General features: G+C 42.1%; 4 protein-coding genes across 10 annotated transcripts in view; 1 reads left to right on the top strand and 3 right to left on the bottom strand.

Moving 5' to 3' along the window:
- VAV1 (vav guanine nucleotide exchange factor 1) overlaps positions 1-4,742 on the bottom strand; it is an 88,136-nt gene extending 83,394 nt beyond the window's left edge. For all 3 annotated transcript variants that reach the window (XR_014491013.1, XM_083350965.1, XM_083350966.1), the window contains exon 1: positions 4,485-4,742. Coding sequence is in view for 2 of the 3 variants with exons in the window: in XM_083350965.1 (XP_083207091.1) it covers positions 4,485-4,688 (204 nt within the window). In the remaining variant the exon portion in view is untranslated. The remainder of the gene's footprint in view (positions 1-4,484) is intronic.
- An 18,786-nt stretch (positions 4,743-23,528) lies between these two features.
- On the top strand, positions 23,529-57,871 carry SH2D3A (SH2 domain containing 3A). 2 transcript variants are annotated; one of them, XM_083357141.1, is made up of 10 exons: positions 23,529-23,849; positions 31,401-31,526; positions 40,424-40,848; positions 41,206-41,303; positions 49,134-49,696; positions 51,012-51,127; positions 53,081-53,252; positions 53,572-53,683; positions 55,439-55,630; positions 57,637-57,871. In XM_083357141.1, exons 2-10 carry the CDS (start codon positions 31,419-31,421, stop codon positions 57,786-57,788), a joined length of 1,938 nt encoding a protein of 645 aa, XP_083213267.1. In that variant the 5' UTR covers positions 23,529-23,849; positions 31,401-31,418; the 3' UTR covers positions 57,789-57,871. The 2 variants fall into 2 exon arrangements, with proteins under 2 accessions (XP_083213267.1, XP_083213266.1); XM_083357140.1 differs by having other exon boundaries at positions 31,398-31,526.
- A 2,598-nt stretch (positions 57,872-60,469) lies between these two features.
- TRIP10 (thyroid hormone receptor interactor 10) lies at positions 60,470-148,411 on the bottom strand. Of its 4 annotated transcripts, XM_083357144.1 has the most exons (16): positions 136,512-136,601; positions 100,068-100,269; positions 86,739-86,854; positions 83,874-83,930; positions 82,245-82,392; positions 80,530-80,592; positions 78,752-78,856; positions 77,885-78,013; positions 74,610-74,756; positions 73,937-74,140; positions 71,093-71,272; positions 67,296-67,405; positions 64,149-64,281; positions 63,116-63,237; positions 61,927-62,057; positions 60,470-60,705 (listed from the first exon to the last, which is right to left on the bottom strand). In XM_083357144.1, the coding sequence occupies exons 3-16, from the start codon at positions 86,804-86,806 to the stop codon at positions 60,554-60,556; spliced, it is 1,749 nt and encodes a 582-aa protein (XP_083213270.1). In that variant the 5' UTR covers positions 86,807-86,854; positions 100,068-100,269; positions 136,512-136,601; the 3' UTR covers positions 60,470-60,553. The 4 variants fall into 4 exon arrangements, with proteins under 4 accessions (XP_083213270.1, XP_083213268.1, XP_083213269.1 ...); XM_083357142.1 differs by lacking the exons at positions 100,068-100,269; positions 136,512-136,601 and adding an exon at positions 148,017-148,411; XM_083357143.1 differs by lacking the exon at positions 100,068-100,269 and having other exon boundaries at positions 136,512-137,531.
- Positions 148,412-148,478: 67 nt separating this feature from the next.
- On the bottom strand, positions 148,479-173,181 carry LOC310636951 (retinol dehydrogenase 8-like). Its single transcript, XM_083357146.1, has 7 exons — positions 172,812-173,181; positions 162,854-162,958; positions 162,566-162,727; positions 160,516-160,695; positions 159,114-159,207; positions 156,216-156,399; positions 148,479-150,560 (listed from the first exon to the last, which is right to left on the bottom strand). The coding sequence occupies exons 2-7, from the start codon at positions 162,948-162,950 to the stop codon at positions 150,345-150,347; spliced, it is 933 nt and encodes a 310-aa protein (XP_083213272.1). The 5' UTR covers positions 162,951-162,958; positions 172,812-173,181; the 3' UTR covers positions 148,479-150,344.
- Between the last annotated feature and the right edge of the window lie 59,965 nt (positions 173,182-233,146).

Genomic DNA, 233,146 nt, shown 5'->3' with positions numbered 1-233,146 from the left:
CCCATTGGTATGTATTGGGGCCTATACTGTCTATATGGACATAACATTCTGCCAAACAATTTGCCAAGTGAAGATTGTTGCAACTGGCAAGTGGCATTTTAAAGGAGAGCATTTCCACCCATGTACATACAGAGATGCCAGCAAAACGAGAGTATTTTACTGACAATGAAGTATTTTACAAAAAGAGGGACTTTTCTGGCCCTGCAATAAGTATTATGCTTCGATGTGTATGTATAGATCACACAGGTAAAGAAGTAGCTTGCACCCCCTCCCTTGGTCCCTTCCCTTGTTCTTGCTCCATTTTTCGTAACCTACACAATTACGGGAAGTTGGAAATAAGATCACATTATCTAATTCTGTTCTTATCATGCCCATCAGCTCTCTGCCCTTCTGATTGTTCATATACTGGGGAGAAGACAAAAAAAGGGGGGGGGATCACATAAGACTGAATCACAAACCCCACAGATAATCGATATTCTGGGCACCAGAAGGTCTACAGCCCCTTTTCCTCTGGAGATCTTCCCATCAACACCTGAATTCAAGTGGGGCCAGGCAGAAACTGAGGTGATAGAAGGATCAGCTGACATGGTTTTCTTTGTATTACCCTTGTATTCACCCAAGGAATTATCAGACTGTTTCCTGGTCCATGTTGTAGCAGATTAGTGGAAATTGAAACAAAACTATCAAAAGACTGGAGTAACTAACAGCATTGATATTTGAGTTTAAAAACCTGATATTTAAGAAAAACAGAAGGCAGAGCCTGCTGGGCTCTGTGGAAAGAAAACTCGAATCAGAAAAGTGTTTTCTTCCTATAGAGGGCAAAATGTATTACATTCTAAGGCAAGAAAACACATGCAAACCCCATCTCCGCTATCCTTGAAAAAATCTACTGACAATCCAAATTGCCGACTTTGCAACAACAAAGTTTTTTTAAAAATTTTTAATCCCATTTATATCCCGCCCTTCTCCGAAGACTCAGGGTGGCTTACAATCTAAAGCACTTATTGCTTAGCAATAGCCTTCATTCTATGTATATACCTGCTTATTAGGGCTTTCGCCCGCCCCCCCAAGCGGCATTTTTACAAAGTTGAAAGTGTTTCACATTTAATATGTGAGTACAGCAAAATCACGCAAACTGATTACAAAGCTAGACATGACCGAGTTGCTAAACTAATCCACTGGGCATTGTGTAAAAAATACGACTTGCCTGTGTCCTAAAAGTCATGGGAACATAGGGTGGAAAAAGTTGTTGAGAATGAGAGGGTGAAGATCTTGTGGGACTTCCGAATACAGACAGATCGCCATTTGGAACACAACACGCCAGATATTGCAGTCATAGAGAACCGAAGTGTACAGTATTGCTGTACAAGGAGATGCCAGAGTCAAAGAAAAAGAACTGGAAAAAATTATGAAATACTGCGACCTGGCCATCGAAACTGCGCGATTATGGATGAAACACGTAACAGTGATACCCATTGTCATCGGGGCACTGGGAACTATGTCCAAAAACTTTGCAAAATACATCAAGAAATTGCAGCTTCCTGCAATAACTCCAGCAAAGCTACAAAAAACTGAGCTACTCGGAACATCTTACATTTTAAGGAGAAACCTGATTGATACCTAGGATGCTGGCAGCAACCTGTGTCAACCATTAGTGCCAGTCAGTTTGAGTGTTCAATTGACTGAGTTTCATGTTTTATGAATAAAAGCATCATCATCATCATCATATAATTTATTAGAGTACATAATAAAAAATAAATATATTGACTATGTACATATATTGATCCATGCTTAGTCTATTGAATGTTCTCATTTCACATAGCCTCCTGAACCATAAATTATAAACAGTAGCTGTTTTTCTTACATATTTATTATATGTATATCCTATCTCAAGGTAGTGCACACAGCACACTTTCCCCCCCACACCAAAGCAGCCTTGTGAGGTAGGCTGGGCTGAAAGAGAGTAGCCATCCAGGCAGCTTCCACAGCTGTGGGTGGTCTTGAGTGTGAGTCTTCCCACTCTTAGTCAGCACCTTAGTAGCTACACCACTCTGGTCTTTTCTTTTCTTTTCTGGTCTTTTCTTTTCTTATACAACCATCCCACTTCCTTCATAATATTTTTAAGTTTTGGGGAGATGAGATGTTCACCCTGCATCTGTAAACCTGTTTTTTAATGGCTTCTCTTACTCTCTTTTTATTCAGAGACAGGCACAAAGAGCTTATCTGGAAAAGAGAATAGTTGCTCTCCCTTTGACTGATAGTCTGATGAGCTGCCTTTAGTTTGTGCCAAAAATTCTGAAACTTGAATGAGGTAAATAATAAACAAATAATAATAAAAAACTGATAGTGTATTTTGGTGTAGTTGTTTCAGCTTCTGCAGAAGTTCAAGACTAGAAGTTCAAGTTCAACTATATATTTTTGGCAACTGCTTTTTTGTTTCAAAATATGATTGATTTCAAGATTGGCCCAATTGTGAATTAGTAACAGAAATCAATGCATTAAAATAGTCTTCCAATTTCCAATCAGTGCATCGACTGATAGCACCAGGAGCTGTCCCTTTGGAAGTCTCACTGTCTGCATTTATATTTTAAACTAAGATCAGCTTGTATGTGTGCCAGATGTGAGTTTTGTATTATAATTCCTGTTTGGGTATATAAGTTCTGGCTTTTTCTTCTTTTTATGGGATGCTGCTTAGTTTTTATACTTTTAGTACCACAGAGTCTTCTGATGCTGCTGTAGCTACCTTAGAGAAATTATATGGAGACAAGGTAAGACAATTCTAGTAATTACAAAATACTGAGATTATTTATTTCTCTCTTTCCTCTCCCCCTCTCTTCTCCTTCCTCTCCCTCTTCCTCTCTCTCACAGACAATACTATAAGAAATGAGAATTTTCCTAATTTCCTGTAGCATCTTCACTGCACTCTGTAGAATGGTATGCCAGACAGAGCAAAAGAAAAATTGAAATTTTGCAAGTACGTTATATTTTAGTAATCTCACTTGTGAGATTTCATGTGAAAACAATGAATTTTCATTTATTTTTATCGTTTACAAGACTTGGAACCTGTTTCATCACTTGAAGGCAATTCTAAGTGGTGTTCAATTAATGATCTCATAGGTCTCAAATATATATTTATTTTTAATGTATATCATTTTTAGTAATATAGAGATGCTATTAGCACCATTGTATCCATGAGCGCCATATTACTGACTCTCTTTTTACTTACGGTAGTTAATCAGCCTAAGTTTTCAATAGCATCAATAGCTCTATTCCTAGGAAAGTTGGAAGGAGTTAGCCTGCAATACTTTCAGAACATACAGGAACAAAGAAATATAAGTAACCAGGCAGTAAAGCTGTATGGAGCTTTAAAAGGAGCTGTGGATTCATTGCTGGAAGACCTGAAGAACCTACTTAATGACTGATCATCGAAGAGTGATTGTCAATGTGGTCATCATTTTGATAGCGCATAATCAAACAAACAGTCAGTCAGTCAATCAGTCAGTCAGAACTCTGATTAGGCTTTTATGATTCCAGACTTTGCATGTTATATCACAAAACTTTTGGATTATCAAGGATATGGATGTCAAAAGAATTGTTTGCAATTTGGGCTCTCAGATCAAAGCAGAACTACGCACAGACCTCATCTTTTGTCATGGATCCTTTCTCAAAATATGTTGTCTGCCTCCTGTCCAGACCTGGCTATTCCAGCCTCTCTAAAACAGCGATTTCCTTTTAGCTTAGCTCAGATCATTCCAGATTCATGGATACATCCATGTAATTTACTGGAAGTGCTATGGTTTATAATTACTTTCTCCCAGGACTGCTTGAGGTTCTTGATTGAGGTTCTTTCCATTCCATTTGTATGGCCTCCCACTTGCATACATCTTCCTTCTCATTTCATATAGCAAGTCTCACCTCCTATCTTACCAACAAAGTCAAATGAAATCTACACATCTGGTCTCTGCTGTGCACCTTAGTAACTCCACCCCATCATTACTTCAAACATAGCTATGAGCAAACCAATATTCCCCACCCACACATATATGATCACACTGCAATTACTTCCTTAGATGTACATTAACCATTTTGCTACTAGATTATTGCCACAAGCACAAGCCAAGTGGATCTCAGGATCCTCTTAATGCTCAGTACCCTGTATTATCTCACATTCCACTGGGAGTATCACAGTTCACTGATTTTGGTTGCACAACATCAGATTGTATCATTCAATAATTCTTTCCTTGCTGGCTAAAACTGCCATCTCACCCCATCTATATGCATATGTTGGCAAAATTACAAGTTTACACAATCACACATTCACCCACTTCCACTCAACCACATTCTCAGTTGCCACAGTGACTAGTCCAGCTTCCTAAACTTGGTAAGTTTCTGGTGAACTTTGGCTCTGGACCCTCTTTCTCAGAACTAAGGGATCTGTGCCTCTGCCATCGAGATTCCTCTTCTCTCCTCCCCCATCCACTCACCTGAGACATTTGGGGGCGCAAATTGATTTCCCGTAGGTTGACAGTTTGAGGCATGAGATTGTTGAGAAGCTGGCAAAGGAGGACACCGTCACGCAAGGCCTGGGCCAAATCACAGACCTGGGCACCCTCCGAAGTCACTCTGTGGTTAGGTGGCAACACCCGGCACTGGATGAGCCATTGGGCACACTGCTTCCACAGCTCCATGTCCCGCCACCCCCAAGTGGCTGCTTCAGTTGCTGGAAGAGTTGCTTTCCACCACCTTCCTCGCAGCTGGGAAAGACAATGAGAAGCCACCAGCTTCCTCTTCTGCAACTGACATCAGACCACAAAGACAAGGGCCAGGGTGGGGGCTGGGGAGCTTCCTCACCCCACCCCTGAGAAGGAGGGGCTGAAAAGGAGAAAAACGAGCTCAGCCCTTCTTCCTTGAAGAGCATTGCAGTAGGGTTTTTTTGCAGGAAAATCTCCCTTTCCCATATATCTCTGGTGTTCAAAGCCTCTTTTCTCTCACAGCATCATCATAAAAGGGTTGAGTTGACAACTGCTGGGATACAACTTGAAGAAGAGACATGTTATGGGCAGATTCTTAAGTCTGAGGCAAGTTTTGTTGAATTTCTTTTTTTCAGAAAATCCTTCAATTTGTCAGATAAAATAAAAGTAGCAGCAAAGAGGAAATAGTCAAACAAAGCCACAAGAAGCAATGAATAGGAAAAAAAAAGCAGTTTAACAATGAACACAAAATTGAAATATTTGAATTGTACCGTCTTGTGAGTCTCTTGGCTAATAATAAATTTTGAACAACTCCCACTGTGGAAACTCTTCCTTGGGTTCCTCTAATCTAGACTATTCACCTAGGACACCTTTATTAGTTGGACTGTTGGGATAAAATGTTAGTTGGGATAAAATATAATAATTTCAAATGTTCTCTTTTATTAGGAAGATTGTATTATGCTACCTTATTTTCAGGAAATGCCATTCTGACTTTTTTATTTTATATTATACCTAGTGTAGTTAGTACAGGGCAATTTAGATCTCAGAACTAATTGAAAATTATTATATGGAAAAGTTGGTGCAAGACAGGATTTATATTTTGGGTTAATTAGTAGACAAAAACAATTCATATCATTTTCCATTTTAAAAACTTAATATCTGTTCAGAATGGTTCAGATATAGTGATTAAGACAAATGCTACCAATACAGGTAGTCCTTGACTTACAACTGTTCATTTAATGACAGTTCAAAGTTACAATGGCACTGAAAAAAGTGACTTATGATCAGTTGTCACAACTGTTGCCATATCCCCATAGTTACATGCTCAAACTCCAGGTGCTTGGCTACCGGCATGTATTTACAATGGTTGCAATGTCCTGGGACTGTCATGTGCAGCTGCCTTCCTTCTGGTAGCTTCTGACAAGTGAAGTCAATGGGGAATCCAGATTAATTTAGCAACCTCGTGATTGGTGGTTTAAAAATAATTGCGCTATGCTGCATCATTTCACCCAATTAAAGATTGCACCCAAGCAAAAATGAGAGTTTTAGGAATATACAGATTGTTGTCTGATGCTGGTTATCAAGATAAAATGCATTTAAATCCTGGCCCATCCTCATGCTCTCCTCACCAATCTCTGCCAACTGAACTGAGAAAAAACAGCTGCCACTGATGTCAATATAACTTTTATTTATAAAACTAATTGCTATTTGGGGAATGAGAATATTGCCTACTTCGGTAAAAATCTCTCCTGTTGTATAGCAATTTGTTTATTAAAACAACTTGGTTTCAATCAGACATTTTTCTCTAAATCTAATTGCTACAGATGGGGGCAAAGGAGACGAAGCCACAGACTGGATCTAAAAGGTTTTTGAGCTATGTTCCAGGATGCTGAGGGGAAAAAAAGTGGATTACTGTACAGGGCTTGGATTATGACAATTGGGCCAAGTTGTTCAGAGCAAGAAGAACCTCAACTTTTATTCTCAACTCTTAATGACACTCATGTCATTTTGCTGGCAACACCAAAAAAGTGGTGGTTCTCATGTGTTCTTCTGAGATGCTTCTTCACTTCCTAGTGTATCCTTAGCTCTGAGCTTTCTGGTGATTTCCCATCCAAACCATGACTAAGTCTAACCCTCTTGCATTTTTCAGAATCCGTATCTTTGAGTATTTGGGGAAAGAATTTTGAAGAATATTCCACAGGAAAGCATATTGAATATGGAAGATGATTTTTTTAAAAAAGTTTATATTTGCACTGTATTTTCTTGGACTTGATGGTCTGGAGGCGGTGTTAAGTAACCAGAGAGACCCTTTCCAAGCTTGCCAAATTGTCCCATGTATTTGGTACTCTTTCTTCTCAGCTAACATTTCTACAAAATTAATAGAAAATAATGTATAAAATATCATTATCCTGGACCTTTGTTTGATGGCTTTCCCAAAATCATAAGGAAGCATCTCCACACTTGCAAAAAAACCTTCCAAAATAATTCTGAACTAGCAGAATGGATAAAACTACTAAACTTTTTTTTACTGTGATAATTTTGAAATGCAAATATTCAAGTGGACTGGGATTATTGCATTTACATGTCAGTATGGCTGAGTAAACTTGACCTCACTGAGGAAATGCAAGAATTCTATTCAGCTACTATTTGGTTGCTTTAGCTCCATTTATTCTTTTGTTAACCTCTTCTCCTGATGAGACGAATCTGCTCCGTCTGTAGAAATCAGGCTTTTCAGTTTTCTGGATCAAGGATCTGTGTCGAACAGGTTCCAAGTGGCAGAGTAGCTGCTGCCTGGTGCATGGCAAAAAAAACATGCTCCCTCTATGCTCCCTCATCTTCTGGCAGGTTGCAAATGCTCAAAAGGCACATGAGAGGAAAAAGGAGCAACAGACTAGTAAAATTATGGGGAGACAACTTCTTGAATAAGAAATAAAGGTGACAGAGCAGTGATGGAGCACCCACAACCTCTGAAGGCAAATAAACTCATTTGTTTTAGATTAATGAACGGCCCTTGATGTCCCGTTGCCTGGAGGCAGTCCGGGTCTGGATGGGGAGGAACAGGCTTCGACTCAACCCTGACAAGACTGAGTGGCTGTTCGTGCCGGCATCCCGGGAAATTCCGATTATTCCATCATTGGCCATGGAGGGTGAGCTATTACCCCCCGTAGATAGGGCCCGCAACTTGGGGGTCCTTCTAGACTCACAGCTCTCTTTGGAAGAGCATATTGGAGCTGTGACTAGGGGGGCCTTTGCCCAGGTTCGCCTGGTGCGCCAGTTGCGGCCCTATCTAGACCGGGATGCCTTGCGCACAGTCACTCATGCGCTCGTGACCTCTCGTCTAGACTACTGTAATGCTTTCTACATGGGGCTGCCCTTGAGGTCCACCCGGAGACTCCAGCTGATGCAGAATGCAGCCGCGCGAGTCGTCTTGGGAGTTTCCCGATACTCCCATGTTACACCTCTGCTCTGCGAGCTGCATTGGCTACCGGTTGCTCTCCGGGTGAGGTTCAAGGTGTTAGTTATGACGTACAAAGCCCTTCATGGCATGGGTCCGGATTACCTACGGCAACACCTGCGACCGGCGTCAACTTCCCTCCGTCCAGTGCACTCCCACAGAGAGGGCCTCCTCAGGGTGCCGCCGATCAAAGAATACCGATTGGTGACCCCCAGGGGGAGAGCGTTCTCTGTGGGCGCGCCAGACCTCTGCAACCACTTACCGGTTGAGCTCCGGACGGCCCCCGACCTTCGCTCCTTCCGGCGTGATCTTAAAAAATTCTTTTTCGAACAAGCTGGCCTGGTCTGACGGGATGGGGTTGGGTTTTTAAAATTAGTTTTTAACTTAATATGTATTGATTTTATGGGCATGATGTTTAATAGTTTTTTAATGGTTTTTTAATTTTTGTATTTGATTTTTATTATGTATTGCCCTGTTCACCGCCCTGAGTCCTTCGGGAGAAGGGCGGTATAGAAATCAAATTATTAAATTAAATTAAATTAAATTAATACATAAATATTTTGAAAATGACTAAAGCAGCAAAGCAAACCAGCAACCCATTCAGGGCACTTTGTTCTTTTTGACTTTGGTCTGGTCTCTCCTGCAGTTCAGTTAAAATGTCCATGGAAGACAGTGCCTGCAACTGGAAGCGAGGGAAAGGGAGGGAAACAGCCCAAACTGGCCAATACATATGGACAGATCATACTAGTGACTCTATCAGAATAACAAAGTCGGAAGAGATCTTGGAGGTATTCTAGTCCAACCCTTGGCTCAAGCAGGAAACCCTATACCATTCCAGACAAGTAGCTGCTTAATCTCTTAAAAGCCTCTAGTGATGGAGCACCCACAACCTCTGAAGGCAAACCATTCCATTAGTTAATTGTTCTCACTGTTAGAAATTTCTCCTTAGTGCTAGCTTGCTTCTCTCCTTGATTAGTCTATTGTTTCTTTTTCTTGCCTTCTGGTGCTTTGGGAAATAGGTTTGTGGCAGCTTATCAAATATTGGAACACTGCTATCATGTCATCCCTAGTCTTTCTTTTCCCTAGATTAGACGTACCCAATTCATTTAACTGTTCTTCGTATTTTTTAGCCTCCAGTCCCCTAATCATCCTTGTCAGCTATGTCAATGAGGAAGCATCATGGATCATGTCTATGGCAAACTATATGTCAGGAGAAGAAGGAAAAAAAGTACTACTTAATATCTGAAAAAGCTAAATAAATATTTAAGTTGCTGTGAAATATCTTTTTAGAAGGGATCACAGTTAGTGCTTGCCTGCCAACAATTTAGTGCTGCCAAATTAAGATATAAGAGGCAAGTTTTCCATAAGGAGGGACGCGGTGGCTCAGTGGGTTAGGACACTGAGCTTGTCGATCAGAAGGTTGGCAGTTTGGTGGATCAAATCCCGAGTGCCACGTAACAGAGTGAGCGCCTGTTACTCGTCCCAGCTTCTGCCCACCTAGCAGTTCGAAAGCACGTAAAAATGCAAGTAGAAAAATAGGGACCACTCTGGTGGGAAGGTAACAGCGTTCCGTGCGCCTTTGGCATCTAGTCATGCCAGCCACATGACCACGGAGACATCCTCGGACAAGCGCTGGCTCTTCGGCTTTGAAACGGAGATGAGCACCGGCCCCTAGAGTTGGAAATGACTAGCTCGCATGTGCGGGGGAACCTTTACCTTTTACCTTTCCATAAGGACTGGTCTGAAGGTATTGCCAAAAAAGTTTGTTCTTGGTATGGATCTGAATGCTTGCTCATTGTCTGAGGTCAAGTTATTGCTACAGAATTGGCAGTGATTTCAGGTTTATAGTTTAAAAGACAATAGTTGTAGGAACTATCATTTGTAATAGTCGAAACCTAATGGTATAACCCTAATTCAAATAGAGATAATATTGTTGTTCATTTTTGAAAACATAATGTCCACATAAAAACTACAATTACTTTATCACTATCAGGGACAAATTACAAAATGGGATCATTTCATCTGCCCTCCTGAATTACTAGCAGAGTACTTTTTGAGTATTTAAATCCCTGAAGATCTTGCCCAAGAACCTAGTCATATGAGGCATACATTCCTAAACATCAAGAATCCAATAACATAACTGTCCATACATGTCTTGCACATGTCTACAGTATGTTTAGGGGTACTTGTTCATTATGCACGTGATTAGCTTGCTCAAGGCTTGAAGCAGCTATTACGTGATGGAAATTGGATCACACAGTACATCTGCAACAATGCCCCTCTGCTGAAATTCTTTAAAGGATGCTTCCTCCTTTTTTTCCAGTCCTTTGTTCTTTGTCAGCATTTTGGACAATATTAATGGATTATTTTTTTAAGGACAGATTTAGAACTTCCTTGTTTTAACAGTCAAATGGCTCCATCAATCACACAAACCACATTAATAGAGATGAATTGTGTAATTCTATGAAAAGGGGACAGTGTGACAAAACAACATGGCTCCTTGATGAGGATTCTTTGGCCAAACATTTATGGAACAGTGTGCTTGTGTATTTGAAGATGTATTTAAAATTGTCAAATATACATAAATACGGTACATAAAATCAGAAATACCCTGTTTTTTGAACCTTGTGTTTAATATACACTCCACATAATAAGAGAAACTGTAAACAAAACATAACCCAGCATAGAATAAATGAAAAAGCAAATCAGATAATAGATTTGGCTCAGAGACAGACCTCAGAGGACTGGAAGAAAAGCAACTAATGCATAGGCCGTGCTAAGTCATGATTTGCATTAACTATGGTTTGATGGATTAAAGATAATTAATTGATATTGTGAATGATGTTACTTTGCCCACTGGCAGAACTCAGAGATTCCTAATAAACATTGGCGTGTGTAGACTGTAGACTTAAAATCTACATTTCCAAGAGGCTCTTTTATTATGAGAAATGCCTCTTCCCTTTATTCTATGAAGAGAAAATCTGCTTGTCTTCCAAAAGGCAAAAGTAGAACTGGAGGAACAGAGGGAGCCAAGGATAACATTTCCCACAGTCTCAGATTAAAGACTAGTATTTCCAGAAAAGAGGGAAATCTAAGGAGGCAGGGAGGATTTTCTAGTTGTATTTGCTACAGTCAGTTGAAAGGGGCAACTATTATAATCAAAAGTTGCATTAGTTTTTTTCATTTTGGATTTATTGTGATTGTGTTAAATCAAGTCTGAGTCTTATTTCTATGTACAAACATTTCTATGTATACATTATGACACAGAGTTTTGTGTCAGCCTTGAATCAAACTTCAGGCTGTGAACAAGAAGATATTGATTACATTTATAATTTCCTTATGATTTGCACAATGTGTATACTGTTCCTCTTTATAGATGACTTTTTATTTGCAGCAGAGCAGTACATATCCTCCCCTATTGCTCACTGGAACATTTATTTTGCATTTGGATTTTCTATTTAGTTAACTGACCCTGATCAAGATAGCCCCATGTCCTTTTCTACAAGGAAAAAAAAAGCCTTTTAAGGATTAACATTAAAGAGGGGAAGAGTATATTTTCTCTCTCTCTTTTTTGCTCAGTAATAAAGTTTGATTTTGTTTACCACTGTTGAAATTGCTCTATTTCTAATAAAGAAGAGAAGGGATGAAGCCTCTAGTTACACAAGTTCTAAAGTACGTAGCAATGAGGTGTGCAACTAAATTATTTCAACTTTTGTATTTTTGACCTTTTAGTCACAGGAAGAGCAGCACAGATTGTGAAAGACTTTTCTTTCTCATACATCAGGGGTGGGGGGAGATAAAAAGTAAGGTGCCCCCAGAAGATGGGTGGCAGCAGGGAGAACTACCAGGCTGCTACCCCAAAGTAGATATGACCGTTACTAGGAGAGGAGGCTTAAGACCTCTAGCCTTCCACTCTACAAGTTCTGCTATAACTGGTTCACACAGTTCAGTAAGGCGGGTCTAAATTAGCCTTACCTGAGTGCATATAAATGATGGAGTTTATAATTTGGAGAAAGAGCCATGTCTCTTAGTCACCTACAGAGACCAGACCTGGATGCAGTATTCCAAGTGTGATCTCACTAGTGTGATACAAAAGTTGTTCTATCTATCATCTATCTATCATCTATCTATCTATCTATCTATCTATCTATCTATCTATCTATCTATCTATCTATCTATCTATCTATCATCTATCTATCTATCTATCATCTATCTATCTATCTATCTATCTATCTATCTATCTATCATCTATCTATCTATCTATCTATCATCTATCTATCTATCATCTATCTATCTATCTATCTATCTATCTATCTATCCATCCATCCATCCATCCATCCATCCATCCATCCATCCATCCATCCATCTATATCTACCTTTGGTTGGGAAATTTATATGGCCGCCTACTCACTCACAGGAACTCTAGGATGCTTACAAGCAGTTAAAAACACAGTATAGAAAATAAAAAAATAGAAAACAATACCTCCGCCTCCCCGCTATCATGTCACCCATAGTTTCACTTGACTAGACATACGTACCCGGTTCCTGCAACCGTTCTTCATGTTTTAGCCTCCAGCCACCTAATTATTTTTGTTGCTCTTTTCTGATCTCTTTCGAGAGTCTCTACATCTATTTACATTGTGGCCACCAAAACTGGATTCAATATTCCAAGTGTGGCCTTTCCAAGGCCTTATAAAGGGGTACTAACACTTACTGTAAATGATCTTGATTCTATCCCTCTGTTAATGCTACCTAGGATTGCATTGGCTTTTTGGTGGCTGCAGCACACTGCCAGCTCATATTTAAGTGATTGTCCACTAGGATTCCTAGATACTTATTGCAGTTACTGCTATTGAGCCTGGTTCCATCTAGTCTATACAGTACCTGTGCATTTGATTTTTCTTGCTTAAAAGTAAAACCTTATTTTTCTCATCACTGAATTTCATTTCATTAGATAGAGCCCAGTGTTCAAGTCTGTTGAGATTCATCTGGATCTTGAACCTATCTTCTGGGGTGTTGGCTAATCCTGCCAACTTGGTGTTGCCTGCAAACTTGATAAGTTCCCCTCCTGTTCCTTCATCTAAATCATTTATGAAGATATGAAGAATTAAGTCTACCAAAACAACTTTTTGGTCCTGGAGTATTATATAATCTGGAGTTTATACAGAGTTATCTATCATTTACTAGGGATAAAATATCTATATAGTACACTTGAAGAAAAGGCCTTAAGACACTGGGAGATTTATTATTTGAATTTTTAAATTGTTCAAATTTGAAAGATAATTACATTTGGAGGGAACAGATACATACTTAGGCCCCTTCCACATATAAGGGCTATACCAGTATGAGATTGGCACTGTGTCTTGTGTTCTTCAGTGTCACTGGATTTGACTATTGCTCTAAAAGAGAAACTATGAAAGTAGTTTTGCAGTGTTTCCAATGGAGCTGTAGGGTGGGCAGTTTCCCATTGGCAGGAATTCCTGCCCTTGTTGTGCCTTCTGGCTCCTTTAAGATTCCCCTCCTTTATGGATGCAAGGCACTGCCTTGTCTGGCCACAGTGGCTTTCCCAGCTGATTTGAGCATCTGCATGGTATCTGGGCACCAAAAAATCTAAGCAGCGAGGAAAATTGTGAAAGAGAAGACTGAGGAGAAAAAAGGGAAACGAGGGGCAAATCTATTCACTAATCAGCCAGCTTATTTCCTGATTATAGGATTCCAGAAAGAACGTTCCTAGTTAATCGTAGGAAATTGAATAAGAACCAGTAATGATTTTCATCCCCTTTTGTCTCTTTCTCATTCCAGGCCCCTACATTACATGGCATATCTGATAAGATCTCACGGGAACTAAATCAAAGACACTTCAACATGTGCTCATATCTCTATGCCAGGTATAGTGATTAGATTCTCGCAACTTTGCATTGTCAAGTAGACCTAAGAAATGTAAATTCATTGCAGAGAATTAAGAAAATACATGTACAAGAGGTTCTGTAACAATGCCAGGACTTTTTCCCTTTGTGTATTAGTATTAAGTTTTGGATCTTGAGTCTCCTTTTCTCATCTGAGTCAGCGACTACATAGCTGCTTGTTTCCCAGCCTTTTAAAATTCTGCACTGTCTTTTTTTTGATACCTCTGTATGCTTAGAGATTCCTTGTGATATGAGTGTGAAAAGAATGGAACTTGAGATTAATTTATGAATGGTGGTCTTTGTAAGTGATATGGGGGATTGGCAGGAAGGTTGAGTGTCAAGTTACTCTCAATCAGGATGAGAAATAGTTGGTAGATGGGAACAGCCCAGAAGATTCCTAAGGATATCAAAGGGCATTATGTACCTATTATGTGGATTTATAGAAGAAAAATGGAAGTAGCAGTAGAAAACCATGGGAAAGCTTTTTTTCATAGAAGAAGACATTTTAAAATGTCTCATCTGTTCCTTGCCCTGTCCCCATGAGAAGTCAATCAGCTGCACCCCATGAATTTAGAAACCCTATGATTGTTAAGTGAGATGCATGCATTGGACTGTGACCTCACAGGATTAGACCACTAACAAATCTCAGAGACTGCTAATTTTCAGTACACAGATGCTACTTTGTATGTTTTTCCCTCTGCCTTACCAGTTACACCCACACGAGGTCACTCTTCTCTGTGAATTGCAGCTTTCAGAGCTCAAATGATTGCAAATTCTGTTTAACTAAGATTTCAATTCTTTTATTTGCAAGACCCTGATCGCATACAACCAATTGTAACTTGCAACTGTTGCATAATTTATGTTGTAATTCTTTTTGTTTACCATAATTCTGTCTGCTTATTTTCGCTTACCTTTGCAGTTACTTTTTCTATCACTTCCTGTGTAAAGTGCTTTAAACTGGAGAATGGATTGTAAGTATGGTTCTTTTGAGCTGATCAGTACAAAAAGGTAGCCTAGCAAGTAAAACTTATTTGTTTACTTATAAATCAATAACACTTTTTAAATTAATCTGAAATAATCTCCGTACTAACAATAAAAAAGCACAAAGTGGGTGTTGATATGTTCCCAGGTTTCAACTGTAAGGAGATTCCTGGTAATTGATAACGTTATTATGATTAAAAAAATATTTACATATACATTCAGAATGAGCATAGCATGGAAGTTTACTGCAGGCAACAGATGCTTTCCTAGATTAGAATCCCCAGAATGTCTAGTCAGTGTAAACACATATTTGTTAGCAATTATATTCCCAATAAATTTGGAAGGTGTTAGGTTGGAACTGGCCAATTTACAAAATAAGTAAGAATTCAATCCAACAGTTTCTAAGGGAACTCACAGAGTTAAATTGATCTAAGATCATAATAAAGTTGCTTCAGCATAGATTAATTTCTTATAACAAGACTTAGCAGGCCTATTTTTAGCACACTCCTGTCATCTTTGTGTGAGATGCCTAGTCTGTCTTGACATCATCTATGGAGTAGTCGGGTACATGGAGATCCAGGGGTAGAGAAATACCCAGTGGCTGCTTCAATCATACTGGTACTAGGAATAACCAATTTGACTGGCATCCAGCCCCCCTTTGCAACCATCATTTTCTTCTCTACCATCCCCTTTTAGGACTTATTTCAGGTGCAGAAAAAAAAAGTTGCCAGGAAAGGCCCATTTAGCAGCTCATCTGGCTTTCTGTGTCCAAAGGCTGAAAGAAATGTTTAACGCAGTCACTATGTCTTTTGAATTCAGGAGAAACAGGAATCTAAGGTTAAAATATCAGCAACAAAACCTGGGTTCCAAATTGTCCTACCCTACCCAAGTTCACAATTCAAATTATGTGTTTATTAATGACCTTACTCAGGATTACTATGTTTGGCCTGAGTAGCCACTGCCTTTTTGTGTTTACCCACCTGGATCATTCTTTCCCTTGTTTAGCAGTCCAACATCTTTCACTTTCTACAATTTCTTGGGCCATAAAACCCAGTCTTGGGAATCATCTACCTTTTGTCAGTTATAGAAAAACAAGGCATTCGTCTTACTATAATGGAAAACTAGATTCAGAAGGGCAGGCCTGGAAAGCAACTTATGGTATAATTCTGATCCAACCCAGGATCAGTTTCCATTTAAGTTTGCAAACCTCATACAGTTTCTACACAGACTCTTTAATCCAGTTAGGATAAAGTCATACATGTGCATTTAAAATCAGGTTTTTGTGCTGGATGGCACAGTTCAACAAAAAAGTTTGTACTTTGAGAAAACAGTACAGTATTCAGGATGGATTCCAAGGGCTGAATTCAGTTCTCTAACCATTTTTCAAACTGTGTATGTCTGTGTGTATATATATGTGAATATATATGTGTGTGTGTATGTGTGTGTGCATGTACACACACACACACACACACACACACACACACACACACACACATATATATATTTAAACCCCTCCAAACCACACAATAAGCAAACTGACACCCACTATAAAAACATGGCACCACCACAAACACGAAGCCGAACAAAAGCAGCACAACTCACCAGCTCAGGTCTGGAGCTGGCAGCTGAGACCAGCCCATCCACTCAGAACACCCCCCCACCCAATCAGAACACACCCACCATTCAAAACACACTCCCACCCAATCAGAACACACTTGGTCCCCTACCCAATCAGAGCACACCTCCACAGAACACACCCCCTCTGGCAGTTTAAAAAAGAGGAACAAACAGCCACATGCTTCTCCCAGAAGAAGGAAGCTAAAGCCTGATGATGACGGATGGGATTCCGTCGAAACGTTGCGCCTACACCTTTAGTTCTACGCGGGGAAAAACCCGAAAAACCAAGGATCCACATACAGGCACCCGCGAAAACCTCAGAAAACAAATATCTTACCTCTACGGGGAGGAAATCTACCAGCTAACCAAGACCTACGAAAAACTCGAAGTACGAAGAGCTTCCATTCTGTGTGACCTCACATTCCTACGCAACTGCCGAGATCAAAATTTAATCCCCACATCCTTCCAATTGAAATTCCACTCCAACTCTGCAGCCATCAAACGCATCCTGATAAGAACAGAACTGGCCCTAATCAGAAACGAACTCCACACAAAAAGATTCCTCCTGGACCGAATCAACAGAGACCTCCTCACACTTCACCTCAAACTCAGCAACAAGATCCACCCCACACTTTGGGACAAATTCAAACAAATCGCCGTCTGGAGAGCTGAAACAGAGACTGCCTACAAAACAGACACACACACCAATAAACTCCGAAGACTAAAGGAACGCCAGAAACAAACCCCTCCTCTCCCACAGCAACACATGAAACAAACTGTGCACAACATCTCAGATAGGATTCTCACCAAAGCCGAAACCAACGTCCTGTCTAAAGGATTTAATTTTGCAGTCGCTCCCAAACACATTCCCATGGAAACCATTATATGCGGAGTCGAATCCAGCCTGACCAAAATTAACCCTGATGACGCCAACAAAATCAGACTCGAAGTTACCAACATCCTCTGCACCAGCAAACCACCCAAAAGCAACTTACCCAAAGAGGAACAGACAGCACTACTTAACCTAAAAAATGACACCAGCATAATCATTCTGCCAGCAGACAAAGGCAACGCCACGGTGGTAATGAACTCATCTGACTACCATACCAAATTATCCAACCTACTCCGAGACTCCACATACAAACTCCTCAAGACAGATCCCACCACCTACCTGGAAAAAACCACAAAATCAAAAATAAAAGCCACCCCCATCAGTGAAGAGATCCAGAAAACAATCATTCCCAGAGAAAAATCATCCAGATGTCCTAAGCTCTATGGTCTGCCCAAGATACACAAAGAAGGAACTCCACTCAGACCCATAGTCAGCTCCATAGGCTCACCTGTACAAAATCTAGCCAAATTTCTTGCCAAACAACTACAGCCTTATGCAAATTCCATCACCTCACACGTACAAAACTCATTCCAATTCATAGAGATCATAAGTAAACTAAACTTACAGCCCTGTGACCTACTTGTGAGCTTCGATGTTGTATCCCTCTTCACCCAAGTGCCAATCAAAGAAGCCTTGACAGCTATCCTAAATAAATACAACCCCCCAAAACACATCCTAGATCTGACCAACCACTGCCTATCTAACACATACTTCATCTACAATGGACAAAGATACAAACAAATGGAAGGAGCACCCATGGGATCACCCCTCTCACCTGTCATCGCAAACCTCTACATGGAACACTTTGAAACCCTCGCTCTAGAAAAATCCAACCACAAACCCAAACTCTGGCTCAGATACGTAGATGACACCTTCGTAATCTGGCCACACGGCAAAGAAAAACTGGATGACTTCCTCATACACCTCAATAGCCTACACCCCAAAATACAATTCACCATGGAAACAGAAGCTAACAATCAACTTCCCTTCCTTGATGTCTTAGTCTACAAGAAATCCAATGGCTCCCTAGGACACACTATCTACCATAAAAAAACACACACAAACCGCTATCTGAACGCACTCTCACACCACCACCCAGCACAGATCAACTCCGTAGCCAAGACACTCATCTCCAGAACAAAACACCTAGCTGACGAACAACACCTAAAAACCGAACTACACACTCTCACTAATGTACTAACAGCCAATGGATTCCAAAGAAACACGATTACCAACTTAATCCGAAGAGAGACACCCACAAAAACCCAAGACAGAGAACAAGAAAATGGCAAAGCCCTCCTCCCATACTTAAAAGGGACCACAGACAGAATCAGCAAGGTCCTCCAAAAACACAACATCAAAACAGCATTCTACACAGACAGAAAAATATCCACCATCCTAAGAAACCCCAAGGACATAATTGGGTTAGAAAACCAAGGAGTATACGAAATCCCATGCACCACCTGCCCCACCACATACATCGGACAGACCAACAGAAGAATAAGTGCACGCATTGAAGAGCACAAAAACTCACTCAGAAAGGGAGAACAAACTTCATCCCTGGTCCAACACTTTGAAGCCACGGGACATGAAATTGATTTTAAAAAAACCAAAACTATCGCCAAAATTGAACATTTTAACAACAGAATAATCAGAGAAGCCATTGAGATAGAAAAATGCCCCCACAGCATGAATAAACGAGATGATACCTCTCGTCTACCAGCCATTTGGAAACCCGCCTTGATTGACAGACGAGGCCCAACCACCAAGAATGATACCAGACCCAAACTCATGATAACATCACATGACATCACCACCACACAACCATTCAAAAAGCAAATCCGAACCCACAACGATAAAGACACACAACCACAAAACAGAAACCTAACTACAGCTGCAACATCAGCCACTTTAAACCCCTCCAAACCACACAATAAGCAAACTGACACCCACTATAAAAACATGGCACCACCACAAACACGAAGCCGAACAAAAGCAGCACAACTCACCAGCTCAGGTCTGGAGCTGGCAGCTGAGACCAGCCCATCCACTCAGAACACCCCCCCACCCAATCAGAACACACCCACCATTCAAAACACACTCCCACCCAATCAGAACACACTTGGTCCCCTACCCAATCAGAGCACACCTCCACAGAACACACCCCCTCTGGCAGTTTAAAAAAGAGGAACAAACAGCCACATGCTTCTCCCAGAAGAAGGAAGCTAAAGCCTGATGATGACGGATGGGATTCCATCGAAACGTTGCGCCTACACCTCTAGTTCTACGCGGGGAAAAACCCGAAAAACCAAGGATCTATATATATATATATATATATATATATATTTAGTTTAGTTTATTAATATTTCTATACCGCCCTTCTCCCGAAGGACTCAGGGCGGTGTACAGGGCAAGAATAAAACATAAAGTTACAAAAGTTAAAAAGTTATTAAATACATGCCCATAAAAAAATAATAAATACATTAATAAAACCCCCAATAAAATGATAATAAAAACCCCAGCAATCCCACCCTCAGGCCAGGCCGGCTTGTTCGAACAGGTATGTTTTCAGATCGCGGCGAAAGGAGCGAAGATCCGGCGCCGTCCGGAGCTCAACCAGTAACTGGTTCCATAGCTCCGGAGCGCCCACAGAGAAAGATCTCCCCCTGGGGGCCACCAGTCTACATTCTCTGACCGGTGGCACCCTGAGGAGTCCCTCTCTGTGGGAACGCACAGGGCGAAGGGAAGTTGACGCCGGCAGCAGGTGTTCCCTAAGGTACTCCGGCCCCCTGCCATGTAGGGCTTTAAATACCATAACTAGTACCTTGAATCTCACCCGGAAGACAACTGGCAGCCAATGCAGCTCACGGAGCAGAGGTGTGACATGGGAGTATCGGGAAACTCCCAACACAACTCTCGCGGCTGCATTCTGTGCCAGTTGGAGCTTCCGGGTGGTCCTCAAGGGCAGCCCCATGTATATATGTTAAATGCTTGTTAACTATTTAGATTACCTTGCTAGGCCCCAAACATGGGACAAATCTTTATTTCCTGTTTCAGCCTAACCGGTTAGGCCGAAACAGGAAATAAAGATTTGTCTCATGTTTGGGGCCTAGCAAGGTAATCTAAATAGTTAACAAGCATTTAACACATATCTCCCTTGCTTCTCAGCTAACAAAGTGAGATAGAGCTTGTGGCCTAGAGGTTAAAACAACTGCCTAATGTGCAATCAGCCCAGGTTCAAATCTCAGAAGGGTATGGCTGACTGATGAAAACAAATAAGTTTGAAATGCATATCAGTCTCCCTTTAATTCTTTGTTAGCAATCTAAAAATTTACACACACACACACACACACACACACACACACACACATAATTAATAATTAATAACCAACAGCTATGACATTGGATGAGAAACAGCAAAAGATAACAAGACCAGTTAAGGTAGTCAAACTAAAACAGATAGGGAGGAGAAATTTTAAAAAAGGGGGACAGTAAGACCGGATTGCAAGGGAAGCGATGTGAGACAGTCAGAACAATCGCAATTGGCTAGAGCAAGGTCCATCACACAGCCAATGAGCAGAGCACGGAACCAAACAGGCTTATCAATGGTTTTTCAAACCTTCAATGTTTTTTCTCTGATGACGCTGGCAGAGGACCACCGAAAGCTTAGTTTAGGTAGATATACTTTAAACAGTTACTTTTTATTGCTTATAATGATCTTTTAGCAATAAACGACTGTTTTATCCATCCTGGTGTTCAAAGATTTTAATATATATATATATATATATATATATATATATATATATATATATATATATATATATATATACCGTATATACTTGAGTATAAGCCGAATTTTTCAGCCCACTTTTTGGGCTGAAAAATTCCACTTCGGCTTATACTCCAGTCAACAAAAAAACTTACCGAGGACTTGTGCGCGGCCGAGGCTTTGGTGCTTCCGGGATCGCGCGCACCTCTCCCAAGCCACCGCCGTCCGGAGACCTGCCGAAGTTTGGGGAGGTTTGGGGAGGTGCGCGCGCAAACCTCCCCAAACGTCGGCAGGTCTCCGGACCTCCGCGCCCTGCCTGCCTGCTTCTTTCCGCAGCAGAAAGAAGCAGCCTGCCTGCTTCTTTCCACAGCGGAAAGAAGCAGCCTGCCTCCCCAAACCTCCCCAAACGTTGGCAGGTCTCCGGACCTCCGCGCCCTGCCTGCCTGCTTCTTTCCGCAGCGTAGGCAGGCTGCTTCTTTCCGCAGCGGAAAGAAGCAGGCAGGCTGCTTCTTTCCGCAGCGGAAAGAAGCAGGCAGGCTGCTTCTTGCCTGCTTCTTTCCGCTGCGGAAAGAAGCAGCCTGCCTCCCCAAACCTCCCCAAACGTCGGCAGGTCTCCGGACCTCCGCGCCCTGCCTGCCTGCTTCTTTCCTGTATATATAAAACAAAAATCAGGGCATAATTTCAACTTGTTTGCATAATTTCAACTTGTTTGCATACTCTGTACTGGAGTTTTTCTTGTAAAAATAAAAATACAGGCCTTGGTTATACATTTCATGTGAATGTTTATCAAATACTAGTACATTTAATGGGAACACTTGAACATTTATTGGGCGAGTTCAAAATAGTACTGGCTTTTAAAAAGTCTTTATAAAGTTATCCATCACTGGAGTCCTCTGCCCTCTAAATTTTTGGCAAGAATTACAGCAATGTCCATGACAATTTGTAATAAATGATTTTTTTCCTGAAATACCCAGACTAACATTCTATAAAACTGAGCCATCACCATCAGTTGTAAACACAGGGGAGAAGAGCATGAAGAGGAAGCAGAGTGGATAGATATTATAAATCACAGCGAGTGTTGTGAGAATATGTCATGCGATCTGAGCATAACGAGAATCCTACTGTTTAATGCAGCATTTAACTCCCATCTGGACCAGCCAGAGACTTCTGAGAGGCCACAGGCAGGACATCAGCAGAACAGCACATCCTGATCCACCAAATGACATCATTAAGAACAGCCTTGCTGGTTCAAAAGGTGATGGTTCTGAAAACATGGTTGGCTGATACTCTACTTTGACTGGACTCCTGGGGAACTTTTTTTGGCTTTTTTCTGTGATGTACAAAGTTGATTCCCATGTCTTCCTCTTTTTGGACTATCAAGTCTTTTGCATTTTCTGTCTTGATCAGTTTTGGGATATGGGCTGTAGCAAATTTCCATTTACACTGAGAAGTCTAAAAGTATACTCTTTTTAAAAATTCCAGACAATCAATTTAATAGATTTTTGTAATATTTCTAATCATTTTTGTTGAGCTTAGCATTGAATCATGTGATTCTTACAGATTTGATGGAAAATTTCCTTCTGATAGGGATGAACTGGAACAATGAACTGTGTGCCGACAATATACTACTCAGCACACAAAATCCGTTAGCATTGGCTGCAAATAAAAACAATTCCAAGCCTATTTTTAAAGCTGTAAATAGTTCACTCATTAAGGCATAAACTCTGAAGAACCCAATATGCGTTACTTCAGAGTAAGCCTCTGTCATAGTTCTGTCATCAGAACTATGGAAGAAAGCACCCGCTGGGATGTTGTATATATTTATATGAAAGCACTGTGATAAACAAACACACTTGTCTTCCTTGGAGAAGCCTCTCAGTGCTTAAGAAGGCTGAAAGTTATGAGTTCACTTTTCAAAAGTATTCCCATCCTTTTCCTCCCAATGTAAAATTGGATTTGTCTGGCAAGAGCTGGAAAAAAGACAACCCCTATGAAATGGGCCGGATTGGAATGCAGTATTAATTTACCCTCAGGCCCGCTAATTTTGGTCTAAAACCATGAGAGTCTCAAGTAGATGGATTGCACTCAGATTTAGCTTGACTTGTCCTGATCATTTTTTTTAGGCTACAGAAGCCAAACACACAGTAACGTAAGAATGAATTTAGAAAACGCCTTCAGACGGGTGGGGTAGAGCAGCCAGAGACTGTTTGCAATTCTCTCCGGAGGGAACGCTGAAAAGGCGCTGCCCTGAAGGGCCGTACCGCGAGTTTTCCTCTCCCACTCGCGCACGTTTCCTTCACCCGAGGCGTGTGCAGCGCCGGCAGAAAGTTCAAATCGGCGGGTGAACGGCAGCCACGCTTGGAGCGGGGTCGGTACCGATAGCGGAGGAATGCGCGAAGCGGGAAAGGGCGGGGATCCTGACTGGTGGTGAGCTGCGGATGGGAGGCAGGCAGGCAGGCAGGTTCCGCCCCAGCAGCGTGGCGGGTAATACCTCAAAGTAGCCGCGCTGGCTTAGTACGTTGAACGGAGGAGGATCTGGGTTTGCTTTCGCACCAGAGGGGATTAACGCTGGCTTGAGGTCGAGGACACGTGGGAGGCCCTTCCAACTTTGGTCCTGCCTCTCCTGGCGGGGCGGGCGGGGTTTGTTCTTCGGGCGCACCTTTTCCGCCGTCTTCTCTCGGCGGTTGCCCGCGGACCTGTCTCGCTGCCTTCTCTTTCGACATAATTTCCACATTTCCTCCTAACTCAGCGGAAAAAGGTACAGTACGCGCCTAGTTGTTATTCCTTAGGTGCAGGAGGTCTTATTCACCTGAACCTGCGTTTTCAGAATGGCTCTCCGGGGTTTAGACTGAGAATGCACGTATCCTCCCTTGAGTAAGGGAGAGCATTCCCACACCTGCTAGCCCTATTATGTGGCTTACGCCCCTTTTTTGGCAACATTGCGTTCTTGGCATCTGGCGGATGCAGCTGCGTTAGATAGGAAAACGAGGGCTTCTGATGTATTGTTTTTGACATGTTTGGTTTAACTGTTTTTATTGCTATGACATGTTAGTAATCCAGAGAGTAATTGTATATAAATAAATGAGAAGTAGGCTATTCTTTGTTCGTGGTATGTATTCCCAAGTCAATATGGATGGGTGGAATTCTTAGCCTGAGTGAATATGATAAGGGCAAATATCAGACCTAAATAGGAAATAAATAATTCTGGGAAAAGGTTGTTGAATGGCACCAGGCTAAAAATCAGGATAGACTGTGAGTTCTAGTTCCGCCTTATCCATGAAAGCCAGCTGGGTTACCTTGGGCCAATCACTCTTTCTCAGCCCAACCCACCTCACAGGATGGTTGTGGGAAAAATAGGAAGAAGGAATATTGGCTATATTCACTGCCTTGAATTATTGGTTAAAATAACAACGGTGGAATATAAATAAATGAAGATGGGAGTATCATTTTCAGATATCGGAGGGGGATTAATATATTCATTATCTCTGTATGAGATAGACTGTTCTTTCCCCATCTAGATTTAAACACTGCAGCTTCAATTTCACATTGTTATTGTGAAGATAAAATATGGAGATTTGAAAAGAAATGTGGACTTAAGAATATATTACAATAAATAAAATTGATACTTGTAAATATATTTGAATGTATAGAAGTCAGTGTAAGTTTTGGGATTTGGAGATTGGCGCATACAAAGTATGCAATAAGGGCTTTAAAGCACAAGTCCTCCTCCTCTCTTTCTTCATCTTTGGCTGAGCAATCCTTCCTGTGAAATTATGTTTGACTTAGTCCTTTCATATGTAAAAAGTCAATGCCTTCCCCACAACTGCATTAGTCCTGGGCATGTATAGCTGAATTTTTGCCTGACCTCAGTCATAACCTCTGGGCAGGTTTTTAGTTTATAGTGGCTCCTTCTTTCTAAGAAGCAAATTGGATGAGTTTGAATGAATGAGGTTGTGGTCTGAATACAGAGGCTAGAAGCAGATTCTGGGGAAGGACTACCTCACTAGTCAGTTGGAAGATGATTCAGCTTAGTGAAATGACAGAGAGTGTGTGGAAACTTCACCCAAATCACTGCAATGCCTTGATTTAACTTTGGAGGAACTGAGTTCATTGCAAATCTGGGAAGTGTCTTTTCTTATGTTCCCACAGATTAATCAGATGAGAAAAATCATGCCAAGTTTAGAAAATGCCCTAGTATTCTTTGATGGATTTCTAAATATATACTGGATATATATTATGAATATCATTTTAAGAACCACTGTATGTGGACATTCTGCCCCTTTCTCAGAGAGATTAGATTAAAATTAAACTAAAAACAGATCATGCCAGATAAATCTTATTGCATTTGTTGACAAAATGACAAAATTAGTGGACCAGTGAAAGACTGTGGACTAGGACATTTGAGTAAGGGACGCGGTGGCTCAGTGGGTTAGGACGCTGAGCTTGTCGATCAGAAGGTCAGCAGTTTTGAGCGCCTGTTACTCGTCCCAGCTTCTGCCAACCTAGCAGTTCAAAAGCATGTAAAAATGCAAGTAGAAAAATAGGGACCACTACGGTGGGAAGGTAACAGCGTTCCGTGTGCCTTTGGCATCTAGTCATGCCGGCCACATGACCACGGAGACGTCCTCGGACAAGTGCTGGCTCTTCAGCTTTGAAACGGAGATGAGCACCGGCCCCTAGAGTTGGAAATGACTAGCATGCATGTGCGAGGGAACCTTTACCTTTACCTTTAGGACATTTGAAAAAATACAGGTAGTCCTCAACTTACAACCACAATTGACCCCAAAATTTCTGTTGCCAAATGAGACATTTGTTAAATGAATTGTGCCCCATTTTATAACCTTTCTTGCCACAGCTGTTAAGTGAATCATTGCAGTTGTTAATAACATGGTTGTTAAGTGAATGTGGCTTCCCTATTGACTTTGCTTGTCAGAAGGTCACAAAAGGTGATCGCATGATCTCAGGGCACTGCAACCATCATAAATATGGATCAGTTGCCAAGAGTCCGTACTTTGATTACATGACCTTGGGGATGCTGCAACGGTTGTAAGTGTGAAAAATGGTCATAGGTCGCTTTTTTCATTGCTGTTGTAACTTTGGTCACTAAATGAACTGTTGCAAGTCGAAGACCACTTGTAGACCACAGCCTACTTGGTAAAATAGCAAAATATGGAATAGGCAGCATCCCACCAGATGGATTTTTAACTGGCTGATAAACCATACTCAATGTGTAGTCCTCAACAGAACTACATAAACATGGAGGGAAGTAAGTAGTGGGGTACCCCAAGGTTCAGTTTTACGCTCAGTGCAGATAGTCCTCGACCTACAACCCCAATTGAGCCCAAAATTTATGTTGCTAAGTGAGACAGATGTTAAGTGAACTTTGTCCCATTTTACAATCTTTCCTGCCACAGTTGTTAAGTGAATCACTGCAGTTGTTAAATTAGTAACACCGCTGTTAAGTAAATCTGGCTTTCCCATTGACTTTGCTTGTCAGAAGATCACAAATGGGGACCATGTGATCAGGTGGCCACAGGAATGCTGCAACTGTCATAAGAGTAAAATATGATCATAAGTCACTATTTTCAGTGCCATTGTAATTTTGAATGGCCACTAAGTCGAGGACTATCTGTGCTCTTCAATAACTTCATAAATGATCTAGCTGAGAAGTGGAACTCATCAAGTGAGAGTGACATGATACTCAATTAGGGGTGACATTATAGCAGTCTTCCAGTGTTTAAGGAGCTGTCACAGAAAAGAGGGGCTTAACCTATTCTCCAAAGCAAGAAAAGAAGAAACAGAAGCTTAACAAATAGAGAAGCAACCTAGAATTAAGGAGAAATTTCCTGAGAGTTAGAACAATTAATCAGTGGAACAGCTTACCTCCAGAATTTGTGGGTGCTTCATCCTTGGATGCTTTCAAGAAGAGATTGGAAAACTATTTGTCTAGAATGGTATAGGATTATTTATTTATTTATTTTATTTTAATTCCATTTATATCCCGCCCTTCTCCAAAGACTCAGGGCGGCTTACAAGCTTAGCAGTAGGATCTCCTGCTTGAGCAGGAGGTTGGACTAGAAGAACTCCAAGTTCCCTTCCATCTCTGTTATTCTGTATTCTGTAAAATTGGGCTCTAAGAATGAATAGAGAAAGGGGACAGAAATTGGGAAAGACCAAGGAAGGAAGAATATCCATTTCATTCAGCTCATACTTAGTTATAAATTCCCAATTTGTTTCTGCATTAGATTTCTATCTTGACTTTTTTTTTACAGGAACACAAGGTGGCTACCATGGTGGTCTCCATTTTATCTCTGTAAGCACATTTCTGTGGGGTAGAATGGGCTGAAAGAGTACAATTCTCTCGAAGCTATCAAGTGAATTTCTGTGGTTGAGAATGAACTTTAACCTGAGTGTGTTCAGGGGGAAGATGAAAATGTTCATGGGGAAGACATACTTGAGAAGGAGTTTGGAAGACGTAAGGGCGATAGCATCAGGTGTTCTGTGAAGCAATTCCAAATGTGAGGAGCACCAGGAGAGGAAGAGTCAAGTCTTTCATGAGCAGCCAGAAGTTTGTTGATGGATGTGAGTGCAGAGCAAAAATTCCAAAGTAGAGACATAGCCGCAATTGAGCAATATATGGTATTTGTTTTTTCTTTGCCTTTAGGCAGTAAATCCTTTTTGAATCAAACACTTTTGAGAATGAGGAAATGTTCAATAGACAAAAAAAAAGTGTTATCTTCTCTGGACTGCTGTTTCATGATGGAGAGAAACACACAAACATATCCAGGAGCCTGCTCTTCAAGATTCATCTATAGGGGCTAGGTTAGAAGAGAAACTCACTGGTTTCAAGAGAACATTATTTCAATTATATATTTTAGCAAAATAACTATTTTAAATATAGGATCTCCTGCTTGATCAAGAAGATGGACTAGATTAGAAGACCTGCAAGGTCCCTTCCAACTCTGTTTTTCTGTATTATGTGAGTGCTTCTCAGGAAGAGATAAATATGGCTTGAAACAATGTATGTGTGTGTTTGTCATCGCTCCCTAAATGGTGCTGCTTCTAAGGGTTGAGATCATTTAAATCCTGTAGTTATGTCTTTTCCACATATTTGTTGATTTTGCTCTTATGTTGGGAACAAGGTTCAAACCTGGAGAAGAGAGTCACATAAAGCATTTCCTTTCTATTAGAAGATCCTGCTTCCCCCCTCCCCCCACATCATTTATTTGACACTATTTCCTCCTCTGCTAAGTGTTTAGCTTGAATCTTGTCATAGCCTTTCCAGTTCTTTTCAAAAGGAACAATTTTTCATTGGTTGTTCAGAAGCACATGCTGGGTGGCAGACTGGAGGCTGATAGAGGGGGTTATCCCCCCCCCCTGCAAAGTGGTAAATGTTCCTGAAATACTTAAAGGACACTTCTGGAGCTGGTGTTTTTTTTTCTGCAAGAAGACAAACGGCACCTGTTGTTTATTTTTAATATTTTACCCCTCCCCTGTTAGAAAGCAGCTTATTTTCTGAATTCAATTTATGTTCTCTAAGGAAATATTTAGATTTAATTGTTGGGTTTCTGTGGACTTTTGAACCTGTTGAGAGAGTTAAAGTATGTTGTCCTCTGGTATACGGTAAGTTATTTTTTCCCCCTGAACTCAGGAAAAATAGATTTCTCTCAACTCGGACAGAAGCTAGCTTTGTACCAGGCTGGTTATCCATGAGGTAGTAATATTACCAACTCGCTTGTACCCCTTTTCTTGGAATAATATTTTTCAGCTTTTTCATTTGCTATTTTTGAAAGGAATGTTTCTTCTGTGTGTGCACACCTAGCGTGAAGCAAATTGAAGATGAAATGTAATTTATCCTTGAATGTTGGTGAAAATAACTATATTAGTAGCTAGCTGGAATGTTCTGATATGTTTGGAAAACTCTAAAAAAAGATTCCTTTAGATTCCTTTAATAGCTCAGCTTTTAATAGAATTACTTTATTTTTTAGAATCCTCTGAAAATGGGGCTGTTGATGATGGTAATACACTTTAAGATGGGAGACAACTTTACTAAAAAATCTCGACTGGCTTGTTTAGAAAGGAAAATTTGTAGCATATTAGTATTTATTTATGTACATAAAAAGTGCAACTTGGAAACTGAATGGCTTTATTTTCCATGTCTTTCCCCCACTGTTAATTGTTAATTTTGTCCTAGGTGGGTAGTATTAACTTGTCTCTGCAAGGCAAGACTTATAATGCTGCTCAAGCAACAGCATGGTGGCAATCCAGGAACTCACTTCTATATTCTAAACTCTGAATGTGCTGCACAATTGAACACACAACATCATGATCCAGAAGTTACACTGCCACTTTCCCTGATGCATCAAAGTGATTCAGGAAGGTCTATATAACTTGCATATGCCAGCAGCTTGTATGCCATACAAGATAAGTGACACTCTGCTCACTTTCAGAGCAGTAAGTACAGTGTCAACCTTGTAAGAAGGTGACAGTAAACATCATCAGAGGTCAATTATGAGGACAATTTGGAAATAAACCTCCGTTTAGTTATCAATACAGAACCTTTATTATACGCATTAGAAAACTACAACATTACATTACTTTTTGACATAATCACCATTCAAATTGAGGCACTTGTCATAATGTCTTACAAGGTTTGAAATTCCTTAGTAGTAGTCGCTCGGCACCAAATCTGGGCTGTGGGGTGTGTGATCAAAAACATCCCAACAGGACTGCTTCAAAAGTTCTTGGGTGCGTCTAGTGGTGTGCGGGTGAGCATTATCGTGAACCAACATCACACCAGAAGTGCCATGGAAAATCCCGCCAAATGTGAAGATGCCAAAGGAGAACTGCTAGTGAAGTTCATGGAACGTGGTTTGATCAACAGTTCAGAAGTCTACTATGAAATGTTACGAAAACTCACACAAGCCATCCATAACAAGCATTGGGGCCTGCTGACTTCCAGTGTTGGAAATTGGAAATGAAAGATTGAGACGAGATTGAAGTCACCTTTAAAGATTAACACACAAATAAAACAGCATGATCAGTCTGCATGAATCCTTCTATTTATTTATTTTTTTATCAAAACCCCATGTTATCTCAATCTGGTTAGTTGTAATTCTCCATTCTGAATCCAGGACCCTCTAGCCCAGGGAAAGGCAACCTTGGCTCTTTTATGATTGCTGGCTCAGGAATTCTGGGAGTTGAAGTTCAAGAGTCATAAAAGAGCCAAGGTTGCCTACCCCTGCTCTAGCCAGTGGTGGGATTCAGCCAGTTCGCACCACTTCAAAAGAACTGGTAGTTAATTTTTTGTTGTCCAGGCCCAAAATGGACTTCCGGAAGCGTCATCCACACAGAGAACTGGTTGTTCACAGATTTGAGTCCCACCTCTGCCTCTAGCCCTGCATTTCACCTTCTTGTGGCTATCTGTGCCCTGTTCTGGCCTTTCCTTGTTACCACAGGATAAGATCCCCAATTTGATGTGATGCTGCTTTTGTGGGATTTGCTTGTGCTTGAATTGGATTTGGGGTAATGTGTGCCCTGCTGTTGCATGTTGTGTGGAGGGTTTTGCTTCTCCTCCCCTCCCCTAACCTTCCTGGTACCTTTTCAGGGTCTTGTACCATGTGGCCAGAAATTCTAGGACTAGTGATCCTGAGGTATCTGCGGGGCACAGACTGGGAAAAACTGCTCCATTTGCTTTCTGGCTTTTTAAAATGGATATTGCCTCCAAAAGTATTTGAAATGCCTCATTTATACTTGCAGCATTTATGGGTATTTTTCCTGAGGTGAACATTCCTTCTGCTATTTTTTACTTTGATAATAATCCCTTGAGGTTGAGTAGGCCAGGGGTGACACTTCAAGGCCATTTAATGAATTTCATAACTCTGCAGAAATTTAAGCCCCATTTCTTCAACTAGTACACCATGATGGCTTCAACTGAGTCAAACTGCACCAGCAGCTCTTTCCAGGAATCTGTTCCGTTTGTGTCATGTGATTGCTTAAGAATCCTTTGCCCGTCCAAGGAAAATTGAGATATAGGGCAGAGGTCCCCAACCTTTTGGGCACCAGGGACCGGTTACGTGGAGAGAGGTTTTTCCGTGGACCAGAGGGGGCATGGTTCTGTGTGCTGCCTGCATCCCGCGGATGGGGTTTTGCTTGTTTGTGCAGCCTGGTTGCTGGCATGCTGTGGCCTGGTACCAGTCCGTGGACTGGGGGTTGGGGACCCCTGATATAGGGGATTCTTCTCTGCTTTTTTGAGCTTGTTGGGGATATAGCCACTGATGTTTACAAGCTCTCCTGATTTTTCTAGGAGATTTAATTCTTGAAGAACATGGAATTGGTCAATGAGAGACTAAGAAAGGAGCTGGAGGAAGAGTTGAAACTTGGTACTGAACAGTTGTGCAGCCATGCATGGTACCATGGTTGCCTGCCACGGAAGGTAAGGAAGCAAAAATCTGTTACTTGATTAGCTAGTTGTCATACAGTCAGTGAAAAACAGTATAAATAAAAATGTAATTACAGAAGCAAAGGGCAAATTGAGACAAATCAACCGTTTTAAAAGAAGAGGCCAAATTATCAGTTATGCAGGATGGAAAGAAAAAGGAAAATTAAGGGTTTATATAAATATCCTTTTATACTGTGGTTCCTAGAAGCTAACATTTATTGCATTTGTTTCAATTCTGTTCTTAGAAATATCACTATTATTCCCATGGAGATCTCCATAAATTCGTTTCTGCCTTTTCTTTTGTTAGTTTAGTCATAAATAATTTCATCACTTTTTTAGTTCATTTAACTTTGCTGAAGGCTTTTTACTTAGCCATTTTTACCCATTTCCAGAACAAATATTTCTTTCTGTGAACATTGCTCTGTATTTTTCTTTGTAAAAGTAACCTTAATTGTTCCTTCCTTTGTTTGATTACTTCTTTTTCTCTTTATGTATGTTATATAATATCTTTTTGTCAGCTTTGTTTTTTACAACACTTCATCATTCCACCAAGCATCCTTGGTGGGAGTGGGGAGGACAAATTTCAGTAATATTTTCTTGATCTATGTCAGGGGTGTCAAACTCAATTTCATTGAGGGCCGCATCAGCATTGCGGTTGCCCTCAGGGGGCTGGGTGGGTATGGCCAGGGTGGGCGTGGCCTACTGGGTGGGCGTGGCTAGAGTGCTTATGGCCTACTGGGTGGGCATGGCCAACTCTACATCGTTCGCATCAAGGGTGCCTATGGAGGCCTGGGCAGGAGTGGGACAGATCTGAGGGTCTCTGGCAGAAGGAGGGTCTCTGGGCCAGGGCCAAGGCAGTGGGGGCCGTTCCCTCACTGTTTCCAGGATGGCTTCGCGGGCCGCATGAAACCATTTCGCGGGCCGGATCCGGCCCCCGGGCCTTGTGTTTGACATGTCTGATCTATGTAGTCTTGTAAATTGTAGAATTCTACTAGGAGCACTAATTTGGAGAAAGTAATAGTACTTGTAGTGCCTTTGCCACACTATGAAGAACTGCCTTTAGTAAGATTGACATAATAATCTTTGCCTGTTATCTGACTTTGGGCAAATGGGGCTTTTAATAGGGAACAACCATTGTTAGCTTTCCTGTCCTTTATAGGAAGTGAAGTTTTCAGAATAAAGGCATTTGACTGCTGGTAATTAAAGGGAGAAAAAGGAATGTTTCAAAGAGAGGTCTAGCTTGAAATTTCTCTTAAGAAAAAGTTTCCAGGTAGAATTATTTTAAAGAAGGAATGAAGATTAGGCAGTTGTGATAGATATAGTTTGTTTCCATGGCTACTAACCGAATCAAATCTTTACTATAGTCATATAGTTTAGTTTTATCAACTGTATTAGTTAATATTTAACCATAAAGAATTACATGCATCTTTTTCTATATGGAGGGGAAGAGCAGAAACACTTGAAGGAAAACAGAATTTGGATGGAGGATGGATGGATAGGGTAAAAGAGGAAGGGCAGGATCAATTTGATTAGGAGGTATTTTTTTCACAGTTCCTAGTAAAGGGGAAAACAATTGGAGTCTGCTCGGGAACAGTATTTTTGCTAAGGGAAACGTTATTTTTTTCTTAAGTGCATACAGTTTGTTCTCTCAATCATTAGAGATCAAAAACTATATTTTCTTGCATGTTAACTTCATTTGGGACAGGTCCTTGTGTAACATAAGATAATAGAGCCTCCATATTCAGAATGTTCTGTCATAGTGCCAAACAAGAAAGCAAAACATAAGATTTCCTGGTTTATCCAGGGACGATAGACCCAATCATTAAAGCAGCTGTCGGCTTCTACCCATGAAAAAGTTACTTCTGCACCAGGAAGTCTCTCTTGCTTATTTCCCTTGGCATCTGACATAGAAAACGGAGACTAGGAGTGGAAGATGGCCAAGGGAGAGGACTGGAGGCATGAGGTGGGGATGACAGACGTCACATTGCTATAACATCGTCAGCAAAATATATATTTCATCAACAGAATATAATCTTTTAAAAAACTTTTTATTCATTTTTCTAATTTTAGATCTAAATATTTAAAAAGCAATGTGGTAGCTGAGTTAATCAATAATTCAATAACATACAAGTATCTTTAGTGCAAGTCTCAAACTACCACATTAAATATTTCCTCTTTTCCCCTTAGTATTTACTGTCTCATGTTTAAACTAATACAAATCTTGTCCATCATTAAAAGCTTAAAGAGCAATAAAGCCCCAGGCGAGGATTTTTTACCAGCAGAATTATTTAAGAAATTTCCCAACTGGTGGGGCCCTGTATTAGCAGGTCTTTTTACACACATAAATAACACCTGACATATACCAGATGGGTGGAAGATGGCAATAGTTGTCCCCATATATAAAAAGGAATAAAAAGGATCCTAGTAATTATATGCCCATCAGCCTGATTGACATTGTAGCAAAAATATATGCTAGGTATCTTTTGAACAGAATTGAAATCTGGGTAGAGGAAAACAACATCCTCACAGAAGAACAAGCAGGTTTTAGAAAAAACAGATCTACTATTGATAACTGCTTTGTTTTGAACCATCTAATTGCCAAATATGCCTATAAGAGGAAACCCCTGTTTGCTGCTTTCATAGACCTTACAGCAGCATTTGATATGGTAAATAGAGACATACTATGGAGTAAATTGACATCTCTTAAAATAGAACCCAGACTCCTGGCTCTGATTAAAGCCCTTTACACAAGTACCTGTTTGAGGGTGCGGTATGGGGTTAATGGGGCCCTGACTAACAGGATTCACACAAATAAAGGGATAAGGCAAGGGTGTATCCTGGCCCCATTATTATTTAATTTATACATCAATGACTTGCCAGGGTTAATGAAAGATACCATGGTACACATGCCAATGATCCTAAATACTTACTGTAACAGCTTGCAAGTAGGATTATGTAGGCTATTAAGAAGATTCATCTCTTATTGCCAGGATAACTCCCTAATCATTAGCAAATCTAAACTGAAAATAATGGTGTTTGGAAGAAACCATCAGAGACATCAGTGGCAATTAGATGGTGGACCAATTGAGCAGGTTAATACCTTTATATATTTGGGAGTAACTTTTTCCAAGACTGGATCTTGGGCCTGCCATCATCAACAGAGTACATTTAGAGCAAAAGCCCGTTTGAATTTATTGCTCAAACTAAAGAACCATAGTTACCCAGGGTCCCTAGCTCCATTACTCAAGGTTTATAAGGCTAAGGTTACCACAATGCTCTTGTATGGAGCAGAGTTTTAGGGTCTTTACTCAACCACAGTCCTAGAACAAACACAGTCCCAGCATTAACAATAACTATCGTCCTGTCTCCAACCTTCGCTTTTTGGCGAAGGTTGTTGAGAGTGTGGTAGCGCATCAGCTTCCTCTGTTCCTGGAGGAAACTGATGATCTCGACCCGTACCAATCGGGTTTCAGACCTGGGCATAGCACAGAGACGGCATTGGTCGCACTGGTGAATGATCTCTGGCGGGCTCGGGACAGGGGTTGTTCCTCTATCCTAGTCCTCTCAGCAGCTTTTGATACCATCAACCATGGTAATCTACTGCGGCGTCTCAGGGGGCTGGGAGTGGGAGGCACCATTTTACAGTGGTTCTCCTCCTACCTCCTGGGCCGCTCGCAGTCGGTGTTGACGGGAGGACAGAGGTCCACCCCGAGATCTCTCGTTTGTGAAGTCCCTCAGGGGTCGGTCCTCTCTCCCCTCCTGTTCAACATTTACATGAAGCCGCTGGGTGAGCTCATTCGTGGTTTCGGGGTGGGGTATCACCAGTACGCTGATGATACCCAACTTTTTCTTTCCACCCCGACCCAACCCAGTGATGCCCTCACTGTGATGTCCCGTTGCCTGGAGGCGGTCCGGGTTTGGATGGGGAGAAACAGGCTTCGTCTCAATCCTGACAAGACTGAGTGGCTGTTCATACCGGCATCTCGGGCTGACCAGCCTTCTCCATCATTAACAATAGGGGATGAGGTATTACCCCCCGTTGATAGGGCTCGCAACTTGGGAGTCCTCCTGGATTCACGGCTCAGTTTGGAAGATCATATAGGAGCCGTGACCAGGGGAACTTTTGCCCAGATTCGCCTGGTCCCTATCTGGACCGAGATACTCTACGTACAGTCACTCATGACCTCCCGGTTAGACTACTGCAATGCCCTCTACATGGGGCTGCCCTTGAGGACCACCCGAAGGCTTCAACTGGTGCAGAATTCAGCCGCGCGAGTTTTGATGGGAGCTTCCTGATACTCCTGTGTAACACCTCTTCTCTGTGAGCTGCATTGGCTTCCGGTTGCCCTCCGGGTGAGATTCAAGGTGCTGGTAATGACCTATAAAGCCCTAAATGGCTTGGGTCTGGACTACTTAGGCTACTGCTAAGCTTGTAAGCCGCCCTGAGTCTTTGGAGAAGGGCGGGATATAAATGTAATAAAAATAAATAAAATAAATAAATAAAATATCTAAGGGAACACCTGCTGCCGGCATCATTTTCCCATCGTCCTGTGCGCCCCCACAGGGAGGGCCTTCTCAGGGTACCGCCGGTTAATGAATGCCGGCGGGTTATTCCCAGGGGAAGGGCGTTCTCTGTGGGTGTGCCTGCCCTATGGAACCAACTACCCACCAAACTTAGGACTGCCCCCGACCTTTGCTCATTTTGCCGGGACCTGAAAACTTGGCTCTTTGATCTGTTTGGTCCAGACTGTGGGGTTGTTAATTTAACTGGGTTTTAGATTTACTCTTGGGGCTTGAATTTAATTTAATTGTTTTATTTGTTTTTAATTTTTTGTATTCATGGTTTTAACTGCCCTGTAAACCGCCCTGAGTCCTACGGGAATAGAGCGGTATACAAATCCAATAAAATAAATAAATAAATAAATAAATAAAATAAAATAAATTTGAGATGTATTTTGGGTGTAGATCCAAGAACATCTGCTGCAGCAGTTAGAGCTGAATTGGGAATTCATACAATTCAGGCATTATCTAAAATTAGAGCTTATAACTTCTGGTGCAAAGTTAATGAAACGGAGACTGATAGACTCCCCAAATTATGCCTATTAGAGCAAATAAAACTACAATCACAAATCTCCTGGATCACCAAACTAACATAGTTTGTAAGAAGCTGTGGCCTTCCTGTCTCTTGTGTAACAGGAGAACAATCTAAAAAAAGAGTTGCCCAAAGAATTAAGGATATAGAAGCACAAACTGATATAGGTATCCTTAGTAAGGTGGGTAACTTGAAATGGCTGAGTAAATACAAATGTACTTTTCAAGTGGACAGTTATTTGAAGTTACATCTCCCAAAACATCTTAGGGAGATATTTACGAGAGCGAGATTCGAACAGCTTGACACAATGGTCAGATATGGGAGATTTCATGCTATACCGTACAATGAGCATCTCTGCATTTGCGGAGCGGCAGAGGTAGAGGACCTGGCTCACATCCTATTTCACTGTTGTCTGTATAAGAGGGTGAGAGACAGGTATCTTGGTCTATATACCAAACGAATGACCCATTGGGATCCCCACATCAAAATAACTTACCTTATGTCCGGTCAGAACTTGAAAATAACATTTAACGTAGCACAGTACTTAAACAAAATGATCCGGTTAAGATCTGCATATGTGGGACTGATTGGGGTAGATTGCCAGGGCGACTCCGAAATATAATGTTATCATATTTTATCTATATCTTAAATTATTGTATATTATTACAATTTCATTTTAGATTGTATTTTATTACTATTTCATCTTAAATTGTATTTTATTTTAATTCCATTTTAAATTGTATTTTATCAAATTCCATTTTAAATTGTATTTTATCAAATTCCATTTTAAATTGTATTTTATCAAATTCCATTTTGGATTGCTTTTATCAAGTTTTGGTGACGGTTTTGTTGCTGGAACTTTGCACTTTGATATGGCCCAAGGGCTAATCAATAAAGTTGTTGTTGTTAATACAAACCTTATTATATCAATTAAATAAAAATAGCTTTCTTACATTTATCAATAATTTTTAGTTTATACATATCCTGGTTATTTTAACATTCAATCTTTATAGACAATCAATGTCCTAATTAGTTTTTCCCAATTTTTAGTTTCCTATTAATATTTAAATTTAACATTTAATATTTATAATTTCCAAGTTTTAAGTAACCAAAGTTCCCTTTATCACAATTCATCACAAAATCTAATGTTCAGGATACACATCATCTATTTGAAAATATTCTATTTCTCACCATCTTACATCGACTAATTAATAATACAGTATAACATTCTTATTTTCTATTAATTTCTAAATATCTTAAATTTAGTAACCAAAATTTCTCTTATTTCAACATTAAATACTTCCTATTTTTCTTAATGTCTACTATCTCATATTTAAGCTTATAGTTTTTATTATAACAGCTAAGTAGAACTGTATTTATTACATTTATCAATAAATTTTAGCTTATATATATCTTAATTACTTTTACATTCAACCTTTATAAGCAAATCAATATTCAAATTTATATACTTCCAAATTTTAAATAACCAAACTTTTCTTTATTTCAGCTCATAACAAAATCTAGTATTCAGAGTACACATCTTGTCTATTTGAATCTGTTCTATTTTAATTCTCACTCATAAGTCAGAATCCCAATTTTCTTCAGTCTTATTCTAGCTTTCTTTCTTTGCCAGCTCGCCTTCCATGTCTGTGCTTTTAGATCATCAAATAGATCTCCTTGTGTTATTATATATATTATTTGAAGTAGAAAAGGCTATCTGATCACCATTTTTTTGGAATGACTAACAAATGGTCTCTCTATTTTTCCATCTCGGCGTAGTTGTCCTGAAATGTTTATCTTCCCTTCAGTCTGTTGTTCCATCAGAGTATAATCTATATCAAGACTATCCTCCTCATTGAAGACTAGTCTCAACACCACTAGGCTTAATTATAAGATTTTTCCATCATAATTCCATAACAACATCCTCCTGAATGAAATCAGGGGGAAACAGGAATTTCCTGGATTTTGGAACCTGAAAAACAATGATTCTAGATAAAACAATTGTGAAGAGCCGCTATTATATGAAGAACAGCCCTTAGGTTCTGAACATACCTGGCTTAGAAAAAGAGTTAGGTTTCCCTGGAAGCCAAGAACAGGAATGATGTGCTGACCAACACAGTTCAGGTCATCCAAACATAGAGGAGAAAAGATTATTTTTCCAGACTAGTTTTTTAAAATTCCTGTAGAAGCCTAGTATTGCTGGGATTCACAACAACAACAACAATATTAATGAAGAAGCAAAAGTGTTCTGGGACTTTAGAATTCAAGCAGACAAGCACCTTCCACATAATATCCCAGATTTAACCATCATAGAGACAAAAATCTTTCGTAGTGGTTGTTGCAGTACTTGGAGACAGAAGAATAGAAGAGAAAGAATGGAGAAAATCATAACATACAAATACCTGCAAATAGAGGTAGATTGACTGTGGCAGGAAAAAAGCAAAGATAGTACCAATACTACTTGGGAAGTATTCAGTAGATGGGCAAAATGTCAGATCCAGTCTAAACATCTGGTTGACTATCAGCCATAATAGCACCAAACCTATTAAAGATTCCTTATATCCGCTTGGCTCAATGAATCTGAGGATTTCTCAAATTCAGAGTAGGGCACGGTTCGTCCCCTTTTACTTGTACAGAAGAAAGTATCTTCATTAAACCAGCTGTTCCTATTATAGTAACAGAAGTTGCTCCTGATCTGGAAGGGAGAATACCCATTAGAAGTTCTGTGATGGGTCAGGTAATGCTCACTGATTCTCTGTATCTGCTTCAGGTCCTGTCTGAACCATTACTGCTTCGGACAGGAAGGTGGTGCAGAGAGTGGTGAGAATGGCAGAAAAGATCATTGGTAGTTCACTTCCAGGACATAGCATATAAGCGATGCTTGAGCAGGCTCTGCAGGCTTGTCAAAGATTGCACACATCCTCTTCACGACCTGTTTTCCTTGTTACCTTCTGGGAGGAGGCTTCATGGTATCCGAAGCAGAATATCCAGATTCAGTCACAGGTTTTTTCCATATAGCATGCACACACACACACACACACACACACACACACACACACACACACACACACACACACGTACACGTATACATATACTGTACATACATACATACATACAGACAGACAGATAGATATAATGTGTATATGTGTGTTATGTATTTGTATAGGTTGATATATACTTTAAGGGATGCGGTGGCTCAGTGGGTTAGGACGCTGAGTTTGTCGATCAGAAGGTCGGCAGTTTGGCGGGTCGAATCCCGAGTGCCGCGTAGCAGAGTGAGCGCCTGTTACTCGTCCCAGCTTCTGCCAACCTAGCAGTTCGAAAGCACGTAAAAATGCAAGTAGAAAAATAGGGACCACTACGGTGGGAAGGTAACAGCGTTCTGTGCGCCTTTGGCGTCTAGTCATGCCGACCACATGACCACGGAGACATCCTCGGACAAGTGCTGGCTCTTCGGCTTTGAAACGGAGATGAGCACCGGCCCCTGGAGTCGGAAACGACTAGCACGCATGTGCGGGGGAACCTTTACCTTTACCTTACCTTTATATATACTTTCTTTTGAGAGCAGGCAACAGAATTTCATTTTTAATATGGACCAGTGTGCTCCTAGTGAACAATGACAACAAAAGTTATCTTATTTATCTTATCTCACTGGTTCTCAGTAACCTTCAACTCTTTGTCTTGTTCTTGTATTTAATCATCTTCAGATTGTTCTAATACTGTGTTTTGTTGGACCTCTCCTTAAACAAAGACAGACCTTCTATGTGTACCTCTCTCTCTCTCTCTCTCTCACTCTCAGGAGGCAGAATCCATGTTGCAGAATGATGGGGAGTTCTTGATCCGCGATTCACGCTCTAGCCGGGGTGATTATGTCTTGTCATGCCTCTGGGAAGGACAGGCCCTGCACTTCAAGATAATTCGTGTGGTACTCCGTCCCCGAAAGGGCTATTCTCGCACCCTTTTCCAGTTTGAACAGGAGCAGTTTGACAATGTCCCTGCCCTGGTGCGCTTTTATGTGGGCAACCGGAAGATCATCTCAGATATTTCAGGAGCTGTGGTGTCTCGACCAGTTAACAGGACTGTACCACTTCGCTGTCTGGAGGAGCGTTTCAGTGACACTGGCCAGCCTCCTGGTCCATCAAAGGAGGAAGAAGAACCTCTTCGACGGTTCAGCTTTCGTTCTGCCATTGCTGGAGAACAAATAGCAGATGGAAACTTGTTCCGGTGAGGAACTTTGCTCCATGGTGAAACTGTTGGAGGGGCTGGTGGTGAAACTTGGCAGTGTGGCAGAGAAGATGATATGGTAGTCCTAAATTGTGCTTTTAAATAGAGCTACTTAGAAATGAGGCACACTTTTAAGTAATTATGGCCAATTCACTGGGTCTTGCTCAGATTTATAGTGCAGGACCTTTATCACAGTCTAAGTCTCAAAATGTGGAAAGCCTTACCAGTGAAAGAATGTTTGGTGGTGTGATTATGGAAGTCCCCAAAGTCAGTTAGCTTTTCTGCAAATGTTTGAGAAATAGGGTTTGTGGGGGAGAATGGATCACTTAGTTCTGTATCTTGGTTTTTCCCTCTCAGAACAAAAGATCGAAGTGGAAGTGACCCCAGTAGCCTAGATCAGCTGGGCCAGAGACCTTCATTGCATGGTGCCCAATCAGACAGCAACTTATTGACAGGTGGGTATATGGAAGACAGACTCCATATGGGCAGGTTGGAATAAAGTACCTTCAGTCTACGAATAGCGACAGGAATATGGTTCCTCTACTGCTTTATCTGCAATACAACATAACACGACACAATACAGGTTAATATATTTTCCCCGAGTCCCCTAAATGGAAGCAGCCATTTTTCAGCTTTTCAGGATTATGCAACTCATCCTGTATTTTCCTGATATCAGTTAAATCATGCAGGAAAGCAGTGGAGTGGAAGCAATACAGTGTCTAAGAGTCAAAGAAAAGGTACAGAAGTTGGCATGGCTAGAACTGCTCTGTAGGATGGGGAAGGTAAAACATAGGATGTGATTTCTTTCTCCTGAAAATATTTAATTGCCATTTAATGAAAAACATGCTTCTAGTTATAGTCAAAACTTGGAAGACTCAGTAGTTTGACGTAAAAGCGTGAAAAAAAATAATAAAACATGTTGTGACATCACAGTGCAATCCTGTTATTTCATGCATGCATCCTGACATCAGACACAAGTACATAATTTACAGCAGACATGTCAAACACAAGGCCCGGGGGCCAGATCCGGCCCACGAAGTGGTTTCATGTGGCCCGCGAAGCCATCGTGGAAACAGTGAGGGAACGGCCCCCACTGCCTTGGCCCTGGCCCAGAGACCCTCCTTCTGCCAGAGACCCTCAGATCTGTCCCGCTCCTGCCCAGGTCCCCATAGGCACCCTTGATGCGAACGTTGTAGAGCTGGCCACGCCCACCCAGTAGGCCATACGCACTCTAGCCACGCCCACCCAGTAGGCCATACGCCCACCCTGGCCATACCCACCCGGCCCCTTGATGGCAATCGCAATGCTGATGCGGCCCTCAATGAAATTGAGTTTGACACCCCTGATTTACAGGGTTTGCATTGTGAAGTCATAATCCACTTTTTGTCAGTTGCCCCCCTCCAACACCCTTTAGAGTGATGTATATTTTATAAGAAAGCGTTTAATGTCTCATGATGCTTACATGTGATGGCTACATTGTGATGACATGCCAAAATGTGCTATATTTTCCAGCTGAGGCAGTTTATAGACCATAGATTTTGCATTTGTTGACAAACTTAACAGGAAACCAGAAATAATAGCTTGATGGTTTGTATGATATCAGAGCCCACGGAAGATTGTCAGGATAGCCTTGTATACCATGTGGTTTCCTTGGATGAGAGCTGGTCTTTAAGGCTCTGATGGGATCCATGGCCTCTACCACTGGGTAGCTTTTGTTGGTGACATTGAAGGGCAGCAGCTGCTGCCTGTAGTTATTAGTCAGTTTTGACAATGGCTGCCTGTCTATGTTGCCAATGGCCAAGAGTCCCATTGAACAAATCTTGATGATATTGGGGCCTACATTGCAATAACATCATCGTGAATATGTGCCTTTGCTTGTTAGGGAATGATGATTTAAACTTGGAGTAATCAAATATTTTACAAGTGTTTTCTTTATTAGGAGTGCATCTAATTTCATTAATCAGTGTGGTTAATCAATTGATCCTTATTTTTTTTTTTAAATTTTTTTTTATTAAATTTATTATTTAAAAACATTGGACACAGTACCAGCGAGCTGACAAACCTTTTTGTCTACAATGTTTAAATATATATATATACATGTATATATGTACATCAAAAATACACTTAAATACACTTAGATTACAAATCGGTGAAATACCACAATATTTAAAACAGTGAGCTAGTCTGTAAAACCTAATAGAGACCTTTCTTTTTATCCATCCAAAGATACAATTTGTTCCAAATTCTATAATAGTCTGATTGATCTTTATTCTTTAATTCCAAAGTTAATTTGTCCATTTCAGCGCAATCCCAAATTTTCCTAATAACCTCTTTTTGTCCTGGGATCTCATTCTTTTTCCATTTTTGCGCAAATGATATTCTAGCTGCTGTGATAATATGGATCGTTAAGTATAGCACATCTTTAGGATATTTCTCTTTCGTGATTCCCAACAAGAAAAGTTCTGGACTAAACTCCAGATCTTGTTTCAATATTTCTTTCAGCCAAATCCAAATCATTCTCCAAAATTTTTGTGTTTTACTGCAAGACCACCATGTGTGGAAGTATGTGCCTATCTCTTCAGAACACTTCCAACATTTGGGAGATGCTGTTGTGTACATTTTTGCTAAGCGGGCTGGGGGAAGATGCCATCGGTAAAACATTTTAAATAAATTTTCTTTATACGATGAGGCCAGTGTTATCCTTTTATTCCTATCCCAAATTGTTTGCCAAGTATCTAGGTCGATGTTATGTCCTAAATTGTTAGCCCAGATCAACATGGGGTCTTTCACTTGCTCTTCAAACAGCTTATATCCCAAAAGTAATTTATAAAAATTCCTTATTTGTTTAGAGTCCGGTCCCAATAATATTTTGTCCAATGCTGTTTCAGAGGTATATATCCCCCATTCATTTTTATCCTTCCTAAATCTCGATTGGATTTGTAAGTAGGCCCACCAATCGAGTTTTATACCTTGTAATTCTAGTTCATTCCTAAGTTTCAATTCCCCCTCCTCATTCAGAATATCCTTGTATGAGATTATGTTACCCAAATCAAACAGATTTGGGTAAACTATCGCTTCAAGGGTGGATAGCCAGACCGGTATTTTGGTGTAATTGTGAGATCTAATTTTTTTCCAAGTATTGAATAGCGCTTGCCTGATCCGGTGTCTTTGAAAATGCGAGAAAAGACCTTGTTTCTCCGTCCATAGGAAAGCATGCCAGCCATATTGCAAATCGTGACCCTCTAAAGTTAATAGTCTTCTATTTCTCAAGATTACCCATTCTCTAATCCAGCTCAGGGCCGCGGCGTGGTAATATAATTCCCAGTCTGGCAATCCAAAACCCCCATTTTCCTTCGTGTCTTGTAAATATTTCAATTTAATTCTTGGTTTTTTCCCCTGCCAAATAAAATTTAGTGATAATTTATCCAAATTTCGAAAAAATTTAGAGTCGAGTTGAATTGGGATATTCTGAAACAAAAACAGGATTTTAGGCAGAATATTCATCTTAATGACAGCGATTCTTCCCAATAATGAGAGTTTTAGGTTTCCCCATCTTTCCAGGTCACCTTTTATTTGATTCACTACACTATCATAATTATCCTTTTTGAGTGAAGTGCATCTAGCCGTAATGTTAATCCCTAAATATTTTATTTTCTTGACTATTTCTATATCCGTGATTTCGGCCAGATTACCTTTTTGTTTATTGGTCATATTTTTAACAATCATCTTGGTCTTATTTCTATTTATTCGCAGTCCGGCAACCTCACCATATTTAGATAATTCTTCCAATAGCTTTGGTCCCGTCTGACATGGATCCTCCATAATAAAAACTAGATCGTCCGCGAAAGCTTGCAATTTAAAGGTTTCCTTTTTAATGGTTAATCCTTTTATCTTTGGGTCGTTTCTTATAGTTCTCGTTAATACTTCAAGAGTCAATATAAACAGCAACGGTGATAAGGGGCAGCCTTGCCGTGTTCCCTTTTGAATTTGAAACTTGCTAGATGCTTCCCCATTAATAATTATTTTTGCTTCCTGATTGTCATAAATTGCCCTAATTATATTTATAAACTTTTCTCCCATATTCATAAAGCTAAGCTGTTGGCACAAAAAAGACCATTTAACATTGTCAAATGCCTTTTGGGCGTCTAAGAAAAGTAATGCCATCTGTTGTTCGCTATGTAATTCATAGTACTCCAATGTATCTAATATTATTCTAATGTTGTGCTTAGTGTGTCTCTTAGCGAGAAAACCATTTTGATCTGCGTGTATGAAATCATTCAGAAATCGTTTCAATCGTTCCGCTATAATTGATGTAAATATCTTGTAGTCCGAGTTAAGAAGTGATATGGGTCTGTAATTTTGGATTAATGTATGGTCTGTGTTATCTTTCGGAATAAGGGTTATGTTTGCCTCTAGCCAAGATTTAGGCGTCCTTGCGCCTTCTAATACTGCGTTAAATACCTCCACTAGGGGTTGAGCTAGGATATTTTGTAATTCTTTATAAATCTCTGATGGAAGACCGTCGGGTCCCGATGCTTTATTATTCTTTTGTGCATTAATAGCTTTTATCACCTCAGATAGTCGAATTTCCTCGTTTAACATATTTCTGGTATCTTCTGTGACCTTAGGTAGTTTGGCTCTTTGAAAATATTCCTCCATTTTCTCCACACTTGCCTGGCTATCTTCTTTGTATAAACGTTCATAAAATTCCTGGGCTATAATTTTTTTTTTTCCTCCTGGTGGAATATTCTCCCTTCCTCATCTCGTAGTTCGTGAATCCAGTTTTTCCCCTTTTGTTTTCCCAATTTGTATGCGAGCCACCGGCCCGGTTTATTTGCATTTTCAAAAAAATTTTGTTTCGTGTTTCTCAATTGTTGTGCCAATTTCTCTTTGTCTAGAATGTTAAGTTTGTGTTTAATCAGATCCATAGATTGCTTGATATTCTCTTTTTGTGGATCTTGTTGGAGTGTAACTTCTAAGCTCTTATATTCCTCTTCTAATCTTTCCCGTTGTTGTCTTTTCCCCTTATTTTTATATACCATATATGCCCTCGCTACCCCTCTCATCATTGCCTTAGCTGTATCCCAATTGTTTTGTACTGAGGTGTCTATAGCTTTATTTTCCTTAAAGAAAAAACTTAGTTCTCTCTCCATCTTAGATTTGAGTTCGTCTTCTTTTAAAATTGCTCTTTGAAGCGTCCATCTGGGTATTTTTTTGGAACCTTTCCAGATAAGTTTAATAGGATTGTGATCTGCCCAAGTACCTGTCGCTATATGTACCTCGTCTATTTCTGAACTAATTTCTTTCGTCATCCATACCATGTCTATTCTAGACCATGAGTTATGTCGGTTGGAGTAATATGTATATTGTCTAGCCTTACGATTTCTTTCCCTCCAGACATCTTGGATATTTAGTTCCTCAGCCAAGTTAAGAAAAGATCTCGGTAGAGTTCTTCTCTTCTTTTTCCTAAGCGTCTTTCCCATATAATCCAAATTTATATCTAGGATAGCATTAAAATCTCCTATTAAACAAATCTCCTCATAATCAATGCTACATATCTTATTGTGAAGTGTTTTGAAAAATTGTTCTTGGTTATGGTTTGGGGCATATATCTCTACCATCATGACCTTCCTGTGATTTATTATAACCTCGACTATCAGTATTCTACCCTCTTTATCGTTATAAATTTGTTTTGCAGTCAATTTTGGGTTTACATATAGTGCCACTCCTCTCTTTTTCTTGTGTCGGTCTAAGGAAACGAATAGGTTCCCTATTCTTGGTTGTACTAACAAATATTTTTGTTGTTCCTTTATATGGACTTCTTGTATTGCCACGATATCCAATTGTTGGTGAATAAGCCTATTAAAAAATTTCCGCCTTTTCACTGGCGAATTCAATCCATTAATATTCACAGACATAATACTACACTCACCTCCCTTCATCTTACTTATTTCTGGTTTTTGTGGATCTCGTGATTCGGGGCTCTCTCTCTTCCTTGTCTCTAGTTCCATGTTTCTCTGTTAACTCACCGGATTTGTTCCTTCTATCCTCTGTAGCTAAGATCTTCCCATCCATTGCCACATGTATTGTATCTCTTTCTCTTACCTCCCTTCCATCTTGATCTTCTAAATCTACTTCCTCTTGGCTATGGAAGTGGCGTTTGTAAAAATCTTCTGCCTTCTCTATCGTGTCCAGTCTATGCCTTCTATCCTGCCACGTAACAAGAATACCCTCTGGAGTTAGCCATCTAAAGTTTACATTTTCTCTTATTAGTTTGGATGTTAAGAATTGATAGCCGCGTCTCAAATCCCTCATCCTTTTAGGTATCTGTTTAAGGATGGTGATTGGTTGGCCCCGAAATTCTAATGGTTCCTCTCTAGATCTATGCAGAAGCTCATCCCGAATTGATTTTTTAACTAACCTTACATGTACTTCTTTTGGGAGGTTGTGCCTTCTCGCATAATTAGTTTGGACCCTGTATGTTTCATCAATTTCCGCCAGCATTTCCTCCTTCCCTACACCGAGTGCCTTTGCCATCAGTTCTGCCATCATGACCAACAGATCTTCCCCTCTTTTTTCTTGAACGTTCTGGAAGCGTAGATAATGAGCAGCCTTTTCTGCTTCCAGAAAAATGACTGTTGTTTCTAATTCCTTATTAGCCTGAAGGAGTGTTTCATTTAAATCATCTACTCTCTTTTCCTCTTTTTCCATTCTAGCTTCCATATCTTGAAGTCTTTGTTCATTTTTGACTAATTGCTGTTGAATCCCTTCAAATTTATCATCTATCGCTTGGATTTTCCCCTTTAATTCACCAGTGTCGTTTCTTATTTGGCCTATTTCTCTCTTCATCTCCTCGTGGTTTTTGGCCATTGCCTCGTGTAGGTTTTGCAAAAGGGCATGTAAATCTTTAAAGGAATTCGAGTTAGATCTTTCCCTTTGCAGCATATCCTCTATAGATTTCTGATTGGAGGGACTTGAGGCCATCCCCTGTCCCTGTGCTGCTGCCTTTTTGCCAGCGCTAGGCTTAGTTGCTCCCGAGATACTTGTCATGTTTCCCCAATTATAACAGCGTTTTATCAATGTATAATACCCTGAGTCTTATATAAACCTTTTAACTCTATGACAAAAGATATATAAAACAGTTACCACCAGATACTTATTACCAACTAAGCAATTTATATAATAGAATTCTATAGTATGAATATAATCAAAGTCACGTTCTTCTTCTTTTTCCCCCCCCCCCCCCGTTTCCGGCGCAGAAATTGGCACCTTTTCCGTCTTCCTCTGCTGTCAAAGACCAGTAGGTGTCCCACTAAACAAACCTCCAGTTACTAAATTGCTATATCAAATGGCCGCCCGTGACAAGTAGAGTAGAATTTCAAAAGTTTCAAAAGTTCACAAATTCAAAATTTACCAGGATAGACCAGACTAGACCAAGCTGATCGCTTTCCACGCCCGACAATCCAGAGTTCAGTCTCTAAGGCTCCAAAGCTCAGACTTTGACCTGTTGTAGCTTTTCTCCAGCTAGAATACAGTCATATAGTCTTCGGCTTTCTTTCCCTTGCTGTTTTTGCCAAACGCCTCCCTCAAGACTTCTATCGCCGCTTATTCCCTCTCCGTGAGGCTCCCACTTCGAACCAGTACCTCTTTCACAAGCGCTTCCTATTTAATATTCGGATACACTCTCCGTCAGCTCCGCTCTACCGTTGTCCCGCTGCTTACGTGCTAGCTCCGTCCCTCTGTCAGATCTTCATGTCGGCCATTACTGGCCTCCTTCTCCCCGGTTCGCTCGCATCAGACTTTCTCCGGATCTTCAACACGAACTGCCGCTCATGAAGGTTCTCCGGGCTGCCTGCAACTTCGGATGTCCCTACAGGACCTCCTGAAGCTCCGAAAAGCCCCCGCGAACACTGGGTGAGAGGTTGTGCGAGGAGAGAGCTCCGTTCACACAGCCGCCCGCTCTGACAGTTGGCTCCGCCCCCCAATTGATCCTTATTTTTAAATGAAAATCTGCACCATCTTCATTTAGTTGATGAGATTGACTACACATACATTTTAAAGATTAGCGGGTACATCTGAAATGTTCCATATATTATATCTGGCACCATAACATGATAACATCTTGCTTTAACAATGAAATTCCCAGCATTTGATTTAATAGAAATTCAATATAATAAAGATATTCAGACAGAAGTACACTTGAGGCAGGGAATATTTGTGTGCCAATCGAAAGGAATTATCTAACTGTAATCCGTCTGCACCCAAAACCATTCTTCTGTCCACAGGAAACCCAGAAACATCACCTGGAGACCAGGACCGAACCCAGCCCCCTCCTCTGTCTCCTGCCTTTCGCACAGGCAGTGACCCTGTCTTACGGCCAAGTGCCTCAGCACCTCATCTGCTGGAAGGTTTGGGACTGAGTGGTTCAGAAGGACGGCTTCATTCCAAAGCTCCCCCAAAGCCTCTGAGGGTCCCTTCCATGCTGATGAGTGACTACTGTGAACTGATTCCTAAGGTTCCTCAGGGGCCCCGAAGCCACGTGGAGCGCTTGCGGACTGAAGAGAGATGGCGTGGCCGGGCTCACATTACAGAGACTGCCTTTGGGTTCCTGGATTCTGTTCAGGCTCCTTTTCCTTCTCCCCAGTCAGAGGAGATGGAAGTGGAACCAGGGTTTGAGCGCCCGCTGCTAGAGACTACTTCCTCCTTCCAGCTTCAGCACTTTAACTCGTTGCTTTTGACCCCTAACAACAAGCCCCTGGACTCCGGCACACTCAAGCACCTCAAGGACATTTTTGCTACCCATGATTGCCACACAACAGCCCTTCATATTTTAAAAATGGATTGTCAGGTGAGGGCCACAGGAGACAATTTTTTATATAATATTATTTTAGTGACCCTCAGTTGCCTCCTTTATGGTGGGTTACATTAATTCATATTTAACAGATGATTGGTTTTGTACAAGTGTATTTTGACCTAAGCCAGGACTTGAACTGTGGTCTCAGCCGTCTGATCTGCTTGATTGTTATGGGAGAGATTCCTTTTCTCATGTTAGAAAGCTAACTCTAAGGCATTTGGGTTGGGAATTCTGAGCATGAGATAGTGTCTGATGCAACCTGGTCCTTTTGTTAAGTGAATTTAGACTTATTACCATCTCCTAGTTTTATGAATGCTCATGGGCTGATGCAGAATAGTCATGGGGCTCCTTTTCCATTGTTCAGGAGTTGTTTTGTGGTTCATATAAGCCAAGATATAAACTGTGCTTTGCTATGAAAGATTGATATCACTCCCATTCCAGAACTTGCTTATTTCCCACATTGAATTGGGATTCTAAAAGCATCTTTGAGCTTTCCTCATCCTGGTTGGCAAAACCTTAATAAATGAAAGAGATGGTAAGTTGCAGGCCTGAATGACCAGAAATCTATTCTATGAGCAGCAATAATAGAATTGGAAGGGAACCTGGAGGGCTTTTAGTGCAACCCCCTGCTCTAAATAATAATAGTGATGTCAATGCAAGCGATCCTCAGAGCTAAGATGAGATACACTTTTTTTTAAAATTGAGCAGACAGTTTTTAATCTATAGTTTCACTCTAGTCTCTTTAGTATCCTTATTTAGTTGTAATTTGTGTTTAGTTCTTCCAGATTCAGCTAGAAAAGTAAATCTAATTTAAAACAGGGAACCTTGCAGGAAAAGATTTGAAAAGAAATCATCAGAGTATATTTAGTTGAAATTTAATGGAGATAATGATGAGAACAGTACCGTGTAGGAGCATAGTAAGCATAGAAAACAAATTCCTTTTCTGTTTAAAAAAGTAGCTTTTACTGTGTAGCCTTTCTCCATTTTTGAGCATTAAAATAAGAATTGAGTTACAGACCTTTCCAGCTTGGAATAGTTAAATAAAAGTAATTTTCTCAAATATTTCCTCCTCCCCTGCTGCCTGGTTTTGGCACGTTGAAAACAATATGACGGGGATTTGGGGATTTCTATCTCAGCTGACCCCCTGAGCCCTTTGGCTCTCTAGCTAAAATGACCTGCTGTCGTAGAAAGTGTAATTGATTTAGCCCAGAAGAAAAATTCCCCTCACGGGTGAAATGGAGATGATGGAAGAAACAACTGTTGGCTTAAATGCTAACATCTTGTGAAATACGCTATATCTCTTCTACAGGCGTTGAGGATCACTGGTGTATCTAAAGAGCAGCAGCGGGCCATGGGGGTGAGCTCGGGTCTGGAGCTTATTACCCTGCCTCAAGGGCATCAGTTTCGGAAGGACATGCTGGAAAGGTACTGACTAAAGTTCTGTGGTGTCTGGCAGGCGCCAGAGAAGAAGTTGTGAAATGGTGTGTACGTATCTGTGTGTGTTCTCCAGAACTTGCTTGCTTGTCTCTTGAGGATGTATTGTAGGTGCCAATTCACTAAGGATAAATATGTAATTGCAATCTCAACTTATGGAGAGGTGCAATGGCTCAGTGGCTTGAAAGATGCTGGAGAAGGTTTGTGGCTCTGGCGGTTCAAGTCTTACCACCAGGTGATGGAATGATATCCTCTCACTTGCCTCAGCTCCTGCCAACCGAGCTATTTGAAAAGCATGTAAACACAAGTTGATAAATAGGTACCAGTTTGATGGTAACAGCGCTCCATGTTTCACCGCACATTCTGTGCTATGATATGATGTCACGCTGGCCACATGCCTGTGGAAGCAGCTTCAGACAGTGCTGGCTCAATAGCCTAAAGGTGTAGAGATGAGCACTGCCCCCTAAAGTTGGCTACAACTACCGGAATAAAACCCCTCAACTTATGATCAAAATTGAGACCCGAATTTTATTGCTAAATCAGGTGGTTCTTAAATGAGTCATGCCCGATTTTACGACCTTTTTGGTAGGCTGTTAAGTGAATCACTGCAGTTGTTATGTGAATTATAGGATTGTTAAGTGAATTCCGCTTCCTCCATTGACTTTGCTTGTTAGAAGCTGGCTGGGAAGGTTGGAAATGGTGATCACATGACCCCAGGATCAAGCAACTGTAAATATATACCAATTGCCTAGCACCCGAATTTTGATCGTGTGACTGGAGATGTTGCAATAGTTATAAATCCAAGTACCAGTTGTAAGTTACTTTTATCAGGGCATTGTAATTTTGAACGGTCACTAAACAAATGATTGTAAGTTGAGCACTACCTGTAATTTTATTATTGCTTACTTTAATTGTTTTGGTTTTATTTTAATTAACTTACTGTCACTGTTTTTAATTTTTGTATTACAAAAGATTAGAGCCTAGTTACAAACACATTGTGAGTCTTCTGAAGATTTAATGGTTGAGAAATCAGTTTTCTATTTAGTGATAGAAAATTAAAAAAATAAAAATAAATTAAAAATGAATGACTTTCTGGGAGAGCAGAGAATAATTTCCTGAAGACAAAGGTCCATTCATTCTCAGGAGGCCACTTCATAGTTGACTGCTGACTGTGCTTTGGTGGCCCTTCTCCCCCTCTGGCCACATTCCCTGCATAGTACGTAGATCAGCCTGAAGCTGGCAAATAAAAACCTCTTTTAGACATGAGCAAAATGAGGGAGATGCAAATGACTCAGCTATCCCCTTCAGCCACTCCCTAGCTTGCAGGTGCCCAGTAGGGGATCATTCTTAGTATTAACCTTGTGAAATCTAAAGCTTCCTCCTTCCATTATATATTCAAGATGGACAGTGATTAATATTTATATGTTAATTATATTTAAGGGTGTAGGTCTATACGTATGTTTTAATGTGTGTTATGTATGTGTATAACAGCAAGCAACTAAATTTCATAATTAATGTGTGCCATTGTACCCACAGTAAAAAATGACAAGGTTGGTCATTTGGTCTGTCTGTCTCATTCTGAAAGTGAAGGCTAGCTAGTCCTTCCAAGGCCCAATTTGAAAACGTAATTGCTGGAATTAGGAGTGCTTGATAAACATCTTTTCCCAATCAAATCCATTTAACACTGTATACAAAGAAAGACCCAACTAGTGCATTATTCTGGGGCAGAAGACAGTCCTCCAGTTCAGATGGATCTTGCATGTCAGCTTGATGTGAAAAAACTGGTCTGGGCCACCTCCTGGCTTCTGGTCTGCCAGTAAAAGAGCAAGTAGGAATCCTGTTATTGTTTTTGAGCGAGACACTTCCCAGATGGCAGTGAATGTATTTGAGAGCTGCTGCAGCACCAACACCACCATTTCTTGTGTTTTCTTTTTCCATCCTCAGGCACCATCTTATAGCTCTGGGCATTGCTGTGGACATCCTGGGCTGTACTGGATCAGTGGCTGAACGGGCTGCCACCCTGCACAAGGTCATCCAGCTAGCTGTGGAGCTGTGGAGGCCAGTTGGGGACCTCTTTGCCCTTTCTGCCGTGATGAAAGCTCTTCAGCTACCACAGGTGAGGGGGTGGCAGTGGGCTTGTGGGAGGAAAGCCAAAGCCTAGGCTAGCCTTGTGTTCTTGCACAAAGAAGATAAAAAAGTGTAGTTTGAGTTTAGATACTTGATCAGAAGTAGCTCACCTAACAAAGCTAGCTCTGGTTTCAGTCCACATGTTGCTGTTAGAACGGATGGAATGCATTTAATCTACCACTCTGAAGTGTAAATATTTATATCTCTTTCTTCATTAAGCACTTGGCCAAGCCAGTCATTCCATTCTGAACCCCAAAGGCTGTGCAGGCAGCTCTATTTATACTTCTCTCCCGTTTTTGAATCTGCAGATCACCCGGCTGGAGCAAACATGGAAGCATCTGCGCCAGAGCCACACCGCAAGCGCCATCGTCTTTGAGAAGGAGCTCAAGCCTCTCTTGGGGAATCTGAACAGGGCTGAAGGTAGGGCCTTGCAATCATTCTGGCCAAGTCCAGTCATTACAACTATAACTTCTGGTGCATTGCTCTATTTTCATGTGCAGCTCGGGAGTCAGCAACCTTTTCAAGCACCATCTTGTGCACCATGGCCACAATTTTATTTAGGGCTGAGATTTAGGAAGTCAGTTTAGATTTCAACTGCTCCATGGTATATCACCATGCAGACATAATCTTCGGAGCTTCCATGTAGTATTGGAAACACTCATTTAGACTGTTAAACTTTTTTATGAGCAACTTAATGAATATATTAAATATTCACTGAAACTTTTAAAATAGTTGTACCCCTTTTTGCATTCATTTGAAGTGGCATGCATCCATTCCCATTCTAGAAAATTTAAAACAAAAAATAATATGAGCAGAGCTGGAATTAAGGGTGTGGTGTTTTTTCTTCTTGGACTCTTGAGTCCTGCTTTGGGACTTTCTGTCTTTTAGAGGAGATATTTATTACATCATTCAAAGTTTGATCTTTTTTAATGTTGCAGTCACTCTTATAAAAGGCCTCCAACAGAAATGTAAGTTTATTGCCTCAGAGATAGCTCCAAACTGCAACTTAGGGAGGGTTTATTTTATTTTATTATTAATTTATGTGCCGCCTACTTTGTTTAGAGGCAACTCTGGGCAGTTTGAGTTCTTGTTGTGAATTTGCCACAAAAATGGGAAGTCAGGATAGTTCTAGTGTATCTAGACAGTCATATACACTTGTTCCAGAGTGGGCAGATTGTTGTTTTAAGGTAAATAATTGTGCTGGTTTTTATATGCTCCTATTACTGAAATTCCTTGTTATCGGGGTGCAGAGTGAAAGATTTGGAAGAGACTGTAGAGTCCAAGCAATCCTCAGAGTAGAATTTACTAGATATCTCTCATAGATAATTATCTAGACCTCTAGAGTGAAGGAGAACTTACCACTTCATGTGACAGTTTGTTCTTCTGGCTGACAGCTGGCAGTCAGGACGTTCCTCCTGATGTCTAGCCTGAATGTCCGTCCTTGCTGTTTAAATGTAACTGCCGTTTGATTAGGATGCCCTCATGCAATGGACCAGCATTTGAAAGGCTGCCCATCATGAACTGATGTATATGAATGCACTCCTCTGAGCAGGATTGTTTTCCAAACTTTTTGACTCCAATCTAGTTAAGTACCATAGCAAAAAGTTGGTGAATTCTGTTGCAGTCAGACTTCTCTATAGGGATTAGCATCTTAATAAATAGAGGGACAACCTTTGGAAAATGTCCAAGCCACCCAGGGTCTCCTTTGGTAAGATGGGCGGCTATGTAAATTTGATTATTAACTAATCAATAATAAAAAATATGCCTTAAACTGAATTAAATCAGTTTCTCAGCTTACAGGTTTCCCCCTAAAATCTTGATAAGTCTTAAACTGAATTAAATCAGTTTCTCAGCTTACAGGTTTTCCCCTAAAATCTTGATAGTCTTCATTTAGTGACCACAATTGGGACTGACAACTTAGTGTTAACCAAAATGGTTGTTAAGTGAAACAAAAACTGTGTTTGATTTTACTTCAGCCTTCCTTTGCTTTACAGACTGCAAAGGTCATGGGGAAAATAAGAGGAGGAAGGTGTGTCAGTTACATTCGGTGCCTGGAGTTATTTGTAAAAACAATAACTGTGGGATACATTACTGCTGTAATTGGGAACAGCTGTTAAATAAGGACTACCTGTAATTCCATCTGTGATCTAAAAGGCTGTTCTCTGTGGCCTACAGGGAATTCTGTCTTCTCCCCAAAGGAGGTAGCAATTCCTCATATCCTGCCTCTTCTCAGTCTTATGGAAGGAGAGCAACTGTGGGATGACAATGAGGAGACGTGTGATGTCCTCCTGCGGACGCTAGAAGCAGCTCGCTTTGTTGCCACCAACACTGGCGCTTATCGCATCAGGGCTGAGGCCAAACTTCAAGGTAGGGATGCTCTTGGCAGTGACAGCTGGGCCTTCTCTGTGTACCTTGGTTAGCTCAGTTCAGATTGGCTAGTGAGCCATGGAATACGTGTGGAAGAATGGCAGCAGCCTAGAAGAAAGCCGTCACCGCACTGGAATACCCAGGCTCTAGGGCCTAAGGCCATTGTCAGCTGCAGTAGCTCACTGAGTGAGTTTGGGCCATCCTCTCAGCCCAGTCTATCTTGCAAGGTTGTTGTGGGGAGAAAACCAAGAGGACCCTTATGCATTCTGCCTTGAGCTGCTAAATAAGTCAGGATAAGTTTCTAACCAATGAAAAATCCACCCATCTGAACTTTGCAGCTATTTTGGTGATGGAAATATGACTCAGCAATGGTTTATTAACAGCTAGTCTTAGTTACCCTGTGCAGTACACCAGCTCTAAAAGGAGCAGCAATTTTTGGTAAGCACGACTTGTAGCAGCTGGACTTCCGCTCTTGCTTTGAGTGGCTCAAAATGTGTTTTAATTCTATCCTGATCCTACCACACTAGGTAGGGTTGGTGATTAGCCAGTGGATGGGTGCCTCAAGGAAAGTTTTGCCCCTTATACACTCCAAAGAACTTTGGCTGGGAACGCTGTGGATGATATCCAGTGGGATTGCCTTAGGCACTCTCTCTCTCTTTGTACTTTCCCAGCTGTGCTGCCGAAGTTGCAAATTCCACTACAGTCTTAAGAAAGTAAAATGCTTGGCATGCCGTATCTGTTAATGATTTATCAGAAATGTGCAGCAGTCAGATCCAAAGTGGGCATTCTTATTGTACCAGCTGGCTGCTCCTTAAAGGAGCCACGCCTTTTCCTGGTTTGGAGGATAGTGGCGTGGCTGAGGAAAATACCCAATTGGGTTCAGGTGGTGACACAGTTACATCGTCACCACCTCCTTAACTTGGACATGTTTTCTTGAGCCTGAACAGCTGCAGTACAAATGCCACAGACAGGTGTGGCAACGGTGCTCACTCCAGAAGGGAAGCACCTTTGCTTAGATCATATCTGAATACTGCACCCCTTTCTGACTCACTTTTCAACCTTTGCTAAGCAAAACTAGTGTAAGCCAAGGCTTTCTATGAGTTTGTGCCACCTTAAAATAGTGCACCATTATGGCAGTCCCATGACATAGCAAGCCATAAACTAGGATTTATGACTGGCCAGATTTAAACTTTTAAAAAGCCAAAAACTCAAAATGAGAACATAGATCCTTCATCTCTTGGTTGGAATCTCATAAAATGGTCTATTTTAATTTTGCAGTTGCTTTATTATTAAAAATGAGGTTTCTAGTGGCAAGGTATCTGTGGGTACTACATTCCTAATCTCTAAATTAAGCAGTCATTTTATAGCTTATCTGGGTGTTTAAACGCAGCCTTGGTATGATGGCCTTATATTATTCTGAAGCAAGGAATTCTGGTAGTTCTCAATTTACGACTGGTCACTTAATGACCGTTGGCAATTACAAAGGACCTGAAAAGTTACTTATAGTCTCTCCTCAAAGATACAACTGCCCCCGCTACCTCCACAGTCATGTGATTGCATTTCAGGTGCTTGGCAACTGGCTTGCTTAACAGATAAGCTGGATTTGGATTTACAACCCATGATTCACTTAACAGCCCCATGATTCACTTAACTATCATGGTGACCCATTTAATTACTGTCATAAAATCAAGTCCGGTCACGTATTGACTCGACTTACAACCACAACAAAAATTCTATGACCAAAATTCTGGGCTCAATTGTCACAAAACAAGGACTGCCTTTACCCTCATTGGTCATACTAATCCTTTTTGTTCTGGCCTTCTTACGAGTTCAGTCTTGTTCTGAATCTAGTATGTGTGGCTTAGTAGCTCCTTTCATTTCCCACTGGTAAGTGATACATCATAAGAAAACAGTTAGCTAATATTAGGATGGGCATTCTGTGAAGTACTGATTGACGTTACAGAATTCAGCTCATGTTTCCTTTTTACATTCTTTTCTCCATTCAGGATTCCAGGGCACTCCAGAACTCCTGGAAGTGTTTCAGACGGAGTTCTCCCTTCGGTTATTTTGGGGCAGTAAAGGAGCACAGGTGGAACAGGACGAACGTTACAAGAAATTTGAACGGATCTTGACTGTGCTTTCTCAGAAACTAGAGTGAACTCATAGGAGTTTCCCCACCCCCCACCCCCGGCTGCCAGGAAGCTGGAATGCAAGGCAAGGGTGGCAAAGATGATTAGTAAGCAGTAGGAGAGGAGGGTCACCTAGTGCCAGGATTAGATGTTGACTGAGCTGAAACTTGAAAGTCTTCCAAGGAATGAATGAGCAGGAGGAACTTCTTTGTGGTAGACATTCCTTCTAGTTCAACAGGGCCAGGGCTATGGAAAGAAACAATCTGGAAACTTTTTTAACCTATGCAAAAGAGCTAGCCTACAATAAAGAAAGCAGTGGATGGTTTTTAATCACTATGTGCTATGAAAATAACTTTTGCTCTCTGCGTATTCTTGCCCAATTTAGAAATTTCACAGCATTGGTTCTAAGATTGTTATCTGCACCCAAAAGTTTAAATGCATTTATACCAAGGATAAGAAGAGTCCAAGGATAAAATAATAAAAATAATAAAATAATAAAAAAGCAACCTTCCTCAGTTGGAATACCTTCCCTGTTTTTATAGTTATCATTCCATGATGCAGAGCTGAATTCCGCAGTGGATATTTCTTCCTTTTTAATGTATGTCATGTATTACATGGAAAGAAACTTGCATAGGTCTTTCTAGAATTTTTTTCTTCAACTTGAACAGTACTTGAGAAAAAGTACTTTTATTGACAGAGGTTGTCTTAAGAACGGCTTTGTCCCTTATCTATACAAGACCTTGAGAGAAGCTCAAGCAGGGAGAAAACTTATATTGATCCTTTTTAATATAATACCAGTGGAGGTTCATAAAAGGTTTATCCCAGCACCCAAAGTCAGTCACTGCAGAATTAGGAATGACAAAGGAAAGACTTCAAGAACAGGATTCACAGTGGAATCCTGCTTTCTCCCATGATCCAGAGGTGGCCATCAACTTGGATAACTTTACTGAAGAATCATGAGGTTACCCGTGGCTTAACCACATCACGTCTTTTTTTGGTGAGGAACATAACAGAAAAGTATTGCTACTGTTGTGGATCACTTACTTGGCCTCCATGGGAAGAGACTACAAGGTTAGATGAGTCTTTGGTCTGATGCGGTGCAGTTTTTAGTTTTTTATTTGACCAGCAGATGCTAGCAGCTACTTCCATAGTAAGGCATCCCCCCCCCCATCCAAGTGGACAGTACTCAGGCCTCTCTCCAGATCTACAAATAACATTTGCACAGAAGCACTGCCTGGATAAGCACAAGTGGAGGTGGGGGAAATATTCCCCCCCCCACACACAACTGATCTAACAATAGTGCAGGTCCAGTGTCAGACAACAAACCTGTTTTCTCTTTCACCTCCCACACTCTGCCTCCACTTTGTGCTGTTCTATGGATAGGCAGCAGCAAGTAGGACCTGTTGGCTGCCTTGGGCTCCCTGTGGAGTTTGCCCCCTGCCTTTTCCTCCAGCTCTCATTTGCGGAGTGGTGAACTGTGTACAACTAGAAAGGTAGAGGATCACCCTTTAGCTCCCAAACAGTGACGTAAATGCTGCAGATGTAAAAGTCCACGCTTGGAGGCCAGAGTGACAAAAAAGGCAACTGCGGCACAGGTATCCCTCAATTTTCTCCCTACTATTTACATAAAGTGTAAAAGGCACCCAGAAATACATTCTGCATCTCAAGAGAGAAGGGAGGGGCATGTTTTGGCCCTTCCAAGGCTGGAGGACGAGATCTGAGGCTACGTTACAGATTATGTGAACACGTCAAACTGAATGATAATATAAATTGGTCATTGTATAAAACAACTGAGAATACATTAGGATCTCCTTTAAAACAAACAGAAACGGCAGAGGAAGAGGCCAGAGCCACCTGCTTTTGCTTCTCATGTATTCCCAAGGGGGAAGCAAACCCAAAGACTCTGGCACAGGCACTTTTTAATGGCTGAAAGGAGCCAGGGTAATCAAATCCAAGAAAACTATAAAGTGCATTTCAAGGAAACAATATAGATGTTGGTCTGGCGCTGGTGTGGTCTTCGGCCTGCCCTCAGACAAGAAGGCTATGGTGACACTGGCATCTTAATTGAAGAAGCCCTGGGAGTGACTGGGATGCCCAGCAACTAGCCTCACCCCCCCTCTCTGCTTCTAGTCAAACAACAGGCATAGCAGCAATCTTAAGGATACACATTCCAGGCTTCTAATCCAACCCAGTCTGATCCTTGAATATGGACACTCCCCACTCCCCCCCAGTCCTCAAGGACCTACAATCCCCTCAAGGTTTGAACTGAATGAGGTTTGAACTGAACGCAGCATAAAAGCAGAAATCTTTCTGTGGAGAGAGCCCTTTGCTCTGATCAACCTGGCAAAGAGGAGGGACAGCCAGCTCTTCACCCTATTGCAGCCACATTTCATCTGATGGGGCAACTACCACGGTCCAGAGCCACAAATTCGGGAATCTTCCTGTGCAAAATTGCACGTTTTTATCTACTTTGGCTGAAGGGTATTTCCTATGGAATATTTTGTAAGTCTGGCACGAAGATAATGGAGGAAAGGAGGAGCAATTACTAGCTGGAAGTCAACTCCCTCTTGTACTCCCATCCGAGGCCTTGCTTTCAGCTGGCTACAGTCAACGTTTTGTTATTCTGCTAGTCAGTTCTTGTCTTGCAGTAGTGATTTGGTGCAAATTCCTTCTTTTACCATCTCACCCAAAGCAAAAATCATGGAGCTGTTTCCAGGCAACTGAAACTCCGCCCTTCTTCCATTCAGACATTGATGTCGGTGCAGCTCTGGGAACTTGGCTATCAGTCCCCTACTCAGTTCACATTCAGTCGCAAATAGGAGGTAGGGACGTAACCCTCACCCCCTTTACTACACCTCCGTACACGTGTCCACCCATCCCCTTTGTCTTCCTCCATCAAGTTGAGCTCTTCACCTTCCTGCATGGAGATGGTGCCCTCACTGGAACCTTTGGAAAGCAAACAAATGAGCAAGGGGATCGATTAGCTGAAGCCAAGAATATCTGGGAGGCAAAACTGTTCAAACTATCACTGTGTGCAGCAGTTGCCAGGGCATAATTGAGGGTGGGTGGGTGGGTGAACGATGTGCCAGGGCTTTAAAGCAGGATGTGAACCACACTAAAGAGTTACATAGCCCTTCAAAGAGTAAGCAGAGCTTTTTGTCTAATTCAAAATTTCAGGCATCGATAATTTTTCACTCAAAAAAGAAAAAAAAGAAAAAGAAAAATTTGTTTCCCAGCAGTTGGCAGTTTACTGAGCTGTTTATTGTAATGGATGGGAAAAATACATTTACAGAGGATGCAGGGGAAAATCAAATGAACACTGCACCCTGTTTTGTTCATTAAGACAGACTTAACACTTGCTTTTGTGGCCTTGCTGTTGTAACCTTTATGGCCCAAGAGTGGAACAAGAGACACATTTTAGTGGCTGCTCCCTCCATAGCACTGTTCTTAAGACTAGGAGAAAGCAATTGCTCTTTGGAGAAAAAGGAATATTCACACACACACACCAAACCCACCCCCAATCTAATTGTGCCTTCTGAGGATGCAAGCTTTCATTATTAGTATTTTGAAAAGCATTTTCCCAATCCTTTCTGGTAAAAACAGTGCAATTAAAAATAGTCTGGGCAAGACTATGGCTTTGGGCTATTTCATGCTGAAGCTTGGACAAGTCAGTTGTGATTGCTCTTCTGAACAGAAACCTGCTTATCATTAAACTCCCATAAAAGTGAGATAAGTACATGGCTAAGAATGTCAGCCAGAATGGTTACCTCACATCTCAGGTGAAAGGTTGGGTTTTAAAAACCCATTTTTTTTCTTTTTAAAAAGCATTTCTGCTCAGTCAGTTGGACTCAAGCAGTGTCTAAACATAATTAAAGTAATGCCAAATTATTTTGTATAAGTAATTGGAACTGCAGATTTCAAATTCTATTTTTGGTACAGAACCAATCACATGGGGGGGGGGGGAGGCAGAGACTAAAAGCCTAAAAGTGACATATCTAAACTCCTTCCCTAAGAAAAGCAAAACTGCAGGAGTGAAGAATAATACTCCCATTCTACTGTGTATATCACAAGGCAGCCCTCCAAGCTAGCCAAATAGAAAGGTTACATGTTTGCTTCTGCACTCAGCTATTCTACATGAACACAGCAACTGGAGAAGCTTGCCCCTACCTTCAAACTGATATATGGCCACACAGGTTCCGATGGGTGATGCCAATTCCTCTTCAAAGTCCTCATCAAACTCTGTATAAATGGGTTGGTTGACTGTTTCCTGGCTCTCGTTAGAATGAGTAGTGTCAGGGCTAGAAGGAGAAAACCAAGTATTGGGTATTTATGTTACATTACAAGTCAGAGGGGGTGATGTGGGCAAAAGCTAATCTGATGTCACCATAGTGAACATAAAATATTACTTCTTGTGAGAAAGCTTCAGCTGGCTTCCTGATGGGACTCAATCTCTCATTCTTTTTCTTGATATCAGGAGTGAATATATGCACTCTAGGGAGTATTAAAAGAACAAGCCAACTTCGGTTCAGCAATATTTTATGCCGTCTCCTGGTAATGGATATGCTACCTTGGGGGTTGTTTTATGTGCAGGCTCATCAAAGACATTTTACACTACAGGTAGTCTTGTTTAGCAACACACTGTGTTTGCTCCTGCAATGTTGATGCCCACATTTACAATCTCTGCAGTGTCTCTCTCCTAGTCAGGTGCCTGTCATTACACTATTAATACTGGTCCCGTGTAGCTGACCTCTTTTTTTTCTGCCCCATCGCAGAGCTGAAAGATTGTCTAAACAAGCAATCTTTTCCTGAGCTATCTTTCTCCCCAACACACCACATCCCTAAGTTAACAAGCTGAGCTCTCTGACTTAATTATTGGGGGTGGGTGAGTGAGTGGATTAGAACCCAAGAAGGCTGGTAACTGCTGCCTGAAACTGACAGGATCATAAGCAGTTTCACCCTAGAGGCTTTTGTTTGCCTCCTATACTAAGAGTGCACATAGCTACAAAACACATTCCTTTACATGTGTATTCTCCACTGTGTGCCTGCTTTCTTGTAATCCCAAATGCAAATATCAATTCTCTTCCTAATTATTTGAGGGTGTATCCTTCTGGTTGTTTAAAGCATAGGAAACACGAAATAAAATCGTTATGTTATGGTCATATGAGTCTCACTTTGTTGACCATTTTGCATAACAGCCAAGTTGCTGTTCCCTATTGTGGTTGCTAAACAAGGACTACTGTAACTGTTTTCATAGATAAAAAACGTGGAGTGCAAAGTGCAAACCTTAGGAAAGATGCCCAGAACCTCAAAGAGCTCTAATGCCTGGTGGTGGTAGTTCTTCTTTGCTTGCTCTCACCTGTCTTTTTCATGGGAGCAGTTGTTGTTTAGGGCGCTGGCAGGATCCAAGTGGCGGTTATAGCGGGTAACCGTGTCAGGGCGGTTGCTCAGCATCCTGCTCTCGGCATCTGTCAGCCAAGCCTATAGAGAGGCCAAAACATGGGCATGGATTATGGCCTCCCAGCAGAGGGTTTGTCTCCTGGGCTTTTTGCCAGCAATGGGGCCAAAACCATGTGAACATGGCTCTGCTAATGTAACTCCAAAAGGCAGAACCTTAGCTAATCGATTGCCAAGCCTGCTTTATGATGCTTCAAAGGAGGCTTAAAGACTCTCCCCAGGTTTACATCATCCTTGTTCTGAGCAGGCTTTGCCAAGCGCCATCCAGGGCAACATGGACTTATAAGGAGCACTCGGGAGAGAAAATTGAAAAGGGTACAAAGCTCTTCATGGTCACCGCTGAGCACAACCTACTGGAAAGTTCCCTTCTGCAAATCTCCTGCAAACAAATGGCAGAGTCCTTGGCACTTGAGAAGCTTTAATTACTGCTCTGACCAGGCACACGAAGCCCCTGTGAGCTAAGAAGTCTAGAGCTAAAATCCAGCACTGGCTCCTGGTAACTGGCAAACTTCAAGCAGTTTCTCAAGAGAAATCATTGTATCTGACTGAGAGGCCCCTCTGACCTGTGCAGAATGACCAAAGTGTCATCACCATAGAAGCTCTACCTCCTTAATAAGGGCTTGACCCCATTCTCCTCTGGAACCCGCCCAGTTCAAAACCTTTGATTAACTATGACTCAGCAGGCCAGTCAAACTTCTGCTTCTGCCCCCACCCCCTTTGCTCAGTCCATGATTCAATGTTAACTACTGTCCTGTTCAACAAGGTTACTTGCAATGCAGCAGCAATTTCGGAACACATGCAACTTTCCAAAATCTTGGGCATGCTCTCAGAAACCTTCTAAAAGTTGCCCTTGAAATGTATTTCCAAAAGTTAGTGAAATGAACAATTATTCTGAATGTAATCAGATGTATGGCCTCCCCCTTCTAAGTCCTTACTTCACATTTCTGAATCTCTAGACGCAACCTTTCAATGTTGCTTAGTGTCTCTGAGATCTTTGGCTCCAAGCTGTTGGGGTCTCCCATCTGTGGTGTCTTTTGGTAAACATCCTTCATCTTATTTAAGGCATCCCTGAAACAAGGAAGGGAGCAAACATGGTTACTGAGAGAAGTTACTGCAATGTAGATGCAAAAGAAAGGGCAATCAAAACTCAAGATATATTTGGAACAAAGCAAACCTTAGTTAATACAATTAGTATTAATAAACAGTTAATTAAATATTGCTAATTGCCTTGTTAGTTTGATTTGCCCAACCCCACCAGATATGGTCTGTCCAACTCCCCGACCCCACCCATAGGCCAAAAGATATATATTTTTCCTATAAAGGTAGCTGACTGTTTCTACCATTCAAAAAACTTTCAGTACTTCAAGCATATTGATCGAGGTTTTGTAAACTTCAGTACATTTCTTCAGTTTCATTACGAGTTATCCTAAATGTTAAAAGCTGTACCAGCTGGCAAAATTAAATGTGTAAAATTACAAAGCACAACAATTACAATAAATGCTGTGTATGTGAAAATAATTGCAGTGATAATCAGCAGTTCATTTTGTTTATGAATTAACAGAACATCCTAGAATTAGTAAATTATCTACGACTATAGTGGGACAGAAAAGTGCCCTTTAAACTCAGAAGCTGCAGCTGGAGCAGTGGCTTGCTTGCTGATCCAAATTAATTAGCTTAGCATAACAGCATCTGTTCTTTCAGATTTGCACAAGTTGCCAGGTGTTCAGTCTCAATTCATAGGTAATCTGGTACTTACCTATGAAACCCTCGCTGGGTTACTATCTGGGGTACCTACATGGTTTAATTAGGGAGAGGATATTCTGGGTGCCCACCCTGAAAAAAAAACTGGGGAGCTGGGACTTGGGAGTTTCTCAGAAAACAGCTCTCTTTCGCTGGACAGCCTGCTCCTCCCCTGAGGCTGTTTTGGAAAATGGAATCCTCTAAGACAGAAATCAAATTTGCTCCTCAAAACAATGGTTTGATTTATTATTTTAAGTAGTTACTATTTATTGGGTTTACTGTTATGATTTTCAGCAACTTATAAACTTTGGGGAATAAATTAATAAAAGAAAACCCTGAAAATATTGTCCTAATAGGACAATAACATGTTAAACAGTGTACAAATGGTAAAAAGCCATGGCACAATTAAGCATGAATTTATAAATCAGGGCAGAGGTCCATTGCAACACTCAAATTAACAGTGCAGATGGATTTCTGAAAAATACATACTAAACTCTTACTCTTTGCTACTTCTCTCTTTCCCCTAGGAAATGGGCAAATAATGGAATGTATGTGTGATGTAAAGAGGGGAATGTCCAGCCTGCTACGGTTGCCTTTGTTAACACCCTTCTTACTCCTAATGGGGGAAGAGGGGGTTCAGTCTGGCCAGTTGGACCATGATGGCCTAGCTGGATATTGACTCTACGTCAAACATGTCAAACTCGTGACATCACGTGACGTCACACAACGTATCGGGACGGTTTTGCCATTGCTGGCAATGGGGTAGGCGTGGCTTCTGGATGATGTGTCCGGCCTGCGGGCCGGCAGTTTGACACCCCTGCTCTACATCACCCAAACGGAGGATAGACACAGGATTAGAAGAGCCATTAAATTTGCAAGAAAGTAATCTTAAGAAAGGAGAACACTACCAAAATGAAAATAGAGATTTCTTAGCTCAAAGTACACTGAATTTTAAGGATGAAACTGGCCGTACAGCCCCTCCTGGTGGTCAAGTCATGTAAGGAATAATCTATGTTAAGGACTCAACCTGACCCAACCTATACCATAACACTTAATATACTAAGTAGAATAGTTGTATTTTTTTCTTGGCACCGACTAGACCTTTTTCTGCTGTCCTGCAAAACCTTTTACATTGTGGCTGAACTCCAGAAAGGTCATCCTTTCTAGTCTTTGGTTGTTTTGCCCGAAGAAAAGTATTGTTGGAGAAGCTGACAAGAGTGCCATTTGCAGCAAATATTACTTGTGGGATTCTGGGCCAAATGATATATAGCACCTCTCCCTTGACATTTACTTTTAAAGAAGTAGCATACTTTTCTCTGGCATATATAACTTTGATTCTCTGTTCCACCCTTATCCCGACATTCATACTTTTCTCTCAAACATGCACATCTAACCTTCTTGCCCTTCCTACCCACCTCCACCACATGGGCTGTTTTGGTTTTTACTGGGGTTTAGTGGCAAAAACTCAAGACAAGTTAGAGATTTGGGTATCTCTTTGTTGGATTGGATCGCAGATCTTGGCCTCCTAGTCTTGAAGTCTCCTACAAAGTTAAGTCCAACTTAACCTACAAAAGACCCTGGGAAAGGAGATGCTCCCAGTCCTGAGTTGCAGAAAGCACGACCAAGGAGGCAGGCAGAAGCAGAATGCACATCTTGTACATCTCACAGTGAAGATCAGCTCTCAGAGCGAGCCGAGTGGTTTTTTCCTCCCTTTCAGATGGTGCAGCAGCCACTGTCCTTGTCACTCAGCTGTCCTCATCTCCTCCTCTTCCCCTGCCTGCTTGATCTCATGGAACATTTGCTGTTGCCAGCTCAGCCACAAATGGAGTAGATGCACTCCAGGAGGCTGACAGAGTTCTAGCAGGCAGGAGACTTTTGGATGGTGTGCAGGAGGCAGGAGCAGGAAGGGAGAGAGGCGGCAGGAGTATTGTAGGGGAGGCTTTGCTGAGACTCAAAACAGCTGCAAATGCTTTGCACCCCTGGAACTGGCCCAGCCCAGAAGCGAATTAATAACACAAATGTGTGTGCACCTTCCACATCACTGACTCCTGCTTTATGTTAGGCAAGACTAATTGCTAAAAAGGTCTTTATTGTTAAGCAAACTGCAAAATCTTCGAATAGGAAAGGACCAAAGTGATACATTTTCCTTCAGTGAAGGAAGGCTGGGTAGCTAGAACGTGTCGAATGCCAGGGATATTCAAATCAATATTAATCACGGAGCTTGAAAGAGCCAATTTTCTGAAATCTCAGAATTTTTTTCATTTGGAAAAAGATAAGTTTCTTCTCTTTGTGATCTGCCTGGATCACAGGAAGGACAAGTAACAGAATGCTCTTACTCTGACCTTTGATCCAGCTCTTTTTGCAACTCTCGGCTTCTTTCTTCAATCTTCTGTTGTAGTTTTTTTCTCCTTTGCTCTGGAGGAAGATGGCTAAAATCTTCTGTGATCACAGTCTGACAGTAGGAAAAGACACATATCATTTTTCCCCCAGATGCTTCTCCTCTGTCTGCAAAACCATAGGCTGTATCTAAGTGCTCTACCTGAGAAACATCATCTTCCATTGCCAAGAGTCAAGACAGGTGACTAACAGGCTGTAAGCAATGATTCCCTATAGCCCCAGAATCCTGTTGAACCATATGGTGGATGTTTAGCTTTGATTATACAGTTGGGAACCATCTTCAAATAAATAAGGCTTTTAGACATTGAACCATCCCCTTCCCCACAATGTTTTGGGGTTTCAAGATCCAGAATTTCAAAGGCTAGGGATACAGCTGAAATGCTGATACAACGGTGCAGAAGGTTAGTATAAAACTATTTGTGACTTTATTTCACCGATACATATAATAAACCTGTTGATTATGGTATTTAGTTCTCCAATGGAATTAAAAGTAGCTGGGAGATCTATGTTGAGGACAGGTGATTGATTGATCCATTGGCAAAATAAGGAGGCCCCAGTGAGTGAGCTCACACATCACATCACAGTTCATCAAAACTAAAGAAGCTACATTGCGGCTTAGTACAATGAAGGAATCCATCCTCGTGGTATGTGAACCAAAAATGATTGTGACTTATTCTTTACATTCTCCTTACTGATATTTAATTATTTATACCACTGACTATCAAGGATTTTTTTACAATAAGAAGTTAAACTTCAAGAGTTAAACTTCAAATTAAACCCAAAAACATTGAAAGTGAATTAAACAACCAAAAACCTGCTGAAAAAGCTGCAATTTTAAGGTATTTTCAAAAGTCATCCAACATTTAGGGTCTTTAGTTCAGGAGGACACACCTTCAAGAGACCCAGAGCATTTAGCTTGGGGCAAGGAGAAGACCCTCAGATAATGTGTTATTTCATGTAATCTGGAACAATGCTGTACAGGACTCTACACTGAAAACCAGTGTGCAGACTTAGCCAGTAATTGCTTATGAGTAGACAATGATTCTTAGCTGGATGTGCTGCAACCATTCAACACTGGAGATTTAGCCACCTCCTCTGAATCATATTTACCATGAAAATGTGCACTGTGCGCTGTGCACTGAGGCTGACTAGATTCAAGTCGTTTGGTATTTTTCAATAACATGTTCCTTATGACTTCCTTAAAGAACTACTATATAGATAACTTGATTGATCATATTGGTTGCTTTTAAATGATAATCTACTTCAAATTCATTTGACAGTATTAAGGCAGAGGATTTTTGCCTTCCTCACGTAGAGACAATGACTTTGCTCAGTTGCATAAATTTTCCCAAATTCTTGCCCCATATCTGTTCTTCTGCTTTTATGGCATCTATGTCTCTCTTGGGACAGAGGCACAGACAGGTTATATTCCCGTTCTTCCCGAGACAAAATGTGTGAATGAGATGCCAGATGAAACTGAACATGAGCCCACAGTTCCCTGAGAATTGGAGCAACTAAGCAGTATTTTCCTGTAGTTACACACTGAACTGGATTGGACATGGACCGTTGGAAGAGTAGTATTAAAATATTAACCATGAATAAGTCCAAGCATATGCATGTATGCAAAATTACAGGAACACAGTCAATTAATCCCCCATCTCTTTGCCTGTATCTGGTAAGATGCTTCTTTTACACATTTTAAATTTTATGTTCTTGTACTTATATCTACACATAAAATTTTAATAACAATGTTTCTGACATGAATAAATAAATTTGTCAACATAAGTACTCAAAGCAGGTTACAGCAATAAAACAAAGTATAAAACATAACAGTAATATCAATATAATTAAAATCAAAATCAGTAGAAGTGTTCCTTAGTGAAGTAGGGGCTATTCCCAATTTGTTTAAAGGGAAAAAAAGGAAGGGGAGCAGAGCAGATAACTTTTGTACTCAATGCGCATAGTCCACCATTCTCCCACCATGACTGTTTATGGCAGTGGTGGCGAACCTTCGGCACGCGTGCCAGAGGTGGCACTCAGAGCCGCCTCTGTGGGCACGCGGCTGCCACCGCCAGCATCTCGTGCGGGTCCATTAGGCCACCACAGTGGCCCGAGGCGGGGCCAAGGTGCGTCAGGTGTGCGAGGGGAACAGGCTCCATGCACGGGCCAAGGGCAAGAGCTGCAAGGGGGCCAAGATGACCAGCAGTGACCTTCTCTCCAACCGCAAGGAAAAACAGATGGGATGAAGCAGGCACGTCCGGCAGTCTGCATCTCATGCCTCCCCCCTCTCCTACTCTGCCTGCTGCTGGAGGGCTGGCCCGGTATTGGCAGCACACTGCGGAGCTCTGGTCGAGGGGCCGGCAGGCTGTGGCTGCTGACGGACACTGTCAGCCCCCATGCGCTTGCTGGCCTCTGTGTGTGGGGACTGATGGTGTCAGACAGCAGCCACCCTGCCCCCTGCCTCACCTCGCCTTGCCCTGCGGCAATGGCACCCCCACCCTGCCCCCTGCCTCACCCTATAGGATGAGCCTCCTGTCCACCGCCCCACCCACCGGAGACCCCCCGGATCTCCCCCAACCCTGACCGGCACCCACAGGTGTTCCCCCCCACGAGCAACATGGAGGTGGCCACGCCCACTTCAGCCACGCCCACCCAGTGGGCCATGCCCCTGCCCCCCTCCACCCCGAGGGCACCACAATGCTGATGTGGCCCTGGCACTTTGCGATAAATAAGTGGGTTTGGGGTTGCGGTTTGGGCACTCAGTCTCTGGGGCACGAAGGGAGGCTCAGCCAATCTCAATGTAGACATGGTTGTACTTTGACAATAAAAGGTTCATTCATTCAAAAAGGTTCACCATCACTGGTCTATGGCATCCATGGGCAGGTGAAGAAAAAGAGAAGCAGCACCTAAGTAAGGTTCAGGAAAGGGGTGCAAGAAGTGCAACCAAAGTGACAGCTACAACAATTTTTAGACTGGAGCGGGGAAGTGGCAATGTCATAGAGATGTAAAAACATACGTGGTGTGGAAAATGTGAATAGTCACTTTTCTCTTTGATTTTTATAAAGTTGGATCGGGAGGTCATCTGCTAAAACAAACTTTTGGGAGACTTATAATTAATCAAAGGAAGGACTTTTTTTTACATAACACAATTAAAATGAGGAATTTGCTGCCATCAAACATGGCTATAGCCACCAACATATCAGTTTAAAAATGGGATTAGACAAATTCATATGGGATCAGACTATCAGTGACCTTGAGGCTACTTACTACCTCCAGGATCTCATGCCTTGAATATTGGCTGTTGGGGAACGCCAGTAGTAAAGAGCTTTCCTTTCCATACTCGTAATTTCCTCACTGCTTATGTTATGGAGCAAGACGTTTGGACACGAGCCCTTGTTCTGATCCAGCAGAGCTGTTATGTATTCTGTCCCTTGCTTTCTCTTTTGCTTTGCCATCCTTTTATAATTCCTAAAGGCCATTGGTCAAAGTCTTGGTTTAGTCATGCCTTACCAATGTAAAACTTACCAAAAAAGAAACTGAATCTCCTTTTTTCCCACATTCACTGAACTGAGTAATTATTGCTTCAAAGGAAACAGCAGAGGGCTAAGATCTAGTGTGTGTGAGAGCACATAACCACAACAGGTTTTCTACCTGGCAGGTCCCTTTGGTGGTGGCGGTGGCAGCGGTGGCGGCAGCAGCAGGCATATGACAGTGATTTAAGCAAACAAAGTTATCCACTTACCCCCCGTCTGAGGCTGCGGAAGGACGTGATGCGGGGTTTGACTGTCTTATTGATCTCGTTCAAACAGTAAGACAGAGGGTCACGGGTGAATTTGGGGGATGGAGGTCCATTGATGGCAGAGGAGGAGGGGGAAGATGAAGAGGAAGGGCAATTTATAGGGGAGAGGGGAGGGGTTGGGAGCTAATGACAGATAAGGGCCATGAACAAGAAACAACAAAAAAACACACAAAAGGATGGGAAAAATATGTTGTAAGAAAATAAAAAGGCACACATACAAAAAAAAGAAATAAAAAAAATCCCGCCACCAGAAAAACTACAGTGCATTCCATCTATATTATATATACATTGGCCAATAGTTGAGAGGGTTTGGTAGCCATTTGCTTTCAGTAGAAATAGCGGGTTACATCGGCTACCACATTTGCCAGACAAGGCAATAACTATAAATCCACGAGGTCCAATATAACAGGAATGTACTGCAACAAAACCCAAGAATACATGGGGAAGAGACAACAGCAACACGAGGCACAGAAACACCCAGCCCCCAGGGAGCAAATGAAAAAAGATGAGGAGGGTGGCAAGATGCAGAGCTGAACATGGCATACTCAACATGGGCAGGGCAACATGGCATAGTTCCTTCCCTCCTTCCCCCTTCTCCCCCACCCCGCTTTCCCTCCATCCCCAGTCTGATAACCTGGCTCTCAAAATCTGTTATGTGGGAGGGCTAAGCTGGTCTTAAACTTCAAAGTTATTGATGGAAGAGAAGAGGTCCAATGTTAGTAGCCAAAGAGGGAGGAAAGCCTTTGAGGAGAGCCAGAGGTTACCACTGCGCAGCACTTCAGAGCATGCCCTTTAACCCTTCTCACTCCTTCAAGGTCTTGGGTCTTTTCCTAGGATTGTGCTGCTGTGCTCAACGCCATTAAAAAGCACACTGTGTTAAGGAGTTGCAGAGCGGTGCTTGACGAGCAGCTTCAGGCACTCAGAAGCACATTGTGGCCTTTTCATGGAATGATTCACAGGGAGGTATGAGAGATTCACCAATGTGAGGAATTTTGAGAGTTGAAATCTACACATCTGGAAAGCACTTAGGCTAGAAGAAGCTGGTTATCTACCCAACCATCTATCTTCTCTCCAAGGTCAGTACAGATCCATCTTTGGTGCAGCCAACTAAAGACAGATACAGATGTGGAAATGCCTGTTCAACTCAGAAGAACTTGTTCATTTTGCTTTAAAATCTCTTGAAGCACTGCTGACACATTAAAATGCCCTAAGTAGGCGATAACAACCCAAGTAGCATTGAGTTATATTAGCAGGATGAGACCCATCGAATCTCACCTGACTTTTGAACTGGTCATATTTGCTTTAGGCAAGGCTGCTTCCTCTCCACTCACTTCTCTAGTACAGGAAAGACAATACACACTGACTTAAGGTTGTTAAGGCAACCACAAAGAACTCGTGTTTAATAATATAAAGCTTTATTAATTCTAACGTTTGTCCAGCTTTGGTAACTATATACAGTACACACTAAAAAGGCAAACCTTTACTTAATGTTTACTTGCAAGTTAAGGAATGCAAGTGTTCTCTCATATAGTTTATTAGGGAAAGAGAGAGTGGTTTGGGTTGTTATAAACAGGTTGTTCTGAACCACAGTAATTAGTCTAGAAAGTGGAAGGAATCACTACTGCATCACCCTCCAAGTCTTTCTTGCAGGCTCAAAAGTTCCTTAAGGGAGAATTCAGGAATGTCATTTTGTCTTTCCTGTCCTGAAGTCATTCCTGAATAGTCAAGGAAAAAGGGCAGTAAAGTTGACATATGCACAGAGGCAAGGAAGCAATACGGAGGACATGGAAGAAATAATGCAGTAGGAAAACAGAGATGAGGGCAAAGTAGAGGCCAACTGTAGATGTGAGCAAAGGCTGTGGAGCTTGGCTTTTGTGCAGCATCTGCACTGCAAGATTATGTGACTAAGAGAACATTTGCACTCAGAATAAAATGGTGGGGGTGGGGGTGGGAGAACACGTTCAGTTCAGATATAAGGCAAGAGAGTTCAGGACTCGTGGCAAGTGGAATAAAGGGGCCCCATACGGATGGATGGAAAAAGGAGGCTTTTGCTAACACAGGCCATCTGAAATAGTGTCCTTGCAAAGGCTATGAAAGAACCTCTGGGGAAAATTAGTAGGAAACAAAATGAGAGCTCCCTGAAGCAACCCTCATCATCTCCAGCACACAAGCCCACAGGGTCATCTAGGGACCACAGGAAAAAGACAGGGGCAGCTGGGGATGGCTGCTTGGAATAGGCCGTTCTCGGGCAGACTTCCAAGGCCTCCACAGCGGGAGGGCCTCGAGCAACAGAAGGCTGATGAGATCCAGTGGTGGAGAGAAGGAGGGATGTTCTAGCTAAGGCCCTCCAGCAGCAGATAAACTCTATCTTGGCCCCAGATTTTCCTGAGCAGCATTGATTTGACTTACAAGGTCAGAGAAGGAAGCTCTTTCATGAGGACTAGTGAGAACAGCCAGAAAGAAGAAAGAAGTCAGCCAAAGAATGAATGGAAGTGGCAATGATGGCTAGTATGGTAACTTGCAAATTTCCACAGGACAGCACTTTTCAGCTGAGAGATGTGCTGTGGTAGGCCAGCAGCCTGAAAGGCAGGGACAATTAAATGCAATAGGATTTCAGAGTAATATTCAAACATGCCAACACTCTTGATTATCCTCTTCCTTTCCTGTACCCCTGCCCTCAGATACTGCTGACCTGTGAATCCAGGCGATATTAAGAGACGGATGATAGAAGACCAATTGTTCTCAGTTACCTTCAGGATGCTGCCAGCCCTCTATAACAATTCTCACCTTGTTCTTCCTGCTGAAGAGCCAGCGCTTTCCCTTGTTCTTGCCCAGCAGTCGGGGATCCAGCCGGCCATCAAGTGTGCCCCGGGGAGTGCCCAGGCTGCTATCAGAAGAGGTGCGATTCATGGGTTGGCTGAAGTCTTCAAAATCCATGTCTCCCGGCCTTTCAAAACCTGATTTGTGCAGTTCAATTAACATTTGCGAGTCCTAACAGAAGAAAAGCATCCTTTTGAAATAAAACAGGAACACTGTCAACCCAACTCCAACTGAGCCTACAATAGAGATTAGCAGCAAAACTCCATATTGACCAAGGATGGGATCCTGGAGCACCATTTCAGTTAATGCAGTCATAAAAGTAGCTTAAATGTATCTTCTCAAGGTCAAAGAACAAATGTAATGTTGAAGAAATCAAATACTTTTTAATTAAACAAAGTAAGTTATCCCTTCCTGGTGCCCGTCCACAGTGTCAGGAACAGGACTGTTTTTGAGCACAACCATAGTTCAAAGGCAGAAAACATATTTGCCAGCAAACAAAACAAAACAAAACAAAACCCCAACTTCCCCAGGCTAAGGATCTTAGGTGCCACTGCTGGAAAGGTTTGGGGTTAACAGAAAATCCACACTCTTTTCAGCCTCTACCATACAGTGAAGGAATAAGAGATGTTCAGATACCTACATTTTTTTCATCAACCACCTCTGCAGCTGCCTTCATGCCTTCCAGGCATTTGCCAATGATCGGCATGACCTGCTGTTCTATCTCTGAAAAGATGCGATAGCCCCCCTTGAGACGCCGCGTCCGTCTTTCGTCCATCTCTTGCATCTTCTAGAAAAGAAGCAAGGAAAAAGGACTAAATGATAATTGAGATATGAGGATTATTCACAATATCCCAACTGCTGTTGCTTTAGGAGACACTACAGGAGACTTTCTTATTCACAAAATGGTAGCCACAATGGGCATGGTCAGTTACAAACAAGTTGACAAGAAGCTAAGCTGGACCCCAGAATAGTCTCAAACACTGCAATGTTATATTTCTGGGGCCCATAGGCATTTCTGCCAAGAATTATGACATGATACTAGGGGTTGATGCTTTGCTTTGCAGCACAACAGTTTCTAAAATCACTTTTTAATTAAAAGACTATGTAGCATGAGCCTATGTGTGAGTTGCCTCAGGATTTGGGCCTCTCCCCCATCCTACTTAACATCTGCACAAAACCATTAGGAGAGGTCATCAGTCAGTTCTGGATGAAGTATCACCAGTGACGAGATGATATCCAGGACTGGGCAGGAGATACCACAGATGCCTCAATTCTTTAGGCTATGGGAAGCTGGACTGGACAAAAGTTCATCCTAGCAAGATAGAATAGCTAGAATCACCTGCATCCTGGGGTAAGACCATCTTTTGTTCCTGATGGGTTTGCACTTCCCCAGACACTGGTCCAAGATCTAGAGTAGAGGATCCCTGAGCAACAAGTGAAAGCTATGGCTAGAAGCTTTGCCCAACTTCATAGCTGGTGATCCAGATAAGGCTGTTCCTGGAGATGCTCTGCCCTCGTGATCTTGTGGATGATGCTTGAAGCTGTTCTTGAAGACTACTGAGATACTATAGTTGGTATAAAATGGCTAAACCTGGTTTAATTGACCAATACCTAGTTTTCAAGAGCAGCATCAGTTTCCAAAGGGGTTTGGGAACACATTTGCAGTACTAATCACACCTTATAAAGCTATTTATAGCTTAGGTCCTCAGTTTCTGCAGGATTGTTTGCTCTGAGTACAACCTATCCCAGTGATGGCGAACCTTTTAGAAACTGAGTGCCCAAACTGCAACCCAAAACCCACTTATGTATTGTTGGGTGCCGGGTGGGCATGGCCCATTGGGTGGGCATGGCCCATCGGGTGGGCGTGGCTGCGGTGGTAATGGCAGACTGGGTGGGACTAAAAAGTTCAATCAATCAATTCCAACTTTGTGAGATCTTTTTTTCCCCATAAGAAGTTGAAAATGATTGATTGATTGAACCTTTTTTCTCTTTTTTTTGCACACAGTGGCGGAGGCCTAAAGCGAGAAGGTTTTATAAAACCCAGCTGAAGGCCCAGGACTGGGGCAACGGAGCGCGTGCCCACAGAGAGGGCTCTGTGTGCCACCTGTGCCATAGGTTCGCCAGCACAGACCTATCCTGTCTGTTAAGTTCTAACTGGGAATGCTATGCTTTTGGTTTCACTTCCTCACATGGTTTAAGAGTCAGGACTGCAGAGAAAAGCCTTTTGCGAGTCCACCCTGACTCTATATGGAATATACTCCCCCCCTCCCCCACCCCAGGTTAGCACAACCTTGCTGCCATTTAGGACATAGTAAAAACAATCATTTTTGTTTTTAGTTGACACTTTGGACAACAGGGTAGCAGTGATCATGGTTTCTATATATGGTCTCTGATTATTATGTTTGCTGTTGATTATGACTTTGTGGATTTATTATGCATTTTGTGTTGGTGAGCCACCAGAGTCTCTGATGGGGGTAGCATAAAAAGAATATTAAAAATAAGTAAATAATGCTGTTAATGTTAAGCATTAATCTCCCTGGACTGGGAGACTCTAGTTTTAATACTCCATCCTGTAACAGGCTCAGCTTTGGGATTATCCACACAGTCTGGAAGCTGCCACTGAGCAGAACGTAGCTCTCTAGTTGCTCTGTGAGGCTGGCTGCCCCTCAGGGTCAGTTTAAGATTGGTGTCAATCTACAGTGAATAGTCCTTGATTTATTACCAGTTGCTTAGTGACCGTTTGAAATTATGATGGACCAACCTTAAGGGCTGTCCGCATGAGTCATAAAAGTGCCGAGGTTGCCTACCCCTGACCTAGATTCAAAGTTCCAATGATTGGGGCCCCTCCACAGTCCCATGACCAAATTTCGGTTGCCCAGCTATATTTATGGTAGTTTTCAGTGTCCTGTGGTCACATAACTGTGTTTTGTGATGGTTTTGCTGAAAACCGGCAGTTTCAGATTTTGGCAAAATTATACCATAGCGAACAATGGATTTGCTTAATGACCACAGCATTCATTTTACAACCCTCATGTTTGCTTAATGACCATCGCACAAAAGTTTATAAACTGTGTTGGTCATGTGAACTATCCTTTTTACGACCATCCATGGACTATCAACCCTAATGGGCAGGCTCCATTACAGTTGCATGTCGAGGACTATCAAGCTCTTCACCTGCACATTTAATACTGTCTCTCCCAAGGCTAGGCAAACTGTGCCCTATGATCAGTTTTATTCTCTGCTTTGGTCCACAGAGACCATCTGGCTTGCCAGACAGTGACAAGGGCAAAGACCTTCTTAGTAGAATACCTCCATGAGGAAACATTTTCTGGTAGGAAGTATGGCTGTTTCCCCACTTTTAAGTGATATCCAAAGACCCACTTCTTCATGCAAGCATCTGCACGGTACGGACTCCTATACAGATTTTAGTAGCCCAAGAGGAATTTAGTGATCAAGATCACAGACACAGTTACCGATCACCACAGTACCTTTCTGGCAGCAACTGAGACACTGGCGGGGGAAAAAAGCTTGTAGTTTTATGATTCAGGATGAGGGAGAGCCATTCTAGGACCTCTGGTTCTAGGACCTGCCTCCAGGGTGGCAGCCGTGAAGTATAATACCCTGGAGCTCTCTGATGACCTGCTTCAGATCTTTGTTTTCCTTTCCTAGGCCTTTTTGTCATCCTTACACTTGAACTGATCCCATGACTTTAATTGCTGTTTGCTTAATTCTTAGATCTGTTTCCCTTGTTCGCCTTTCAGATTAGGGTTATTTTAGAAGCACTTACAAGTGGATGATTTATAATTTTTATTTCACAATTATTATTATTACTGCTTGTACAAACTACTTCAAGGGACTACTTAATACAAAAAAAGGGCATAAATTCAGGAGGAAAAAAAAAGAGTAAAAACTTACATTGAAGATCTGTGGCATCTCCAGAAAGTAAAACTGGTTCTGATTGTGATTGAACTTCTGAAGATATGAAGCATATTCATTTTTGCTCTCCTCAGCCATGTGACTACGCAGGTTGGCTTGCTGCTTGGCCTGGGAAAAGTTGGGGAAATGATGAGAGAAAAACCGTATTTCAAGCAAAGCCGCAAGTGAAGAATAGAATCCAGCTTTAAATTTCCTTCATTCAAGTATGCACTTTAAGCAATCTTGTTCTGTCTCAGTGTTGCTTAATTTGATGACCCTCAGTAGCCCAATGATCATCTGAATGGAAACAAGAGCACTCTAGTTTCTACCAGCTAGAACTAAGAACCGCTTTCTCCAGGTGCTCCAACCCCACTAGCCCCAAGCGCTAACCCGCCCCCCCCATAAAGGTTTGAACAATATGGGCAAAGATTCTGGGAACTGAGTTTTTAAAAAAGTCTGCACCTTTAAATTTTTCTTCCAAAAGAAGTGACTTATGTACCATTTTCCAAAATGCCTCTCATCTAGAAGATGTGTCTGCAGTGCATCTGGGGGCGCTTCAAAGGACTGCTTTGACAATAGGTTTTGAGGACAAGTGTATAGGGGGGAAGGCAGCTGGCATAATCTGGCACCATTCTTTCTCTCCAAGAAGTTTTCCCTGAGATGTGTCCCAGGTTTTATGACTTACTGGGGAAATAAGCCATCATTTGCTTAGAAACATAACATCAGAATAACCAACCGAAAGTTCAATAGCAGAAAGTTTCTGGGTTTTAGCACAAATGAGTCAGGATCTTATTCATCATTTCCATTACAGAACTCCTCATAACTACTCCTGGGGCTGGGAAACAGCAGACCAGTCCAGATACTGACCTTCTCCACATCTGCCTTGGTAGCATTGATGTCCTGATCCAGCTTCTCTGCATTCAGCACAGCTTTCTCAGCCTCCCGGCAGTCACGTTCAAACTTACGTTTGCTCTGTGAAGAAAAGCACCTGAGTGTTGCCCTTGCCTGCAGCCCGTTGCTATGCCTTCCCTTGCTGGCTTACCTGAGTGGGAATGACTTGAATAATGAAATACCACCATTTCAGTAACACATTTGAGCTACGAACAATCACTGCATAGGCTTGATTTGATTAGCCATTCTGAGTTTTTAAACAAGAACTGGAAAAAGGACGAGGGGCTCTGCTTCTGATGTTTAAAAGCATGCTTAAAAAGGGATTCAGACGGTTATATCTTATGATATAAACAAAAGTGTATCGAAAGAGGGAACAGAACTACCGTTATCAACTGGAAGATCTTTAGCAAGCACTTAAGCAACAACCTTCAAAAACTGCTTTGCAATAATGAAAGAACCATCTCAGCTACTCACATTTTCCTACTACATCAGGGGTGTCAAACTGCCGGCCCACAGGCCGGACGCCTCACGCAGAAGCCGCGCCCACCCCATTGCCAGCAATGGCAAAACAGTCCCGATACGTTGCGCGACGTCACGTGACGTTGTGAGTTTGACATGTCTGCACTAGATTCAGGCCTAATCTGTAAATACTCTATCGGTGAGAATAAACTGCCTTTTAGTTTTAAGCAAGAACAGCTCCCTTGAAGTTAACTATTTGAAATGTCTGGTTTAGCACATTTATTTGTCCCATTAACTTCTATCCATGTCTTCAAGATTAAACTTAATGAAAATGTTAGACCTGCTAGGAATGTGGTATTCTATACTGGCCTCTACCCCAACTCAGGAAGCAAAACGTAGATGCTAAAGAGAACTAATCTAGGGAAAACAGAAATAGTAGCAGGGTGTTGTACTCTAAGTTTGGAAACACAACTTTTTGTAGAATTTTTGTTCAATATGGATGCTTAGTCTACACATGGACAATCATTCTGATGATGTGCAATTTTTTATTTTGTGGAAATCTGGAGCTTTGAATAGGACATTCAGTCATAGGAACACTTATTTTTGATTATGCAGAAAGGCAAACCCTGAAAACAATAAGCATTGAATTGCTACAGTTTTCTGTTTACATTAGTGTGAAATTATCAATGAAAACAATCCCAGAAAAAGGGTTTGCTCTTGTCTCTGGAAAGCTGTACTATACTCTAATGGGGTTTTTCTCACTAAAAAACCAACTCCATGATTATTTTAATCAATACACAAAACTCTATAGCAGCTTCTCCTAATTTTGTGCTGAAAGCCGGGTTGAGCTACAACTGCTTTACAGGCTATCCTGGTCTGGGATTACAGGATGACAGATGTAGCACATCTGGAGGGCATCAGGTTGGGGAAAGTGAAATCATAAATTCTTGGAAATTTCCAAAACAGAGCTGCTTCCTAGGACCAACAACCTAAAGTTCCTCCTCTCCCTTGACATGCACTCTGGATGTCACTGTTTCCTTGTATCCATGATCTCTCCAAAGAATTTTTAAAGACTGGATAGAGGAATCATTGCTTGAATAAAAAAAGCTCCATTTATTTTCCAAGCAATGTTTCCATCCACAAAATGTTTGGAGACCTCTGAGGGGGAACAGTGTCTTCCACAGCTGTGTTCCTGTTTGAAATATGAATCAAGCAAACAAGTTTTCAAAGACAAAAGTACAGAATCCTTACAACTGTATGTTAATCTAAACTGTTAAGGGAAAATCAGAACTCACATTTTCAAGTTGCTTGAAGGAATTCTCTAGCTGTTGCTGAGCCCTTCGGCCTTCTTGCAGATACTGGAAAGTGAAAGGAAATTTAAGAGAAAGAAAATCATTATGAAAAGTTCTTGAACTCCCAACACATTGACTCTCCCTCCCCAAATCATTAGGTGACAATACTTCCAAAGAGTAAAAACTTCAACAATCCCAGAAATCAACCTCAAAGAGCTTTCCAACATCAAATGGCTCCGTGGCTTCTTTTACATCAAAGTTGGCTTTTGCTCTCACAAAATCTATTTTTCATCTACATATTTTATCTCCAAGAATATCTATATAGCTAAAATTTCAAAAACAGAAAATGGGGGGGGGGGAGGGAGGTGAATATTTAAGGAATATCTAAACATGAAACACCTGAGGTGATTGAGGGAAACCTGCACTAATACTATACTAAGAATATCTACAATTCATGCATTCTTCCAGTTCTGAGATCTAATACCACTGAGGTGGAGATACATATAAGCTACTCTTTAAATTAATGATAAAAATAAATATTTAAATACTGCATTAACAAAATACCTGAACGGTAAATTGTAAACACTGTTTTTAAAACATTTTCCTAGCCACTCAAACTCTGAGAGATCTAAAGGCAACTTTGCCAAGAGAGGAGTTTGGCAGCAAGATTTATGACACGGAATCAGAAGTGCTATCAATTCAGAAAAGAATCCTCATCATTTTCTGGGAAGTTCTTGGCATCCCTTCTTTATTTTACAGTAATAATGAACGTGCTGCCGTAATTCCTACACAAAAGCATTATTTAAATTTGAACACAACAGAAGGCAGGATAGATTCTATAGTGGTGCACTGCAAAAATCTTTCTGAGAGCAAAATCACACAATGACAACTTGTGCCATTTGGAGATCTGTAATTGGAACTCTTGCGTCTTTAAAATAAATAGCTACAATTTCTCTTCAAACTGCTGCCCCCTCCATGCCACCAGGCAAGCAATTTTGGAAACTTCCATAAATTAGAAAGGACTATCCCAATCAGTGGCTGCGTGCCAAAATAAAAAATATTCTAAAACATTCCCGGGCCTTTATTATTTTGAAGATGTGGATCATAAAGGATGTAATCAAGACTGGTGAAAAAATTGTGGTTCATTTTAGGACAATAAAGCAGATTTTGAAGCTATGATTTGTTATGTTATTAACTGAAACTGTGGCTTATTACAGGATGCAAGCTGAAACGCATAACTTGTTTATTGTTTCCTGCTTTGTCCTAAGTTTTTTTATGTCCTGCCAAAGTTTCTTAATAGGGGTGCAAGACAAAAGCAGTTAAAAAGAGGAAAAACCAACCAGAAATTGGTCAAATAGCATATTTACTTTTCTGAAAAAGTGACTGTGGCCTGTTTTAACGAATCAGTGTTTAATGTAATATGCAAGCACCATAAATATCTAGAAAAACAAACTCTAGTGGTCAAAAAGAGCAACAGGGAAGTAGCATGGAAGGTCTCCATGGGTGACAGACCTCCAAAAAGGGACAAAGTGAAAATCAGTCTTTCCAGACACCAAATTCTCAGAGAGCCATCAACAATAAAGATGCTGAGGAGATCAAAATATGCAACCCTCAAGCCAAGGGCGTAAGATATCAAAGCCTGATGTTTGCCCTGTCTTACTAGCTGAACTACCATTCTGGATGTCTTGTTGCCACAGTTCATTTCCCAACAATTTTACCAATTTCCTTTCCTGCTTCAGCTCCTGCAAGTCCTTGGAAAGCTCCACACAGATCTGGGCTAAAAGATCCTCTGCTATAACCTCCCGTTGGCCTGCAAAGTCATTCAGCTCCTTCACCACTTGAAGGAAAGCCTGGTACTGACAAAACCTACAAAGAAAAGACAATTATTTAAACTTAACCTGTACACTCCTCCTCCTGCTCAAACAAGAAAGAGGACTTCCAGGACTACACGTCAATGAAAATGAAGTGTGGTCCTTCACAGTTCAGTGAAGATATGGGTGATAAGAACAAAAATGGAGGTAGGAACAGGCATAAGTGCTGCAACCAGTACGATCCTGATATCCCTAGAACTTGGAGTTAGTCTAGTAAAGAGACAACTTGGGAGGGAGAACATGTACATTTTCTAAAGCCTGGAAATGTAAAAAAAGAAGTGGGCAGGACTTGTTTTCTCCCTCTACCAATAAGTAATTCCTTTTTAATGACAGTGGTCCTTCTGAACACACCACTAACAAAAATAGCTACATGTATGCATGGAATACCGTGCAAAAAGTTGTGATTTTTTTTTTAAAGCTGGGCACGAGCTTAGATGATTTAAAAAGGAGTTAAACCAGTTTATTGAAGATCCACCACTAACTGCTCTTAGCCGTGATGGTTATATCTGTTCAGAAAAAAGACTACTACAGAATACTAGTTTCTGGGTAGCAGAACTATTTTTGCACTGTTTTTATTTCCTCGTTCTCTGCTGAAGACAGAATACAATTTTGTTTACTATACCTATGTTCATAAATATATTGAGCTTCCACAAAGATACTAACTGCACCCAAACTAACTTCCCTATATTGACAGTCCAAATTAGCCATTATATTTATATTTATGGCTAGTGTCTTATACAAAAAAACACGCCTATGGGTAAAGTCTGTACCCAATGTATTAAGATAATGAAGATTTGACACAGAATTTCAGTTTTTATGCAAAGTTTTGTATCTTTCCTGGATGTACTTTTAGAATTATGTAAGAGCTATATTCTAGGTATTTCTTTTTCTTCACTTTTTTTTTTTTACTTATGTGAGCTATCAGAACATGGGCATACTAAGTACAACCAATAACAAAAGCAGCCCCCAGTGATAAATCTAAATTGCAAGATCAATAATTAAATCATACAGATTGAGAGCGATAAATTATTTCCTGGAGCAAGAAATCCATTTCCTGGACACGTGGACCAGATTGCTGAGCTGCCCAGTCAGTCCAATAATATTAACCAATGCCAAATTTCACCGAATAACTGGAATGGTGAGTTCCACAGGTCTTCCTTCAACTTTATAAACCTCAGAATATCAAGTAAGTCGTGTGGTTTACGTTGCAGTGTTCCTTCCATCATCTGTCTTCCTGCTGATGCTCATATTGGTTCTGCAAAGTGGATGCAAGTTTGGATCACGTGTGCTGCTACTTCGTAGGGATTCTTTTGATGGCTGCTGCTCTGAACAATTTGCAAAGTCGTCTTGCCCAGGTCTTGCTAAGCTAAGCTCAAGTTTAAAAACAGACAGGTTTTATCTGCTTGAAATATATACAGCGCTGTGTGGCCATCTCCCTGGCTTCATTGCAGCTAAATTCATATGCTCACTGCTTACTTTATGTCTGGATCTTCTCGAGCCGTCCTCTTGGGAAGGTGCTTTTTCACAAGATTTCTACAAAGGAGATAACATGCATAACATACAATATTGACCTGAAATGGAACAGAGCGAGCTCATACCTACACTTTAAAAGGCTATACTGCCTCATTCAGACATAATTACACTTCATTATTAGACTTTTAAGCAGCTTCAGACTGTTGGATTTTTTTAGATGGAAATATTAATATACCAGCCTGGATAAAATTATTCTTATTTAATAGCAGTTTTCCTACTTTCTTTACATTTCATCTATCTCAAATCACATATGACATATGGCCAGCTTACTAGGTTGCAGAGATTTCCAGATTTTTCTTTTGTTTCAGCGGAAAATATTAGCAACAGGTTTTCAGCCTCACCATACTTATTATAGCTTGGATCTTCAATTTGAATGAACAAATGTATTAAAATATCAGAAAAGAACTACACATGTGGCTGATGCCAAGTAGAGGTTATTAAACAGGATTGCTTTGTAGAGCAATCAACAAACATAATTTATAGTTGAAGTTCTCAAAAGAAAAGAGGGCCATTCAAACTACCTTTAATATTAATGAAAGATACAACTTTAATAAATAAATTAGTAAATCATAAATTAATTATCTATGGAGATTCAAAATCATCCAGATCATGATTGTCCCAGAGCTGCTTTTTCACGAGGCAACTGGACTTTCTTTTTTTCTCTTTGAAGACATTTCGCTTCTCATCCAAGAAGCTTCTTTAGCTCTTAACTATTAATTAATTAAACAATGCCTAAAAGCATCACGGATACGGTATATTTTTCCTGATTCCAGTGCTTTGCATCCGCGATCTTATAATCAGTCTAACAATGCAGAAATACTGTAATCTGAGTGACACTGCTCACAACCTCTTGAAAAATTCACAAGTTGGGAGGAAACAGACAGCAAACAGAAGAAAATTTCTTTTTTTTTTCCTGTGGAGTACCCTTTATGTATAGAATTTGTTCTCACAAAATGTGTCCCTCCCCCCGATCTTACATCAATACGGAAAGGAATTAAATAATTCATGGAAATTACGGACACTGACTTTGATGATTATGTGTATCACCCCCAGGCTTCAGAGGTGGTCGCTGTCTCTAAACACTAACTGCAGCGTACAGGAATAAGAAATAGAGTCTTGGCTCAGGGAAGCCCATAAAGAGGCCTCTTATTTGGCCAATATGGTACAAAAGAGGAAGAGAACACTGGACTGGACCGGCTTTGATCTATTTGTATGGGCAAGGTTCACAGGAGGGGGCTTCCCATTTATGCCTCAGTTTTTAGCCACCTTCCAAAACAGTTGCTTCCACTGTATGAACAGTTGCAGAACATTTATTCTCATCACTGGAGAAAAGTGCAAGGTATCATTACACAAAAATAGCATCTTACAAATAACATTGTGAGAAAGTGCAGAGAGCAAAGCTAAGAGAGAACTACTAACTTTATTCTTGCAGGAATCTACAGGTGATACTAACAGAGAATCAATTTGAAAAATCAAATTCTAATGAATCCTTTCAGACACCAACTGATCAGCGAGAATCTATTAAAATAATAACAAAATCTAAGCAAGATTAGCCACGGTGTTTTTATAGTTGTGCCATACACACGACAGGTTAATACTGCTTGCTTTCCAGAGACCTGGGACATATTCTTTCATCAGCTTGATGGGATAAAAGTGGTCCAGGAGCAGTGAGATGAAAAAACTGGACTTTGTGCCTTTCTACTCATTGCATTTGTATGACTAGGAATGGAGAAAAGATTTTATAGTGTGGGATCCAGGCAAAACTCCCCCCTCTTGATTTCTGCTGAATAGGGAATGTTTGGAGAGATAACTGGCAAAAAGACAAATAACTTAACCAGTTACGAAACCAAACCAAACCATCCCATCAACTATGTCTGCCTTTGGTTTTCAAAGGGCAAAACTAGATATAACATTTTGGTCCCCATAAACCAGAAGTAATTCAAAATAGTCTCATAAATTATTGGTGGGGTGGGGGAATGGACGCTACTTTTGTACCGCTGCTGTCCAAGCTAAGCTTCTCAGAGACTTAGGACTGAGTTGTCTGGAAGTTAAGCACTGTGGGGATAAGCAGAGGGATGGAACTCATGGCTAAGGAATTCACCAGTCAGCCAGACATTTTAAACTTTTCTGGGTCTTCCAGGGACTATAACAGCCTTTGGATCAGGTTCAGGGATACTTAGAACCACAGTTTTAGGAAATGGGGGCAAAGAAAGAGTAATGCTTTGGGCTTGAGCCATAGAGAAGGCTACTTTGGAATAGTTAAAATACTAAATCAAAGTACTGGGTCAGTGGAGGAAGAGAACTTTTTTTCAGAGCTCCACAGAGAACAGATTACTTTTCTCCATCTTGGTTCCCCCCTACACGTATTGGACTATAACTCCCAGCATATTTACTTGCATGCAACAATGGCAAGCTAAATACCAGGATGTTTGTAAGTGACCTTAGATGGAAATAACTCTTTTCTGTTTGTGCCCAGCATTTGGCATCCAAACATAGTTTCTACTGAGCCTGATGACAGGACACAGTTATAAGAAGCTATGATTGCTCTGGGGTAGGGGATTTCATATTTGTACATATTATTACTTTCTACATAAAATCCTATTTTCCCATCTACTGAATTAATAAACCACAGTGACATGTCTATATGCTTCAGGAAAAAGTCCAGGGTTTGATTTTGGGATTGGGCAGTCTCAATAACTGCTTTTGCCCAGAGCTGAGCTAGGTAAATACTTGGATTCTTTCCTTTCCCTAAAACCTGAATACAAGCATCTGTCAGCCCCATTGCCACCCCCACTCCTTCATACCTACCTCAGCTGCTTTGCATATGACTGCTCGATTTCTGTCCGCTCTTTCACAAATTTGACGTATCTGTCCATCAGGTCCAGGCCCCACTGGGTGTGGCGCTCAATCGTGTCAAATTGATCCTGGAGGGGAAGAGGGGAGAAGTGTGATCCAATGCAGCTAAAAACCCACAGACGTTTTCTGTGACCCAAACAGTTTGTGTCACAAAGGCCAGGCAGAGATGACAAAAAAAGGGTGACTGAGCTATGTCTGCTTAGACTATCGCCAGGGTCTCCCTAAAGCAGACATGTCAAACATAAGGCCCGGGGGCCAGATCTGGCCCGCGAAGTGGTTTCATGTGGCCCACGAAGCCATCTTGGAAACAGTGAGGGAACGGCCCCCACTGCCTTGGCCCAGAGACCCTCCTTCTGCCAGACCCTCAGATCTGTCCCACTCCTGCCCAGGCCCCCATAGGCACCCTTGATGTGAACGATGTAGAGCTGGCCACGCCCACCCAGCAGGCCATACGCACTCTAGCCACGCCCACCCAGTAGGCCACACCCACCCAGTAGGCCACACCCACCCTGGCCATACCCACCCGGCCCCCTGAGGGCAACCGCAATGCTGATGCGGCCCTCAATGAAATTGAGTTTGACACCCCTGCCCTAAAGGAATTCTGTGCATGTAGCAAAGTAGGAGGTTAAGGAAAAGCAACAACCAAACATGCAGATATCTGCCACAGTTTGAAACACTATTGTCCAAAATAACCAGATTTTATTCAGAGGCTTGAGTCAAGAACCTATAATGCTTTTTAGGTCAAGGGCTGCCCTCAGCCTCTGAGTGACATGCCAGGGACTGTATCCATAAAAGTAATCAGGCCCAGACAAAAACCTATCTTCAATACATGTATAACTATACCCAGTTCTAATGATTTCTCCCACTTGTATTTAATCACTTTGTCGTGTTCCATAAAAATGACAATCTGGTGGAAATCTTTGCAGTTCTAGCCAGATCCTTATTGTATTGCAGTGGAAACTAATCCCTAATTAATGTAAGATAAAATCCACTTGAAGCTCTATAAGCAAAAGCTAATACAAATAATAAACACTTTTTTCTATGCCTAGTTGCTCTCTAGGCTTAGTGGGTGGGAAATAGGGGTAAGGCAGTTCATTCTACTCATGCAACTCACATCAGCCCAATTCAAGCTGACACTGCAAATTCTTCATTGTTTTTCATGCTACTAAACATCTAAGCAAGGGCCCAGGGTTTTTGCATCTCAACTTTTTATACTGAATAGTAGTTAAGAAACAATACACCACATTCCTATATACCTCTCCCCCCCACCCCCATGACATTAACCAGGAATCAGTGTAAGTTTTACAACTCATAAGAATGTGGCTGGCAGACATTAAAGTCCAACCTTTTTGTATCCACTAATGTACACTTTATCTCCTCAAATTTTGCAAATCACGGATGGCAATGCTTGTGTCAGGATCAATGTGACAGAATTACTATCTAAAGAGAGTTCTGGCTTGATATAATTTAGCAAGCTCAAAGCAGACATTCTCCACAGTATCGCATTCTTAATATGCCTGTCTGATAAAGAATAAAGAATTTTTAATTTAGTTGGCGGAATACCGGACATAGCATTATTGAGCTAGAAGTGATATATAGAAAAATACCATGTTTCCCTGAAAGTAAGGCCTACCCGCAAAATAAGCCCTAGTTTCGGGGTGAGGCACATACTTAAAAATCAAGCTAGGGCGGGGGTGTGGGTGTGGATCTGCCCTATGCGTCCCACACCCACTTACCTTTCTGCGAGGCCTTTCCTCGCGGGCCAACTTCTTCTCAGGTGTCTTCTACAGACAGGCCTGCATTTCTCAGTCAGGCCTGCATTTCTGGAAAGGCCCATGCAGCCAAGAACCGAGCTATGGATTGAATCCATAGCTTGGTACTCAGCTCCAGGGGCCTTCAGGAAAAGCCTGACTTTGAAATGCAGGCCAGACTGCAACCGCAGAATGCAGCTGCAGGAGGTGAGTAAAAAAGACCTGGTGCCTCTTTTGGAGGTTAAAAAAAAAGACCCCAGTCTTACTTTTGGGGAAACATGGGTACTATCCCTAAAGCAGTATAAATAGGAGACATTCCTTCTCCACTTTTTGTTTTACTAATTACTTCCAAACACTGGAATGTTAAAATCTAAGACGACAGGAACATTGTAGATTTATCAACAGATGACCAGCCCAATAAAATTGAAAACATCTGGATCAGGCCTTTTAAAACTGACAATGAGTATGTGCCATATCAAGCCCCTGTTAATCTTAACAACCACCCTAATTTTCTCCAGGATGATCTGTTCTCAACTGGTCCTCCAAGTCTTTCAACACTGCAGACATTGTGACACCAATGGAATCCATCCACCTTGCTGTTGGTCATTCTCTTGTTCTCTTTCTTTTCATGTGGCCTTTTAAAACTGGAAAATTATACAGGAGAAAGCCATAAATATGGGTTTCAGGCTCTCCAACTAAACATGTTTGTGAAAAGAAACAAAGATATATTGAAAATGATTATGATCTGCAAATGTGTTAAAACAATTTGACTATGACCCAGCAGTGTGCAGCAGCAGCCAAAAAAGCTAATACAATCCTGAGTTGCATAAACAGAGGCATAGAATCAAGATCATGCAACGTAGTAGTATCACTTTATAAAACCCTAGTAACACAACGCCTGGAATACTGCAACCAGTTTTGGTCACCATACTAACAAAAAGATGTTGAGACCTTGGAAAAGTTCAGAGAAGAACAACTAAAATAATCAAAGGCCTGGAGAATGGCTGCAGGATGTGGGTTTGGCTAGTCCAGGGGTCAGCAACCCGAAACAGCAAAAGAACCACTCGGAACCGGTTCCGTCATACACACAAAAAAGTGGGAGCAGCAAAATGTGCGTGTACCTGTGGGCACGCACGCGCATGCGCAAAACAAGCAAAAAATACACCACCCCCTACGCCCACACCGCATCCTGAGCTGCACGCACCTGTCGCTGCCCAGTGCCGCCAGCTTACGTGGGGGGGGGGAGAGACGGACTCTCAGGCGATGGGCACTGAGTTGCGGCGGCGCCTTCAGCCCGGGCACCGCCGGAGCCACCCGAGCACCCTCCCCCTCTCCCGGGACCTCCAAACCTCTGCGTTTGATGAATGCAGCAGCTCTTCAAATGTGGAGGCAGAGGTTTGGGGAGCTGCGCAGCTCTCTAAACCGCCGCCGCCCCGTTTGCAGAGCTGCTGCATTCCTCCGCGTTTGAAAGAAGCACAAATGCAGCAGCTGTGCAAAGAGGACGGTAGCAGTTTGGAGAGTGCGTGCGCACCTCTCCAAACCGCTGCCATCCCATTTGGAGACCTGCCGCGTTCGTTCATGTTTGACGAGCACGGCAGACCTCCGAATGGGACGGCAGCGGTTTGGAAAGGTGCACGCGCACCTCTCCAAACCGCCGCCGTCCCATTCGGAGACCTGCCGTGCTTGTCAAACATGGACGAATGCGGCAGTTGCGCAAACGGGATGGCGGCGGTTTGGAGAGTGCGCGCACACCTCTTCAAACCGCCGCCGCTCGTTGGGAGACCTGCCGTGCTCACCAAACATGGACGAACGCGGCAGCTGTGCAAACGGGCCGCGGCAGCTTTCCTAATGAGCGGCGCCACTGCCCGTTCGGGCGGAGGTGCGCGCGCACCTCTCCAAAGGTTTGGAGAGGTGCGCGTGCACCACTGCCCGTTTGAAGAGGTGCGTGCGCACCAGGCGGCTGGGAGCCGCCTCAAAGAGCCGCATGCGGCTCCTGAGCCGCGGGTTGCTGACCCGTGGGCTAGTCTAAAGAAAAGAAGAAGCAGGGGTGACCTGATAGCAGTATTCCAGTATTTGAGAGGCTGCCACAAAGAAGAGGGGGTGAAACTATTCTCCAAAGCACCAGAGGGCAGGACAAGAAACAATGGTTAGAAACTGAACAAAGAGAGAAGCAACCTGGAATTAATGAGAAACTTCCTAACAGTGAGGACAATTAACCAGTGGAACAGCTTGCCTCCAGAAATTGTGGGTGCTCCATTACTGGAGGTTTTTAAGAGACTGGAAAGTCACTTGTCTGAGATGGTATAGGTTCTTCTGCATGAATAAGGGGCTGGACTAGAAAACCTCCAAGGTCCCTTCCAGCTCTATTCTAATCTAAAAACTGACATGTTTAATGAGCAAACCAGCAATAAACTATGTACTCTGAATTCAAGCACTTTAAGTATTAAGTAACCTGAATTAACAAAAACCTTGAACCAGAATGGCCATTTTTATAAGAACAATTAGCAACTTAGTTACATTGTGTCCAAAACATTTTGCCTCTATTAAGTAATTCACCCGATTAATTCTACTAATATTTCCATAAAAACTATCACAATAGCAAGCTACTATGAGATCTAGAGAGTCACTTCCCAACTCTATGATACATTTTCTAACCAGATATATCAATGCAAATATCTAGACAGAATTATTCCCTTATAATCCAGGAATGTTTTAATGATATTTTATTATTTTTATTTTATTATTTATTTTTTTGACTTATATGCCGCCCTATCTCCCGAAGGACTCAGGGCATCTAACAATAAAAACAATACAAAAGTTAAGAGAAAATAAATAAACAGCCCCAAAATAAATTAACTAAACAATTAAAAATTAAAATATTTAAAAAACCCATCGTCAGTCCAGGTCAGCCTGATGAAAAAGGAAAGTGTTGAGGTCACGGCGAAAGGACCGGAGATCCGGGGCCATCTGGAACTCAAGGGAGAGTTGGTTCCACAGGGCTGGCACTCCCACAGAGAAGGCCCTCCCCCTGGGGGTCGCCAGCCGACATTGTCTAGCCGACGGCACCCTGAGGAGGCCCTCTCTGTGTGAGCACACTGGACAATGGGAAGTCGTCCCCGGCAGCAGACGGTCCTGCAAATATCCCGGGCCTAGGCCATGTAGGGCTTTAAAGGTAAGTACCAGCACCTTAAATCTCACCCGGAAGACAACCGGTAACCAATGCAGCTCATGCAGGAGGGGTGTAATATGGGAGTATCGGGATGCTCCCATCACTACCCGCGCGGCCGCATTCTGCACCAGCTGGAGCCTCTGGGTGGTCTTCAAGGGCAGCCCCATGTAGAGAGCATTGCAGTAATCTATCCGGGAGGTAACGAGTGCATGAGTGACCGTACGTAGGGCACTTTAATTAAATAAATAAATCTCGGTCCAGATAGGGGCGCAACTGGCGCACCAGGCGAACCTGGGCAAATGCCCCCCTGGCCACGACTCCAATATGATCTTCAAAACTGAGTCGTGAGTCCAGGAGGACGCCTAAATTGCGTGCCCTATCAACGGGAGGTAACACCTCTCCTCCCATAACCAAAGATGGAACCTCTTGGACAAGTTGAGATGCCGGTATGTAAAGCCACTCAGTCTTGGCCGGGTTGAGCTGGAGCCTGTTCTTCCCCATCCAAATCCGTACCGCTTCCAGGCAACGGGACATCACATCGAGGGCATCGCTGGGTTGGTTCGGGGTGGAGATAAAAAGCTGGGTATCATCAGCATATTAATGATACCTCACCCCGAAACCACGGATGATCTCACCCAGCGGCTTCATATAGATGTTGAACAGGAGGGGCGAGAGTACCAACCCCTGAGGCACCCCACAACTAAGGGGCCTAGGGGTTGACCTCTGCCCTCCTGCCAACACCATCTGTGAATGGCCCGAGAGGTAGGAGAACCACCACAAAACGGTGCCTCCCACTCCCAACCCCTCAAGACGTCGCAGCAAGATACCATGGTCGATGGTATCAAAAGCCGCTGAGAGGTCTAAAAGGACAAGGACAGAGGAATAACCCCTGTCTCGGGCCCGCCAGAGATCATCCACCAGTGCGACCAATGCCGTCTCCGTGCTGTACCTGGGCCTGAAACCCGATTGGTATGGATGCAGATACTCAGTTTCCTCCAGATACTCAGTTTCCTCCAGAGCCACCACGCTCTCAACAACCTTCGCAAGGAAGCGAAGGTTGGAGACAGGACAAAAGTTATTTAGAATAGCTGGGTCCAAGGCAGGTTTCTTGAGGGGCATTACCACCGCCTCTTTCAAGGCGGCAGGGAAGCACCCCTCACTCAAGGAAGCATTGATAACTGCCAGGAGCCAGCCTCGTGTAACCTCCCGAGCCGCATAAACCAGCCAGGAGGGACACGGGTCCAACAAACACGTGGCGGCACTTAATTTCCCCATGATCCTGTCCACTTCATCCAGAGTCACAGAATCAAACTCTTCCCAAATATTATCAGCCAAACCCATCGTTTCCCCCTCGTCAGATACTGCCCAGTCAGAGTCCAAGCCAGCCCGAATCTGAGCGATTTTATCCACCAGATACTCACTAAACTCCTCGGCCCGTCCAGGCAAGGGGTCCTCTCCCGTCCCCTGATTTAAAAGGGAACGGGTCACCCTAAACAGGGCGGCCGGGCGGTTATCTGCGGATGCAATGAGGGTGGCGAAGTGAGCATGCTTCGCTACCTCCATTGCCACAAGATCTAGAAAAGGATCTTAACTGTGTTCGGTAAGGCCCCTTCTCCGATATTGTTTGGACACAGATCACTTGATAGGCACGCTTGTCCTAGCTGTAAGAAATTTAAATTCATATTTTTAATATAAGAGAATAGGCATTTAAACTGAAAAGGAAGGAGTGTAAAAATATGAATGTAAGGACCCACTTCAATCTACATCTTAAGAAAACAGAACTCTTGGAAACGGTCTCTTCCCACAGGAATTTTTATTAAGAGAAATTGACAGTAGGCATGCTAGACAGGATCTGAGGGATCCCCCCCACCATTCAAAGTTTTAAAGTGTTCCTAAGCAGCCCCCCACCCCACAGTTCTTCCAGGCTATTCAAACCGGAAGATTTCTAGGTGTTAACTCCAGGAAAGGTAACATCAGTCCGGCTCTGTGGCTCTGTCCGCACGATCATTCAATCCTCTCTTTACCCAGATCCCAGGTGTTGCATCTTCCCCCGCCCCACTTTTCCCTCACTGCCGGTAAAGAGGCAAAGAGGCGAAGGTCAGAGGGGCATAGGATGAAAGGCAGATGGCCACATTGTTATGGTTAGCAGACCCCAAGTGAATCAACAAAAGGTGACTTTGTAGTGAATAGAGGAAGTGAAAGTAGTAAAACCCCCATGCATCCCCCTCCCCCTTAGTAGTATGACAGAATCCAGGAGATAGTAAGAATTGGTTTTATATCAGAGAAGATAGATAGAAATGAGATATAACGGGATTCTGACATCGAATTCTACCCTGTCGCCTCTATCACATTCCGTTGCATCTCATTCATCAGCCACCTCAATAAATCAAGGAACTCTTAAGTGAAAATCTTGGTGGGAAGATCTAAAATGAAGGCGCAGCCATCCTTCTTCCAACTGGTTTCCTTTTCACATCCAAAAGCAATGTGGAAACGATGTGAAGAGAGACAGCAGAGGCACAAACGGTTGTTCCCTCGCCCTGTCTCTTCCCCGTATTTTGGGACCTTATCAGCTGAAGAGGGATGGCTCCATTTCCTTCTTTGGCATTATTTTCAGCCCAGCTTGAAACCTACAACAATTCTAGAGCAAAGCTTGCAACTGATGCCCACGTGACATGTAGCCCAAATGCTCTGAGGCATTTGCAATGGGTAGTCTTTAGAGCTGAAGAAGGTCCAAGAATGCCAATCACTGTGGGGGGGAGCATTTCTTTGATTCTTAATATGGAAGCTGCATCTGTCGGGGAACAGCTTTGCACTAATGCTGGTGGAGTAAACCATCTTGAAGCCAGCACTTGGGTTGAATGGGAATGTTTTTTTCTCAGCTCTAGAGTCTAGCAAAGTCAGATGCAATCTTTCACTTCCTCTTCTTGGCATCCTATTTTAAGACAACTACTTACAGCTGGACAATGTTTAAGGAAGGTTTCTAACAAGTTTTCTTCTCCATCCGGAATGCATAAAACAAACCACTGTTTGAAAATTTCTTTGAAAATAAGGATGCTTTGTGTTCTGATATTTAAAATTAATTACTTTGGAATATAACTAGTAATTACAGCATCACGAGTGAGCAGTCCAGAGCCTGCATTTGAACTCTTTTGGGTAACCAGGTTTCACTGAATGATAGTAAAATTTATTCCCTTCCTTTAAATCAGGGGTCTTCAAACTCGGCCTTTTTATGACTTGTGGACTTCAACTCCCAGAATTCCCCACCCAGGTACGCTGGCTGAGGAATTCTGGGAGTTGAAGTCCATGAGTCATAAAAGGGCCGGTTTGAAGACTCCTGCTTTAAATGATTGGTATTGGCATGCTCCAAAAACCAAGACACAAAGAGTTACTTCTGAGCAGTTTCCTTTATTGTTTCTCACCTATAGATGAGATGGATGGCACATAAATCAGACAGATAAGGCAGGCAGGCAGAAATCTTGCAAAGCTAAAACAACTACTTGCTGTCATTACAAATATATTCTGAGAACCTCTAAGGGGGGGGGCTGACTTGACCCTATTTCTCCCAACCAAACTATCCAAACACTGCTGTGTCTTTGTCCTCTGGAATGCAGCTCCTCCCTCCTGGGAATCCAGACTACATTCCGCCACAGGAATAAATTATACATAGCAAATGATTTTCTTTCTTGAAGCTGGGAGATGCACAAGCTCTATGCAGGGCAGTCACACAGAAAAGGAACTGCCTCCTGAACACTTGCCTTCTTCCCTCAAGAATACCCCCAGAATATGTCATCAGTGCATTATCAGCTTCCTCTAGACAAGACATTGACAGGTAAGGGATGTGTGTGTCTTAAGGCTATGTAGCAGCAGCAGCAACACTTCCCCTGGTTGTCATCTAATGCCATTTTGGGAGGAAAACCAACATTTCACTATTATCATCATTACCAGAAAAATGTTTCAGGAGAGATATGAAAAGGAAAGAAATACAGGTAATCCTCAACCTATGACAATAATTGAGCCCAAAATTTGTTGCTAAGTCAGACATTTGTTTTGACCTATTTTATGACCTTTCTTGACACATTTATTAAGTGAATCACTGCAGTTGTTAAGTAAGTAACATGGTTATTAAGTGCCTCTGGCTTTCCTAATGACTTTGCTTGTCAAAAGGTCACAAAAGGTGATCATGACCCCTGTCATAAATGTGAGTCAGTTACCAAGCGTTTGAATTTCGATCATATGATCATAGAGATGCTGCAATGGTCATAAGTGTGAAAATCAGTCATAAGTCACTTTATTCAGTGCCGCTGTAACTTTGCATGGTCACTAAATGAACTGCTGTTAAGTCGAGGACTACTTATATCCAACAAGAGGAAAAATCTTAGCAGCCGCTAAAATGAATGGTTTTAGCTTCATATTGTTTCACTGAATCACTTAGCCTTCCCAAAATCTGGTGATTTCATGATGAGTCAGGTTACAACTTCCATCCCTCCGTATTGCAATCAGCCATGCTGGCTAGGAAAAATGGAAATGTAGTCCAAAAAATTTGAAAAACACAACAGTGGGGACTGACTTAGATCTTGGCTGTATCTTATTATGCAAATGTAAAACAACCCTAAACTAACTGCAGATTTATTTATAAAAATACATTTAAAACCTACCTTAAAAAGATGAACTTTACCACTTGCTATAAGGTACAGACAATTTGCTAAATTTCTCAATAACATCCAATAACGTAAAGAAAATTATATCTTGTTTCACTGATTTTCATTGAAACATTCACACAAAACTGTGATCTGCTTTACCACTATATAAGAAAGGGCTTCTTACAAAAAGCAGGCCATTTTGAAGGACAGGAGACACACTTTCTATTTAATCCTCTACCTTTCCCAATCTGGTGTTCTCCAAATGTGTAGGATGACAGCAGCTAAGGATTCAAGGGAACTAAAAGTTCAATGCACTGAAGGCACTTAGCTGGGAATCTACGTGGAAATACATAGAAAGGGCTACAATTAGGTTAGCCCGATTATTATTACATATATTGTTTCAAAAGGATGGAAGGAGAAAGCAACAAGCTCTATCACAGATCGTTCTTCTAAAGGGTGGTTTTGGACTCATCACCTCAACTGGGGAGAATTCCAACTGACACTACTTACTAGCGATAAGGAAAGATTTTTTATCTCCAGTAGAATGTGCCTCCTAATTATGTAAATTAACCATCAATAAACTGAGTATCATTTAAGAAAATAATTTTCCTGACAGTCTTCTTTTTTGCTTTTTGTTTGATCAGCTGCTACCCTCTTAAAAGCTAAGAGCTGATAAATCAATCAGTATCATCCAGAGGTTTACAATCTCTAGTCCAGGCATGTCAAACTCGCAATGTCATGTGATGTTGCATGACGTATCACGACTTTTCTCCCAATGGGGTGGGTGTGGTTTCAGCGTGACGCATCCGGCCCATGGGCCAAGCAGTTTGACATGCCTGCTCTAGTCTCTCAGCACTAATTAAAAGCCATGTAAGGGATTTTATGCAACTGCCAGTCCTAAAATTGCTTTAAAAAACTTATGTGACCATAAGAACTATTCTCTTCACATTTCCTTCAACAGATAGGTCACAGGATTTTAGAGATGTGATATATTTAATTTGCAGTCAAACACATCTAGCAAATCAATTTCAGACAGAATCCTTGGATCATTTTAAAGGACTATTTTAGCAAAAAGAAATTTTGCACCATGAATTCCAATGTAGATTTAAGACATAATTCAAAAACCATTCTGACAGTTTATTTGTCAAACACCAAGAGATAAGTTTGAGACCTACCATCACCTTATCCATGTCAGATTTTACACATTCATCCCCAATAATGTTAAAGAGTTAACATTGTTCCCTACACACACACAGACTCAGACACACACACGTTAATTTCACTTCGATGCAGAGCTAAACATAGGAGGATTTGCAACCTGCCTATCATTCAGGAACAGAAAAAGAGAAAAATGGCAATGGGAAGAAACTGGCAAATAATTTTATGATAAAGACTCTAAAATTTAAAGGTGGAAAGCAGATACTCAAAGAATTTGGCTTTCTGCTGATATGTAGATCAGAAGACTATTAGATCTGTTGAATTAGTAAAGTTTCTGGATTTATAGTAGAGTATTTGAAGTAGAAATGAAATGGCAAAAGCATAATAATAATAATATGAGGCTACTGTCTCAAACATACTTGCTGTTTAGGAAGTCCAAAAGACATATTTTAGGCAAGCATATCTGAAATGTGCTTAAATTAATCTGTCAGTCATTAATGAAGACATTTTGAATTTATTGATTGGAACAAAGGAAATTTGACATAGATTTCTTAGTACAGAACAAGCTCATTTTGAAATCTTTTTCTATGTCATCACATAAATTCGCCCCATAAGCCTACATTTGCACATACAGGATTAATTGTGAAATAACCTAGTGGTTAGCCCCTGAAATCAGTTCAATATAGTAGAGGTCAAAGCAGCTCAACAATTCTCCATTAATATATAATGCAGGGATAAAGGAAGGATAGAAGAATAAGATTGACTTCAAGATTTATAACTTTTCAAATGGTACTTTTAGATCACTATACAAATATTAGCAATATGAATATGTCAGTCAAACTGCCAACATCTCTCCAAATATATGTTCATAAATTCAGAAATGCACTGCATTTCTCTTCTACAATTTATATATAAAAATAAAGGGGGCTGTTAATTATGTTCATGGTAATCAAACATATCCAAACTCTCTGTCACTACTACTCTAGTGCAAATCAGAATTATTTTATTGAATACTCAGTTACTCGTGTTTCAATTCTTCTATTTATTTAAGCACAGACCATCTACTTTCTAAATCCTAATAAAAACAGATTATTCAAACACTGCCTTAAAATAAGAAACAAAATCAGCAAAAAAAATCTAATAACTGCAAGAAGATATCATCTAATTTCACAGAAATAAAATAAATGCTGATGTCATTTTCAGACATCAAAATAGAAGTGCCAATATACTTAGAACACAACCTCTATGCTATCGTTTTTTAAAATCCAGATCTCAGGTTTAAAATAAAACTGTAGCCTGAGCAGAATCAATACCTGGGTTTTAAAGTATTTCCTTTCCCAAGGCACTCAAAATGCATGGCCAATTTCTTAGTCCATCAAAATCTGGAACCACAGCTGAAGAGATGATGTCCTGCCTCACAGTCCTGAGTGTCAAAATTAGTTGAAGAATCTAAGAGCTTTAATAAGAAAATAAGTTTCCAAAAATTGAGATGAGACTCTGGAAAGAGTGCAGAGAAGAGCAACAAAGATGATTAGGGGCCTGGAGGGTAAAACATATGAAGAATGGTTGCAGGAATTGGGTATGTTTAGTCTAGTGAAAAGAAGGATTAGGGTTGACACCATAGCAGTGTTCCAATATTTGAAGGGCTCCCACAAAGAAGAAGGGGGTCAACCTATTTTCCGAAGTACCAGAAGGCAAGAAAAAGAAACAATGAATGGAAATTAAACAAGGAGAGAAGCAACCTAGAATTAAGGAGAAATTGTTCTAACAGTGAGAACAATAAACTAGTGGAACAGCTTGCCTTCAGAAGTTGTGGGTGCTCTAAGTTTTAAGAAGAGACTGGATAGCCATTTGTTGAAATGTTATAGGGTCTCCTGTTTGAGTAGGGGGTTGGACTAAAAGACCTCCAAGATCCCTTCCAATTCTGTTATTCTGTTAAGAAAGGAACACTTCAATTGTGGAGTCTAATTACTAAAGGCTTAAACAGAGAAGTGTGAAATTTAGCTCATGGAGAGTGTGTTTGTGATAGTGAGATGTGCCTCAAAACAGTATTTTTTTAAAAAACTAACCGGTTTGTCTAATGAGAAGTATTGTTTTACCCATGCATATCATTGGTTCATACATAAATGGAATGGTTCAAATGCAACAACTATGTTTGGAGAGAGCAAATAATGTTTAGGTATGTCATCTAGCTTATTTTTTATTTTTCTCTACTAGCTTCTGCTTTCTTAGGAAAAAAACAACACACAAGAGCACTAAAAGAGGCCCTGATGTGACACATCTGTCTCATTGGCCTCTTCTCCCACAGTGACTGACAGAATTAGGGAAAGAGCGAATCCCGATTCTATGGACCACTAGGGGAGCTATCATGGAAGCTCATGGGAAGTGGGGTAAGAGAAAGAGTTCTCTTAGAATCCAAAGAAATACCTCAAAACTCCTGTAAGCAACCTAGAGACAGCAGACTTCCCAAAAAGCTTAGAGCCAAGGAAAAACTACATCCAAAAAACATCCAATTCTTGAATTTAATTAGTTCAATTCTTGAAGTAATCAGAAAAATATTTACTTTTAGTGTTGACTCATCAGTAATTCAGTATTGAATGTGAGTAAAACCTCTTGAGGCTAACACTCTCTTAGACAGGGGTCTTCAAACTTGGCCTTTTTATGACTTGTGGACTTCAACTCCCAGAATTCCTCAGCCAGTCATGCTTACAGCATCTTCAAGCTTTAAACAAAAAGGCATCTGAAGTATTTTTCAGAGTTCTCTTCTGCAGACAAGAGAAATAGCTTTTAGCTATGTCTTGAGAAAACTACCGGTACATAAAAACTTTAATCCCAACCTGGAGCTTCTAAATCTGAAAAACAACAACTTCCATAATGGCAGAGATTATGGGAACTGTATTTTTATTAGAAGGGTACCAAGTGAGACAAATCTGATCTACATATTAGACAAGCAGAGATTTTCCTGAACTCGTTTGCATTTCTATTCGCAGGCTATTTGCAGGGTTTTTGTATATGTGCTAATGAATAAGGCGTTGTTTGTGGTACTCTAAATGCAAATAAGGCAGGACAAAGATTAACAAACTTAGTTGATTTCATTATTCTGTTGTCTGCCTTAGGCAAACTCTGTAGTAAAGATGGCATGTACATTGATCAAATAAGCACAGTCTTCCCTTAGTTGGTATTCTCTAGTCTAGATGGTAAGAAATTCCCAGCAGGCATCATTAATGTGGTTCAATAGTCAGGCTCTCTAGGAATTCTGGGAGTTGCAGTCCAATCCCTATGAATGGCTCCAATCCCGGGAAGCTCCAATGCAATATCTCAAGGGGTTTCTCCCTTGGCATAATTTCAGCGCCTCTGGATTTTCAAGCAGGCCCAGAACCAAATCTGAACAGATCTGGAAAAGTTCTCTCAGGGAGCTCACAATGGACTTAAAATGATTTTTCTTTTAAGATCTCCTGAAATTTCTCAATGAGTTCTCTTAACATTGCCATAGCCTCTTTGTAACAACTTTTTTTCTGCTTACAAAAAAGAAGCCCAGAGAACCTTTATTCCTTTCTCTGTACCTTGCAGCTATGTTTGTTAAGAGAACTCATTTCAGAACTTCCTGCAAAGAGTCCCTCAGCCAGTGGTGCGATTCAAATATGTGAAGAACCGGTTCTCTGTATGGATGCCACTTCCAGAAGTCCATTCTGGGCCTGGGCAACAAAACATTAGCTACTGGTTCTGCCGAAGTGATGCAAACTGGCTGAATCCCACCACTGCCCGCAGCCCAGATTCTGCTATTGTGACATCTGCTTTCTTCCCGATGGATTGCCATTTCCTAGTAACAAATGAATCAATATAATCAGATCAAGTCTTTCTCTCAATGCTGTCGGCCTCACCAAGGTGTAAGTAGGAATCTTCACCCAGGCGCAATTCACCACACTCTGAAACTTTGCTAAGACGCATCTACATCCACCCTTCTTCAGGGTGGGCAAGGACCAGGAAGCCAAAAGTCTTTGACTGACTTGGGAATGTGCAGGGGAACATGACAGATGCTCTTACCTCTTGGGGTTATGAAATGAAAACCAGATGGAGTTTTGTTCAATTACAGAAGAGGCTTTTCAGACTATCTCTCTGGCAAGGCTTTTAAAACACAGAATTCTATCACTATTGCACAACAGGAAAAAAAAGAACATATAGCTTCCAAACACGACATTTCTACAGCAGACACTGGAAATAAATCAGCATGGAAACCCTTTTTATGCTGACGTATTTTCACATCTGTGGTAGAACTGCCTCATCCATTAAGTATCCAGAACAGGAAAGATTGGAAAGCTAACACTTGCATATACACTCTCTACTCTTCTTTTAAAGACTATCTGCCTTCTTTCTTTTTAATATTATTTGTTATTTATCATAAAAAATAAAATACAAAAGAGTAAAACAAACAAAATGAAACAAAACAAATCATACATTCAAACCTAACAACAACAACAAAGAAAAAAATAGTGTACAAAAAAAGAAGATAAAGTGATCAATTAAATTTATCATGTAGGATCCAGCCTGGGTAGGTGCTGAAAGAAAAGAAAAAGCAGTAAATTCCCCTCTATCTGCTTTCTTAAGTGATCCAAAGTATTGAAATTCATTGCAAAAAGCCACATAAGCAAGAAACTTCTCACACTGGTAGATGGACAAGGCCATGTTGGCTGGGAATTATCTTTTCCAACATAGCAAAATGAGGAATCCATTGTTTTCTAATTGCTGTTGGACTGCAACTCCATCATTCCTAATTACTGGCTGTAGGGCCAGTGTAATTAGGTCCAAGACTCAGGTTTCTTATCTATCCATTCTGCTTTAAATCTCTGACAACATGGATTCTTGACTTTAACTCAGAAAGGCCTTTTTAAAATTCTTCATTGCCATTGGTTCACATAAATGATTGTTTTTACAAATGTTGCCTGAGTATTCATAAGATTTTGCCACTACCCGGACAGAATTTTAAAATTTGAAGGCAGAATTCTTTACTTCATTGCACATCCAATTATAATAGCCTGAGTCAAGCACAAGAAATTTCTGGAAGATTTGCCAGTAAGGCAGTTCCTCATAAAAAAAATATGAAGCAACAAATAAGTCAGAACATCAAACAATAATTCTTCCATATTAGATAAATACGAAAAAGAAAAGTGCATTTGTTTAGTCTACCAGCAAATTACAGCAGGACAGATACTACAAAGTTCCCAATTTTAGCTCTTAGCTATAGCAACTACTGATATATTGTTTCAGCTTATCAGGATGTATTATGAGAGTCCATTAGATCTATTCTCCATCTTATATTTTTAAAGAGAGAAAGTCTGTAGGTGGACAAAGTGTGCCAAAATGCATTGTTGAAAATAGCAAGTCAAGGATATGAGCCAGCTGGGTGCCTGGTAGCTTCTGCTCATTGAAGGGCATGAGAGTTGTAAGCTGACAGCACAAAATGATACTTTCAAATATAAAAGCTAAAAAAAATGACTGAAGAACAAACTGTTGCTTCCAAGAATCGGGACATCTGGCAGAAAGGACAGCCTAGTTGGCTGTCGATTATGGAGTTCTTGGCTGAGAATGAATTTTGAACTAGGATCCTCCCAGAGCTGAGATCCTAAGGGGGGATTACAAAAGGAAATACCAATCTTCCCACTCACAGCAAAGTTGGGAGGGGAAACAACTGGGGGGGATGTTTACAGAGAATAAATCCTATTGCAGAGACCTGATAAACAGAACACAGGCTTATTCTGGAGACGAACAGAAACAGCACACAAAGAACATAGGATCCACACAGACAAGCACACTGCCTCCAAATGTTCAAGCCACACAATCTACATTTTGGGATACTTGGAGGAAGGATCCCTGGATGAACTAGGACTAGGATGAACTAGGACTACTAGTCCCTGAATTCCCAGCCAGGATGCCTCATTGATGCTGGAAAAGGTACCTAAGGCCTTGTATGTGCAAAGCAGGTACTCAATCCTTAAGCACTGGATTTGGCACAAGACAGAAGAAAGTATCATTGTTAAAAGACATGCCAATGCTATTTCAGGTTCCAATCTAAGTACCTTTTCCTCCAGCCTCTCAGCTGCAAGGGAATGATTGCTACGGCTCTTGAAAGGCTTGTTCTAATAACACATATGAAAAACAAGGAATACAGGTAGTCATTGACTTGCAACCATTTCTTTAGCAACCATTCAAAATTACAACAACACTGAAAAAAGTGATTTATGATTGGCCCTTGCCCTTATGACTATTGCAGCATCCTCACAGTCACAATCAAAATTTGTGCTTTTGGCAACAGGTGTATTGTATTAATAACAGTTGCAGCATCCTGGGGTCATGTTATTATCATTTGCAACCTTCCTAGCTGACTTCAATGGGGGAAGCCGGATTTGCTTAACGACCATCTGATTCATCTAACAACTGCAGTGATTTGCTCAACAACCATGGCAAAAAAGGCTGTAAAATTGGGCATGACTCACTTAACAACTACCCTGTTCAGCAATGGAAATTTGGGTCCCAATTGTGGTCATAACTGAGGACTATCTGCAATTGAATGTATCCCACCAATCCCTGTGAAGGAACAAAAGTAACATTAAAAAAGAATGGGCCACAACCTGGCAAGCATCAAAAACAAAGCTATATAGATAGTGGCAATTCTTGCCTGCATCCACAACTGAAGCAAAGGCAAACCTGCAGCAGACAGGTTCAGCTATGTGATTTCAAGCATCCCTGGAGACCCACTATCAAACTAGACTGGAGAAACAGCTTAAACTCTCTTCTCCAACCACGCAATTTACTTGACACACCCAAATGTCCATGGTCTCGGAATCACTGGATGAAAAACAATTCACTTTCCCAATCTCCATCAGATCTCCAAAGAAAGATTTTTAAATCAGAATGTGTGATGTAGAATTGAAATTTTCCCCTTTCCATTGCTATTTCCTCAAACAATATTTTTTTTATAAAATCCAGTAAGAAACAGAATAAATTAAGTAGGATAATTTTAAAGCTAAAATTACTTTTTTGGGTGAATAGCTTTAGGAATCATACATTTATGTGTCATGAACAAAAATATGTAACTACAGTAAAATTAATAAATTAGCAGTTATCAGAACCTTCTATTTTTCTTTTTATTTAAATAAAGAAGCATGTTATAAAATATTTATAAGCATTCAAATACTACACTAACACATGACATGCACTTTTCACAGAGAAAAGTATGATGTTTCAATTGCAAACCATAAAACTATATTTGTATATAGAGTTTAACATGCTATGCTTTCAAAATTGCAAAAATTCGATCATAGACCACTTTCCCCTCCAGTGCACAATGCTACCCTAGCCATTTCACCCCATGATTATCCTACTTAACTGCTAAGTCCTAGGCAAATTAAAGTCAAAGGAGTTTTAGAACTTCATCAATCAGCCTGGTTGATAGATAGTGCCTACTTCACAATTGCATGAACCAGGAATAAGCATTCTAAATCCCAAGCAACAAATCTAAGCTGCTCTGTTTTCTTTGGTAAAGCAGAATCCATTTTGGGTTTAGTTACAAGTAATCTCAACTCACTACTGTAATTGAGCTTGGTATTATGCTCATCAGTTGTGCTGGTTGCCAAGCAGGTCAGCAGGTCCAATTTTTCTGCAGCAGTCATTGTGCGAACCCCAGCAGTCAATTAAGGGAACCCTGTGGTTGTTACAAACCCACTGTCAACAATGGACATTTTTTGTCAGAAACCTGAAATAAACAACAGTTTCTGGCAAAAGTGTTGTTAATTGGGATTTTGTGACTGTGGGATGTCGCAAATGGTCACAATTGCAGGCCAGCTGTGAGTGTCCAAAATAACTAAACCTACAACGAGGTAATCATTGGAACTACAAACCCAGATTTAAGTTTTTGTGGTCAATCATATCTTTGAAGTGACCGGTCATAAGTAAGCATGAACCCTAGTTTACAAGTTACAAATGTGGAGGTCCTAAAATATGTTAATCTGAACCAAGCAAAACAAACTTGATTTAATGCACTGAACCACACTATTACGTAAAGAGCTAGTTGGATGGACTGGAACTATCACTCAGTGTTAGTCCAACTACTTTCTGTGGGACTATGAGTGTGACACAGCAATTCTTAGATCCAGCACTATGTTTTGTGTTTATGCTGATTTAGCACATAGATAGTTCTTGACTTACAACCATAATGGAGCCCGGAATTTTCATTGTAAGTCATGACAGTTGTAAGTTGAGGCACCCATATAACCAATTTGATTCTACAACCTTTTCTTTTGTGGTGGTTAAAAAAACATGGCAATTGTTGTGAATGCTGTGGTCGTTAAGCGAGTCAATAGAATCCTATGGCTGTTTTTTGCCAGAAATTGACTAAAAAGGCTGGTTTGTGGCAAAACCCCCATCAGTTGCATCACATGACCATAGAACACTGCAACAGGCCATAAAGGTGAACTGGTTGGCAAGCATCCAAAATGCAATCATGTGACCATGAGGGGGAGGGGGTGCCACAGTCAGAACTTCAGAACTAGGTGTCAGAATCCATTTATATTTCATTTCTAACTATCTCCTCTGAGCTAAATCCAAATCTCACCTTCCCCTGGATTCTGCCATTCCCAAGGGGGAGAGGGAACAGGCATGGGGCTTTATGGCTTTCACTTCCTCCCTTAAATGTAACCTTTGTTTATTCCGCCTGCCTGCTATCCATCATAATATAACCAATTGCTTTCTTACTAGGCATTCCCTCTCAACTTACGGGCAACTAGGAAAGGGGGTGGGAAAGGGAGAAATGCAACCCTCTGGGATCTGGTTTGTTTCTCCAAATGAAGTGTGAGGAGGGTGGAAATGATCCTGCTGCAAACAGACTGTTATCTCTCCTTTCACATGATGGACTTACTACCTGGAGATTGGCTGATCTGGAACTGGCCGAATGAACTGTTTGCTTGGGGACACTTTAAAAATATCGATCTGTGAGGGAATTCCTCAGATCCTGTCTATTATGCCTGCTATCTTCTAGGTAAAGGTAAAGGTTCCCCCGCACATGTGTGCTAGTCGTTTCCAACTCTAGGGGCCGGTGCTCATCTCTGTTTCAAAGCCGAAGAGCCAGCGCTTGTCCGAGGACGTCTCTGTGGTCATGTGGCCGGCATGACTAGACGCCAAAGGAGCACGGAACGCTGTTACCTTCCCACCGTAGTGGTCCCTATTTTTCTACTTGCATTTTTACGTGCTTTCGAACTGCTAGGTTGACAGAAGCTGGGACGAGTAACAGGCGCTCACTCTGTTACGCGGCACTCGGGATTCGACCCGCCAAACTGCCGACCTTCTGATCGACAAGCTCAGCGTCCTAACCCTCTGAGCCACCGTGTCTTCTATTTCTTAGTAAAAGTTCCTGCTTGGAAAAACTTGTCTCCATGAGTCCTTCTTTCTTAAGATGTGGGCTGAGGTGGGTTCTAACACCAGGACTAAGTATCTTTTGTAGGGGGTTCCATCATAAACTTTGAAAGTTGCTAAAAGACTGGTCATTAAGTGAGGACTAGCTGAACTGACTATCAATTTCTGCAATGCTATTATAGAAATAAGAAAAAGAAACTCTTCCACATATTCCACGTTATATGAAAAGAATCTTGAGTTTATGAATTAGTATTAGTATTAGTACCGCTTTATAAAACCCTAGTAAGACCACACCTGCAGCCAATTTTGGTCACCATATCACAAAAAAGACGTTGAGTTTGGAAAAAAATTCAGAGAAGAGCAACTAGACAGTCACTTGTCTGATATGGTATAGGATAGGTTCTCCTGCCTGAGCAGAGGGCTGGACTAGAAAATCTCCAAGCTCTATTCCATTCTAATTAGATTTGTATAAGTACAAATCCACTACTCTATCGAAATTGTTAAGTACAGATTCTGACTGGATTCTACATAGTTGTTTAATCAACTGCTCTTGACTGAATAACAGGAAATAAGAATCTTCAGTCAAACATAAACATTCCTTGCCCCTTTATTAGCAGAAGGAAAACAGAAAAGCACTACTAATGGCCTCCTTTAATTGCTGTAGTCACAAGCAGATTTTAGAAAAGTTTGTTATTTCTCTGACTTAGACCCCACAGAGATAATTAAGTATTATTCACCCTCCATTGCCCTCAGCTGTAGTAAGAGCCAATGATTAATACATGCTAAAAGGAGCTCCTGGCAAAGAATTAAGTTCAGCAATACCACCTTGAAGCCAGCATTGCTCTTGGCTTACAAAAACAGCCTACCTAAAATAGACACTGACCCCAAAATTGAAATATGATCCAAACCAATGCAGGACACCTTCCTACAGCCTACCTAGCATTCAAGCCCAGTTTCGACACCCTCCAGAAATCTTTTCAAGTCCTTTGCAAAATTCTTACAGGTTTTATCTTATCTTTTACTTTTATCTTTTTATGCCGTTAACATTACTGCCTATTCCTCATATGGCAAAGGAAGGAGGAAAAGGAGGGAAGAGAGAAAATGAATGAACAAAGGTCCTTCCAGATAGCCCCTAGGATTAATAAATTCCTTATGGGGTGGAAAGAAAGTGGCAAAATTATTGTTCTAAATTACAGTATGATATGTACTGTAAGGGACGCGGTGGCTCAGTGGGTTAGGACGCTGAGCTTGTTGATCAGAAGGTCGGCAGTTTGGCGGGTCGAATCCCGAGTGCCGCGTAGCAGAGTGAGCGCGTTACTCATCCCAGCTTCTGCCAACCTAGCAGTTCGAAAGCACGTAAAAATGCAAGTAGAAAAATAGGGACCACTATGGTGGGAAGGTAACAGCGTTCCGTGCGTCTTTGGCGTCTAGTCATGCCGGCCACATGACCATGGTGAGGTCCTCTGACAAGCGCTGGCTCTTCGGCTTTGAAACGGAGATGAGCACTGACCCCTAGAGTTGGAAACGACTAGCACGCATGTGTGGGGGAACCTTTACCTTTTATTTATTTTATTCTCACATTGCATTAAGGTTCCATCCACAGCGGTATTCTTATTGCTGCTTCTCTTTTTCAACTGGGGGAAGGATATGACATGGATTGTGACCTATTGACCACCTCAGAATAATTTCAATAAAAAGTATTCTTTGCAATATGTATTTTTCAATCACTCCATTAAAAAAAAAGCTTTAGTGTTTAGCAACTGTTTAATAACACTAAAAGTCCTTTCTAGTTTTCTCCTTCCATAAGTCTCTATTAAAATATGAAATGACACTTAAAATAAGTGTTATATCACTCTAATCATTTAATGCAATGTACAATAAACGACATATGTATAATATATACACATACTCGGGGTGAGGATGTAGCAAAAATGACTTTTTCAAGTCAGCAACAATTTTAGGAGCATAACTGTGTAATAGGATACTACTTTTCTTCTACTACTGTAGATGTGCAACATCATGAAATGTGGGGTTTTAACATCACATATTGCATGTAGCACTTAGTAGTATTTCACTATTTGAAGGTTGGTTACAAAAATAGAGGAGTAAAATAAGTGGGTATAAAAATATCATCCATGGTAAAAAGTAAACAGTATTCTGTCTGGGCTTAGCAATATTAGCACCTTTTATTGCTCATTTTAAAAGAGCAAAGGAAATATGTAGCTCTGCAGACTGCATTACTTTTCCGACAAATTTGAAAAAAGCTGTTGTTTTCCCATGCAAAAAAGAAAATACAGCTGGAAGCAGTACTGAGGAAGCAGGACAAATTGAAGACAATGTTGCTTGCACAATCATTGTAAGAGAGTGAGCCCTAATTGATCCCACAGTAAGTTCTCATTTGGAAGCCACAAGGAAAAAAAAACCTGGTCTAAGAGTGATCATTGGCAGCTCATTAATCAACAATGGAAACACTTGAAAGCTCATCTCAACTAGCCTTTATCAAGACATTTTCTCTCATATATTTCCCTTCAACCTGTAACCCAGGGATGAATGGGTCCTATCTCAAAAGGATTATAGTAATTCAGATACTGAAATACTTCAGAGAAAAGCAGAACATAATCATGGTGGTTATGAATGAGGAAGCTCATGCTCCAACAAAGCGGGAAGGTAACTGGTTACAGAAGCTGCTGCAGAGAAAACATCAGGAGCGCTAGGTGAATATATATCATCTAATGAAGGTGATTTGATATGATTTTCTAACTAATCAATAAACATTGTACAGGAGTTGTAGAAAGAAATATATGGACTTGATATAACTCCTAGAAAGCACCTGGAAAAGTTAAGACTGCTGGAGGCAGTAAAGGATTCTGGGTTGGAGTATTAGTATTACTGTACTCTGGGAAGTCCTTCCTTTGTCCAAGTGTCACTTATAAATATTGCTCATCTTATAGGTTATAATCAAAACCTACTTGTTCACAAACGTGGAAGACAAAAAGCATGCTATGGTTTAGCCTATTATTAAGATGTACATCCTGCCTTTTAGAAAAGGAGCTCAAGATGGTACACACGGTACTTCTTCCTCTTATTTTTCTTCACCACAACAAACCTGTAAGATAGGTTGTTGTTGGCCTAAAGCGTGTCCATAGTTGGAGAGACTTAGATAATGACCGTATATCTCTCCACATCTAGTCCAACATCTTAATTACTACATACACTAATTCTTCAGAAGAATGTATTTCATATTTTGCATAGGAAAGAAAAAGTATGTTAACCCAATTTAGAAAAGAGTTAGCATCATCTTTTGTGTTTATTCTGAATAGCAATTCAAAACCCATTATTAAAAAACAAACAGGAAGGACAACTCTGACAAAACATATAACATGTTGGTGGGCCTAAATATACAGAAATGTTGGCCTTACAAATTCACTGCAGTTAAGCCAGACTTAAATATTTACAAAATGCCTTCTTCCGCAGTCCCGGTAGAAAATATCAGCAATCTGTGAGTTTTATGTAGATGGGATGGTTCTAACAGCAGCTGGGCTGGGCTGGGAAGGGATTCTTCCAGTAAGAAGCATCTTCAAAACCACAATGTGACCCACATTTGATTTGTTTGGCTTGCATTACATTCAGGGTCAGACATGCGTTCTCCCCCTCCCAGGATGTGAAGAATGTGGTCAGCCAGGTTTTCCCTGCTAAGAGAAGAAAAGATAGATTTGGCAATACTAACAAAGATAGCAGACATGCCTAGATGTGCAGGAAGAAGGAAAGATGGGAGATTTACTCTAGTTAGCCCTTATTCAAATTCAAAAGCTGAGCATCTGATTACCATAGCTGTTACCATGGCTGGTCTTATAATAGGAGCAAAATTAGCCCAAGACATCACTCCCAGAGACTACCTAAAACAGGCATGTCAAACTCGCAAAGTCACGTGACATCGTGTGACGTATCGGGACTTTTTCCCCACTGCTGGCAATGGGGTGGGTGCAGTTTTGGTGTGATGCATCCGGCCCGCGGCCTGGCAGTTTGATATGCCTGACCTAAAACATTCTCTTTGCTATGAAGGGCAACACACACACACACAAAACACACCCATATTCCACTTTAGAGAAGGCAATTAGATCGACCTAAATTTTACTCCTAGTGTCCAGGTTCATTTATAAGGCTGGGCTATGAGACAATTAGCCTTTGCCACCTTGTGCTACCACTGACCCTGTCTCCCATGCAGCATCTCTATCTGCAATACCCAGAAACTTTGCAGGTCTTGCCAGCAAAATAATCTCTATCTTGTGCCAATTCAGGCTACAGCTGAACATTCCTCTATAATATGACCAACAAAAACTTGCACAGACGTATCTTCTCAACATGCCACTTTTTTGTAGGAATCTGGCAAACTATTTTCATAACAAAAAACAGTTTTCAGATAAAATGTTTAAAAGACCTACACGCTGATTTCAGAACTTTCTGGTCACCTCTGTACTATGGAGGCATTGAGGATAAAGTTGGTGTGTGTGTGTGTGTGTGTGTGTGTGTGTGTGTGTGTGTGTGTGAGAGAGAGAGAGAGAGAGAGAGAGAGAGAGAGAGAGAGAGAGAGAGAGAGAGAGAGGAGGGAAATAAGCTGTAGTTAAGTCTCGGCCTTCTACATTTTGCTTCTTTTAAGAAACTCCCACTTTTGTTTTTTAAATGACTGTGCCTTTAAGGTTCAACAAAATTCGGCAAACCAACATAAGTATTTCAAAAATGGATTACAAACTTAGCTTGTTGCAAATTAACCAGTTTAAAGTAGCTACAGTTTATCATGTGCAGATGCAATCTAAAGGGCGCTTATGTAGAAGAGAAGCAAAAGATTCCAATCTTTTCCTTGTATCTGGAGCAATGGAGGGAGGAACTTGGGAGTTTGAGGCTTGCAGAAGTTTGCTCTGATCACCCAGACACCACACACCCTCCTTGATTTTGGTACGTGTAGCCAGTATATAAAAGGGACGTGGTGGCTCAGTTGGTTAGGACGCTGAGCCTGTCGATCAGAAGGTCGGCAGTTTGGCGGGTCGAATCCTGAGTGCCGCGTAACAGAGTGAGCGCCTGTTACTCGTCCCAGCTTCTGCCAACCTAGCAGTTCGAAAGCACGTAAAAATGCAAGTAGAAAAATAGGGAACACTACGGTGGGAAGGTAACAGCGTTCCGTGTGCCTTTGGCGTCTAGTCATGCCAGCCACATGACCACGGAGATGTCCTTGGATAAGCGCTGGCTCTTCGGCTTTGAAATGGAGATGAGCACTGGCCCCTAGAGTTAGAAACGACTAGCCTTTAGCCAGTATATATTATGCCCAATTCCATGTCTTTAGTGCTGTTCCTGAGAGATTATCTTATAGGTTTATTTACTCAATTTGTATACTCCATTTCTATTTAAGGCACAATGAAAGAAACTTACATAATTAAAAATCTAAATTGTATTTATGATTAAAAACAAAGCCATTCATAAAAAGGCAAAATTAAATTCAGTATCAAAAATATCAATTCAATGAACTATTAGTTCAAATAGCTTTGCTCTTGAGCAGCAAAAATCAAGCCTTCAGTTTCTTTTTTTTTAATGTTGCAGTTTTAAGTCATTGCTACGTTTTATGTTTATCCACTTTAGAATTGACCATGTAATGCTTTTCCTTGCCAGCAGTCTGTTTGGGGTTTATTACATTATTTTGACATTTATATTTTGCTTTCTATGTATTCAACAGTGCCCATTCTTGGCTGTGTTTTCCATAACCAGCCAATGCATGCTTTTCTTCCTCAACAATTTGATTTGAAGGAGTTATTCCTCAACTTATTGAGGCCAGCATTTCTGTTCATAAGCGAGACATTTGTTAAGTGATTTTTGCCCCCATTTTATGACCTTTCTTACCACAGTTGTTAAATGAATCACTGCAGTTGTTAAGCTAGTAACACGGTTGTGAAGTGAATCTGGCTTCCCCTTTGATTTTGCTTGTCAGAAGGTCCCAAAAGGTGATCACAGGACCCAGGATCCTGCAACCGTCATGAATATGAACCAGCTGCCAAACAGCCAAAGTTTCATCACATGACCATGGGGATGCTGCAATGGTCGTAAGTGTGAAAAACGATCATAAGTCACTTTTTTCAGTGCCTTTCTAATTTTGAACAGTCACTAAACAAGAGGTTATTAGGATTGCCTGCAAACCTGTTCCTCCATTTCTGTGGAGCAGGCATAATCTATCAGTATCATTAGGGGGATGTAATGCATAGTGAACAGACATGCATTTTCTTGATTTTCAGTCCAAACTGTACAGTTCAGCTTGTGCCCATTTAATAAATCCAGGAATGTATCATATCACAGGTAAGGCTCAGGTATTGATGGCTTGATGGTATTTCCATCATTCCCTGCCAGCTTCCCACAAGGAAAGTCAATGGGGAAGCAGGCAATAAGTGAGAAGACAACCCATGGTCATTCTGTTTCTCTGTTTAGGTAAGAAAATATTTCTGAAACAAGTCATGGGTTGTCTAGTTATGAAATAAATGCTAAGCATCTTAAAACTTCTGTACCTGTGAAAGATTACCCAAATTCCAAAGGGACTGGCTTTTCCATTCTCTTTGCATAATCCACAAAATAGTCTCCTTACATTCACAACTTCTGAAGGAAACTATGCTTTCTTTTTGAATGGACAATTTCAGAAAAGTAATAGTACGCCCAATACTCTCTGAGCAGCTTATTTTACTATTCTAAGGCCATGAAATGTATATCACATTTACAAATAAATAGTGGATTGTTACCATATTTATTGGATGTATTAAAACATGTGTGCCTCAATTTTATTCAAACAATAATATCTGTATGTATGAAGGCTCTTCAATTGTGACAGATAACAAGGAATTCAAAGCAAAGAAGAGCCAGGAGTAGTCACATAGTGCTCTATGTGCATTTTATATGCTTTTATGATACAGGAAGATATATTGACAAAGTAAGTCAGGACTTATCTAAACTTGCTCTGGATTTGGCAACTTTTGAAATATTTTTTAACATCAAGTTTAATAATCCAGTGTCAGAATAACAAATTGACTATATTTACTACTCCTGAATCTGCAAATTTTTCAGGGATGGGACACACACACACAAATATACACAGAGTACAGTCTTACTTGCACACATATAAATAACTTCCCCATTTGTACACAATGATCCAAATATACAAAAAATAGTTGAATAATTTAAATATATCCATAATTAATTTCTTAAGATATTTGCAGTAGACTAGGACATTGAAATTTAAATTACCGGTAACTTTAATCAAAAATAAAACAAAATAACCTCTTGTATTAGCAACTGCCTCTTTCTATCATATTAAGCGTTATACGTGAACAAAGCAGAGAACTGTGCCTAAGAGTTCAGAGACTACTGTATTAAGTGGCTTTAATACTGTAATCTTAAATTATATATTGGTGGCTGTGTAACTGCAAAAATGCTCAGATTTATACTAATATGCAATGTACCCTTCAGCTCTGGAATATAAAAAGATACATGAATCTAACAAATAAAAGTCAGCATCAGGGAACAGTATTTTTTATTTTGTTGAATTAACTAAAAATAGAAGTAAAAGTTCTATTATCAACATGTAAATGATATGCTAGGATAGATAAGACCAGTGGTGGGATTCAAATATGTGAAACACCAGTTCTTTGTGTGGATGCCGCTTCCGGAAGTCCATTCTGGGCATGGGCAACAAGAAATTAGCTACCAGTTCTGCTGAAGTGGTGCGAACTGGCTGAATCCCACCACTGGATAAGACACTTAAGAAGTTGTATCATTAATTATAAAAAACATGAAAATTGAATCTGGAAACTGTATACAGAAATATATTGTAAATATACAAAGTTGACTGCTAAATTTGAAATTAGTTTCATTCAGGGTTGCAATCTAGAACAATTAAGGCCAGATCATTCTGACTATAGCGTACTTTTACAAGATTGAGGGATAGTAATACCAATAACAACTGCCAATTATATTACAGCTACTTCTAATGGGAATTTCAGCATTCTTTTGTAGTCCATAATAAAAATTCTAGCAAAGAGTTACAGCAATATTATGACTAAATTTGCATCCTGTCTAAGACAAATACAAGTTTCTTTTTCAAGAGGACTCTCTTTCATTAATAATATGTGAACAAGCCACCAGTTCTATCCCAATTACCTGAATAATAAAACTAGAAGCTTGCTTCACACATCACATATTACTTGCCTGTTCAAATAGCTGTCTTGGCCAGAAGCCGTCAAGGCACAGTGGGAAAATGCTTCTTACATCAGTAAGCTAGACCTGAGTTCACATAATATTCCAAACCATGATACAGTTCAAATCCATCTTCAATAGATGAGTTTAGGTCAATCACTTTGACTGAACTTCACAGAGGAAGTAATTCCAGCAACCTGGTAAGTAACATGGAAATTATTTTGAATAATAGACTAATATTAGAGTAGAACCTGACAGACACTCTGAGCTCCTTGAGGACAGGCAAGCTGTAAATGTCATGATAAATATAGATTGCTATGGTTAACAACTGAAGCAACAAACATATCCTGCAGAGTCTGTTCTCTAAACCTTCGTTTGTTTGGCTCGTTGATAACAGCCACACTTGTCTGGGTTCATGCCACGTGTTAAGACAAAAGTCAAACAATCTTACTATGGTTGAACACATCAACCTCGGATACCAAAGGGACGGAACAAGGCCTGTGGAGGTATCAAGTCATAGGGCCTGTATAACGTATTAAATATCAGTGCTGAGTTTTCCAGTTTTCAAGACAGGATCATATGATTTCCAGATTGAGTCAGGTTCACAGGCTGGGATAAGACTCCTTCTGCTGCTCTAAGGATGGAGTAGTACTGTGCACAAGAACTTGTTCAAAACAAATCCATATTCCATCCTCAAATTGATTGTTACAAAATAAACAAATTAGAGGATCATCTCCATCCATTTCCCTATAGATGAGATTCAGAGAACTCACATCACAAAAAAGGGTGTCCTCATCCATTTTATAAACTATATGTAAATACCGGTAAAAGAGTATATTTGCATGTAAATTGGCATGTTGGGGATAATTTATATGAATATAAAATAAAGTACTATTCTACAATAATTAGTAACGTTTATTTCAGCAGCTTATTGAATTATAAAATAACATTACCTATGTCTTATAGGAAGCGCATGGAAATAATATCTATGGAAACATGCCAAAACCCCAGTTCTGTCAACGATGTGTACATTCATGTACATTTGTAGATAAAGTCCTTTCACTAGTCCCTGAACATGTGACTGTATTATATGTATATAGTTCAGTTATGTGGGGAAATTTATGTGTTAACTTCATGGTTCATAAAGGTTAAGCATTTGACAGCTGAACATGAGGTAAACCGATGACAGCGGAACACGAGGGAGTTTTGACAGCTGTCAAAACTCCCGACTCGCGCATGCGCACGAGTTGACAGCTCTCGGCTGTCAAAGCAACACAAGCCGCAGCACGAGGAACCGAACTGTCAAACGAACCACAAAGCTGATTGGAGGAGAAGAGAAGCGGGAAGAAGACCGGCTTGGGATTGGACCGATCGACCGGCACCAGACTATAAATAGCCAAGTGTTCCTGTTACCTTTTGGCTCTGTTCTAATAAACGTGTTAAGGTTACCTGCTGTCTGGAGTGGTTGTCCAGCCACTTTACTGGCGACGAAGGTGGGATCCGCTTCTCGAGCTGAAGTCACGGCCAGGAAGGCAGTTCCCGGCCAACCGAGCTAAGTCACTGGAAGTTTTAACTTCCACAGTGAAGCGGACCACCGAACCTTGACAGCATGGCTAATTTCGGACGAGTGAGAGAATTCGACACTCACCACCCCGAGCGATGGGAATCGCACCTGGGGCAGGTCGAGGGGTTCCTCCTCGTCAGCAAAATCACGGATGACAGAGCCAAAGCAGCAGCCCTTCTCTACATCAGCGGGCCACCCGTCTATGATGCTGCTGTCGGGCTATTCAGCCCCGTACCGATCACCGAGGTCCCATATGCCGAGCTCATCGACCGGCTTAGCAAACACTACATGCCGGCCCGCTCGGAACTGTACTGGCGAGTACAGTTCGCCCAGCGAAGACAGCGGCCGGATGAAGCTGCGAACGACTTCATCGCAGGAGTCCGGCACGCTGCACGAAGCTGCAACTTCCCCGATTTAGAAGAGCGGATCCGGGACCAGGTGGTCATCGGCCTGAGAGACGAACGCCTCAGGAAAAAACTCACGTCAAAACCTGAGATGACGCTGGCCCAGGTCTCACGGGAGATCTTGGCATATGAGGACAACCATAAGAAGTCCCTCACCCGAACAGCAACGGAACCCCAGAGCAGCGTCCACCAGGACGAAGCATCTTTCAGCGACGAAGAGTCCATTGACTTGACCGACACGGACGCCATACAACGCCGTATGGAGAGAAGGCAAAACAGACGCAGTGACACCAACGACCGATACAAGCCGAGAAACTTCGCGCCAGTTCAAAGTGAACAACGCAACGTCTGTGCCAGTTGTGGGGGCAACCATGCCCGGGCCAATTGCCGGTTTAGGAGCGCTAAATGCCACAACTGTGGCAAGACTGGCCACATCAAACCCGTCTGCCGAAGCCGTCCCCGTGACAATCTGCATGAAGTGGAGGCTACCCCCCCAGGTACGATCTCCTACCGAGCCAGTAAGGGAAAAATTCCAGAAGCGTTAATAGAGGCAATTGACAGGGTGCACAATCTGAGCCCTAAGGTAAAAATTAAAACTAAGCTGCAAGGGGTCCTTTGTGACATGGAGGTGGATTCAGGCTCAGCTGTAACACTAATTTCATTTAAGACGTTTAGGGAAGTCTGCCGGAACAGTAAAAAAATAATACCGTTAGAACCTCCTCAGGTTCAATTAGCAGACTACCAGAAAACTCCAATTCAGCTTAAGGGTAAAGCTAAGGTCTGGGTGGAGTACAAAAAGTTCAAGGGACCCCTAGAAGTAATAGTCACCAGCGGAAACCGCACTAATCTAATAGGGTTAAATTGGTTTAGCCCCTTAGGAATCGCCATTACTGGCGTCAACACGGTACAAACGTCAAACCTCGAGGCCGTCTGCAGAAAATATGCAGACGTGTTTGACGGTTCTTTAGGCAAATATACAGGTCCGCCCATCAACCTTAACTTGAACCCCGCCATACAACCTGTCAAAATCAGGGCCAGGAGGGTCCCCTTCGCCCTCAAACAAAAAATTGAGGATGAACTGGAACGCCTCGTCAAGCTGGGGGTCTTAGTACCTACTGACGGGGGCAGCTGGGAAACCCCCATCGTAACTCCAGTAAAACCTAATGGACAAATTAGAATATGCGCTGACTATAAAGGGACCCTGAACTTAGCGCTCAATGCCCATTCTTACCCCATTCCAGCAGTAAGGGATGTCCTAGCTTCTATTCGCTCAGGCGCCATTTTTGCGAAATTAGACCTCACGCAGGCGTATTTGCAATTGCCTGTGACAGATGACACTGCGGTCGCCCAGACAATTGTCACACACCGCGGTGCATTTAAAGTGACAAGACTACAATTTGGCATTTCGGCAGCCCCAGGCATATTTCAAAGTATCATGGAAAAAACTTTAAAAGGAATTCCCGGGGTTTCTCCTTATTTTGATGATGTACTCATCGCCGGAGAAACAGAAGCCATTTTAGCTGACAGGTTGTCAGCTGTACTAGACCGGTTCAGAACTGCCGGATTTAAACTAAAGAGAGAAAAGTGCTCTATAGGAGTTCCGTCTACGGAATTCCTCGGGTACAAAATCGATGCCCAAGGCATCCACCCTACCAATGACAAACTAAAAGCTATTCAAGCAGCCCCCAGCCCCAAAAACAAACAAGAACTTCAGGCGTTTTTAGGACTATTAAATTTTTATCACGCCTTCCTGCCCCACAAGGCTACAATTGCTGAACCGCTTCATAGATTATTAGACAAGGGCAGTCCCTGGACCTGGACAAAGGTACACGAGAATAGTTTCCAGTCACTTAAAAACATCATTTGCAAAAGCTCCACTGTCACCTTATTCAAAGAGGACGCCCCTGTCTGCATCGCGTGCGATGCATCTCCATATGGAATAGGAGCCGTCTTAAGCCACCTAGACCAGGATGACACTCAAAGACCCATCGCATTCTATTCCCGAACACTAACTAAAACTGAAAGGAATTACGCTCAAATTGATAGGGAGGCTATGGCCATCGTTGCCGGGGTTAAAAAATTTCATGACTATCTGTACGGCAGACCCTTCACTATCTTCACAGACCACAAACCCCTATTAGGCATCTTTACCTGGAATAAAACAACCCCCCAAATATTATCCCCGAGAATCCTGCGCTGGTCAACCTTTTTAGCAGCATACTCTTACAAACTGATATACAAGCCAGGCAGGGAACTTGGACATGCAGACTGTTTAAGCAGGCTTCCAATACAGCGCTACGACCCAGACCCAGCCCCCGCCGGTGGCATACTGGCTATCAATGAACTACCAGAATGCCCCCTCACAGCAAAAATCATTGCTGACAACTCCATTAAGGATATCACTCTCAGCAGAGTCCTGCGATGGGTCACAACCGGATGGCCTCACAAGTGCCCAGAGGAAAGGTTCCGTCCATTTTTTTCCAAACAATTAGAACTAACCTCACACTTAGGCTGTTTATTATGGGGGAACAGGGTGGTGATACCTCACACAAACATACAACAAACATTAAGAACCCTTCACGAGGGACATCCAGGGATGGTCAAAATGAAGCTTCTTGCAAGGAGTTATGTATGGTGGCCTGGGATTGACAAAGACATAGAACAACACGTAGGGGGATGTTATACTTGCCAACTAACGAGAGGCGAGCCACCCCACGCCCCAGTTCATAGATGGGAAACGACAAAAAATCCTTGGTCCCGCATCCACCTAGATTTTGCGGGACCGATACGAGGGCAGAATTTCTTAATAATAGTTGACAGTTTTTCTAAATGGCTCGAAGTGATTCCCTTAAATAAAATTACATCATACTCCACCATACAAGCACTTAGAAAAGTTTTCGCAACACACGGCCTTCCAGACGTCATAGTTTCTGATAATGGCCCACAATTCACTTCTCGTGAATTTCAGATGTTCGCTTCGAGGAACTGTATTAGACTGGTCACATCAGCGCCATTCCACCCATCGTCGAATGGGATGGCAGAAATTATGGTAAGGTCCACTAAAGAAGCACTTAATAAGTTCATAAAAGGGAACTGGCACCAGCGGCTTAGTCAATTTCTCCTAGCCCAACACACCACACCGGGCACCACCACCGGGAAAACGCCAGCGGAGCTTCGATGGGGCAGGAGACTAATTACGAGATTAGACCGTCTGCACCCTGATAGAACATCAAACCACCAAGATCCCCCAACACCGTTACCACGAACCTTCTCTCCTGGCCAAACCATCTGGGCACGGAATTACACCAGCAACCAAAAGTGGATTGAGGGGGTTATAATAAAACAAACCGGTCCCGTCTCATACTTAATTCATTCAGACTCACAAGGCCATTTACGCCGGCACGTCGACCAACTACGTATCCGCAAACCACAAATTACACCCCCACCACCTCAACAACCCCTTTTACCTTCCTTCATACCAAGTATCCTGCCTGCCGAAGAAGCACAGCCACTTCAACCACAAGAGGAACCAGAACCCGCAAATGAGACTCCCCTGCGACGATCCAGCCGATTACGGAAAACACCCGCATACTTACGGGACTACGAGTGGGAAGGAAGTAACAAACAAACAAACACATGGGGGTGGAAACGAACCAGGGGAAGGGTAAGGGGTGTATTATATGTATATAGTTCAGTTATGTGGGGAAATTTATGTGTTAACTTCATGGTTCATAAAGGTTAAGCATTTGACAGCTGAACATGAGGTAAACCGATGACAGCGGAACACGAGGGAGTTTTGACAGCTGTCAAAACTCCCGACTCGCGCATGCGCACGAGTTGACAGCTCTCGGCTGTCAAAGCAACACAAGCCGCAGCACGAGGAACCGAACTGTCAAACGAACCGCAAAGCTGATTGGAGGAGAAGAGAAGCGGGAAGAAGACCGGCTTGGGATTGGACCGATCGACCGGCACCAGACTATAAATAGCCAAGTGTTCCTGTTACCTTTTGGCTCTGTTCTAATAAACGTGTTAAGGTTACCTGCTGTCTGGAGTGGTTGTCCAGCCACTTTAGTGACTGATATTGGTTCTCTCTGCACCCGTTTTTTGACAGTCTTGAATTGATGTGTCTTGTCCTGAATGGAGAGAAGCAGCTTTCTGGGGCCTGTACTCAAGTCCTGCATGTTAAAGGTGCTAAGATCTTAGTCTTGAAGAACTCTAGCTCTAGTCACTTCCATCTTAGACTGAAATGTCAACACTCCAGCTTTATCCCTCTGATTCTTCATGATAAACCCTCAAGCTGAATATAGGAAGTAGAGGTGATATAGGAGATGATCAGGCTGAGCTGGAAGGTGGGTTAAACATGTTATCAGTTTGGAATCATTGCACAGCCATAAGAGGCCCAATTCTGTTGAGCCATATTTAGTGTCATTTTAGCTTTGACTGTTAGTTGAGCAGATTCTTGTGTATAGGTAGCATTAAACTCTTCAGCCTTTGGAATCCAGCAAATGTTCCTGGTTCTTTGCACCTGACATGTGGTCCTCAGTTTACAACTGGTTGTGACAGACTTAGCTAGAGCTAATTACAATTTTTTTTAAAGTTACAATGGCCACACTCTCCCACATGGTCACATTTTGCATGGTTGACAATAGCTCACCTTTATACTGTTTACAGCATCCCGTGTTTTTTTACCAGGTGTTTATGTCCGGTTTCTGGCAAAAAACACCCTTTGGGGGGAAAATGGGTTTGCTTAACAACCACCGCAAAAAAATGTCAAAAAAATTGATCCGCTCACAGGATGCTTCAACTGATGATCATAAGAATTTAAAACCATAATTCCAGATTCAATTATGGTCTACTTGTAGAACAGAAGGTGGCTAGTATAGGCCTATATTCATCAATCTTAACTACTATTAGACTTTCTGAGGAAAGAAAAATGATTAAACAGTACTTATGGAATATTGCTGCCCAAACTGATAGAAGACTTAGGAAAAAGTGTGTACATGTTGGTAATTTAGAGAATGCCTATAAGCCAGCAAAATAGACATTACCAGGTCAAACTGAGGAGGATATTCACACCCTTCAGCAGGTTTACATGGCTGATTCCTTCCTCTGAACGGTTTTATTCATGACTGCAGAGAGATATTCTAATACATGCCAAATGATTAGGGATGCACGTTCATCGCTTGCTATACCAATTCTTGTGTGTTATCCAGGCAGATATACTTCCTTTTATGGTTCTTTGCTCCTGGCAGCTATAAACTATAAAATAATACACTTCAGGTTGCAAAATTTTGCTATCTTAATTATTACGCCTAAAAAGATAGGATTTTTAATTTATATTAATAGTATCTACTAGGATATATTATGTTTTAATTTATACTTTGTATGGAATTGTGTTATTTTTGGCTAATCTTTGACCAAAATAAACTGAAACCGAATGCTGCAATGCTGGGGTCACTTTTCAAAATGCAACCTTGAGTCACAGAACTGTCCTAACAGCAAAATGTCCAGAGCAATTATCAAAATATTTCTCAGACATTGGGAGATTTTGTTTCTTTTTTTAAAAAATGCCCATTTTCAGATTAAAAAAACAACTGGCTCCATTTCAAACATACAGAAGTATTTTATCAAAAGCTGATAAAATAACCAAATCTACACAGCAACATTTTTGGTGTTGGAATCATTACAGGCAGTCCTCAATTTATAACCACAATTGGGACCAGAATTTCTATTGCTAAGCAAGGCAGTTGTTAAGTACGTTTTGCTTGCTTTTACTACCTTTTTTTGTCATAGTTAAATGAATCACTGGAGTTGTTAAATGAATCGTGTGGTTGTTAAGTGTATCTGGCTTTCTCCACTGACTTTGTTTGGCAGAAGTCCGCTGGGAAGTTCACAAATGGTCATCACATAACCCCAGGATGCTGTGACTGTTGTAAATTCCTGCCAGGTTGCCAAGCGCCTGAATTCTGATCATGTGAGCCTGGAGGTGCTGTGACAGTTTAAGTGCAAGGGCTGGTTGAAAGTCACATTTTTCAGTGCTACCTTAACTTCAAACAGTTGCTAAATGAATGATTATAAGTCAAGGACTGGATTGTAAGACAAGTCAAGGACTCCATGTTTCCCCCAGCTCCCTCCCAGTTCAAGACAGATCAGCATCACTTCCATATTGCAACCAGCAGGGAGTGGATTGTAAGGGAGTGGGTTGCTTAAAGCCACTAAGAGGCAAAGGGAAGACTCAAAGCAGATATTTCCCAAAGTGCAGCTCAACTTTACCTGTGCCACATTACCTCTCATGTATTAAAGAACTCAATCTTCAGGTAGAGGTTTAACTAAACAACATCAGCAGACCTGCAAGAGCCCTTCCAAAGAGTTGCCCTTTTCAACAAGCAGCAGATCATGCAATAAGGCAAACAACCACTCTGGCAATGCTGCAAGCCAATCAGCGTTTGTAGGTTGGGGGCAGAAATGCAGGGAGCAATTTAGAGAAGAGCCTGGCAGTGCAGTGGGCTGAGGCGCAAAGTCCTCTTACGACTGAAGCAGCAGTGCTTGGAATGCGCTTCGGCAGCTTGGATAAACAGAACAGGAATTCTAATGAGGCCAACCTCAACTGAGTCATGGAATTGCATTGTTCTGGCAACCCCAGACTAATCAGCTCTCTTATCCCCCTGCCCAAAGGCTTTTTGTGTGGCCTTGTCTCTCCCATGGTACACGTTGCTGGAAAGTTACCAGGAAGCCTGCAAGATACAAGAGAGCTCAAATTCAAAACAGTTTGAGAGGGAGGTGGGGGGGATCGCAGAATGGTATTAAGAGTTGAGCACAACACTTAAAACATTTTTCTGATTGAGATTCATTCCTTTACTATGACAAGTACAAATATCACAAGAATAGGCACATGTTTTGATCTTCATCTCTCACAATCTTCTGCCCTGGACTATACAGATCTAATGAGAACTGAAATCCAAAGTATTTGAAGGACACCTATGAAAAATAAAATAAAATGAAAGCTTCTCTCTCCTAACATCAAGAGTGGTTTGTTAAGATAAAGCTGGAACAAAAAAAACAACAGCTTTCCCATTCAATACATCAATAGGTAATTCATTCATACCCCAAAAGGACCCATAACTGAAAAAACAAGTTTCTGGATGAGATATTGTATGGTACAGAGTTTGATAATGTGTCCTCTCTTTTCTTTATATCTGGCAAGTGGAGAAAACACAGGAAAATGAAGTTTATTTGAGTCCCAAGACACACAAAAGCCCCAAAAACATTAATTTGTAAGTTTGTAAGCCGCCCTGAGTCTACGGAGAAGGGCGGGATATAAATGGAATTTTTTAAAAAAAATTGCGATGAAGCTCGTGCCTTTCTATACAATGTGTTTAAGTTTCAAAGGAGCAACAAAAGAGATTTAACCAAAAAACAAAAAAATCAAAGAAAGCAAAGGTAATGTACTGAGAGAAATGAAAAGACCTTGCTTCAGATCCATATTACAATGTATTTTACATTTTTTGCTCCTTCATTTGAAAACGGGCCTCAGATTACATGGTAAATGTGTAATTTCATGTGCTATAGCTTTGGTTGTGTTTGAATGAGAAACAGTTGTCTGCACCATGAACACATTTTTCAGATTTCATTTAGTATCCCAATACCTAAGAAATATTTTACCTTTAAATTAAAGCAAATAAAAAATCTGTAATGTTAGGTGATATGTCTGTTTAAACCAGAGCCCTCTGGCTAAAATAAATCAAAGTCTAGTTAAAAAAAACAGACTAAAAGATTAACCTTTGTTAAGTTATTACAAATTGCTTCAGATAACTGAATTTGTAATTCTAGAGGCCTGCCAAATAGGATTCTAGAACCCAGTTTTCCAAATCTAATAATTGGAGCTAAAAGTACTGTAGCATTCATATGAAAATGCTACCATTTTCCTCCCTGTTTTGATAGAGCCATAATCCAAATTTTATCGCCCAAAAGCTGAAAGGCTTGGACTTTCAACAAAACAGTAGAGGGGCAGGTATAGGCAAGAAAAAAAAATCACAGGGACAGAGTTGGCTGCCCTTGGTGTGTTTATGCCTTTGTAAAGTTTGCTTTTCTGGAGCCTTTTTGGATGTAGGCCATGTCATGTGGACTACAGAAAAAGAAAGGGGACAGCATGGAGACACACAGCTCCACATAATACACACACCTCCTTTTATGTGATCTGCAGAATCTTGCTTTCCTTGAAAGTAGACGGTCAGGTTAGCTATCTAAAGGACCCCAGTATTTTTTTTTTGTTTCCAGCTTTTCTGTTCTGTTGCTCATTTGGCAAGTGACCTCAAAACAAAAGAACATTCAGAATATCTCTTGGATCCTGGCATTTGCTTTACAATGACTTTGCCAAGTCACTACTTCCAGCATAAGCTTATTTTTAGGATACAAGGAGGTTGGTGGTATGGAAAGGCGAGAGGTTCAGTCATAAATTCAGGCAGACAGCTGTTGAAGGAGTGGAGACTTAAAAGGAAAAAAATCTGCTATAAACTTTTCAATTTACATCAGAAGCCACTACTTACCCAACCACACCTTTTATGACTACTGATCAACATTAAAAACACAAATGGCAGCATGAATTATAAAATCCAAATTGGTTCCTTTTCCAGCTCTCACACTTAAAGCTACAGAACACTCAAAAATGTTTACAGCCCTTGAGAAAACTGATTCCAGGTTCAAATGTAATAGAAATTGCACACGTGCATGTACACACAACTACAGGTAAAAGAGCAGTCAACAACACCAAGCTTAAGCCTGAGCAAATGCAAACGTTTTTTGCCACAGGAAAACTATTGAAATGTTCTCCACAACTAGTCCAAGTTGATAGAAGAGCATCAGTTCCTTCTCTTGGCATCTGATTGGCCTCTGTAGGAAGAGGATATTGGCTTCTATGGGTCTTTTGGCCTACTCCTGCAGGGCTCTGCTTATGGTTTAACCTTTAACAAAGTTTTAACTGAGAGCCACTTTGGGGTCATGGTTAAGGCACAAAGCCAGCTGGGTGACCTTGGGTCAGTCCCTCTCTCTTAGCCTGAGGAAGGAGGCAATGGCAAACCACTTCTGAAGAACCTTGCCAAGAAAACTGCAAGGATGTGTCCAGGCACTCTTTAAGAATTAGATATGACTGAATGGAAAAAACAGAGTTTTACTTAAAGATTTGCTAATGAAACAGATTTCCCCAAGCTCCTGAAAGTTGTCACTGGGATTCCAGCAACACTGATTTTATTAATCAAGCAAGATAAAAGTTTGTTTGTCACCATGATAAAGCTTTATAATAGAATTGGAAGGGACTTTGTCAAATACAATGATGCTAAATCTTATCAACAGGAACTACAGAGAATGATCAAGCAACAGCAAAACCATGAGATTACCAAGAAGATAAGCAGTGGAGATGAGGGTGTCATGGAGTAGAGGGATCTCTTTGGGACGGAGGGAGGGAGGGAATAGAGATAACATACTGGTCAGAATCAAGCACAAAGGAGATGGGAGCCTACTATCCTTTATGATGGCAGTGCTTCCTTCCTTCCTGTTGTTTCAAACAGCAGGCAAATTAATAAAGTATTTCATATTTTTCAGATGAGATCACCTCAAAGAGACAGCCCTGTTCTATTCTTAGCTTATTTTTCCTCTGATAATTTTGATTTAGGCTTCCTTACAGCACACTTACAATGTGATCAGAAGACTCTTTTGGTAGCGGGGATTCATGTTCAATGAAGCCACGATGCTGACTTATAAAAAATAGGAAAAGGAATTAAATATTCCTGATTGACTACAGAATAAAAATCAGAACAAAAATAATTGAGAAAATTAAACCAAGAGCTAGATGTTTCATACTCAACCAGAAAGGAACTATGTCCAGGGAGAAGACTGAAGAGAGAGCCAGAGAGCACTGCTCCAATGTGTTTCTCTTCATATTCTACATACGATGGACTCCTCTTAGGAAACGGCTCTGGCTCTCACCAGTTCCTCTAGGCTTCTTGCTAGCAATGTTAATTGCAGCAGCAGCTACTCACAACATCAGAGCATTTGATTCACTTCAAGACGTTGCGTATTCTGGACCATAAAGGCTGGGTACAACCTCAAACCAAGAGAACCAGTTAACAAATGGAAAAAAACCCAAGCCTGCCTCTCCCTTGCATCATCTCTAAGCACTATTTTATTATTATTATTATATTTGTATACCGCCCTTCTCCCGAAGGACTCAGGGCGGTGAACAGGGCACATAAAAATACATAATACAAAAATTAAAAAGGAATTAAATAAGAGCCTGAGCTAAAAACAGTAGAATAATAAAAATCCCCAATAAAAACCCCAGCACATCCCCCATCAGGCCAGGCCGGCTTGCTCAAATAGGTAGCTGTTCTATAAAGTCTAAGTGCAATTGCTATCTCTAGTGATTTGAATCAGGAGTCATGGCTTCTCCAAGACTTGGATGGAAAAAATAAATCTGGTCCACTCCTTCTTTTTATGAGTAATCAAGCAACACAGCGACTATCTGGGAAATGCAATTCCTTGCATCTACACTGTGGATATTTCCTTGATTGGGAATAGTTTTTGCTCTCTTGCTGAAGGTGGAACATCAGTATCTTTCCCCAACTTAACTAAAGCAAGCATTACAAGAGGTGAAGAATGCCAAGCCTCTTTAAGCAGCACTTGGGCCTTTTTCAAATAAAGAGAAGGTCTATTTGGTGATATAGTACAATATCAGCAGGGCAAACAAATGAACAACTCAGAAAATCTTACAGGATTTTTTCACATTAGATTCCCTAAGGACCAATGTCTCTGCGATCTGACTCCACCCACTTGGCAGCTTCTTAAACCATGGTGAGCTTGCCACTACCAGCACAGCCAAAGCTCTTCCAGAGTCCTTACTATTACGTCTCAGCTGAAGCAGAATGTTCCTGGAGCATCTTGTGAATTTAACTGGGAGAACCGTCTTTCCACTTCCTTCTCCTGGTTAATGCAATCACCATGATGCAATAACAATGTTCAGATTTCCTAATGGAGTAGAGCTGCTGGTGTGTGTGTGTGTGTGGAAGAGAACACCGTGAATTTAGATTTCCTGCTTCAGACACTCAAGCAACACTTTGATTAGGCTGACTGGCAAGGTCAGGTTCCCAGAAGTTGAGGAAAGCAAGCAGGAAATGGCTGGAATTCACATGCTTTTGGTTTCCTTGACAATGCTGAGTAGACCTCCCTCTCCTACTCTATTCTGAATTACCCAATCCTTGGCATCCATTTTCCCCACAGCCAGGATAATCTAATTCCCTCCACTTCACAGTCAAAACACACATCAGCCCTTCTTCCTCTGCCCTCCCCACCCCCCTTCCAGGAATGCATGAAGTGCAAGGCAATTTCCACAGCAACTAATTTAATTCCAAGAGACTAGCTGGCTTTAACTGGGGAGCAGACACACATGTGTCTACACACTGGGTAAAGGGAGGAGAGAGAGAAATGAAGGAGAAGAAACACCAGACCAAAGCTTCCCACCACTAGGACAGTGGTCACAATCATTCATTTATTCAGCCTTCACTCTTCTATATTTATATTCAGGGAGGTGAGGCCAAAATGAGAGACCAATAGATGAAACCAACACTGCAGATGAGATAGAATGTAATGAAACAGTGTGTGTTCTCTTCAGAAAGACAAGACTTTATATCAAACTGGGTAAATTACAGTGAGGATCATTCCACAGTTCCTATAGAACAGTTCCAGGTTGTTACCAGTGAGACATTCCAGAGGGAACTGCAGTAGCTAATACATACTGCTCCTGTAAAAAGCACAGATGTGCAAGCGATTTAATGCAGGGCTTTTCAACTTTTTCACCCACTGTACCACTTTTAGGATATGGCAACATCCGAGTACCACCAGTCATCTAGCAAGGTGTCAAAAACTTGATGACCAAAAAAAAAGCAAAAAAAAAAAAGATGAGTACAGCTAGTTCTCGAGTTACAACAGTTCACTTAGTGACTGTTCGAAGTTACAATGGCACTGAAAAAGTGCTCCCCACGCCACAGCCCAGCAAGACGCCTGCCCACCTACCCGGTGGCGCTCTTCCTCCTGTCTGAGGTTTTCATTGTTCTGAGCATTTCTGTTGAGGATTTGGACAGGGGTGGGGTGGGGGTGCTTAGTTTTTATTCCCCCCCATCTGCTGGGTGGTTGCAGTAGGTTTTAGTCACTTCACATGACACTGGGACACTGTGACCGTCATAAATATGAATCAGTTGCCAAGCATCTGAATGTAAATCACAAGACCCTGGAAATACTGCAACATTCCAGCTGTTTGGCTCTTCTTCTGGGCTCAGAAGTGTCAGGATCAGCGCCGAGTTCCAGCTGGAGCCTGGTGCTGACCCTGGCGCTTTCGCTGACCCCTGACAGCCCTGCAGTTCCAGACATCTCTCACTCAGGCTTGTGCGGTGCTGCCACTGGTTCAGCTCATTCCCCTCCCCCGCTACCACTTTTCTAGGATGGTCACATACCACCTGCCAGGTGCCAATGTACCACAGGTGGTACCCGTACCACTGGTTGAAAAGCCCTGATTTATTGCACAATTATGCAACTTTACAATTTAAAATTCAGCTAGGTAATCTGAAGTCTTAATGTGGCCACAGGTCCTTTTTTTTCCCCAGTCCTCAGACCTCTCTGTGGCTCATGCTCTTTGACTGCAAATTGTTAACTGGTTATCCTGATGACAATGTCCAAAAGATGAGTGAAAAGAAACTAATAAAATGAGCCAAATCTTTGAATAGACTCCTGCACTTTCAGTTGCAAATCTCATGATTTTTGCCCTTCTGGATGCTGATTTTTAAGCATATTCAGATAAAAAGATTGCTACTCTCTTGATTAAAGAATTTTTAAAAAATTCCAAAAGCACATTAAGAGACCTCCCAATAAAGCAAGAGAACCTGAATATTTAGGGTAGCAAATGTAACATTTCATGGGTATAATATACCATCCTTCCATTGCCTTTCTTGGCTACTGCACAAGCATTAGCCATAGAAACCTGCTAAGGAACAGCTGTTTGTAACCATATCCTCCAAAGTAATTACTTTCCACAAAGAAAAAAAAAATCCCTCCCAGTCATGAACATAACACACCCTAAATCAATGAAAGGAGAAATACAAGAGTATAATGGAGATGGAGTATTGATAGAGAAATATGATTATGGCAAGCAGAAGCTCTCTAGTGGGCATTTGTCATTGAAGAAGATTACAACAGTAAATGACATCGAAGCAATAATTCAATCTGGTTACATAAGATTTCGCATCCAATATATTTATTTCAAAGAATCCTGATTCCAGTCCACTACCTTCCTGGGAAAATGCTAAATTATAATAACCCATTAATCTGTACCTTTTAATTCAACTATCAGAGAGAAAGCTTGGGGGGAAAAACAAACAAAAAATCATGGACAAACGGAGACTGCATTCACTGGGTACAGGAAGTTAGGTGTTTTTAAAAGAAATATCAGCTATCAGCTTTACTAGTTTGAAAAACAGTGGAGTGAATTTTGGTACAAATTTGGTTTTGTTAAGAAGAAATAAGCCCCAATGTCCCTTGATGAAAAACAGCCAAATCCTATGCAAGCCTATTTGAAGCCAGACCAGAAAAATTGTAGTGAAGTTTGTCCTAAATATTCACAGGAATGCAGCCATAGAAATTAAGGAGAGCAGAAACTATATCACCTTGTTCTTTTGTTCCTCTTTGAAGCATGGAGCTGCTGTTCCATTTTAGACTTCAGAAGTATGACCAAAGAGGCCAAGTTCTCTTATACGAGGAAACTCAAGACTGAGAATTTAATCTCAATCTCTACAGAAGGAAACAATGTACTCACTATGCTGCCTCATTGCAAGTCACAAGATGTATTCAAGCAACAAACATATTTATAGTGCAGTTGCATAGAAGGCAACTCAGAATGAAACTCCACAAAATTTAAAGTTATAACCATATTAAAGTTATAGTATGTAAAGTTATAACTAGAAATCAACGTAGATTTGTCAAAAACAGATCTTGCCAAACAAATCTTATTTCATTCTAGTGACTAAATTGATGGAGCAGCAAAATGCTTAGTGAAACCTGGCTCAAAACCAGTAACTATGAAAGGGATCTTGGCATCCTAGTGCAGTGGTTCTCAACCTTTTGTTCACCATGGACTCCCTTTCAATACCTTTTGTGGCCATGGATCATGGCCACGGACCATGAAGGCTTAACTCAAGATTTAAATCATAACATGTCTTAAAGCCTTCGTGGACTGTGTGTGACATAGCAGCACTCCAAGGGTCCATGGACCTCAGGTTGAGAACTACTGTCCTAGTGGACAATCACTTAAATATGAGCCAGCAGTGTGTGGCAGCAGCCAAAAATGCCAACGCAATCCTTGGTTGTATAGAGGGGTAGAGTCAAGATCACGTGAAATATTACAGTAGTAAGCGTTATAAAACCTTAGTAAGACCACACTTGGAATACTACATCCAGTTTTGGTCACCTCATTATAAAAAAAAAACTATGTTGAGACTTGGAAAGAGTATAAAGAAGAGGAACTAAAATGATTAAGGGTCTGGACACTAAACACATGAAGAACGGTTGCAGGAATTGGGTATGGCTAATCTTGAGAAAAGAACGACTAGGGGGGAGATGATAGCACTGTTCCAATATTTGAGAGGCTGCCACAAAGATGATGGAGTCAACTTATTTTCCACAGCATAAGAAGCCAAGACTAGAAACAATGGTTGGAAACTAAGCAAGGAGAAAGCAACTTAGAACTAAGGAGAAACTTCCTAACAATGAGAACTGCTTGCCTTCAGAAGTTGGCTTGCCTTCATGAAGTGGGTGCTTCATCACTGAAGGCTTTTAAGAAGATACTGGACAGCCACTTGTCTGAAATGGTATAGGTAGCCAGTTTGAGCAGGGGTTTGGACTAGAAGACCTGTGAGGTGTCTTCCAATTCTATCATTCTACTCTACTCTACTCTACTCTACTCTACTCTACTCTACTCTACTCTACTCTACTCTACTCTACTCTACTCTCTATTCTTTTCTTTCATGGAATTTACCCAACAACTAAGTCAGAAGTCACTGAAGGGCTAAAAAATAAGAAGTATAAACAAGATTACTGGTTTTTAGTGTATAACCTTATATTTACATTCTATAAATATAAATATATGTGCTAGTATAGTACATTACATTTAGAAAGATTAAACAATTTACTTAACTTCAGTAAGGCATTTGACAAAGTAGACCATAGCCTACTTCTTGATATGATAGAAAAATGTGAGATAGACAATAGTACCACTAGATGGATTCACAACTGGCTGACCAGCCACACTCACCATCTAGTCCTCAATGGTACTACATCCACATGCAAGGAAGCATGCAGTGCAATTTAAGTATGAGCCAGCAGTATGCTGCAGCTGGCAAATAAACCAATGCAGTTCTACCTAGGATGCACCATCAGAGGGATAATATCACTAGTAACATTTTATATTACATTAGTATGACCATACGTCCAATATTGCACCCAGTTTTGGTCACTACCATACAAAAAAGATGATGAGACTCTAGAATGAGTGCAGAGAAGAGCAAAAAGATAATAAGAGGTCCAGAGGCTGCCGTATGATGCATAGTTGTGGGAACTAGGTATGTCTAATCTAAGGAAGAATTAGGGGTGACATGATAGCAATATTCCAGTACTCGAGGGGCTGTCACAAAGAGGGAGTTGATCTATTTTCCAAAGTACCTGAGGGCAGGACAAGAAGTCAAAGGTGAAAGCTCACTAAAGAGATATCCAACTTAGAATTAAGGAGAAATTTCCTGACAGTTAGAATTAATCAGTGGAATGGCTTGCTTTCAGAAGTTGTGGGTGCTCCGTTACTGAAGGTTTTAAAAAAGAGTTTGGACAAACAAGCAGGGTTTCCCCAAAGTACAGTAATGTATTGGTGATTTTGGAGAATTCAAAAGAGGTTTGAACCGCAGTCATTACTCTGGAAGGAGATCAATAGTGAAGATAACACTCATGCAAACAGCACAAGCCAGGTCATAAACACCTAGATGTCAGTTCCTGCTCACTTCACCAATATAAACCCAGCCTCTTTTAAGCTCTCTGCATCAGGAGATTCAAGCCAGAAGCTTGTAAATCTCTCCTAAAATATATTAGGAAATTCATCAGGCCACACCCAGATGTCAGGAGAAACAACTTGAACAATAGGTTAAACAAATCTGCCCAGTATTGGCCGCCATTCCCCAAAGGGAAATTCCAATGTACCCCAAACAGAGGGTAGAACTGTATGATTCACAGGCATTATTAAGTTAATGATGATGTTCAGGGACATTTAAAGTTCCCCAGGAACTTAGTTTTCTAGTGTTTTTAACACCTCGGTTTTGCACCTGAGTGTATTGATCTTTCTCAGGCATGCTTTTCGCCCTGCAGAGTGTATTTCGTGGTCAAGCATGTTAAAATGTTCATTTGACAGCACGGTATGACAACCTTTACAGAATTCTCTAATTCTTAAGGTTTGTGCATTAATCTGCCTATGGCGATCATTGATCATTACGTACATCATTCGGGTCTGGAATTGGTGGACAGCGGTGTGGCCTTCCAATGTGTCAACCAATGGTTTCCTGCGTGATGACTTTGATGGCAAGTTGTTGCGAATGCAGTTATGGAGGAAGGCTAGCTTTTCGTGATTGGTCACCCTTCGCTTTGCAAAATTCTCCAAATGTCTTGCTTGTTGTAGCATTTCTCGCCGATATTCATCAGAAATTACTCTAAAAATTCGAGTCCCAGGTACATTTATTTGTAAAAGAGGCATACTGGCACACCGATCTCTGGGACAGAAAGTTTTATTAAGTACTAAGCTTTCATTAGCCACTGCTAACATTGTCAAAGTGTAAGCTAACATTGGGAAGACTTTGTTTTATAGCCCTTTAAGTGTCAGTAATTTAGCCATTGCACACGTAATAAGTCGGTCAGTCCGCTGCCCACATTTCATTGGACATGTTGATCTCAGTTCGGTTGTGTTGGTTGGCATCTGCCTTGTCTTGCCGCTCTGCCTCCTGCCTGTCATATAACATCAGACAATCTGATGTTGCCACATGGTCACCTCTCCCACTGTCACAGTCCAATACACTGTGTTTGCTCCAGCTGGTGGCTTCTCAGCCATGCTCGCCATGTCAATCGCTCCAGTTTGCTGCCTCATCCTTGATCTTGTGGTTGGTCCGGTCTGTTCTCTCATCTCCTCAATCGTCCTGGCTTCCATTTTTAGAGTAATTTCTGATATATATATGAATGGTGGTGAAAGCTGTTTGAGTATGAATCTTCTCCTTGCTGTTTCTCTTGCAAAGGGCAAACTTTGTGCTATTGCAGTGTGCCAGGAATAGCTTGTGCTATTCTAGCAATGAGGCTAGACTTAATCTCTGATTAGACCCAGCAACTTACAAAAGGCATCCTTAGGATCCTGTATCTTCGTTGCTTGTGTGTTTCAGTAATAGAAAAACTAAAGCTGATCCTGGAGAAAAGCCTGTTCTGATATCAACCCCCAGAAACAATGCAGGATATTGAAATAAGAGAGGGTAAGCTTCTTTGCTATTCATTTTAGCAGAAGTTTCTAAGCAACTAGGAGAGAAAGTAGGTAGCAGTAATGCCCACTATCTATCAGCTATCTTCAGCTGGTAACCACCAACCATGTTGGATTACAGTTGGCAGAATTTCCAGGTATGCTGGTAGGAATCTTAGAAGACAAAGTTCAGCACAGTTGGTGGGCTTGTATAGTAATAATAAATACCAATATCATGTAGACCAAAAATGTGTCCAAAGTGTGCTGTGCCTTTTCAGTTTCAATCATTACCTTCTGTCTGTTGCTTTCTCTCCCTTCTTTTTCAATTGCTTCCCTAAATAATCTTTCTAAGCAAAAGAGCAATGCTTATCTTCTGCATGATACTACCAGTAAATGCATTCTTCAAATTCAGTGTCATTCGTGGAGTGGATGTGTTTGCTGAGAAGATACTTGGAATTGACTGTGAAAGTCAACCCTCTATAAATCAACATTCCCAAATTCTTTTCCTCAGTTCATTTTTATCAGAGATGTAAATCTCTTTGTTTCAACATACTGTTAAAAATTCTCCTCCCTAAGCTTGATCAAGTTTTTGTCCTGGTTTTTCTTTAGAATCAAGGAAGCTGCCTTTTCTGACCAAACCCAAGTGACAGCTTGTCTTGAAAGCCCAGGTTGTTGGACTTACAATAACCCAAATACATTTTAAATTAGAAATAGGCAAGCTATATCTACAGCTGGTACTTTTCACAGTCTTATAAAATATTTGCTGGAAGTCTTGCGAAGATCACCAGCAGTGGCCTATTTTGAAGCAAGATTGTATATATGAGACTGATCTCCACTCTGGAGAAATCTGGGCCAGTCTGAACAAATAAAAATAATTTTAAAAATTAGCTACTCTTGTCATTCAGTCTTTTAATGTCAAATACTCGGTTTACTCAAGAAAGCACATACTATTGATACCCTTCATGGCGAGTGATTTTGAATACGATAGTGCAAAGTATTAAACAATCATGCCATTGCATATCTACCCCAGATGCATGTCAGACTAAATCATACAAAGATCTCTAAGTGGCTGCTTAGGACACCAAGCTTTTATCCAGGCTTCCTCCCACATGGTGTTGCAGAAGCTGGCATATCCAACACAGAGGTCCATCAAGCGTTCCAGTTCTCTGTAGGGACAATATGTAGGCCAACTTTTTCCAGACCAGACTGGGAACTGGGTTACTCTTTATGGTAGTACAAACACAACAGCTTTAAATTCCCAAAATCAAGAGTATAGAAGTACTTCCTCTTTTTCTTCTAGGTGATCTTGCTTACCTGGACCAAGATATCTATTTAAACCTGCCCTGTAATTCTCTAGTCTACAACACTTAACGACCTAGAAAATTCTAAATTCATTACTCATGGAAGAGACTCATCCACGATTCCCATTCCAAAACCAACCTTTACTTTTACGAGGCCAAGGAAGGAGAAAACAGATCGAGAGTAGCCAAAGCCGAAAAGGGCCTGGGACCAGGATGAGCGCCCGGGCCGCCCTGGGATGAGCGTCTATTTAAGGAGAGGTGGGAACGGGTGCTAACGGTGGAAAGAAGCTTCGATGCTTTGGGGGGCGTTGGGGGGGAGAGCAGAGAACTCAATCTCTGCTTGGCGAAGAGGACAAGGTCCAAGCTTTCCAGAGGTCCGGAGATAAATGGACAAGCCTTGCCCTGGGCGGGGGCACGGAGGCCAAGCGGCGGGACGTGGAAAGAAAAAGGAACAAGCGGGAGAGATAAAACCAGGAAATCGTGAGCGCGGTAACTTCCAAGGAGAGCGCCCAGGCGAGCGGGCTGCGCGCTTGCTTACCCAGAGCTCCGTGCCCCAGTCCATGCTGGCTGCGCTCCCGTCGTGCGCCCTCGCTTTCTCTCGTTAGGCCCACCCGAAGCCGAACTCGCCGCTGCCGCCGTTACCCCAGAAAGTCCCCGCTCCTCCGGCCGCACAACCTCAGCGCCTGCTTGGGACACTCCCCGCTCCGCCCCCGACGACGATCCTTAAAGGCGCAGTCGGGAGTCGTCAGCCCAAGTGGGTTGCCTTGTTTTGCGCCAGGATGGCTCGTCTCGATCTCTTTTCGCCTTCCTAGTTTAATTGACGCGCAGACCGCCCAGCCCGTCCTTCACCCGCCCATCAGGATCCAGAAGGTCGAGAGCGCCATCCTTTGAGATGCCGGCGTCACAGCTCCTCTCCGGACGGAGCTCAGCGCCCGAGACCCCCCACCCCCGTTGATTGAGGTAAAAATCGAGCGCGGTCCCTTGAGGACCAATTGAGCAGCTGCTTCAAGCGTCCGGGAGGCTCGTTGCTGGTTTTGCTAACATCTTCCTTGCAAGAGCTGCGCAGAGAACCCCCCCAAAATGCACGCTGGTTTGTGGCGTTTGGCTTGATTCCAAGAAATACTTCCCAGGATAAATTCGACAAGGCAGTTCAAGCCGGTCCCAAACACGTTTACTTAGGGCTAACCCCCGCCCCGGAATTCGGAGTGGAGAGACGTTGTTTAGAAAAACAAGCCGTCCATTCCCCATGCAATGGTAACGGATCTCCTCGATCGTTGTTTTTTTTTTTATCGCCACTAAGTTGCCGGAGCGGATATAAAAGGTGTTTTACAGCAGCAGGCGCTGGGATTTTGTTTTTGGCCGCCTCCCGGGGAAGACGAGCCCTGAGCCGAGGCCGAACCTTAAGCCCCGGCCAGTCCTTCCAGATGTCCACGTTCTCCCGGCCTAGCTGACCCACCTAGGAAAGCGTGGTTTGGGCGTTCCCGCATTCTTCCCGCCTGGTTGAACTCCTCCGGCTGCGGACGCTTGCCAAGAATTCCCTGAAGCCCCACAAGCCGAATGTTTGCTAGTCGCATTTCTGCCTTATGATACAAATATAATAATAATAATAATTAATAATAATAATAATAATTAATAATAATAATAAATCTTCTCCCTTTTTTCTTTGCTGGAATGAGCATCCCCCGCAGCTAATAAGGAGCACCCAGGCGTGTCTGTAGGTTCTGTTAAACAACAGTTAAGGAAATCGGTGGTGTTACTGGTGCTGCAAACATGCAAATAAAAAGCACGTGAATGGAAGATGCAAGCAACAGTAGAGGAAAGCCGGATTGATTGATTGGATTGCCCTATGTCAAGAAGGTGAACTGGAGGCCAGTGTGGCTTTCAAGGCAACATCTGCCCCTTCTGTTCCCTGGAACCAAGGCCAAAGGAACACAAGTTAAGACTTCATACCGGTTGTAGTATCGGTTGTAGTATCTCTGGCCACTCCCACTTCATTCTCATTCCTTTCCAACCAGGATCAGAACAAAAAAAATGCTCTGTGCTTAGGAGCAAACTGGCCTCTGTTGCCTACTACACCCAAACATACTTTTTTGGGGTGGGCATCGGGTGTAGTGAAACAAAGTCCCATGTCATTTGAAAGACTGATAAATTAGTCAGTGGCATTAGCTGAGTATGCTTCTTTAACAAGCGCTACTTATGTTGAGGTAGCAAGGTATATCTAGCTTATCAAACAAAGATTAGGGGCATAATAGCTGTCTTTGGGAACTTGAGGGACAGTCACAGAAAAGATGAGATTGGCTTATTCTCCAAAGCATGGACAGGACAGCATGGGTGGAAGTTGGTTAAAGAGAGATCCAGCCTAGAATTCCCTGACAGTGAGAACAATGAATTCAACAGCTTGTGATTCATCGGCAGGAAGGACAAGGGAGACGCGTCTTCGTTAAACAGGTTTATTTAGTCAGCCCGGACAACGGGAACAGTGAACAACATGCTTATATAGGTAGCTGTCAAACGGGACAGCAAATCAGCTGGGCGCATTTTTCCCTCCAAGAACAGGGGGCCAATCAGTCAGCTGTAGGGCAGAATTTCCCCAGCGACAACGCTTAGCGGGTAACTAGGCAGGGAATCCTGTCAGCTGGTTTTGGCGGGCGGCCGGCGTTTGACAGCTCGTTGCCGCGACTGCGCATGCGCCAACTTTGACAGCTCGCGGCGGCCGCCGGGCTTGCCGTGAGTTTGACAGTTGGGTGGTGAGTGCGCATGCGTCAGTGTTTGACAGCTCGCGGCTGTCACTGTGGGATCGCCGCGGTTTTGACAGCTCGCGGCTGTATGCGCATGCGCGCCGTTTGACAGCTGTCAAACGGCCGCGTGTGCTTGCGGGAGCGTTTGCGCATGTGTCATTTTTTGACAGCTGTCAGTGCGGCCGCGTAAATGCGGCCTATGACAGCTGTCATTATGGTTTGCAGTATATTGCACCCCTTTCCCCCCCCCCTTGAACTGAACCCCCTTGAACTGCCTTTTCTGTCGCGTGGATCTGCGAGGTGGAGGTTTCTCTATTGTTGCGGGGGCTTCCTCGGGAGGAAGATCGACTGGAGCGGGGACAATCTCTGGGTGAACGGTGCTGGGGGGTGCAGGTTCTTCCGTTGCTGTTTCTGGCGTGGAGGTGTTGGGGGGTGACCTGGGTCGGAGTTGATCTGCGTGTCTCCGTAGTGTGAGTCCCGTGCCAGCATTGATGGTGTATGACAGGGGCCCAGTTTGATCGAGAACCACCCCCTGGGTCCATTTATCCCTTCCCCCATAATTTCGGGCCCAGACATTTTGTCCCTTGGAGAATGTTTTGTGTGGCAAGTTGTTGGTTTTTTCGGCCGCTGGCCTGTCTGGGTGCAGTCTGTCAAGACGAGTGACCAGTCGGCGACCCCATCTCAGTTCCGCTGGGGATTTACCGGTGGTGGACACGGGAGTGGAGTGGTGAGCGAGGAGGAAGCGGGCGAGTCGACGGTGCCAGTTTCCGACGATTATCCTGCGCAGAGAGTCTTTGGTGGTCTTTACCATGACCTCTGCGAGGCCATTACTGGACGGGTGGAACGGAGCCGATGTTGCGTGTCTAATACAGTTCCTCCTCGTGAAGATCTGGAAATCACGGGAGGTAAATTGAGGTCCGTTGTCAGTGATTATGACATGTGGTAGACCGTGGGTGGCAAAAACTCCCCTTAGGGCTTGAATAGTGGCCTCTGATGTGGTGCTTGAAACCGGGAGAACCTCCAGCCATTTTGAGTAACTGTCTACAATAATTAAAAATGTTTGTCCCTGGAATGGTCCTGCGTAATCGAGGTGGATGCGGGACCAAGGATTGGAAGTGGTTTCCCATTTGTGGACTGGGGCGTGTGGAGGGGAGGGTCTGGTTTGCTGGCAGAGATAGCAGCCGGCTACGTGCTGCTCGATGTCCCTGTCTAAGGAAGGCCACCAGATGTAGCTGCGTGCCAGAGCCTTCATCTTTGAAATGCCAGGGTGGCCCTCATGTAGTGTTTGGAGAACTTTTGCTCTGTGGCATGAGGGGATTATTACCCTGCAGCCCCAAAGGATGCAGCCTAAGTGTGTTGAAAGCTCTTGTCTTTTTGCAAAATAAGGTTGGATGGAGGGAGAGGGGCAGGTTGATTGCCAACCTGATGTGACCCATGAGAGTACCCTGCTGAGGGTGGGGTCCCTGGTTGTGGCAATTGCAATGTCTTTGGCAGTTACTGGGCATTCTGTGAGTTCTTGGATGGCCAGGACCTGGCCGGCTGGAGCTGGGTCGGGGTCTATCTGGGGCAGTGGGAGCCTGCTAAGGCCGTCTGCATGGGACATTTCCTTCCCAGGCTTGTAGATTAACTGATAGGAGTAGGCAGAGAGGAATGTCGTCCAGCGAAGCATTCGCGGGGATAAAATTTGCGGGGTCTGGCGGTCCCATGTGAATATGCCTAGGAGAGGTTTGTGATCTGTATAGATTGTAAATGGTCTGCCGTAGAGGTAGTCGTGGAATTTTTTAATTCCAGCTACGATAGCCAGGGCTTCCTTATCTATTTGCGCGTAATTGCGCTCGGTTTTTGAAAGTGTCCTTGAATAGTAAGCGATTGGGGCTTGCGTGCCATCGTTAAGGGAATGGCTGAGAACTGCCCCGATGCCATAAGGTGAAGCATCGCAGGCGATGCATAGGGGTTTGGTTTCGTTGTAGTGCGATATGGTTGTATCGCTGGAAAGTAATTGTTTTAGCTGTTTGAAGCTGTCATTGTGAAGTGGAGTCCACTTCCAGGGGGCCCCTTTGTCCAGGAGCCTATGAAGGGGTTCTGCTATTGTGGCTTTTGCGGGTAGAAATGAATGGTAGAAATTTAGGAGCCCTAGGAATGCCTGGAGCTCCGTTTTATTTTTTGGGGGGGGTGCGGCTTGTATTGCCTGTATTTTTGCGTTGGTGGGGTGAATGCCTTTGCCGTCTATTTTGTACCCCAGGAATTCTGCGGAGGGTACTCCGATTGAGCACTTCTCACGTTTTAATTTTAAGCCAGCTGCGCGGAATCTCGAGAGGACTTCGTGCAGCCTGGTTGCTAGGGACTGGGTGGAATCGCCCGCGATGAGGACGTCATCAAAATACGGGCAGACTCCGGGGATGCCTTTGAGGGTGCGCTCCATGACTTCCTGGAATATTCCAGGTGCCACTGAGATGCCGAATTGGAGGCGGTTCACTTTGAACGCCCCTCTGTGCGTCACTATGGTTTGGGCTTCTGCGGTTTCCCTGGTTACTGGGAGTTGCAGGAAGGCATGTGCCAAGTCTAGTTTGGCGAAAATGGAGCCGGACCCTATTTCTGATAGAACGTCTCTTACTGACGGGACTGGGTACGCATGCGGGTTGAGTGCGCGGTTGAGGGTCGCTTTATAGTCTGCGCAGATTCTGACGTCACCATTGGGTTTGACAGGTGTCACTATGGGGGTTTCCCAAGTTCCGCTGTCAGTTGGTTCTAGGACTCCTAGCTTGAGCAACCGGTCTATTTCTCTGTCTATTTTCGGTTTTAGGGCGAAAGGAACTTTTCTGGCTTTTATTCTAATTGGTCCGACCTCTGGTTTGAACTTGAGGTCGATGGGGGGGCCATTGTATTTGCCCAGTGAGCCGTCAAACACATCCGCAAATTTTTTGCAGATATTATCTAAAGAGTCGGTTTGGATGCGGTTTGTTCCTTCGAGGCGAATGCCTAATGCCTCAAACCAGTCTAGTCCTATCAAACTAGTTCTTGGTTGCTTGGTTATTTGGGCTGTTAAGTGGCCAGAGAATTTTTTAAAATCGACCTTTAGGACGGCTTGTCCCTTTAAATCTATTTGCGCCCCTTGAAAATCTGCCAGCAAGACCCTGGAGGGTTGGATAGGAATGCGGTGATTTGTTTTGGTGGCTATCTTTTGGAGGGTGTCTCCTGACAGGATTGAAACGGAGGATCCTGAGTCGACCTCCATTTCGCAGGGGATTCCCTGTATTTTGACCCACGTCCTAACTTTGGCTCTGGGGATGTTGTTAGCGGGGGTTTTAGTTAAGGAGCGTATGGACCCTATAACCCTTGGTTGAGGGCGGGGAGGGACTGTCCTACCTGCGGGGATCTCGTCAAGGTCGTGGAGGGTCTCCCGGTTTAGGCTGCGACATGCTGATCGGATGTGGCCGGTCTTGCCACAGCCGTGGCACTTCGCGTTCCTAAACCTGCAGGTGGCTCGGGCATGGCTTCCGCCGCAACTGGCACATTTTGCTCTGGCGTTGGCCTGCGGCTTCTTCGCGTTGGGGCCCGGTTGTCGGTCTTGGTTGCGGTTCCTTTCCCGGCCGGCGGTCATCCGGTTGAAACGGGAGAGGATCGCGTCGACCCCGGATTCGGGCTCCGGCGGCCCCTGGTCGAGTTCCCTGGCCTGATGGACAGAGTTGCCCGGGTTTTCGCCAAACGACTCGATTTCGTCGCGATGGCTATCTTCGTATGCCATTATTTCTAGCGTGAGCTCTGCGAGGTCCATTGTGGGCTTTGCCACAAGTTTCCTCTGCAGGCGCGGGTTCTGGAGACCGGCGATGACTTGATCGCGGATCCGGTCCTCCAGGTCGGGGAAATGGCATTTGCGGGCGGCGTGCCTGACGGTCGCGATGAACGCGGTGGTGGTCTCGCCCGGCTGCTGCTTCCGACGGGCAAACGAGAGCCGCCAGTACAGTTCGGACCGCCTTGGCACGAAGTGTTTGCTGAGGCGGTCCGTGAGCTCGGCAAACGGAATGGTGGTGACCGGGTCCGGGCTGCAGAGGCCAACGGCGATGTCGTACACCGCTGGCCCACTCAGGCATAGGAGCGCGGCGGCCTTGTGGCGGTCCTCCGTGATCTTATTTACGAGGAGGTACCCCTCGACCTGGCCCAAATGCGACTCCCATCCTTCGGGGTGCCGGACGTCGAACTCCCTTATGTGTCCTAGGGCTGCCATTCGGGGTCCGCGGTACTTTGGGCGCCTGGTAGGTTGGCTTGTCCGGTCGGTGACTTAGCAAGTGACTTCAGCGGATTGACCGGACAGCAACACTCCTGGCCCGTGGCTTCAGCTAGTACCGGGATCCCACCCTCGTCGCCAGGTGATTCATCGGCAGGAAGGACAAGGGAGACGCGTCTTCGTTAAACAGGTTTATTTAGTCAGCCCGGACAACGGGAACAGTGAACAACATGCTTATATAGGTAGCTGTCAAACGGGACAGCAAATCAGCTGGGCGCATTTTTCCCTCCAAGAACAGGGGGCCAATCAGTCAGCTGTAGGGCAGAATTTCCCCAGCGACAACGCTTAGCGGGTAACTAGGCAGGGAATCCTGTCAGCTGGTTTTGGCGGGCGGCCGGCGTTTGACAGCTCGTTGCCGCGACTGCGCATGCGCCAACTTTGACAGCTCGCGGCGGCCGCCGGGCTTGCCGTGAGTTTGACAGTTGGGTGGTGAGTGCGCATGCGTCAGTGTTTGACAGCTCGCGGCTGTCACTGTGGGATCGCCGCGGTTTTGACAGCTCGCGGCTGTATGCGCATGCGCGCCGTTTGACAGCTGTCAAACGGCCGCGTGTGCTTGCGGGAGCGTTTGCGCATGTGTCATTTTTTGACAGCTGTCAGTGCGGCCGCGTAAATGCGGCCTATGACAGCTGTCATTATGGTTTGCAGTATATTGCAGCTTGCCTTTTGGAGTTGTGGGTGCTTCATCACTGCAGTTTTCAAAAAACAGACTGGACAATCATTTGTACAAGATGGTATAAGGTCTCCTGCCTTGAGCAAGGAGCAAGTAGAAGACCTCCAAGCTTCCTTTATTTATTTTTACTTACTTACTAAATTTGTATGCCGCCCGTCTCGTTTGTAAGATGACTCTGTCCCTTCCAGCCTTATGATTCTATGTTCTATCCAATTAAAAACATGTAAAAATTAACAAAAATGGTTTCCATATTTTTTTTCTGGAAGCAGAGAATATTTTCTGTGAGCAATTGTCACTGATCCAGGTAAGTAAAAATAAGATTAAAATGGTAAGGTAAAAATAAAACTGAGTTTAAAATTCAGTTGGAAGCTAATCCTGCAGATAAATGGGGAATGTTTGCTTAGTATTGTCACCAGCTCATGCAGATGCAGTGGATTCCAAAGGAGGAAGAAGAACTGCAGGAGTAAAAATGGAATGCCTGGTGAAACTACAGAAAGACTCACACATTTATTATTGCTTAAGATTTCACAGAGTGCAGTGGACTTCAACTGGTTGGCATCAGTTCTGGAAAACAGAGCACTATCTATATTGATGGGAGTGAAATATAAAATATACAATATAAAAGGAGAAGTGAGAGAATATTGTGGGCTTCGTATATGTGCTTCACTTATGACCACAATTGAGAACAGAATTTCTGGCTAAGCAAGGTGGTTGTTAAATGAGTCACATCCAATTTTATGATCTTTTTGCCATGGTTTAGTGAAGCCAGCTGGAAAGGTCATAAATGGTGACCTTGTGACAAAGGATACTGCAGCTGTTCTAAATACATGGAGTTCTCAAAATCTGAATTTTAATCACGTGACCGTGGTGAGGCTGCTAGTGGTTGTAAATGAGGAACAGTTGTAAGTCACTTTTTTCAGTGCTATTGTAACTTCAAATAGTTGCTAAATGAAAGGTTATAAGTCAGTACCTGCATAACACTAAATCATAATGTGACTTGTTTGCTTTTGCTTAGCATGTTATGTGAACTATGTCATTTCTATTAGAAACCATGATTTATGATGTATTTTAATACATATGAAGCCAACCTTGGTTAAAACAGGGCAATGCATGGCACTTGATCTGGACTAAATTAGTTGAATGCAAGTCCTGCTGAAATAACTGGGATTTAAGTTAAAATGTATTTTATCACATTAATATGATTTTCAAAGGCAAAAGCAAACAATTCAGTGGCTTAATAAGATGTATGAAGCTGGCCAGTGAGAATAACATGCAGGGGAACATGTGGCATTCCAGATGTTACTCCCCGCTATTTGTTATTCATTTTTGCAAAATTCCAGGAAAGCGGGCAGGTTATGATTTTCTCACTCCTGATTCCTTGTTTTTGGATTCCTTGTTTACATGGCATATCTTTTCCTTAGAGATAAACCTATGCCCAGGAATAAATATAGAATTTCATCAAACTCAATAAAAAACAGTTTTTCAAGGTTTTTTTGTAGTAAGCATAAGAAACTTGCTCAGCAAAATATACCTTGACCCTCCATAGCAGGAAACTTCACACCAGTTTTCCGTGCTCTTAATTTCAGGAAATTTTGCTTCCTTTTGCATGTGAACTTCAGGACCAACTAATATCAGAAGGAAATGCTATTTTCCAAGCTGTAAAATGTCTGCAAAGTACAGATAGTCTACAACTTACTACCACAATCGAGCCCAAAATTTCTGTTGCTAAGAGTTTTGCCCCTTTTCCACAGTTGTTAAGTGAATCACTGCAGTTGTTAATAGCACAGTTACTAAGTGAATCTAGCTTTCCCATTGATTTTGCTTGTCAGGTCACAAAAAGTGATCACATGACCCCAGGACACTTGAACTGTCATAAATATGAGCCAGTTGCCATGGTTCTGAATTTTGATTGACCATAGGGATGCTGCATTAGTGTGAAAAATGATCATAAATCACTTTTTTTCAGTGGTGTAACTTTGGTCACTAAATGAACTGTTGTAAGTTGAGGACTATGTGTAAAAACCCCTATGGCATACTGTATGTGTATATGTGCCTTCACATAACCCTTTAATGGTGTGATAGTAATCTAGAGTGAAACAAGGTTGAGATGTCGGCTTGCTTCCTAAAAGTATGCAGGTAGTCCTTGACTTACAACCTGTCATGCCTCTGTCTGAGCCTGACTCTGAGGAAGACATGGAGTGTTTTGCTGAGGCCCAGGAGGGGGTGTCTGTGGCTTAGGAGGAAGAGCAGACTGAGGCAGGCCAGGGCCCTTCAGGTGTGGAACAGGAAAGGCAGAGTGCAGGCAAGGAGCAAGCCCTGCCCCCATCCTAGAGCAAGGAGAGCAGGGAGGAGGAGGAGAGAACAATGGAGGCAGGCTCAATTGCTTGGGGGGAGAGCGCGTCCGGCCCGCTTCACAAGGCACACCTGGAACTAAGATATAAGGAGCTGCTGTGGGGTGGGGCATTTGCCGAGAACAAATGTGTTATCTTGAGATAGTGAATTGTGCTCTTGTCTAACCTGGACACTGAAATCCGGACCGGTTGGTTCCTGCTTCACAACTACAGAAGACATTTCTAAGTCTCTCTTTGCAGACTGCAGGCAAGCCGATAAGTTAAAAGGACTGTTTACGTTTTTATGTTATCTGTCTAGCCTGTGTGTGCATTTGTTGAACTCTTGCCAGCTTACCTGGGAGCTTTTGGAGAACTAGGGCAGTGATTAAAAGACTGTTTCCCTTGCCAGTCAACTTCGGGGGCCCTGGGTCATCACACAATCATTCATTTACTGACTGTTTGAAGTTATAGCAGCACTGAAAGAAGTGACTTATGACTGTTTTCACAACTGTTGCAGCATCCCCATGGCCACGTGATCAAGATTTGGCCGCTTGGCAACTGGCATGTATTTATGATGGTCTTAGGGTCATGTGATTATTTTTTGTGACCGGATAAGTAAAGTCAATGGGGAAGCCAAATTCACTTAACATCTGTGGCAAGAAAGGTCGTAAAATGGGACAAAATTCACTTGACTTTCTTGCTTAGCAATGGAAATTTTCAGCTCAATGGTAGTCATAAGTCAAGGACTGTCTGTATATTAAAGTGTTTATATATTGGTCTATGACTAATAAATTTCTGTTCTAAACGAAGTGTACCATTCATGAAATTTCCACACTGTATGTAGTCCTAGGCTGCCTCTAGTGTTTTCCAGCTACCTGAAATCACCAGAGCAGCAGTGGCTCTTTTAAAACAACTCCCAGCAGTCTTGTCAATCCTGCTAAATGTTGTATGACTATTAGATTGATGCACACTATCCACCCACGCATCAGTATATTACATTATACTGCCACCTATAGATCCTTGAGTTGTAATATTTCAGATGTGGTTCGGATGACAAGTCCCAGTTTCCAATCAAATAACAGTTGTAGGCTTAACATTTCTGAAAGGTATCAGTAGGAAATATAATTTACTACAGATAGTCCTCAACTTATGACTGGTCCCTTAGTGACTGTTATAATGGACCCCAAAAAAGATACAATACAGATGCAAAGTAACAATGATTTGCCCCTCCCCCCAATGATATGATTACCGTATATTTTGGCTAGTCAGAAATTAACCCACATATATGTCCATTTGCAGCATACTTGCGATCACATGATTGTAGTTTGTTTTTTGATGGAAACAGGCCTATCCGTCTGGTTTCCAGCAAAAAATGCCCATTGTGGACAATGGGTTCACTCAATGACTACAGTGTTGGCTTAATGATTGCAGATTTGCTTAATGACCACAATGATTCACTTAACAATCACTTCAAAAAAAGTCATAGAATTGGGTTGGTCATGATTGCTCACTTAATGACCGGCACAATGTAGTACCGTAATTCTGGGCTCAATTAGAGTTGTAAGTTGAGGACTACCTGCACATTTATACTCAAGACAAAATAATTTTATTCTAATAACCATCTGGTAAAATTTAGAAAGAGAAGCCTAAACAAGACATTTCATCTTGGATGTCTCAGCTTTTGTTCCAGGGCAGCATGCTAACTCCTTAGCTGGAGTTATATATTGTATTAAACAATAAAGTGCAAAAACCACCCACTGTGTTTTGTAAAGTATGGTTACACAAAAATAACTTATCATTAGACATGAATGCAGTCAGTGAGTCAAGCATTTTCTAGGCAGCTACACAACAGCAGCAACTATCTTTATAAAAGAGGGTTCAACACAGAATGGAAATCAGATTGAAAGCCATTAATAGGATGGCATATTTGATAGTGTTCCTATCAAGCAGAGAAGTGAGAACATTTAATTAACTGGTTTTCAAAAACTAAGGAGTAATGTAGATATTTGATTTTACGCACTTGTTTGTTGTGATTGTGAGGCCCAAGAGGGCAGTATGGCTGCATCTGGTCGTTGTCATCCATTTAGCACCGCCCAGGGAGTACATGTAATAATAATGTACATAAAGTATTATTAAACCAGAGTATAAGAAATGATAGGATGTGCCTCAGCAAGCGTTGCCTTCTAAAGCACATCTTATCTCAACCCAAAACAATAATACAAATATTGTTTTGCTTCAGAACCACTAGCTTAGCTACATACAAATGCAATGAGGTAAGTAATCTCACTTAACTCACTGAGAAAATCCAGAAAGGAGTTGCTGTGTTGTTGAAGTACATCTGTTTCAGGCTCAGTCTTTGGCGAGGATTTTTTTTTCTTCATTACAACACACAGAGCAAATATAGAGCTTAGGATTCAAAGACCACAATAACCTTTGACAAAAGGCTACCACAAGGCTGTGTGAAGGGAATTAATAGGGGAAGTGCTGGCACACAGTCACCCAGTCTCCTTCCTGTTACTGGTGTTCAGCATTTGAGGTTTTATTTATGTCAGCATTACCACCTCCAAGATAAAATAGCCTTACATGGTAAGTCATTGGACTTCTTTTAGCTTTGTTTGAGATACAGAGATATCATATATTTTGTTTACTTTTGTTGCGTGTGATTGTTAAGGATAACAAATGGAAACTGATCAAGGAGACATTCAACCTAGAAATAAGGAGAATTTTTCTGACAGTGAGAACAATCAACCAATGGAACAGACTGCCTTCAGTAATTGTGGGAGAAATGGCGTAGGGTCTCCTCCTTGGGTGGGGGGGTTGGACTAGTTGACCTACAAGGTCTCTTTCAACTCTGTTATTCTAATTCTAATGGTGTGTCTCAGCATGGATTGCATAATGTTGGTGTGAAATTACAGTAATACACTACAGAACATTCTCTGCTGCATAGTAAACCTATAGTGTCCTTCACATAAACAACTATTTAACAAGTAATCCTCATAATAGAATGTTCTAATTTTATTACTTATGATGGATTTTGGTCTGTCAGTGTATTTAGACGGTGAATTGTTTTGAGCTGAAAGTCACTGGAAAATGTAGCATTAGAAGTTCAATGAATTGCAATGCATCAAGATCCATATTAAACCAGCCATTTCATATTTTTTTAGTTTTTATTTCACAGATTATTGAATGTGAAAAGAGCAAAGCTGAGGAAGCAATCCAATAAACTTTTACTAGAAGGAAGTCCACTAAACTGAGTAAGACTTACTTCTGGATAAAGATGCATAGGATTTCCTCTGGCCTCAAAGCTGTCGATGCCTGTATAATTCAAATACTTTTGGTTCTGCTATATTAAAAAAGAGCCTCTTCTGTATCATGTATATACTTTTGGACAATAGCTAACTGAGCCTACTCTTGTAATCCTACTCTGATTACAAGTCTTCTGCCCAAATTAAAAAGGATTACGGAACTGTCAAGTAGTATTTGAAAAAGACACAAAAAACTATTTATTGTAAGCTAACTTTTTCCCAATAAAAATACTAAAAGAAGTCTACATTAATGACATTTTTGTTTCCATATTACCTTCTAATCTTTTGCTTTGCTTTGTGTCCTTTTATTTTGTTCTTTCCTATTTTATAGTAATTGATTACTTGATTTTCAGGAAAAAAAACACTTTAAAATATGCACACTCTTTCTTAAGAATTGCTTTAACTACATCTTTCATTCTCAGAACTAACTTCAGAGAAGTCCTAATACAGTCAAGAATTGGAAAACATGTTCAGTAGAGAATGCATTTAGGTAGAAACCCAGACTCCCAGTGCATTTCTTAAGGTTAGATATTATATATAACATACTGAATGGGACACTGGCCCTATTATTTCCCAAAGTAGCCATATTCATCTTTCACAATTCCTCAGCCAGGATATCCTTTGATGAGAATTCTGGGAACTTCTCATCCAGAAGTTGCCAAAACTGGAAAATGCTGTGCTATACAAGATCGACGGGATCTATTCTGGATCACACCACTTTGGACTGCAAATTCAGGGTGACATTTTTGATTCAGGTATCACAGCTTATTAAAAATGTATTATTCGAAGATGTTACTGTACATAACACCAAAAATATGACACTCTTTTTTTGCACCCTCAGATCAAAATACTGTTATCTCATTCTAACTCCTTATTGCTGTGAAGCAACATTAGACCCCCAAAACACACTGAATCAGACCAGGGTCACCTCATTCTGCACTAAAAGAAAACATTCTGCATGTAAGTTATGAAGCCTGTAACAGAAGCCTGTTAGGGAAGGAGGGGCTCTGAGACAGCTATCATCTTCTTTACTTGTGGGCGATCTAGTCCATATCTCTCCTCTTCCTCCACTGGAGCATTTTAAGGAGGCTGAGACTGGCTTTGAAGAGCCGATCATGTTGGAAGATCATCTGGTGGAAAGTATTGAGAGGCAGGTTCCCACTGGGGTCCGCATGTTTGAGAGTGGTGATGGGTGTATAGAAGCTGTTGGTTTGATATCGCAATGGAGGGTTCTCAGAAGTGATCACTTTCAGCACATGCTGCCAGAAAAAAGAGCCAACACATGGGATCAGAAATGCAGACTACTACCCGTATTTTATAGAAATGGGTATGTTTGGATGAAAGAGGGGTATAAGTTAATTAGGGGGGTAAAAGGTAGCACACATATTTAAAGGTCTGATCTTAGTCAAGATGAAGTTTCAAACAATCAGGATTTTTTTTAAGCTTTACATTGCAGTTTGAAAAAGACTATTAACTTGGTCAATAATAATGTTATTTGATAGTAAAACCATTCAACCGTAGAGGTTCACCATCTGTTTTTTAACCAAAAGTGTTTCACATTTGGCATATATACCATGTTCATATACAGTATGCATGGGCTTATTACGCTTCTCATAGTAGTCATTCAAGACTGTATTACAAATTTGGAAGCTGACAGAGGTCTCAGGGGAAGTTAATATTATTATTGGAGGGAAGCTATCACTGAACAATAAATTCAATTATAGTCATGATGAGTGCATTTTTAAGAATTGAAGAAACAGGGAACTGATCTAAAAAAAGTAGGCTTCTGGCTTTATGCAGATAAGTACAGCACATTCTTGTGCTTCCATGCAAAAAAGAAGTGCAGTGGTTTTAAGAAATCCGCTCATTAAAATTAATACAACTGCTCACACAAGATGTGAAGCACTTTGAATCATTCTCCAAGTCTGTGTAGCCCTGACCTACATTTTTAGTAAAAAAAAAAAAAGTAGATTGTCTTTTGTAGATTATCTCCTTTTCTTTTTCTTTGCCTATAGCAGGGGTCCCCAATCCCCGGTCTATGGACCAACCCTGGTCTGCAACATGCTAGAAACTGGGCCTCACATACAAGCAAAGTCCCTTCTGTGGGATGCAGGCAGTATGCGAAACTATTACTTTCGTCTACACAACTGATTTTTTGTTACCTGGACAATACTAAGGCGTAGCACTTAGATTCACCAGTCAACTACCGGTACCTAACCACTCATTCTCCTTGCCATTATCATTTTGGGCTGAGGCTAATTTCTCCAAAGCCAAGTCACAGATAAAGATTCCGTCCAAACGTAAACCATTTTCACAAAATGCTATTGCATTTCATCTCACGAGCCTGTGAGATAAGTTGGGCTTAGAGAGAGTGACTGACCCAAGAAAATTGATTTAATACAATAACTGAGATATAGCAGTTCAGGATCGGAGAAAGCCCTAAAGGCCACCCAGTTGGCTTTCATGGCTAAGGCAAGACTAGAATAGATAGTCTCCTGCTTTCTAGCCTGGTACCTTATAAAAAACTGGCTCTGTTTTTTTGCTAAGAAACCTGATACATACTTAAGGTATTTAGTTATTTTACTTACCGTATTAAATTTATAAACCACCCATTTCCCCAATAAGGCAACTCTATTTGCTTAATTCACTCCATTTCCACGCTAGAATAGTACAGTAGAATACATTAAAAAGCAAAAATGGTTGGTTAAATAGACCTGCTCAGAAGTTGCCTAATATGATTCAAAGCCCAGCCTACCCATGAAAAAACAAAGAAAAAAATTCAAATAACAAACTTGAGGAAATATAATAATCAATTGTTCATAGGAACAAGGACAGGGTAAAATACATTTGCCAAAGACCCAATATGTAAAACCAGTATGTCATTCAAAGAGTCATCGTTTATGAGATAAGCAAGTATAAAAATATGATAAATACTGATTTCAGAGTATGCAGACTGTAAATTAGCTGATCGACATTATTAATGGCAATATCTCCCACTCTGAGAAGAATAAAAAAAGAAGCTTGCATATGGAACTGAAATCTGAATTTAAATAATACTATCTAGCCTCTTTGTCCTCTGTTGGTCTCCAATGACTTTTACTTCGTTCGTTAGGTGTCCAAAGTATTTAAGCTTTAGCTTCCAGTGAGCTGTCTGGTTTTATTTGATCCAGTATTGAATTATTTGTTCTTGCAATCCAAGCTACTCAGTAGTTTCCTCCAATACCATAACTTCAAGGTATAATTTGTATGATATAGAAATTTGATGAATAAATAAACAATTTCAATATAAGGCAGGGGTGTCAAACTCAATTTCATTGAGGGCCGCATCAGCATTTTGGTTGCCCTTAAGGGGCCGGGTGGGTATGGCCAGGGTAGGCGTGGCCTACTGGGTGGGTGTGGCTAGAGTGCGTATGGCCTACTGGGTGGGCGTGGCCAGCTCTACATGGTTCGCATCAAGGGTGCCTATGGGGGTCTGGGCAGGAGTGGGACAGATCTGAGGGTCTCTGGCAAAAGGAGGGTCTCTGGGCCAGGGCCAAGGCAGTGGGGGCCATTCCCTCACTGTTTCCAGGATGGCTTTGCAGGCCGCATGAAACCACTTCGCGGGCCGGATCCGGCCCCCGGGCCTTGTGTTTGACATGTCTGATATAAGGTATCAAGCTTAAGACAAATTATAACTCAGGGGGAACACCTTCTTGAAGTGGAATGGGACAACGTGCCACAGCCAACTTGCTGCAGGACAATTGAATTATTCAAAATAAATAAAAATTAATTTATTTTTTGTCATTCACATTCCATTCTGTCCCTCCTTTTGCATCCTTTCTTTAATGATTCTATTCCACCATTTCTTTGATATTAGTGTAACTCTTATCCACAGCAAATTGTCCCATGGCGAGTTGGCTGCAGCGAATTGGCTGTGGCCATGATGAGTTGGCGAATAAGCATGTCTGAAGACCTGCATAATGTAATAAACACTTGGTATGGTTGGAAACTAAATCTTTTAGTTCATGAAATGGAGGCAAGGACAGCCTGAAAATGGATTTGATGCTGAATACTGTTAAGAATCAGAACAGAGCTGGAAAGGACCTTGGAGGTCTTCTAGTCCAGCCCCCTGCTCAAGCAGGAGAACCTATACCTTTTCAGACAAGTGACTGTGAGGTCTCTTAAAAACTTCCAGTGATGGAGCATCCACAATGTCTGAAGGCAAGCTGTTCCACTGATTAATTGTCCTCACTGTTAGGAAGTTTCTCCTTAATTCCAGGTTGCTTCTCTCCTTGATTAGTTTCCATCCATTGTTTCTTGTCCTGCCCTCTGGTGCTTTGGAAAATAAATTGACACCCTTCCTCCTTGTGGCAGCCTCTGAAATACTGGAATACAGCTATCATGTCCCCCCTGAGTCCTTCTTTTCTCTAGATTGGCCATACCCAATTCCTGCAACCGTTCTTCATATGTTTTAGTTTCTAGGCCTTTAGTCATCTTAGATGCTCTTCTTTGCAGTTTTTCCAAAGTCTACTAATACTTTACATGATTTTGATTCTATGCTTCTGTTTATACAACCAATAATTGTATTAGCCTTTTTGGCTGCCACCGCACACTGCTAACTCATGTTTAAGTGATCGTCCACTAGGACTCCAAGGTCCCTCTCACGGTTACTGTTTTTGAGCCAGGTTTCACCTAATCTATACTTGTACCTTTGGTTTTCCTGCCCAGGTGTAAAACCTTGCTTTTCTCCACATTAAATTTCATGTTGATAGGGTCCATTGTTCAAGTCTGTCAAAATCTTTTTGGATCCTGAGCTTGTCTTCTGGGGTGTTGGCTAATCCTGCCAGCTTAGTGTCATCTGCAAATTTGATGAATTTCCCTTCTATTCCCTCACCTAAGTCACTTATGAAGATACTGAAGAGTACTGGGCCTAAGACAGAACCTTGTGGTAACCCACTGCTTACTTCCCTCCATATAGATATACCAGAAGTACCATTAGGGACTACTTGTTCAGTACGGTTTGTCAGCCAGTTACACTATCTGGTGGTCATACTGTTTATCCCATTTTTTTCTAGTTTACCAAGAACTAGCTTGTGGTCTAATTTGTCGATTGCCTTGCTGAAGTCCAAATATACTATGTCCACAGCATTTCACTGGTCTACTAATTTAATCACTTTGTCAAAGAATTAAATAAGATTGGTTTGGCATGATCTATTTTTAACAAACCTGTGCTGGCTACTCATTATAACTTTGTTTGTTTCTAGATGTTCACAGATCTGTTTTTTGATTATTTTTCCAGTATCTTTCCAGGTATTTAGGTTAGGCTGATTAGTCTATAGTTTCCTGGGTCTTTATTTTCCTTCCTTTTTCGAAGATGGGAACAATATCAGCTCTTTTCCAATCTTCTGGTAGTTCTCCAGTGCTTCAGGATTTTTTTAAAGATATGATACAATGATTCTGAGATAACATCTGCCAGCTCCTTCAGAACTCTGGGATGTAATCCATCAGGTCCCAGTGATTTATATTCATTGAAGTCAGACAGGTGTTCTCTTACCATTTTCTTACTATTTTAATTTTTATTTCTAATCTGTCTTTTACAGTTATGTTTTTGGTAGGTTGGGCTACAGTTTGTGTGAAATTGTGTGAAGAGGAAATTAAGAAAAATATATTATCAGTCTGTCCAATTACATCCTCCTTATAATATTTTTTTAAAATACCACAAAGCAGTTTGGCATCTAAAGAAAGAGATTCTTGAAAATATGGGGATTTCTTATAAGTGCTTCTTTACTTTTTTGTAACCCTTTTTTCTGGGGACTTTCTGAAACTATCTCAGATCCAAAAACTGCAATATCTCAGTTAGTGTTTGGACAGCTATATTAAATCCATTTTCTATGACCAGTTGTATGGAATCTACAATATAGTGGATAATAACAAGCATTTGATGGGTCTTGTTCTTTGGAATCTGTTATGATCCAAGGATATTTCTAAGCTAGTTCAGCCATGTAAATCAATGAGGGATTACGTTCCAATGTAGCATAATACTGAAGGGCTGCATTATTAGAAGCAATCATCATCACAAAATATCCAACCGGTAGAACACATTATGACTGGAAAACATCTTTAGTAGACCCTGACTATAGGAAGGGTAAAGCTGATGATAATTCCAACTATAAGCCTTTTAGCCTACTATAGGAAAGTTGAATGCCCAATTTGTTAGTGCCAAATTCAAATCTTCAATCACAGGATGCCCTTCTCCTGGGGGATGCCCTTCTCCTGTGCTTGATGGAGCTACCAATTCTTAACTGCTCTTCTGAAGCCCAGGTTGGATTTTGTGGGGAGAAAATTCTAGAGTAGGGGAAAGGTAATTTAAAAATGCCCATTTCTAATGCTCTGTCAGATAACATTCTCATATAGATGATACCTAAAAGGAGCAGGACCTATTTAACCTGATCAGAAGGCAGATGAACACAGGAGAAGCTGTCTTCAGATAATGCAGTCTGGGGCTATGTACAACTTTAAAGTTGACAGCTGGCTTTCAATTGCACCCAGAAGCCAACCAACAACCAGTGGTGCTCCAGAAGTAGCAGAGTTCTCTCAAGCTAACCCAATGGTTATACACCTACTAGATATGTTGTGTGAATATAGTCAAGCAAGCTAATCCTTTACCGACAGAGTTGGGAGATGGGGGTTGCCCCTCAATTTAAAACAAGTTAAACTTCTGACTTTATGGTTCCTCCAAATGTGCCAATATATTATTTCTTTTCTCTTACTTTTTTTTGGGTGGGGGAAGAGCCCTGGTTTGATTAATCTTCTGGAGTCAGTCAACACTGCAAGTCACCAGAATAAATTAAGGCTCCTGGCCAAAGCAGAGGTCCAAGTAAGCATCAGAGACTAGGCATTTAATCTAAAACAGATAGGGAGAAGCATCATCCTACCTCAGCCACCTCTTCTGGAGACTGCCCCAGTGCAGCGAAGACCTCTTTGGAGTAGGCTAGATAGAAATTGTGGAATATATCCAGTGTCTCTTTATCCACGCCAGAGAGATCCATGTTTGCTGCCTCTTCATAAAGCTTCCTCTCAAACTCTGATATCACTGGTCCTGGCTCAATCAAACTGATTCTGTGGGAGGAAAGAAACAGTGAATAATCAGGATCCACTCCACCCTTCCACTGATGAGCAACGTAACAATCTGTTTGACAAAGAAGCAGGTTTCCTCTCATCTTCTAACATCAGCAAGAACCAGCAATAGGCCAGAAGTGCTGTGTCATCCCAGCAGATGCTTTAAGATGCTTCCTATTGGTTCCACATAGTTAGAATACAAGGCCTGGGCTTTACTAAGCAAGAGCTCTTAGCCCACTCAGTTCAAAAACTATGCTATGAAGAAAAAAATGAAACCATTTTACAAATCTCTCTTTTGATTTAGAAGAATTTAATTTTAATGTGTATCTCATGCTTCCTTTCATCCCCATAGTCTTGCAGAGAAGGTCTGTCTGGTCTGATGTTTATAGCAAATAAAATCTTAAATTAAAGAGGCAATCAGTCAGTTTTTTATTATTATTTGACTAGCAATAATAAATTATAATCAAAACTATGAAATGGTAAGATACCAATATAACATTCAAACAGCGTTCATCACATATACTCCACCACTGAAGTCAACAAATGCAGCAAATAGCACCCCTTGTGATCCATATTTCAGACAGAAGTTGTAGGATTAGGGACCAATTGAGCATGTTCAAAGACCATTTGTTGTTCAGCTAATGTACCTCCAGTCTGTCTATTCCCAAAGGATTCCAGCCCAAGTGCTTGGGAAAAAAAGTTTACTATCGCCAACAAACAGAGAGGGTGATCATTAGAGCAGGACTTCTCTCCTTTGTTGTTTAAGTGTTCAACAGAGGCATTAGACAGGATGAGAAATAATGGGATTGAAAATTTAAAGAATAGATTTACTGAGGGCTTTTTCATGACAATTTAGATTTTATTTTTACAAAAGCCTCAAAATGGTATTGAATAGTTAATGAAGAAATTGAAGTGCATTAGCTGGCTTTTAAGTAAATAAACAATAAAAATGTTAGTTAAGAATATGAACATACATAGAATCGTATCAGCGAATTACAGGGCTGGAAGGGATATTGGAGATTTTCTAGTTCAACCCCCTATCCAAGGCAAAGTCCTCGTACCATCCGGGACAAACCATTGTCCAATCTTATCTTGAAAACCTTCAAGATCAAGAGACTTGGATGAAAAAACTGGTTTTAAAATTGAAAAGATTATATAGCTGGAGGTTATATTTAATAATATGAACTGTATGTATAATTATGTTAAGGCATGACATGATATCAAAAAGGACTTCTTAAAGTTCGACAAATTAAACTGTCACTATTGGGCAAAATTTCAGGAATTAAAATGACTTACTACGGATACTATTTTATTTATTTATTAAATTTATATGTTGCCCATCTCCCCGTTGAATGACTCTCTACAGCTAATATTGATATTCTTTTTTTATTTCTTGTACTTTACCTTTTTCTTTTCAATTTCATTTTTGATATTTTATCTTTTGTAGAAATTTAAATGTGAAGTGTGTGTGTGTGTGAAGAGAGAGAGAGAGAGAGAGAGAGAGAGAGAGAGAGAGAGAGAGAGAGAGAGAGAGAGAGAGATGGATGTGTGGACTTCAACTCCCCAAACACTGCATTAGAGATTTGTACCCTTTTAACGTATAAAAATGACAATTCCTTGACCCTGTTTGTGTTCTACCAATCAATGTTATTTTCAATATATTTTGGAGAGATAAAAGATTTCCTTAAGAACCATCTCGAGATATTCTGCCCATATTTTGTGTTTAGGATCCTAACTTCACAGAAGATGAGGAGACATACTGTAGATCCAAAGGACTATTTCATTTCCAAGCTTTTTTAAAAAATAATCCATTTTCCATTTATATGATTATATGTTCCTGTCATCTGCACGGGCAAGAGGTAATTTAAACATTTATTAAACAAGGAAGGGAAAAAATAACACTCAGTTTTAAAATGACCGCCTGCCCTTTTCTGAACTCTGTTATTGTTTTTGAACCACCATAATTTATTTCTAAAAAAATAAATGCAAAACAGCTAAAAAACAAAAACACGATATTTAAAAGCATTTATCACTACTACCTTTCCTAAAAGCAATCTAATGATTCAACATTCTCCAGTTAGAAGGAACCCCGGTAGAAGATTTCTCAGTGCTTGAGAGCTTAAAACAAAAAAAGCTAGTATTTCCACATCTTGACTGAAGGGATACACATTGGGAAAAGTTATTTTTAGAACTGCTTCTTTACCACAATTCTCAGAGGTTAACATTTGAGAAAGTTGGTGTCTAGATGCAAGGCCACCCCAGTGAAATGAGCTGAATAGGGATCTGAATAAGTACTTTCTCCATCCTAGCCTAGTGCTGCAATCCAGATCAATATAGGTAGGGAAGATAGGGATGACTGGAGTGTGCTGTTCAGTGATTGGAGCTGAAAGCTGCTTTGACTGGACTATGAAATCTGAGTGGTAAAAATCCAAAGGACCATTAGATGACAACAACGAGATACAAAAATATGAATATTTTGCTGCCATCAGTGTTCCTATGGATTCTTTCAGCCCAGATCCAATCGCACTAAGCTTTATTAACACTGGAAAAATAAGACTCAAGATTTGACGCAATCTTGAGCTGCGTGCTTGCTTGTTTAACTTTTACTGATCCTACCTGAGTTGTATTAATCTAATAATGCCCAAAGAAATGCAATTCCTTCTCAGGGAAACCTCCATCGTGATCTGTCTTAATTCCAATCCCACTGTATTTACCTGATCCCAAATTTTAGGGCCTGCAGTGCTAAACTCTCGCAGAAACCCTCCACAGCAAATTTGGAGGCAGAGTAGATATCATTGAAGAGGAGACCTGCAGGGAATTAAATATTGCAAGAAAAAAAAGATGACTCATAGACATGAGTGGTTTGTTCTCTTTTACTATTGCTAACAAAACTTCCCAAAAGAAAAGTGCTTTTCACTGAATAGCAAACTTGTCACTTCTTGGACCTACCCTGTTGCTGTGCTTTTAATTTTATGGTTTTTTAACCCAATATATAGATATTAAAGCAAATAAAGCTTTTCTAGATCCAGAAAGGAAGTATGGAAAAACAACATGGGTTTATTGTTTAGTGTGTCAACCTGCTTTGTAAGATTGAGTTAGCAGGACTGGTAAAAGAAGGTAGAGTTTCATACACATTTGTGGATGGCATTGGCCCTTGCTTGCATAAAAAGAACCATTCTGGCTATATTTGATTTGGCATTGAACCATAATGCAGCAAGCCGCCTGTTAGTCTAATATATTGTGTGAACCCAGCATGTGCCATCAGTCTGTGGCTTAGTGTATCCTGGAATATCTGATTTCAGTTAAATGAACTAAACGGCGTCATGTGAACACAGACGTAATCACTAACAGGTTTTAATTAGAAAACTGAAGTCCAGGGGGTTCATTTTACTTAATAGTGTAATATCTTGTATTCTGGCTGCCTCTGCAGTGTTTACTTAACTAGATCAATTAAAGACTAAGTAGCTACATTTGTACACTTTGTAGAACTTTGTTGGTTTTAACTTTTCTTATTGTTTAATGTGTTGTGCAATCACAGGCCATTAATTTAACTTCTCATTTAGTTTATCTATGTATACCCAGAAGATCAGTTATGTTAAGCCTGTAAAGGTCCCCAATGGGATGTTGACAAATAAATACACAACAGATCAGCTTGAATGCTTTTTAAAATCCTCTTCAGATTCATGAATGATTTTGCCCCAGGAGGGAAGTGCTTTGGGTCCCCTTCCCTTTCTTTGCAAGCCCCTTCCCCTGCAAGGCACTACTAGGTTCCTTTGCATGACTTGCCTCCAGCTCTTTGTTCTGTAGCAAAGAAAGGACGGAGCTTAATGTTAAAAGGATCTTGACAAGACTGGAAATACTCTCATTGCCTGCAACCTTGCAGAGCTGCTACCTGTCAGAGAAGACAAGATGGACCAACAGTATGACATGGTATAGGCCAGCTTCACATGTCCCAGACAAATAGCCTGCAGGTGATGCAGTTGCCATAGAAATCCATTGGTAAGGCAGTTTCCATTCTCCAGAACCCGTCCCACCCTCATCCTCTGGGATAATCAAGGTTGGTTGTCCAGAGATTCTAGAACAACATTCTCCTTTGACCTCCGAAAGAAGCTTCACCTTGCAAACCTAAGACGCTGCTCATCACCACAATATGCCCTCTCTTTCGTTGCTTCATGTCCGGGAAGATTTCCTGGATAATGCGCACCAAGCCAAAGAAGTTGGTGTCGAAGAGGTGTTGAATTGAGGCCATGCTCTGGCTTTCCACTGGACCAATCAGGCCAAATCCTGCATTGTTCACTGTGTGGGAAGGGAGTGGTTAAGTTAGCAAGAGGGCACAGGAGAAAACAGTATTTCAAATACTTGTGAACTTGCGAAATCAGCAGAGAGGAGGAGAAGATGGTGTTATAATCTAACGCATTGTCTTGAAAGCCTAGCAATTGTTAGCAAAGATGACAGACCTACTTTGAGGATCTGTTGGGCTTTCTCTGTATTTTGAGAAACACCTGAACAAGGTTGTTTCCAAATGGCAGCTCACAGAGCTTCCCATATTGCACAGCCCCCCACCACCACCCAGGGTTGTGTGCTCTCTCTACTTCTCTTCTCTCTGTATACCAATGACTGCATTTCAAAAGATCCCTCTGTTAAAGTACTGAAATTTGCAGATGATACAACAGTGATTGGCCTCATTCGAGACAACAACGAATCGGCATACAGACAGGAGGTTGAACAACTAGCCTTGTGGTTTGGCCGGAACAATCTTGAACTGAACCCACTCAAAACTGTAGAAATGACAGTTAGACTTTATGAGAAACCCTACTATTTTACAACCTCTTACAATACTAGACAACACAGTATCACCAGTAGAGACCTTCAAGTTTAAATCTCAAGATTTAAAATAGAACATCAACACCTAACATCAAAAACTTCATCAAAAAAGCATAACAAAGAATGTTCTTCCTGCGCCAACTCAGAAAGCTCAGACTGCCCAAGGAGCTGCTGATAGAGTTCTACAAAGGAATTGTTGAGACATATAACTGTCTGGTTTGGCACTGCAAGACAGACACAGCCTTCAATGGATAGTTAGAACTGCAGAAAAAACAATTGCTAGCAGCCTGCCTTCCATTGATTATCTGCATACTGCATGAGCAACAAAAGATGGCTGTGAAAATATCTACAGGCCCCTCACATCCTGGACATAAACTATTTCAACTTCTTCCCTCAAGACGATACTATAGGGCATTGCACTCCGGAACAACTAGACACAAGGACAGCTTCTTTCCCCATGCCGTCACTCTGCTTAACAACTAATTCCTACAACACTGTCAAAATACTTAGTAAAGCTGCATTACTATGATATTCCTCATCTTTCCTACTACCTATCCCTATCTTCTTATGACTATAACTTTGCTGCTTGTATCTTACAATTTATATTGATTTTTTTGTATCCTTGTCTGATTTATGTTGTTTGCTTAGCTAGTACTCTATGACTATCACTAAGTATTGCATCTTATGATTTATGATGAAGTGTTGTATTTCACAATTTATGATGAATGTATTTTCATGTTGTATATGATCATGATTATCACTATTACTTATATGTACACTGTGAGCTTATGCACAAGAGCCAAATTCCTTGCGTGTCTGATCATACTTGGCCAAAAAAGAATTCTATTGGAAGAATTCCAATTCTAGTGGAAGATGGAACTTTCAATTCTGGATTTATGATAAAGTTCCCATATAAATGCCATTCTGCAGAGAAAAGGATAGGGTAGGTTCCTTGCCCAAATATGTCTTACATTTAGAACTTCTTTGTCACAAAAGGTTCGTAGATAAGTGCAAACAGCTTAAACTGGAGTTGGCAAACACATTAAGCATCTTAGATGTAACTTCCCCAATCTGTTGCCCTCCCTCAGCCAGTGTCTATGGGAGCTGGAAATCCTGGAAACTACAGTCTAAAGATGCCTAGGGGATATAAAATTGGGGTAAAAAGCTCTCAGTGGATCAAAGTCTAATTCAGACATTATGTTCCAGTTTGTTGACCATAGCAACGACCAGATTAGTTGGTGCAAAAGGAACATCGGACTGTATAGTCTAGTGCAGTCAAATGCTCTTTGTCCTGAATAAGAGGGGCTTTATTGGGGTGGGTGGGAAGGGCTTGCTTTCCTACCCAGCACATCCACCCTGCGTTGGGGGATGCTGTTCACGCAGCTCCTGATAGAGTCCGCACTGGTCACGTCCAGTTCTTTGATTTCAAGCATCTTATCCAGAGCTGGCCCCGCTTGCTGCTTCAGGGCTTCACTTTTCTCCAAATTTCTCATGGTGGCAAAAACTAAAGAAAAAGAATGTAGACCAGGAGTTATAAGGCATCACTCTGGCCAAGTTAGGGAGGGCTTCCTTTCCTTCTCTGAATATGACGTGCTTCTTAGCACCCTTTCTGGGCTCCAGTTAGCCTTACCTCGAAATCGCTTCAGCTCATCTCTTGCTAGGCGCACTGCCAGGGCCAGCCCAATGCCGGAGGAGCAGCCGGTCACCAGCACATTTCGCACGGCCATCTTGATGCCTGTGGGAGGAAAGCAAAAGAATAGGAGAAAAGCCTCAGGAATGGTACAAAGAACCAAGGCTAAAGATACGACTGGAAGTCCTTTGCACTGACCAAGTGTAATCGTCCCTCTGATCCCCCAGGTCCCCACCTCAAACATCACCTTTGCAAACAGATTCAAGGCTCTTTTGGCCTTCTTCCCATCTAAAAAAAATGGCCATAATAATAATGATCCACTTTGCAGAACTAATGAAAAGATGACTGAGTTAAAGTCTTTGAGCATTCAGAAAGTAGGTACGATTTTTAGTGTTCACAATGACTGCAAAGTAGTTTTTATCAGCTATAGTATTTCCACAACCGAATCATTTTGTCAACTAAAATGAAGCCATTTTGGGGCTTAGCCCTGATTGAGGAGGGCAGCAAGGAGCCTGTGACCTCTGGATGTTAATAAGCCCGCTCCTGGTTGCTCCCCGCATTGTCTTGCCGGCTGGAGTTGCTGGGTTGAAATATGGAAAAAAATTAGGTGGTTGCTCTGTTGCCCCAGCCACTTATTTCTCCTCACAGTTTCACTGACACTAAAGAGTAACATGACTATCTATACATCTTTGCACGATCAAATGTAGGACTATGGAATATAAAAGAAACTGTAGCATAAAATGCCATACTGTCCGTAGCTATTGTGTTTCAAGAACAAGTATTCAAAAGACTTCCCTGTGCTTGACCAGGCACAAAGAGTTTACCTATAAGAAGGGAAGTGTTAATTCATTTATTTAGAAGACTTACATGGCTGCCCATCATGTATACCATAGCTTTGGCTAACCCACAAAACAACAATAAAAACTGTAATAACAACTCCTGGAATCTCAAAGGCAACATCCCTCCCACTGCCAGAATGGGATGAGTCGACACCCCTACCTCAACATGGCCAGCCTTCTCAGACACTGCCAACTCTCCTCTGCCAACTCGCTGCCATCTTTCTGCAGGACACCTCAACACTGGAAATTCTCTGCAGGGATAACTTGCTGTGGGTGCTGGATGGAGAACCACGGGCAAGCAAGCAAGCAAGCAGGCTGTCAGAGGGTGGCAATGGGCAGAAAGTGGAGTTGGAGGCAACAGCACAGAGGCAACAGTGGAAGGTGGGGTGTCAAAATGGGAATCCCCTGCCACCCTGCTACTTTTTTTAAAAAAAAAAGAGCTTAATGTTTGAGGCTGTCTTGCTTTGAAAATAAGGGGAGCTTTGGGAAGCAATGAGGTGGGATGTCAGCTTTTTTTAAAAACTGAAAAGGCTTGTTTTGAGTTGCATTCCAATCTTTGTCCGTCAAGCAGTCTGCAAAGTTTGCAGCCTCATTTAGCTGTGGGGTCTGGTGAACCACAGAAATGGGGCTACGTGGACATTGCGTGGAGACCAAACTGGAAAAAAACCCTCTTCTCAACATTACTCTTTTCACAGCATCGGTGTTGGCTTTGGGTGTAACACTGCTGTGGCGCTTTATCTGAACACACACTGCACTTGACCAGAAACGCCATGAAATCACCCACCTGGCTTTGGCGAAAAGCACTCTGCATGTGACAGAAACACCAGGGAAGCACTCTGCACATGACCAGAAACACAATTAAATTATCCATCCAGCTCTGAGGGGTACATTGCTGCAACACTCTGTACAAACAGAAGTGTTTCTGGTCATGTGCAGAATGCTTTTCCCCAAAGCCGGGAAACTTTGCAATCTGCTTGACAGGGAAGGATTTGAATGGAACTCAAAACAAGCCTTTTCAGTTTTTAAAAAAGCTGACATCCCACCGCATTGCTTCCCAAAGCTTCCTTTATTTTCAGAGCAAGATACCCTCAAACATTAAGCTATGTGGCTTTAAAGGAAAGTTGCAGGGTGGTGGGGGATTCCCATTTTGATATCCTACCCCACCCCACCTCACCCCATGCCATTGCCTTTGCACTGTTGCCTCCAACTCCACTCTCCACCCATCGCCACCCCTGTCTGACAGCCCACTTGCTCACCTGCTTGGTGCTTGTCCCCGCAGCAAATTTCCAGTGTTGATATGTGCTGCAAAGAGATGGCAGCAATGAGTTGGTAGAGGTGACTTGGCAGTGGTGAGAAGGCTGTCCCCAACTGGCCGCATTGAGCTAGCGGGGTTGAGTCATCCTAGAGACCTCTCATTGCACTCTCCTGCACATCTTTATTCAACACCTCTGGCCTCCCACTTTACTCTAGCCAGCTCTTTAAGGTCTTCCGGAAGACTAGGAGCACAGAGATGAATTTAGAGAAACAATGCAATGATCTTTAGTGAAACTCAGCCTAGGAAAACTGGAAAACATGAGTAGATTGCCCCAGCTTGACCCTGGTAAACAAACAAACAAACAGGCAGGAAAATTGCCACACTTCCAAGATTCTGAGATTTTAGCTTAGATCGATAAAGTTCTAGCATTTTATCTGATGTCTGTTTCTTTTTTTCCTTTTAAAAATAATTTATCAAAGACTAGAAGTCCTCTGAGGTCCCTTACAATCATATGATTCTATATTCTAATAACAAATACATTCAAAGAAAAATATAGGGAATGTGAAAAAGGAAATGGAGAAAGAAAAAAGGAGATAGAAAAAAAGAAAATAAACAAAAAATGGAAAAATAATTGAGGAAGTGGCTTCCAATCTTCCTCTCAATAGTTATACATACAATTTTAATCTCTCTCTAAGATTGCATCCTTTCTTTCTATAACCTATTCTTTCTCATCATAAGTCACAGTCATTTTTTACACAAAACCCCCATAAGAATTAGAGTGTTGGAGTTGTAAAGGCACAATCTGAGATTTGGATGGCATGGATCAGGGGTGTCAAACTCAATTTCATTGAGGGCCGCATCAGCATTGTGGTTGCCCTCAGGGGGCCGGGTGGGTATGGCCAGGGTGGGCGTGGCCTACTGGGTGGGCGTGGCTAGAGTGCGTATGGCCTACTGGGTGGGCGTGGCCAGCTCTACATCGTTGGCATCAAGGGTGCCTATGGGGGCCTGGGCAGGAGTGGGACAGATCTGGGGGTCTCTGGCAGAAGGAGGGTCTCTGGGCCAGGGCCAAGGCAGTGGGGGCCGTTCCCTCACTCTTTCCAGGATGGCTTCGCGGGCCACATGAAACCACTTCGCGGGCCGGATCTGGCCCCCGGGCCTTGTGTTTGACATGTCTGGCATGAATGATAAAGTTAAATGTAGATATTAAAAAAACATTTTATTAGATGTGCCACATTGAGAATAAGGAATAAACCCAGGCTATGCCTGAAAACACTTCTATGGATCTCAGCACAGGAAGAGAAACAGCAGGCAAAGACAGAAAGTTAATGTAGCAGGAATTATTGAAGAATCAGCAAAAGGAATATAAAATTAAATCAAGAGAACAACTAAAGGCAGAAAGATATAGTTGTAAATGATTTTCCCATTTAGATTTAAAATAGATAAAAAGACTTATGAATATGAAGTACAATTGTATACTAATGATGAACATGTAATTGCTAAAACGTATAAGCTTTTGTTGAAATTTGAAATGGAAGAAGAACAGGTTAAAGAATGTGTAATAAAATGGGCTATGAATTTTGGTTATAATATATAGATCGATCAATGGGAAAATATGTGATCAAAAGATTGAAATTTGCATTAGGTTATAATCTTAAAGGGAATTTTTAGAAATTGATATATTGCTGGTACACGATGCCAGAGAAATTATATAGAATGCATAAAGGCCGCCCAAATGCATGTTGGAAGTGTAAGCAACAGAAAGGGACATTTTTATTATGCTTGGTGAACATATAAAATTAAATATTCAAATATACACATTGATATAAAGGATTTTAAAGATTAATATTTAATATTTCCTTTTAGGATTGATGTATACACAGAAAAGTCATAGAAAATTATGTCGGTATATTATTATTCCATCAAAATTAGTGTATATACAAAGACTGAAAAATCTGGCATGACCTACCTTGGCAAAATAGTTGGTGAAATCTCATCAAGTTGGTGAAATTCCCAAACTTGCTGAGGTGCCAATGGACTTCTTTGATTGGAAAAAAGTAATTATTGACATTTGTCTTGTGATGTCTGTGTCAACGCTGTGACAAACCGAACTGAAGCCATTTTCATTTTGTCTTCATTGCCACATATTTAGTTAAAAGAAGGAAAGGGGAGGTGTAGCTTTCAGTTAGCCAAAACAATTCACATGTATGGGAACCAAGGTCATTGCTGATAACATTTTGGTGGGCTGGAGAGCTGGGAGGAGTGTCCGCATTTTCTAACAATTGCTGAATGTGATTTATGACAGCAAACTGGGGTGGGAATTGCAACTTGCAACTTTGTAACCAAAGTTACAAAGGGGAGGGGAATTTAGTCTTGGGTTCACCTTTGTATGTGCCCTTAAGTTGTAGCCAAATAAAGATGTTCTTTAAGTAAGAATTTCTTGCCCTGAAGTTCTTTTAAATGGTCTCATCTATCAGAACCATGACAGTCTGTTGCCTGATCTGGCCCATCTTGAAAGCCTTCACTTTACTTCAAGACCTTGACTCCTGCCTGCTATTTTCAGCTGCTCTTCTTGACAGTAGCCCAGTAAGGTATGAATTCCACTAACCTGCCCATTCCCCAACTCTACCAAAATTATTAATGTATTTTATTTCTGCCCAGTTTGTACCACCTGCAAATTTAAGTAACATTACTTCCATCTCTTTCATCCTACTTATTACAGAAAACAGCTGAAATAGGGAACTCATGACTGAATTCATATTTTAATGTTTTAAGGCAACTCTTAATACTTAAAGCTTTTTAAAGAAGCAAAGCAATTAATGTGAATTTATTCATCCATCTCAAAAATCATGTCAGTGAGAAGCCAAAAATATTGTACTGTACATCATAAACTGCAGGAACCAAAACTCAAGTGAAAATAAAATAGAAAAATATTTATATATAAAATGTTTTAAATATATACTTTTTTAAAAAAAATGACAACTTGTTCCAGGAAAGTTAAAAAAATAATAATTTTACTTTGATAATCTTGAACAAAGCATTTTTTTTAAAGTTGAACTAACTCCAGCGGATCTCACAAACATATCCATGCAATGATCTTGACAACAGCATGAAAAAGGTTGCTTCATTAGGGATTTTTTTAGAATTTTCCAGTCTAGTTCACAGGGCTGGAATTCCTTCATGATCTCCCATCTAAGTACTAAGTAGACCTAATCCTGTTTAAAATACAAAGCCCCTCCCTGTAGTCAAGACATATGCCATGGCAGTATTAATCAAATTTAACTATGGTGCCCTGTTGATAATAAATGCTTATATATTCCCGATGAGACAAAAACCCCAGATCAGACCCCTGTGGACTGAACTGATAAGATCACCTGAGTGCTGCCACATACTTTAACAAAATTTTTAACAAAGAACTGATTGTAAAGTTGGTTATTCTGTATTCTTGTGATATAGTGTACAGAACATATATTTCCAGGGCAATTCCTATCCAAACAGGAAATATGCATTATTGATCAAAACAGAACAAGTCTGAAAAAAGCCTATGTAAGTTCAATTCACATTTGCAGTTTTCTTGTTTCTAGAGAACCTATGTTCCCTTCTCTTACTAAGGTTTCATTATTACTATAGATATCAAGTTGGCTACAGAGAAGCAAATAAGGTATCATTTCAGATGTTGTAGAATTATGACCTTCTTCATTCCCATGAAGTCATTTTAGGCTGACTTCTGTATATAATCAGGGAATGAAATTATTTATCTATTCATTAAGAGAATCTGGATGTCAGCCATTTATATGTCTCTATCCAGCCATCTATTCGCCTCAAATAAGTACAAATAAGTATATCTATGCCTTCTGTACTCCAAGAGACATTGCACTGTAACCAAAATAGATAGCTTCCTTTGAGAAATCCAACACGGCCAAACAGTCTGTTGCCCTTTGGTTTAACCAAAACCGAGGCACACAGAAAGATAATCTTGCAGTATAGCAATTCCCCTTCCTGTAGAGTTGGTTCTATTGAGGGAAAACCCAAACTGGGGAGGATATGTCCTGCTAGAGAATTTCTAGTACAGAACTGATATATCTGACCATCTCATAATGTTCTATAATTTCAAAATGGATGTTACCTATTGGAAAAGAAACAAAAATACAGCTGCAAGATACAGATAATCCTTGATTTACAACCATTTGTTTAGTGACCATTTGAAGTTACAACAGCACTGAAAAAAGTGACTTATGACCATTTTTCACACTTACAACCATTACAGCATCCCCATTGTCAAAAATTGGGCACTTGGCAACTGGCAGCTTCTGGAACAACCTGCCTCCAGAAGCTGTGAATGCTCCAACACTGGAAGTTTTTAAGAGACTGAACAGCCATTTGTCTGAAATGATATAGGCTTTCCTGCCTGAGCAGGGGGTTGGACTAGATGACCTCCCTTCCAACTTTGTTGTTGTTGTTGTTATTATAAAACTTTTATTCATAAAACATGAAACTCAGTCAACTGAACACTCCAATTGACTGGCACTAATGGTTGACACGGGTTGCTGCCAGCATCCTAGGTATCAATCAGGTATCTCCTTAAAATGTAAGATGTAGCGCAGTTTTTTGTAGCTTTGCTGGAGTTATTGCAGGAAGCTGCAATTTCTTGATATATTTTGTAAAGTTTTTGGACATAGTTCCCAGTGCCCCAATGACAATGAGTATCACTGTTACACGTTTCATCCATAATCACGCAGTTTCGATGGCCAGGTCGTGGTATTTCATAATTTTTTCAAGTTCTTTTTCTTCGACTCTGGCATCTCCTGGTATAGAGATATCAATCAGCTGTACGCTTCGGTTCTCAACAACCGCAATATCTGGCGTGTTCTGTTCCAAATGGCGATCTGTCTGTATTCAGAAGTCCCACAAGATCTTCACCCTCTCATTCTCAACTTTTTCTACCCTATGTTCCCACGACTTTTCGGACACAGGCAAGTCGTATTTTTTACACAATGCCCAGTGGATTAGTTTAGCAACTCGGTCATGTCTAGTTTTGTAATCAGTTTGTGCGATTTTTCTTCACTCACATATTAAATGTGAAACAGTTTCAGCTTTGTTGTTGCAAAGTCGACAATTTGGATTGTCAGTAGATTTTTGCATCTTCGCTTTCATGGCATTAGTTTGTAGTGCTTGTTCCTGAGCAGCCAGTATTAAGCCGCCTGTTTCTTTCTGGATGGTTCACATCTTAAGCCATGTCCATGTCAAGTTGTTATCATTTTCCTTCAATGTTTTTCAAATATTGTCCATGCAGAGCTTTGGTTTTCCATCTATTTAATCTATCATCCAGCCATTTTTTCTTATATTCTGCCTTTGTTTCTGTTATTTTTATAATGCTCTCTGTTTTCACAGCCTGCAGCAATTTTTCTGTACTTTGATTTACATAGTCATTCAAACTTCGTTTTTCTTCTTCTACAGTTTGGTAGATTTGCAGTAGCCCTCTGCCCCCTATTCTTCTTGGCAGGTACAATCTGTCGATGTCACTTCGTGGATGTAGAGCATGGTGCATGTTCAAAAGTTGTTGTTGTTATTATTATTATTATTATTATTATTATTATTATTATTGATGGTTGCAGGGTCCTGGGGTCATGTGATCATCTTTTGCAGCCTTCTAAATAGTATAGTCAATGAGGAAGCCAGATTCACTTAACAACTGTGATACCAACTTAACAACTGCAGTGATTCACTTAACAATTGTGGCAAGAAGAGTGGTAATATAGGACAAAGCTCACTTAACAACTGTCTTGTTTAGCAATGGAAATTTGGGCTTGTAGCTCAAGGACTACTGTATTACACACTGCAGAACAATTTGTGCAAAAAAAATGTTGGGTCTCATGTAGTTTGGAAGATTAATATTAGGTCAGGCCTGTGCTTTATTTTCTAAAAGTAAACTATTATTGCTATTTTGGTGCCTTCAAGTCAAACATGAACATGAAATGATATAGGGCCATGGTGGTAAACCTGTGGCACGCGCTGTCGCCCCAGTCCTAGGCCTTCAGCTGGATTTTATAAAACCTTTTTGCTTTAGGCCTTCACTGCCGTGTGCAAAAAAAAAAAGATTCAATCAATTCTAGCGGGGGAAAAAAGATCTCACAAAGTTGGAATTGATTGAACTTTTTAGTCCCACCAAGGCTGTCATTACCACAGCAACCACGCCCACCCAATGGGCCACGCTCACTCGGCACCCAACGATACATACATGGGTTTGGGGTTGCAGTTTGGGCACTCGGTCTCCAAAAGGTTTGCCACCACTGATATAGGGTCTCCTGTTCAAGCAGGGGGCTGGACTAGAAGGTCCCTTCTGGCTCTATTCTGATTCATGATTCCTGACAACTTTATAGACCATGACTCGCAACATCATGTGACATGCATTGCGACTTTTTTTCCATTGCTGGCAATGGGGTGGGCTTGGTTTCACCATGACACATCCAGCCCACAGGCCAGCAGTTTGATACCTCTGTTATAGCCAGTTTCATGCAATTTCCATGACAAGATTATAGATGTGGATTGCCATTACCTTCTTCCAGGATGGTTTTTGACTTTTCAGTATTGGGCTGAGAGAGAATGGCTGACCAATGATCACTCAGCTGGACTTCATGCCTAAGAAAGGACTAGAACCAAAGTCTTCCTGGTCTAAGTTCAGTGCTTTCAACATAACACCAAATGCACATTGCACTTGAAAGCACCAAAAGTTTGTATTCATAAATTGCTAAAGCATTTAAAGGAGGACAGAGGCAGAAAGGCGCCCAAAGCTGTAGAAATAGAAGAGGAGGACAATGAATAAATCCACCCTGAGGAAAACACAAAAGCTCACTAGAGGACTTTGGGATAGTAATTCTCTCTAAGCCTACTTCAAAAGGATGCTGTGCGAAGAATTGGAGGAATGCTGTGTATGCTGCCTTGTGTTTCTTAGGAAAGGAGGATATAATTCATCAAAGAGATTAGTGGAATGATCTGAATAGTTATCATTTGTCTGTGCAAGCACCAGGAATGTAACTGAAGACAATGAAATATAACCAAACTGCTTGAAAATGATTTATGCCCATTGCAGAAAACACTTCTCAGTTGTTTCATTTAGTGGGTTAAGTTTGTTTGGGATGTAGACCAAAAACTTATTTTTGAAGTGGCCTTAAGTGTCCAATGATACATTTCTTTACACAAGTACACTGTCAGGATGGGGAGCCATGTTTAAGGGGACAGTATAATGCAAAAATGTTTTGGGGCTGCAAGAGCATAGTTGTGTTCTTTATTCAAGTCCCTCCAGTGTCTTTGGATGAAACAGTACCCAATCCAATGTTCTCCAAATGTTTTGCATGATTCTCGATCAGCCGGCATAAATTGTGCTGGTTGGGGAAATTAGGGGAATCGAAGTCCAATTTTACCGGAGGACATCAGATTAGAGTAATAAAATGGGAACTTGGATTCCGCTAAGACTATTTCCCGGAGTTTAAAACCAACAGTTCTCTTTAACGATATTCAAGACGTGGCAGAGGAAGTCTTCTGCAAAGAACCGCCACCACTTCGGAGCTCAGTCAGTCTCCCGCCAAGCAATCAACTACCCCGGAGCGCCAACCTGGCAGAGGGCTACTGTCGACCACGTCCTGCAGGGATTATTGGATACCCTCGCGGAAAAGTTGAAGCAAGGAAATGGAAGCGCGTGATTTCTACCCTGGGAGAGGAACCTTATCCCAGAGAGCAACTCCTTGCTAACAGCGCGCGTTCTCACGCAGCCCTATCCGTTTCTTGCGGGAGACAAAGCTACGATGGCGCCACCCTGGCTTAGGAGCTTTCCAGTGGTGACCACTTCTCCAATATCAGAACCACCTACCTCGAGAAATTGTACCCAATCCCGAAATCCTGTCAGCACGTGAGGAAAAGGGGGATCCAAGACCTTCCCACCATCCTCGGAGTATTTCTGCCCCTCTCGTTTATCCGCTATCTGCCCGGGAACCGGCCTTCCTCTCCCTCTCGCACACGGTATAAGCCGGGCAAAGGACGGGCAAACCCGCCTCAACCTGAAGGACGCCGGTCGTTGTAGTCCTCACGGCTCTCGGCTTGCCTTCCTTTGGCCCCGCCTTCCCAGAGTTAAGAAGGGGAAGGCGTGACACGCAGCTGTTAAAGGTTGGGACGGTTGCTGAACGAGGAAACCGGCCCGGGAAGATTTAGCGAGTGCGTAAAACAAGAAGCTAAAAGCAGCCCCCGTCTCCATGGTCTCTGATCCCCATTTGTTGGAGAAAATCGCCGAGGAAAGCTATTGCTTCCAAAGTTGGAACAAAATGATTAGCTGTTGATCTTGCCGACCCTGAATGATTTCGGATTCCAAATATACGTGCGGATCAGACCGCACGGGTGTCAGGCTCGCCGCGTCGCGTGACGTGTCGTGACGTATCGCGATTTTTTTTTCGCATTGCCGGAGCTGGGGTGGGCGCGGCCTTTGCACGATGCAAGCGGCCCGCGGCCCGGCAGTTTGACGCCCCTGGATCAGAGTTTGCAAAGTGGTCTGTTGTTGTACACAAAGCACTGCAAAACTTATTGGTAGGCTTTCTAATTTTAATACTGAGTATAGTTCCCCCCCCCATCAACATTCCTCCCTTTCTTGTACTGCAATCTAGGTTAACATACCGCTAGTTTGGTTGAGTGTGTTGAATTAATTCATAGCTCAGTTCATAGCTAATTCATAGCTAGAAAGTACAAACTTTCTAGCCTATATTGCAAATGAAGTTCCTAGAGTTCCGTGGAAAACTAAGAAAATCTATATTAAACCAAGATGTTAAGAAAATTGGAAGATGAAACAAAATGCTGGAAGAGAAGTTTGGTAGCTACACTTTATTATTTTTTAAAAAGATAAAAGTGAACAAGCAGCTTAGTATGACGTGGATTGCAATGAGGATAAAACAGCAGAATCTATTTAACCATGCCAATTTCCAAAAGCTAAGCAGAATTGAACTTGGTTAATATTTGGTTTGGATCACCAGGAAAAACCCAACACTTCTCTGTTGTTGCTGAAAAAAGCTACATGCATAAGTTGAACTTGACCTGAAGGAAACTATTTCTACTAGACTAGAAAATAAGCAGTTCCAAAAGATGTTGTGTGTTTAATTCTGTGGTCCACAGCTCAATCCAGGAGGAGCCAGTGAGCAGATATGCCATTCTGAGACAGAGGGGAGAAACAGTTTTTCTGAGTAATTACTGAAACTGATTTTTACATGGATGTCAAACTCACCATGTCACATGTCATGTTGCAACATATCGCCACTCTTTTTGCATTGCTGGCAGTGGGGTGGCCACGGCTTCAGCAGTTTGACACCTCTGGATTAATATGTTCAAGTTAATTTTATTTCACTGCAGACCTATGTTAATGTTTTATAACCAAGCACAATTTGTCTATGTTGCAAGCAAAGAGTATTCATTTCCCAAGTTTTCATTTATTCTTAATGTTTGTCATTGGATAAGCTAAGCATTTCTATCTTTCTGACAAGCAGTGTTAGTTTTCCAAGTTTCCAATCAGGCTCAAAAGTATGGTAAATGTATCCTCAGACAATACAGAAAAATAATGAACATGCTTGCTTCAGTAAATGATCATTTGTATATATTTCCATGTGCATGCTAAAGAAAGTCAATGAGCAAAAGAAGAAAATATCCTGTTTAACATAGAAGAACCTTGCTATAGAACTTGTGCAAGGTGTCAGTGAAGGAAAATGTGAAATGATAGCTGTCACATTTGCTGCTCCTAAAATGCTTTCAAATCAAAGTACAGTACAAATATGCATTAAATCAAGAACCAGCTTTTCTCGCATCTGTAATAGCAGATACTAATCACATAGGGTACTGAAACAATCATTCGACAATAGTGTAAAGTCCTATATCAGAGGAGCACTTAGCAGCTAAGGGTCTCATCTCTATGAAGAGATTTCATCCTACTACTCACTCTACATGATTTAACTGCTACTGTATCGATTTTTAAAAACCTTGTTAGATATCTTGAATTATCTCAAATACATTTAGATAAAAGCTACTCTTTTTATGTGTTTGAACTATTAGCTTCACTTTCCCACCAAAGCTTGGAATAGTCTGCCTAATCTTTTTTTTTAAAGAATTTTATTGGATTTTATAAGGTTAGGAATAAAATAGGGTCGGGGTTGGGGTTTAGGGTGGGGTTGGGATCTGAGTTGGGATTAGGACAGGGTTGGGGTCAACATTGGGGTTATCCCCCAGTAACATTTTCATTATTTAGCAAAGAGAATATTCTCTGGGTACATATGTTTAGCTAACAATAATTAATATAGTAATAGATAACAGTAGTAAGTACGATTGGTTATCATAAACAGTATTAATTAATCCGTAACATTCTTCTTACTAATATGTATTCAAAGTAACATATCACATTCCTTTCTCCCTAGTTCATTTTCCTAACCATTGATAGAAATTATCACATGTTCTAAAGTAAACTGAATCTTCTTTCTCTTTAATCTCTAAAGTCAATCTATCCATTTCTGCACATTCTAAAATTTTCTTGATTAATACTTCTTAAGTTGGTAAGTTTTCATTTTTCCAATATTGGGCAAAAACAATTCTCGCTGCTGTTAATACATGTAATATTAAATATTCACTCTCCTTCTCATAGTTAGCTCCTAATATTCCTAACAAAACAGCTCTGGCTTGAATTCTATCTGTTTTTTAGTCATCTTTTCCAACCATTGTTGTTGTTGTTGTTAGCTGCAAAGTCACGTCCAACCCATCACGACCCCGTGGACAATGTTCCTCCAGGCCTTTCTGTCCTCTACCATCTTCTGGAGCCCATTTAGGCTCATGCCTACTGATTCAATGACTCCATCCACCCACCTCATTCTCTGTTGTCCCTTTCTTCTCTTGCCCTCAACCTTTCCCAGCATTAGGCTCTTCTCCAGTGAGTCCTTCCTTCTCATTAGGTGGCCAAAGTATTTGAGTTTCAACTTCAGGATCTGGCCTTCTAAAGAGCAGTCAAGGTTGATCTCCTCTAGGACTGACCGGTTTGATCGCCTTGCAGTCCAAGGGACTCGCAGGAGTCTTCTCCAGCACCATAGTTCAAAGGCGTCAATTCTTTGGCGCTCAGCCTTTTTTATGGTCCAACTTTCACTGCCATACATTGCAGCTGGGAAGACCATAGCCTTGACTATACGCACTTTTGTTGACAGGGTGATGTCTCTGCTTTTTAGTGTGATGTCTAGATTTACCATTGCTTTCCTCCCCAGGAGCAAGCGTCTTTTAATTTCTTGGCTACAGTCCCCATCTGCAGTGATCTTGGAGCCCAGGAAAATAAAATCTGTCACTACCTCCATTTCTTCCCCATCTATTTGCCAGGAATTGAGAGGGCCAGATGCCATGATTTTGGTTTTCTTAATGTTAAGTTTCAACCCAAGTTTTGCACTCTCCTTCTTCACTCGCAACAAGAGGCTCTTTAGTTCTTCTTCACTTTCTGCCATTAGAGTGGTATCATCTGCATATCTTAGGTTGTTAATATTTCTCCTGGCAATCTTAATTCCAATTTTTGATTCATCTAGCCCTGCCTTTCCCATGATGTGTTCTACATATAAGTTAAATAGGCAGGGCGACAGTATACAGCCTTGCCGGACTCCTTTCCCAATTTTGAACCAATCAGTGGTTCCATGTCCAGTTCTTAGTCTTCGAAATCCTGCATGTACTTCTGGTAGTTCTTGATCCACATACTGCTGGAGTCTAGCTTGTAGGATTTTAAGCATAACTTTACTAGCATGTGAAATGAGTGCAATGGTGCGATAGTTTGAACATTCTTTGGCACTGCCTTTCTTTGGAATTGGGATGTAAACTGATCTTTTCCAATCCTGTGGCCACTGTTGAGTTTTCCAAATTTGCTGGCAAATTGAGTGTAGCACTTTTACTGCACTGTCTTTTAAGATTTTGAATAGCTCAGCTGGTATACTGTCACCTCCACTAGCTTTGTTGTTGCTCAGCTTTTCTAAGGCCCACTTCACTTCACATTCTAGGATGTCTGGCTCAAGGTCAGTGACCACCTCATCGTGGTTATCAGGGACGTTAAGCTCATTCTTATATAGTTCTTCTGTGTAATTTTGCCACCTCTTCTTAATCTGTTCTGCCTCTGTTAGGTCCCTGCCATTTTGGTCCTTTATCATGCCCATTTTTGCATGAAACATTCCCTTCATTTCTCCAATTTTCTTGAAGAGATCTTGGGTCCTCCCTATTCTATTGTTTTCTTCTATTTCTTTGCACTGTTCATTTAAGAAGGCATTCTTATCTCTTGTAGCTGTTCTCTGGAATTCTGCATTCAATTGGGTGTATCTTTCTTTTTCTCCCTTGCCTTTTGCTTCTCTCCTTTCCTCAGCTATTTGCAAAGCTTCCTCAGACAGCCATTTTGCTTTCTTCCATTTCTTTTTCTTTGGGATGGTTTTGGTTGCTACCTGTTGTACAATGTTGCAAACCTCTGTCCATAGTTCTTCAGGCACTCTGTCTATCAGATCTAATTCCTTAAATCTATTTGTCACCTCTACTGTATATTCAACAGGGATATGATTTAATTCATACCTGAGTGGCCTAGTGCTTTTCCTTACTTTCTTCAGTTTAAGCCTAAACTTTGCAACGAGAAGCTCGTGGTCTGAGCCACAGTCAGCTCCTGGTCTTGTTTTTACTGACTGTATAGAGCTTCTCCATCTTTGGCTGCAGAGCACATAGTCAGTCTGATTACTGTGTTGACGGTCTGGTGATGTCCATGTGTAGAGCCGTCTCTTGGGTTGTTGGAAAAGAGTGTTTGCTATGACCATCGTATTCTCTTGACAAAATTCTATCAGCCTGTGCCCTGCTTCATTTTGTACTCCAAGGCCAAACTTGCCTGTTATTCCGGTTATCTTTTGGCTTCCTACTTTAGCATTCCAATCCCCCATGATGATAAGGGCATCATTTTTTGGTGTTAATTCTATAAGGTGCTGTAGGGCTTCATAGAACTGGTCAATTTCATCCTCTTCAGCACCGGTGGTTGGGGCATAGATTTGGACTACTGTGATATTGAATGGTTTGCCTTGGATTCGAACTGAGATCATTCTGTCATTTTGGGGATTGTATTCCAGTATTGCTTTTCTTACTCTTTTATTGACTATGAAGGCTACTCCATTTCTTCTGAGGGATTCTTGCCCGCAATAGTATACCTGATGGTCATCTGAATTAAATTTACCCATTCCTGTCCATTTTAGTTCGCTGATTCCTAAGATGTCGATGTTCAGTCTTGTCATCTCTTCTTTGACCATGTCCAGCTTGCCTTGATTGATGGATCTTACATTCCAGGTTCCAATGGAGAAAAAACCTTTACAGCATCGGACTTTCCTTTCACCACCAGATACATCCACAGCTGAGCGTCCTTTCGGCTTTGGCCCAGTCACTTCATTCTTTCTGGCGCTACTACTACTAGCCCTCTGCTCTTCCCCAGTAGCATATTGGACATCTGCCGACCTGAGGGGCTCATCTTCCAGTGTCATATCATTTTGCCTTTTGGTACTGTCCATGGGGTTTTCATGCAAAGATACTGGAGTGGGTTGCCATTTCCTTCTCCAGTGGATCACGTTTTGTCAGAACTCTCTGCTATGACCTGTCCGTCTTGGGTGGCCCTGCACGGCATAGCTCATAGCTTCATTGAATTATGTAAGCCCCTTCGCCACGACAAGGCAGTAATCCATGAAGGGGTTTCCAACCATACATGTATCATAACCCAAAACCATTTTTCTAGGGCAAGTCCACCAGATATGATAAGTACCTGGCCTTTGTTTACATTTCCAACAATTACCTAAAGTATTTTTACACATTTTCGCTAATCTTACTGGTGTCATATGCCATCTATAAAACATTTTATTTATTTATTTTTATTTTAATTTCATTTATATCCCGCCCTTCTCCGAAGACTCAGGGCGGCTTACAAGCTTAGCAGTAGCCTTCACTCTATGTATATGCCTGCTTATTAGGGCTTTCACACACACACCCCAAGCGGCATTATTACAAAGTCAGCTTAATTGCCCCCAACAATCTGGGTCCTCATTTTACCTACCTCGGAAGGATGGAAGGCTGAGTCAACCTTGAGCCTGGAGGGATGCGAACCTGCACTGATTGCAGGCAGCTGGTGTTACTTAAGGAGGCATTAGCCCACTGCTCCACCAAGGCTCTTATTTTGTACAAGTTTTCCTTATATGGCACTGCTTTAGTTAATTTAATATTTCTATCCCATAGTTTTTGCCACTTTCAAATCTATAGAATATCCAAAGTTCTTTGCCCATGTTATCATTGTTTCTTTTACTTGTTCTACTTCCATCTTTAAATTTAGCAGAAATTTATAGTTTCTTAATCAACTTTTCATCTGTCTTTAGCAATATTTGATCAAATTCTGTCTGTTCTTTATAGAATCCTGTTGTTTTCTTATCTTTTTCATATGTCGTTTGAATTTGCAAATATGGCCACCATCCTAAATCAATACCTTGTCATTGTAAATCTTGTCTACCTTTCAGTTTTCCTTCATTATCCAAGATATCTTTATAAGTCACGACTTTGTCATAGTTAATTAAATTTGGGTAAGCAAAAGCTTCCATTTTTGAAAGCCATTCAGGTAACTTAATACAGGGCTTTTCAACCGGGGGTACGCGTACCACTGGTGGTACATGAGCACGTGGCTGGTGGTACGCGGCGTTGCCTTCCTCCCCACCTGCCTCCCCCCGCCTCCCCCCTGCTCCTTTCTTGCTTACTTGCTGCCGGAAAACATGCTGCTGCAGGAACCTACCAGGCCGTGCGAAGAGCGCAGGTACAGAGTGAGGCTCCGCCCTCTCCTGGAACTCATTGTGCAGCAACCATGTTGTCCTTCCCCCAAAAACAAGCGTGAGCCTGAAGGGGACAGAGCCATCCACTCCCTCGGCAAGTAGGTGTTTGTGTCCACTCGCGTCCATCTTCTTTTCCTCCCCCCCTACGAGCTTGTGATACCCCTCACGGCCCTCACATTGCCTCCCTCCTGGGGCTCGAGAGATTTCCCCCTCCTCTTCCTGATGCAAAGGGGAAAGCAAAGCAGCCAGACGGCGTGTGCCCTCCCCGAGGATTCATCCTGCTGCAGCAGGTGGGAATCGAGGCCCACGTTTGTTTTCCTGATGCGCGCCATGGCAGGCAAAGCCATCAGAACACGGGTGTGGAGGGAAAAAAGCGCTCGACTCCCTCCCCCCCACTGTTGGCAACTCCGTACAGCTGGCCCTGACCTCTGCCGACTGGAGCCCATTGGTGGAGGTTGGGGCCGGCTGTACAGAATCGCCAGCTGATCCGTATGGCCAGCCCCGACCTCCGCAAGTGGAAAGCGAGGGAGATTGCCAGGAGCACGAATCAGCGTGTGCTGAGAAACGCCAATTTGCGTTCCTGGCAATCTCCCTCGCTCTGTTTCAGCTTGCTTTCTCTTACAGCAAGGGAAGCTTAAACGGAGCAAGGGAGGTTGCAGCAGCACAAGATCGGCCAATTCGTGTTCCTGGCAATCTCCCTTGCTCCGTTTCAGCTTGTTTTCTGTAAGAGAAAGCCAGGCCACAGGGCCACGTCCACGGGTGCTGCTCTAGCGTGGAGAGGGAGAGGCCGGTCCCCATTCAGCCCGCCAGTCCCAGGAGAGCCCTGCGCCAGTGCGTTGCTGGCCGCCAAATCCTGGCTTTCGAGCAGGAGCGGCCTTGCCCTATTTGCCGGGAGCAGCCACCCGCCCCGCTTTTTGCAAGCCCTGCTATGCCGCTGCCGCAGATTTCCAGCAGCGGGAGGCTCCGGGATGAGGGCCTGTCGGGGGTGAAGGAGTTGGGGCTGCTCCGGTGGGCCACTTCTGTGGCAGTGGGGCATGCTGCTGCCCTGTGCTGTGCTGTGCTGCGGGGGCCACTCTGGAAAAGAGCAGCTGGTTGTGAGTTGCAGCGTGCGCTTCCCTGAGTGCCGGATCTCCCCACACCCGGGACTCTGGCCACGTCTGCAGAAGGCGAGCGGGGCGAAGGGAAAGAGAAAAATAGAGAGGAAGGGAGAGAGAGGAAAGAGAAAGAAGGAGGGGGAGAGAGAGGGAGAGAAAGAGAGGGAAAGAAATTAAATTAGTAATATGATTGTTAAGTGAATCTGGTTTCTCCATGAACTTTGCTTGTCAGAAGGTTGCAAAAGGTGATCACATGACCCTGGAACAATGTGACCATCATAAATATGAATTGATTGCCAAGCATCTGAATGTAAATCATGTGACCCTGGGGATGCTGCAACTGTCATAAGTGTGAAAAATGGTCATAAGTCACTTTTTCCAGTGCCGTTGTAACTTTGAACCGTCACTAAGTGAATTGTAAGTCGAGGACTACCTGTACTTTATCATTTTTTTTCCTTTTTTTGGGGGGGGGTCAAGTTTTTGACACCTTGCTGGGCGACTGGTGGTACTCGGACATTGCCTTGTCCTAAAAGTGGTACAATGGATGAAAAGGTTGAAAAGCCCTGACTTAATATAAATTTTCTCTTTTATTCTTTCCCATTCTAAAAGAAGTGCATTCCTTATAAAATGGTTTTGAAAATATCTGTGTATTTTATTCTTCCCGTACCACAGAAAGGCATGCCAACCAATCTGTAGGTCATGTCCCTCTAGGTACAATAGTCGTTTATTTCTAAGCGTTATCCATTCTTTAAGCCATATTAAAATAGCTGCTTGGTAATATAGTCTCCAGTCTGGAAGACCAAATCCTTCACTATCTTTGGCTTCTTTCACTTTAATTTGTGCTTTTTTCCCTTGCCAGATAAATCTCAATATTGTTGCGTTCAAATCATAAAAAAAACTTTTCCCAATTTTACAGGAATCGTTTGGAATAAGAAACAGTATTTTCAGTAAGATTTATTTTCACTGTAGCTATTCTTCCTAACATTGACAGTTGGAGATTTTTCCGATTTTCAAAATCCAGTTTTATTTGTTCCAACAATCTTTCGTAGTTATCTTCTTTTAGTGTTGCACATCTTGCTGTTAAATAGATTCCCAAGTACTTAATGTCAGTGGTGCTAACATCGGATGTTCTTGCTTGACAACATAGGGAGATGTAGCCTTCCTTTAACTCATATATTATTTTTAGTGCTAGAATTAGTGGACGCTGGCGGAGTAGGGAGAATGTATCTCAAGACTGTAATAAGAGAAGATAAGAATTTGGCGGGTTGTTAAACAGGAGGGAAAGTTTGCATTTTAAACTACTTGGAGGATGTGATTTATGGTGTTAAATTAAGGGAGGGAATTGTGTTTGATAAGATGTGTCCAGGGGAGGAGAATTCAGATCTTGGCTTCTAATACGTATGTGCCGAAGCTATGCAAGTATAATAAAAGATTCTTTAAGGTAAACAATGCCTTGAAGTTCTTTGAAGTACTGCATTTGTCGGAATCATGACACTTAACTTTTTTAACTATTTGCAGATTTGTCTTTTTTTGTAAGTTGACTTTTCTGTTTATCTGTTAAGTTCTTTATCAATACTTTAATCTTTTCTGTATTTATTTTCAGACCTGCCACTTCTCCAAACCTTTCTATTTTCTCCAACAATTTAGTGCTTGTTTCAAGTGGCTTCTCCAATATAAAAACCAAGTTGTCCGCAAAGGCTTGTAATTTATATTTTTCATCTTTTATCTCCAATCCTTAGTTTCTGTATCTTGTCTAATATTTCTACTCAATACTTCCAATGTTAATATAAATAGCAATGGGCATAGTGGACATCCCTGTCTTGTACCTTTTTAATGTTAAAATTTTCTGTATAGTCTCCATTTAGAATTATTCTAGCAATTTGTTTATGGTAAATTGTTTGGATAGCATTTATGAAGTTTTTCCCAAAATCCATTTCCACCAACTGCTAGAACATACATTGCCAATTTAGATTATCAAATGCTTTTTGTGCATCAAGTAATATTAGTGCCATCTGTTTCCCTGGATGGATTTCATAGTATTCTAGCACATCAAGGATCATTCTTAAGTTGTGTTTTATCTGTCTTTTAGGTAAAAAGCCATTTTGAGCTATGTGTATAAATTCAGTCAAGAATTCTTAATTCTTTCTGCCATTTTCAAAGCAAAAATTTTAAAATTTACACTTAATAGCGATATTGGTCTATAATTTTTTATTTGTGTGAGATCAGTATCTTCTTTAGATATTAAGGTAATGTTAGCTGCAGTCCACGATTTTGGTATTTTAGCCTTCAGAAGGATTTCATTACACAGTTCTTTTAATACATCTTGTAATAATGTATAAAATTCTGCGGGAAGTCCATCTGGACCCAGAGTCTTATTCTTTTTTTACCTTTTTATAGCTTCTATGATCGTCATCATTGATATTTTTCCATTTAATCTATTTAGAATAGTCTGGAATTTTTGGCAAATCTGCTTTTTTTTTAGTACAGCTGTATTTTTTCTTTAGGAATTTCCTCTGCTTTGTAGAGTGTCTTATAATAATCTGATGATTTTTTTCTTTGCATCATTTTGGAACTATAATTCTCCTTTTTGAATTTTGTAGGTTATTTATCATTCTTTTTTCTTTTTCTTTTTTTAATCTATATGCTAACCATCTCCCTGGCTTATTAGCGTTTTCAAATAAATTCTGTTTGGTCCGTTTAATCTGTTGAGCCATTATTTCCATCTCAGCCATGTTTAATTTATGCTTTATTATCTCCATTTGTTTCCTAAGCACTTTCTTTTGTGGATCTATTTGTAATTCTAATTCCAACTTTTTAAGTTCTTCTCTCAGCTTTAACTGTAGTTGTTTCTTTTCTTTATTCTTTTTAACAGCATAAATTATAGCCAACCCTCTGAAATATGCTTTGGCTATGTCCCATACATTTTGAAGCGATGTTTCTCCCTTCTTGTTTATTTTTTTAAAAAATTCCATTTCCTTTGTTGCTAGTTGCAGGAATTCTTTTTCTTTCAATAGAGATTTACTCAGGGACCATCTTGGTTTTTTTTAAATTCCTTTCCAAGTCATTTTTATTGGGTTATGGTCTGCCCAGACATTAGTTTCTATCTCCATATCTTGTGTTATCGCTTTCAAGTTCAAAGATGTCCATATCGTATCGATTCTAGACCATGATTTATGTCTATTTGAATAAAATGTATATTGTAATTTTTCTGGGTTTTTCTCTCTCCATATGTCTTGGATACAGAATTCTTCTATCATTTTTGAAAACGCTTTAGGTAGTATATTTCCTCCTTTTCTCCCTTGCTTAGGGCTTTTGTAATCCAAAGTCACATCTGCTATTACAAAGATTTTGGTAATTTAGGTCCAATATTTTCTTATATAGTTTACGATAAAATTGCTCTTCTTTATCATTAGGTGCATACATTGCTACCATCATCGGGGTGGGGTATCATCAGTACGCTGATGATACCCAACTTTTTCTTTCCACACCGAACCAACCCAGTGATGCACTCAACGTGATGTCCCGTTGCCTGGAGGCGGTCCGGGTTTGGATGGGGAGAAACAGGCTTCGTCTCAATCCTGCCAAGACTGAGTGGCTGTGCATACCGGCATCTCGGGTTAACCAGGTTGTTCCATCACTAATGATGGGGGGTGAGGTGTTACCCCACGTCGATAGGGCTCGCAACTTGGGCGTCCTCTTGGATTCACGGCTCAATTTTGAAGACCATATAGGAGCCTTGACCAGGGGGGCTTTTGCTCAGCTTCGTCTGGTGTGCCAGTTGCGGCCCTATCTGGACCGAGATGCCCTACGCACAGTCACCCATGCGCTCGTGACCTCCCGGCTAGACTACTGCAACGCTCTCTACATGGGGCTGCCCTTGAGGACCACGCCGAGGCTTCAACTGGTGCAGAATGCAGCCGCTTCGTGAGCTGCATTGGCTTCTGGTTGCCCTCCAGGTGAGATTCAAGGTGCTGGTAATGACCTATAAAGCTCTAAATGGCTTGGGTCCGGATTATCTAAGGGAACACCTGCTGCTGGCATCAACTTCCCATCGTCCTGTGCGCTCCCACAGGGAGGGCCTTCTCAGGGTGCCGCCGGTTAAGGAGTGCCGGCGGGTGATCCCCAGAGGGAGGGCATTCTCTGTGGGCGCGCCTGCCCTTTGGAATGATTTACCTGTGGAACTTCAGACCGCCCCCGATCTGCGTTCATTTCGCCGGGACCTGAAAACTTGGTTTTTCGATCTATCAGGCCTAGACTGAAGGGGTTTTAGCTTTTTATATATTGTTTTAATTGTTGGGCTTAATTAATTTAATTTATTTTAATTTTATATTATCCTTATATTGTATTTTATGCTGCCCTGTAAACCGCCCTGAGTCCTTCGGGAATAGGGCGGTATAAAAATCTAAATAAATAAATAAATAAATCATCTTAATGCTACTTTGATAGCCAGTTCCTTCCAATGCTTGGGCTAAAAGGGGAAACAGGCAGAATAGGTTTTAAAGAAGAGTAAGTGGGATAGAGAAAGAAAAAAAGTTCAAATAATTTATGAGTCCACTGATGTGGGGAAGAAAGGGCAGGGGTTCATAAGAAGTCTCCAAAGAACTATTGTTTGCTCCACCCCAGTCTTCTCAACCTCAGGAAGCTTTAAGATGCATAGACTTTAATTCCGACTGAAGCCCATACCTCTTAAAGTTGCCAAGGTTAAAAAACTGCTTTGCCCAATTGCATGTATTTCTAGGAACACATACATGTTTCAGAGTATCTCTGATTGAAGACGTGTGCCTGAGATCTGCTTTAGAAAGCACAGCAGCGTTCAGCCTTCACATGGGGATGCTCCCCTCCACAAATATAAGACATCTTGAATATGACTCTGGAGACAGTGCTGGAAGGGAGAGAGTGTGTCAGCAGCTCTGTATAGTAACCAATAGCAGCCCAGATATTGCCCAGATCAAATTAAAACTTGGCAGAGAAACTGCACAGTCAGGATTGTGCCAGGGCAATTTGAGAAATGCCATGTTTGAAGCAGGGCAAGGAGGCATGGTTGCAGGCTTCCTCTGTGCTGGAGAAGAGAGGAGTGAAGAGTGACATCTTCTGTTCAAACCTGCTTAGTGTGATTGTCAAAGTGTTGCCTACTCAAAACCAGTGATTATGTGGCAGAGCCTATAGAGATGGGATGCAGTAGTGGCAACAATGAGCTGATTCTGCTGCTCTTGACTATGCTATGAACCCCCTGCAAGTATACAGAGTGGTAAAATAAGGACATCAAGATGTAGGATGCTGCTGCTGTGAGTGTGCACCCAATTTGCTTCAGGGGTTGGGGTGCAGCCCATGATAGACAAGTGAGGGATGTGTTCCTTCTCTTTGCTGCCCTCTTCAGCACATCACCAGCTGGCACGGCCAGTTATGACATTGCACCAGGAAAGGGTAGGCCTGACTGCAAAACTCTGTCCATCATTCCTAGGCTCCTTCCTGAATGCTGCCCATTCTGTCATTATTAGCTGAGTTGAATAAACTTGAAAACAAATTCTGTGGATCAGAATCAGAAGGAATTGACTCACAAGCAGAATTTTATTTAGGAATTGTCTTCCCTTCCTTTCTTTACTTTATTTAGGCCACAATTTCTGGGTTCTATTTGGGAAGCAATTAGGAGCGTGGAAGTGGGCCTGTCATTCTACTTCATTTTTACAACCCTATAATCCCTTAATTTCAGGTAGAGTTGGGGCAGCTGGATGGAGCTGAGCGTTTACTGGCTAGATGCTGTTCCTGACTGTTGTGTCCGGATCGGCGGCTAATAACAGGGAGACGGATCCGGGGTTGAATTGTTTATTAGACTGCATGTGGAGGAACTCTCGCTGGCAAGCCTCGGGTAGCTATATAAGTCCAGTAGCCGCTGGACGCTGACCAACCCCCTGGCTGGAATCTCCCGCGCTGCCTCAGGCACCCTCCAGGGCTTCCCGCCAGTGGAATTAGCCAATCCGAGGCTGATCAGCTATGTACAGAACACCCCTTCCCCCCCAATTGTGAAACTGTCATTTCCCCCCTCCCCCCGGATTTCCGGGTCCTTGATTATTTCCTTACATAGTCCCTTAGGTATGCCGGAGGCCTATGTTCCCTGACAGGGTATCTTCCAGGTGGGCTGTCTGGCCTCATACCGCTCTCCAGGGTTGGCCTATTGGTCTGTTGCAGGTCCCCCCCTTGCAGGGGGCTCTCTGGTTGGGGTGCTCCTGTGAGGTCCCTCGGCACTGGCTCTGTGGCTGGCTCCATAGGTTCTGCCCCGCTCGAGGATGACCTTGAGGACCCGGCCGCTGGTAAGTTGACCCGGCCTGATGGGTTAGTTTGGGTTGTCGGCGTCTGGGATGGAAGTGGTTCGTATTGTGTGTTGTTTTGTAGTGATTGAGTTTCTTTGGGTGCTGGTGGGGTGTTCTCAGGGGCCCTTTTCCTGAGTTGGTCAATGTGCCTCCTGATCTGACGTTCCCCTTCCCCCTCTGATGCACGATAGTGGTCCCAGCTTGTCTACTACCACTCCCTATGTCCACTTGTCCCCTTGGCCGTAGTTTCTGGCCCACACTAAGTCCCCAGTGTTCAGCGATCTGGCTGAGCAGTCCTGTTCAGTTTCAGCTGTCAACTTATCTGGGTGAAGCCTGTCTAATTTGGTTGTCAGCCTTCTGCCCCACCTCATTTCTGCTGGGCTTTTCCCAGTTGCCATGCATGGTGTTGTGTGCTGTGTTGTGTGCCAGCAAAAACTGGGCCAGTCTTTGGTGCCAGTCCCCAACAATAATTCTTCGCAGTGCGTCCTTAGTTGTCCTCACGTTCCTGCCGATGTTGCGTGCCTAATCCAGTTGGCCTTGAGGAAATCCTGAAATTCATTAGATGTGAATTGAGGCCCATTGTCAGACACAACTACGTCAGGTAACCCATGAGTGGCAAAGAGTCCCCTCAGGACCTGTATCGTCTTTGCAGACGTCATGCACTTAACAGGCACTACTTCTAACCACCGGGAGTAGCTGTCTACAACTATTAGGAAGGTCTGGCCCTGGAAGGGCCCCGCGTAATCTATATGTATCCTGGACCACGGGTTGCGTGTCGCCTCCCACCTGTGTACTGGTGTGTGTGCTTGTTCCGGCCTAGACTTCTGGCACTGGTAACACCCTGCTACCCTATCCTCGATGGCCTTGTCTAGCCCCGGCCACCACAGGTGACTCCTGGCCAGGGCTTTCATGCGTACAACCCTTGGGTGCCCTTCGTGTAGTTCGTGGACGACCTTGTCCCTATGTTTCTCTGGCACTACTACCCTGTTTCCCCATAGTAGACACCCTAAGTGTGATGACATTTCCTCCCTTCTCCTGAAATACGGCATGAACTGTGGGTCTGGGCTTTCCCTTGACCACCCCCCTTGGACCCATGCTGCTATTCTGCTTAGTATTGGATCCTTGCTGGTGGCAGTGGCAATGTCCTTGGCCGTCAGGGGGCATTCTGGGAGTTCTTGTAGTGTGAAGATCTGGCCCACTGGTGCTGGGTCCGTGTCTGTGGCTGGTAGGGGTAGCCTGCTTAAAGCATCTGCGTGGCCCATTTCCTTCCCCGGTCTGTGTTTTATGGAAAATGTATATGCTGATAAGAAGATTGACCATCTCAGCATCCTAGGGGACATTATCTGGGGGGTTTGTTTGTCGGTTGTGAACACCTAAGAGGGGTTTGTGGTCTGTGAATATCGTGAAGTTCCTGCCATAAAGGTAATTGTGGAACTTCTTTACACCTGCCACGATTGCTAGAGCTTCTTTGTCAATTTGCGCATAATTCCGCTCTGCCTTGGTCAGAGTTCTGGAATAGTATGCTATTGGCCTTTGCTCCCCATTGCTATCCATATGACTGATCACTGCCCCCACCCCATATGGTGATGCATCGCAAGCTGGGTATATTGGCTCACCCTTGATGAAATGAGTGACTGTGGACCTGCTGGACAGTATCTCCTTCAGTGTTTGGAAACTCCGTTTGTGTTGTTCCTGCCACTGCCAGGTGGTTTTTTTTGTCAAGTAGCCTGTGTAGTGGTTCAGCTATGGCCGCTTTGTGTGGTAGGAATGTATGGTAAAAGTTTATGAGACCTAAGAATGCTTGGAGTTCTGCTTTATTTTTGGGTTCTGGGGCTAATTTGATTGCTTTTATTTTTCCCTCAGTTGGGTGTATGCCTTGAGCATCAATCCTGTATCCTAAAAATTCAGTGGATTTTACCCCAATGGAGCATTTTTCCTTTTTTAATTTCAGCCCTGCAGCTCTAAATCTCCCCAGTACCTTTTCCAGTCTCTCTGCTAGGACTCTCTCACTTTTACCTGCAATCAATACATCATCAAAGTAAGGGCATACCCCAGGTGTGCCCTTTAAGGTCCTCTCCATCACTTCTTGGAAGATGCCTGGAGCTGCAGCAATGCCGAATTGCAAACGGTGGACTCAGAACGCCCCCTTGTGGGTAACTATCATCTGTGCGTCTGCGGCTTCCCGGGAAACTATGAGTTGCAAATACGCCTGCGCCAAGTCGAGCTTGGCAAAGATGGCGCCATCCTGGATCGTCGCGAGGACCTGCTTCACTGTGGGGACCGGGTAAGCATGCTGTTTCATCACTCGGTTTAGTGTCGCCTTATAGTCGGCACAAATCCTCACGTCCCCGTTAGGTTTAAGGGGGGTGACGATGGGTGTCTCCCAGGGGCCCCCTTCTACCGGTTCCAGTACTCTCTGGCCTACTAGTTTGTCTAACTCTGACTCAATTTTTTGTTTGAGTGCAAAGGGTACCCTTCTGGCCTTAAGCCTGATGGGGTTTACTGCTGGATCTAGGTTAAAGTTAATGGGTGGCCCCCTGTACCTCTCCAATGAGCCGTCGAAGACGTCAGCGAAGCTTTCACAAACAGATTTCAGGGTTCTGTGTTGGATGGTGTTAATTCCCCCGACCCATATGCCTAGAGGCCCAAACCAGTTGAGGCCAATTAGGCTGGTTCTCTGGCCCTCGGTGACTAGGAGGTCTGATGGCCCCTTAAACCTTTTAAAACAGACATCGATAGTGACCTTTCCCTTCACACTGATGGGTGTCCTTTGAAAGTCTGCTAACTGTATTTGTGTGCGTTTTATGGGTACCCGCCGCCCGCTTCTGGCTTCAATGTGTGCCAGCGTGTCCCCCGAAATGATGGACACTGATGCCCCTGAATCTACCTCCATTCTGCAGGGGATGCCCTACAGACAGACTTCGATTTTTAGTTTGGGGCTTAGTAACTGATTGATGACCACCCCCTTCCCCCGGCTAGGGCCCTGTGCCTGTGGCCTTTGGGTCTCTTTGCCACTTTTGTGGGGGGTTACCTTACCTGCGGCCCAGGCGTCGATGTCGTGGAGGTGATTGTCTCGTGGTTTGCCTCTGCAGATTATTTGAATGTGGCCGGTTTTCCTGCAGTTCTGGGATTTTGCGTTTCGGAACCTGCAGCTGGCACGGGGGTGGTTTCCCCCGCAGCTTCCGCACTTGGCTTCGGGGTCTCTCTGTCGGTTCGGGCCCTCTCTCGGTGATCTGTGCAGTTGCTGTGGTGGTGGTCTCCTGGGGCGGTTGGCACATTCCGAACGGTTGGTCCTCGCTGGGATTTTTCCGAATCTCCGGGTGATCTCGTCAGTGCCCGTTTCCCACGGGTAGTCCTCCTCCCCACCGTCCACATGGCACTCTTGGTTGATGGCTCCCGCTGCACCATTGCTGTTGTGGGGAGGGTCGTGCTGCCCTGTGGCCTCGTACGTGAGTAGTTCGTCCAGAACTTCTTGTAAGTTTCCGGTGGGCTTCGCGATCATTCTGTTTTGTAATTGTTCATCGCGTAGCCCTAGGACCACTCTGTCCCTGATTCGCACCTCCAGATTGACATATTTACAACGGAGTGCGGCTTCTCTTACTGCGGCCACAAATTCGGTTATGGATTCACCCGGCTTCTGGTTCCTTTTCTCGAAAATCCTTCTCCAGAAAAGCTCCGATCTCTTGGGGGTGAAGTGCTCTTTGAGTTTCGCTAAAAGCTTGGTGTAAGACACGCTGGCAACGGCGGCCGGTTGGCACAACCCAACGGCAACCCGGTAGACCGGTGTGCCGCTGATTGTTAGTAGTGCGGCAGCCTTCTTCCGGTCTTCGGTTATGCCGTTCACCAGCATGTACCCTTTGACCTGGTCGACGTACTCCTCCCAGTCCTCCGGGCGTCTGGGGTCAAATTCCCTCACTGAGCCGACTTGAGCCATTCTTACTTCCCGTCCACGATTCGGCACCGCTGGGCTGAAGACTCGCTGTGCTGCTGACGGCTATTCAAATTTCCCGCTCCGCACGCTTCTTGCTTACGCGCCTTTTTCTCCGCTGTTCTGCCGCAATCCCACCTTCGTCGCCACTGTTGTGTCCGGATCTGTGGCTAATAACAGGGAGACGGATCCGGGGTTGAACTGTTTATTAGACTGCACGTGGAGGAACTCTCGCTGGCAAGCCCCGGGTAGCTATATAAGTCCAGCAGCCGCTGGACGCTGATCAACCCCCTGGCTGGAATCTCCCGCGTTGCCTCAGGCACCCAACCCGGTGTCCAGGGCTTCCCGCCAGCGGAATTAGCCAATCCGAGGCTGATCAGCTATGTACAGAACACTGACGCCTACATGGAGTTTTCAGTAGATATTTTTTCTTTGTGCTTGTTATTTTTTCCAGCAGTTGAAAGTCATAATGCCAACATTTCTCTTTTTTACCATCTCTTTTCTCAGACATTGAAATCAATAGTCCTGTGAGCATTACAGAGAAGGTGTCCCACAGACATGGAAACAATTCTTTACAAAATATATTCCTGATGGTGCAAGCTGGACAGGCAGCATTGCCTTTGATGCGACTCTGTTTACTTGGTATCTCCTTGCACTCAAAGTAATACAATATCTCCATCTCTTGGAAGCTAATGAAATAACTGCGTGAAATCTTTGTCAGTTCCTGTTCCTCCTCGTGTAAAAACAATTTGAAAGATCCTGCTGAGAATCCATGTTTTGGAAGAAAATTGGACAATAACAAGTACTTGCTAAGAGCATCTTAATGGGGCGTAGTGAAGGGGGAAAACTCAAATAAGATTCTTCAGTCTAATAAAATGGTTACTTATTTCTATACAAAAATCCAAGGGGTCTGTCAATCTTTATGGATAACACTTCTGCTGCCATTTCTGCTGCCTCCTCGCTTGAGCATAAGAGGAACATTTTGCAGCAGCCCCAAAGCAACACAGGAGAGTTTTGCAAGATGATCTGACCTGGGTGGAGCCATAGACACTTTTGTAGAACCTCTGCTCTTGTCAGTGAGCATGATGGGGCTGGCCGGATTGAGCCGGTTGAGCTGGAAGAGAGCCAGCAGGTCATAAGATGTAGCCTCAAGGGATTAGAGTTTGGAGCTGGGTTCACCTCAGTGGCTCCCTGTGCGGAAAAAGCAAGGGAGCTGGAAGGAACAATCATTGTGCACATTATTTTCTGACTAACTGGTATGTTTTAGTACAGGATATATTGTTTATAATGTATGAAATAAAACAACAGTGTATTTCCATATGTAATTCCAGATTATTCCAATAAAAATATTATAATTATTAAAATACATGCTTATACTGGTAGCTGCAAGAATATACTTTGCATCATGCTGGAAAAAAGATAGAGTACCAACAAGATATAGTACATGAAGAATATGCAGTAATAATGGAACATTATTAATTTGTAATTAAAGCAAGAATGGCTTCCACGCATATTATAGATTATATAGCAAAGCGGAAACAAATATTTCGAGTATGGTTTCTAAAGCTTATGCCAACAGATACTGAAAATCAGTTGGAGCACAAAGAAGGGGGAAGTCAGAATTAAGTATTTATATTAATTTTTAAGATTTCCCCCCACCTTTTCCTCTTTTTTTTGTTCTTTGTCTAACATTTATAAACAATAATATACAGGTAGTCCTCAATTTATGACCACAATGAGCCCAACATTTATCTTGCTAAGTGAGAAATTTGTTAAGTGAGTTTTGCCTCATTTTACGACAGTTGTTATGTGAATCACTACAGTTAAATTAGTAGCACAGCTGTTAAGTGGATCTGGCTTTTCCATTGACTTTGCTTGTCAGAATGTCACAAAAGCCCTGAGTCTTCGGAGAAGGGCGGGATATAAATGGAATTAAAATAAAATAAATAAATATGACCCTGGGACACTGACCATCATAAATATGAGTCAGTTGCCAGGCGTCTGAATTTTGATCACATGACCATGGGGATACTGCAATGGTTATAAGTGTGAAAAATGGTCATGTCACTTTTTTCAGTGCTATTATAACTTCAAACGGTCATTAAGTGAACTGTTGTAAGTCAAGGGCTACCTGTAGTGGAGATTTTGGCATTGTTAAAAATGTATACTTTTTTAACATAAAACAATTGGTATATTTTACTAATGTTATAATTGTATAACCTTATAATTATATTTATTCATAGATTTTTCTTCAAAAATACATCTTTGTTTTAAATAAAAGTATTATAATAAGACTAAAAAGAAATAAAACATAGAACTATTGATATAGCTTTTAAAAGGGGAAAATTCTCTATCAATATATATTATTCAATAAAATTTTAACTGTTACAAAATATGGATAAATAGATGTAAGAGTACCTATATACATTTGTGAATGTACACTTCCAAGTTTCCTTAAAGGTTGCATTTTTTTTTAAAAAAAAGGTTTGTCTTTTTGTATTGCAAAAATAAAAGTTAAACTCTTTTAAAGTTTTCTCCAAAACTATATTTATATTCCCAATGCATCTAGTTTTAATTTATTTTTTTAAAAAATAATGACTGCTTCCTGAAGACTAAGAGCATGGACATTTGGGAATTTCATCTCAAATGCTGTTGCTTGTGTAGCAGTGGAATCTATTTTTGTTAGATCCATTTTGCCCTCTGATGCTTTTTTTTGATGTTTCTTTTGGAAGGCTTCCTCATCTTAGTAGCTGTCTCAGAAGAGACTCAGTCACCCACGGAAAGGCCAATCAGCTTCCTGGTGTCCTTATTCCTCCTCAGCAAAGACAGCATCTAAGAGTAATGGTAAGGGAGTAAGTCTTCTGCAAGCTCTCCAGTCTCCCAGCTAACTAGTCCTTTGTTTGATTTAATATCTTGTCCAAACCCTACAAGGGGACAAGTCCAAGAAGTCAATGGGCAGCTCCATGGGCTGTTCAAAAGCAGCTCCAGACAAGGGTGATCCTGTGACACTGACGTGCTTAAGAGCAGAAATAATTTATTTCAGGATCAAATGTTAACCCAAGCGTACACTGTACAAGGGCTACCCTATTTGGGCTGCAAAACCCATACTACCACTAGAGGTCAGCAAACTACTCTCATTTACAGTTTCTGCATTTATGCAGTCTGTTGGTGATACAGTACTGGTTTCCCATTCAGAGAATCCTCCCTAAAGTAGACTGCCTTAATTTTCTCTCCAGCATAGATTGGAACATTTCTCTGGGGAATTTTCCCCCCAAAATATTTTGTTTGAAGAAAAAAATAATTCAAAAAGCACTTGACATTTTGTGCCAACTGGTTACCTATTGTACTAAGAGTCAAAATACCCTGGATCAATTCTACCTGCATTCTCCCACTTAAATCACTCCAGCAACATATAACTGTAGTTGTAATTACGCTAATATCTTTCCAGATTCCCAGTTCACAATGGGAAAGAAAATTTCCTTGGCAGCTCAGAATTTGGAATTCTCTTTGTTGCAACTACTTGGAATTTGGAATTTCTCTTTGTTGCAACTACTCAGATTTGTTTTGCAAATAATCAGATGAAAGGACATATAACATGCACTGAAATCCTGGAGAGAGGATGATCTACCAATTTTGTCAACCCCCAGAACAGTATGAGACTTTTAATTACACTAGGATCCATGCAGCTCAGATATTCAATGTTCTTTTTGGCATTCTGCTGTTAGTCAGTTGGAGGAAACAACACTTATGTTGTTTGCTGTTCTCAATGTTCTGTTCTTAATAGAAGATTATGCTGACTTCATGCTGCTTTTGAAGAAGCATAGGGCAGAAATGGGGATGGCCTCAGTGTGCTATATTTGTGAGAAAAGGGGAGAAGGGGAAACAGAGATATAGCAGCAAAGCCAAGAAGTCGAAAGGTTAATGGCTCGACCTTCGTATGAAATTATTTTGCAAGGAAGATATTCTGGCTCTGATGCAACCAATGACCTGTCCATTGATCCTACTTACTGGTACATGAATCTGGCAAATGCTTCTAGACTCGTGCATAGCAATTACTACAAAGGCTGTCAGGGATACTTGGGGCTGAAAACCTGAGTATCCATCCTGATGAGATACAAGAGCAGAAACCCAGTTAACTGACTTGGGAGCTGTTATGACCCTCTAACACCCATAATGCTTCTAGAACCATCCCAGGGCTGAGTATGGAAGTAGACTCACTCTTTATGGGATAGGGATCACAGTTATGTTCTGCTTATGAATTCCCTGAGGGACTTATCTGGCTGTTGTTGGAAGCAGAATGCTGGCCTAAAATAAAAAGACTGGAAAGCCAAATGTGGCCCACAAATCAGAGGTTCTTTATTCCTCTTCTATTCTAACTTGTAGGAATGCTTTAGACTCAAATAAAACTGCTTAGGGCTGAAACAAAACATTTACAGCCATGTGATGTCTGTTTAAAAATGGGCTTCATCTGCAGTATTTTATCCACTTGTAATTCAGTTGCATAACGAGTCAGCCTGGAAAGAGAAGACTATTCTCTATCCACTGGAAAAAAATAATGGTAGAAAAAATGGGAATTAATACAGTATAATTGCTACAAAGAAACTATAAATCAGGAAGACTCTAGGACTGTAGGTAGCCTTAAACCATAATTTTCTCTCAGCTTTTGCTTTTCCCTTGCATTTATGAGGATAAGAAGAGATAGGTTATATTTTATAATTACTACAAAATAAGACAAAAGTATTTTGAAAAATTAGAGTTGAGTGTGGCCTCTGGTTATTTCAGGGACATTCATATAATAATCCAGAAAACAATATCCAAGTTGTTTGACCATGTGCAGCTGTTTTCATTTGCTAAACTTATTTTCTCCTTCCTTACTTCCTTTGTGGCCTGGCTTTCATTTCTAAGTGGGGCTAGAATTCATGGTCTCCCAGTATCTAATTTATGTGTCTGACTATTATGCAACCATATCCCCTTTCTCACAGTATTGTATTATATCCGTTAATGCCATAGAGATGCGTTGGACTCCCATAATTCCCAGTCATCAACAGTGTTAAATCAGGGATTATAATCTCTGAAATAATGGAAGATTGTCCTAGATGTTCTTCCTGCTTACCACTATCTCTCCATGAATCACAGCAGCATTTTCCTTGAAGGCACCATCAAATATTTGCTTCTGCATAATAAGCCATTTCACAGCCCCACAACAGAAAGGAGTGGATTGGCCATTGCAAAGACTTTTACCAAATATACTGTCAGTTTCCAGGGACAAGGAGGAAAACAAAAGAGGACATAAGAAGAAACCCCTGGTACACCTTCCATATATTTTGTGTATACATTGTATCATAAATAATAATAATAATAATAATAATAATAATAATAATAATAATAATAATAATAAACCTTTATTGTCAAAGTACAACATGTGTACATTGAGATTAGCTGAGCCTCCCCCTGTGCTCTCTCCCCCCAACACACAGTGACAACAAACCCTCCATCCCACCACACTATGTGAACCAACTACACCACACACCGGCCTCCCAAGTCAACTCTGCATAAGATTACATCCCATTCAAAAGCCTAACAGCCCACGGATAAAAGCTGTTCTTCAGCCTGTTGGTACGGCTGGCTATATTCCTATATCTCCTACCGGATGGTAGGAGAGTAAAGAGATACCGTCCAGGGTGTGAGTCATCCCTGAGAATCTTCCTCACTCTTCCAAGGCAACGAGCCCTGGCGATGTCATCCAGTGGTGTCAGGGAACAGCCCACAATGTCTTGTGCTGTGCTCACTACCCTCTGTAATGCTTTCCTATCCGCGGCTGTCAGACCGGCATACCAAACCACAATACCATATGAGAGGACGCTCTCTATGGTAGACCGGTAAAAGAGGGTCATTAGCTGTTGTTCTACCCTGTTCTTCCGCAAGATCCTAAGAAAGTGAAGCCTCTGTTGGGCCTTTCTAGCCACCTGGGTTGTGTTAATCATGACATTTACTATTTCATACTGTAGAACTGTCACTGTCAGGTACAAGCAATCAGCATCACTTGTGAATAGCCTCAAGCTGTAATTTTATTGTTTATGAATGAATGAATGAATGAATCTTTATTGTCAAAGTACAACCCTGTATACACTGAGATTGGCTGAGCCTCACTTGTGTTACAAGAATCTCACCAGACTCCTTGCCTTCCTTTCAGAATAACTGAAGGAATGGCTCTTGGAGGTTATGCTTATGCTGTTTGTGGCTATGCAACAACTCCAACCTAAGCCCTTACTTGCCTGGCAATTCCCCAACAGTTGCTTCCTACCCCATTCCAAAGAAAAGATATGATCTTGAATATAGAATCCACTTCATCTTTGCAAATTGCAATCCTTGAAAAATTTGGATCTGATAAAATTGAGGATTATACTACAATGATGCAGAAAATATGATGCAGAAAACTTCTAGATTTTTTTTTTGACTCACCAGGAGAACATTAAGTTACAGTTCTTTAACAAATTTTTCCCAGGCCTTTTCAATTTTCCCTTGCAAATCTATAGTACTTTATCAAGTACTTGATGGGTGATTTATGGATGCTGAATAGGAACCATCCTTTTTTCTGTAGGCCAGCTGCTGGATGTATCCTGAGAACAACAAAGGTTTTTTGCAGCATTCTTCCTCCCTTTATTTGAGATGTTTGGCTGCAAATTATGAATATAATTTGGGCAGGGAAAACAATTTAGGAGTTCTGTTCTCCATTTTTTCCCCTCCAGTACATGGGGACACTATTAGGGGAATGTGCATGTTATTTCCAGAAGCAGAGAAAATCAAATTAGGCAATTGTCAAACGAATTGTGAAACTGCCTGGCAGGGATAGTAAAACCAATTAGGTTAAATTGTTAAAACTGACTTGAAAATGGGTTTGTTGTCAAGTGGAAGGTAGGAAGTATAGTGTGCTCCCTGGAAATTGTGGACAAGATTGGTTTCTCTTTAAAAAAAATCCTCAAAGTTTTATTTGTTTAATTGATTTATGTGGCTTCCCATCTTACATTTGAGACTCTGGGAGGTGGACAGGATTAATTGTTTGTTAAAGTATGAGGTACAATGATATGAACCTAAAAGCACAGAAAGAACATTGGACCAAGAGAATATGTCAGCCGCTGCTGCTTGCAGACACAATGTTGTTGGTTACCAAGAACTATTCATTTTTCCAATACCTCCTAATTCTTCTGCAAACAGGAGAAAGCCTTGTGTCCAGTATGTGTAATGTGCTGTTTGTGATATCCTACTGATAAACCAACTTATATTGCAACATCTCAAATGCAAAAAAATCCTATGTAAACCCTACTGTAGCAACCCCTTGCATCTACTTTAAATAGTAAACCAGTTAAACTTTAGAATTAATATATTTCTTCCTAACAGAAAAGAATAAATATGTACACAGCTAAGGCCCTACAAATGACCTTTAGCTAAATACATAATTGCAATGGGCACTTTTTATCATGGTAAGCTTCTAGACAATCCAGTTAGATCAGAATACACACACAGTTGATCTTGAAACTATAGTTCAACAACCCTCACTGGGGCCATCCCTAAGCGAAATGGTTGTTAGGAGAAACATCACATGACCACACTGCTCAGTGACAGTATTCTGGTAGTCTTGATTCTGATGATTGGCATGGGTCTGCGCCATCAATAGCTGAGGACTCCACACTTCTCTTGCCCTACTATGCTTTCCTCCACTTCAACTCCCCACCAGCTATATCCCCCCAGTTGTGCTCTTTTGGCTGCCATTCATTCTCATCAGCAACAGCTGGCTGTATGGAAGAAAAGGAAGGAATTTAAGTTTACCCCAGATTGTGGGCAAAATACTCTAGAATCTAAACTAAACTTGTAAACTAGGTTTCTAATGCAGTGAGTAAGCATAATTACATTAAGATAGTGTTTCTCAACCTTACCAACTTTAATATGTAGGGACTTCAACTCCCAGAATGTCTCACCCAGCAAGCTAGCTGGGGAATTCTGAGAACCCATACATCTTAAAGTTGCTAAGGCTGAGAAACACTGCTTTAAGACTTATTTTACTTTGCATGTTCTCAAGACAGATTACTCAGGTTTCTTCCACAGCTAGTGTTATGTATGGGGGTTTTAGCAACAGCTCGACAATTACCACCAGGTGGCGCTGTACCATTACCGGATTGGCTGATTAGCTTTTGGCGGGAGATTCGGATGGATGGGTTGGCCAAGAGTGTACCTGGCAAGGTATATAAGGGGTACAGGTAACCCCCTTTGTTCAGTTCTGTGCTACCCACAATAAAGAGCTGATGCTGTACTCTTCTGCCTGCTGTCTGCCATGCGGTCCACAACCCACTACACAATAGTGTTGAGGAAGATGGGATGCTGCTTCACTCAGAGCTGAAATCACTAGCTGAAGTCACTAGGGAAAGGAGGAGAAAAGTATCTTTCTCCGATTCCCTTCTATCTGTTGTGACTCAGGGCCAGCCTGTGGGCCCGACAGCCGGGTCCGATGTATCGGAGGACTCAGATGTGGGGGAGGAGGGAAACGAACCGGCTGATGATGATTTGGAGACTTTGCAGAGTCCTCAGCCGGGAACCTCTTCTCAGCTGTGTGAGCCCGAGAGTGCGGAGGATGATGACCCACAGCTGGCCCTGTTCAAGGACGCCCGACGCAGGAGGCAGACGAGCAGGGACAAACAAAGGAAGGCTATGGGACTCCTCGGGAGGAGGCACAGGGAGACCACGCCCTGAGCTCTCTATAAAAGAAGTGTTTGGGGAGGGGCTAGTTGCTGAAAGCAACTTTTTCGTTTGAGAAGTCAAGCTCTTGTATTTTTGTAACAGTGTAATTAAAACTTGGCAGAAGCCTTTTGATCTTGGACGCTTTCCAGACTCTTCCTTTGATTAGGGGTGCGAGAAGAGGGCTGGTTCAGAACAGTTTGCTTTCAGCCACCCACCCCTTAATACTACGATGGAGCAGCTTCTTGCCGAGAATGTCCAGCTCAACCAGCAACTCACCTTGCTGGCCACTCAGGTGGCACAACTGCAGGCTCAGGTACATGCTGCCCCCCCACCCAGGAGGAAATGTCAGATAGCTATGCCGGATAAATTCGCTGGTAATCCAGAACTGTTTCCTGCCTTCCTGGGACAATGCCAGCTTTATATCAGCGTGAGAGCAGCTGATTTCCCCACTGACCGAGATAAGGTGGGATTCGTGTTGAGCCTTCTGTCGGGAGATGCAGCTCGTTGGGGCACGCCTCTGTTGGCACAGCCTAGCCCTTTGTTGGATAACTTTGGGGGGTTTTGTGACCATATGCGCCTCATGTACGAGGACCCGATTAAGGCACAGACGGCCACCCGACGCCTGAAAGCTTTGAGGCAGGGTCAGCGCCCTCTACAGGCCTATATCAGCGATTTCCGGCTGCTTAGCCAGGATTCCGCCTGGAATGAGGCTGCGCTCGTGGATGCCTTTCAGGATGGCTTGTCAGAGGAGATGTTGGATGAGCTGGCCCGCGTGGACATTCCCTCAGACCTGAATGGGCTGATCCATCTTTGTCTGCGGATCGATGCCCGGCTGCAGCAGCGTAAGAGTCGCCGTGCCACCCCACAGACCCCTGCCGCCCCTGTTGTGCGTGAGCCCCCGGTCCAGAGGGAGGAGCCAATGGAGCTGGGTGCCGCCAGGTCCCGTCTATCGGTGACGGAAATGGACAGACGACGATCGGAGGGGTTGTGTTTTTACTGTGGGGACCCTGGACATTTGGCTGCTTCTTGCCCGAAGAAGCGTCAGCGGGCGTCAGTGACCAAGCCTGCCCCGAGAAAGTCCCCTGCTTTGTTATCGGGAAACGGCCCGAGCCCGATCTAGACGGTGTGAAAGATCGGGCGACCCACAACATCCACACCGAGCGACGCCGTTCCGACGGTGCCTGTGAACCTCCACGGCATTTGATTTTGGAGGCACGTCTGATCCTCCCTGGCAAGTCAGAGGGGATTCCAGTCCATGCCTTAATTGACTCTGGGGCTACCACTAACTTTATGGATTCGGCCTTTGTGGCCAAATGGGCTGTTCCCCAGTGTCCAGTGGATCCGCCCATGCTTGTGGAGACCATCGATGGTCGAGTGCTCCTGTCCGGGCCTATCACGGCCGCCACGCAACCCGTGTGTATGGCCATCAGTACCCATGTGGAGGCCATTCAGTTCTACGTCACTTCGGATCTGCACTTCCCCGTGGTCTTGGGACTGGCGTGGCTCCGGGCACATGATCCACAGATCTATTGGTCTCAGAACTTGGTCACCTTCCCAAGTTTGCAGTGCGTGGACCACACCCGCCATATCTGTGCCGGCCAGGTGGAGGGTTCCTCAGGGGTTTCCTTGCCTCCCGAACTGTCCGACTTTGCTGACGTGTTCAGCGAGTCAGAGGCGGACCAATTACCCCCGCACAGGCCCTACGACTGCTCCATTGACCTAGTCCCTGATGCGCCTCTCCCAGTGGGGCGTTTGTACTCCATGTCGGAGCCCGAGTTGGCTGCATTGCGGGACTTCCTGACGAAGAACTTGGCTCGTGGTTTCATCCGGCCCTCGTCCTCGCCAGTGTCTGCGCCCGTGCTCTTCGTCAAAAAGAAGTCGGGCGAGTTACGGCTTTGCTGTGACTACCGGAAACTCAACGCTATCACGGTGCGTAACCGCTACCCGCTGCCCCTCATCCCCGAGCTCTTGGACCGACTCCGGGAGGCTAAGATCTTCACGAAACTGGACCTGCGTGGAGCTTACAACCTCGTCAGGGTTCGGCCGGGTGATGAGTGGAAGACGGCGTTTGGTACTCGCTATGGACATTTCGAGTACACGGTGATGCCGTTTGGCCTGACCAACGCCCCCGCTGTGTTTCAGCATTTTATGAATGACGTCTTTCGGGATCTGTTGGACCAGTTTGTTGTGATTTACCTGGACGACATCCTGATTTACTCCCCGTCGCGTGAAGCGCATCATCAGCATCTCCGTCAGGTCCTGCAGCGCCTCCGGAATCATCGGCTGTTTGCCAAGTTGGAGAAGTGCCAGTTCTACCAGGTGACCATTGATTTCTTGGGTCACCGCATTTCTCCTGAGGGCATCACCATGGAACCGAGTAAAGTTGAGTCGTTGCAGAGTTGGCAACCCCCGCGTCGCGTGAAGGATATTCAGCGACTTCTTGGATTTGCCAACTACTATCGGACATTCATCCCTGGCTTTGCTGCCTTGACAGCCCCCCTCACCCGGCTCCTGCAGAAGAAGACTCGGTTCCAGTGGAACGCCCCCGAACAACAGGCGTTCCAAGCTCTGAAGGACGCCTTCATGAAGGAGCCCATCTTGAAGCATCCTGACCCGCAACGGCCGTTTGTCGTGGAGGCGGACGCCTCCGACATTGCCATTGGGGCCATGTTACTTCAGGCAGCGACGCCCAACGGTACCCTTTTCCCTTGCGCGTATCACTCACGGAAATTGAATCCCTCGGAGCGCAACTATACCATCTGGGAGAAGGAGCTGCTGGCCATCAAGGCGGCGTTCGAGGCTTGGAGGCATCATCTGGAGGGGGCGCGGCATCAAATCGAGGTCCGGACGGACCACAAGAATCTGGAAAGCCTGCAGACCGCTCGGAATTTGAACCAACGCCAGATCCGGTGGTCCCTCTTCTTTGCGAGGTTTGACTTCCGGGTGCGGTACATACCAAGTGGGCACAACCAGAGAGCGGATGCTCTGTCCAGGAAGCCCGAGTACACCCGAGTGGAAGACAAGCTTCCGCCCAGGACCGTGATCCCCGTCGAGTCTTTTGCTGCGGTGCGGGAGCCGGTGGATATACGGGCTCGGATCCGGGAGGCGCAGCAGCAGGAGGCGTGGGTGGCTCAGCGGAAGGAAGAGGTGGGGCCAGATTCGCCTTGGTCGGTCACGGATGGACTCCTGTATTATCGTGACCGGCTCTATGTTCCAGGAGGGCCACTCAGGGGACTCGTCCTCAGCCAATGTCATGATAACCCGGCTGCGGGGCATTTTGGCCTGTTCAAGACTCTGAACCTGGTCTCCCGTACATTCTGGTGGCCCCGAGTCCGACACGATGTCCAGTCTTATGTCACCTCCTGCGTCCCATGCAGGCAGGCCAAGTCAGCGACAGGGGCCCCGCCTGGTTTACTGCAGCCTTTGCCAACGCCCAAGAGACCCTGGGGGGCTGTGTCCATGGACTTTCTGACGGATCTACCCCCATCCTCCGGCTTCACGACAGTGTTTGTGGTGGTGGACATGTTGACCAAGATGGCGCACTTCATCCCCTGTCGCGGCTTACCGTCAGCTCGCGCCACTAGTCGCATGTTCATCCAACAGGTGTTCCGGCTGCACGGCCTTCCCGATAGAGTCGTCTCCGATAGGGGGGCCCAGTTTACAGCCCGCTTCTGGCAGGAGTTGATGCGGGCGTTGGACATTAAGGTTTGCCTCTCGTCCGCGCATCATCCTCAGACCGACGGGGGTACCGAGAAGGTCATCGGCATTTTGGAGCAGTATCTGCGCTGCTACGTTAACCTGCAGCAGGACAATTGGGTGGACTATTTGGCCATAGCCGAGTTTGCCTTTAACAACTCGCAGCACACCTCCACGCAGATGACACCGTTCTTGGCCAATGTGGGTTATCACCCTCGGTTTTTCCCCCTTTCTCCCGTGGACTCACCGGAGCCGGCAGCGAACGAATTCATGGCGGAGTTACAGGCGATCCATCGGTTGGTGCGACGGCAGCTGGAGAAGGCCAAGGCCGACTACAAGAGGTTCGCCGATCGGTCGAGAAGGGATACGCCTCCATTATCGGTGGGGGATCGGGTCTGGCTGTCCACCAGGAACCTACCATCCACTCGGCCGGCGAGGAAGCTGGACCACCGTTACCTTGGACCGTTCCCAGTCGAGGCCGTCATCAACCCGGTCGCCTATCGTTTAACTCTGCCACGTTCCCTGCGCGTGCACCCCGTCTTCCATCGGTCCTTGTTGGTCCCCGAACAACCGGCTTGTCCACTTCGCCAAGCGGAACCTCCCCCATCAGGACCTCGTGATGGCGACAGCACCCCCGAGTACGAGGTCGCCAGCATCAGGGATTCCCGCTGGCTGAAAGGTCGCTTCCAGTACCTGATCGAGTGGAAAGGGTACGGGCCGGAGGACTTCACATGGGAAGACGCGACCGCCGTTCATGCCCCTGCGTTGGTGACTGCTTTTCACGAACAGTTCCCATCCCGACCGCATCCGGATCGGCAGACCCGGGGGAAGGGCCCTGCGGTGCGGGATAGTGTTGTGACTCAGGGCCAGCCTGTGGGCCCGACAGCCGGGTCCGATGTATCGGAGGACTCAGATGTGGGGGAGGAGGGAAACGAACCGGCTGATGATGATTTGGAGACTTTGCAGAGTCCTCAGCCGGGAACCTCTTCTCAGCTGTGTGAGCCCGAGAGTGCGGAGGATGATGACCCACAGCTGGCCCTGTTCAAGGACGCCCGACGCAGGAGGCAGACGAGCAGGGACAAACAAAGGAAGGCTATGGGACTCCTCGGGAGGAGGCACAGGGAGACCACGCCCTGAGCTCTCTATAAAAGAAGTGTTTGGGGAGGGGCTAGTTGCTGAAAGCAACTTTTTCGTTTGAGAAGTCAAGCTCTTGTATTTTTGTAACAGTGTAATTAAAACTTGGCAGAAGCCTTTTGATCTTGGACGCTTTCCAGACTCTTCCTTTGATTAGGGGTGCGAGAAGAGGGCTGGTTCAGAACACTATCGAAGCAGCATCACAGGACCGAACGCAGCATGACAAAACTTGGTCAGATCCGTGAATTCGATGTCAGCCATCCCAAACTCTGGGAATCGCATCTGGGCCAGGTTGAGGGATACATGCTGGTCAACTGGATCACTGAAGACTGTTTTAAAGCGGCGGCCCTGCTGTGTGTCAGTGGGCCAGCCGTTTATGATATAGCTGTCAGGCTGTGCTCACTGGCAGCTGTTGGAACTGTTTCCTACAACGATCTCACAGCTAAACTAAACAAGCACTTCATGCTGCGGAGGTCCAAAATGTTCTGGTGTTACAAGTTCGTCCAGCGGGTCCAGTTACCGGGCAAACCGATGGCCGACTTTATAGTGGCTGTGCGACAAGCCGCCTGTCTCTGTAAGTTTCCTGATTTAAAAGAGCAGCTTCGCGACCAGATCATTTTTGGTCTAAGCGAGAAGCAGCTGTGGCAGAAATTGCTTGCAAAGCCGACCATGAGTCTCCAAAAGGTGCTGGATGAAGTCCTGGCACACGAGGCGGCCAGCGACTCAGGCCAGACCACTCACCAACCTAGAAGCAGCTCTGGGGGATCAGTCCACCATGAGAGCGCTGCGTACGGCAGAGATGATGATGAAGCGGCTGAAATAGACGCAGTACACAGGAGGCCGGACAATCTACAAAACCAACAGCACGGAGACCAGGGGGCCCATCAGAGGCGGTTCAACCAGATCTCGGAGGACAGCACGAAGGCAGCAGCCCTGCTCTGCATCGGGGGACCCGCACTCCTAGAGATCGCCGCGAACCTGTTCACCCCAGAAGCCATCAATACCGTCTCTTACCGGGACCTCGTTGCCAAGCTCAACGCCAACTTCTGGCCCTGGCGGTCCAAATTGGCCGCGAGGTCGCAGTTCGAGAAAAGGGACCAGTGCCCCGACGAGTCTGGTGCCGAGTTTCTCGCCGCCCTACGAGAAGCCGCTGTCGCCTGCAAGTTTTCGAACTTGGAGGAGCAGCTACGGGACAGGCTGGTTTGCGGCCTATGAGACAGGTGGCTGCAAGAGCGCCTGTTCGAAAAAGAGGAGGTTTCGCTCCAGGAAGCCAAAGACGCCATCCTGGCCCACGAAGCGGCCTGCGGGGCCGTCCAAGCAGTCCAGGAGACCAGAACTGGCAGCCAGGCGGCTAGTATCCACCGGCAGGTCGCCACAGCTGAAGATGAGCAAAGCATCGACCTCCTCCAGTGGAAGTCGACCCCCGACCATCGAGGCAGACGCCCAGAGAAGCCCAGGCCCTCCAGCAACGCTACTAACCCGCAGAAGTGTGCAGGGTGTGGTGGAAACCACGTGCGCAGCCTTTGCAAGTTCCGGTCGGCCACATGTCGGGCCTGCAAGAAAACAGGCCACATAGCTGCGGTCTGTTGTAGCCGCCGCCCCCGAGAAGAGATCCACGAGCTGCAACCGGAGGAATCGCCATTCGAAGGTACTGGGGCCCCGACCAAAACGCGAATTGGTTTTGTTGAGAGCCGGCTGGCCATCCACCACATGGGTAGCCGCCGGCTGCTCAAACCCAAAATTAGATTAACAATCCGCTTGCAAGGCGTTCCTTGCAGCATGGAGCTTGACTCTGGGTCCGCGGTCTCCATCATTTCGGACAAGACCCTTAACTACATTAACAGCCAGAGCAAGCAGCAGATTAAATTACGGCCTACAAATTTAACTCTGACCAATTTCCAGAATTCGCCGGTCAAGGTAAGGCGGGAGGCTACCATTTTGGTGGGGTTTAAGGGTCGTGAAGAGCACCTGGAGGTTGTAGTGGTAGAGGGCCGGAGAGCCAGCCTAGTCAGTCTAGACTGGTTTGAGGCCCTGGGAATCACAGTCTCCGGGATCCACCGGATCCAGGGAGACTCCGTCGAGGCCGTCTTCGATGGGACGCTGGGCAGGTACACAGGGCCCCCCATCTCGTTCAAGCTGAGCCCGCACGTTCCCCCCGTTAGGGTCCGGCCGCGGCGAGTCCCCTTCACACTCAAACAAAATCGAGTGCGAGCTGGATAAGCTGGTGGCCCAGGGAATCTTAGAGCCCGTAGATGGGGGGGAGTGGGAAACCCCAATCGTCACCCCGCTCAAATCCAACGGGGAGATAAGGATCTGTGCCGACTACAAGTGCTCGGTGAACTGCGCCCTAAACCCGCACGCTTACCCGGTCCCCACGGTCAGCCACGTTCTCGCTTCCCTCCAAGGTGGCGCCATTTTTGCAAGGCTCGATCTTGCGCAGGCGTACCAGCAACTCACGGTTACTAGGGCAACAGCTGACATTCAGACTATAGTAACACACAGGGGAGCATTCCGGGTGAACAGGCTGCAGTTTGGGATCAGCATAGCCCCTGGCATCTTCTAGGAAATCATGGAGAAAACACTCAGGGGCATCCCAGGAGTCTGCCCTTATTTTGATGACGTCCTGATTGCAGGAGCATCAGCAGAAGAGCTGGCAGGTAGGCTGAGGGAGGTACTATCCAGGCTGCGCACAGCTGGCCTCAAACTAAAGAGGGAGAAATGCAGCATAGGTGTTCCCTCCACAGAGTTCTTGGGATTCAGGGTAGGTGCCAAGGGAATCCACCCCACAGAGACCAAGGTGAGGGCAATCAAACTGGCACCCACACCCAAGAACAAGGCAGAGCTACAGGCATTCCTGGGCCTGCTAAATTTTTATCATACTTTCCTCCCACACAAGGCAGCCATTGCAGAGCCACTTCACAGGTTACTGGATAAAAAGGCAGCATGGGCCTGGACTTCTGTCCATGAGCAAAGCTTTAGTGCATTAAAAGCACTACTGTCGGATAAGTCCACAGTAACCCATTTCATCGAGACAAAGCCCATATGCATCGCATGCGATGCATCCCCTTATGGTGTGGGCGCAGTACTCAGTCACCTCGAGCCTAATGGGGCTCAAATCCCCATAGCCTACTATTCCAGGACGCTGTCTGGAGCAGAGAAGAACTACACCCAAATTGACAGGGAAGCCCTGGCAATCGTGGCCGGAATCAAGAAGTTCCATGATTATCTGTATGGCAGGGAGTTCACTGTCTACGCAGATCACAAGCCCCTGCTAGGCCTATTCACCACGGACAAACAGACCCCCCAAATACTGTCCCCCAGAATGCTCCAGTGGTCCATCTTCCTTGCAGCTTACAATTGCAAGCTGGTGCACAAGCCAGGGAAGGAGATGGGCCATGCAGACGGCCTAAGTAGGCTACCCGTAAACACTACTGAGCCAGACCCAGCACCAGCAACACAAATCCTAGCACTGCAGGAACTATCAGAATGCCCAGTACATGTCAAGGACATTGCAACCAGCACAGCTGCTGACAACATCATGAGCAGGGTACTCTCATGGGTTTGCACGGGGTGGCAGGACAAGTCTCTGGGGCCTGATTTCCAGGCCTATTTCACCAGGCGACACGAACTCTCCACGCACCGGGGTTGCCTCCTGTGGGGAAGCAGGGTCATCATTCCCACCGCAGTCAGGGGCAGAGTATTGGAATCCTTACACGAGGGACATCCAGGGGTGGTCAGGATGAAGGCACTGGCCAGAAGCTACCTCTGGTGGCCAGGGCTGGACAAGGACATTGAGGAATGGGTCAAGGCCTGTTACACATGCCAGAGATCCAGGCCAGAAATGCCCCATGCACCAGTACACAGGTGCACCACACAGACACCCTGGTCCCGCATCCACATTGACTATGCAGGGCCATTTCAGGGCCAACTGTTCTTAGTGGTAGTGGACAGCCACTCCAAGTGGCTGGAGGTAGTCCCTGTTCCCAACATGACCTAAGACAATCCAGGTGCTCAGAGCGCTCTTTGCCACACACGGCCTCCCCGACGTCCTTGTATCAGATAATGGGCCTCAGTTTACCGCTACTGATTTCCAGGCGTTCTTGAAGGTGAATTGGATTAGGCACACGACCTCCGCACCCTTTCATCCATCGACTAACGGGCAAGCTGAACGGATGGTAAGGACGACCAAGGACGCACTCAGGTGCATCATCAGCGGCGACTGGCATCACAGACTGGCGAAATTTCTGTTTGCCCAACACACTACACCATGCGTTGCCACCGGAAAGAGCCCAGCAGAACTCCGATGGGGATGGCATCTCATCACCAAGCTGGACCGTTTACACCCGGACCGAGTAGCAGCAGAGGCGGAGAGACCACCATCATCATCAGCAGCAGCAGCACACAGGGTCCTCAACGTGGGGGACCTGGTCTGGGTAAAACTACGGGGCAGGGCATCCATGGATTCTGGGGACAGTGGTTGAGAAAACTGGACCCCTCTCTTACATCGTGGGGGTGGAGGGGGACAGACACATAAGGCGACACATCGACCAGCTCAGAGGAAGGGTCCCTGAGCGCACCACATACGGCCAACAGGATAGCCACACCCCAGGGGAGGCCAGCTCAACCGGAAACAACTCAGAACCGGAACCAGAGGAGGAGGGCCTCCTGCAGCCAGCTCTGCTCAACCCAGCACAGAGGCTTTACGAGCCGGCTGCCCAAGTCCAGGGCCAAGCCACACCCAGATGGTCCACCAGGCCCCACAGGACACCTGCCTATTTAGCGGACTGTGTGTGCAAGTGACCACCTCACAGTTGCCTTGTATTAACACACAGTGTATATAGTTATAATATTGTTCTGTAGTCGTTATGTGGTTCTTCTCTAAGGGGGGAGGGGTGTTATGTATGCAGGCACCTGCATAGCAACAGCCACCAGGGGGCGTTGGCCTGAACGATTTTGGCGGGAAACCTAGGGCCAACCCCATTGGCTGTCCGCCTACCTGGCTAGGTATTTAAGGAGGCCAGGTAACCCTCATTCTCGAGTACGCTACCCCCCCCAATAAAGAGCTGAACACGTACTCTGGCTGGCGTCTCTTCCTTGCGTCGGACCCACTACATTACAATGGGCTCTTGAATATTCTGAGCCCATTTTATCATACAATCTTTAACTAACTCCAATTCTGAATCAATCTCTATAAGAGCATTATATAACCTTTTTATATGCGATTGACTTTGATCTCTAATTTGCTTTATCAAATTTTCATCAGTTTTTACTGTACCAATTTTCTGATCTTCTATCCATCTAGCTTGTAATTGTATAAACTGAAACCAAGTCTGTACTATCTTTTCTTCCTTTAAAACATTTAAAGGTTTCAGTTTCAAAATATTCCCTTCCATCCTAAGAAGTTCTTGATAGGTAATCACATCTTGTTTCTGCTCCACATTTATATTTCCTATTGCATGTCTAGGTATTGCCCATATAGGTATTTTATTATTTAATATATATTGGTACTTTTTCCAAACTCGGAGCAAAGCGTTCCTTAAGATATGAGTCTTAAAAATATTATCCACCTTTTTGTCATAAAATAAATACGCATGCCATCCATACAATAAATCATACCCCTCAATATTCAATATGCTTTCATCCGTTAAATTGAACCAATCACTAATTGTTGATAACACAACTGCATCATAGTATAATCTCAAGTTGGGCATCTTCAAACCCCCTCTCTCACGTGCATCTTGCATTATTTTAAGCTTTACTCTCGGACTTTTCCCTGCCCAGATAAATTTATTAATACCTTTTTGCCACTCATTTAAATTTGCATCTTTCTTAAGTATTGGTATCATTTGGAACAAAAATAAAAATTTTGGTAAGACATTCATCTTCACGGCTGCTATTCTCCCCAACCAAGACAATTGTAATTTTTTCCAACTATCAATCTCCTTTTGTACTTTTTGCCATAACAATTCATAATTGTTTTTATATAATTTCACATTCGATGCTGTGATATATACCTCCAAGTATTTAACCTTTTTTACTATTTCAAATCCTGTTGATTTTTCTAATGCTTCTCTTTGTTTTATAGTCATATTTTTTTAATATTTTAGTTTTTTGCTCATTAACTTTAAATCCAGAAACTTGTCCATATTGTATTATCACATCCAGTAATTCTAAAACTGATTGAGAAGGTTGACTTAAAGTAACAACCAAGTCATCTGCAAATGCTCTCAATCTATAATCTTGATGCCTAATTTTAATTCCCTTTATCTTATTTGATTCACGTATTTTAATCAATAATATTTCCAGTGTTAAAACAAACAACAATGGTGATAAAGGGCATCCCTGCCTTGTTCCTTTTTCAATTTTACAAATTTCTGTTAAATTACCATTAACAATTATTTGTGCCGTTTGCTTTTGATATATTGCTTTAATAGCCTGTAAAAAATAATCTCCAAATTCCATCTTTTCTATCACTTTCAATAAAAATTGCCAATTCAATTGATCAAAAGCCTTCTCTGCATCTAAAAATATCAATGCAGCAGAGACTTGGTTGTTTCTTTCCAAATATTCCAATAAGTTAACAATTTGTCTTATATTATACTTCATTTGTCTACCAGTTATAAACCCCGACTGATCATTATGTATCACTTGTTGCATTATATTCATTATTCTATTTGCCAATACTTTGGCAAATATCTTATAATCAGTGTTTAAAAGAGATATTGGTCTATAATTCTTTGGTTGACTAAGATCTTGATCCTCCTTTGGAATCAATGTTATGAAAGCTGTTCTCTATCATGGGGGCATTACTCCCCCAAGTTGAATTGTTCTAAATAAATCCTTCAAAGGCTCCACCATTTCTGACTGCAAAGTTTTATAGTAACTAGCTGTCAATCCATCTGTCCCTGGTGATTTACCCAATTTCAACTGTTTAATTGCTAAAACAATCTCTTCAGAAGTTATTAACTGATTCATTCCATCCCGCTGCTCTTGAGTAACCTTAGGAATATTCACCTCTTGTAAATATTTATCTATATCTATACTTTGAATTGTATCACTTGCATATAATTTAGAATAAAATTCTGAAAATACCTTTCTGATAATATCTTGTTGATAAATCTTTTTACCTTTATATTCTATTTTTTTCTATCGTCCAAGACTTTTCTTTTTTCCTTAACAAGTAAGCTAACCATCTACCTGGCTTATTAGCATTATAAAAAGTATTATGTTTAGTGTATCGTGTGTTGGTTGCCACCTGGTCTGCCATCAACGTATTAAACTGCCCTTTCAATAAGTTAATTGTTTCTTTCACTTTCTTATCAGCTGGGTTCAAGATAAGTAACCTCTCCTTCATCTTTATTTCCTCTTCTAACTCCTTTCGCTTTTGTTCCTTTTTACGTCTATACTTATTATTCAAATGTATTAGGACTCCTCTCATATAAGATTTACTTGCATCCCAAACCATTTCAATCGAGGTGCCCTTATGCATATTCGTTACAAAAAAATCTCTCATTTGTTTTCTACATTCATTCACAATTTCCTCATATCTAAAAAAAATTTCATTTAATCTCCAAGGTCTTCTATCCCTTTTCTCTTGAAACAGTTCCATCCACACTGGACTATGATCTGTTAATGTTCTCGGGCATATCTTAATTTTCTTCACCCTAGAAAAAAAATCATTGGTAATTAGTATAAAATCAATCCTTGAAAAAGATTGGTGCCTATCTGAAAAAAATGTAAAATCCCTCTCTTCCATATTTTGCTCTCTCCAAATGTCTCTCAATTCCAGGTCATCCATAAGCTCAAAAAAAGATCTAGGCAGTTTCGCATGGTTTGATATTCCATTAGAAGACCTTCTTTTCTCTTTTCCTGTGTCCAAAACTCCATTCCAATCTCCCATTAAAATACAAGATTTATAATCCCATTGGGTTATTCTATCATGTAAAAGTTTATAAAATTTTTCTTTTTTTTTATTAAAGAGTTTTACAAAAACAAAATTTTACAATATATCCCCAAATCCCTCCCACCCCAAACCCGCCCACTTCCCCCCCACTTCCCAGAGCTAAATACAGGATTATAGTTACAATAATCATATTCTAAATAAAAATTATGCATAATATACAATTAACCAAATTCATAATGTGCTTTAACTGCCCTTTAACATAGCTACAAACAAGTACCAATAACAATATCCCACTAAAATCTACTCATAAGCTAAATGGAACTTTTTAGTCCCATATTTGTTCTGAATATAATTTATCCATCTCCTCCAAACTGAAATATATCTTTCCTGTGAATGATCTTTCAAATAAGCAGAAATCTTAGACATTTCTGCAAGATTCGAAACTTTAAACACCCATTCTTCTATAGTGGGCAAACTATCCTTCTTCCAATATTGTCCCACCAGTAACCGTGCTGCTGTTATCATGTTCAACATCAAGTTAGTTTCTTTAACATCACAATCTACAACAATACCCAATAAAAACAATTGCGGAGAAAACTTTATCTTTCTCTTAAAAATCTTTTGAATGATCCACCAAATTTTAATCCAAAAAGCTTTTATATTTCTACAAGTCCACCACATGTGAAAATAGGTAGCTTCTAAACTACCACACCTCCAACATTTAGACTGTAAATTAGGATACATGTTGGACAACTTCTTGGGATCCAGATGCCATCTATAAAACATTTTATAAAAATTTTCTCTTAAATTTTGAGCCTGAGTAAATTTAACATTTCTAACCCAAATTATCTCCCAGGTGTCCAACGAAATTGGTTCCTGAATATTTTGTGCCCACTTTATCATGCAGTCTTTAACCAGTTCCGTTTCCGAATCCAATTCAATTAAAGCATTATATATCCTCTTTATATGTGCACAATTTAAATCTCTAATTTGCTTTACTAAATTTTGATCTGTAATTGTGATGCCAACCTTTTGATCTGACTTCCACCTAGCTTTCAATTGGGTATATCTGCCATTGATCAAGGTTGGCATCCTTTTTCAATATAGGTATCATTTGAAACAAAAGAAGAAACTTTGGTAGAACATTCATTTTAACAACTGCAATTCTTCCCAGTAATGATAATTGTAATTTTTTCCAATTATATGCATATTTGTGACAAAACATTCTTTCATATGTTCTCTACATTTCTGCAAGAACAAGTCATTTGTAAATAAATTCTCATTCAGCCTCCAGGATCTCCTACTAGCATCTTCAGCAAAGAACTCCAACCAAACAGGACTATGGTCAGACATTGTCCTAGGAAAAATCTTAACGTTCTTAACCGAAGAAGAAAGATCAGTAGTTATCAAAATGAAGTCAATCCTGGAGAAAGATTTATGTCTATCCGAAAAAAAAGCAAAATCTCTGTCTCTCATATTCCTTTCCCGCCATACATCTCTTAATTCCAGATCTTCCTTCAAATAAAAAAAAGCTTTAGGCAATTTTGAATTAAAAAAGTTTTTAGAAGATCCCTTCTTATCTTCAGATGGCACCAAAACCCCATTCCAGTCCCCCATCATAATAACAGATTTGTAATCCAGTTCAATTAGTCTCTGATGTAAAAATTTAATTTTTTTTTTGCTGTTGTTGATTTGGAGCATATAATCCAATAAGAAGAACTTTCTTTCCTTGTAATGTTAATTCAATACTAACATATCTCCCTTGTTTATCCGATTCAATCAATCTTGCCAAAAAGTCTTTTCTTAAGTAAATAACCACTCCAGCCTTCTTGTCCGAAGCAAAAGATGCAAAATGTGTTCCCAATCGGGAATTAATCAATTTTTTTTATCTTTTAATGCAATATGTGTCTCTTGTAAGCAAACAATGTCATTTTTATGTTGTTTCAGATAAAAAAAATACTTTCTTTCTTTTCTGTGGTGAATTTAACCCATTAGCATTCCATGTCAGGAACTTCACCATCTCTGGTGACCATGAGCCTTTGGAACATGGCCTGAAGATCAGCTGTTGCTCTCTTAGGACCTGCTCCTCCCACAGGCTCTGAAACGGCCGCATCTTGCATAGCTGGACCAATTACAGGCTTTTGTTTTTGCTCTTTTTCCATACGCTTATATGCAGCTCTTGTCATCCTCTGTTCTTTTGGGTCTTCCTTTAATGCCAAACTCTGCTCCATGGCCTCCACCTTCTGCATCTCCTCAAGGGGCAGTGACATTGCCCCTTCACTCAATTGTTTATCATCTTGTCTTGCTTCTGTTTTTTTAATTCGGGGAGATGGTGGTGAACCTGCTTTCAGGACCTTAGTGTAGAAATCTTTTGCTTTTAAGATTGTATCCAATCTGTATCTGTTCCCTGCATAATTTACCACAATTCCAATAGGTATTTCCCATCTGAACTGGATTTGTCGCTTCTTAAGCTCATCAGACAAAAAGGCAAAGTCTTTCCTCTTTCTAAGAATTTTTGAAGGTATCTCCTTTAAAATCATAATATCTTGGCCTGCAATCTGAAATTTTTCCCGATAAAAAGCCTGGATAATAGAATTTCTGGTTGATCTCCTGGAAAAATAAATCACTACGTCTCTAGGTAGACTTTTTTGCCTAGCAATCCAGGAGTTAACCCTAAATGTTTGTTCTCCTTCAGTCCTCTAATTCTTAAAGCAAATTCCATTTCCCTATATTTTAGCATTGCTGTTTCATCTTCCATCTTTTCCATTTTATTTTGAGCCTCAGTCATCTTATCTTCCAAAGCAATATTGCCTTTAGTTAATTCTTCCATACGATCATCCATGTTTTGAATATGTTTTGCCAGTCCCTGAAATGCCAATAGAATATCTTATTTCTTTATTTTTAATCTGCATAGTTTCTTTCATTTCTCCAATCTGTTCTGACATTAACTCAAATTTATCATTCATTTTTTCATCTATTTTTTCCATCTTATTTTCTATTTTCTCCATCTTATCATTTATTTCTTTAGTTTGAGATTTCAAAGCCTCCTGCAGGTCTTTTAATGTCAAAGTTTGGGGGGGGCATTAAAGCCTGTAAGTTTGATTGCTGTGCTGGCGAAGTCCCCGCACTTCTGGGGGCCCCAGGTTTTGATGCTTTTAATGACATCTTAAATCAGTTTTATTCTCTGTCAAAAAGATTAATCCAGTCAAAATGTTTATAGTCTTGCTGTTCTCTTCTTAAAATTCTTTTAAGTTCTTATAATTTTCTTATAGTCTTTACAGTTTTCAATATCCAAACAGCCACTTTCACTTTCAAAGCACTTTCGATTCTCTGTTACAAAGAATCATTCAGGCGCCATCTTCCCTTTCTTTTTAAAATGACAGAAAGAAAGTTGAGATTCCAGAGTTAAAGTCTTATACTTGCTGTTTATACTGCTCCCGCATCCGCTCTGCCTGCGTTAATTCCTGAAGATATCAATCAGATCAAGTCAAGTCCAGCAGGAGTGGATTCAGCGTCTTGCTCTGCTTTGAAGCAGAGAAATCCTCCAATCTGGAGGTTTCCAGGCTTCGGGGGGGTTCTCACCCTACAAGCCCCAGAATAAACATTCTGGAGCTCTAGGAGAGCTCTGCCCCTACCTGGAATCTCCCCTTCCCCGAGGGAAAGGGTTTTCAGCCACGGAACAGCTGATTGTCAGCTGCTCCGCGGCTTTAACGGAGTCAGAGGGCTGGCGGTCGATTTCGACCGTCTACGAAATAAATACCTTTTAGAAAAAAGGGGGTTAAATGCAAGCCCTGGCCGCCTTTTAGGGCCTCCTTTTTTCCCTGCTTTTGAGGCGCTGATTTTTAAAACTCCACAAAAATTAAAAGCATCATTAGGCTAGAATGATTAGAAATAAAAAGCATTTTTATTATTATTATTGTTTCACAGCTCCCGAAAGTAGGGCTTGTTTCCCAAAAACACAGGACTCTGTTAATTATTTACTTTATTTAGCTTATTTTGTTTGTTTTGAATGTCCATAGAATTAGTCTAGAGTTAAGCTAATCATATACCCAGATGCTTCACTGCCTTGACTTATTGATGGGGTTAGGTTCAAGATGCCATATCTGAAAATAGGGTTGCTAGGGTTACTCTTGCTTATCTTGATGGGTTTAGGCCAACGCGTCACTTCCGCTCGCCTTATCTGAAAATAGGGCGGTTACTTCCACACAGGGCCATGATCTGCTGACGTAATCAATACCACGTGGGTTTGTTTACTTTGATGACATCACTGATCAAAAGTGCTGATAATTTTCATTAAAAAAGGTATACACTATAACAGGGTTTTTCAACCTTTTCACCCATTGTACCACATTTAGGATAAGGCAATATCCGAGTACCACCAGTCACCTAGCAAAGTGTCAAAAGTTTGATGACTAAAAAAGGATAAAAAAATTATAAAGTATAGGTAGTCCTCGACTTACAACAATTTGCTTAGTGACTGTTCAAAGTTAAAATGGCACTGAAAAAAGTGACTTATGACCATTTTTCACACCTATGACTGTTGTAGCATCCCCAGGGTCATGTGATTTACATTTGGATGCTTGGCAACTAATTCATACTTATGAAAGTCACAGTGTCCCAAGGTCATGTGATCACCTTTTGCAACTTTTTGACAAGTGAAGTCAGTGGCCGGGGGGGGCATGGCCAGCTCATCACTCAGGTTGTAGGATGCCTATGTGGGGTACGGGTGGGGATGTGGGGGGGGTTCCGTGGGTCTCTGGTGGAGGGGGTGGGACTGGCATGGGCGCCTTCCTTCCCTCCCTCTATCCCTTCCATTGTCCCTTCCTTCCTTCATTTATTCCTTCCTTCCCTCCCTCTTTGTCCCTTCCTTCCTACCCTCTCTCCGATTGTCCCTTCCTTCTTTCCTTCCTTTCTTCTTTCCTCCCCTCCCTCTTTGTCCCTTCCTCCTTCCCTCCCTCCCCCCATTGTCCCTCCCTCCCTCCCTCTCATTGTCCTTTTCTTCCTTCCTTCCTTCCTTCCTTCCTTCCTTCCTTCCTTCCTTCCTTCCTTCCTTCCTTCCTTCCTTCCCTCTTTGTCCCTTCCTTCCTTCCTTCCCTTCCTCTCATTGTCCCTTCCTTCTTTCCCTCCCTCCCTCTTTGTCCCTTTCTTCCTTCCCTCCCTCTCTCACATTGTTCCTTCCTTCCTTCCTTCCTTCCTTCCTTCCTTCCTTCCTTCCTTCCTTCCTTCCTTCCTTCCTTCCTTCCTCAGGCAGGTTCAGCATGTCGCCAGTTCACCTCACCTGGCCGCTCTGCACAGTGAGGAGAATCCACCATTGCCTGCCAAAACCAGGCTGGGGTCTGGGTGGCATAGCACAGGTAACATGGACTCTCATGCCACTGCCCTGGAGTCCACAAGTGTGCGAAAAGGGCTGTAGGTATGCACGCCAATCCTGGGCTCCTGCCCAGCTCACTTGCTCGCATTTCACTGGAAAACATGCTGCTTGCTAATTTAGCAGAAGTGCCAGGATCAGCACTGGGCTACAGCTGATCCGCGCTTCTGGGCAGCTCCACAGAAGAGCAGATTAACTGTAGCTGCTCTCCTGGGCTCCTGCCCAGCTCACTCACTCACTAACTCAACATATGCCTGAAAACACATGCTTGATAAACATGCGCTTGCTCGCCCTTCCCCAAAAAACATGCCACTCGCTCACTCATCCTTCCTCTGAAAACAGGCCGCTTGCTCGCTATTCCTCCAAAAACAGGCCACTTGCTCTGTCTCTCCTCACTGCTTCAGTAAGAAAAGCATCTTATCTTCTCAGTCTGCTCCTTTTATACCTTCTCTTCTCTCCACCCTCCTCCTTTTCTCTTCCGGGTGCACCAGAAGCTCCAATTATCATGTCGCCATGTGCACAGATCCTGGGGATTCTGCCAAGCTTTGCAGCTCCAGCTCATCTCCTCCAGGTCTGTGCAGCTCCGCTTTAACTGGTTCCCTCCCCCATTACAATTAGCTAGGGCTTGCGTACCACCAGCCAAGTGCTAAGGTACCACTGGTGGTACGCATACCACAGCTCTATCCTAATAGAGCTGCAGGATGTTCAGATGGTGCTCCATTTTTTCCTCATGGATCTGGTGAGCCATATTTCTGAGACCTTATTTTTCTCCCTGGAATCGGTAGATAACAAGGATTTTGGATCAAATTGCTCCTATGCAGTCTCTTATATGTTTTGATCCTGGTTATCTAAAGATCTCTGAGAGATAAAATGTCAGAAAAAGAATGGGGCCTTCTATGTTAAACACCAACCTTTTGAAACATCTCCTGGAAATACATATGGTCCCCACTTTAACTGCCTTTAAGAAATCTTTTAAAATTATTTTTCCCCCTCAAGACTTGGATTGGGAAGTTTTGGACAGGTTGGTCTTAGTTGTAGAGTGGGTGAAAATGTGTTGTTCCTTCAGAAGATTATTGTTTTTATAATTTTATTTGTAAAGCCACCAAGAATTATTTGATAAATTTGATAAATAAATAAATTATGTTAAAGAAGATACAAGAGAAATCCTGCAATTACAGGAAAATAAATCATACTCAAATTTTATAGCTGTTTCCTTAGCTTTTATAATGATAATGTGTTCATAATTACTCTTGCAAATATCCAGGACCATGAGCAAGGTTATATAGGTGAAGTTATTACAAAGAATCTAGATGACTACCTAACAGCTATTCTCAGGCAGTATGTTTTTTCAGACCATTCAGAAGATCCTACTGTACTTAACAACAGTGTTTTTACAGCTTTGAGTTGTGTTTCTTTTTCAACTCTTTATAGTGTTGCCAAACTTCAAGGTAACCCTGGAGTCCTCTCAAAACATTTTTTGTATGTTGATGACAACGAACTGATCATTGACATTACTGCCAAGTAGGCCTTCATTCATTGTTTTAATGTCGAATATTCTTTGTGTGTTATCTTAGTACTGCTGCTTCCTTGTTCTTTGTGACTGACTCAGTCTAAACCAGAGAGTTACCTACTGTATGTGTAAAATATTTAAGAAAGTTTAGTATACATGTGTTGATTTAGAGAAAGTATATGAGAAGATATAAAGATTTGAATTATGGAAAGTGTTGTATAACTATTGAATTGGATATTCAGTGCATAGGACTGGTATGTGATGGAAGTAAATTGTCAGAACCCCTTCCTATTTCATTTCTATCTATCCCCTCTGACCCAAATCAAATCTCACCTCTCCCTGGGTTCTGCCATACTCCCAAAGGGAAGGGGGGATGTGCCCGTGGGTTTATTGCCTCTGCTTTCTCTATACACTACAATGTAACCTCTCGCTTTCGTTTATTACCTCTGTGTCTGCTACTTGCTACAGTGTAACAATTTGCTTCCTGCTTTATCTCTCTCTCTGAACTTTATCTCCCTAAACTGTCAGCTAGAACAAGGGAGGGAATAAGGAATGTATCCTCAGTGCCTGGTTTATTTCTACCCACTCAGGAAGATGTGAAAAGCCGCCAACCATTGCTGCGTGAACTGGAGACGGGCCGATGTTATCTCTCCTTTTCCCCACGATGGACCTAACACCTGGGGATTGGCCGTCCCATACCAGCCAAGCAGACTATGGGGTGGAGTCTTGCTTGGGGATGCCTTAATCTATTGTTCTGCATGGGAAATCTCAGATCCTGTCTATTATGCCTGCTATCAACTACTCTTAATAAAAGTTCCTGTTGGAAGAAATTCTTTCCAAGAGTTCTGCTTTCTTAAGATGTGGGATTGAAGTGGGTCCTGACATAAATTCTTATTCATGATTTACTTTCATCACATACCAATCTTATGCAATGCTACTAGGAGTATGGATATGAAAATTAATGTATCAAAATCCAAGGTATTGTATCTGATGGGGATCGCAGTGATCTATCATTGCTTATTCTGCAAAAAATCTGAATAAAATATATGAATTTGTGAACCATGGTAGGAAATTTATTAAAGATGGGGAAAAGCCTTTGAACTGTGGTGCTGGAGGTAACTGTTATGCATCCCATGGACTGCAAAAATAGCAAAGACATCTTAGACCAAACCTCACCAAAAATATCAGTTGAAGCCAAGATTTCTTAACAGAGGTTGACATACTTTGGTTATGTCATGAGAGCTGACTCACTTGAAAAGTCATGCTGGAAGTGCTCAGTGGAAAAAGCAATAGAATACAGCCAAACTAGAGTCTTGGACTTTAAAAGAGCTAATTTCAATAAACTTAGAGAGACCTTGGGAAGAATTCCATGGATGAGAATCCTAAAGGGGAAAACAACTCAAGAAGCTTGGGAAATTTTGAAAAGTGAGATAATAAAGGCCCAGTCTAGCACAATACCAACAAAGAAGAAAAATAACAGCTTTCAAAGGAAACCAGCATGGCTGCATAAAGAACTCTCTGACAAACTGAAAGATAAAAGGGACAAGTATAGGAAGTGGAAAGAGGGGCACATAACTAAAGCAGAATATCAGCAAACAGCCCATGCCTGCAAAGATGAAGTGAGGGAAGCTAAGGCTCAAAATGAACTAAGGCTTGTGACCAAAGTCAAAAATAACAAAAAAAGCTTCTTTCAACATATAAGAAACAAGAAAAAAGTTAAGGAAATGATTGGTCCATCAGTGGGGGAAAGTGGCAAGAAGGTGACAAGCAACAGGGAGAAAGCAGAACTATTTAATTCGTTTTTTGCATCGGTCTTTACACATAGGGAAAAAACAGTGCAACCTACCAAAACCAGTGCCATAAAAAACAGAATAGAAACGCAAGTTAAGATAGGCAAGAAAATGGTAAGTGAGCACCTGTCCAGCCTAGACGAGGTCAAATCACCAGGACCAGATGGATTACACCCCAAGGTTCTCAAGGAACTGGCAGACGTGATCTCAGAACCACTGAACTATATTTTTCAAAGATCCTGGAGCACTGGGGAACTACCAGAGGACTGGAAGAGAGCTGATGTAGTTCCCATCTTCAAAAAAGGAAAAAAAACAGATCCAGGATACTACAGACCTATCAGCCTGACCTCAATACTTGGGAAGATTCTGGAAAAGATAATCAAACAACAAATCAGCGAACACCTTGATGTGAACAAAGTTATCACTAAAAGCCAACATGGGTTTGTCAAAAACAGATCGTGCCAGACAAACCTTATTGCATTCTTTGACCAAGTGACAAAACTAGTGGACCAGAGGAATGCTGTAGATTTAATTTACTTGGATTTCAGTAAGGCATTTGATAAAGTAGATCACAACCTACTACTTGATAAGATAGAAAAATGTGGGTTAGATAGCATCACCACCAGATGGATTCGTAGCTGGCTGACAGGCCATACTCAGCATGTGGTCATCAATGGAACTGCATCTACATGGAAGGAAGTGTGTAGTGGGGTGCCCCAGGGCTCTGTTCTGGGCCCAGTGCTCTTCAACATCTTCATCAATGATTTGCATGAGGGGATAGATGGGGAACTCATCAAATTTGCAGATGACACCAAGCTGGCAGGAATAGCCAATACTCCAGAAGATAGGCTTAAAATACAGGAGCATCTGGACAGACTCAAACACTGGGCGCTATCTAACAAAATGAAATTCAATGGTGAAAAAAGTAAGGTTCTACATTTAGGCAGGAAAAATCAAATGCACAGGTATAGTACAGGTGGTACCTTGCTCGATAGTAGTAACTGTGAGAGGGATCTCGGAGTCCTAGTGGACAATCACTTAAATATGAGCCAGCAGTGTGCTGCAGCTGCCAAAAAAGCCAACACAGTGCTAGGCTGCATTAACAGAGGAATAGAATCAAAATCACGTGAAGTACTAATACCACTTTACAATGCCTTGGTAAGGCCACACCTGGAATACTGCATCCAGTTTTGGTCACCACGATGTAAAAAAGATGTCGAGACTCTAGAAAGGGTACAGAGAAGAGCAACAAAGATGATTGGGAGACTGGAGGCTAAAACATATAGGGAACGGTTGCTGGAATTGGGTATGTGTAGTTTAATGAAGAGAAGGGTGAGGGGTGACATGATAGCAGTGTTCCAATATCTCAGGGGCCGCCACAAAGAACAGGGAGCCAAGCTATTCTCCAAAGCACCTGAAAGCAGGACAAGAAGCAATGGATGGAAACTAGTCAAGGAGAGAAGCAACCTAGAACTAAGGAGAAACTTCCTGACAGTTAGAACAACTAACCAGTGGAACAACCTGCCTCCAGAAGTGGTGAATGCTCCAACACTGGAAGTTTTTAAGAAGAGACTGGACAGCCATTTGTCTGAAATGGTATAGGGTTTCCTGCCTTAGCAGGGGGTTGGACTAGATGACCTCCAAGGTCCCTTCCAACTTATTATTATTGTTATTGTTATTGTTATTGTTATTGTTATTGTTATTGTTATTCTTATAAAAAGGAGAAGGAATCGCTCTAGCTCTTGCTGGCTGCACATTACAAAAGATGACACTGAGACGACCATGGCAGATTTGAAGTATCTGACAGAGGGGCATGAAGAATGCTGATTCATAGGGTAACCAAGGGTTGGACATGATTGAACAGCTGACAATGATGGAAAAAACAGATGGCTGAATTTTAACATTTAAAAATGCTGGTAATGTAGTAAGGGAATAGTGATGTTGTAGTCTTTTGCGATGAATGGACATTGATTGACAGAAGTAAAAATGACATAAAGGCATGCTCCTTCCACTACATCATGTAGAGTGAAAAAATGGATATGTCAGGAAAAACATAAGTAAGTTGAATGAAGTGGAAATGGAGTGTTTAAGGATTTGTGATCAAATAAGAAGAGATAGGGTCAAGAATGAACAAGAATTGAATGAACGTCAGCTGAATGGTCAGTACAAAAGAAGCATTTTGAGATAGTTTAGTCATGGTGAGGGAATGAGCAAGAATTAAATTTCAAACAAATGCATGGAAGAAAAGTGAAAGAATTAAGAGGAAGATGGTTGGATGCAGTGCATATAATCCTGAAAAAGACAGTGGTTCAGTTTAAAGAACAAAAGGCAAGAGTAGTTATAGAGCACAGAACACTACCAATAATGACTTCGAAACTGGCAGGACACCTAGAAACAAAGAATAATCTGTTCCCTTAAATTTTAAATAACCTTGAAGACAGCTGGGAACAAAGAAAGAGCTGGCTCAGCCATAAGATTAAAAACTGTCTGAAAGAAAAATACCTGGACTGTTGACTAAATTTAAGAATTGTTCAGAGAAAAAGAAAAACTTTGGCTTTCGGCTAATCTTTTAGAGAATCTACAGGAAGTACTTAAGGCAGCTTAACATACTGAACTGCAATTTTGACTGATTGCAAATTAACCCCTGAACTAAAATATTAATGAAAGACTATTTGAAGTGGGGAGACAACATGGATATCATACACTTATCAACAAATGACAGACACCACCCTCAATATTCACTCCTGGATGATTTAGCCTGGAACATCAAAGACTCTCAGAAGCAATATTTCAAGGCAAGACAAATATTTTCCAAGAGGAAATGTACACAGTGTTACAACAGATACAAATGGCATAGATTTAAACCACAAGGAAATTCAGAACAACTTTGATGACATAAATAAGCATGTCTCTAACCTAAATCTTCAATAAAACACACCCAGAAAATGACAGTAAATGAACAAACAAATCATATAACAGAACACAAATTAGAAGAACATGATTATATTGACAAAGCTACAAATGAAAAAAAATTATAACCCAACACAAACAGGAAAATATCTGCAAGACTTTAACAGTAAAATGGAGCGGACTATAGAATTCCCAGGAGAATCATTAGAGTTTAGGAGACAGAAAGTATATATCCTACTTCAGGGGTGTCAAACTCAATTTCATTGAGGGCCGCATCAGCATTGTGGTTACCCTTGAGGGGCCGGGTGGGTGGGGCCAGGGTGGGCGTGGCCTACTGGGTGGGCGTGGCTGTATTTCAGCATAGATGACCACCACAAAATTGTACATTGGCTCCTGATGGCCTGGGCCAGAGCCAAGGCAGTGGGGGCTGTTCCCTCACTGTTTCCAGGATGGCTTCGCGGGCCACATGAAACCACTTCGTGGGTCTGGCCCCCAGGCCTTGTGTTTGACATGTCTGTCCTACTTATTCTATATTTTGTATTACCAACAATACTTGCAGAAACACAAGAACTGCCGGGTAAGCAGAATATCAACTTGGAAAGCTATTCTGCAAGAGAAGAAGGCTAGAGACATTCAAGAGATTTGACTTGCACTATCAGATGGAGCATTACATGAGTAAACACTTTTTTGAATATGGTTAAAAGAATAAAGAACTTTGACCATAAAGGGGCCCTATAACAAGAGGGATAATAAATGTAAGTAATATAGTATGTTTTAAATATATGAAATGTAAAAATATTGGGATGATGTAACTTATAAATATAAATTAAATATAAGCTGATCAGAAAGGATAGTATAAGATAGACAAGAAGCACAGTATTTTTATAATACATGAATTATGAAAATATTGGGATGGTGTACCTAAATGGAAAATTTTGGATATCTAGAGATGACTAACATTGAGAAAATCATGACTGATAAGAATGGATTGAATAAAAGGGGAAATTAAGCTTAAACAAAAATCACGAAAATAGGATGCATGGAGAACTAATGAGATGATGGTTATAATAATATAAGCTGATAAAATGTTATACTGTATAAATATGAAATATGTCTATATTTAATCATTTATATATTGAAAATATTAAGAATTATATTTGTTTAAGGTTGAAGAAGGAGAATACAAATGGGAGAAGGGAAGATCAAAGAAATATATTTAGTACACTAATTATGGAATTATCAAATTTAATCATTATTGACAATTAATTATTATTGCCTTTCCCCACCTCAAATATATAAACCAAGACAACATGATGTACACCAGGCACTGGAGTTTGCTATTGTTAAAAACCAATTATATATATATATATATATATATATATATATATATATATATATATATATATATATATATATATATATATATATGTGTGTGTGTGTGTGTGTGTGTGTGTGTGTGTGTGTGTGTGTGTGCAGAGAAGAGCAACAAAGATGATTAGGGGACTGGAGGCTAAAACGTATGAAGAACGGTTACAGGAACTGGGCATGGCTAGTCTAGTGAAGAGAAGGACCAGGGGAGACATGATAGCAGTGTTCCAATATTTGAGGGGCTGTCACAGAGAGGAGGGGATCAACCTATTTTCCAAAGCAGCTGAAGGCCAGATAAGGAATGACAGATGGAAACTGATCAAAGAGAGATTCAACTTAGAAATAAGGAGAAATTTTCTGACAGTGAGAACAATCAACCAATGGAACAGGCTGCCTTCAGAAGTTGTGGGAGCTTCATCACTGGAAGCTTTCAAGAAGAGACTGGACAGCCATCTGTCAGAAATGGTGTAGGGTCTCCTGCTTGGGTGGGGGATTGGACTAGATAACCTAAAGGTCCCTTCCAACTCTGTTATTCTATTCTCCCCTCTAATGTTATTGTTTAAATAATCCCTAAATGCAAAAACCAAGAATAATTTGTAAGCAAAATTCCTAATTTTTTTCCAGTTGAAAAATGGAAAGACACTTAGGGAAAATATGATTCCCCACAAATGATCAAAAACTAAGAAAAATTGGTGGGCTCCAGGTTTGACAACTCCGATTATTAACATACAGTATTACTTTGGGTTTTGTGAGTTCTGGGACAGATTTATCACTTGATCTGTCTTTAACACAGGGGAGAGATCTGGCTCAAACGCCTGCCTGACTGATTTATTGTGATCAATAACTGTATATAGTACACTCCATCTATGTGGAAAATTGTTAGATTAGTTAGAGCATGATAAAATTCAATCTGAGTAGGAAATGGGGTTTGCTCCCCATGTGGCATTTATAGATCAAATCAGTTTTGGGAAAGTCTATTTTGGAAATTAAAACTTCATGTTTCTGCCTTAGGTGATGATGGTGATGTTGTACTATGTAAGCCTTCTCTAAATAATGCTTCGATAATTAAGCTTTAAATCTGTTCCTTTCAACACCGCAGTAATAAGTTCTTCCATATGTTTTCTAGTTTTAAAGCCTGAAATAGATTTCAATCACAAAGCCTGAGTTTTTAGAATCACGTACTCTGTTCATAATTCTGTATATCTACCTCAAACTTCCAATATGATTTCAATTATTGCCCAATTCCTAAATCATAACATCAGAATAAATGCTTTTTTTCTTTTTTACAGGGTATGTATTAAGAGGAAGGGCAAGAGATAGATCAGATGCTATAAAACAATACATTTTTAAAAATTGCAACATGTGTGTTTTCCAGAAATCTTGAATGCAGCTTTTACTCTTGGGCTGTATTTCCTTGGAATTGTGGGAATTGCTGTGCAAAACATATTTATGGCTGGTGAAGATAGTTGTTTTCATGAAATCCTTGTTCAGTTTTTTAATCTAGCACAAGACAATATAACACTGCCTAAAGTCTACGACACTTTCTCTGAATGGGTGTATCTTCATAGGGTTAGCAGGAAAACTTAAAGCTCAGGATGAGATATATACTACAAAATGGATATAAATGGGAATTAAAAAAAATGCCAGAGAGTGGAGGGGAAAAAAACCAGTTCTGTCAGCCAATGATTAATTGCTAAAAAAGCTTTAAAAAACCAGATAACCAATATCCATTAACTCTTCAGCCAAAATTCTGACCTATGTCATCTTAAACCTGAAATGAAAGTATATTACAGTACAGGTTTTGGTTATTGGAAATCCTAACAACTGACCTGGACATTTAAGGTTTGAATTTCAGGGTAAACTTAATTAAAATGGAGTATATTGCAAGGGTAAAATGACAGAACTTGTTATGCGAGCTTTTTAGCCACAAGAACTATAGGAATGGATTTTAAACACTAGAAATCTGAGCAGCAGCTTCCCAGTTCTTTTCAGGCCATCAACAGAGATTTCTCTAGAATTTCTGTAGGTTTTCCTTCCTTATCATTTGATAAGTTCAGAGTTTGAAGTCTTCTTAGTTTTGAACTCCTATAGCAACCTGAAACTTAATTGCATTGATAAAATACCACATATGGGACTATATACTCTGATAATCAGTAAAGATCAGTAAAATAAATCTGGCTAGCTGTCAATTAATTTGCATACAAGGAAATGCTATCAATCTTCAAAGCTGATAAATTACTGCTTGTTTCTTTGAAAACAACTTTCAGTGGGCAACAGCTTTTCCTCTGAAGTTCAGACCTACATGCTCCTTTTGAGTATTTATTGTAAATTGTTAGAGGGAAGGCTGTTGTCATTAAAGCAAAGAGCAAAATGATCAAAGTTCTCTGCCTCTGAATAATGTCTATCAGCATGCCAGTAAAGTGATCCTCTGCTCTGTGTCCACTTTGAGCTCACTCTTTCCCAATCTCAGTGAAGGTCAGAAAGGGGAGGTAAATGCTCCCAAATCCTGGCTGGTTCCTGGAATGGAGAGGAAAGGTGCTGCTGGTGGTGATGCAGTCTGTTGCAAGCTGGGTAAACAAGGCCAAGCCTCAACTCTCTCTTCATACAGACTCCAGATGTGGTAGCCTGTTTGGGGGGTGGGAATGCCAATGAAAGAGTCTAAATGGATGATATTCTCTGGGGTCTGCTGATTGAGGATTTGGGAATGTTCAGATTTTTCAAAAAGAAAGCAAAACCTACAGACATCCATGAATCTCATTGAGTGAGCTTTTCTCATCTGTCACTGACCCTCATCTCATCCCAACTCATTGTGGAAATAAATAGGAGGAAAGAAATCTCTGTATTGCCTTGTGTTCATTGGAGCAAGAAGTTTCATCTTTAATAAAATAAGTATGTTGTACCAAGTGTCTTCAGGGCAGAAGTGGCACTGCAAAGGCCATTTGTCTGCTTTGCTTTGGTGTGGTCCAGTCTTAGGGAAAACTCCACTAAACCCATTGAAACACTCCCCGTTTCCAGGAACAAGCATATGTCTGGGAAAGAAGCATGGACAATCCATTCTTTCCATTGGGAAGAGGGTCTCCTGGGAAAAAATGCTGCATCCTCCTGAAACACCCTCTGGCTAAAAGAGAAGCAGGGCTTCAGAGGCTGCCATCTCAGGTCTGCTAATAAATATGTGCCAAATATCTGACTGATAATTACCTTATCAATCAGGTATAATTATAACATTTGACATTCCCAACAGGAGACTCATATCCTGAGGTTGCAGTCTGTCACTAGCTAAAGAGAGAATTTCTTTCTGAGTTAGGTGATGAGATCTTTTGGCATAGGTATCTGCATGATGGGGAGCAAGCATCATGACATTAAGATGTAATAACATCAGGTACAATACAAAAAAAGGCATGGTTTGCAATGTGACATCATAATGCATATTTAGGCTTTTGTCATCATTGTGGTTAGCAGTTTTTTTCTTTCCTTTTTAAAAAATCTTGTAGCTCTTTTTATTTTATCATAAGATTAAAAAGGTAAACAAAAAAGAAATTGCTAAATATTTAATATTGCACATATATATATACATACAATATACACACATACTATGTGTGTGTGTGTGTGTGTGTGTGTACGTACTGTGCAAAAGTGTTAGGCAGTTGTGAAAAAATGCTGTAAACTAAGAATGTTTTCAAAAATATATATGTTGTTTATTTTTATCAATTTACAAAATGCAAAGTGAGGGAACAGAAGAAAAATCTAAATCAAATCAATATTTTGGGTGATTACCCTTTGGCTTCAAACCAGTATCCTTACACTTGCACACTTGCACAAAGTCAGGGATTTTTTAAAAATTAGAGTCAGGTATATAATTAACCAATTATATCAAACAGGTGCTAATGAGCATCAATTTCATATGTAGGTTGAAACACAGTCATTAACTGAAACAGAAACAGCTGTGTAGGAGGCTTAAAACTGAGTGAGGAACAGCCAAACTCTGCTACTAAGGTGAGGTTGTGGAAGACAGTTTCATGTCACAGGTCCAGTGGTGGGATTCAGCTGGTTTGCACCGCTTCGGCAGAACCAGTAGTTAATTTTTTTGTTGCCCAGGCCCAGAATGGATTTCTGGAAGCAGCAATCAAACAGAGAACCGGTTCTCATATTTGAATCCCACTACTGCACAGATCATGGAAAAACTGAGCAGAGGAACACGACAAAAGGTAGTTATACTGCACCAGCAAGGTCTCTCCCAGGCAAAGATTGACTGAGGTTTCAAGATGTTCAAGCTTTGAAGAAGCACAAAGAAACCGGCAATGTTTAGGACTATAAATGCAGTGGTCGGCCAAGGAAAATAATGCAACAGATAAAAGAACATGCTTATTTCCCTTCAACATTGGAAGATGTCTAGCAGTGCCATCAGCACAGAACTGGCAGAAACCAGTGGAATCCAGACACACACATCTATTTCTGGTCAGAGAAGTCTGGCCAGAGAATTGCAGCCAAAAAGCCATACCTCCAATGTGGAAACAAGGCTAAGTGACTTGGCTATGCATGTAAACATGGGAACTTGAGTGCAGAAAATGGCATCAGGTGTTCTGGACTGATGAGACAAAATTTGAAAGATTTGGCTGTAGCAGGAGACAGCTTGTTTGCTAAAGGGTTAGAGACTCATACAATAATGAGTGTCTGCAGGCAATAGTGAAGCATGGTGGAGATTCCTTGCACGTTTGGGGCTGCATTTCTGCAAATGAAGTTGGAGATTTGGTCAGGATCAATGATGTCCTCATCAGGGAGGTATGTGATTGGCCCCAGATTTATTCTGCAGCAAGACAACAGCCCCAAGCATGCAGCAAATGTCACAAAGAACTATTTTCAGCATAAGGAAGAACAAGAAGTCCTGGAAGTGATGGTTTGGCCCCCACTGAGCCCTGATCTCAACATCATCAAGTCTGTTTGAGATTATATGAAGAGATGGAAGGATTTAAGACAGCCTACATTCACAGAAGATCTGTGGTTAGTTCTCCAAGTTATTTGAAACAAACTTGAAGGAACCTGGTAAGGTGCGCAAGCGTACTTAGAAGAATTGATGCTGTTTTGAAGGCAAAGGGTGGTCACACAAAATATTGATTAGATTTGGATTTCTCTTCTGTTCATTTACTTTCCACTTTGATAATTGATAAAATTAAACTATTAACACTTCTATTTCTGAAAATATTCTTAATTTACAGTACTGTTGCACAACTGCCTAAAACTTTTGCACAGTACTGTATATACATATAAACACACATATACCTATAAGTTTATTTCCTGGTGCCCTCAAGTCATTGTGAACACCTGGTGACTGCTTAGATGCATTTCTAAGTGAGATTTTGGAAGAGGCTTGCCCTTGCCCTCTTCCCATATTGAATGAAAGGACAGGACCAAAGCCAACTAGCTATCTTTATGTCTAAGTGAGAGTAGAACTGTTGGTCTCCCTGTTTTTAGCCTGGTGGTGCTTTAACCACCAAACCAAATTTGCTCTCTTATATAGACTCTTTGTGAGTCAAGGATTCAGTTTGGAGCTGTTGCTGAAGAAGCTTTTCTGTAAAGCAATAGAATTTCCTTTTATTTTTGTTTTTGTTGTGGGGGTAATGATGTTATTCAACACTGGGAAGGGGTATAATTGGGTCAGATACTACTTTACTGTTGTAAAATATCATAAAACCTATGCCAGGATAAAGTTATTGTTTTCTGATTAGAGGAGGACATTGTACTTTAAAGCAGATACATTATACATTTCCAATCATTGTGGTTAGGAACAGTGACTTTTGTCTATACAGCAGAGGACGTCCATTCCAAAGATTTATGACGCATACAAAAGAACCAAGGAAAACTATCCCAATACATACTGAAAGGCTGCTATAATTTATTTACTCATTATATCTAGGTATTTTGTTATTATTTTTTGATAACACTAAAATTCTGAGAAGGCACAGTTAATATTTTTATTAATGGCTATTGAACATCCCTAGATTAGCCTTTTATCAAAAGAAGAATATGCTTAAGGCACCAAGGGAAGTGGTGGTGGGGAAACACCAGAGTCTTTTCCTCCAGCTATCATATCCTGAATTCTTTCATTGCCACACCCAATTTTAACTTTCAGCCATTCATTATTGTATCTTAAGTTTTGTAAATTAAGCAATGGAAAGGGCAATGGGCATGATTCTTGGATTGTCCTTAGGCATTGGTTGGCCTTAATCTGGTCCTGCTACTCAATTAGTAAAATATTGGAAACATCAGGGAGATGTGTGTGTGTGTGTGTGTGTGAGAGAGAGAGAGAGAGAGAGAGGGAGGGAGAGAGAGAGGGAGAGAAAGAAAGGAAGAAGGAAAGAAAGAAAGAAGGAAAGGAAAGGAAAGGAAAGGAAAGGAAAGGAAAGGAAAGGAAAGGAAAGGAAAGGAAAGGAAAGGAAAGGAAAGGAAAGGAAGAAAGAAAGTTACTGTCCTGGGCAAAACTGAGAGCAACCAGGAAAACATCATTAAGGTGGCATCCAAAGATGAGCTGCTGAGAGAATGCCTGAGGCAGCAGCAGACATGGGAGGAAGATCAAGTAGAGGAAATGCTGTGGCAAGACAGCAGTCTGCATGGGATGGACCATCGGCAGATAGCTTAAGTGGCTGACATTGGGAAATCCTATCAGGGCTGTACTATAAGGCAGTATTGAGGCACTCATCATAAGAGCACAGGAACAGGCACCAAGCACCTCTAACTGGGTTCTGGCTGCCCAATCTCCAATCTGGTGTGCATCCCAAGAAGGAGCCTGGTTCTATAAAGATGGCATACTAACTTTGAACATCAAGTCTATGTTGGCGTTGCATTGAATACCAAGGTGGTTGTAGCAGAGATAAACTCTGACTCGTATGAACAACGGATGCTACTGTGAGAATCAATTTTACTCTTTAGCTACAAAGCTTCCTACAACATGAAGGAAATATATTGTTGCATTTTAGAATGTAATTCACAGGAATTGTCCCTGGGAACTCATCCTCCCTTTATTTTCTTTCAATCTGGAGGGTAGTCTAGCATATGCTGAAAATTCTCCTATAACATTGTGAACACCAGTTGGCTTTAATATAGCTACTTTAATGCTGTCTTAACAAATTCAAACAGTTTCTGATCAAATGATGACAGCAAGCTAAGAACTGCCAGAAACTCAGGAGGATGAAAGCAAATACTTCTGAGTCAGCTGGGTGCTGTGTCTCTTTCTGACTATTCAAATCACTTTGGGCTCTGCTGCCTCTCATTTTCTACCTCCCCACCAGCCCTTGCATTTACAAACACATGTAGAGGTCACAGAACACTTTCCACGCCTAAACATACTTTTCAGCAAGCCAGAGTAAACAAATAGGTATGGTGTGATTGTCCTTGGAGAATGTCCAGACTCCACTGGTGTCCAGATATCCTGCCAAGAAAACCTCTTACTGGAAACTACCTGATGAATTATATTTCCTGATTAACTCTTTACTGAGGTGCAGTTGTAAGTGTAACTTATAAAATACTTCTTATTTGTACCTTTCATCTGGGAATAACTGCAGCCCATTTGACTTCCAATGTGCACTCTAATTAAACAAATAG

The sequence above is a fragment of the Vipera ursinii genome (assembly GCF_947247035.1).
Source record: "Vipera ursinii genome assembly, chromosome: 2".
Taxonomy (NCBI): domain Eukaryota; kingdom Metazoa; phylum Chordata; class Lepidosauria; order Squamata; family Viperidae; genus Vipera; species Vipera ursinii.
Note: the sequence above shows the minus strand (reverse complement) of the source record. Positions and strands in the feature narration are given on the sequence as shown.

Bases quoted from the DNA above. Each gene is read 5' to 3' on its own strand.
- SH2D3A (XM_083357141.1), top strand. From the start codon at position 31,419: ATGGAATTGGTCAATGAGAGACTAAGAAAGGAGCTGGAGGAAGAGTTG. The intron at 40,849-41,205 runs GTGAGGAACTTT...TTTCCCTCTCAG, and splicing joins GCAGATGGAAACTTGTTCCG to AACAAAAGATCGAAGTGGAA. The intron at 53,253-53,571 runs GTGAGGGGGTGG...TTGAATCTGCAG, and splicing joins AAGCTCTTCAGCTACCACAG to ATCACCCGGCTGGAGCAAAC.
- TRIP10 (XM_083357142.1), bottom strand. From the start codon at position 148,079: ATGGATGACAACGACCAGATGCAGCCATACTGCCCTCTTGGGCCTCAC. The intron at 80,593-82,244 runs GTAAAATTGTTG...TTCACTTTCCAG, and splicing joins TGAAGCAGGAAAGGAAATTG to TATCTGCAAGAAGGCCGAAG. The intron at 78,014-78,751 runs GTCAGTATCTGG...AACTTTTCCCAG, and splicing joins CCAAGGCAGATGTGGAGAAG to GCCAAGCAGCAAGCCAACCT.
- LOC310636951 (XM_083357146.1), bottom strand. From the start codon at position 162,950: ATGGCCGTGCGAAATGTGCTGGTGACCGGCTGCTCCTCCGGCATTGGG. The intron at 156,400-159,113 runs GTAAATACAGTG...TTCCTCCCACAG, and splicing joins GCCCTAAAATTTGGGATCAG to AATCAGTTTGATTGAGCCAG. The intron at 150,561-156,215 runs GTAGGATGATGC...TTTTTCTGGCAG, and splicing joins CTCCAGAAGAGGTGGCTGAG to CATGTGCTGAAAGTGATCAC.